Below are 288,358 nucleotides of genomic sequence, written 5' to 3' on the forward strand. Positions count from 1 at the left end.
GCAAAATCTGGAGATTCTGGAAGACTTTCTGTAGTGCATCTTTCCCAGACTCCTGATAAAGAAATTCTCTAAAAATACTCTCCCTACCAGACAATCTTCTCATTTCTAGTTCTTTATTTAAATTTGTTTCAGCTATAAACCAACTTAATTTTATCATCAACAGATTCTGACTCTAAATTAAATCAAGAAGGTAACCAAGAAGAGTGTGAACGGCAGTCATATATTATCTTTTTTTTTTTAATGTTTTATTTATTTCTAGGAGAGAGAGAGACAGCGTGAGCAGGGGAGGGTCAGAGAGAGAGGGAGTCACAGACTGAAACAGGCTCCAGGCTCTGAGCTGGCAGTCAGCACAGAGCCCGACGCGGGGCTCGAACCCATGAACGGTGAGATCATGACCTAAGCGAAAGTCGGACGCTTAACCGACTAAGCCACCCAGGCGCGTGTATTTTTTTTTTTTTAACCCATATTTGCATCCAACCCAGCAGGAGCTTAATATCCCGATGACTCTTATCCTTTGGACAGGAATGCACTGTATCACTGGTTCTCAGACTACAGCACTAGAGCCTGCTTCAGAATCCTCTGAAGGGCTTATTAAACACAGATTCCTGGGACCTGCTCCCAGAGTTTCTAATGCAGGAGGTCTGGGTGGGGACTGATTATTTCTAACAAGTTCCCAATGCTGCTGATCGTGCTGGTGCAGAGACCACACTCTGAGAACCCTTCCTTTATGTGTGCGGTGCCTACAGAGACACTGTCTAATGGTGTATCTCATTTTCAATTGTGAAATGCCATAGGTTGGTCAGAAATGTGATGTGTCCATGTTCTAGCACTCCATGATCTTACATGACATTGAAACAGAAAGACAAGCTGCATTTGTCTGTCACCCACTTAAAAGAAAATCACTGCATTGCTCTTTCATCTCCACCAAATGAAATAAGCACAACTTACGGGGATCCAAGGAACCAGCTTTAAATAGGGTGTAAAAAGAAGGGTAAGACAACTGTCATAAACCTCCAGGGCAAATACATTTGCAGTTGAAGCGAAGGCATCCCAGGAGAAACACCGCGTATGAATATATATGTTAGTCTCCTCATGTCACAGAGCCCTCACATAATTCCTTCACAGCCGAGGAAAGAGAAGGATGACATTGAATCTCTAGACCTGGTGGAAAGCTAAGAAATAAGCTGTGCCCTAATAATTTTGTATAAAGATTTCTCTTAAGATTAGCACACTACTAGCAGGTGTGCTTCGATCTGCAACATGAAGTCTTATGCAGATATCATCGAGATCAGCATTTGTTCTGAAGATCTGAATTACATGGAAATTCCAAGCTTTTTGTTGTCGTTGTTGTTTTTACACAGAATTCTCAACCTTATTCATATGGTTTTATTTCAAATACCTAAACTTGAGGGTTCCTCCTTGTATAGATATTCTGGACTGAAAGGTAACTGTGCTTCATTCTCTCCTCAGGTGGTAGAGGCTACCACTTTAAAAAAATTTTTTTTTAGGGGCGCCTGGGTGGCTTAGTCGGTTAAGCGTCCGACTTTCGCTTAGGTCATGATCTCGCGGTTTGTGGGTTCGAGCCCCGCGTCGGGCTCTGTGCTGACTGCCAGCTCAGAACCTGGAGCCTGTTTCAGTCTGTGACACCCTCTCTCTCTGACCCTCCCCTGCTCACGCTGTCTCTCTCTCTCTCTCTCTCCTAGAAATAAATAAAAATATTTAAAAAAAAAATTTTTTTTTTACTGTTTATTTATTCTTTGAGAGAGAAACAGAGCATGAGCACAGGAGAGGTAGAGAGAAGGAGACATAGAATCTGAAGCAGGCTCCAGGCTCTGAGCTGTCAGCACAGAACCCAACTCGGGGCTCACAGACTATGAGATCATGACCTGAGCCGAAGTCGGTCACTCAAGCAACTGAGTCACCCAGGGACCCCCAGGCTACCACTTAGGTGGAAACAAAGCAAACTCTAGTCAACCAATTATATACACCAGGCATCTTTTACAACTACTTTCAAGGCAGTTAATGGCTTGGAAAGCAGATAACAGATGCGTTTATTGTCTATATGTGAATCTATTAGTCATTAGTCTTATTGTTTGGAAGTTAGAACTAACCTATGGAAAATAAATCAAGAGGAATAGGTTTATCTTCTTTTTGAGTATCTATTGTCATAAGCACCTTTTGGTTTATAATTACCTATAAGACCTCTTTTCAAATAATTAAGCAACATAGAAAATTCAGTTCTCTGGCTATGAGTTCACATTCCGTTGAAAGAGTCTGATCAGATTACCATCTCTGTAGCTCTTTGGAAATACCACAGTTGTCTGGGAATGACACCATATGCCAACAATTGCTTTCAAAGCACTGTCTGGAGGAAAAAGATCAATTCTCTAGTTATATCATAACATTTAACATAAAATAATCATGAGACTAGTTGAAACCACAAAGCTATTACAATATAGGTAATAAGAGCATATTCAAGTTATAAACAACTTAATAGTCAGGGCACCTGGGTGGCTCAGTTGGTTAAACATAATAGTTATCTAATGTTGGATAACAAATGTCTTCAAGATTTAATGACTTTAAAAAACAATAATTATTTGTATCTTTCATGATTTGTGAGGATCAGGAATTTGGAAAACACTCTCATGAGGCTGTGGTCTTCTGTTAACTGGGAGTGCAGCCACTTTAAGGCATGACTGGTACACACTCTGGATTTAATTTCTGACATGTAATTGTTTACCATCTGTCTTACCCCCCTAAAATGTAGGCTTCATTTAGGATTTTTCTGAAGGGTTTTTGTTCTTTATTCCCAATATTTAGAATAGTATCTGGCAGATAGTCTTTAAAAAATATTTGTTCAATGAATGATGTTATGTTTGGAAATCCTCTCCTCCCCACACACACCGTTCAAAATCATTTTAGGAAAGGGATGCTTGGGTGGCTCAATTGGTTACACATCTGACTCTTGATTTCAGTTCATGTCATGATCTCGTCATTGGTGAGTATGAGCCCCACACAGGGCTCTGTGCTGATAGTGCAGAGCCTGCTTGGGATTCTCAATCTCTCTCTCTCTCTCTCTCTCACTCACTCACTTTCTCTCAAAATAAATAAACCTGAAAATAAAAATTTTAGGAGAGCTAGATGAATGATAGGTATTAAGGAGGGTACTTATTATGATGAGCACTGGGTGCTGTCTGTAAGTGATGAATCACTGAATTCTACTCCTGAAACCAATATTGCACTATATGTTAGCTAACTAGAATTTAAATAAAATTTTGAAAAGAAAAAGTTTTTAGAATTTGATCAAACTTTTTACTAAGAAGGACTCTGAAATATATATGAGAGGCATTATATTTAAAAATAATAAAAATAAACTCTTACCATGTAAGATTTCTAACTTCCTCCTAAAAATAAGTCTAGTTCATCATAGAGGTTTGTCCCAAAAATGATATTTCAAGAAATCAGCTAAGGAGCACGTGGATCCTCAGCTGGTTAAGCATCCGACTCGTGGTTTCTACTCAGGTCATGATTTTGATGCTTTGTGGGTTCGAGGCCTGCATCAGTCAACACTTCTATGGGGATTCTCTCTCTCATTCCCTCTCTCTTCCTGCCCCTCCCCCACTCATGTTGTCTCTGTCGCTCTCAAAATAAATAAATAAATTTAAAAATAAATCAGCTATAAGATTGTTTTATAGTAGACCTTTAAATTATTTTTTAAAGTTTATTTATTTATTTTTATTTTGAGAGAGACAGAGATGATATTGGAAAGGGAGAAGCAGAGAGAGGAGACAGAGAATCCCAAGCAGGCTCTGTGCTATCAGTGCAGAGCTCCACAAAACCATGAAATTATGACCTGAGCCAAAACCAAAAGTTGGGAGGTCAACCAACTGAGACACCCAGGTGCCCCTAGACTTTTTTTTTTGATATTGTAGTGATCCTGACCGCCCACACTGTACTTCTTTCTTCAGTTTCAGACTGAACTTATCGAACAAGAAACCAGAGAGCAGGGGATAAAAAACAAGACTCTTCTAAGACAACTACATTATCTCTCTTTGATTCTTTACTTTTCATTTGACTGTTTACATTCTGAAAGTACAAATACTAGAAGTTAATATATGTCATTCTGTTTTGATTTGATAATGTACGCTAGAGAGTTCTCTCATTTCCTCTGACTGTCTTCCTGTGTCCTAACTTAACTTTGATAACCTTATGTCTGCCTGCTGAAAACTGGTGACCTTATCAAAACTTTCTAATAAGAAATAATGTTTAACAAAAGTTAATTCTACTCCAAATAATTTATTATTGTTCTTTTTTTAAAAAATTATTTTTATTTATTCTGAGAGAGAGAGAGAGCAAGCAGAGGAGGGGCAGAGAGAGAGGAAGACAGAAAGAATCCCAAGCTGCTCTGTGCTGTCAGCACAGAGCCCAACATGGGGCTCAAATGCACAAACCATTAGATCATGACCTGAGCTGAAATCAAGAGTCAAATGCTTAACCAACTGAGCCCCCGGGCACCTCTCGTTCTTTTTTCTTTTTTTTTTTTTTTAAAGGAACTCAGTGATGGAGTCTGAGCACCTTCATGTCAAATCCAAGCTTTTGGATTTATCAGCTAAGTGATGTTAAGCAAAGTTTTGGACTCTAGTCTTTCCTCATGAGTAGAAATAGAGATAATGATATTACTTGGTGTTATGGACTGAATCACATCACCTTCAAAATTCATATGTTGAAATCCTAAGTCCCAGTACCTCGGAATGTCACTATATTTGGAGATAGGTTCTTTAAAGAGGTAATTAAGGTATGATGACATATGTTTGGGTCTAAATCCAATATGCTTGGTGTTCTTATAAGAAGGGGAGGAGCTTCTGGTTGGCTCAGTAAAGCATACGACTTTTGATGACTGGGCCGTGAGTTCGAGCCCCACACTGGGCATGGAGCCTACTTGGGGGGAAAAAAAAAAGAAGAGAGGAAATTAGGACATAGACGTAAGTACACACCGAAGGAAAGACATCTGAAGACACAGGAAGGAGACAGCCATCTCTGTGCTAAAGATTCTGCTCTCAGAAGAAATTCATCCAGCTGATACCTCGGTCTTGAGCTCCTTGCCTACAAAACTGTGAGAAAAATAAACGTGTGCTGTTTAGGTCACCCAGTCTGTGGTACTTTGTTATGGCAGCCTGAGCAAACAAATACACTTGGCAAAGTTTTCTTGCTTTTTTTTAGTTTAGTTTGTTTTTTAGATTCTGCAAGACAGTCTCTGTGCAAGGACAGTTTCCTAGGACTCCTGTAACCAATTACTACAAACTCAGTGGCTTACAACCATAGAAACTGGTTTTCTCCCAGTCTGTGGTAAAATCAAGATGGTAGTAGGGCTACATTCCCTTTGGAAGCTCTAGGGGAAATCCCTTCCTTGTCCCTTCATCTTTAGGGGCTGCAGGCATTCTTTGGTTAATGGCTGCATCACTCCAGTCTCTGCCTCCATGGTCATGGCACCTTTTCCTCTTCTGTCTGCACCAAATCTCCCTCTGCCTCTCTTTTGTAATGATGCTTGTGCCTGTATCCAGGGCTCACCAGGTTAATCCAGATAATCTCCCCTTCTCATGGTCTTACACTCAACCACTTTTATAAAAACCTATTTCTCTATAAGGTAACAGTTACAGATCCCAGGGTTAGGACTTGCCATCTTTAGGAGGCTTTGTGCAGCCTTGTCCTCTATGTGAAAGAGGGAAGCCTCCAGATTCTCCCTGAGTGAACCCAAGTTGCCTTCCTGCAACCCATCAAGTTAGTTTGTTTAATGAACAAGATGCTTAGTGTGCCTGTTCATTTTGAGATTGGGGATAAAGATTGGAACACCAAAGCTAAGAAGCTAAAAATGCTTAGACTGGGGGCACCTGGGTGGCTCAGTCGGTTAAGCATCTGACTTCAGCTCAGGTCATGATCTCACGGTTCATGGGTTCAAGCCCTGCGTCGGGCTCTGTGCTGACAGCTCAGAGCCTGGAGCCTGTTTCGGATTCTGTGTCTCCCTCTCTCTCTGGCCCTCCCCTGCTCTCTCTCTCTCTCTCTCAGAAATAAATAAAACATTAAAAAAAATTAAAAATAAAAAAAATAAAAATGCTTAGACTGTTGGGGGCCCTGGCAGGAGGGTTAGGGGTTCAGTTGGTTAAGCATCCAATTCTTTTTTTTTTTTTTTTTTTTTTTGAGACAGAGAGAAAGCATGAGCCAGGGAGGGGCAGAAAGAGAAGGAGACAGGATCTGAAGCAGGCTCCAAACTGACAGCAGAGAGCCCGATGTGGGGCTCGAACCCATGAACTGTGAGATCATTACCTGAGCCGAAGTCAGATGCTCAGCCAACTGAGCCACCCAGGCACCCAAGCATCCAATTCTTGATCTCAGCTTAGGTCATGATCTAACAGTTTGTGGATTCAAGTCCACCTCGGGCTCTGCGCCCACAGCACAGATTTTCTCTCTCTCCTTCTTTCTCGGCCCCTCCCCTTCTCGAGTGCTCTCTCTATCAAAAGTAAATAAGCATTAAAAAGAAAAAAAAAAGTTAAAATCCAGCACAGGCGCACCTGGGTGGCTCAGTTGGTTAAGTGTCAACTTTGGCCCAGGTTATGATCCCACGGTGAGTAGGTTCAAGCCCCGTGTCAGGTTCTGTGCTGACAGCTCAGAACCTGGACCCTGCTTCAGATTCTGTGCCTCTCTCTCTCTCTCTCTCTGCCCCTCCCCCCCTCTCTCTCTCTTTCCCTCTAGCTCTTTCTTTCTCTCAAAAAAAAAGCACAGAATATTTCTATACTGACCTCCATTTTGAGCTTTAGCTTCCTATTCTAAAGTTTTAGATTTTGTATTTTGGAACTGAAATAAGTAATGTGAATGTAAAAAGTAGGACACAGTGCTAGCCAATAAATGTTGCCAGTCTTGAAGCGTTTGGGCAAATCTTTACCCTCACCATGAGATTTTGTATTTGGGAAATCCTGCTCTCCATCTGCCTGTGTCTGTCCTCCCCGCTGAGCCAGCTCAGGCAAAGGCCAGGAGCAGTGGCAAGTAATTGTGTGTTAGATCAGCTGATGTTTCTCTGGAGAAAGCACTTTTGACCTCTGCACCCCTAGTGGCAAAGGGCCTAGAAAGGAAGAGAACTCCTAGAGTAGCCTTTAATGTCTCTTCCCTGGAATCGGAAACCACCATGTCCCCATTTGCCCAACACGTGAGCTCTGTGCCCTTGACTCTTTGAATGCTACCTAAGATGAACCCTCTAGCCACTTCCAAAATGAGGTCAGAGGTTGCTGGCTCCTTCACTGTCAATAATGATTAATAACAGCAGCGTTTCTGATTAGTCTAGTATTTTACAACAAAGCACTTTGGTACAGATTCTCTTTCCCAGATACTAGGAACACAAAAGGAGATAAGATACATTTTCAGCTCTTAGGTATCATTTCAACCCAGGTTATTACAATTCACTGAATCCCTAAAATTCAGGCAAGAAAGTAAAGGGAGTATTAGTGTGTTCATTCTCCACAGAAGGAACTTGAGTGTTAAACGTTAATTTAAAAAAAAATCCTGACCTTAATACAGATTTTAAAAACGGACATGTATGAAGGGTTTTGTTAAATTCATTTGATGAGAAAATCAGGCATATGTTATAGCTGGTTCAAAAACAGAGAAGTCAAGAAGCACATATTTGTATGGAATAAAGAGAGCTCGAAGTGAATTGTGGATGGAAGCAAAACTGTTGTCCACCCACTGGGGGCAGAGGGAGACAGAGGTCAATAAAACTCATATCAGACAGGATGTAATTTATATGCCTGTTACTTACCATATACAGAGTAACAAAATAATTCCCATAGAATCAAAATCGGGTGACATGAGGAAGGACGTAGAGACAATACATGAGTTTTCCCAATTAGGACATGGATGTGAATCTTAGACTCTCTAGAACCAAATGTAGAGTTTGCTCCACCCCACAGAATGGTCCCAGCTTCTGAGAAAGTTACTCCTTTGTCTCCTCCATTAGGTGAAAAAAAGATACCTCCAAAATTTGCAAATGAGAGTATCAAAGGTAAACTGGGTAAGAACTTCCTGTTGCCACAGTCAGCCCAGCTTTGTCTCGAGGTGCTCACTGAAAGCAGCCAACAAACCAAGATGCAGGTGAAACCAGCTTTGGAGGGGACCCCCCGGACATCTCCTCATTCTAGAGCACGATTCCTGAACCAGGGCCAGCGCTGGAATGTGCTCAAGTGTGTTCTACTTCTCAGTGCAGTTGAAGTAGCAGCTTGAATTGGAATGCAAAGTAACTGTCTGCTCCCTTCCAAATTCAGGTGGGAAATACCTAAGAGTGGCCCAAAGTGCCAATATGTGAACTGAAACAAGGGCTTAAGTCAGGGACCTGACTTGGTCATAACTATAGGGAAGAAAATCTTCTGACCAGAATATAAAACTATAGCAGGTTATGGAAATGTGACAGCTTATGCTTCTGAACGTTCCATACTAGAAATAAGTAGAAAAGTACCACAGTCTCAAGTTATTTGTATTTAAAATTTTATTTGATGCTTTAGACTTACTGAGCCAAAAAAAAAAAAAGTTAGTAGCATTAACAATTTACCTACCACCAATGACCTAAAAAATGTGGCAACGCAAAAAGAAACAAATAATCATTTCAGTGTAGACTGACCCAGAAATCTAGAACATTACCAAACCTTGTGGTCCCTTTGGGCTTTTCACTTGGAAAGAATGTTGTGCCTTTTTTTTTCTTGCTTTTATGCTTGAAACCTTTTAAAATCTTGTTCATAAGCTAAATGACTTAGGAACAAAAAACAAAAACAAAGATCTTAGCACTAGATAGCAAAACACTGCTGCTTTACAAGAGGCATTTTCATTTGTTCTGGGTTTTGGTTTTATTTTTCTGGTTAGTGTTGTGTTCACTTAAAAATTTCAATTCTTCTTGGGGCACCTGGGTGGCTCAGTCAGTTGAGCGTCCGACTTCTGCTCAGGTCTTGATCACACGGTTCGTGGGTTCAAGCCCCGCATCGGGCTCTGTGCTGACAGCTCAGAACCTGGAGCCTGTCTTCAGTTTCTGTGTCTCCCTCTCTCTCTGACCCTCCCCTGCTCATGCCGTCTCTCTCTCTCTCTCTCTCTCAAAAATAAATAAAAACAATAAAATTTTTTAAAATTTTTAATTCTTTTTATCAAGGATCTCTTTCAGTTTAAAGATGTTTGGCATGAGTAAAAATCACAGGGGTTATTCAGTAATAAATATCCTGAAGGAATAATGTAAAGACCCCTAAATTCAAGTCCAAAACAAGGAAAGGTGAAAAATGAAGAGAATAATAAAACAAGGAGATGAGACTATCATTAGTAGCCCTTGGGGATTTGTCTGAAATTATTGTCTCACACAAGAAGAGGTGATCTAATGTGTCAACAAGATGAGAAAATAAGCCACTTAATATGAAGAAATGCTTTGAAGGTTCCCGGAGTCACTGTCAGATATTCTTATGATTCAAATTACTCCCATAGATTAAAGAAAAAAAAGATAGGTGAAAAAAGATCACAAAAGATATTAGCACAACCTCTTTGACAATAATTTCCCCATGAAACATCATGAATAACTGTAATTCTTCAGTGCCTCGTAGCCTACTGATCATAGGTCCCGCTTCCTGACAACCAGCCATTTAAGGAGTCAGTGTGGGCAGCAAGATGCGGCAGTCAGAAGGTGCTTCCCTTTTGAAAAGTACTTAGATCATGTCACTTCCCTTCTTAAAAAACTTTTACTGGCTCCTTGCTGACACTGGAAATGTCCCAAACTCTGAAACAAGACACAGTTTGTACCCTATTAGCTAGTCCAGCTCTGCGTGTCCAGTCCCATCTCAGTCACTTCTATGAACTGAATTGTGCCCCCCAGAGTCATATGTTGGGCCGTATCCCCCAGAGTGATGCAGAGCTGGAGCCTGTGAGGTGTAATTAGAGTCACATGGGGTCATGAGGTTGGGCCCTCGTGGTAGGATTAATACCCTTATTTTTTTTTCATGCAGAATTTTATTTATATAGCCCAGTTAGTCAGCTATTACAGTTAATAAAGTTTTACCACTATATAAGTAGAATATGATTTTTCGAAGAATTCAAATATATTGAGACATAAGTTACTTATCCCATGCCCAAATGCACTGTTCTTATTTGAAGATTCTGAAGAAAATTTAGTATTTTGCAGAGCTATAATTATGAAAATCAGTTATCATTGTTCTTTATAGGATTAATACCCTTATAAGATGAGACACCATGGACCTTGCTCTCCCTACAGCCCTAAGCATGCACCTAGGAAAAGCCATGTAAGGACACGATGACAAGGCTGCTGTCTGCAGCTGAGAAACAGAGCCTTCCACCAGAAAATGAACCAGCTGGCATCTTGATCTTGGACTTCACAGCCTCCAGAACTGTGAGAAATAAGTTTTTGTTTTTTAAACCCCCAGTCTATGGTACTTCGTTAAGGTAGCCGGAGCTGACTAAAATAGCCACTTTTTCCAAACAAAACTCTAGTCACACTAAAGTCCCATCCCGTCAACATCTGAGTGCCTTTTCATATACTATTTCTTTACCCACAATGCTCTCCTTCCTCTTCCCTGTGTTTTTAACAACAGGGGCTGTTGCAAAACAACAACAGGCTTCATCAATTTAAGCTTCATCCTAAAACAATTTAAGCTTCATCCTTAAAATAATTTGTTTCTTAAAACATTTATTTATTATTGAAGGAGCTATATAACTCAAGCTGGGGGGATACATTGCAATATATTTGCATTTACTTACGCATTTCTTTGCGAGCTTGGTCTTACCTATGTCTACTTTTTATGGCAGTCTTGGTTATGTTAAACATATTCTGAAGATTTCTTGGTTAACTTTAATCAAAACTGCATTTTTTTTCTTTTTTTTTCAAGTCCCAACACAAACAGCACTTCATCTGAAAAAACCTCCCCCCTTTCCCTGGGCTTCCACAGATCTTCTTTCATACTCTAGTTACGGTGCTGTGACTGTGTTGGTACATCTGCCTCCTTCAGGCAGGGTGTGCTTGCTGTATGCACCTCTGGATCCTTGGCACTAACACAGAGTCAGACATATACTTGTCACTCAACAAAGGGCCAAAGGCCAGTTTAATCAGATTTAATACAACACAGAGCTAGGGCTTATTCATTTATTCATTCATCTAACCAAAATTAACTGAACACCTATTATGCACCAGGTACCTATTATGTGCCAGACACTGGGAAGGCAGAGATTAATAAAATATGATGTTTCTGCCTCCGGCTAGCCTCAAAAAAAAAAAAAAAAAAAAGAATGATCTCACACTTTGGTTGCATAGGAGAGGGTGTTTCCTAAAACATTCATGGAAATGGTTTGATGGAAAAAAAGGAAAATAAAAGCAAAATGTTCTTTACTTCTTCATTACTCTTATTCAGACATTAAAATGCTGTTTCAGAGAGAAATGCAGTGCCTCATACATTCCAAACAAATGGTTTGAGCCCTGAAACACAAAAGGAATTGTTCAACACTGGTAAACCCTGTGCTATGTGCTGGGAATACAGAATACCTGTCCTCAAGTGCACTTTTCACTCATCAATGACAAATACCTGTTCCAGAAATAATGTTAGTAGCATAGGGGGTTATGTTAATATACAGTATACATTTAGGTTATGAAAAGGCTAAATGTTAACGATTCACAATCGTTACACAAAAATCTACTTTTGACACCATTGACATGCCTGCAAAGTATACTCCCTTCTGCCCCTCGGAAAGAACAGAGAATTCAACTTAAGATTCAAAACCAGTTTCTCCCTCTCCAGCCATTCCAACACCTACCGCTGCTCTTTCCCAGCATGGTATTCACAGCCAGCAAAGCTGCCTGGCCCGTTGCCACCAAAACTTCCACATGTTGTACTGGTTTGGAATCATAAGCATCAGTTGGAAGCAAATTCTGTAAATGTACAATATCATATTCTCATTTTGACTAGAGTCCTGCTGCTTCCTAGTCTGTGACCTTTAACCATGGTTGAACTTTGGTTTCTTTGTTTCTTTTTTGTTTGTTTGTTTTGCAAATGACTTTCATTCTGTGAAACCAATGACACTCCAACATCGCTCTTTGGAACACAGACAATTTTGTTCCCCGATTGGTATTACTATTTCCAGTCACTGATTTGACTACGTGAATCAGTTATTCTGAACATAATAATGATGTGCACTGTAAAATATAAGTAGACCCTACATTCATAGCAATGAATATTCCAGAAAAATGCATATTATTTTAAAATGCTGAAAATTTATTCTCATGTTCCATAGACACAATTTTATCAGAGTCCTGAACCAAAGCCCCATGCCCCAAACTATAAATGATACCATGCTCCATAGTAAACAAAATGAGTTGTATATCTATCAGTTGAACAGTGTAATACTTTCTAAAGTATACATAGATTAATTAAGGAAATGCAATAACGAATCATCAAAAGAAAATTGTATTTAACATGACAGGCTAATTAGATGAGATCAGATTGTTAGTCTTTTGCTGAACTCGAAATTGGGATTCATTTCTTCAAAAATGGTTGGACCTGCACTTTGTTGATGTCTAATATTCTACAAGAACATATGCATACAAAATCCACCTAAGCAAAAGTTCTGTGTTGCTTTTCATGCTTCTGAAGATGCTCATATTATATTTCTTATACTGTCAAGAACACATGGTCCATGATAATCACATGCACATTGGTTAGTATCAGATTTGTTTATGTTATGCTATGAATTATACAGAAATACAGGCAAATGAGGAGAGCAAAGTCAGGGCCAACACAACAAAGAACCAGGAGATCCAAACCACCACAGTACGGCAAGTCTCTGTGATGGTCGGAGATAGGCCAGGTCACACACTGTCATCCAGCACTAGTATTTTGAATCTGTGGACTGTCTCTTAAAATATATGCTTTCCATTTACCCAAACAAAAATTTGGAGGAAAAAATGTATTCTGGAATTGGTCCTTTAGTGGAAGGATTTATTATCCTTAGTTTATGCTTAGACTGATCATTAGAATAGTCTTAAATTCATTTGTCAATGCAGAATGCTCTTAATTTCTTACTTATTGTAGACACAACAGGAACATGCCACTATTCAAAATGTGACTTTGTAGCATAACTAAACCTCAATTAAATCAGAACATCTTGTGAAAATTCATATTATATTTAGTGTTAAGCCATAATGCTTTGAACACTTTATAAAACTTATAAAGCTAAATTAGATCCTCTTTACTAACTAAAAAAATCAGATATTGCTTCACTTATTTTTAAAAAATCAGATATTGATCTAAACTTTTTGAACTTCTCTTTTGAAAATACCTTTAAAGCCTGTTTTTAAGTCACCACCAACACTGACTTCATTGCTTTTTAGCCATTTCTTAGCATTTTATGGGAAAAAAATGAAAACAAACTTACTCATATTGATCACATATTAATCCCAAATTGCTCTTGGTTTATTTTTTAAAGTAAAATCCTTTTTCAAAGAACAAATATAAATCATACTTATTCATATTGCCCCTAAGAAGCTGTAAATACTGTCAGGTCACATAGTTGTGGGATGATGAGCTAGACACAAATAACTCAAAGACAGACCTGGATGACATAATGTCCCATGATCAGATCAAAAGCCAAAGTGGGGGCGAGGGAAAGATCTCAGGACATCTGGTTGCTGAATAAACCCGCCTACTCCATCTTGGAGGAGGCCCTTAACCTCTCTGGGCCTCAATTTTTTTCACCTGTCTTGTGAGAAAGCAGGCTTCAAGGATGTTCAAGGTCTATTCTTGTATTAACAAAGCCACTTACTTTCCTCTCCCATTGTATGAGAAGAAATAAAAATGAATATTTCCCAGGTATAAAACTGGAACAAAAATGTGCTTAAGAGCTCAGGTATGGTTGGAATCCCTGGAGAAAGAGTACAAACAAACAAAAGAATATTCTTTGGACCCTTTTCAATCTTAGATGTGCCCTTTACACATCAAGTGCAAGGCTTCCCCCATAGGGGTCATTAAAATCTTCTGCATTACAATAGAAACCTTCTTCATTTCCCCATCCCTCCCCCAACACACTTTCATGCACATACTGACCAAATAAATTTAGTCCATTTGACTAAATATAATTATTATCTTCTGAGACATTGTTTTTAATAGATATGGTGGACATTTTCAGTTTTGCAGACCATATACACTAGTGTTCCCTTTCTAATCTAAAAAGACAGATTACTAACATAGTAGATAGGACATCTATTCAGTCACATTCCTTATTTTCAAGTTAAATTCTTCATCTGGGCTTAAATCATTACACAAAAAAGAGTTAAGGTTATGGAACTTCATTCATGAAAAATTTAACATGAAACTCTTCAGGCCACATTCATTCATTTCTTTTAGTCAAATTTTAGACTTGTAATTTTCAATCTGAAAATTGTTGAGGTATCCCTCACATAATACCAGGTTTGATATTTGCAAAACCCTGCTGGTAAAGGTGACAAACACAGAAACAGACAAGTCCCCCTATGATATATGAAGCTAAGAGAAGAAATCCCTAAATCCAGTTTGTGGACATTTAGAAAGTAGAGTATGAACTGGAATCTGAACAATGAATGCGGGCCAGTCAGATTTTGAGAGGGCTTGGGGGAAAGGGATAGAATTCCAGAGGCAAGAGAGATCAGACAGTATTTAGGTTTAAGTATAGGGTTTGGAGGGCTGAGGGCAGATGATAATGAAAGGTAAGACTAGACAGGCAAGTAGGACCAGATCATGAAAGGACACACTTGTTCAGCATTAACTTCAAAACACTCTTCACAAATACATTGAATCTTCATTTATTCTCCACAACAACCATGCTTAGAAAGTGAATCGTCATTTCTGGGGTATCTGGCTGGCTCAGTCAGTAAAGTGTGTGACTCTTGATTTCAGGTTGTGAGTTTGGGCTCCACATGGGTGTGATTACTTAAAAAAATATTGGGGGGGCACCTGGGTGGCTTAGTCGGTTAAGCGTCCGACTTTCGCTTGGGTCATGATCTCGCAGTTCGTGGGTTCGGGCCCCACGTCGGGCTCTGTGCTGACTGCCAGCTTAGAGCCTGGAGCCTGTTTCAGTCTGTGACTCCCTCTCTCTCTGACCCTCCCCTGCTCACGCTGTCTCTCTCTCTCTCTCTCTCTCTCTTCTAGAAATAAATAAAACATTTAAAAAATAAATAAATAAATAAAAATGATCAAGGCTATATTTAAAATATATATATATATATATATATATATATATATATATATATATATATATATATTGGGGCTCCTGAGTGGCTCAGTTCACTGAGCTTCCGACTCTTGATCTTGGCTCAGGTCATGGTCTTATGGTTGGGTTCTACACCGACGGTACATAGCCTGTTTGGGATTTTCTCTGTTTTCTTTCTGCTCCTCCCCAGCTAGTGCTGTCTCTCTGTCTCTGTCTCTCTCTGTCTCTCTCTCTCTCTCTCTCAAAAAATAAATACATAAACTTTTTTTAAAAAGAAAAGAAAATTGTTTTATAAAAAAAATGTGAATTGTCCTTTCTATAAAAGAGAAACTACAGGTCAGAGTAGAGTGATTTGCTGGCATTTATTTAATAAAATTCCTCTATATTCATTCACAAGACCGTTCCCTTGTTGCTAAAATGTTAGGTGGTTGGGGAGGAATGTTAATAGCAGGTCCTCTTTCGCCTTTCATTCCTAAACCACAGATTCCACACCCTTCTGCATAACCCATTAGGAAATCCATCCATGACTCTTACAGGACTTTTAAACCTTAGACTGATTCCCTAGGGGTCGTTGACAGAAATGAAAAGTGACTCATTGAACCCAAATAGGATCCTGGGATTCTTGTGTCTATTTTTAAAAGCTATTAGGTCTGGAAAATTCAAGTTGTAATGACAAAACTACATGGGTAAGTTCACTGAGAAAGAATGACAAACTTAATTTTGGGAAGGGTAAAGCACTATTGGAAGTAATGAATGAAAAAATCTAGAAATTAAATCCAGAAATCTAGATTCATTGAGATTTTTTTTAAATTTTTTTAATGTTTTATTTATTTCTAGGAGAGAGAGAGAGACAGCGTGAGCAGGGGAGGGTCAGAGAGAGAGGGAGTCACAGACTGAAACAGGCTCCAGGCTCTGAGCTGGCAGTCAGCACAGGGCCCGACGCGGGGCTCGAACCCACGAACCGCGAGATCATGACCTAAGCGAAAGTCGGACGCTTAACCGACTAAGCCGCCCAGGCGCCCCGATTCATTGAGATTTTTAAAAATATTTTATTTATTTTTGAGACAGCACAAGTCGGGGGCGGGGGGCAGACAATGAGAGGAGTACAGAGGATCTGAAATGGGTGGGCTCTTTGCTGATTGCACCAAGCCCAACGTGAGGCTTGAACTCATGAACCTCAAGATCGTGACCTGAGGCCAAGTCAGACACTCAACCGACTAAGCCACCCAGGTGCCCCTCAGGTTTTTTTTTTTTATAGTAATCTCTACTCCATATTATAGTCCAGGGATATATATATCACAGCTCTCCTAGGAGCAAACTGGTAAGCTTCCCATCTGGGAAAGGTTTGCAGTTGGAGATATAAAAATCAAGTTCTGTCTTAAAACAAATATGAGTGTGTGACACTGCATCTCAATTAAAAAGTAATGGGCATGTTGGAACTTTCTCAAAGTTAGGCTAGACCTCAATCAAAAACCAAAAAGAAAAGGGAAGGAATTGATTTATTGTCTTAAATAACTGTACAGTCCCATGCAGGGCAGCCATGAACAGCTTCTGGAGACCACAGCAGCAGGTGTCTCCATCTCTCGATGTTCCTTCCTTCGTTGTCCTTGTTCTTAGGTTCTTTCTAAGTTCTGGCAACAATGGCACCTGGCCACTCACGTCTCCATTATCCTTATGGCTACATAAGGGAGCATCTCTCTGCTTGACAATTAGAATTACCATCAATAACTTAGCTTGAAATACTGGTCATCCTGGCATTTGGGAACTGCTTAAATTAACAGGCTAGTGTCTGCTTCTGATGCTTCTACATTGTGCTGTATAACCAAACCCCACTAGCTTACTGCTGAAAATTCTTAGGATCATTCAAAACTTTTTTTACATAAGGTACTTTCAATAAAATATCGACCAACATATCCTGATGCATAATTTAAAAAGAAAACTCTATTTCATTACTGTTAAATAAATGTTTACCCAATCTATTCTCTTTCTTTAAATGCTTTCAATTTAAGTTTATTTATTTATTTTGAGAGAGGGAGAGTGTGCATGAGCAGAGGAGGAGCAGAGGGAGAGGGAGAGAGAGAATCCCAAGCGGGCACCGAGCCATCAGCACAGGGCCCAACATGGGGCTTGAACTTACGAACCATGACATCATGACCTGAGCTGAAATCACGAGTCGGATGCTTAACTGACTGAGTCACTGAGGTGTCCCTCCCCCACCCCCCACCACCAATTTACTCTTCTTATAGCCAACTTTGAGACACGGGGTAGTGGAAAGGTGGAGAAAGGCTGCAAAGACAGAACAGCCCGTATTTCATGTTAGATGTGAGACAGGGAGCAAAAAAGAAACAAAGAAAGAAACAAAGAAATGAAAAGAGAAAGAAGGGAATTTGTGAAAGCTGGCACAGCATCAGACCATAAACAAAATGCCTTCCAGAGCAGATTGTATAAAAGGCATTTCACAAGTTAAACAATCCCCTAACTGTCAAGGTTGTGAAAGAGGCCAGAGACTAAGAAAGGAAGCTGTCTCTCTTCTTTCTGTATTGGTTTAAGCAGAAACTCCCAGAATCTTTGTTCCAGTTTTCACTGCAAACAGTATGAAAATTGGCAGTCATTTAAATTTAAATTAAGTCCATGTTTAAATGTTTTTGTACTTACAATGGGCTGGGAGCAGGTTTTTTGGTCTGTAATTTAAAAAAATTTTTAATGTTTATTTATTTTTGAGAGAGAGACAGAGTGTGTTGGGGTGGGGGGGGGGAGTGGCAGGAAGAGAGGGAGACACAGAAACTGAGGCAGACTCCAAGCTCTGAGCTGTCAGCAGAGAGCCTGATGTGGAGCTCAAACTCATGAGCTGTGAGATCATGACCTGAGCCAAAGTCATACACGTAACTGACTGAGCCACCTAGGCACCCCTCCAGTTGAGGAAATATTGACCTCATGGTTCTTTTTCACAGATAACAGGCAATGGGCTGTGTGGAATATGGGGTCTGAAAGGCAGGGATGCCCCTCACAAAACCCTACCAGAAGTGAGAACAGAAAGTGCAGCATGGAGCTACTGCCTGAAGGCTCATCTTTAGGGAGGCTAGAGCACATTGTCCAACAACTGTCAAAAACAAGGCTACTACCCATATATGCCTGGCCCGGCCATTCTCCCTCTGAAGGGCTAAGCTACTGTGAGCCTTATTGCATTTATATATATATAAAACAATATATATATATAACAATGTATATATATAAACATATATATATAACAATGTATATACATAAACATATATATATAACAATGTATATATATAACAATGTGTATATATATATAGCAATGTATATATATAAACATATATATAACAATGTATACATATAAACATATATATAACAATGTATACATATAAACATATATATATAACAATGTATATATATATATAAACATATATATATATATTATATATAATATTGCTGCCTATTCCCAGGAAGAATTTGAGAATGCTTACTTATATAAAAGATAAAGATACAATATGATCACTGAAGGAATAAAATAATAAATATTAAGTAGTTAAGGAGATAATAAATAGATAGTTTAACCAGGTTTTATGCAATTGCGCATTCAGTTTAGCTCTATTCTCACTGATAGACAAGGAGGGGGAAAGGAAAGAAAAAGACGGGGTAAGATGAACAAAAAGAATCCACAGTTTCTATCACTAGATAAAAAAAAAGAAATCAGCAATTCAGAAATGACTTTATTTTTCCTGTAGGGCAAAATCCCAAGAGGGATATACTTTAAGGATATTTCCACAAAGGGAAGTAAGTAATAAGTATGCAAAGGGTGCAGATACATACATACACACAGGTTTTGTGTGTGTGTGTGTGTGTGTGTGTGTGTGTGTGTGTCTGATGAAAGCTGAAGATAAATTGTTAAAGCTCTCAAAAGGTCCTTCTATAGGCAGGCAACATAGAGATAATAGCTCCCACTTATTACATGTTGATGCTGATATAGGGCTTTGCATATGTTTTCTCCAACAGCATTATGGGGTAGATGCTATTGATCTTCCACAAGTTACCTGAGAGGGACCAGAGAAAGCCTGGGGAGCTTGGTCAGGTTGTAAAGCTAAAACATTGATCCAGATGTGCCTGATCTAAAGGCCATATTCTTTCCATTTTACCCATTCCAGCATGTACAGTTCTGTTGACTTGATATAGAGATAGAAGTAGGACAATCTGGAAAATACTAGTGATTGTGTCCCTACTGCTCTATTAACCAAAGTCTGAGTCCAAATTTTGACACAATCAGGAGAGCAAACAATTTGAGTTTGCTGACAAATATCTGTGATACTGGTGTCTTGCAGAAGAAAATTCAAATGTTTTCTACACCAGATCTGTAAGAGGCAGGTCTGTGGGGCTGACTAGGACTAGAGTCAAAGATTTTCTTCATAAGCAAGTTGATGCACAAAATTCCACACAACAAAGCTTGGGAGCAACATACATTAGCAAGGAACTCTTGCTTGTAACTGACAGAAACCCACTTTGAACTGATATAGGAAGAAAGAAAAAGAATTAGTTATCTTTCAAATGTAAAGAAAGTGTGAACATCCAAACCACATGAATAGCAAAGATTCTGTTGGGTCTCAGGAAAGGATAGAACCAGGAATTTCAGTGTTGCCAGATCTCTCCTCTGTCTTACTTATTCTCTCTCTCTCTTGCTTGCTACTTGCTCTGTGATGGTTTTTTCTCCCAAGGAGCTAGGCTTTCTCTGTGAGGCAGTCCCCAAGTTTGACATCTCAATTCCATCATACACTAAAACTGCCTCACCCGTATTACACACCTGGCCCCCAAAAACAACCCAGGAAAGGCCTGAGCAGGACAGTTTGGTTTAGTTGCCCATCTCTGGAGTACCCAACACTTTCTCAGAAGCAAGGTCGGTCAGACAACAGGATGAACGCGGTGGAAGGAAAAGCCATTTCCAGAAGATAGAGTTGCTTTTTCCAGAAGAAGGCAGTAGGTTGTTGGTAGAATAAACAGCAATATACTCCACAAGATTGTCTTGTCTCGGTGGCTTTTAAAACCAGAGATTATGAACTGTCAAATTCTTCTATATCGCAAATTTAATCTTTAATTTAATTGAATTAAATATTTCATTTGCTAATAACTTATTTTATTACAAGATAGTTTTGAAATCACTTGAAGGGATACATAAACTATATAATAAGCTAGCAGTCAAAGGCCGATAAATCATAAACTACAAATAATATGAGGGTAAGAAGGGTAAAACAAGCATGGAGGCAAAAAATAAAAGTAGAAATGAATTAATTAAAACATGCAATCATACTGTCATTTTGAGCTACAGATTTTTCTTTATGGCAGGGACTGGGAAAAGGGAAATCTGATTGGAAACATAATTCATGATATCGATAAAATAAAAACAAATCAATTTCTCAAGATGAGCAAGACTGTTATATGAAGATGAGAAAATAAATATTACTGAGATACTTCTTGAAACAAAGAGTGTGCATTAAAATAACATGAGTTCCATAGGAGGATTGAGAGAGAAATTCTCAGTACCATCCCAGGGCATCATACCAAATATAACCCAGGAACAATTTTGCAGGGGATAAAACAATATATTCTGGAAATATATCTCAGCTCTTTTTATTTTATTTTTTCATCTCTTATCTCTTAAGAGATTTAACCCAGTGATAGATCTCATACATTCATTCAATTAACAAATATTGTAAAGTACTTACTACTTGCCTGACATAGATGTTGGGATTACAGTGAGAACAAAATATAAAGGAATGAATGAAATGTGTATCTTTCCAAAATCACCCATGGACATTGTTTCTCTTAGTTGAGCTTTTAATAGATACTTGAGTAACAAAGAATTCAAGAATGTATCTCTGGCAAGTAGCTGGCAACTCTTCTATGTTGCCAATTAAGGACACACTCATATGGCTCTTTCAGGGAAGAGCTAGGGAAGCATGGATAACTTGTCAAAAATAAAGAACTTAGAGACATTTTCTTAAACCCATTCTACTTCCTGTTGGAGGTGAAAGAGGGTGTTTTCATAGGCCAAACCAAGATTATCCTTAGCAAGTAATAATAGCAATAATGAATTCAAAAGCCCCAAATTTCTCTTCCAGTTAACTTGACAATTATCTCAGCTGACAAAATTATAAATCAGCATACCTGAATGCCAGTCCCAACTCTCTAAGATTCTTATAATACACTAAATTCATATAATACACTCAAACCAAATTTTGAACTGCTCTTTGATCTGGCCCCCAAAACATACTGCTTGTCAAATGTACATCAAGGTCAGTGGACAAGATGTCATGCTATATTGATTCTTAATAATAGTTTAAAGACAGAGACAAAAAATGACGTTGAAGTAGTTATTCTTTGGGGGAAGAGGGAGAGGCAATAGTTAATTAAACAAATGGTCCATTAAGGATCCTACATTATGATTTACAAAGGTGTATCGTGCATATCTATCAAAGTACTTTCCAAAGACCCACATGCAGGCCTGTGGAGTAGCTCCTTTTTGGGCACACTGTATTCCGATGCACCTGCCTGGAATAAGCAGTCACAAAAGAAGTATCCCAGAGAACGCAGTGTGTTGCTAATGTTAAGTTCACTCACCAAATGAGGTTAGATAGCATTGACTGTACACCAAATGACAGTTTGGGTTTGGGTATCATTGAAATTGATCAGCAGATATTATTATTACTAGTAGTAGTAGTAGTAGTAGTAGTAGTAGTAGTAGTAATTTTACTGTCACTAGTCAATAAGTTAAGATGTTCTATGAAACCATTCCTATAATTTCTATAAAGATATATCCCTTATTTGCCTTGTCAAGAGAATGTGCATCTTTTTGATATACCAGTTTATTAACTGTGCCAAATTACTGATTCCATTTAGGAATGAAATTAACCTATCGGTTCCTATTCACTCTTATTTTTGCAGGTAGTTTTCTGATAAACCCTACATCCACATTAAAAATCTGTTATTTATATTAAAATGCCAAGCTAGCCTATAGCTCATCTATTAAATCAAAATAAATCAGAAATAATACAAAAATTCTGAACTTTTTTCTAACCTTTATTTTTCCTCTGGTATATGAAAAAGAACATAGGAATGATCCAACAGAAGATAAATTTTGCCTAATACTTGTCTACTCCTCGTAAAGGAGCAGTCATAGTCTGGGATTTTTGATGCACTCATAAATATGATGACCATTAAATGAATTCCAGTGAATAGATGACTCTATAATATAGGAAGACAGAGGGTTTCCTTATTATGAATAAGTAGACTACTTTTTAGCTCTTTGTATAGAAACTGAGGTGAATTTATCCAGGTGATTTTCACTTATTTTTTTTTTAATGTTTATTTATTCTGAGAGAGAGACAGAGTATACGGGGAGGGGCAGAGAGAGAGGGAGACATAGAACCTGAGGCAGGCTTCAGGCTCTCAACTGTCAGCAAAGAGCCCCATGCAAGGCTCAAACTCATGAACCTTGAGATCATGACCTGAGCCAAAGTTGGATGCTTAACTGACTGAGCCACCCAGGCACCCCCAGCTGATTTTGACTTTAAATTGAGAGTGTCCCCAAGAACCTGTGTCAACCTAAGTTGATGAACCAAATACTCTAAGCAGTATTATTAGTTCTGTTTAGAGAACATTCTATTATAAATTTCCACTGAAAACTTGACTATCTAGAAACCCCTGGGAATTAAATACTCTAAAAAGCCAAGTAATAAAAGTCACCAAGTGTTATCTTTCTCAGCTTGTAAATGATTTGGCTATACTTTTGCTTTGTTTTAACCATTTAAAATAAAAATGTTGATAAACACATGTACTTTTGTTTTCTTAAATAGAATCTCCTGAGCATGTCCACTTTTTCTTATAGGCTACAGAATGTTATTATAACTACCAGTGATAGCAGTGTCCTCAGGACTGAATGAAGTGTGCAGTTGCAAGATAGATTCTTTTGTTGTTGCTGTTTTTCTGTTTCAAAAGTGCTATCAACTGTAGGCACGGTGTTGCACAACAGATCTTTAGAATTTATTCATCTTGTATAACTATAACCATATACTAGTTACATAGCAGCTCTCTCTTTCCCCTCCCCCAGCCCCTGGCAACCACTTATGGGTATATATCCAAAAATCGAAATCAGGACCTTAAAGAGGTATCTGCCTTCTCATGTTCATTACAGCATTATTCGTAATAGCCAAGATATAGAAACAACCTAAGTTTCCAGTGATGGATGATGAATGGGTAACAAAAATGTGGTAGATAGATCCATTAGAATATCATTCAGCCTTGAAAAAGAAGGAAGTCCTGCCGTTTGCAATGACACAGATGAACCTGGAAGACATTGTGCTAAATGAAATAAATGAGATTTCACATCCTGAAACTTTAAAAAATGTACAGTAGTTTTTAATGGAACTTGCTCATTCTATGAAAAAAATGGGGGGGAAAGGCAGAAAATAAATCCTTGTCAGAGAAACTAGGGCATATATGGAAACTCGGCACGAGTTGCTTTTTAAACCCCCAGATGGTTTTGTGCACACCCGCTCACATCTTAATTGGAAATCCATCGTGTCTGGCATCAGTTCGTGCTTCCAGACGCTTGCTCTGCCACTAAGCTACTTCTAGCTTGATAGTAAGATATGAAGTCCTAAGCTTCTGAGCTATTATTAACACAGAATCACCACACAGTCTTACATTAACCTAAGAAAAATTAATGTTTGGCAGAAACTGTAGCCTTCCATAAGTTTCTGCCATTTGTTGTCTGTTACTAGAAATGTTCATTGCCTTGTGTGTTTAGATTTCTTTCTCTTCTTTTTAGTATGACTATACCTATTGGATACCTATACCTACCTATACCTATTTCATGTGATCTTGCTTCAAACTCTTGAAAATGCAAATGTACTTATAAAGGAAGATAGTAGACACACATATAGGATCTTATTACAGAGTGCTTAATAATTTTATGCTACAGGGTCCTTTGTGATGGAGGTATTTTTATTAATTAAAAAAAACCCTCCCAATGTACAAAGTCTTCAGGTGTTTAGTACGCCACTGTTCTTCATTCCCAAGAGAGTCAGGAAGAACAAGAGGCTGAGTGGGATGGCCAGGGCCACAGGCAGAGGGACACACCACACTAGTGGACCAGGACCAGCCTGGCTCAAGCCAGAGCAAGAAGCAGCCAGTGACAGCCACACCAGAAACAGAAAGCGCTGGCAAGGGAGCGAGGGTCACGAGCCAGAAGCTGCAGGTCAGGAGAGGTGAGAGCAGAGAGTAGCCTATCAGAGTTCTCAGGACTGAAGGCTCGGCCCTGGCCCTGCCTTTCTCTGGGACCAGGCCTTGAAGTGCTTGGTTTCTTTCAGATGCTGATTGCAACTGCTTTGCTTTTCCCTCCCCACCTCCAGTGCTTCTGAATGACAGTAAATTCCTTGGTGTTTGCTCCTTCAGCAGCTCATTCTGAGACTAAAGTTGTTACTATTCAAATAATTAACCAGTGTTAATCAGGGTGAATTGCAGAAACACTATCAATAAACAGTTTGGACTGACTGATTTCTATGAGGGCCATGGGATTTTCCTTTAATTAAGTGGCTTCTTTCCCAACATAATCTCAAAGACTTTTTCTTGTATGACTTATTTATTTTGAGTGAGGGAAAGAATAAGTGAGTGAAGGGGGTACAGAGAGAGAAGAAGAGAGAGAGAATCCCAGGCAGGGAGAGCCCGATGTGGGACTCAAACTCGCCAACCATGAGATCATGACCTGAGCCGACATCGAGTCAGATGGTTAACCAACTGAGCCACCCAGGCATCCCCAGTAAGTAATGTTTCCTTTGTGTGTAGTTGATAGCAGAACCCTTTTATGGCATGCTTTGTTAATCAAATTGATTTGCAAATGAAATGGGACACAAAACCATTATTTTCTAAGTCTCAAATAGAGCGAAATTTTAATACAATATAGATGAGTGTTTGAGGTGTCTTTCAATCTAGCCTTAAAAACAGAATGATCGGGGCGCCTGGGTGGCTTAGTCGGTTAAGCGTCCGACTTTCGCTTGGGTCATGATCTCGCGGTTCGTGGGTTCGAGCCCCGCGTCGGGCTCTGTGCTGACTGCCAGCTCAGAGCCTGGAGCCTGTTTCAGTCTGTGACTCCCTCTCTCTCTGACCCTCCCCTGCTCACGCTGTCTCTCTCTCTCTCTCTCTCCTAGAAATAAATAAAAAAAAAAAAGCATTAAAAAAAATCTTTAAAAAAAAAAAAAAGATTTAAAAAACAGAATGATCTTTTTAATCCACCTCAATCTGACCAGGTCTGTACAACCAGGATATACATGTTTTCTTTGTTTCCCTTTCTGGGATCTACTTACTCCCATAGGTCCCTCTCCTGTTCCACCACACACACTTGTCCATGACCCATGAATCCCCACTTCCTATAGGATGGGTTCAGGACCTCACTTTCAATCTTTTCATCCCCCAAAGCTTCCTTGATTATCTAACCCCCTTTCTTCTTCTCTCCATGTACACAGACACTAAGTTTTTTGTTTTTTGTTTTTTGTTTTTTATTTCTAGGAGAGAGAGAGAGAGAGAGAGACAGCGTGAGCAGGGGAGGGTCAGAGAGAGAGGGAGACACAGACTCTGAAACAGGCTCCAGGCTCTGAGCTGGCAGTCAGCACAGAGCCGACGCGGGGCTCGAACCCACGAACGGCGAGATCATGACCTAAGCGAAAGTCGGATGCTTAACCTACTAAGCCACCCAGGCGCCCCACAGACACTAAGTTTTAAACAATTTCCTTGTTACCCTGAGAAGTTACAATTTCATTTACAAACAAGGAAACTTGATCTTTTATTAGCCTGTATATATGTGTAGCAGCTAGGTGGAAATCGGGCATCCTGGGCCACTTCATTCAGAATTGGTGGCTGTGAGTAGCACAACTCCAGAAAGAAAGCACTGGAAGCACTCTGAAAAAAGAGGTTCTCATCTCCCACAGCATTGTCACTCTTTTTAACGCAAGGTGCTGTTCAAAGTGGCATGAGTGCCAGACGGGAGGCTTGCTAAGTCCCAGTTGTTCTTTTTTTAAAAAAAAATTTTTTTTAATGTCTTTATTTTATTTTGAGAGACAGAGAGCGAGCAGGGTAAGGGCAGAGAGAGAAGCAGGCTCCAGGCTCTGAGCTGTCAGCACAGAACCCAACGTGGGGCTTGAATCCACGGACTGTGAGATCATGACCTGAGCTGAAGTCGGACACTTAACCGACTGAGACACCCAGACGCCCCAGTCCCAGTTATTCTGACTGCAAGGAGTAACATCAGCCTTGGATAGCATTTAGCGTCTGCTTTTGGGGTCTTCTTTTATAAAATGATGGGTTAATCATCTCTAAGGTCCAACTTAGTTGCTCATCTTATTCCCACAAAAAGGCAAACACAGATTCAGGGTATCCCAGGTCTACTTCCAGTTCTGTGTGGCAAGACTTGGAGGTGGGGTTGCTTAAATGCCCTTTGTCCCTATTTCTCTAAATGCTAAGTAATAGCTTGAGTAAGTCATGAATGTGATAGTGGAGTTACAATAATTGGGTTATAATGTTTTAAAATATTTGTTTTTGGGGGCACCTGGGTGGCTCAGGTCATGATTTCGTGGTTCGTGGGTTCGGGCCCCGCAACGGGCTCTGTGCTGACTGCCAGCTCAGAGCCTGGAGCCTGTTTCAGATTCTGTGTCTCCCTCTCTCTCTGACCTTCCCCTGCTCACGCTGTCTCTATCTCTCTTTCTCAGAAATAATATTAAAATATTTTTTTAATATTTAGTTTTTAAAGTTTATTTATTTTTAGAGAGAGACAGAGAGCATGAGTGAGAGACTGTGGGAGGGGGAGACAGGCTATGTCAGCACAGAACCCACCGCAGGGTTTGATCTCACAAACTGTGAGATCATGACCTGAGCAAAAATCAAGAGTCAGATGCTTAACCACCTGAGCTGCCCAGGCATCCTTAAAGTAATTTAAAATATTTTTTACAGATGTAAAAGGGCTCCTTACCTAAAATTAGCTTAGCTAAATTGTACTTATCAGGAGGGATTCACCTGACTTTTGGGTTGAAGAACTTGACTTTGCTAGTGAAAGCAGGACAATGGTGTCCATGCCAGGGCTTCAAGGGCTGAGACAAGAGCAGGGGATCAAAAGGAAGAATAGTTTTCCTGGCTTGCTGTGAGGTCCAGTCTCCTCCCTTCTGGCCCATGGCACCTGCTTTTATAAAACCAAACTCTGGCTGAGGCTGGAAGCTGTTGTGGATAATCCTAGGTTCACATGTGCCTCAGAGGCTCTTAGACAATAAAGAGGACTTCTTGAGCAGTTCCTCATCTCAGTGAATTATTTTACCACCTACTTCTCATCCCTGATCCTGAGATCGGTATCTTCTCAGACATCTTAGGTCAAGTCAACTCAAGGATGCCTTTTTTTTTTTTTTTTAAAGGATGCTTTGATGTTGCTGTTCATGTTACGCCAAGTCAGCACACTCTTAGCCATGAGTTTCTACAACCATTAGATCAGGTGCACTTACTTTGATGTACTTTGCATTAAGGCCATCCCTGAATAGTACTTTTTGCCTTCTGTCTCTTTCTGAAGCCTGCTTTCTCAAATTTCACAAATGTTTATATTCTTTAATAAACATTAAAAGCTTTTAACCAAATGTGGGAAGCAGCTGAGAGTTATTCTAGTGCTGAGGCATCAGTCAGTTCTATTTTTCCAAAGAACATTGTTTTTGTTTTTGTTTTTTTACAAATAGTTTATTGTCAAATTAGTTTCCACATAACACCCAGTGCTCATCCCTGCAAGTGCCCTCCTCCATGCCTATCCCCCCTCCCCCCCACATCCATCAGTCCTCAGTTTTTGTCAGCATTCAAGAGTCTCTCATGGTTTGCCTCCAAAGAACATTGTTATGTGATTTTACTAAGGAAAGGAAGAAATAGAAGCACATGTTGTTTGTAATGTTTCTCTGCATATGATAAGCAGAGAGACTCTGGAGGGGCAGAATCAGGGTATGTCCAGCTCATTCAATTCTGGAATGTCTGAGAGAGACTTGGGTATAGATTAAATACCCTAAGAAGATGATGAGGCATTTACGTTGTAGTGACATAAGTTTTAATGAATGACCCACACAGGCTTGCATTCGATCTTTCCAGATCACATTGGAAATGAAATTAAACATCTGATAAGTGATCTGTAAGTCAATTTAGGGTTAATTTAGTTTTTGTGTGAGTGTATTTGTTTTCAATGTCTTGTTAATTAAATCACAGTGTGTGGGAGCCAGGTCCCAGACACAGGTCCTGGCTCAGAAATTGATTTTACTGTCCTTCCTACTTACAAAACATGGGTGATATGAACAGTCACAATGCCTTGGGGAACATAAAATGCCCATGAAGCTAGATCCAGGAATTCTGTGAGAAGGATATCAAGAGCAATTAACTTTGGTTCTTCCTTTGTGTCCAAGAAATTCAATAAAACATCTACATAGAATAAAATTTTCCCAGGAAACTCCAGGCGAATTGAGCATGGTGATGTCAGCATTGTATGCTATGCAGTCCTGATTATACCAGAATTAATGTGCAACTCACATTAAAAAAAAAAAAGCACATACAGTTAGACTTATGATGGTCGGGTGGAAGATTTAGCTTCTCACCCGAGACTATAGGTGGAACAAAGAGGAAGTGAACTTCCACAGCTACATTTGGAAGCTTCCACTTCCCCATCCATTCCTTTTCACCATCCTGAGGGAGCTGAGAATCTCCCATTCCCATATCTCAGATCTGCTGCTGCTGCCAAATGTCTATAATCCTTCATAAAGTACTGATTCCAGCGTTATCTGTCTTTTAACAAGTGATTCTAGAATATCTCATAATCTTCAATGGAATACATTGATAATTTTTTTAAATGTTTATTTATTTTTGAGAGAGAGAAAGAGAGCGAGCGAGCGACAGAGCATGAGTGGAGGAGGAGGAGAGAGAGACACCCACAAAAATCCGAAACAGCCTCCAGGCTCTGAGCTGTCAGCACAGAGCTTTATGTTGGGGCTCGAACTCATAAGCTGTGAGGTCATGACCTGAGCTGAAGTCAGACGCTTAACCGATTGAGCCACCCAGGTACCCCCACATTGATACTTTTGTGTCCTACTTGACTTTTGCACAGCTACATAGACCTCAGACTTTCCTCTCTTGTGGGAGAGGACAAGACACATCTTTCTCCTCAGTTTTCTTTTTTTTCTTTAATTTTTAATGTTTTATTTATTTTTGACATTGAGATAGAGACAGTGTGAGCAGGGGGAGTCAGAGAGAGAGGGAGACACAGAATCTGAAACAGGCTTCAGGCTCTGAGCTGTCAGCACAGAGCCCAACGTAGGGCTTGAACCCACAAACCGTGAGATCATGACCTGAGCCAAAGTCGGACGCTTAACCGATTGAGCCACCCAGGAGCCCTTCCTCAGTTTTCTTCAAGGGAAAGTCAGTCCCAAAAGGAACCAGCAGGCCATTTGCCAGATATAAGCTTCAGCTTTGTAAAATGATAGAAATGAAGAATACTCTTACCCTTTAATCCTTCGAATACTGGAAAGATGATTAGAAAGGCCCATTCCTTCACAGGTCTTTTGGTTCTCTCATCTATGCTCTAAAAGATGTGTAATTCTTCTTCTAATGAGAAAATTCCTCTAAGCTCACATTTTTACTTTCGAGCTTTATGTGATAGAGTTCTTCCTACTGCAATGACTTGACCTTCCTGGAGTGATCATTAGTATCAACTCGTAATTATTGGTTTGCTTACACATGCTTTTTTAATTTCAGTCCCAGCTTCCATGCTCTGAACACATCCTGAATTGTTTACATAGCTAAAGAGAAATGGAAGTAATGTTGGCTAATTTATTTATGTAGGATATTTTTTTGTCTTAGCGAGATAAATTCACTTAGCTTGACACTCAAATATTTATCTCCCTGGAAGTGGAAAATCACACACCCTGAGGACCAGCTTGCCTTTGCTCCCAGAACTGTGTCATAATAGCTGTGGGCAGGGAAGATTCTGGCCCAATATTGTTATGCATCCTCTTTCTGTCACTGTCAAGTACAAGGTCAGGCAAGAGAAAGGTCTGTAAAAACTGTACTGTTGTCAAATATTAGGGTAACACAAATGTCATTTAGCAAATGTTTATTTAACATCAACTATATCATCCCTCCCTGGATGCTGGGGTTAGAGGAATACACAAGATAGACAACAGACCCCACTGCAGTCACAAGACTGCAATCAAGGTGTTGGCTAGGGCTCGGGTCTCAGCTGAAGGGCTGACTGGAAAAGAATCTGTTTCCAATTTCATGTACATGGTTGTTGGCAAGATTCCTTTGGTGCTTTGAATCGAGGGCCTTGATTCGTAGCTGTCTGTTGTCCAGGGGACACCCTCGGTTTCATGTCACATGGGCCTCCCCAGCATCAAAGCCATCAAGGGGAGAGTCTGCCAGTGAGACAAAAGTCACAATCTTTTGTAACCTGATTATGGAAGTGATAGCCCAATGCCTTTGACAGAGTCTACTGCTTAGAAGCAAGTCACAGGTCCTGCCCCCACTCAAGGTGGAAATTATACAAAGCATACATACTAGGAGACATGAGTCATTTGGGGCCATCTCAGAGTCTGTGTGGCACATAAGGAGAAGTTAACTAACATACTTAGTCTTAACCCTTTCGGGTGAATGTAAAAAAGTACCATTGACTGAGTAGCATATAAACAACAGACGTTTCCCCCCCTCACAATTCTAGAAACTGGGAAGTGCAAGACTATGACACTGGCAGGGGGCGCCTGGGTGGCTTAGTCGGTTAAGGGTCCGACTTTCGCTTAGGTCATGATCTCGCGGTTCGTGGGTTTGAGCCCCGCGTCGGGCTCTGTGCTGACTGCCAGCTCAGAGCCTGGAGCCTGTTTCAGAGTCTGTGTCTCCCTCTCTCTCTGACCCTCCTCTGCTCATGCTGTCTCTCTCTCTCTCTCTCCTAGAAATTAAAAATAAAATAAAATAAAAACAAAAAGACTAGGACACTGGCAGATTTAGTGTCTGGTAAGAACCCACTTCACTGTAATCTCACATGGCAGAAGGGGCCAAGAAGCTCTGTGTGTCTCTTTATAAAAACACTAATCCCATTCATGAGGGCTCACCTGCCAAAGGTCATGTCTCCTAACACTATAACCACGGAGATTAGGTCGCAACCTATGACTTTTAGGGGGAACACAAACATTCAATTTATAGCACTTGACCACGTTAGAAACTAACAGACAAGCCAGCATTTGAGCACAGGAAATCTAGTTTCAGAGGAAGGTGAGACTCAAGTGGTTTGAGAATTGGCTACCCATAGGAATAAGTATGTACTTGTATTTTATCATCTTTTGGATGAGTCATTAAGACAAGGATTGTTGAAGATGTAGGCTTTTTTGTAGCTGATCTTTTACCCAACAGAGGGTTTCAAAAAATGTGGAAAAAACATGAGGCGGCTTTGACACAACTATTTAAATTTCCAGGAGCTTTTACAAAAATAATCAGAAGATATGGTAACCCTACTTCTTCCATTTTCAGGCAGCAACAGCGATGGGCTGTTTTTACTACGTAAAAATTTAGTAACACTGTGCTTCTCTGACTCTTAGAACTCCCTCTGAGCCCACTTCCTGTTACTAGCATGTCAGTTAGCTGTAGGCATTCAACTTTGCTGCTAGAGCAATTGAACAGGCTATACAGGATTAGGGGCGCCTGGGAGGCTTAGTTGGTTAAGCGTCCGACTTTCGCTTAGGTCATGATCTCGCGGTTCGTGGGTTTGAGCCCTGCGTCGGGCTCTGTGCTGACTGCCAGCTCAGAGCCTGGAGCCTGTTTCAGTCTGTGACTCCCTCTCTCTCTGACCCTCCCCTGCTCACGCAGTCTCTCTCTCTCTCTCTCCTAGAAATAAATAAAACATTTAAAATAAATAAATAAATAAAATTCAGAGTATACAGGATGAGCACTGAATTGTGGACTCATTTGTGGGTAAATTTAAAGTGGCTTCTCCCAGATATCTAATGCATGTGAAATTTCTTTGAATAATGTGAAATTTATACCTAGAAATTAAATATCACCTCCAAAAAGTGAGGTTTGCTGAACAAAATTGCATTTATATTTGTAGACAATTGATTAAGGCTACTTCATTACCTCCACTTGAGAGAAGACTACCTGTGTATCTGCTCATGTACAATCTAGTTCCATCTAGTGGTAGATGCCTGAAACATAAATACAACACCTTGGAGGCAATCAACAACCTTTCTGGGAATAGAATTACTTATGTGTTCCTTTATTTGGACAATGGGCATATATTCTGTATGCTAGGAATTATATTAATAAACCTAATTATAATAACTGAAATTATGTACCATTGAAATGCACATGATAAATTTCAACAGTGTCCTGGAGTGAGTCTGTGGTGTACAGAAACAGTACTTGAGTCTTCTACATTTTCCAACATTCCATGCTTCCTTGGTTCAAATTCCCTTGATTATTTACAGAAAACTGCAAGGTTGATTTGGGGTTATGAATATTATCCTTGGCAGGCTCTTTCTAAATTATCATATAATTGTATGTTAATTGTCATATTCTTTATACTTGAAAGAAACTTATATAGAAATTATAATTACAGATATTAGATTCTAATCTCTGGCAATTAGGTGATTCAAAGTGGCTCTTTCTCTCTTATAATTCTTTAGGAGCATATCACAAAAGAGGAACGGTATTTCCCACCGCAGTCCCAGCTGGGAATTCCGATTGTCCCATGATTTCACAGCTGCAAATCAGCCCCCACCTTCTTACACTTGTCTCTGGCCAATGATGCTTTCCTTAATTAGCACATGACTTAACTTCAGTCCTGACTTATCCGTTGCCTTGGTCCCTGGGCTACCTGAGTGTGGGCTGGTCTAACTGGGAAAGAAAACCTTCTTGTACATTGATGTCATTTGCTTGACACTGAACAAAGGGAAGAACGATTTGTCTGCTTGTTGAATTGGCTTTATCAACTGAATTTGCATTCTCTGGCAACTTCTCTCTCTTATCATCTAGTCTGGTGTCTAGGCCTTGTACTTCTATTTGTGGTGTTATTATATTCTTATGGTTCTTTTATCTCCCCCATCCTGAGAATGGGGGAAAAACACTAGGAAGAAACACTTGGAGCTATGATTCATCTAAGCCAGGGTGAGACAGTCTGCGGAATGTAGTTTAAGGAGCTGTAGGGGGCTTCCTTCTAAAAGAAGGCAGTAGGTAGGTGAAACCTACGCAATTGTGAAACATTAAAATGCACGTTACAGGGGGTGGGTGGTTCAGTCAGTTGAGCATCCAACTTCGGCTAAGGTCATGATCTCATGGTTTGTGAGTTGGAGCCACACACCAGGCTCGCTGCTGTCAGTGTAAAATCCAGTTTGGATCCTCTGTCCCTCTCTCTCTGCCCCTCTCACCCCCCAAATAAATAAACATTTAAAAATAGATAAACAGTAAAATACATGTGGTAGATAATTTCAACAATGTCCTATAGTAAGAGCTCTTTTTGTACTTAAATTTCCAGGGTCCCTTTCCCTCCCCTGGGTAATTAAGCCACACAGATAATAGCTTTGCTGTACAAGTCTATGTCAACCACATGTATACTAGATAGGAGAGCATATTTGGGGAAACCTGTGTTTCCTGACATTTCTTCCTGCTTGCCACTGAAGTTTCAGATAAATTTCCTTGAAAGAAAACTAAGAGAAATCTATCTGAGGGGTTAGAACATAGGACAGAAAATGAAAGTGGGGGTAGGATGAAATGGCAGAAGTACACACTTGGTTTTCAAAGTAGCAAATATTCATTAAGTATCTACAATGTGCATGGTAGGATATTAGACACTGAGGGGAGATATAAAAACAATGCAAAACATGTTTCCAGGGGTTTGAGATGATCTGTAAGCCGACATTTATTTGTGAAACAGGTAACAGTGGCATGAAGCATAAGTCAAAGTGCCGAAAATAAATAGTACGCTACAGAAGTCCCTCACTGAGGGCTAGAGCTTAAGAGAGAAGAAGTTCATGCATTATCCTTCCATGGGCAAAGGTGACTTAGAATTGGGCTACGTATGATATTTAGTGGAGAAAAAAAAGAAGCTAATCAGGGTAGAATGATTTTCTTTGAGCAACTGAAGGCAGGAGTTGAAGCTTTAGCCATGGGCACTAGTCACTACAGATATCTGAAGAGAGACATAACATAGAAACATTGGAGGAAGAAGGACTGGTTAGGGAACAGCAGAAAGCCAAATTTGCCTAGGATGGTAACTAGGAATGAATAGGAAATACAGGAAGAAAGGATTTTTTTTTTGGTTGCCTGGACATGGAAAATTACTGAGCTGGAAGGGGCAAAGAAGACTGAAGTTTACAGCCTGAATGACTCAGCTTGAGGGGGTGACTTAGTATCAGCTAGGTGATTTAGTAAATGGGGAAAGCTCCAGATTTTAATAAGTACAATTATGGAATCAGGAAGGTTTTTTGTCTTTTTTATGTTTTATTTATTTCTAGGAGAGAGAGAGACAGCGTGAGCAGGGGAGGGTCAGAGAGAGAGGGAGTCACAGACTGAAACAGGCTCCAGGCTCTGAGCTGGCAGTCAGCACAGAGCCCGACGCAGGGCTCGAACCCACGAACCGCGAGATCATGACCTAAGCGAAAGTCGGACGCTTAACCGACTAAGCCACCCAGGCACCCCAAGATTTATTTCATTTTTAGAGAGAGAGAATGTAAGCTGGGTAGGGGCAAAGGAGAGAGAGAGAGAGAGAGAGAGAGAGAGAGAATATTAAGCAGGCTCCATACTCAACATAGAGTCCAACACGGGGCTCGATTCCATAACTGTGGGATCATGGCCTCAGCTGAAATCAAGAGTCAGACACTCAACTGAATGAGCCACCTAGGTGCCACGGAACCATGAGGCTTTAAAGCTAGAAAGAGCATCTATTCGAGCCACTTCATTTTGAAAGAAAGCAACTGAGGCAAAGGGCAGATCCCGTGACTCAATCCAGGACAGCAAACAGGCATAAGACTGTAGCCACATCTGTGTCTTCTCCCATGAGGTCATCCTGTCTGTTCCGCTATCCTTTCTGCCTAGATCTTTGTCTCTTAAAGTATGGACTGAGGACCAGAGTCCATCTGCAGCCAAATACGACCAAATAAGAAAAAACAGACTGAAATTTTCAGAAAGCAAATTTTTTTCATTTAAAGAACTGACCTTTACTCTGTGATTATGTCCTTGCTAATAGTGTTAAAATCTCCTTTCTTTATGAAATGAGGAATTAATATGAGCAGTGCAATTTTTACTATCTTAACACAATAAAAAGCTACCAATCAGGGTGCCTAAGTGGCTCAATGGGTTAAGCATCTGACTCTTGGTTTCGCTCAGGTCATGATCTCACAGTTCTGGGTTCAGCCCCACTTTGGACTCTGTGCTGACAGTGCAGAGCCTGCTTGGGATTCTCTGTGTCTGTCTCTCTCACTCTCTCTCTGCCTGTCTCTGTTCTCTCTCCCTCTTTCAAAAATAAATTAATATTTTTTAAAAGCTAGTAATCTAAGTTCTTTCCTCATTTTAAAAATAGTGGTCTTTAAAATCTAAAAGTCTTAGTCACTTCTCCGCAGGAGAGCAAATTGCTAGTGATCTATCTTTTCCAAGACGGTCAAATGGTAGCCACGAAAAGGATTACAAAACAGTGTTTTCAGATCTCTGCCTCATCCGCAAGGCCAGGATTAGAGCCATTTTCTCTTTATCATAGTTCTCTTGCGCTGGGAGTAGGCAGGAGCCCATGGAATGGACACAAGAGTACGCGTGAGGGGTTGAGACATACCCCCCGCCCCCAAACCCAGGATTCTGAATCAGTTTCTTGGCCTTAGACCAAGGCTTGGTGGTAGTAGCAGGATAATGGACCCTAATTCTTTGATATGGCCATGTGATATTTTTTTAATCCTCAATCATTTGCAAAGTCTCCAGCGGAAGTGGCTTCAAGGCATCCTTCCAGCTCGATTGTGTCACTTTTCCAAGCAGACACCCTTGCTGCTGTGATCTGTGTGTGGAATGCCTCTGTCCCTTACAGAAACAGGTCGTGGTGGGCTATCTGCCTGGGCTCCAGTAAAGCTTCACAAAGCCTGAATCCTGGGCTGAGCTCAGTTCCGGGATAGGTAGAACCCTACAAGGGTCACTAAGCTACAGGACCCGGGTGCATGGAGTTCTCAGGCAGAAATGCGTGTGGCAGCGATCTTTACAGATTCAGCGAGGGCTGCTCGCTTCTTCCTAAATATGACGTAAAGGGGAAGAGCACCGCACCAAGAATTAAGGGATCTGCAGCCAATCCTACAATTTAGGGAGATAAACAAGACACCTTACTTGGGCCCGTTTCCTCAATTCCAAAAGTACGGGTCTAGGATTCCCTCCAGGAATACTAGAGTCTAAGGTCCTACAAGACTTGGACTAGCACTGTCAGGGAGGAGCCACGTGGGGCCCAGCGGGAATCCCCCGGCTGGACGCTCGAAGCCCAGGACTGCAGAGACCCCTCACTCCGCTCGCTTCCCTTGGAGCATCAGTGGGGGGGGTGCGCGTCCCCGCCGGGCTCAGCGTGCGCGTCCCCGCCGGGCTCAGCGTGCGCGTCCCCGCCGGGCTCAGCGTGCGCGTCCCCGCTGGGACTGCAGCGGGCCCGGAGGCCCGGCCCGGCCGGGTGGGCGGGGCCGAGCGGAGCGGGGCGGGGCGCGCGAGGAGGGCGGCCGTCAGGGGAGGAGGCGAGGAGCTGGAGCCGAGGAGAAAAGGCGGCGGCCCGGCGTGGCTCAGAGGCCCGGAGGAGGCGGACCGCACGGGGGTGTGGGGCGCGGAGCGGCCGGGATCGCGCGGAGCAGCCGGGCACGGCGGCCTCGGCAGCCAGGGCCTGGGCCGCGGTTCGGTCGCGCGGGGCGGTGAGTGTCGGGAGGCCGGCTGCGCCGAGGACTGAGGCGGCGGCCGGGCGGTGCGAGGCCCGCGGCGGCGGCGGCGGCGGCGGCGGCCTTGGGGTCGGCGGGCCGGGCCTGGGGCGGGGTAAGCACGGCTCGCGCCGGCCCCGCGGGTCCCGGGCCGGCCGGCCTGGCGCGCCCACAGGGCGTCCGCGGCGTGGGCGTCCGCGCAGGTCGTCCTGCCCGGGCCGCGGTGGAGGCAGGCGGTCAGCAATGGCGACCCACCGCCGACCCCCGTGTCACCTGGCTGGCGTGTCCGTGCCCTGGGGAGGGAGGGGTGACGCGGGAGGTAGACTTGGGAAACCCTCAGAACGTTAAAAAACCGGCCTCTTTCCTTTTGCCATTTGAAAACTTGGGTCGTTTGGGGACAGACGGGTTAAATTTAGGAAGATTGGGAGGCATTATTTACTGTCTTCACGGGATGAGTGAAGTTGGTAACTTTTCCATTCATGGTAGTGAGCGGATCTTAGTCTTAGCCGCTGAGAGCCCTTATTAAAGAGAAACTTCCTGATTGTCTGGATCTGAGGGGCATGGCCACTTCCAAGTTGTTTGTGTCCTGTCCGTGGAACCGTGCTTGGAAGGGGGCCATGGAGTGCGCGTTGAACGCAAAGTAGTCTCCTCTGAGTGTGTTTATAACGTGGGTATTTGGGAGAATAGAGGTAGACGGGCAGAGCAGTATGTTGTTTACCATGGACTTGTACTCCATTCCCTTGTTTTTCTTTCTCAGCCGTGTCGTAAGTCCCAGATAAAAGATGGTTGGGAAGGAATTGACCTTTTATTCCATAATTACTTGGTTGACTCTGATCCAGAAGGAAGCTATTTATGGGCATTTTGATATCCGTGTAGAGTAACTTAAAACTCTTTAAATACAAACCTCCCAAACTTTTTAAACTTTTTTTTTTTTTTTTTTGCCGCATTCCAATACCGTGTTGTATCCTTTAGAGATCTAAGAAGGTATATGAACAGATATTGCATTTGCTCGTATTTGTTAAGGTTTTACAAAGTAACACCCCAGTGATCGACGCAGCAAAGGGAAAAGAAGAGCATAAAATGTTTGCTTAGGAATTTTCAGGGTTTAATTTTTCGGTGTGCAGTTTTCGCTGAATCACTGTTCTTTATGCTTAGTCACTGTTTCTCACTTCAGAAGCTTAATTGAGGAAAACATGGTGTTTTGGCAACTTTTAAGTTGCCAGTTTGTTTGTACCTAGTACTTTAATGCAGTGACATAAGCTTTTTTGTGCGGTTCTGGAAATGTTAGTGGGTGAAGTTTTGTGAGTGTTACCAGAGAACTAAAGTTTCCGATATAGGCAAGCTGTTACGCATTACGAGTGGGCTAGGTATTTAATTTCAACCCAATATTTCTCCATCTTTACCATTGGAGACTTTTAAAAAATACAAAGTATCCTAATACAATACTTATTAAAGAGCAATAATACTTTGAGATAATGTATATAGTTAGAGGGGTACTTTAAGGTCACCACATACGCTTTGGTTAATGTGTTTGCTCTTTGATAATACTGTACTATATTACTGAAATGTGACTTTCAGTAGGATAGGCCCTGTGGTATTTTGTATGATTTTGGATATATCTTTTAACTGACTTCCTATGACAGTTTCATTAAAAGGACATTGTATCTGTAGAATTCTTTGACAAACTCTTCAATGAAAAAGCTTTATAAAATTCTTCGTTTCAAGTTCACTTTGATGAACTATGGGAGATTGGCGTTAGACTAATGGTTTCTGTGTTGTAGGCAGCTAGATAATTACAGGTAAGCATACCCCAGTTAAAGCCCAGTCTGGAAATCTTTTACAGAAAGGTTGTGTTGTGTGTGGATAATGTTGACATAGGTTATTTACTCATACTGTTGGTTTTTATAAGTTTTATAATTATAAATGACTTGATATAAAACACTATTTTACATTAAGCTTTGTGTATGTAAATATGGCTGTCGTGTAAAGTGAAGTACATCCTTTTCCGAGGAATGTATTGTATCTTGTTGGACACATTTAATTGTACCAACCTTTATAGAGTTCTAGGTGGTTTTCACAGTAGAGTAATAGCCTCAAGGTCACAAAGCTGAGATTTCCTTAGAAGCCCGTTCCCCTCTGCCATGATGCTCTTTTCAGTAAGCTGAGTACCACCATTTGGGTGGATTAGTTTTATCTGAGTATAAATTCAAATAGCTTCTGGCCTGTGTATTAGATATTTATTAATATTTTAATTTGATATAAGTCGGTAACAGCCTCATTTGCTTATTTAGTGGAGAGCATTGCAAGCAGTTAGAACTTTAACTTTGAAATAAGCTATTCATGATTATATTTAGACTAGAAGATAAATGTTTTGATTATATCAAAACTAGAATGGTTAAACATTTGAAAAAAATTCCATACAATTAGATTCATCATTCTATAAATAAAAAGTCAGAACCAAAATCTAATGCAAAGAGTGTGTACAGTGTAACCCCTTAGCCATTTTGGACTCATCAGGAAGGCATGTGCTTTGAGTTGGAAGTTAAATGATAGTGGATTTTCAATCTTGCCTAGTCACTGCCACTCTCCCTCCCACCCCTGTTTAAACCAGTGAAATAAGATGTCCAACTGAGGTTATAGATTTCTTATGGTTTTTAAAACTGATTGCACTTGATCCTCAAATCACCCAGCAGGTGTTTGTATTTAATATAACTTGTACAGTTAATTGTATTACTATGATTAGTGCCTCCGACTGTACAAGAAGATTGAAACTTGCTTGGAGCTGCTTAGAACTGATTGCTAAATGTCAGATTTCAGTTGTAGACTTGCTTGTGTTAACTAATAGTACATGTCTGTCTGTACTTCCATTTTAGCCTTACATTAAAACAACATTTTATTAAGTGGAATTATGTTTCACCTAGTACCATATTAGCTATAATATTAAGTAGTAGACTGATGCTGCTTCCATTTTTGAGCTTCTTTTCTTAACTGTATGCCTACTCAGGCACGTGCATGTGTGCACACACCTCTGCCCCTCTCTGCTTTTCTTTTTGAAACTGATGCTTCTATATTCAAGTAACCAGTAACCAGAACGCAAAGTCGATTAGGGAGTTAAAATAGTGGAACAATATACAAGTAAACATTGACTTCTGTGCCTTTTATGACACCACTTTTTAAAGTTTTTAAAATAATGGAAGGTTGAAATTAACTTTGACTTTCTTTTCCCTTTGATTTGCTTTTTTCGTAGACAATTTACTCTATATATAGTGCTTGGAACATATAACTTAGGTCCTCAGTAAGTGTTTGAGCACTATGGACTTTTTATAGCTGGTACAGTGAGGTAATTTGGGCACAATCTGATTGTCTAATACTAAGTCTGAAAGGTTGTATTTTTGTGTGAAGTCTGTGGATTCACATGAAATCAGGAATCTCGTTTTGTTTTGGAGTCCATGTGGCTATTTCTTGTAGTATAATTCTTTCATTTATTCATGTTTCTAAAATAAGTGAAGCTCCAATTAGGCACAGTCTAGAATACAGGGAACACAAGAATGGATGAGACAGAGATGGTTCTGTCTCCTTCATGGAGTGTAAAGTTTTCCTGGAGGGTAGTTACTAAAGTTATTAAAGGATAACGGTTTATTTAAAGAATTGTGACTGGTATTATCAGAGAAGAATGCAATATGTACTGAGCCCACCGCATAATATGGGATCCATACCTTGCTTTTGGTATGTGGAAAGTAACACTGAAGCTGAGACCTAAAGATTTGAGGCAGCAATTGGGGAGGGGGAGGCGGGGAGAGGTATGCATGTGTGTGCACAGGTCTTGCTCACAGAGGCATACATAGCCCAAAGCGTTAAGTGCTTTGGGCGACTTGACTTATAGTGATTTAACATCATGCTAACTTGTGATGTTTTGTTTATTTATCGCCTTACTTATTTTAATGAATTTGGAAAAATAAAGAAATGGGTTTTTGAGGACAATTATTTTTAGGTCTAGAAATAGCTTAAATGACAAGGCCTCATTTCACTGTACAGGAGAATGCCATGTCTTAGAACTATTTTTATGGATTGCTTGTCCGTCAGAGAGTATGAGTTGGCCAAGAATTTCTGTTGGAGAAAATTGAAACTATTGTAAAGCATTTAATCATTTACAGATATTTTCTAGTCCAATGAGACTTTTTCCAGTCATTTAACTTTAAGGGTAAATTAAAAGAGATGTTATTTGGAATGTTAAAATTCTTTTAAAGAGAGTTTAAGAAAACTTAATATTGAGTTTTCGGTTAAGCTTATCTTTAATTTGAAGCCTCAGTTTTAGCAGCGTGTTTTCTACTGGGTCTGCTGTGTCATTCAGCTGATCAGTGAGGGATGGATGCTTTAAACCCATTTCTCATGATTTAGGAGCAATTGCAGAATACTTCATGGAGGCATAGTTAATTTGGTGATGATCTTGATTAGAAAAAGAATGGGTCTGGAAGTTTAAAATTTTTAAGCTGAGGGTTCTATCCCCAGAGTACTCTTTGGGCATTATCTAGCACATTTTCTTAACTTATTTTTTTAATGTATTTACTTGTAAAATGGAATTAAACTTGATTCCTACTTTGTATAGCTGTTTTGGGAATTGTTAAATTGATATTCTTGTTCCATAAGTTTATACTGAGTATTACAAATGTAGGTTATTTTAATAGTAGTTTTAAACACTATGTTCAAAGTGAAGTTACATGCTATTGTAATTACAAAGGACCAAAAAGACTTTCTTGACCGCAGGGGTGACTAAGTGTTGGAATAAACTACACGCAAAGTTGTGTAATCTCCATTCCTCAAATAACATCTTAAAATTGGATCACCAGTTACTGAAGTGCTGCCTATTTTCTTAAGCTTTTATGAGTAAACATATCTGTTGTTGTCCATGTGCATTGATCAGGTATAGACTTAAATCCTAGCTCTACCACGTACTAGGTAGATGACCTTGGGCAAGTCACTTAAACCTTTCTGAACGTCCATTTTCTCTGGGTTGTTGTGAGGATTAAGGGACATTAAGTGAAATGATATATACATAAGGGGTAAAATTGGTACGTAGTCAGTGCTCTTTTTCCCTTCGAAGTCCACTTCAGTAAGTAAATATTGTAGACTCATTGCTGTGGATGCTTTTATTTTTGTTCTTTAAAAACATTTCTCTTATTCTGAGGGGAGTAGTGTGGAACAAGCTATTTATTTTTTGAACCTTGAGATCCCTTCTATGTCTTCCTTTCAAAGTGGTCTCTGTTTTGCATTTAACTTAGTTGTTTGTGGCAATTGCTATTTTAGAATTAAGTGATGTTTTTGAGATGTGTTCTGCCTGCTGTGGTCATGTGATGTGCACATAACATAAAGTGTTTCTACAAGTTACGAGAGCAGTGGCCACTTCTTTAGAACTGCTTGTATTTTTAGGTTCTCTCTTAGTAACAGTCCAGCTTATAACCCTCAGCATGTGAGATGAACTCAGTCTTGTTGCAAAATAAGAAAGATACAGCTGTTTTCACAATCTAATCACTCAATAAAATTTGTCTTAATTCTTACTAACGTTTCTCTTTGAACCGCTGCTTAATTTACAAATGTTTGTTGTAATTAGTCTGTCATTTCTTCTATTATGACTCTGTTAGCATGTGTGTGTTTACCATATAGGTTCTGTCTTAACCTGTACAATTTATGGGGATAAACGTTCAGAAATATTTAATTCATAATTGTTTTTTTAAATACAATTTAAAAATATAGTTTTCTTGTTAAATGTGTGCTTTGGTTTTTTTTCCCTCCAGACATCAGTAAGTGGCATAATAGCAACTCAGAATTTTCTCCTTAATCCACAAAAGCTCTATCAGTATTAGGTAGACTTTTGTTACTGTTTGACAAAAATCAACCCTGGACTGGAGAAAAACAGATAGCAAAGTTGGGAGTAATTAGTTTACATTAGCCACCTTGAACCCAGATAAAATTTATGGAAAAACATGTCAGAGAGCTAGTAATCTTTTATGCACTGAAGTGAAGAAAATAGGCTAAGAATCAACTTCTTACCTAGAAAATTATAACTATTACACTGCAATTTAATTTGGGTAATGTGATGAGTTGCCCATGCCATATAGAAGAGAAATGTAGAATAAGCGGTTGGGTGTAGAGTTTGGAAGAGGGATCTGGGCAAGCAGTATAGATTAGTTTTCAGCATATAGGTGGCAATTGAAGCTTTTGAGAAATTGAGAGCACCCAGGGGGAATGTATAGAATGAGCAAGAAATGATCCCTGAAGAAGAGAAATATTTTAGAAGAAAAGATTAAGGAGGGGCGCCTGGGTGGCTCAGTCGGTTGAGCGTCCGACTTTGGCTCAGGTCATGATCTCACGGTTCGTGGGTTCGAGCCCCACGTCGGGCTCTGTGCTGACAGCTCAGAGCCTGGAGCCTGCTTCAGATTCTGTATCTCCCTCTCTCTCTGACTCTCCCCTGCTCACGCAGTCTCCCTCTCTCTCTCAGAAATAAATAAAACATTAAAAAAAAAAAAAAGAAGAAAAGATTAAGGAATAACTGGAGATGGGGGTGGTGGTGGGGGGCGGAACCGGGGAAATGTGACATCTTGAAAACTAAAGGAAAGACGAATAGTTCAAAAATGGAGGGAGTAATCAGCATAATAAAGGAAATGGCCAAGGAAGAGGATGTCTGGAAAAAAATGCTCTTTGGATTTGGCATTGAGGATCTCAAAGCAGTTTTAATGACTGGTGGTAAAAATAAAGCCTGATTAGAGGGCTGAAGAGTACACGGGAGGTTTGAAGGTTTGGTTTTCTTTTTTTTCTCTTTTCTTTTTCCTTCTGAAGCTTGACTAGGAAAAAAGAAAGGTAGTAAAAGGGGGATAATGTTTTATTATTTAGATTTTTTAAAATGAAATCATTCTGCAAGTTTTTACTGCTCATAGGAACAAGCCAATAAAGACGTTGAAGATTACAGAAAAGAAATACAGGGAGTAGTGTCAGTAATTATAATTAAATCAGTATATTTTGCTGATGTTTTCTCTTATTTTTGTATAAATTTTTCTTGATAAAAGCAGGAAAGACCATTAGGTATCTGCAAACCCCTCCTAATATTTTATAGTTACTATTACTTTGCTCAGATCCTCAGTGACTTCCTATTACTCGAAGTCCAACCTCCTGAGAGTAGCATAAGCACAATCCTAATGATTTGCTTTATTTCTAGCATCCTGCTTCATCTCCCCCAGCTATGTAGCATTTCACCTTGTGACCCAGCAATACGAAGAAACTTGAGATTCCCTGAACATGTTTGCCAGTTCTTGCTTTTCTGCATTTACATATATTGTTACTTCAGTATTGAATACTTCCCTACCTTTCCAGCTCTCCCCTTCTATGCTTAAGATTTCCCATCATTCAAGACTACTGTGAATTCTTCTCTAGTCCCTACCATGCTGATAATTATCTTCTCTGTGTTAACCATTCTACTTCTGTCAAATTGATCACATAATAATTGATCACAAAATAATGATTTTTACTGTTGTGTCTCAGACCTGCTGTAAGTAGTTCCTTGGGAAGGGGGCACCATGTCTTACTAATAATCTTTATATTGCCACCCCAAACACAGTGCCTGGTACAGAGTAGTTAAACAGTAAACAGATGTTTAATAAATGAATGGAAACTGTGACCCTCAGAAGTAAGTGATTTGCCTATAACCACAAACTGGAAATGGAACTTACATTTTCTGGGTAAATTCCCTGTACGAAATAAGGCTCACTGTGGTGATATATAGAAGGAGTGATCAATGGATTAAATCCTAAATGAATTCATATATTTAGAGAGAATAAAAGGAAACCTTCTAATACTTTTAGATAAGTATATTCATGATATTCAGGTCATTCCCTTCTAGGAATATGATGAGGTTTCTGCAGTATGGGTGCTTCAGAATCAGTTTCAAAAAAATAAAAGCTAAAGCATTCTTGGAAATCTATGTTAGATATGCATTAATTTGTTTTTTGGCATCATTTTATGTACTACACAGTGTACTAGAATTCAAGTATTATATTTTGAAACATTTGGCCTTTTAGGCATATGATACATGAAAATGAACTGCATTTGTTATTTGAAGTGCTTAAATTGTTTCAAGATGGACTGATTATACGTAAAATAAACTTAAGTGTGTTTATATATTTCATCCTACAATAAGTCAGTACACCTTTATGATTTGATTTATGTTATTCAGCAGTTTTTAAAAATTGACCACATTTTGTCTAACTTCGTATCTTTTTTCCGTCTCAACAACTAGAGCTGGACTTGCCAGTATGGAGGAGGAGCTGCAGCATTCACACTGTGTGAATTGTGTCAGTAGACGGTGTATGACCAGACCAGAGCCCGGGATTTCCTGTGACCTAATTGGTTGTCCATTGGTTTGTGGAGCAGTTTTCCATTCTTGTAAAGCTGATGAGCATCGACTTTTATGTCCATTTGAACGAGTGCCTTGCTTAAATAGTGATTTCGGATGTCCGTTTACAATGGCTCGAAATAAAGTTGCTGAACATCTAGAAATGTGTCCTGCAAGTGTGGTGTGCTGTACTATGGAGTGGAACCGATGGCCAGTTAGTTATGCAGATCGGAAATCGTATGAAAATCTAAGCAGAGATGTCGATGAAGTGGCACAATTAGATATGGCCTTGGCCCTTCAAGACCAAAGGATGCTCTTAGAATCTCTCAAAGTAGCCACCATGATGTCAAAGGCAACTGATAAAGTGGCAGAACCTAGAGAACAAATCTCAGTTAAACCAAGTGTCCCAGAAGTACCACATACTAATGGTTTGGTACCTGTTGATGAAGAATCGTATGGTGCACTTTACCAAGCTACTGTAGAAACAACCAGAAGTTTGGCTGCTGCCTTAGATATCCTGAATACCGCCACCAGAGACATTGGCATGTTAAGTACAAGTCTTTGCGCTTCCCCAGATGAAATGAATGAAGAGCAAAATGCCAGAGCAAGCTTGCAGAATAGACACTTGAAAGACCAGGACCATCTTTTCGAGGATGAGATAGGAGCAGTGGGTGGAATTGACCACAGTGACACAGGTCTGAGTGTCCAGTCTGAACAAAATGGTTCAAGTGACTTACTGTGTGACTCCGATGCCAGTTCTTACGGCGCTTCTGCTCTTTGTAATGGCTTTTCTTTGGAAAATATATGTACGCAGGCCATAGACAGAAATCAGAAATTACATGGTGATTCAAAACAAAGTAACTTAACAAATGGAGAATGTATAGCGTCAGATGGCACTTCAGATCCTTCCAGTTCACTTTCAGTAGCAGCACAACTTAGGGAAGTCATACCATCCAGTGCTTTGCCTAATGGTACAGTTCAGCATATCCTCATGCCAGATGGTGAGGATGAAGAATTGTGTTGGAGAAAAGTAGACTTAGGGGACTTGAGCAGTGTGGATGTCTTATCTTTCAGTCATCCTCCTCCATTCAAATTTCTTTCTAATTCATATTGGTCTAAACCAAAAGAAGATAAAGCAGTAGATACATCAGATTTGGAAGTTGCAGAAGATCCAATGGGCCTCCAAGGAATAGACCTAATCACAGCAGCATTACTGTTTTGTCTGGGAGATTCTCCAGGTGGGAGGGGTATATCTGATAGTCGCATGGTTGATGTTTATCACGTGGATTTTGGGACTCAGACTTTTTCACTTCCATCTGCAATATTAGCTACAAATACAATGGTTGGGGAGATAGCTTCAGCTTCAGCTTGTGATCATGCCAATCCACAGCTTTCAAATCCAAGTCCTTTTCAGACACTTGGGCTGGATTTAGTATTGGAATGTGTCGCTAGGTACCAACCCAAGCAGCGTTCAATGTTTACATTTGTTTGTGGACAGTTATTTAGAAGAAAAGAATTTTCTTCACATTTTAAGAACGTGCATGGTGACATTCATGCTGGACTCAATGGCTGGATGGAACAGAGGTGTCCTTTAGCATATTATGGTTGTACCTACTCTCAGCGTAGATTTTGTCCGTCAACACAAGGAGCAAAGATTATACATGACCGCCATTTGAGGTCATTTGGAGTTCAGCCTTGTGTATCTACAGTATTAGTGGAGCCTGCTAGAAACTGTGTGTTGGGATTACATAGTGACCATCTAAGTAGTCTTCCTTTTGAGGTCCTACAACATATTGCAGGCTTTCTTGATGGCTTCAGTTTATGCCAGCTCTCATGTGTATCCAAGTTAATGAGGGATGTGTGTGGCAGCCTGCTTCAGTCTCGTGGAATGGTCATACTGCAATGGGGGAAAAAGAAGTATCCAGAAGGAAATTCATCATGGCAAATAAAAGAAAAGGTGAGTTTAATCTCCACTGTATCATTTCCTCAATTGACATATGGTAGACACTTAATGTTGCAGAATTAATAAATTTAAGATCTTGTTGAAAAATTGACCATCCTTATACTTCAATATGACAGACTTTTTAAAAATAATGATAGTTAGTGGAAGACTAGGTTAAAATTATTTGTTATAATCACATATTTACTGCAGACATCCTACTATTAGATTCTAATGTAGCAGAGGCCACTTCTGTTTTTTCATTTGAGCAGTTGTGTACTTAATTTTTCTGTAACAACTCCTTTTGAGTCCATGTTAACCACCTTCTGTGTTGAGTTCCGTCTGAAACATTTTCACCATAGGACAATGGAGGAAGCAGGACAAGGGTTTTCACTGCTTACACTTGGCAGTTTCTCTCCATTCCTAGCAAGTTCTTTCTTGGAATTTGGTTATTTCAGGTAGAAATTAAATGGAGATTAAAAAAAAAAAAGTTAAGTGCTACCATTAGTCAGTGACCGGTGGAGTATTTGGGGGGCTAGAGAGCATACATGGATACGTGTGGTAATGTGTTAGGTTGAAGTCAAGAGGTAAGAGTAGGGGGTCAGACTTGATCCTGGAGGTGGGGGCTCTGGGTGTAGGACTGACAAGAGAGGGTTGCATACAGGAGGCTTGTGCTGGGGATTGGGGCCGACCTGGGAACAAATCCTGGCTCTACCATTTCCTCTTGTGAAAAGTCTACTTTTGTCCACCTTCTTTTTTATCTTGAAAATTTTTTAATTTATTTTTTTTAAGAAATTTTTACACCCATCATGGGGCTCAAACTCCCAATGTTAATATCAAGAGTCACTCCACAGACTGAGCCAGCCAGGTGACCCTACTTTTGCCCACTTTCTGAGACATCATCTAAGAGAAACTAGAAGGCATTACAAGTATCTTTTATTGCAGATTTTCATTTTAGAACATTTATAATATGACATTTTGTATTTTATAAAATGGAAAAAATTTCACCTAGGTTGCACAGGTTTCAAATTTCTAGCTACTGTGTTCTTATCACCCTTAGGTTTTCTCTGACTTTTATTCATTCGCTCCCGTTTTTCAGAATTCTGCATCTTTTGTGTTCTCCTGAAGCTTTGACCAACAGATGAATACACTATTTTATCATTTTTTTCCCCAAATGGGAATTCTGGTGGCAGAAGGTTTTGTATTTATCGTGTACCTCATACTTGGTATCTTTCTTCCATTTAGGATGGGATACTCCGTGCGTGGTCTCTTTTTGTCCTTGCCCATTAGTATTGACCTATGAGGTGAAATATTTTCTGGGAATTCTATTCCTGCAGAAAATCTCATCTACTTTTGGAGTTTAAATTGCCATCACTTACACAGATTCCTTACACATCTGTATCCTGGCTACTTTCTTCTGAACTCCAGAGCATACATGCATCTCCTGGACATTTCCACTTGATTATCTCATAGATCCATCAAACTCAGCATGTCCAACCTACTCTCTGTCTTTATCCCTCTTAATCTCAGCAGGTGGCCTTATCATCTACCACATTGCCTAACCTAGGAATTTGGGAGGTAGGGTTGACTTGTTTTATTTCCATATCTAGGTAATGACAAAGTCCTGAGTCTCCCTTCTTCATACCTCTCAGATTTGTTTTACAGTTTCCACTGCCTTTTCCTTAGCTCTGTTCCCTTTAGCTCTCTCTTGCTTACCACAGTAGCCTAGGTGGGTTTCTGTTCCTAATTGGGTCCCTTTCCAGCATATTCTCTCCGTAAGGACTAGAGTGGGAAATATGTTTCTTGTTTTAAAGAATAGTTTTTAATGTTTCATCTTTTGAGAGAGAGCATGAGTGGCGGAAGGGCAGAGAGAGCGGGAGACAGAGGATCTGAATTGGGCTCTGCACTGACAGGGTGACAGCAGCAAGTCCAGTGTGGGGATTGAATGCAAAAATGTCAAGGTCATGACCTGAGCTGAAGTTGGATGCTCAATCACCTGAGCCACCCAGACGCCCCAGGAATATATATATTTTTCAAATGTTTATTAATTTTTGAGACAGAGACAGAGCATGAGCAGGATGTGGGGGGAGACAGATTGAGAGGGAGACACAGAACCCGAAGCAGGCTTCAGGCTCTGAGCTGTCAGCACAGAGCCCAGCATGGGGCTCAAACTCACGAACCATGAGATTATGACCTGAGCTGAACCTGGATGCTTAACCAGGTGCCCCTTAAAAACTTCAATGTTTGTTCATTGTTCCAAGATAGAGGAAGATTCCTTAATGAAACATTTAGGACTTTTTTACAGTCTTAAATTCTAAGATTTATATTATAAATCTTAACATCTTCAATACCTCTTGTTATTTTATATTCCAGCTATGTTGATTTACTTACAGTTTCCTGATGTTTTCTGTCTTGCCTTTTTGCCTTACGACCTTTGAATATGTTGTCCCTAACACAGTACTTACATTTGAACATTTGCAATATGCCTGACAATTTGCTAGTAAGCATTTTACTTCTGTTAACTTATTTAATCTACTGTCCTTATTTTATGGATGAAGAAACTGAAGTTTAGAGAAGTTAAGTAACTTGTCCAACTAATTGATGGATTCAGACCTAGGGAACCTTTCTCTGGAGTTTGCTTTCTTCATCCCACTGTATTTCCTGCTTACTGTACAGATCTTCCTCAAGAAAGCCTTCTGGAATCCCCAGCCCCCACCAAAGCCTTCAGGGAGGTGCACCGCTTTGTGTTCGTGTGGCACCCCACTATATTCCCCTAGTATGTTTGCCCTACTGGAGCATTCTCTGGTCTTCTGTAATTCATGAATGCATTGTCAGTTTCTTTCATAAGACTGTAAGTTCCTTGAGAAGTGAGACTCTCTGGGAACCAAAATATCTACCGCCTAACACAGCATTGCCATATAGCAGGCACTAACGTACTTAAGGAATACTTTTGAGAGAAAAATTGGCCCATGACTAAGAAACCTTGTCACCAGGAGGTGGGAATCATCCATTTTCTCCTGACTTTGTTTCACCAGACTTAATCGTGTGGAAGTAGGGAAGCCATCTGCCACCATTGAATCTTTCATGAATTTGTTCTGCTAAAGTTTAACCAAACTACTAATTCTTCCTGTAGTTTCATAGGTATAGGGGATTGTAAGGGATGCTAGTGACATCTGTAATGTCTGTTGTTAGCTACTCTCTAGGACTCGTAGGAAATAACTCCATGCAGGAGGCATAATTGGTATAACCCCAAGCAGTATAGGAAGTAAGTACCCTTTGTGCTGAACAGTGGTGGTTTCTATTCCAGCTGAAAAATGAAAGTGTTCCCATAGAATTTGAAGGCATCTGGCCACCCTGGAAGACATTGCCCTCCTTATCTGAGACGCTCTAATGAGTGCTGAGGGCTTTTCTGAAATCTGCTGCTTTCTAGAGTTGACGAGCTTAGCTAGAATGCCAGGGCCTGTGATCTGTGCCATTTATGCTTGTTACCTGAGTCTGTCCTCCATTCGTGCTTGCTACCTGTGTTCACATAGCTCTATATTTAAAACTGTAAAGATGAGAAGGAGTCACTACTGTCATTGCTGGACCAGTAAGGTAACATTGTTTCAGGGCTTGGAGCTGCTGAGAGAGCAAAACGGAAAGTAGCCCATATTTTTACCAACAGACACATGAATAGGGATAGCAAGTGAATATTTTGCCTAGAAATGCATTTTACAATGATCTGGAATAAAATGTGATTCATTTTACAAAAGCTTTTTAATGTACATTTTCAGAAACATTTTGAATAAATTGAAGTGCCTGTATTCATGAATATTATTAAGTACCTTTAGTACTTAGAAATAGTGTATTTTTTGGCATACTCCGTATAGTATAATAGGAATGGGAGAAAAACTTAGGGGGGAAAAAAAACACATGTGTTGTCAATATCTCCAGACTCTGAATAGTTCTGTATGGCCAGTTGGGCAGGATGAAAGAGTGTGCAATATATTATTTTAGGAAGTAGCTCTGAATTTACAAGATTATGATTTTTTAAAAATTGGCTTAATAAGTCAAGTTGGATGTAGTTTTCAATGTTGAGTTATTTATTTATTTATTTATTTATTTATTTTTGGTTACTGCATTTATTGAGATGATGGTGTCATAGAAGTGATTTATAGGTTTTGGTAAACAGATTTGCCTCCAAATGGATTTATTCATTTACAGTTTTATAGCTAATTGCTGGAAACATTGTATTGGCTATTTCTCTAACAGTACAAATGTCTGCAGTTGGAGCAAGAAGTGTGTTTTGATTCTTGTAAATTGACTTGTTTAAATCTGAAGTAGACTTTTCTTTTAGGTATGGCGATTCAGTACTGCATTTTGTTCTGTTAATGAATGGAAGTTTGCTGACATCCTAAGCATGGCTGACCACTTGAAGAAATGCACTTACAACGTTGTGGAGAAACGGGAGGAAGCCATCCCACTGCCGTGTATGTGTGTGACCCGAGAACTCACTAAAGAAGGACGCTCACTTCGCTCTGTTTTAAAACCTGTACTTTAGAAAGTGTAACTCCACTTGCACATACATGCAAGCACCTAGTAAAATTTGTCATATGTGACACTTTATCAATGTATTAAAGATTACAACTAGCTAAATTTATTGCCACTATGTATATAATGTTTTGAAGTGACATATATTTTTATAAAGTACTGTTTAGTTGGAAAAAAGTTGCCTTAATGTTTGAAATGTGTGAAATTTTTGGAACTTGCTGGACAGGGTGATTTAATTTTTAGCTACATAATTTTCAGAATTAGTATTTTTAATGGTGTGCATATCTTGGTTTTTAAATTTTTTGCTTCTTAAACTAACGAGATCCTGACCAAACAATTTATTCCTCATGTTTTTTGTGGGTTATAACCCATGCATTCAAAAAGCAAAACTTTGAATCAGATTTTTTTCAGCATACGTTTTTCAGATAAAAACATTCAGTTGCTTAAGGACTGCCATAAGATCATTATAAAATTTTTATTTTTTAGTGCTCCCCTTACACAATTGTTGATACATAGATGATCTTTAATATATATTTATGTAATATTTAAAATCATGACTGATGTTTGGTAATGCATTTATCATGTTTTAAAAAGACGCAAAAATATTTTCACCTTCTATATTTGCAACTCTCATAACAGAGAGTGACCATTTGCAACTTTTGTTTTTGTTGGACATCACATCCAAAGACTCATGGCAATGTGTTTTATGACAGGTTAAAGTGAAAACAAAAAGCCTCTGAACTTATTTTAATTGGAAACTGTTCATCATATTCTGTATTTGCTAGGTTTCTGATATTTGGAGAGAAGAAAATATACCTCATTTAAAGTTCGGATTGGGCACATTGTTTGAATAAATTTCAAATATTCAGAATGCAAAGGGCTTAACTTTCTTTCCTAAGCATATAAAATTTTGCCTTTTTATGTTTATAAAAATCACAACTGTTCCTTTAAGACGTTTAACAATGTGAAATTTGGTGTCTTTGTAAGATGACAATCTTGAAATAGAGAAACCTGTCTTGGTTGACAATCTCTTGAAAACATTTCCAAGTTTATTTCCCATAGACTTCTCTACCAAAATAGTAAGAATTGCATCTTTGTGTAAAGATCAGGGCATAACAGAAAAATACTCAAAGTCTTACTGGTGAGGTATTTTATTGTAGTTTTCAATTTGATATACACTATAATTAACCTGATGTTAATTAACCAGTTTTAAAAAATGAATATACGGTGTCCGTATTTAGAATTAAATTTCAGAGATGGGGACATACACTTAAGTAATTTGTTTTAAGTAACTTCTGGCATTTAGTAGCCTGAAGTGGTGACAAGTTATTTTGCTATAACATCAAACTTCTGTTGTGTCCTCTTTTCTTACATTTGTCCCTGAGAATGCTCTGTTGTGACCCAGGTCTTGATTACCATACATGGCAGCCAGGCTGGGCAGAGGTGTTCCTTGGGCATTAGAAAGGAACTCTGAACTACTAAAGACTTCTTCTGGATGGGTCACATCTTTATTACAGTTAAAAATATAGCATTAAAGACTAATCAGTTGTTTTGCCTCACCTGTCATTTTAATTAGTAGAATAACTATTTCTATGTGTTTAAACTTTCAACTATGAGATTGAATTCTACACTATTTCTGTGAAAAAGGTCAGAAATAAGATATCAAATACTGTAAAATATAACTCTGCCTTTTAAAGTTTTGCTGAAGAATGTGTCTGGTTAGGATAGCACAAACATTAACTTTCTGTTTTATGGTTGTGCTTGTTTGGTTTTTAAGTTCAGACTTTTTGTTTCCACACTGGATCGTGAGATGTTTAACAGTTTTCCACCTTATGTTTCTTTTACACATCTTTAGCTGTTTTCTTTTTTGTTTGTTATGCCACCATGTGATTTTGTTAAAATGTTTTCTTTGTGCAACATTTGTTCAAATTCTAATAAAATTAATATTTTCCCTTTATGTGGCTCAGTAACTTAAAAAGAAAAACTTTCTTTGAAATAAAATTTTAATACTTGTTTGAGAAATTCCAAACACAGTGTTTCTAATAAGTGTACATTTTCTGCATGTTGTAAAAGTTTGTTAATTATGATTGCTCACCAATGATTTACTGGTGATCATTGTTGTTTTTAATATGGAAAACTCAATTAATTGACTTTTGTGCCTTTTCAGTGTCTTCTTGAAAGTAGTCCCATCTAGGGGTATTGAAAGGCTGAAGAGTTTCTGGCAGTATTGTTTTTCTAAACTTTATAATGGGAACAATCTATCTAGGCTTTTAAGCATGAAAAGGTTTGTGTGTCAGTTAATTGTCATTTGAGAAGTCTTTGTTGATTTCTTAGTTTTTTTCTGACCAGCAAGATAAAGGGCAGGTGTCAGGATGGAAGGAAATAACTGTATTCCATTTTATCTGCTGCCTCCTTCCCCAGAACTGCATGTTTCTCTTTTTCTCATTCTCTCTCCGTTTCTCTGTCTTTGTAATTGCCTTTGGAGACTCACAGTAGGGGTTCCCAGAAGCACCTGGGCATTTGTTAGAAATGCAGATTCCTGGGTCTCTCTGTACACCTAACCAGAAACTCTAGGAAGGAAACAAGCAGTCAGCTTTAACGGAGGCCTTCGGGTGATTCTGATGCACCCTAAAGTATGAGAACTTAGGGAAGAGCCTGGGATATGCCAGCTATTCTCCTGAATGATGTGCTATTGGAGTGGGTATGTTTGAGTATATACACACACGTATAATCCAAACTTAAGAATAATGGTAATTTGTTATTAATTAATGGTTAAACTAAGTGATGTATGTTGTGGCAACCTTATAGCTGTATAACAAACTACATTGGGTACCATGGTGGTTGGACATTTTTTTAAAAACCTAGGATTTACTAGTGTTTAAGTTTTACTAGTGTTATTACTAGTATTTCACTTGTGTTTTTTCTGTTCAAAATAAATTGCAGTGCAACATATAGTTCATTAGCATTAACGTTTAGCCTAGTCATCATCCATTCTTGTTTAGTGTTTGCAGAGTCATGTGAACATATTAGATTTCTAGGATAAACAAAAAGAGTAGATGTAGACATACTGGATTAAACCCTACAAAAATATTTGTAGGAATCCTTTCAACCCCTATCATTAAGAGAGATTAAAGGTTGAGTTTCTGAGTTATTGGTAGTATAGAATCTTGTTTTGGTCTTTGACCTTGTGCTACATATCCCATCCATGTAGTTGCTATTATTGACAGTGGGTATTAGGATCTTAGTAATTTGGAAGATAAACAACAAAACTTCCATATCCCTTGAAGATAACAGCAGCTTATATTACTATATTGATAACGTATTGTTAACCTCTAGCAATTTGTAATTTTTGGCATTTAGAAGCAAAATAGATTTCTTCATATTTTGCATCCCAGCCTAAAAAGACATAGGATTTATTGATCTTAAAAATTTTCGAAGGATTAGTTATGCAAACATTTAAAAATGTGTTTCATGCCTGACACACCATATCAGAAGGTGATGTGATGGGGACCCCCAGAGGTGGATGGTGAGAATTGCAGTAGAAGAAAGCATCTGGCCCTCATTCAGTAGACTGGACAAAGGACAAAGTCTTTGATGGGAAGAATTTTCCTGATATGTGTTTGGTTATCTAAATGCTGCTCTAAATAGTCTTACTTAACAGGTTCTTGAGGCCTAGAAAGTAAGGGAGTATTAGTTATCACTTAAAAAAATATCAAGTCATGAGTGACTCATCCATTGCATTTAATGTAATTCAGTGATGCGTTTTGTTAGGATTTGATCTAAATCTGATTTCCAAACAAGTTTTGAGCTGTGTAAGTAAAGACCAATTCTAGTAAACTTCTTTCTAAATAAAATAAGGGAGAGGGAGGATGGTTTTGTTTTAATGTCACTTTTTATGTAATTATTTTCTTTGCTTTAAAAGATCAGAGTAAGTTCAAAAGACAAGTCCTTTCAGGTTTCTATTCTAATGATGAAAAAACAGATACTCAAAGTTCAGGTGCTGGCGATTGTATGGGGATATTTCACAGAAATGTGTCCTCACCAGGTTCATTTTTTTACTTTACTAATTCAGAAAGAAGAGACATTTCTACTTTATTCAGAAAGAAGGAACATTTGGAAAATATTGTTGCCTGGAATATTTGATTCCTAATAAGTGTTTTAGAAATACTGACAGTACCAGGAGGAAAACAAGTAGAAAGAAACGAAGTATGGGTGTTATTCTGAAAGTCCTTCGCAAAAACTAGGTTTTTTGCTGAGTTTTTGCAAGTATTTTTTGCATCTGTGATTGATAAAATTCTATAAACTTGTTTATATATGTATATTTATTTGCATGTATAATCTCCATGTAGATTTTAATACATCTTGACATATTAATGGTGATACACCTTGAGGTACGTTTTTATACCTTAGAACATTTCAAAACTGACATTTTGTATTCAGGATGTTTGACATTCAAATGTGTTATTTGGAGAGTGACTTTTTATCAGTTTAATAACTGCAAAGAAATGGGCTAGCAGGCTGTCTCATGAATGTACTCCATGGAAACACAGTAAAAAAGTCATTGATATGAATCTCTTATATAATTTTTTCTCTTTTTGACATATGCTGGTCTGAGTATTGTTTACTGTGAGGAAAAGTATTTTTGAAGCAAACTGACAACATAAATGTTTCTTTTCACTGATGAAATTTTAGGCACCCCCCCAAATCACTTTTAATAATCTGTTTGCATGCAAGTATTGTGATAGGAAATGGTTCTTCAATATGTAGCTAGTTCTAGTGGTGCTAATATTGCATGTATTTGAAAGTAATAAAACTGCATTTCTGTTGAACTCTTAAGACTGACCAACTTATGAAATTATCCTTTCCAGTAAAAGAAAATTCATTAGGTTTAATTTTTTACCATTTTCTATTATAAATTGCTAGAAGTATCTTTTTCTCAGAGAAGACCCTTAAAGAGGTACATAGGTTGGTGTATGTGTTGGTTCATTCTTTGGCAAAGGTTAGAGGTAGACAGCTTTCCATACCCCTTAAAGAGTAAAATTAATTGTTGCATTAATTTTCAGTGGTATGATGATATAAAAACAGCAATAAGGTGTTACTGCTCAAAAGATTGAAGTTGAAGATAGGCGATATTGCCCTTTGCTGCCCTGAAATTTTTTCGTTGAAATTCTCTTTTCCATGTTAATTGTCATTATTGCTTCAATTTTCTGACCAGGAGATCAAAATAACGTAGATTAAGTATAACGGGGTTTTTAAAAACTTGTTCCAATGAGCACATGTTTAGTAGTTGGGGTCAAGTAAGTTTAGATTTGATTAAGTAACATTTAGCTTCTTTTAAAGTCTCAGCTGACAAGTTTGTAGTATTGAAAAACAAGTATCAGCATTCAAGTTTGTCTACATTATATGACTAAAAGATATCAAACCATAGAAATAGAAGTATGACATCTGTTCAAGAATAGAATTACCCAGTGAATATTTAATTATGTCAAGTGAATGTCTTTTATATCAATTGATAACTTTAAAAAACTAGGTCTTATATTAGAAAGGGATTTGAATAGAGAATGGTATTAATTCCCTACAACATTCCAATACCCTTGTGAGGAAAACTGACATATGCAATAAATTGCTTTAAATGGTTAATAATTCAGTGGAAATGAATTCTTAAGATTTTAATGCTGCATATAAAATATTAAAGTTGTATTGTTCATTTGATGAGTGTTTAAGCACCAGTCATTCCTAGAAACTTGAATCATTCTGAAAGATAATTGCACTGACTCATTCACTTACCTCAGGTGTCATTTAGTTTCCAATGTATCTTTTTTCCCCATGATTTACATTAATGGTTGGTTTCTCCTTAATGCTAAAGGATATGGTATTTCTTGAAAAATATGCTAAGTAAAAGAAGCTAGATACAAAAGGCCACAAATTATGTGATTCCATTTACATGAAATATCCAGAATAGGTAAATCCATTGAGAGGAATCAGATTGTGAGGGGCTGGCAGGGAGGGGTCGGAGTGGTGGGAGGTGACTGCTTAATGGGTACTGGTTTTGTTTAGTGATGAAAATATTCTAGAACAAAATAGTGTTGATTGTACAACATTGTGAATGACACTGAAATGTACACTTTAACCACAATTACAAAGGGTGGGAGTAATTTGCAGTTATTACCAAAGCCAAAAAGTACCTTGTTCTCAAGGTTTGTAAAATGCTCAAGTTCTGGTTTAGAATTAATTTACAACATTAGTAATGTGACAGATTTATTCAGTTTAAAGTCCTAATGAAATTAATAAATCTCATCACAGAAGTACTGGTAACAGCGGCAGAAATGCAGTTGTAATTCATTACAATTTCATTATTTTCATACAGTTTGGACAGTGAAAAATTGGCTTCCAGGTCAATGTTCATCTTTCATCTTTTACCTTTTCTTATGATTCCTTGGGGGAACATCTCAATCACATTTTTTAAAGGTCTGTTTTTAAAATCATGCTTTGGAAACAATTTGTATAATTTTCAGGATCATTTTTTTATAGTTTTATACTTTGTGTTCCTTTTAAAGAGCAAATCCATTGATGTATTACATAAGACTAAATTAATAAATTGAACCCTTGTATACATTTTGTATTCTTTTGTATTATCTTGTGGGGAAAACATTTGAATCTTGGGATTGGTAGTGCCTCCTTTTCTATTTGGAGAAATCAAAGCCGAGATTGTCAGTGTGTTTGTTCATTCAACAAGCATTTATTGACCACTCATGCCATGCACAGTGGAGGCTAGATTTGGGAAGGTTGTGATGTGCCAAAGCTTACAAAGGAAATTGCTACTTCTTCCTCTTCATCTCCTCTTTCTCCTCCTCCCCTTCCTTCTCCTCCTAATATCTAGTAACGATGCCAGACACATGGACAAGTTCCAAAGAAGGAAAGGGTTTAGACAGAGAATTACTTTAGATGGTTCTTTACATAAATCTTCCCCCAAATAGATGTTCTTTAGTGTAGTAAAATACACATGATCATAATTCATTTATATATGTATATAGGAACACACTTATTAACAAATTTACTTTCATGACTTTGAGAAGTTGTTTCCATATTCCTTTAAATTATTCCAATTATTTTCCACTGTTTTTTAAGGAGTTGACTTTATAAAATTATTGATTATATTCTATGTTTGAAAAAGCTAAATTGCTTTGCAAATAACTGCCTCTGTTATAATTGGGGATACATATGCCACTTAAGGTTTGTATATGCTCCAAGCTGGACAACAAGTATAATTGAATTAACTGAATGAGGCTGGCAGTGTAAATTAAACTATCAGGATAAACAGTAGACACAGGGAGACTTGTGCTACCATAGCTTTCCTCACTGCAACAGAGTCTGAAGTCAAAGAGAATGGGGGGAAGGAAAATAATTGGGATAATTCATACTCTTTATAACTTTGTTGTGATTTTTCACTTAATGATTTCTTGTTTACTTAATTTGGTATTTCTATAATAGTTGGGGCTTATTTCCAAATACATTATTTGACCCATATTTCCTTAATCATCACTTCTTATTCCATCCCCTTGGAGGCTACATTTCTGTATTTCCCAAACACCTTATAGACTTTCATGCCTCTCAGTCTTATGCTTTTCCTTTATCTAGAATGCCCTCTCCCCAACTTCTTTGTCTGGTAAAACTTTGGTTCATTGGTGAGGATCCAATTCTGATGTCACCTGTTTATTCCTAGACTACCCCAGGCCATTGAGTCACTCTATGACCCCCTACCCCACTTATTTATTTATTTATTTATTTTGCTCATACCTCTTTTCAGTATTTATCACACTGCACTGCCATTATCTATTCGCTGGTATCTGTACAATTGGAGCTTATGGTTCCCTCTAGCTAGAAAACATGTCTTACTTGACTTTGGATCCCTGTGCTTAGCAGAGAGACTTACACACATGGATGCCTGTTGAACTCATCGTGAAAAATGATTGAATACTTAATGCTGCTTCAGTTAGCTTTTGCTGCATAACATGCCATCCCAAAAGCTTCATGACTTGAAACATGAATAATTAGCCCAGGATTAGTTGGCTGAGCTATTCTAGTCTGGCTTGACTTGGCTGATCTCCGTCTGGTTGGCTCACACATCTGTGGTCAGCTGATGGGTCAGCTGGAGGTTAGATGATCTAAGACAGCTTTACTGACATGTCTGGCAGTTGGTGGGCTGTTGGCTGGGGTCCTGGGGGTGATGAGGCCATATGTCTCTCATCATCCATCAGGCTAGCCCAGGCTTATTTCCATGGCAGTAGCAAAAACAGCAAGAGACTATGTCCCATTGTGCAAGCCCTTTCCAAGTCACTGCTTGCCATATTTGTTAAAGCCCCATTTTCCAAAGTAATTACAGGTCTAAGCTCACATTTAAGGGATGAAGAAATAGACTCTACCTCAATGGGAGGAGCAGCAAAGTCATGTTGCAAATGAGCATGTATATGGGAATAGGAAGAATCGTGCCCACTTAAACCTACCACAAATGCAAATTTCCAAACTGGTAGTCCCTTCTTCCCTCATTAAATTTTTCTTATAAAAACCCTTGAATATTTAAAACCAGGGAAAGTTTAAAACCAGAATTATCTTCTGCTTTTTTCTTTCTTGAAAACTGAAAAGAGAGTAAGAAAGTACTGAATTTTATTCTTAAGAAAAATTTCAGAAGACTTTCTCGAGAGAGATGGAGTCAGAATAAAAGAAACACATTTTTGAAGGGCCTCTGTGTTTCAGTCCTCTGGGCTCAAGAGAGGACCAGAAAGTTATCAAATCTTATAGTTTCCCCATACTGATCCAATCTGATGCAGAAACAGTGGAGGGATTTTCTATCAGGAATGCTGGAGTCATATGGGGTAAATGTGCAAGGCATGGAGAAAAGGTACCAGAGCTAAAGAGTGGAGACAAGTTTGGGAAAGTTTAAGGTCCAGGGTATTGGAATGATAGGAGAGCCCCAGGGAGGAGAGAAAAGGTAGTTTGGAGAAATGTTAATGTAGCTTATGATGTGGAGTGTTTTTATGTTCTTTGGCAGAGACAACGCATGGAATTCTTATTCTGAAACCACTTTGACTTATGAATCATGCTAACTTGAGTGTAACTTGGTGTAATGACTGAGCCACATAGAACACCGATTACTTTCAGTTCACAAAACTAGAATGATAGCCCTGAAGATATAATGTTGATAGATCAGTAGGCTTTAGACATATGTCATGAGTTGGCGAATTTTATAACCAAAATTTATGTGTGGGGCTAATTCTGAGTAGCAGTGTAGTCTGGGGCTGATGGGACTTCATTCCTGACAGCTCTTTAGCAGCTGCAAATGGTGGGAGAACATGTATTGTCGGAGCCCCTCCACGCTGCTCCGGAAGGAGGAGCAGCAGCAGCGGGAGCACCATGTGGGAAAGGGACTCCTTATACTTGAATTTACAGGATCTGCTGTCATGGCCCATCTTTCATGGCTGATGTTGGAAATTTGTGTATCCGCTTTTGGTTTTACTTTGCTGCTTTCGATAGAGGATTAAGCATTTCTTAATTTTTTCTAAGAACCAATTTTGCCTTTTTAAATTTTCTCCCTTGTTTGTCTGTTACATGCCACCAACGTTTGCCTCTTCTCTTTATTTCCTTTGTTTTTACCTGTGTTTAATTTGCTTTTTATTTACCAGCTTCTCATCACGGAAACTTAGATCGCTGATGTAAACCTTTTTCTTTTTTAATATAGGCATTGAAAGATGTCAAATTTCCTCTAATTACTCCTCCAGTTGCATCCCATAAATTTTAATGTCATTTCACGGTCATTTAGTTCAAAATGCTTTCTGGTTTCTCCTATGATTCCTTCTTTTATTTATTTAGAAGTATGTTATTACATTTCCAAGTTGGGGGGATTTTACTGATTTTTTTTTACTGATTTCTAATTCCATTGTGTTCAGACTTCAAACTTTTGAAATTTATTATGGCTTTTATTTGATGGCTTGGCATGTGGCCAGTGTTGATGAAAATCAATGTGCATTTGGACAGAATGTGAATTCTACAGTTTGGACTATAGCTTTGGGTAAATACCATGCAGATGTTATATTTTCTTAGTGATTTCTTTTGCACTTGCTCTCACAATGATTGGGAGGAGAGTGTTTAAATCTCCAACTGTGAGTGTGGATTTATTTCTGTTTTTTAGTTCTGTTTTTGTTTCAAGTATTTTGAAGCTTGTAAAGGTGTATCCTTTTTTATTATTATGTCTTCCTGATGAATTGACCCTTTTGTCTTTATGACATGTTATGCTTGATCTCTGATAAAAGATAGGCTATAGAGCGGTGCCTGGGTGGCTCAGTTGGTTGGGTGTCTGACTTTGGCTCAGGTTATGATCTCACAGTTTATGAGTTTGAGCCCTGCATTGGCTCATTCCAGCTCAGAGCTGGAAGCCTGCTTCGAATTCTGTGTCTCCCTCTTTCTCTCTGCCCCTCCCCTGCTCATGCTCCGTCTGTCTCTCTCTCAGAAGAGAAATAAGTATTAATTTTTTTGAAAAGATAGGCTATAGAAAGGAAATGTTATGAAAATAAATAAAAATAGGAGAAAAAGGAATCAGGAAGGAGGGGATGAGAGGCAGCCTGCAATTAAAAAAAAAAAAAAGATCATAGTAAGCTTCCTTAAGAAGACAACATTTGAGCAAAGACTTGAAGAAGTTAGTAGAGTGGTTATCCAGGCGAAGAATTTTCCAGGCAGGCGGTAGTGGCAAGTACAAATGTCCTGAGACAAATGTGCTGAGTATTTTCAAGGGAGAGCAGAAAGCCAGTGTGGCTTGGGAGGAATGAGCGGGGTGGGGTGGGGGTGGGGGAAGAGCAAAAGAGACAATGAGAGATGTTATGGGACACCAGATCAAGAGCCTTGAAGGTTTTGTGAGACTCTGGCTTTTTGTGAAATGGGGTGTCATTACATGGCTCCAAGTCTGACTTACTCCATGCTCTGACGTATTCTTACTGACATACAGATGTACAGATCATTTTGGCCACTGTGCTGGGTCTAAAGAAAAGAAGCAAGGTAACCTGTTTGCAGCCTATTGTAATGCCGGCGAAGGAAGGAGACGATGGGCCAGGATATCAGCATGGGGACAATGAAGTGTAAGACAAAAGAAGGGATCAAGGGTAACTTCGAGACTTTGGACTGAATAAATAACACTATCATCCCCATTGTACAAGTTGGAAACTAAGCCGTACCTCAATTCATTAGTAACTCTCCAGAAAATGGGTACTGGGACAGTTAACATTTAGCGAGGCTTCTGTTAAGAGTAGCTGTTGTGTGGATGGAGCTAGAGAGTATAATGCTAAGCAAAATAAGTCAGTCAGAGAAAGACAAATACCATATGATTCACTCATATGCGGAATTTAAGAAACAAAACAGATGAGCATGAGGTGGGGTGAGGAGAGAGAGAGGCAAACCAGAAAGCAGACTATTAACTGTTGTAGAGAATAAACTGAGGGTTGCTGGGTTGCTAGGCTAAATGGCTGATGGACCCTTGTTAGAATGAGCACTGGGTGTTGTATGTAAGTGATGAATTCTTAAATTTTACTTCTGAAACCCATATTACACTGTTGGCTAACTGGAATTTAAATAAAAACTTGAAGGAAAAAAATAGCTGTTGTGATGGCCGTGTCTGGGGCTCTCAGTCGGTAAAGGACACTGTGAGTCTTTGGTCAAACGTGACATAAGCACTGCGAGGTATGCTTAAAATGAAACATTTCATGATGTGAGCAAAGCAAATTCCTTAGAAATTAAGTGAATTCTTTAGTTAGTAACAAAGATGCATGCTATTATTTGTAATGTTGCCTTAAAATCCATACAGATTATACTACTAAAAGGATAATGGACTTCATAAAGAGTCGATCTCGCTAATGTGTTGCAGAGAAGATACATCATGCACGATCCAGGTATATTCGTGGGAAACTTCGTAAGTGAACATCATAAAATACATGTTGTTAATGTGAGAACATGAGATAAACATGCTATTCTAAGAAGGAGATGTTTTAAAATGTTAGAAAACAGTACATGTGAAATATAGGAAAATAGATAATACAGATAAACACGAGAAATATTATCATCAAATTTCTATCCCCCAACAATGATCACACTTAACATTTTAGGTTTTTTAAATTTTTTAAAATGTTTTTTATTTATTTCTGAGAGAGAGAGAGACAGCGTGAGCAGAGGAGGGTCAGAGAGAGAGGGAGACACAGAATCTGAAGCAGGCTCCAGGCTCCGAGCCAGCTGTCAGCACAGAGCCCAATGAGGGGCTTGAACCCGCAAACTGTGAGATCATGACCTAAGCCGAAGTCGGATGCTTGACGGACTGAGCCACTCAGGCGCCTCAACATTTTAGTTTTTATATTTCTAGATTTTCCTATGCATATTTTTTTACCCAAATGATACTACACTGTAAATATTATTTTGTGAGTTACTTTCTCCAATTAATGATTTCTATTTTCTATTTCAGTACATTTTTGCTCTGCCTACCACCCAAGCCATATTAAATTTTATCCAGCTCTCAAAATGTTCTTTATAGTTTGTCCAGTGCAGTATCTTTTCTAAGCCCACATATTACATCTGGTTGTTGTATGAGTGTCTTTTTAAACTAGTGATCCTTTTTTTGTGACACTGACTTACTGAAAAATCCAGACCAGATTTCTATAAGAGTCATCTCCTGCCTCTGTCTGATTACTTCCTCATTTAGTCTTTTCCTGTATCCCTTGTTTTACCTGGAAACTGAAAGTTGAATTGAGTTAACCATTTCTGACTAGACTACATCTTAGATACTTTACTTATGAAACCTCTAATCCCTTTTCAAAACATATGATGACAGAAGATACAATTGACCAAAAATTATACATCAAGATAATTCAAATCTCTCATTTAGTTATCATACTCAATTCCATCTTTAAGAAATTCTTTACCTCAGCAACCAAGGAAAAGTGAAAGGTCAAGTTAAGTTTTATATCCTTTGCTTTTCTTTTCTTTTTTTCTAGTGGAGGTGCACATGAGCACTGAAATGGTGAAACTGAAGAGCATCAGGAAAGAAAGAAGAAAAGTAAGAGACCTTGCCATTTATAAATTATATAATAGGTACCGTTAGAGTAATCACACACATGAATTTATTTCATTATTTAAGATTTCAAAATATGAGAGTGACATTATTAAGAATGCCAGAATAAGGACCTCAAATATCTTCTTTTCCATAAGAAAAATGAAAATACCGGCAAATATTGTCAAAATAAACTTTTTTCAGGATTCAGGAGATTAACCAAAGACTTGCAACACTCCGGGGAACATTTATTCAAGAAGAGTGGCTGAATCTCAGTCAGAATAGCAAGCTTTGTAGCATTTTGGCCTACGCTAATCCCATCTTCCTATCCCAAGCCCATGGAAACCTTGAAAACCAACAGTTTTAATCCTTGTGAAAAACTGACAGCCTAGCTGCAATGGGGGTGGGGGGTCAGAATTGGTTTGGAGGTACTTCAAAGTCCTATTTGCAGAGAAATGTAATTATTTAACCTATCTGGCTGTTCCCTGGAAAACTCCACTTGCAATGCATTATCTTTATTTGATCTGATTGAGAGATCACCCAGGTGAACAACCTTCATCCAGGGGCACCTTTTGGAAATAACCAGTGGTAGGCTTTGTTGCTATGTGAGGCAGTGACAATAGCTGGTGGAAACTGCAGTCTCATGAAAACATTTTAAAGGGAAGGCTATGGAATGCTACATTCATAAAAGGTTTTGCAGATATATTTTTGGGAATCTGTAAGTCTATGTGCACATGTAGGGCTGTATGCATGCTCCATAAAGACCTGAGGCTGCCATAACCCTTACCTTTGACTTTGAGGCTTTACATAGAAGGCCGAATATTGAACTCATGTCCCAACACCCATATAGGGACCTTTGGAAAAGAGTGGACTTCTGAGGAAGAACCTAGATAGTAAATCAAGTCCACATGAGGAAATAAAGAGCACTAGAAAAAGTAAATATAAAAGATAGTATAAATGCAATTCTTGTTTGTAACTTTTTTTCATCCTTAAAGGCAAACGTATATGGTAATAAGTAGAAATCTGCGTTCATGGGCATACAATGTTTAAAGATAGGATTTATATAAAATATCAGCACAATGGAAAGGAAAAGAAAGGAGTTATATGGGAAGACAGTTTTTTATACTCTTGATATTAAGTTGGTATTAATCTGAATTAGACTATTATAAGTTATAATGTTAGTATTAGTTTCCTAGGGCTTTCATATCAAATCACCATGAACTGTGTGGCTTAAGACAGTAGGAATTTATTCTCTAATAGTTCTTCAGTCTAGAAAGTGTCAGGAGGGCCATGATCCCTTGAAGTTTACAGAGAAGAATGCTTCCTTGCCTCATCATAGCTTCTGGTGATTTTTAACAATCCTTGGAATTTCTTGCTTTGTGGTTGCATCACTTTAAGACCAGCCTCTGTCATCGCATGGTCTTCTTCCCTGTGTCTATCTCTGTGAGTCTTCTCTTCTTACAAAGGCACCAGTCATTGAATTTAGGGCCCGTCCCAGTCTAGTCTGACTTCATCTTAATTAAACTAATTGCATCTGCAAAGATTCTATTTTCTGAGATTCTGCATAGACATGAATGTCTGGGTAGACATTCATCCTAATGTTAATTGTAATCCCCAGGGTAACCTTTTTAGTTAGAAAAAAACCCTAAAAAAATAATAAAAGAGACCAAATAGAATAGAAATGGTACACTAAAAATGTTCACTGTAAACCAAGGCAGTAACGGAGGAATAGAGGAACATAAAAGATGTAAGACATTTACAAAACATACGGCATAAGCCTGATGTGGGGCTCAAACTCACAAATAGTGAGATCATGACCTGAGCTCAACTGACTGAGCCACCCAGATATCCCAAGCATCACAGTTCTAAATAAACAATGGATGAAAGCAGTCACAAAGACATTAGAGAATACTTTAAGATGAATAAAAAATGAAAACACAAAATACCAAAACATATGGGATGTAGCTCAAGCAGTGCTACAAAGAAGTTAATAGCTCTAAATGTCTACATTAAAAAAGAAGAAAAATCTCAAATTCATAACCTAATCTACCTTAAGAACCTGAAAAAAAAAGAGCAAACTAAAAGCAAACAAAAGGGGAAAATAATAAAGACGAGAGGGGAAATAAATAAAATGCCAAATAGAAAAAATAGGAAATATCAACCAACCCAAAAGTTAGTTCTTTGAAAAGATCAAAAAAATTGACAAACCTTTAGTTAGACTGACCAAGTGAAAAAAAAGATGAGTCAAATTCCCAGGACAAGTAGAAAAATAACAACTGTTGACTGTAATTAAAAAATAGAGGGGGTGTCTGGGTGGCTCAGTTGGTTGAGCATCCAACCCTTGATTTCAGCTCAGGTCATGATCCCAGGGTCATGGGATCGAGTCCTACATTGGGCCTGGGCTGAGCATGGAGCCTGCTTAAGATTCTCTCTCTCTCTCTCTCTCTCTCTCTCTCTCTCTCTCTCTCTCTCTCTCTCTCCTTCTCTCTCTCTCTCTCTCCCTCTCTCCCTCTCCCTCTGCCCCTCTCCCCTGCTCATGCACTCTCTCTCCTTCTAAAATGAAAAAAAGTAGAAAAATAACAGGTGTTGGCAAGGATGTGAAGATTGGAATCCTCATATACTGCTGATGAGAATGGAAAATGCTGAAGCCACCTTGCAAATAGTAAAATCTGTTTCAATTTTAATTTTGTAAAGTTCTTGATTTTAAAAGGTTAAAAAATAGAACTACTCTATGGCCCAATAATTCCACTCCTAGTACACACCTGAGAGACTTACAAACACATGGTTACACAAAAACTTGTACACAAATGTTCATGGGAACTTTATTTATATTTGCCAAAAATGGGATGAACACAAATGTCTGTCAGTGATAGATGGATAGACAAAATATGGTATATCCATACAATGAAATGTTATTTGGCAATAAAAAGGAATGAATTACTAACACATTCTATGACTTGGCTAAACCTTGAAATATTGTGTTATGTGAAAGAAGCCACACAAAAGGCCACATACTGCATTATTACATTTAAAATTTTTTTTAATGTTTTATTTATTTCTGAGAGACATTGATAGCATGAGCAGGGGAGGGTCAGAGAGAGAGGGAGACACAGAAACTGAAACAGGCTCCAGACTCTGAGCTGGCTGTCAGCACAGAGCCCGATGCGGGACTCGAACCCACGAACCGTGAGATCATGACCTGAGCCAAAGTCGGATGCTCAACCGACTGAGACACCCAGGTGCCCCTGCATTATTCCATTTTTTAAAAATTATTTTTTAAAACAACATTTTGTTAAGAATTTTTAAAGCTATACAATGGTAGTAAGAACATTCATAAACCAAATGCTGGGCGCCTGGGTGGCTTAGTCGGTTAAGCGTCCGACTTTCGCTTAGGTCATGATCTAACGGTTCGTGGGTTCGAGCCCCGTGTCGGGCTCTGTGCTGACTGCCAGCTCAGAGCCTGGAGACTATTTCAGAGTCTGTATCTCCCTCTCTGACCGTCTCCTGCTCACGCTCTCTCTTTCTCTCTCTCTCTCCTAGAAATAAATAAAAATATTAAAAAAAAAAAAACCCAAATGTATCCATTACCCCTTTCAATAATTATCAACTCATGGCCAATTCTGTTTCACCTCTATCCCCAACTTCATTGCATATTACCTGGAAGCAAATCCCAGAGAGCAGACTTAAAAATATACATACAGTAAAACCTTGGTTTGCAAGCATAATTTATTCTGGAAACATGCTTGTAATCCAAAGCACTTCTGTATCAAAGCTAATTTCCTCGTAAGAAATAATGGAAACTCAGATGATATGTTCCACATCCCCAAAATATTCATATAAAAATTATTACAATACTGTAATACTGTAATATAACACAAAATAATAAAGAAAATATAAAATATAAAGAAAAAGAAACCAATTAACCTGTACTTACCTTTGAAAACCTTCATGGCTGGCGTGAGGGAGACAAGAGAGAGGAAGGTTATTGTATAGGACAACTTTCACTATCACTAACAAATGTTGACTACAGTACAGCATTAATAAACTCCTATCATATACTGTATTTAATGTAAGTGGCAATAAAGCAGCAGAGGAAAGGGTCTATATCTGCAGGCAGCCTGGCCTAGAATGAAGCAAAGCACTCCTAAGCTTACTCTTGTATAGAAAAGCAAAGGACTGTCCTTAGGTGCTTAGAAGACAAAAAATACACTAGTTCCGGTTGTGGGCACTTTCTAATGTTCTGAAAAATCACTGATTTCTGCGAAATACCAGGGCCTGAGATCAAGCATCTGAGCATGGGAGATGATCAGCCACAATCCCAGAGAGAGACAGAGAGAGAGAGAGAGAGGGAGGGAGAGAGAAGAACCATTGGCTCAGTTGTGCATGATCACATGACATTTGGTGACACATACTACTTGTATTGCAAGACATCGCTTGTTTATCAAGTTAAAATTTATTAGAAATGTTTGCTTGTCTTGTGGAACACTCAAAGAACAAGTTACCCATAATCCAAGGTTTTACTGAATTGCATTATTCCATCTATATGAAATATCCAGAATAGGCAAATCCAGAGAGAAGGAAAGTTTATTAGTGGTTTCTGAGGGCTGAAATAAAAATAGGTGTGGGAAATTACTATTTATGGGCATGGGGTTTTAGGGATGGTGAAAATATTTTGCCCAACTGAGCCTCCAGGCGCCCACTTTGTGAATGTACTATAAAGCAGTGAACTTTACATTTTAAAAGAATGAGTTCTGGGGCACCTGGGTGGCTCAGTCAGTTAAGCATCTGACTTCAGCCAGGTCATGATCTCATGGTTTATGGGTTCGAGCCCTGCATCGGGCTCTGTGCTGACAGTTGAGAGCCTGGAGTCTGCTTCAGATTCTGTGTCTCCCCCTTTCTCTCTGCCCCTCCCCCACTCACCTTCAGTCTGTCTCTCTCTCAAAAAATGAAAAAAACATTTAAAAAATTAAAAAAAAGAATGAGTTCTATGGCATACATTACATATACCTCTCAATTTAAAACAACCTTAAGAGAATTTTGAAAATTTTACCTGTGCCTTGTTTTGTCTGCTTTTAATTTGATTGTCAACATGGTGGTTACAAACAGAAATGTTGGGAGCATTAATCTAATTTGTGTGCTATAGGGTAGATCTACCACTTATAATTTCCTCATTTATCTTTGCTTTCATCTGCATTAAAAATTTATCCATGTGTAAAATTAAAAATAAAACAAAACTGATTACAACATCACAACTCATAAGCACTTTCAATAATTCATTAATCCTGTAAACGGCTCAGTAGCTGATAGCCACCCAGTAACGAGTGTGGCACAGACATAGACGTGGGTTACTTACCATTCTCTTCATGTAAACTCCAACATCCTCTCCTTTCTTGCTCACTCAAGCAAACATTTCTGGGAAGCCAGTGAGCAGAAATGATGTTTGTACAGGGATGAACTTTAAACAATGTGTTGCTGTCAAAATTTGAATCTTTGACGCTAATGGCAAATTAGTCATCAGAGATGCTGGAGCTGAGAACTTGAGAACAATGCAAGTCCTAGGTCAGTGAAATATATACCTCCTAAAATTACCTCCTAAAAGCAGTTTCGCTTTATTGGATTATTGTATTTGTATTGTCACTCTACCATTATTCATCTCTGCTTTACCTTTAATCAATGCTTTCTTGGAGTTGCAATCGCCACCTTGGGAAGGTAAAGGTAAGCTGTAGGAAGTCTTGAGCATGCAGCTCATTGTTCTCAGTGAATGCTGCCAGGGTACTGATAAGACTGAATGCTAAAAAAGTATTTTTCTAGACAAAACACAATAGGGAGCATGGAGCCACCCAGCCACTCTGCATTCCTGAACTGTCTGGAGCATCCCCATCTCTTCCTTCTCGGCAGGGAAACTTGCTTCTCATGTCACAGAAAACAGAAGACTCAATAAGACCACCCAGCATTTTCCTACCCACATTTATTCCAATTTTTTCTGCATATCTACTCATCTTTACTCCTCTTCCCTTTTTTTCTCCTTAAAATACTTCTTCCTACTTGATCACAGAGCTAATCCCCTGAAGCTTGTGACTGAGATTCTATCTTTCTCTCCTAACCCTCAGTGGAAGTGGACTCCATCAATCAGCATGTATTACCCTGTACATTCAAATTCTATCTCCATCCTAACTTCCCCTCAGCGTGTAAATATGATTATCTTCTCCATTTTATTTTAAGTAGGAAACTTCCACGTGTGCTTCACTGCCATCCTCACTTCCCTCCCTCCCATCCTATCTCAGCTCCTCATGTCAAGCCTCTTGAAAGAGCAGTTTGGTCTCACTCTGTATCAGCTCACATTTATTCATTAGCCACCTTGAGCAATTTGATTTCCCTTCAACAATGGCAATGAAATCATTCTCAGCAAAAACCTTTGAATTTCCAATTCCGTTAGGATATTTTTCTGTTCTTATCTTACTCAAACTCTCTGTGGCACTTGAAACTCTTGCTCCTATATCTTTCCTTAGACTATGTCCTCCTACTTTTCCTTGTATTGATTTTAGCTGCTCTTAGCTGGGCTTCTTAAGGGCATGGACCACATCTTAGTTGTTTTCCCATTACCAAACTCAGTGCATCAGACACAGCAGACACACAAATATTTGTCAACTGAATGAATAAATGCTCCTTCTGAGTCTCAAAGCTCTTCTCTTACTACCAGAGCACACCAGAGCTTCATCCTTGGTCCTCTTTTTCACTCATTCTGACCGTTTAACCGGATAAGCCCATTTACTTTTCACCTCAGGCACACCAGATTTGGTGACCTCCAAATCTAAACCTCTTCTACTAAAATCCATGGTGATTGACCCAATTGTCTTCCAGTTAACATCTCCTGGATGGCCTACAAGTACCACCATTCAATATGGACAAATCCTACTTCATCTCTTCTGCCAAAATCACTCCTTTATATCCATAAGTGTTTTGATTAGTTGTTAGCAACATAGATGCTCAGGTCAGACTACTTCTGTTTCATTTACTTGCTCCCTAGGTGGAGGTGCTTTAGTTACTTTAGTTCTCAAAGTAAAACATTCAGGAAACAGACAAAACTTTTTCTTACCAATAGACTGCCTTTTTATAGCATAACCTAGATGGGGTCTCTGAATCTTTTCTTTGCCAAAGCCTAAGATTCTCTCTTTGATTATTCTAGTTGGGATGAATTAGAGCCTGAAGGAATCAGTGGGAAAGTGGTGTGTGTGTGTGTGTGTGTGTGTGTGTGTGTGTATGTGTGTGCATGTGTGTGTATGAGCCCCATTACGTGAAAAAATTTGATAAGATAAAAGAGAAAACATTCCATTTTGAAACATATATAACAAATATTTTAAAAAATCTTTTTATTTATCTAGAGACACAGATAGATATTGAGCATCAGAAAATGTTTAAATTTATTAAGCACAAATGTAGTAAGTTTATGTTACAATCACATTGCTAGCTCCTGATAATTGACAGTTGCTAATAATTTCATTTTCTACAACATATTCAGCTTCATGTCATTAACCTATCTGCTTGTCTAAAATTGCCTTAGATATTGATTATAATTTTTTTTAATGTTTACCTATTTTTGAGAGAAAAAGAGACAGAGAGCAAGTGGGGGAGGGGCAGCGAGAGGGAGACACAGAATCTGAAGCAGGTTCCAGGTTACGAGCTGTCTGCACAGAGTCTGATGTGGAGCTCGAACTCATGAGCCATGAGATCATGACCTGAGCCTAAGTTAGACGCCTAACCCACTGAGCCACCCAGGCATCCCACCTTAGATATTGATTATAAATAATCACTGGTTTAATACTAATATATCCCAAGTTTTACCGTTTACTTCTTTAAGTAAAAAGTAAATTTGTTCACAGTTTATAGATTTGTACAAGGAACAGTTCAAATATATCATTGGTTTTAGAATATTTTACTAGTTACAACATTTTTATCGGTAGTTTTTTTGCTTTGATACTAAACTATCAAAGTGTTAAAAATGAAAAGATTTGTAATTATTTGAACACATTAATGTGAAATATATTTATAATAATGCAGAAAGTGGTTACGTAATTAGGAAGTCAAGATCAATGAAGATCAAAATTAGTCTTATGACATTAAGTGCTGGGAATCAGTATCTGTTCATTGTTCTGGGAGGTAGGCAGGGTAGGTACTGTGCTACTGTCATTGTCCTTATTTTAAAGATGATACAACTGAATCAACATGACAGAAGGTGAGAATTCTTTAGTAGGAACTCTCATGAGTAGGCAGTATCCCACAACGTACTTCAATATCTATTCAGCCATCTTCTGGCTTTCAATTTTGCTATGAGAAAGCAGCTGTCAGTCTAGTTATCTTTCCTCTGTACATTACCTTTTTTTCTCTGCCTGCTTTTAAGATACACTCTTTGTCCCTGGTATTCTTTGTTTTCATTATGATAGATATGGGTATAGATTATTTACTTATCCTATTTGGGATTCATCATAATTCTTGTTTCTGAAAATTTGTATCTCTCTGGAAGATGTACTGTAAATGGTATCAAAGACATGTGAACAGTAAACAGAAGGAGATGAGAGAAAGAGAGAGATTTAGCCGGTTTGTTTCAAGATGAGAGAAATAGTAACATAAATGTTACTGATGTATATGATCTAGTAAAGAAAGAAAAAATTGATGACACCATGGGAAGGGACTGTTGTTATGCCCTTGAGGAGATGAGAGGGGCTGAGATCATGCAGAGCTGGAGTTAGCCTTAGACAGGCTGACTGGCATGTACTCTGAGAAAGGGAGGGCAGAGTGTACGGGTCCACAGATGTTTTGTTGGGCAGAAGAGGGAAAGGCAAGAGCTTGTAGTTCTTTTTTGATTATTTCTATATTTTCAATTAAAATTTCTTCAAATTGGCTTTTCTTTTTTTATTATTTTAATTTTTTAATGTTTTATTTATTTCTGAGAGAGAGAGAGAGAGACAGCGTGAGTAGGGGAGGGTCAGAGAGAGAGGGAGACACAGAATCTGAAACAGGCTCCAGGCTCTGAGCTGGCTGTCAGCACAGAGCCCAATGCAGGGCTCGAACCCACGAACCGCAGAATCACCACCTGAGCTGAAGTTGGATGCTTAACCAACTGAGCCACCCAGGTGCCCCTCAAATTGGGTTTTCATGTGTTGCTATATAAATCAACATGAAAGAGCAATTTGTGTCAGAAGTCTGTAGGGAGTTTAGAAAAACAGTACTTGTCTAGAGCAGTGGTCCTCAATCAAGGGTGCGATTACACCCTAGGGACCATTTAGTAACATGGGGAGATGTTTTGGTCTGCGCTGCAGAGGTGCTACTGGCATCTAGTGGGCAGAGGCCACAGACGCTGTTATACATTCTACAATGCACGGAAAAGCCTCACAAAATAAAGAATTATGTGGCCCCAAATGTCAGTAGTGTCACGGCTGACCAGCCCTGATGGAGAGCTGTGGTGAGCAAGTTTGTTTGTTTGTTTGTTTGTTTGTTTTTGTCAAGGGGAAGATAGTAAGCATTTTAGGCTTGGAGGCACTTTATTTTCTGTTGCACCTTCAACTCTGCCATTGGAGTGTGAAAGTAGCCAAAGACAATACACAAATGAGTGAGCGTTTCTGCGTTCCAATAAACATCATTTACAAAAAACGAGTGGCCGATTGACTAGTTTCCTGACCCATGATCTAGCAGTATCCTTTACATTGTCTGCAAACACCTAAAAAATAGAAGCAGAGTTTGAACTAATCATAGGTGGCAATCGTGATTAAAGCCTCTGCATTCCTGATGAATACTGGTGCTTTGATATGTTGGCTATGTACTTGGTTGGTGCTGAGGGAATATTTTAAATCCAGACAAATAATTGTAAATAAGTCAGTGAGTCACCTGTTTTTTAATTTTAAACTTTAAATATCTTCCTATCATTATTTCCCCTGAGATGATCTAGTAGCCACTGCTCCTATCCACTCCTTGTGATCATGCAAGCACATGAGCACAAACACACACACACACACACACACACACACACTACATTGAAAGGTAATTATTACTGACCTCATTACTCATCTAACGGTTTATTTTTCTTCTAATATTATTAATCAGCACTCACACATACTAAATAGATACAGTTTTTCATTTTATTGAAAAAGACTCACTAATTCTCTTTAGGATTTGTCAATCCCAAACTTAATAATATTATAGTTTAACCAAATCTTTAAGTCATTCAAAATCAAACCTTCACTGATCAGACATTGAAATGATATTCCTTACAGAACTATACAATTAAATTTACTTTATTACTTTACGATTTTCAGAAATCAAGAAAAATGCTACCATTCATCTATTTTTAAAGTGGCTTAAGTTTCTTAGAAATCTATCTTTCTTGATTTTGAGACATTAAGTAATATTGTCCAGAGTTTTCTTCATATGCTATTTTTAGCCTTGCTAACAATAAGAGAATCATATCTAGACTGTGAGTAGAAAAGTTATCTTGGCATTTTTAATATTTTCCACTGAAGATGTGGCTCATATTATGTTTAGGAACTTGTATGTAATTTGATGATTGAAAACATTTTTCCTCATACCATACTAATTAATTTTATATTTATTCTCAGCAAGGCTGAAGTTCACAATACATATAGACCTTTAGAGTATGACTTTTTTTCTAATAAAGGATCACTTTTAATGTACTGTGAAGCCAGAAACATAGCTAACATGGCTCAGGCATTTCAAAAGAATTTACTAGAAGTTAAAAACTAAGATAAATAAAAGAGAGTAGGCCAGAGGGTAAGAGGATTAAGAGGAAAATAGTGATTCACTTATGAAATTAGGTGGAAGACTGAAATAGAAAACAAAAGAATTCCTATGCGTAATGGCCAATGAAAACAATGAGAAAGAATACTTAAAATTTTTTAAATTTTTTAATATAATTTATTGTCAAGTTGGCTTATATACAACACACAGTGCTCATCCCACCAAATGCCCTCCTCAATGCCCATTACCCACTTTTCTCCTCTCCTCCACACCGCCATCAACCCTCAGTTTGTTTTCTGTATTTAAGAGTCCCTTATGGTTTGTCTCCCTCCCCTTTCGATTCCCGCATGGTCTTCTGTTAAGTATCTCATGATCCATATATGAGTGAAAACATATGATGTCTGTCTTTCTCTGACTGACTTATTTCACTTCCAGTTTCATCCACATTGCTGCAAATGGCATGATTTTATTTGAGAAAGAATACTTTTAAAGCTTCTACTTTCAGTGCATCTTGAAAAGGTGAGGTTGCACAGGAACAAAGATTTCCAAGATTTCCAAAGATTTCAAGTTTTATGCTTCAGAATGATATCATACTCACACAAAATGGGTTAAAAACTTCTCCACTAAAGTGAGCTTTTATTATAGCAAATATTGGATAGATTTGAGAGGCAACCAGAAAATATCTTCCCTCTGTGAATTTGGGGGTTAAATTCCTCCTATTTGGTTACCTACACTGTCACACTAATTAATATATATTTTTCCCAAATTTACAATGTTTATATTGATTCTCCAAGGATGTGAACTTCAACATTTTGAAAAAATGGTATCTACTTTTTTCTATTTCTTCGATTAAGTCAACATCTTTAGTGTTAAAATATTAATAATTACTTTGCTTTCATTTAGAAATACATTTTTGGGGTGCCTGGGTGGCTCAGTTGGTTAAGTGTCTGACTTTGGCTCAGGTTAAGAGCTCGTGGTTCAGCAGCTCGAGCCCCACATTGGGCTCTGTGCTGACAACTCAGAGCCTAGAGCCTGCTTTGGATTCTGTGTCTTCTTCTCTCTCTGCCCTTTCCCCACTTGTACTCTGTTTCTCTCTTCAAAAATAGCTAAAACATTAAAAAATTTTTAAAAATACATTTTTAAGGAAGGTATAGCTTCTATTTTTTAAAGTGTGCCCCCAAATCTTTACTTATATCATTTTGAATTGTTTTGATAACCTAATATCTTCACATCTCAGTACTGTATTTGCTTTCTCAATTAATTTAATGTAATTTGAACTGTAACATTTTTTAATGAGTTTGCAATAAATTCAAAGCTTCTAAATATTTTATGAAAAGCATAAGGACTTTGGAGTCAAAAAGCTTTGGATTCAAAAGTCAACTCAGCCACTTGCTAACTTGTAACAGAGAAAACATTTAAGTAAAAAGTTAAGTTTCAGTATTTTAACCAGCAAAATAGAATAATTATTTTTAGTTCAGGGGATTTTATTAGATAATGTGACCAAAGCCTAAAGCTCAGTGCTGCCACAACATAGCTCCCATTAAACGGTCACTTCTATTATTATCACCAAACTATTGGAGAACATCTAAGTATTTTTGAGGCAATTAAACTTTTTCCTAAATATTTTGCATTTTTATTCAGATGTTTTGCTTATCTGAACAATGAGGTGCATTATAGACTGTTCTACATAAACAAATACTAACCCTGTGAGATTTCTTTATTTCTTTATTTTAGCTAAAGAATAGCTAAAATAGCTCTGTTTTGCTTGTTTCTGCTTGTAGAAAAATTAAAATTTTCCAAAGAAAATTGTCAAACAGGTCCTATCCAAAAGAGAGCTGATTTCTGAAGCCAGTAAATACAAGGGAAGTTAGTAAAAATTTTCTCAATTTTACCTTTTTTCCATTGCTGCTTAGTAAATAGTTAATACTTTTGAAAAATCTCCTTTTTGTACTAACTTGCCATTGAGATTTGTGTCTGTTGCCAGATTGAAGATCAAATATGCAATCACAATTTCCCTGAAGGACACGGTTGAAAACATAGCTAATATACCTCATTGCCACTAAGAGATCAATGTTTTACCCTTCCTGTTTAGAAATATCATTATGTGTTGTTATTTATGCATAATAAATTAATAATAAAGTCTCTGAGACAGGACTGTAAATGGGGATGTGTCATGTAGTCAACCACGCCTTTTTAATACTTACTGTGTGCCAATCCTCCAGAAATATTCCCTTATTTGCTTTGAGAACACATTAATAAAGTGTAATATGAGTAAGAACAGTACACTCTGGCTTGCTTGGGCTGAATCTAGTTTATATCTGTTGTAAATCAATTAACACTGTTAATTATTTTAACACCTCTTTTCATTCTTAAAATTGATCTGCTTTGGACAATAAATTACATGGTCACCTTGGATCTGAAATATTTGGAGGCTGTTCAAAAGAGGGTAATGGAAATAATTGAAAGCAGAGGAAAAGCTTCCATGAAGAAATGACTAAGAAGTTGGATCTATTTATCTGTTGAAGAAAAGGAAAAGGTTAGGGAGATTACACTCTTCAAGGAGAAAATGTAGAAGGAGTTACTTAAGGAGGAATCAAAAGCCTCTGTCTTCTTTCCAACTCAGGTCTGCATAGAATTAAAACTCTTACACTGAGGGTATTCTGTGTAGTAAGTAGAGCATGGGAAGATGTACATACTGGATTGTTTCCTATCTTGAATATTATTTTAAAAACAAATAGAATATGAACATACTCTATGGTTTAGCAATTCTGCTTTTAGTTACAGATTCTAGAGAAACTTGTGCAAATGTACATCAGGTTGTACAAACCAGGCTGTTAATAGCTTTATGTTTTAATAGGGCCATACTGAAAGTAATTCATCCAACTATTAACAGTAAGATTCATAAAGTATAGGATATTCAAACAATACAATATGCCGTACATCAACAAAATAACTGAGCTATACTTATATGTCACAATATGTATGTGTTTCAAAAGCATAGTCTTGAGTGAAAGACTTATGTTACCCAAGAAAACATGCATTGTGGTTTCATTTATACAAAATTCAAAAAATAGGTGAAACTTAGTTTCTTTGTATGAGTGTCCCAGAAGCAAACCCTAAATCAAAGATTCGAGTTCAAGTATTAAGTTGAAACATAGGAAACTACTGATCCTCAATAGTTTGTGACTTGTACAAATGGCAAATGTGGTTCAGTGGAATAGTTTATTTGAGAGGGAAAGAGAAATAGCAGCAGAGGTGGGGAAATAGACAAGAAACAGAAGCAGACAAAATAGGTATGTTTTCCAGCCAATAACCAGTGTGGATGACTAGAGCTTAATCCCATTAGAGAAACTCAAGGGAGTCAGAATCCTGGATTCACATAATAAGTTAATTCACACTAGAATTAACTCATTTTGGGGATAAAGAAGTAAAAATATTTATACATCATTTTCTGTTAATTTTTGTGGGAGATCTGCAGTGAACATGATGTAGGGCAGATACACAGCCAGCCCAAGAAGGACTCGTGATATGAGTGACGCATAAACTCCGGTCATGGGTATTTTGAGGACATTTGTTACCAAAGCATTACCTAATCCTGACTGAACACCTACTGTCTCAGCCTTTCCCAAAAGGCTGCTTGAAGGGAATGTAGACAAAGGGAAAACAATAGGTTGGAAGTTAGGAGGAGAGATTGCTCTCAAGTCAAGGGTGTGTGCCTGTTGTCTCCTGGCTGGGGAGATAAGGAACAACATCAAGATCAATCCCCATTTACTATGAGGTGCTTGGGGGTGAGGGTGTTGTTCACCTGGAAGGTAAAGTCACAGTTATTGAGAATGATACACCTTCAACTCCTGAGTATAGAGAACATTGTATTTTATTGCAAAGTGTCAAAGGTACTTTACTTTTTTTTTTTTTTTTGGATGTGTTAACTTGGAAAGACAGTAGTGTAATAAATTTCTCTACTCTGAAAAGTTTTAAGATGAGTCTTGAACATAACCTAGAACAGCACAACTTCTTGTAATATCTCAAGAGATGGAGTGGGTTTAAAATGCTGATGATATATGGAACTATTATCTTGAAAGAGTAGTAGAAGATTTTTCTAAAAAGCTCTATAATTCTATTGTTCATAAAACCAAAATATCACTAATATAGTTATTTTCTTAAAGAAAATTACTTTTACCAGTCCTGGATTGTGAATGTTCTGGTGGATGTATCATTGACACTTGAGGTTACCACATGGAGGGAAGAGGAAGAGCGTGGAAACAAGGGGAAGTGTGTCTCTCTGATAATCCTTTATGTTTTAGAAATTTAGATTTGTAGATAAAAGCAAATGAGAAACTTAAAAATGTTTTTGTAAGAGTCTCAGTTTCCTCATACATCAAACAAAGTGGCTGAAAGGGTTCCTTCTGGCGCTTAAAACCCTGCAGTTTCAAATACAATTGTTCTTTCTTTGAATTTTCTAACTCAGGGCAATATGGTAAACAGACTATATTAAACTGACTATTAAAAGCATTAATCTGGTGAAAAAACTTATGTTTTCATTTATTCTATGGATGAATTTCTAAATTGATCATAGAATCAATTGCTACCGTACCCTGGGACATACACACTTAATGAAACCACAGTATTTTTTTCCAGGTGAATTTACTGGCCCTGCAGTGACTATGTCAGAGCTGGACATTTATTAAAAATTAAAGACTCTGGAAAACCAATCCTTTCCTCAAAGTGATAGTAAATCACACTTTCTCAAAAGAATGTTACTGCATCCCAAAGAGATGTACTTAAAAAAAGCAATTTCATGTACCTAATTTAATACTTCAAAAGTTTGATAACTAAATGAGATGATTAAATATATATTAGCCTTGCCATGATTAATACTGTTTGCCTGTAAGCTGTGGGTGGTGCACTCACACACTCACTTGCCAAAGGTAATACAAATAGGTTGTAACAATGGACAATATACTAATTTTTGCTATTATGAAATAGCATGATTGAACTCATTCCTTCATATTGAACTAAAGTGTATGACATAGTTCATCTCTTGATTTTCAATAAGTTTGATATTCTCTTTGGATGGTAACTATTCAAAATATCTACTTTTCTCTATTTTCCATCTTTTTATTATAGGACTACCATAATATGCTTGTTTCTTTATTTATTGTTTTTATTAAAAATTGTGAAACATATATGTGAGAGCATATAACTAGTCTAACATGTAATTTATTAATACATAACATGTTTGTTGTATAGTTTTCTTAGAAAAACGATTGCTGGGGTTCTTATCCTCTGTAAACCTAAAAACTCAAATGACTAAAAAAGGCCCACAGCTGGTCTAATAGTTGACTTGCTGTGTTTGATAACGGTTTTATTGAGATATTATTCATAAAAATAATCTATTTAAAGTGTACAATTCAATTGTTTTTAGTATATTCACAGATTCAAGCAACAGTGACCACAATCACTTTTAGAATATTATAAGATTTATTTTTAAGCAATCTCTACAGTTAACATGGGGCTTGAACTCACACCCCAAAATGAAGAGTCACATGCGCCATGGACTGAGCCAGCCAGCCGCCCCAGTTTTAGAATATCCTGACACTCCCTCTCCCAAACTCCATACCTTTTACCATCACTCTTCATTTGTCCTTATTCCCCCTATTTCTTCCAATCTGAGAGAACCTCTAATCTCCCTTCAGTCTCTGTAGAACTTGCCTGTGTTATGGACATTACATATAAATGGAATCATACAATATATGGTCTTTTATGACCAGCCCTTTGACTTAGCATAATATTTTCAAAGTCAGGCCAAGTTATAACGTACATCAGTACTTCATTCCTTTTTATGACCAAATTATATTCCATTGCGTAGATATAGCACGTTTTGTTGATCTGGTCATCACTTAATAGACATTTGGGTTGTTTTCAATTTTTGGCTATTAGTAATAATTTTGCTATGCACATTCATTTACATGAATTCAGATTTTTGAATGAACGTATGTTTTCATATGTTTCAAGGAGTGGAATTGTTAGATCATATGGTAGCATGATGTTTAACCTTTGGAGGAGCTGTCAAATTGTTTTCCAAAGTAGCTGCACTATTTTACATTTGGGTCGACAATAAATGAAGTTTCCAGTATCTCCACATCCTTGCTACTTTGTTTTTAATGCTATCATAAGGACTAACAACCAAAAACTTTTGGAGTGCGTGGATAAACAGCAACTTGGCCCCACTTTCAGGGAGACTTTGTGGGTGTAGTGGAGACCCGGAGTGTCCGGAGTTTAAGCCCATCCAAGTGGGGTAGGCAGTCCTTATTCAGCCCCAGCCCATTGTGCCTTGGAAGCTGGGGCCCCTTCTTGCCAAATCTTTTTTTTCTTTCCAGAGAAGATAAAAATTTGGATATTCCTATGAAATTTTCCAATATTTATATTTTGGCAACAAACAACATAAAAGTTCATGTATGTCTGTCAGGTATGGTCTGCTGTTTTGCCTCTTCTGTTATAGAGGCTTCTAAGGTCACAGACCAATGACGTTGCAACAACCATGTTACTTCCCTCAGGGGGAACAACAGCTGCTGTTGTTATAATTTGTCCACCTGGAGGAGCTCTTTCCTGCCCTTATCTCTTTCTCTCCACCCCAGGGTGACTTTGGAAATTGTGCAAGTCCTTTTTCTGTGTAGAGGCATAGAGAACGCCACCTCACTCCATTTGGTCACATTTCTACCTGAAATTGAAAGGAAATGTGCCAAGTCAGGTTAAGAAAACTGTTTCATAGTAGCCGTCTCTGGCCTCTTAAGCAAGGAAGCATTAGAATTTTTGTTTCCTATTTCATTCATCTCTTGCAGTTCCCTGAGCTGCAGAAGGGCTGTGGAATTTGCGGTGAAGTTCCTGCAGAACTAAGTCTTGGCGGAGAGTGCAGAATCTCCCACATGGCAGACCCCAAAGACAGAAGATATCTGCATAGTGAATGTATATAACATCTTAAATGACTGTTTTAAATCTAGTTAGAAGCATCTGTATTTGTCCAAACTGATGCATGTAATCTGCTTACAGCTGTAATTTTACTAAGGATCTGTCCCAATGAGTAAAACTATTGAGTTTGCCAACTGTATCTCAACAGCTGTCAATTGTTTGTTTGTTTGTTTGTTTGTTTTTACACCATTGGAGTCAGGCTTTTAGCTTATATATGCCTTTATGAGAACTAGAAAAATTCACTGCCTGGAGAAGGAAATAGTGAAATGTGTTACCCCTGAGCAATCACAGCTTTCAAGGGTTTATACTTAGGTTTGACCTGCAGCACGAAGCTTACGTAGGAGCAGATATTTTATGGGAGGAAAAAGGCACCCAGAACAAAAGGCTTTGCAAGTGGAGCAGGAATGGCGTTTCAGCAGCCTCCTTGTTCATCCCTTCAGCCCCATGCTTCTGTGCAGTATACGAGCTGCACAACCAGGTGCTGAATTCAGGTGCTGAACTCCTGCCTGGAGAGGCTACTGGGTCTGGCATTTCTGCGTGCAGTTCTTGGGTCTGGCATTGAGGAGCTCTGTAAGGCCTTAGGCAAATCAGTTAACATTCTAACAGTTTGTGTTCTTCTTCTGGATAATGGAGATCCGGACCACATCATGGAAATGTGGACAGCATTAAATAAGGCATGTTTGGCCCTCAGCACAGTGCCTAGCTCCTGATAGACAGAGCTCAATAATCCGGATGTTATTGTTATTATTGTCATACATTGTTAAGAAAAAGTATCCAAAACCTAGAACTGAGGTGTAAGGGTGACTGCCTGTCCTGTAAGCTGGGGCAGTATGCTCCAGGTCCATTCTAGAGTTACTTCATTCTCTACAAGATTATTTGTGCCTGGTTTATGTTACTATTTACTATTGGTTAAGACCCTCCCCCTAAAATTATAAGTTCAATGTTGTAGATTTTTAAAAAATTTTTTCTTTATTTATTTCTGAGAGAGAGAGAGAGACAGACAGACAACATGAGCAGGGGAGGGTCAGAGAGAGAGGGAGACACAGAATTTGAGCTGGCTGTCAGCACAGAGCCCGACGCGGGGCTCGAACCCACGAACTGTGAGATCATGACCTGAGCCGAAGTCGGACACTTAACCGACTGAGCCACCCAGGCACCCCTCAATGTTGTAGATGTTTATCTGTTTGAGATGCAAGTGATTTCTGTGTGGTAGGACAGACAAACCCAAAGGTCACAGTTTTATTGCCGAGTAGTAAATTAATCCATTTTGTATCTAATCTAGTAATCTTCTGGGAGTCTTTCAGAGTCTGTATGCATTAGATCTTGAATTGTTTTTGAACCATCTTTACCATCCTGCTGGGTCCCTCATTAATTTATATGACAGTCATTTTGGAAAATTAGACTTCGACAATGTCCATAGTTCATGCTTGGACTATTTATATTTTTGGATAAGTGGCTAGTTCCACTGATGAAAGTATGATTGCACCACTTCCTCCTCAACTATTTCTGCATTTCTATGGAATCCCTGAGTTCCTAGAAGGACTAGAGATTTGGAGGGAAGCCCAAAGGGTCTTTACTCAGCTCCTGCTTTACCCTTCCTTTACTACTGAAGGTCAAGGGGGTTGCACTTCAGGCCACTCCTTTCCAGTAACCACCAACTCTTGACTTTCCTCTCGGGGATTCTCATCTTTGTCCAGTCGATGGTGAAGTAAAGTGATGTTTTCAAACCAATCTTCTGCTTGTCCTCCTCTTTCCCTATGTCAGAGATAAGCACTTTTATTTTTAAGATACCTTTACTTTTTTAAAAAATGTTTATTTCTTTTCTTAAAAATTTTTTAAACATTTTAATTTATTTTTGAGAGACAGAGAGAGACAGAACGTGAGCAGGGGAGGGGCAGAGAGAGGGAGAATCCCAAGCAGGATCCAGGCTTTGAGATGTCAACACAGAGGCAGACGTGGGGCTCAAACTCATGAACTCGTGAGATCATGACCTGAGACAAAGTTAGACGCTTAACTGAGTCACCTGGGGACCCCAAGACTGTTGAAATTCTTAAAAAGTACTTGTCACATTTGCCGGCTGCCCTTCCCATCCCCACCGTTCCTCTCCTCCCCCACCTCAGTCTCCATTTCCCATTTAAGTATAAACGAACGAGTTCTGCTTTCCGTTAACCTCTTTCCCTTTTCTCAAACTCTTTGAAAATTCCCTTGGGAGTTTCAAATCATCCCTTCCAGCCACCACTCTTTTATTCCTAGGGGTTGAGTTATCAAGCCCCCCCCCGACTCTTTTTGAGAAATGTGTTAACTGGGCTGCCATTCAAATTACCACAGACCTGAGAGGATCTTTTTACATCTGAAGGAAGCTCTAAGCTGATGTCTCTAACCTCAAGGTCCAGCCACCCGACGGGACTCTTTTCTTTCCCTAGGAAGAGTCAGCGGAGGTCATTACAGGACAGAACGCACGCTTGGCTGACCTGTTGAGAAGAGTTTCTCAGTTGAGAAGTCTGGAGATGGGTGTGGGTTTTATAATGCTGACAGCAGGTGGGAGTGGGCTATATCAGGGAAGGGGTAGGTCAATGTCTTTTGAAAAGGCATATGCTTCCTTGTAATTTTATACTTGGACCATTAAAAAAATTTTCTATAGCATAAATTACAGAGAAATGCATGACTAAACTGATGTTGGTAATACACTAAAAATGCAGTACTTGTCTGTGGTGGAATGGGTGGGAAGTGGAATTACTGGAATCTCCTGCAGATAGGAGATTTTTATATGTATCATCAAGGGACATGGATTTTTTAAATAGTTGAGAAATGTGGAATTTTGGGACAAAGCTCTGGGATGGATCAAATCTGTCTATTGCTCCAGATCCTTCAAGGGATTTCAAGGAGCTTAACCTACAATTTTCCAACCCAGAGAAAAGTAAACTGCAATATGCAAAATTTCTAAGTGATAATCAAATTCTCTCTGGAAGGTTGTGTCTGTTTTGTTTTTATTTTGTTTTTGAAGCCACAAAATTGGGGATGGTATATGTGGCATATGTAATTCTTAGTGTGTTCTGACAAGCAATAAACTAATGCTTATAATGGTCCCTGAACTATTTGGATGAAATACGATTTGCAGCAGTGAGTGTGTATATACATATACAATATTATAAGGGAAGATTTATAACTCACTGACTAGTGAAAGATTGCTTCAGCAAACATAAATTATCACAATTCCAAATAATAGCTTTCCCTGAGGGAGCTTTCAAAGAATTTACATTTGAATTGGATCCTGAAACTCTAAATGTGAATTTATCACCCATTCTTCAAGAAATATTGTGGTTATATATAAGATAGCACTATACAAATGAAATTCAGTGACAACAAATTAGTTACGTCTTTCAAAAATATTATCAGAATTATGTTACTTTACTGAGCTGATTCTTGCTCTAAATTCAGCTTGTCTTAATAGCATCAAGAATCTGACCTCAAATGGATTCCATAAATAATCCCTTCTAATAAATACCATGATTCTTTGAAATGTAAAAAGAAATCTCACATGGAGAACTCAACCAGGAAGAAAAAGCTGGAAATAACACAGCTTAATAACTGGTAAAATTCTTCACCTTGACTTTTCAAATCTGTATGTCACTGTCAATAAGATAAGTGTATAAAGGCATAATGGTCACCATATCCTGGGGCCTGAAGTCAAATCCACTCTACGTACCAAGATATTTATGCCTTTATAGAATCATTGATTAGTTTAGATTCATCTGTTTCATCATTCCTTAGGATGAAACTGGTTATAGGAAATAATTATAGGAAGTTTATTTTTTCATTCAGAGATAGTGGCAAATAAATCCTTTAAATATTCTGGGATTTAAAGGCATTCTGTTAATGATTCTCCTAGAAACCAAATTATATATATATGTTATATTATTTATATATTATATTACATATAATTTAATTTCTAGGATATATATAATGTATATTACATACACCTTTAACTGTAAGCTGAATGGATGATTTTTAGCACTGGCTCCGTCCCTTCCTTGCTGTGGGCTGCTTCCTGAAACTTTCTGCGCCTTTTCCTCACATATAAAAATGGAGAAAACAAGATTAATTACCTCATAGGATTGATGAGAGAATTAAATGAGGGAATATGAGTTTGAAAACCACGTGCTTGGTTCATAATAACGGTGTAATGGCTGTTATAATTTTCATGGTTAATAAATCCAAATGATTGATAAAGTACGATTGAGGCTTTGGTGTATGTCCTTTTTGGTCTTCTTCTTCTTTCCAATTGGACTTTACTTAGTGTACAATGTGGTCATCATATTTGTACTATATTTCAATCTATCCCATAAAATAAGCTATTACAGATTTTGTTTAGGGGATTAAAGGAGTACTTTCAACTGTTAAAATTACTCAACTTCTTTATGATAAAAGGAAATAACGCCTCTTAAACAAATGTTTTCTGTCTTCCTTCTTTTCTTCCCTCCCTCCCTTCGACTTTCTTCCTTTCTCCCTCCTCTCCTCGCTTCCTTTTCTTCCTCTCCTTGTTTCATCTACTGGAACGGGCAGTACTTACTTTGGAAGAGCTGGTGGGAATAATGCCATTTGGACAATACACAACACAAGTTGCCCAGGAGAACACAAGAAAGTCCTCAGCTGTCAGCTCCCAAGGTCCTTGCATGGCCAAAGGACTCTTAATTTCCTAAAATTAGTGTGAGAATATTTTGTAACAGCAGTTTGAATAAACTGACTCGCATGCCACTGTGATTTAATGTCTGCTTTGCTACCGGATCGGCCATGTTTGGCCAGCCTGGCTGTCTTCACATTTTTCTTTGTGTTTATCGTCACGCTTAGCAACCAAGCAAACACTGAGTGGAATATCAATATTTAAGAGTAAAGCATATCCGTTTACTAATTGTTCCACTAAGACACTGAGTTTGTATGATTTACATTTTTGTACTTCTTTTTGTTCTACTCAGGATATTATGAACACATGAAATTTTGCCCTCCCCCCCCACCCCCCTTATTTACAAGCTTTCAAATACTCGTAAAAATGTGAACTAGAGGATATTTTATGTGTCGAATGGCGCCTCTTCCAGCAATCAGATCAACTTTTAAGAGCTAGCAGGGTCTTTGAAGATCAGATATTTTATCCCTTCGATTTACAAATAACCAGAGGCAGAGGGCAAGGGGCAAGTTTAAGGCCGGAGCGCTCGATACCTGGTCCAGACTCTTCCCCTAACTTCACTACCTGCCACTCCTTTTTCTTTAGGACCCGCACAAAGGCGGTTTTGAGTTTCTGGGAAAGATGACTGGAAACTCGCGGGGCCTCTGACACGTTCCCTCCCTTTCCTGACCTCCGTCTCGCCTCCCCTCCTTCCCTCGGCCGCGGCCCCAGCCGCCCCGCCGAGTCGCGCTGCGGGACCAGGCGGCGGCCGGGACCGGTGTCCCGCTCCGGCCGAGGCCCCGGCTCCCGCCCACCACGCTCCCGCCGCCGCGGGCCGCGGCGGGCGCAGGCCCCGGCTCCCGGGCCGCGTGATGCAGCCCAAAAAAGGCGCAGCCTCGCACGTGTCCCCGCCGGCGCCCCGGCCTCCGGCGCCCGGGCCTCCCGCGCCGCCGCCCAATCGCCGCGGCCGCCTCGCGCTCGGGCCACGTCGGCCGGCCGCGGGGACACGGGGCCCGCCGCCGCGCCGCCCGCCGCCATGCGGTTCCGGTTCGGGGTGGTGGTGCCGCCCGCGGTGGCCGGGCCGGGCCCGGAGCTGCTGGTGGTGGGCTCGCGGCCCGAGCTGGGGGGCTGGGAGCCGAGCGGCGCCGTGCGCCTGAGGCCGGCGGGCACGGCGGCGGGCGCCGGGGCGCTGGCGCTGCAGGAGCCGGGCCTGTGGCTCGGGGAGGTGGAGCTGGCGCCCGAGGAGGCGGTGCTGGACGGGGTGGAGCCGGGCCGCGTGGACACGTTCTGGTACAAGTTCCTGAAGCGGGAGCCGGGAGGAGAGCTCTCCTGGGAAGGTACTGGAAGCCCGCGGCCGACCCCGAGCGCGGACCTGGGGCCTGGGGCTCCTCCTCGGCCTGGGGCGGCCGGCCGTGCCCGCCGCGCGCTCCCTTCCCGGCTCCGAAAGCCGCCCGAACACCCTGGGTGCCCCGGGCTGACCCTTCGAGGCCGGCCGGCCGGTCTTCGCCCTCCGGCCCGGAGCGGGTCGCTAGATTGGCGCGGAGTTCCGGCGCGCCCCTTCGCCTTTGCTGTCCCCCCCCCCCCGCCCTCATCCCCGCACCCCCGGCGCCCTGTGTGTGTGTGTGTGTGTGTGTGTCCCCGTCCCCGGTGTCCCTGCGCCCCGCCGCTCCCAGGTCACTTCTCAGCTCCGCCGTAGTGGTTTCTGTGCCCTCATTGCCCCTCGGTCACTGACAAATCACCCAGCCCGCGGAGCTGGCCTGCTGGCTCAGCCACAGGCTGCCCTTCCCTCTGAGGTCTGAGAGTGAGCTAATGCAGACACATTGTTTCTCGTTGTGGCTATACTCTGGTTTCTTAAGCTATAAAAACACTATACGCTAGTTGTAAACATCAATCAACTTTCAAGGTGAGAACTTCCTGTGTTTCCTCCACACACCTTAAGCCCACTGCCTACTGGCCAGTATATGTGTCTCCCTATCATGTATCTATCGCACGCACAGATCCTAGAATAGATTATTCTACATCTTGCCCTTTGTTGCTTAGCGATATGTTGCGAATACTGTCTAGGGTCACTCCATATAGATGCATTTCATTTTTTAAATGGCAGCAAGATATTCTGCATCTAACTAGAGTGCATTTATGTTGTTTCGTTCTTCTTTGTTATAAACAGTAATAGCTTAGTGTATAGAGCTTATCTTTGAGTATTTGGGAGTGTTGCTGTGGGGTGGATTCTGCGAAGTGAAATTGTTAGGTCAAAGTGTGGCCGTATTTTACTTTTCAAAAAGGACTGCCAAATTATACCCGGAAAAGGTTATACCAGTGTAGACTCCCGCCAGCGACGTGTGAGTTCAGACGGCATTTTCTTTCAGCGTGGTGTGCAAAGTAGAGGATTGGAGCATGTGTGATTCAGTAGTTGTCTAAAGAGGATGAAATGACTGTCTCTGTAGAAGTTTTTATGACAAAAATGGGCCATTTAGTCATAATGATATGGAAACAAAGAATCAGTAAAGAACATGAGTATTCTGTAATACGTTTGTATATTATCTTTGTCTTACTGGGTATTAGGCCCGGTGGCATTTATTGTTACTTTGTATTACCATGCCAGTATTGAGGTAGCCTCACCTCAATTGATATGCCCTTCTTTGTAATGATATTTTAGTAATGATATTATATATAATTTTTCACACTAAAATATCTGATTATTTTACTAGAAATTGAAGACTTACCCTTCTCTAGTCCCCCTTTTTCTATTTTTAGCTTTTCTGATATTCTTCGCAGAGTTTGAAATACTTTGCTTATTATTGCTATTTCACTAAGAAATATTTTAACTTTTCTGATCTTAGATTCTCTGACTTCTATGTAAATCATATATAACATTTTAAAATTAAAACCTGACAGTAGCTATTTCTACCCGTAAATTTAGCCATCATATCTACTGTGAAATATGAAGAATTCAAGTTCATTCTCTCTCTCCTCTCTGCTGATTGTTTTTTTATTTTATTCTTATATATAAAAATTATTTATGTATGTAATTGTTGACTTTCTTTTTTTTTTTTTTTTAAATGTTTTATTTATTTCTAGGAGAGAGAGAGAGAGAGAGACAGCTTGAGCAGGGGAGGGTCAGAGAGAGAGGGAGTCACAGACTGAAACAGGCTCCAGGCTCTGAGCTGGCAGTCAGCACAGAGCCCGACGCGGGGCTCGAACCCACGAACCGCGAGATCATGACCTAAGCGAAAGTCGGACGCTTAACCGACTAAGCCACCCAGGCGCCCCAATTGTTGACTTTCTACTATGTAGAAAGTTCTGTGTTATAATTCTATTATGTGGAAAGTTATTCCTGTGTAAGAGGATAAGAAAAATCACAGACAGATTCTTCTCCTTCTCCTTACTTTGGTTAATTATTTTCTCTACATTGGTAAGTCTTGTATAATTTATATCTTGTTTCATAATTGTTACTAGTCCTTCTTGTTTTAGATTGGTAAGTTGATTCTAAGAATGGTAAGTTAACAGAGAGCATTATGAGAAACATAGTGTTTAAGAGCAAAGGTTCTACAGCGCAGAATGCCTGGGTTCACCAGCCTGTGCGTGACCTTGGGCAACGTACTTAACCTTACTGTGCTGTTGTTGAAAGAACTGAGCTGACTAATCAATCTGAAGGAATTAGAACAAGACTTATATTAAATGTTAAATAACTGTTAGTGGCTATTATCTTTACTGTTATGATTAGGAAATAATTACTGCAGAACCAAGTAGTGTGGTAATCTCATTAACAAGGAAATACAGGGGTGCCTGGGTGGCCCAGTCAGTTAAGCGTCCGACTTTGGCTCAGGTCATGATCTCATGGTTTGTGGGTTCCAGCCCCGCATCGGGCTCTGTGCTGACAGTTAGCTCAGAGCCTGGAGCCTGCTTTGGATTCTGTGTCTCCCTCTCTTGTGTGTGTGTGTGTGTGTGTGTCTCCCTTTCTCTCTGACCCTCCCCTGCTCATGCTGTCTCTATCCCTCTCAAAAATAAATAAAATATTAAAAAAATTAAAAAGAAAAGGAAATACAATTCTGTGACATGAAGCCTGTGTCACCAGAAGGAAAAATTCTTTTCTCTTACACTATAAATTATGATCAGATTTTACTTAAACTTTGAATTTGGGTGGTAAAGTTCTTCTACAACTTTAAAAAAAATTTCTAGTTAACTTTTTTTTTAGCAGAAGACCCACATTGATCATCAGAATTTCCCAGCTTGATTACAGTATTTGATGAATACAAATTTCTCACTCTTTGAAAAATTTTTTTCCTTGAAAAATTGAGGTTATTGTTCTAATTTTCAATTATATATATAGCTTTCTGATCACAGCTATCTGGGACTTTTTTTTTTTTCTCCTAATTCACTCCTGTGTTAGTTACATTGTTTTGGATTCCATGTCTTCCTCTTTCTTAAATATCTTACTCATTTTGTTGGATTGTATCCTAAAATAATTTTGAAGAAACAATAAATGAGAGATAACCTATCTGAGAGGTAAAATATCTGAATTCTTAAATGCCTAAAAATGTCTTTATTTTGGCCTCACACTTGATCATCTGGTAGAATATTCTAGTCTCAAATTAATTTTCCCTTTGAAGCCTTTGCCTCAGTACCTTCTAGCACCCATTGTAATTGATAATTGTGATGCCAAACTAAGCCCATTCCTTTGTAGGCAATCTGTTTATTTTTTCCTCTTCTTTTGAAGCTTGATTGCAAGTAATAGAAAACTGAGTGTGAACGAGCCTAAAAAAATAAATTATTATTAACTCATATAACCAAACTAAAAGAAGTGTGGTGTTTAACTTCTGTCCCCTCGCTTGCTCTCCAGCTCTCTCTCTTCCCTTGGGGTTGCTATACTCTGGTATTGACTTCATTATCTCAAGCCAACTCTACCAAGCTAGGCTTCTGAACAGGGAGCTCCAGGCTTCCATACTCAAAGCCAGAGAAGAAAAAAATTATTCTTCCCTGACAGCTCTAGTTAGAAAAATGTGTGGGGAAAAAACTGGAACCTACCTTCCTTGAACCAGTCCTTCTTGCCAAGGAAGTGGGAGTACAATGAGCATTCCCAACAGCAAACACTCCTTGGAGTTGGGGAGGAACACATCCCCCAAAAAGTGTGTAGTGTTTCAGGGGCAGTTTAGAATACAGTGGAATGTAGGTTAACCGGAAAATACAACAGTTGCTTAAACAAAGAAAAGTTAAATTTTCTGCTATAAAAAGTCCATAGATAGGTGGAGATGGTAATGGTCACAGCTCATGGATGTCAGAAGAGGTGTCATTGTATTTCCTTGGCTTTTTCCTCAAAACAACAGCTGCCACCATGTCTGCGTTCAGTGGAATATGGGAGGAGAGAGAAGAGTGGAAGTGTCAGCCACAAGCATCCCTTTTATCCGGAAAGCTGTAACTTGAGCAGAGTCCTCTCCTGCCCAAAGCACACTTCCTTCTTTTCACTTGGTGATTATGAATAAAGCTGCTGTAAACAGTGATGTGCAAGTGTTTACATAAACATAAAGTTTTAAAAAATATTTAAGAATGGGTTGGCCAATCATGTAAAACTATATTGAGCTTAGTAAGAAACTGCCAAACCATCTTCCAGAGTGACCATAGCATTTTTCATTCCTTCCAGCAATGAATGAGAGTTCCTCTTGCTACACATTCTTATCAGCAATCGAATTGCTTTATTTTTTGGATTAAAACTATTCTTATAGCTGTGCAGTAGTACCTGATTTTTTAAATTGGTAATTTCCTAATAATAAATGATGTGAAGCATCTTTTTATATGCTTATTTGTCATCTGTAATATCTTCTTTAATTGGGTGTCTGCTCCGATCTTTTCTCCACTTTTTAGGTAGGTTGTTTTCTTATTGCTGACTTTTAAGAATTCTTTCAATATTTGGATACAATTCTTTTTAAAAAAAATGTTTAAAAATGTTTATTTATTTTGAGGGAGGGAGAGAGACAGAGCATGAGCAGGGAAGGGGCAGAGAGAGGGAGACAGAGAGAGAGAGAGAGAGAGGGAGGTATAGAATTTGAAGCAGATTCCAGGCTCTGAGCTGTCAGCCTGACAAAGGACTTGAACTCAGAGCCTTGAGATCGTGACCTGAGCCAAAGTGAGATGCTTAACTGACTGAGCCACCCAGGTGTCCCTATTTGGATACAATTCTAAGGTAATGTGTGGTTTACAGATTTCCTCCCTGTCTGTTACCTGTCTTTTCATTCTTTTGACCGTGTTATATACAATGTAGAGCTTTTAATTTTAATGCAGTTCAGCTTACTGTTTTTTTTTTTATGGATTGTGCTTTTGGTTTTGAATAAAAAACTCATTTCTAAATCCAAGGTTATCTATATTTCCTTCTGTGTTATCTCCTAGAAGCGTTTGATAATTTTGCATGTTACACATTAGTCTATAATTCATTTTATGTTAATTTTTATTTGTGATACAAAGCCTGGGTCTAGGTTCTTTTTTTGGTGTTCATGTGGGCATCCAATTGTTCTAGCCCCATTTGTTGAAAACTTTGCCCTCCCTTTTTTGATGTGCCTTTATTAAAACTCAGTTGACTGTATTTGCACTGATCTATCCATATGCCCATTCTTTCACCCACATCACACTTTGTTGATTACTGTAGCTTTAGGACAATCTTGAAATATTAATAGTGTGAGTCTTCCATCTTTGTTAGTATTGTGTTTAGTCTTTTTGGTGTTTTGCCTTTTCATTTACATTTTAGAATCAGTTTGTTCATATTACAAAATAGCTTGCTGTGATTTGATTGGGATTGCATTGAATCTGTATATCAAGTTGAGAAAAATTGACATCTTAACAATATTGAGTCTTTTAATCTATAAACCTGGAATATATCTCCATTTAACTAGGTCTTCTTTGGTTTCTTTCATTACTACTTTGTAGTTATCCACATGCAGATCCTGTACATGCTTTGTTAGATTTATACATTGTTTTTGGGAGGGCTGCTATTTTAAAAGGTGGATTTAAAAACTTTTCAATTTTAAATTTCAGTTGTTCCTTCCCAATGCGTAGAAGAAAACTGACCTTCATATCTATTGATTTTTGTTTGGATACTGGACATTGTGGTTTTATATTGTTTTAGAGTTTGGAATTCTTTTCTGGCAGTTAAGTTACTTGTGAATTCGTTTGTTATTTTTCAAGTTTTTCTTGAAGGTTTATTTTTTTTTTAAAAATTTTAATGTTTTATTTATCTCTGAGAGAGAGAGACAGTGTGAGCAGGGGAGGGTCAGACAGAGAGGGAGACACAGAATCTGAAGCAGTCTCCAGGCTCTGAGCTGTCAGCACAGAGCCTGATGCAGGGCTCAAACCCACGAACCATGAGATCATGACCTGAGCTGAAGTCTGACGCTTAACCGACTGAGCCACCCAGGCGCCCCTCTTGAAGGTTTATAAGGGCAGGTGTATAGAAGCTTTTAGTGTAGGGCTATTTTAGCCTCACTATTAAACAATGGCCCTTCTGTGTTCTCTTTTGGATGTCCCATGTATTAAATAAGATCTCCTCACCCTGATGGAAATGCAAATATTTCTCAATTCTGTGTTAGCTCTACCAAGTCTTTGGCATACAATATTCACTTATTTATTCTATTTGGTTTTTGTATGGCTTGCTGTTTGTCCTTTGTATAGCTCTGTCAGATTTCATCTTACATATCCACAGATTGGCATGAAGCCAAAGAATCTAAGACACCTTTGTGCAGATTTATTGAACTCTCTCTCTTCATTGCTTTCTCATTTTGGAATTTGGCCCAACAGATTCTACTCACCCTGTTCCCCCCAAATTTGTATTTCTGTTCCCTCAATTACAGAGACCCTTAAGTTCTATTTGGAATCCTATCCTTCTGTCATGGTTCAGAAATTGTCTACAAGCAGAAATCCATGGCATTCATATTGTTCACCTTGTTTCTTTCTCTTCTCTCAGAGATTATATTCCTGTGCTGCCTTTTGTTCAGCATTTGAAAGCAGTTGTTTCATATATTGTGCCACTGTTTTAGTTGTTACTTTTATAGTAAAGAGAAGAAGTCTTGGACTGATTTTTGAAAGTTTGCAGGTAGATATTTTTCTAGCCTATTTTTAAAAAATTTGCAAAATAATTCTTTTTAAAAAAACGTTTATTTATTTGTTTTTGAGAAAGGGAGAGAAAGAGCTAGTGCAGAGCCTGACTTGGGGCTCAAACTCCCAAACCATGAGATTATGATCTGGGTTAACATCAAGAGTCGGACGCTTAACCAGCTGAGCCACCCAAGTGCCCTGCAAAATAATTCTTGATTTTTTTTGTTTATTTCAAATATACTTATGTGTGTGTGTATTTATATGTACACTGATTCACACACACACACACACACACACACACACACACACGCATGCACAAAGAGTCTAGTCTATATCTTTCTTGTTAAAATTAGGTTGTTTCGGGGCACCTGGGTGGCTTAGTCGGTTAAGCGTCCGACTTTCACTTGGGTCATGATCTCGCGTTCATGGGTTCGAGCCCCGCGTCGGGCTCTGTGCTGACTGCCAGCTCAGAGCCTGGAGCCTGTTTCAGTCTGTGACTCCCTCTCTCTGACCCTCCCCTGTTCACGCTGTCTCTCTCTCTCTCTCCTAGAAATAAATAAAAACATTTAAAAAATAAAAATAAAAAAATAAAATTAAGTTGTTTTCCTTGGAAGTATCTTTAATTTTGAAGATCCTTAATTCTTTACTTAGAACCTGGCATTAAATTTTGTTCCCACTCAATAACACTCTGTCTGGGCTTATAGTTTTAGATGTTAATAGCCATAAATTCAACATTCATATTATCACTATTTTTACTCTTTTATTTTTTCAAAACTTAATTTATCTTTTTTTCATATTGCATTTTGTGCCACCACAATGATTATGTTAAAGTAGAATTGACATGAAAATTTCTAATTTTTAAATAATCTACTATAATTTAAGAAGATGAAGCAAATCAATATGCATAACTTTATCTTTTAAGATAATGTCTATGTTTTCTAGGGCCGCCATAACAAATTAACACAGACTGGATGGCTTATACAACAGATTTATTTTCTCATAGTTCTGGAGGCTAGAAGTCCCAAATCAGAGTTTCACCAGGATTGGTTTATTCTGAGTTCGCTGAGGGAAAGATCAGTTCTAGGCCTTTCTCCTTGGTTTGTAAATGGTCATCTTTTCCCTGTGTCCATACATGATCTCTCTATGTGTCTCTTGACCAATTTTTCTGTCTTTATGAGGACACCAGTTATATTGCATGAGTACCTACCCCAATGACTTCATTTTAAAGTTGACTACCACTGTAAAGATACTGTTTCCAAATTAGATAACATTCAGAAGAACTGAAGGGTAGGATCTCAACATATGAATTTTTGGGGACACAACTCAGCCCACAACATATAGTAAATTTTTTCTAATATTTAATTCATCAAATTATTCTTAACATTCTAAATTATTAAAGAAGATTATCAGTTGGCTCTAGATGGAAAAACTTGCGCTATGCCTACATCACTGTTTTCTATATTCTAGATAAAAGACATGTATTTAGAAGGTAATATGAAGGGGTACCATAGCACAGTGTGAATAACAAGTGTTTGGAATAAGATAACATCCTGTCAGACATCAGAATCTGCCACAAGATTCTGACTTCTATAATCTTATATAAATTACTTAATCCCATGAATTTTCCTTCCTTTCTAAAAAGGGATGATTAAAACTGTACAAGGATTGTTAATAAGGACTAGTTTATGAGGTGCCTAGAACGAAGTAGTAGCTATCACTTTACGATAGTGATTTACAGCAGCTGAATTACCCATCTTTCCATTTTCAATATAAAATTTATTGACCTTAAAGTTTATGTTCATAGAAGCAACAGTTTTGTGTAATATTGGGCTAATCCATACACTGGATTATATTCTAGACTGTGCTGCGTCCTCCCAGTAATTACTTGCCTTACCCGTTCATACTTCTGCTTCTACTCCAGCTATGCTGTACCTTGGTGAAGACTGGGTTTGGGTGGAGGATAAATGGACATGTACGGCATAAGGGATACTATCCACATTGCAGCTGAATTTTTGTGGATACAATGCACTCAATTTTAATTGGATAAACTTTGAGTAGAAGAATGGTCTCCTAAATATGACCTTGGTCCTTTGTTTCGTCCATTATGAGTTGAGAGCCTTTCAAGAACATAGCTTCTCTTACTACACTCAAAGAAACCATCCAAGCAATCATTAAAAAGGCAATACAAACAGAGGGGACTGGTAGAGCGCTACATGAGAATAGTGTAATGAGACATGATGAAAAGGATAAAGAAGAATTTGAAGAGTGACATATGACATGGTCAAGAAAGATTTATTTTGGTAATAGTTTATTACTGTTGAGAGGGAAATTCCATCTAAAAATTATGATGATGAAATTTTACTGTTTCTTGGTCACCTGAAATTATTGTATGATGATTTCATTTTATGATGGAGAAAGTGGGGCACAGAGAGGTTTAGTGGATAATCTAAGCTCACACAGTGCTAACTTGTGGGAAACACCTTCTTTAGGCAGGTGTCATGATTCAGCACTAGGCAGAGCATGGAAATGTGGTGAATGAATTTTAATATCCTACCCACAAACTCTTAACTCTGGGACTTCACAGATAAGAAAGAGTTCATGCTGGCTATGTGAGATCGGGGATATCTCTGTATTATAGGTGAAAAGGAAATTGACAGAGAATGAGAAAGAATGGGGAGGTGAACTGAGACTCTACTTCCTCCAGATGATCCTTCTCTTGACATTCTTTCGGTCCCTCCCCAACTCCTTTTTCTTCAGAGCATTCTTTCATGTGTATTAGCCTAAACGTCCCAAAATTTTAACACCATCAAGAAGGATCTTCACACCAAAATGAAAAGCATTTTCTTGCTTCTTGGATAAAAACCAGTTGTACCAGACAAGAGGAAAATAATTTAGGAGTAGATAATTTTGGCAGTTTCTTATTCCATCTCCCCCAGTACCTGATCCTCTATCATTTGTCAGAGAGTTAATGGGAGCTGAAATGAAAATGCTTGCTGCATTTGGATGATTTGTTCATGTCCCCTAGAAGCAGAATGAGGTTCTAATTTTAGGGAAACTTAAGTATTGTCACATACTCACACAGTACAGAGGGAGAAAAGTCATGAACTTTTTTTAAAAACGTGATATATCAACTACAATCTTAAAAATTTTCTTTGCTGCTCCTAAAGAAACAAAATAATCAGTTGGATAAAACATTAGTTTAAACAAGTGTAGGAGCACTTGGGTGGCTCAGTTGGTAAAGTGCCTCGATTTTGGCTTAGGTCATGATCTCATGGTTTGTAAGTTCGAGTCTTGTGTTGTGCTCTGCACTGGCATTCTTTCTCCCTCCCTCCCTCTGCTCTTTTCTAGCTTGTGCGCGCTCTCTCTCTCAAAATAAAAAATAATAAATAAGAAAATAATTTAAAGAATTTAAGCAAGCATAACACTTTGTTATTTAATTTGGGGAAATAAAATGCGTATAGTGGAGATTTTATATTTCACTGTGTTTCTTTATATAAAGATAATGCTCATGAGTCTTTGGGATGTGACAGTGAATGTGGAAAAGATTTTCATTTGTACTTAATGAGATGAGAAAAGTCTGAGGAGATTTCAACTTTCTGCGAAAGAGACGGGGTCCGCAGGCAGGTCAGGCATCCCTGGCTGGACTGCTCCTGGGTGTGTGGGATGGTCTGTGTTCTGCCTGTGGATTTGGTGCCAGGGCTTCTGTACAGGAAGGGTCCTTAAAGTGTCTTATTACTCCAAGATCATCCTCACCCTGAATACTGTTATCTGGACAGTTTTCGGTTTTCTGCCCTGATGGTGGGATCCTGGGCCGTGTCCAGCAAGCACAGGTACTCTTACAGCCAGTAGACACTGAGCGAGCAGCTTAACATTTCCAATCCTATGACCTTCATGTTATTAAATGTTAAATCATAATGTCACATTAAGATAGCTTTATGTTGAGCTTTATCCTGAATTTTAGCTAATTAAACCATAGAGAATTAGAGAAATGGTTACTATGAAATCATTTTCTTCTCAGTTTAGTTGTAAAAGGTTCTACATTATGTCCATGAGCAAAGAAAATTTTTATCAACATTTCACCTATGATTACCAAAATTTCTGGATGTTATATTGTAGATTTTAGGAACTGTTTGTGCCTTTAGGAAAACGTTTAGATTCATGTCTTTTGCTATAAAGTACCAATTTATTACCTTCATCTTTGATCGAAATCACTAAAGATCTATCTATTTGATGAGCATGATTGCAGTTACCCAGAACAATTCCAGAGCTGGAGGAATTTTGGACTCCCGTCCACAGAAGATTGCATTTGAGGTTGCATTGTTATTTCCATGATCTTAGATTCAGAACTAATCTCAATATCGTCTTTTAAATTCTGAGGATGTACAGATTCTGAATGTTGAATATGAAAACACATTGATTTAAAGTATTGCTTTAACACTTACTAGTTCAGAATAATTATGAGGAAGCATTGAGCTAATACATATGAACATTCTTTGTAAATGGAAGTAATAATTATTTTGTATTAAAAATATTGACAGGATTTTTTTTTTTACAAATAGTTTATTGTCAAATTAGTTTCTACATAACACTCAGTGCTCATCCCCAAAGTGCCCTCCTTCATGCCCATCCCCCCCTCCCCCCCCCATCCATCCGTCCTCAGTTTTTGTCAGCATTCAAGAGTCTCTCATGGTTTGCCTCTCTCCCTTTCCCCCACCATTTCCCCCCTTCTTCTCCCCCTTGGTCCTCCGTCAAGTTCCTCCTAATCCTCCTATACGTGCAAACATATGGTATTTGTCCTTCTCTGCCTGACTTATTTCGCTCAGCATAACACCCTCAAGGTCCATCCATGTTGCTACACATGGCCAGATTTCATTCTTTCTCATTGCCATGTAGTATTCCATGGTATAGATAAACCACATCTTCTTGATCCATTCATCTGTTGATGGACACTTAGGCTCTTTCCATGTTTTAGCTATTGTGGAGAGTGCTGCTATGAACATTGGGGTACATGTGCTCCTATGCCTCAGCATTTCTGTATCCCTTGGGTAAATTCCTAGCAGTGCTATTGCTGGGTCATAAGGGAGTTCTATTGTTAGTTTCCTGAGGAACCTCCACACTGTTTTCCAGAGGGGCTGTACCAGTTTACATTCCCACCAACAGTGTAGGAGGGTGCCCGTTTCTCCACATCCTCGCCAGCATCTAGAGTTCTCTGATTTGCTCATTTTAGCCACTCTGACTGGCGTGAGGTGGTATCTCAGTGTGGTTTTGATTTGTATTTCCCTGATGAGGAGGGATGCTGAGCATCGTTTCATGTGTCTGTTGGCCATCTGGATGTCCTCTTTGGAGAAGTGTCTGTTCATGTCTTCTGCCCATTTCTTCACTGGGTTGTTTGTTTTTCGGGCGTGTAGTTTGGTGAGTTCCTTATAGATTCTGGATATTAACCCTTTATCTGATATGTCATTTGCAACTATCTTTTCCCATTCCGTTGGTTGCCTATTAATTTTCTGGGTTGTTTCCTTGGCTGTGCAGAAGCTTTTAATCTTGATGAGGTCCCAACAGTTTATTTTTGCTCTTGATTCCCTTGCTTTTGGGGATGTGTCAAGTAAGAAGTTGCTGCGGTGGAGGTCAAGGAGGTTGTTTCCTGCTTTCTCCTCTAGGGTGTTGATAGTTTCCTGTCTCACGTTCAGGTCCTTTATCCATTTTGAGTTGATTTTTGTGCATGGTGTGAGAAAATGATCTAGTTTCATTCTTCTGCATGTTGCTGTCCAGTTCTCCCAACACCATCTGTTAAAAAGGCTGTCTTTTTTCCATTGGATATTCTTTCCTGCTTTGTCAAAGATCAGTTGGCTGTATACTTTTGGGTCCACTTCTGAGTTCTCAATTCTGTTCCATTGGTCTATGTGTCTGTTTTTGTGCCAATACCATACTGTCTTGAGGATGACAGCTTTGTAGTAGAGGCTGAAGTCTGGGATGGTGATACCTCCCGTTTTGGTTTTATTTTTCAGTATTACTTTGGCTATTCGGGGTCTTTTGTGGTTCCATACAAATTTTTGGATAGTTTGTTCTAGTTTTGAGAAGTATGCTGGTGCAATTTTGATTGGAATTGCATTGAATGTGTAGAGTGCTTTAGGTAGTAATGACATCTTAACTATATTTATTCTTCCTATCCATGAGCATGGAATGTTTTTCCATTTCTTTGTGTCTTCTTCAATTTCCTTCATAAGTTTTCTATAGTTTTCATCATACAGATCTCTTGTATCCTTGGTTAGGTTTATTCCGAGGTATTTTATGGTTTTTTGTGCAATTGTGAATGGGATCAGTTTCTTGATTTCTCTTTCTGTTGCTTCATTATTGGTGTATAAAAATGCAACCGATTTCTGTACGTTGATTTTGTACCCTGCAACTTGGCTGAATTCTTGGATCAGTTCTAGTAGGCTTCTGGTGGAGTCTGTCGGGTTTTCTATGTAGAGTATCATGTCATCTGCGAAGAGTGAAAGTTTGACTTCCTCTTTGCCAATTCTGATGCCTTTGATTTCCTTTTGTTGTCTGATGGCTGATGCTAGGACTTCCAGCACTATGTTAAACAACAGTGGTGAGAGTGGACATCCCTGTCGTGTTCCTGATCTCAGGGGGAAAGCTCTCAGTTTTTCCCCGTTGAGGATGATGTTAGCTGAAGGCTTCTCATAGATGGCTTTGATGATGTTTAAGTAGGTTCCTTCTATCCCAACTTTCTCGAGAGTCTTTATTAAGAAGGGATGCTGTATTTTGTCAAATGCTTTTTCTGCATCTATTGACAGGATCATATGGTTTTTATCTTTTCTTTTATTGATATGATGGATCACATTGATTGATTTGCGAATGTTGAACCAGCCCTGTAACCCAGGAATGAATCCCACTTGATCTTGGTGGATGATTCTTTTGATATGCTGCTGGATTCGATTTGCAAGGATCTTGTTGAGAATTTTTGCATCCGTATTCATCAAGGATATTGGCCTATAGTTCTCTTTTTTTGTTGGATCTCTGTCTGGCTTGGGAATCAGAGTGATGCTGGCTTCATAAAATGAGTCCGGGAGTTTTCCTTCGACTTCTATTTTTTGGAATAGCTTGAGAAGAATTGGGATTAATTCTGTTTTAAATGTCTGGTAGAATTCCCCAGGGAAACCATCAGGTCCAGGGCTCTTATTTGTTGGGAGATTTTTGATCACTGATTCGATTTCTTCACTCGTTATGGGTCTGTTCAGGTTTTCTATTTCTTCCCGTGTGAATTTTGGTAGTGAGTGTGTGTTTAGGAATTTGTCCATTTCTTCTAAGTTGTCCAATTTGTTGGCATATAATTTTTCATAGTATTCCCTGATAATTGCTTGTATTTCTGAGGGGTTGGTTGTAATAAGTCCATTTTCATTCATAATTTTGTCTATTTGGGTGCTCTCTCTTTTCTTTTTGATAAGCCTGGCTAGAGGTTTGTCAATTTTGTTTACTTTTTCAAAAAACCAACTCTTGGTTTCATTGATCTGTTCAATTGTTTCTTTGGTCTCTATGTTGTTTATTTCTGCTCTAATTTTTACTATTTCTCTTCTTCTACTGGGTTTAGGGCGTTCTTGTTGCTCTGCCTCTAGCTCCTTTAGGTGAGCTGTTAGATTTTGGACTTGTGCTTTTTCTAATCTCTTGAAATAGGCCTGGAGAGCAATGTACTTTCCTCTTAGGACTGCCTTGGCCGCATCCCATAGATTTTGAATTGTTGTGTTTTCATTTTCATTTGTTTCCATATATTTTTTAATTTCCTCTCTAATTGCCTGATTGGCCCATTCATTCTTTAGAAGGGTGTTCTTTAACCTCCATGTTTTTGGCGGTTTTCCAGACTTCTTCCTGTAATTGATTTCAAGTTTCAAAGCATTGTGATCTGACAGTGTGCATGGTATGACCTCTATTCTTTTATATTTATTGAGGGCTGCTTTATGTCCCAGTATGTGATCTATCTTGGAGAATGTGCCATGCGCACTTGAGAAGAAAGTAAATTCCCTGGCCTCAGGATGTAAAGTTCTAAATATATCCGTCAGATCCATCTGGTCCAATGTGTCTTTCAAGTCCATTATTTCTTTAGTGATTTTCTGTCTGGTTGACCTATCCATTGCTGTAAGCGGAGTATTAAAGTCCCCTGCTATTAGCACATTCTTATCTATAAGCTTGTTTCTGTTTGTGATTAATTGTTTTAGATATTTAGGTGCTCCCATATTCGGTGCGTAGACATTTATGATTGTTAGTTCTTCCTGATGGATGGACCCTGTAATTATTATGTAGTGCCCTTCTTCATCTCTTGTGATTGTCTTTAATTTAAAGTCCAGTTTGTCTGATATAAGTATCGCTACTCCGGCTTTCTTTTGATTTCCTGTAGCATGATATATATTTCTCCATCCCCTTACTTTTAATCTGAAGGTATCTTCCCGTCTAAAATGAGTTTCTTGTAGACAGCATATTGATGGATTTTGTTTTTTAATCCATTCTGCTACCCTATGTCTTTTGATTGGAGCATTCAGCCCATTTACATTCAGTGTTATTATTGAAATATGTGGGTTTAGAGTCTTTGTATCTTTTGTAGGGTTCATGTTTGTGGTGGTGTCTCTGGTATCTTTGTTCCTTGCAACCTTTCCTTCAGAGCATCCCCCTCAGGATTTCTTGTAGGGCTGGCTTCGTGGTGACAAATTCTTTCAATTTCTGTTTATTTGGAAAGGTTTTTATCTCTCCTTCTATTTTGAATGACAGGCTTGCTGGATAGAGGATTCTTGGCTGCATATTTTTACCGTTCATCACATTGAAGATTTCCTGCCATTCCTTTCTAGCCTGCCAAGTTTCAGTAGATAGGTCTGTCACCACTCTGATAGGTTTCCCTTTGTATGTTAGGGCCCCTTTCTCCCTAGCTGCTTTCAAAATTCTCTCTTTGAAATATTGACAGGATTTTATCATTGGCTTATTTATATTTATTGTTTCACATTTATTTGCAATGAGGGAGTATCCTTTAAAAATTTTATTAGAAAAGCACTTTATCCCCCGAGCTGTGTATACATTTTTGCCAAAGCTTCAGTCTTTACTTAATCTGTTTGGAAATTCGCATCTGCAGTTTCCACTTGATGATGTCTTTTGATTATAGTTGAAGAGGTTTTATTATTTTTCAGAGAGATGCACTTAGAATTCATTAGTGAATCAATCTAATTAGGTGTGAGGACTGTAGACAGACATAATCCAAATCAGACTTTAAAACAGGGAACTCTTTTAGGTAGTCTGCTATTACGAAGGTGAAAAAAATGCCATGAAAATAAAAATGTATTAATTTCACTAAACCTCACATTTTAGTATTGTTTAAAACCTTATTTTGGTATTAGCCATTGAGAAAGGATGTCTGTAACTCTCCCTTCCTCAATTAGAAAAAAATCCTAACAAACCGGAATAGGTGTTTGATTCACATATTCAACTGCACATAATTTTGAAGCTCAGTTATCTACCTGGAATTGTGATAGGTGCTGGGAAACAACAGTGAAAATTTCACAGCTCTTGAATTTAAGAGATTTATATTCTAGCCGAGAAGACAAAGGTTTATAATCAAGGAAGGACTGTGACAGAAATCTGAAAATCTATATGCAGTGAAGGTGGCAGAAGTTCATCCCAGTAAGAGCTCAGCAATGGGAGAGGGGTTAGGGAAGTCTTTATAGAGGGGATAGTATTTTAAACTTGGCACTTAAAGAAAGATAGGATCTTCCCTCACTTTTTTTCCCGTACTTGTGAAAACAAAAGCAACAAAATTATTTTTAGAAATCTGCCAGATGTGGGGCGCCTGGGTGGCTTAGTCAGTTAGGCGTCCGACTTTCGCTTAGGTCATGATCTCGCGGTTCGTGGGTTCGAGCCCCGCGTCGGGCTCTGTGCTGACTGCCAGCTCAGAGCCTGGAGCCTGTTTCAGTCTGTGATCCCTCTCTCTCTGACCCTCCCCTGCTCACGCTATCTCTCCTACAAAAAAAAAAAAAAACATTAAAAAAAAAAAAGAAATCTGCCAGATGTGAGAATCCTGGTTTTATCAGAGTGACAAGGGAAAAGCCAAAGTCTGGGGGTTCAAAGACACTCAAGTGTTCAGGCCGTTTGTGGTAGGACTCCCTGGGAGGCCTGTGATGGGTGGCTGGGCTGACAGGGGAGAGCTGTGGGGGCACAGCTGGTGAGGGAGGGGTGCATCCTCTGGGGGGTGGTGAGTAGGCCCTTCTTTCCCGAGGCCTGGAGGGCTGAGGCGGGGACAGCCTTTTTCTCTGCTTTGTTCATTTTGAGCCCCTGCTGTTGGCATCTTTTCTTTTTCTGCAAGTGTAACTCAGGGAACTCTGTAGTGAATTTTCCAGATGCATCAGCGATTCCCTACCCTGATGGAGCATTAGGAACACCTGTTGCATTAGTTAGTTCACGTACAGTGCAATATTGATTTCCGAAGTAGAATTCAGTGATTCCTCATTTATATGCAACAGCCAGTGCTCATCACAACAGGTGCCTTTTTTATACCTATCACCCATCTAGCCTATCCCTCACCCACTTCCCTCTATCAACCCTCAGTTTGTTTTCTATCATTGAGAGTCTCTTGTGGTTTGTTTCCCTCTCTTCTTCCCCCTCCTTCCCACATGTTCATCTGTTTTGTCTTTTAAATTCTACATATGAGGGGTACCTGGGTGGCTCAGTCAGTTAAGTGTCTGACTTCGACTCAGGTCATGATCTCATGGTTCCCGAGTTTGAGCCCTGCATTGGCCTCTCTGCTGTCAGCACAGAGTCCATTCAGATCCTCTATCCCCCTCTCTCTTTACCCCTTCCCTACTTGCATTCTCTCTCTCTCAAAAATAAATCTTAAAAAACAAATTCCACATATGAGAGAAATCATATGATATTTCTCTTTCTCTGACTGACTTATTTTGCTTAGCATAATACATTCTAGCTCCATCCATGTTAATGCAAATGGCAGGATTTCATTCCTTTTAATGGCTGAGTAATTTCCATTACACACACACACACACACACAACATCTTTATCCATTCATCAGTTGATGGACATCTGTACTCTCTTTATAGTATGGCTACTGTTGATAATGCTGCTATAAACATTGGGCTGCATGTACCCCTTCAAATCTGTATTTTTGTAACCTTTGGGTAAATACCTAATAGTGCAATTGCTGGATCATAGCATTGTTCTATATTTAGTTTTAGTTTTAGCTTTTTTTTTTTTTTAACATTTATTTCTTTTTGGGAGAAAGAGAGAGACAGAGCATGAGCAGGGGAGGACCAGAGAGTGAGAGACACACAGAACCTGAAGCAGGTTCCATGCTTTGAGCTGTCAGCATAGGGCCCGACACAGGGCTCGAACCATGAACCATAAGATCATGACCTGAGACGAAGTTAGATGCTTAACCAACTGAGCCACTCAAGCACTCCTATTTTTAGGATTTTTGAGGAACCTCCATACTGTTTTCCAGAGTGGCTGTACCAGTTTGCATTCCCACCAACAGTGCAAGAGGGTTCCCCTTTTTCTGCATCCTTGCCAACACCTATTGTTTTTTGTGTTGTTAATTTTAACCATTCTGACAAGTGTGAGGTGGTATCTCACTGTGGTTTTGATTTATATTTCCCTGATAATGAGTAATGTTGAGCATCTTTTCATGTGTCTGTTAGCTATCTGAATATCTTCTTTGGAAAAGTGTCTTTCATATCTTCTGTCCATTTCTTAACTGGGTTGTTCGTTTTTTGGGTGTTGAGTTTGATAAGTTCTTTATAGATTTTAGATGCTAAAATCAGATATTTGCAAATATCTTCTCCCATTCTGTCGGTTGTCTTTTAGTTTTGTTGATTGTTTCCATTGACCTAGTGAGCTTTTAAAAATGTTTTTATTTATTTATTATTTTTGAGAGAGCGTGAACAGGGTAGGACAGACAGGGGCACAGAGGATCTGAAGTAGGCTTTGTGCTGACAGCAGTGAGCCCAATGCAGGGCTCAAACCCACTAACCATAATCATGACCTGAGCCACCCAGGTGCCCCAACCTGGTGCACTTTTTAAACGTACAGATTCTTGGGTCAATTGCAGATTTATGGAATCTCCAAAGGTGGAATCTGGAAATTCATTTATTTCGAAAGAGTTTTATTGAGATCTAAGTCACATATCATACAATTCACTCCTTTAAAGCATAGAATTTAGTGGTTTTAGGTATATTCACAACATTGTGTAATCAGCATTAATTCTCCAACACTTTCACCACAAATTAGTCCCCATTTCTTCCTCCTCTGTCCTCTGGCAAATGTAGTAATGTGTTTCCTGTCTCTATTCACTTGCCTATTCTGAATATTTCATATGAACGGAACCATACAATATGTGGCTGTTTGTAACTGATTAGACATTCTTCATTCATATGTTCATTGATGAATAATACTTCATTGTATGGATATACCACATTCCATTTATTCATTCATCAGTTGATGAATATATGGGTTGTTTTCACTTTTTGAATAATACTGTTATGAACTTTTGTATAGACACATGTTTTCACTCCTTTTGAGTATTTATCCAGAAATGGACTTGCTGAGTCATATGGTGACTCCATAGCTTACCTTTTGAGGAGTTGCCAAACTGTTTTCCAGAGTGACTGTATCATTTTATATTCCCACCAACAATGTATAAGAGTTTCAATTTTCCACATCCTCCACATTTTTTATTTTAACCATCCTAGGGGGTGTGAAGTGGTATCTCATTGTGGTCTTGATTTGCATTTTTCTAATGACTGATAGATGTTGTTGAACATCTTTTCACATCCTCATTGGCCATATGGCAGTCAGAAGATACACATCTGTGTGTATCTTCTTGGAGGCCTATCTATTTACATCTCTGTCCATCTTTAATTGGGTTATTAAACTTAACCCTTTCAGTTGTTGAGTTGTAAGAGTCCATGTTTTTTAAAAATCCATCTCAGGTGACTATACAGATAATACTTGGATGGGCAGTAGGGCATGAGGATAGGCAGCTGATACACCTTACTTGGGCTGAGTGCTGAAGACTTTATTTTGAAAAGCATTAACTGATCTTGTATAGTACTTTGTTGTAAACAAGTAAAGCAATATGTTTTTATGGTGATTTAATGGAGTTATCTGTTAGGTACAGTTATCCTTCCTTGGCCAAACCTAACATTACTGAGTTCATCTTTCTGTGCATTACCATTAGGTACAAGTACTCTTTGACTCTTTGAGTTTCTTTCCTCAGAGCAATTCTTCTTCTTTTTTTTTTGTTAATAGTTTATTGTCAAGTTGGTTTCCATATAACATCCAGTGCTCATCCCCACAAGTGCCCTCCTCCATGTTCATCTCCCCACCCCCCACACCCATGAGTCCTCAGTTTGTTCTCAGCATTCAAGAGTCTCTCATGGTTTGTCTCTCTCCCTTTCCTCCATCATTTCTCCCCTTCTTCTCCCCTATGGTCCTCCGTTAAGTTCCTCCTAATCCTCCTATACGTGCAAACATATGATATTTGTCCTTCTCTGCCTGACTTATTTCGCTCAGCATCACACCCTCAAGGTCCATCCATGTTGCTACACATGGCCAGATTTCATTGTTTCTCATTGCCATGTAGTATTCCATGGTATAGATAAACCACATCTTCTTGATCCATTCGTCCGTTGATGGACACTTAGGCTCTTTCCATGTTTTAGCTATTGTGGAGAGTGCTGCTATGAACATTGGGGTACANCTTCCTCCAATATACAGACTTCATTTCTTAATAGCCCACACTTGTGGAATGAGTCCATTTCTGACAACAAAGCTAAAGAAGACATGCTGATAATACTAGAAATGGGAACATCACAGGGGTGCCAGAGAGGCTCAGTCCATTGAGTGTCCAACTCTTGATTTCAGCTGAGATTATGATCTCACAGGTGCATGAGATCAAGCCCCACGTTGGGTTCTGTGCTGACAGTGCGGAGCATGCCTGAGATTCTCTCTCTCTCTCTCTCTCTCTCTGTCTCTCTCTCTGCTCCTCCCACTGCTCGCACACTCTCACTTTCTCTCAAAATATAAACATTAAAAAAAATGGGTATATCACAGAGTTTTCAGATTGTCCCAGTGTTTTCTGTGGTAGTATAAACAAATACTCTAATTATTGCTATTTTATATTACTGTCGTTGCTATGAAATATAAATTTATCTAAATTTATATGTAGATGTATATAAATGTTCATATATAGATATCTATAAATGTTATATATATTTATATAGATATGTATACGAATGTTATAGTTTATAACATTTACCATAATAGGTATAACATTAGGTGGTACCTGTGGTCAATTTTACAAAGTCTTTTTTTTTTTTACGTTTATTTATTTATATTGAGAGAGGGAAAGAAAGGGCAAGCATGCGAGCTAGGGAAGGGCAAAGAGAAAGAGAGAATCCCATGCAGGCTCCTTACTGCCAGCACACTGCCCAAGACGAGGGGCTCAAACCCTCGAACCGTGAGATCATGACCTGAGCCGAAACCGGAGTTGGAGGCTCTACTGACTGAGCCACCATGTGCCCCAGTTTTACCAAGTCTTAGAGAGCTAGCATAGGAATGTCATTTCCTTGCTTAGAATGTCTGGTTTCACAGGAGTAATTTTATATGTAGCTGCCATAAAAATATGAATAAGACTTTTATAGCTCATTCATTGTCTTGATCCCCCTAAACTCTGGTTTCCTATATAGATTTTATGTACCTCAGTTGGGAATTCTCTTACCACAGAGTCTGGGAAGAGAAATTGTAATTTGAGTAGCAGATGACATCTAATCTGTTTTCTTTTTTTTCCCTATAATTCCAAGTTATCTGTTCCCTTGACCAAATGTATTTTGGTCTTCTTTTAGTATATGGATATCTTTGAATATTTAAAAATTTTATTTTATGTTAATGAAGTACCAAATCTCTTTTTAATCATAAATGTTATTGAAGCTTAGCATTCACAGACCTACACAAATCATAAATCTGTATCTTTTTTCTTTTTTTTTTTTTACAGATAGTTTGTTGTCTAGTCGGTTTCCATATAACACCTGGTGCTCATCCCCACAAGTGCCCTCCTCCATGCCTATCTCCCCGCCCCCCGTACCCATGAGTCCTCAGTTTGTTCTCAGCATTCAAGAGTCTCTCATGGTTTGCCTCTCTCCCTTTCCCCCACCATTTCTCCCCTTCTTCTCCCCCATGGTCTTCCGTTAAGTTCCTCCCAATCCTCCTATACGTGCAAACATATGATATTTGTCCTTCTCTGCCTGGCTTATTTCTCTAAGCATAACACCCTTAAGGTCCATCCATGTTGCTACACATGGCCAGATTTCATTGTTTCTCATTACCATGTAGTATTCCATGGTATACATAAACCACATCCTCAGATCACTTCTTATCTTCAGCTACATTCTTTGAAGGACTGTCTCCAGTCCTCTGATTATATAACCCTAGCTCTAATCTTTCTTCTGGACTGATATATTTTATTATTTAAAAGACTTTTTCATCTGGATGTCCTATAAGTACAGTAAACTCAGTATATCCAAACTTCAACTACTGAGAGAGCGTGAAGCCTTTTTTGTATGTGTTCCTGATTTAAAGACATTAGCTCAGTCACTTAAGTTTGTGCAAGCATAACTTCTTAGGCTGGGCTGATTGCATCAGGAACCCCTGGGGTATGACAGGCATTTCCTAGTCTACATTCTTAAGAGATTGTGATTTAATAGTTCTGAGATTGGCCAGAGAATAAGAATTTTACAATTTCCTAAGGTACTTTTGAAAGCCAGCTGGTTTGGGAGACCAGTGTAAGAGATTCTGCAAGTTGAAATATTTCAGTTCAACCCCCACCCTACCCATAGCCACCTCTTTATTTTCATCCTACTGCTTCTGTTATGATTTGGTGTCTTGGCATTTCAGTGGCCTTTTACATGATCTAATTCCTTTGTGTCCCTTCTCTATTCAATCCTTCCTCCACGCTGCTACCAAAATCATCTTCCTAAAATTACAAATTGGATAATGTCACATGTATGATTAAAAAATGCTTTGATGATTTCTTATTTCCTATAAAATGAATCCAAGCTTCTTACTCTGACCTTTGAGGCTCCTCCCAGTCTGTCAGTTATCTATTTTCGTCTGCATTTCTGCCACTTCCTGAAAACAATTGAAGTCCCAGCCCCCAACATTTCATGCAGCTCTTTGATAGTGCTCTCCCTCTTCTTGGATTTCTGTCACAGTTGTGGCAGTCTTAGATCTGCAATGAACCATGCTACATTATTCCATTGGCTTTGGTGGAATAATATGAAAGCCAATCAGAGGCAGCTTCCACAAATAATTTATATTTATTATACAGTTCTAAAATACAACATATGATTATATGATGTAAAATTATTGAATCTATCTCAACCAAACCTTCTGATTAATGTACAACATTCACACATGCATATGCTTATTTCCTTGGATTAGGGATACTGGGGATTAGCATTTTAATCTCCATAGGGTGTCTGCCATGGTCCATTGGTTGCATTGTAGGACAAGTTGCTTGCTTTTTCTCTGGCAGCTGCCGAGGCCATCCGTGTTGGTTGGATTCAGTATGAAGGCTTTCATTAGAGCTTCTGGTCAGAGGCTCAACCTTCCAGCATTAGCAGTGGGAAGGAATAATACGCACTCTTCCAGCTGGAGATCTCACTGAGCTATGAAAAGAGTAGCACACAGTTTAGTGAACTCATATAGTTTAGTCATATACAGTAAAACCATGGATTGCGAGTAATTTGTCGTGCGACTATTCCACAAGATGAGCAAACATTTCTAATAAATTTTAACTTGATAAATGAGCAATGTCTTACAATATGAGTAGTATGTGATGCTGAATGTCACACGATCACACCTGAGTCTCTCTCTCTGTCTCTGTGGGATTGTGGGTGATCATCTCCCAGCTCAGTCAGATGTTTGGTCTCAGGCTGCAGTGTTTGGCAGAAAGCAGTGATTTTTCAGAATGTTGGAAGTGCCCACAACCAGAACTAGTAAGTATTTTCTGTCACTTCAAAGCACCTATGGACAATCCTTTGCTTTTCTCTCCCAGTAAGCTTAAGAATGCTTTGCTTCCTTCTAGCTCAGGCTGCCTGCAGATATAGACTCTTTCCTCTGCTGCCTTATTGCCAGTTACATTAAATACAGTATATGACAGGGGCGCCTGGTGGCTTAGTTGGTTAAGTGTCCGACTTCCGCTTAGGTCATGATCTCGCGGCTCGTGGGTTCAGGCCCCGCGTTGGGCTCTGTGCTGACTGCCAGCTCAGAGCCTGGAGCCTGTTTCAGTCTGTGACTCCCTCTCTCTCTGACCCTCCCCTGTTCATGCTTCTCTCTCTCTCCTAGAAGTAAATAAAAAAATAAAAAAAAACAGTATATGACAAGAGTTTATTAATATTGTACTGTAGTCAACATCCATGAAAGTGTATACAATGGCCCTCATGCAGAAAAAGGTTGGAAAGAAAGGCAGTTAGAAGGAGATGATAACAGTGGAAGTTAAGGAAATCATTGAGAGATACTAATGAGGTATGTGAGTGGCTGAAATTGCAAGATTTTATAAAAAATCTACATCTCCATCTCGTCTGCAGAAGAGGAGGAGAAAAAGGCAGAGAAATCCCTAACTTCCACTGAAGTTAGGGAGATGTGTAAAATGTGGGAAATAGTGCAAAATTTTGTAGAAAAGCACCACCCGAACAAGGCTGTAGCAGTGCGAGCGATGTATCTGTTTAATGACAATGCAATGTCACATTTTCGCAAAATCCTCAAAAGGAGACGAAAGCAAGTGTCATTGGATAGGTTCCTTGTTAAAGTTGCACGAAAAGAAAAATATTCCATTGAGCCAATAGATAGCAGTGATTCTGTTAGTGATAGTGAAAGTGGTCCTACACAAGCACCCACCTCTCTCTTGTCCCCCTCACACCAGCCACGAAGGTTTTCAAAGTTAAGTGCAGGTTAATTTGTTTATTTTTCTTTATATTTTGTATTATATTACAGTATTGTCATTTTTAAGTGTTTTTCTTATTTTTTTGAGAAAGAGAGCATGAGTGGGGGAGGGGCATAGACAGAGTGGGACAGAAGACCCAAAGCAGACTTGGTGCTGACAGGCTGACAGCAGCAAGCCCACTGTGGGGCTTGAACTCACAAACTATGATATCATGACGGGAGCTGAAATTGGATGATCAGCCGACTGAGCCACCCTGGTACCCCTATTGTAATCATTTTTATATGAATATTTTGAATTGTGGAACTAATCATCTGAGTTTCCATCATTTCTTATGGAGAAATTTGCTTTGATATACAAGTGCTTTGGATTACAAACATGTTTCTGGAACAGAATTATGCTCACAAACCAAGGTTTTACTGTATATGATTAGTGTTTATGCTGGCTCTGCTGCCCCACTCAACTGGTTGTGGGTTTTACATATATTTAAGTTCTACAACCCTAACGTGTTGATCCTAGATCTAATTTGTGTTCATTTGGCTCTAACACCCCCACCTCCATGGCTATAGTTTTATTTATATGTACATTGAACAACTCTGCCATATTGCTTCTGATCAGGTGTGGTATCCTTCACTGGAAACAGGCAGATTTCCTGGCTTTGTACTGATAAAGTACTATGTCGGTACTGGGACTTGGAACCATAAATCAGAGTTATAAACATTCTAAATACTTTTGTACTTATTTAATACATACTCACGTAGTCTCATGTGTCTGACACGTACATATTCCAAGTCCTCTAGCTTTCTATGATAACCTTTTCTTTTAAGTAAAACTGCTTGAATTCCCATCTGGAATACTGAGAGATCTGACCTCTTTCCTCTGTGTTACCCAGAACCACCTTTCCTCAGTATATTTGGAAAAGGTAGGGTGAGGCATACTGTTAATTGTTTGCCAGTATTCACATCCTCTCCCTCTGGGTGAATTATTCTTCTTTGCCCTGTAAAGAAGAATATCTTTGTCATATGGCTTGCTTTGGTTAATGTAATTTAAGAGGAAATGATGTGTGTCACTTCCTATTGCTTTGCTGCACTTTTTTCTCTCTGCCAAGAGATTACTATTGATGTTCCAAATAGTGACTGCTCTTTCAGATGATCCCAGCATGGAGATGATGAAGATGTGAAGAATAGCCCTTACTTAGCCAATCCACAGTGAACTCTAGCATGGGCAAGAAGTAAACTTTTGCTCTTCTCTGTGACCTGATAACTTAGGTATTTGTTATCGTAGCATGCCCTATGATCTAAAATGAAGCCTATCATTTGGTGGGTGTTCATTAAATACTTGATGAATGAATGAATTTGAGCAAGGTACTTTCCAGGTAACTCAAACTGGTATACTAGTACTGTCTTCTCTTCTTCAGTGTGGTCCTGGACTAGTAAGCTTGTAGCACAGGACGGAAATACACCGTTGTCTTAAAGCAACACTTTTTCTACGGTTGAGGGGAAAAAACCCATTATTTCAAATCGAAGGAGACATGTATATGATATAGAATAGAACACAAATATCACAGGAATTTTTAAAGAAAAATACAAGTCTTCCAAGAATTTTCATGACAGTATAGGGTACTACTTCAAGCTATGTACCCAAGACCCCTTGGAGATGTTTGAGAAGCTTTGACAATCACCGGGTCTCAGTTTTCTTTTCTCTGAAATACTTTCTGGCCAGAGGCATTACTGCCACTATCTCCAAAACGACTGTGACCCTGATCAGCTGGTTTAGCTGCTGCTGCAAGTGCAAGCAGATTGCCGCTACCAGCTGTATAAGGGCATCGTGGACTACATCGTGCACATCCCCAAGCAGGGCATGCTGTCCTTCTGGAGGGGTCACGTGGCCAACGTCATCCGCTTCTTCCCCACGCAAGCCCTCAATCTGGCCTTCAGGGATAAGTACAAGCAGATCTTCCGGGGGCGAGGGGTGGGAGGGTGGAGCGTGGACAAGCACACGCAGTTCTGGAGTCATTTTGCCCGTGATCTGGCATCAGGTGGGGCACCCGGAGCCACCTTCTCCGCTTCGTCTCCCCCGCCCTGGATTTTGCCAGAACCCGAGTGGCATCCGATGTGGGGAAGTCTGGACTGAGCGGGAGTTCAAAGGCCTGGCGAGACTGTCTAGTAAAGATCACTGAGTCTGACGACATTCGGGGCCTTGACCGCGGCTTTGGTGTCTCGGTGCAGGGCACCACCATTGTCTACCCCGCGGCCTGCTTGGGCATGTACGTCACAGCCAAAGGCATGTTCCTGAGCCCCAGGAACACCCCCATCGTGGTGAGCTGGAAGAGCCCCCAGACCATAGCAGCCGCGGGGGGTGGGATCTCCTACTCCTTGGACACCGTGCAGCCGCAGATGATGATGCCGTCGGGGCACAAAGGAGCTGGCACCATGTACAGGGGGACCTTCGACTGCTGGCGGAAATCTTCAAAGACAAAGGGGGCAAAGCCTTCTTCAAGAACACATGGTCCAACGTCCTGAGGGACATGGGGGGCGGGCTTCGTGCTGTTCTGTACAACGAGCTGAAGAAAGTCATTGTGGTGTGCCTCCACCAGACACGGGGACCAAGGCCATCATGTAGAATACTTCTGTTCGGGACCACTGATGTTCAAGGAATTCCAGTGTCCTTGTCTTGGCCACATTGTGTGTAGAGGACTGGGGAAGGTTCTAAAAGGGCTTCATTGTGATCGGCCATTGGCACCAGGGTCCATGTATGACTGTTGGAAGTGGACGTGGGGAGGGGAATTAGAACATCCTCCTGAGTCCACAGGCAGGCAGCTCCGCCACACCGGCCTTAGAGTGCAGGTGCTTGCGGGGCCTTCGCTGTGTTTAAGTATTTATTTTAAGAAGAATCATGTCTCCATTTGTACTTAAGCACTATTCTCTTTTGCGCAGCTGAATATTTGCAATTATGTTTCATGGTTGCAAAACCATAAATAAATAGGACACAGAGGAAAACAAAACTCTTGTTTGGACAAGAGTAGTCAGAGGGTCTTTAGGGGGCCTACATGGTGTAAGCAGCTTTGAACTGGGAGCCACAGCCTTGGGCTCCAGTGAACATAGGGCGCTGTCAAGTCACTTAACCGACTGGAACCTCAGACTCAGGAAAAGATGTGCTAACACAATTGCTGTCCGTGTCACTGGATTTTTATTTTTGATAAATAGTATATTTTAAAGTACCTTGAAAATCATTAAGCTTTAGCATTCCAACTAAAATTGATGGGAAATTTTTGGAATCTTTTTCAAATTTGAAGATTTTATTTATGTTATAATTCCACTGGGTGGCAGTATTTCACTTGTACTCTGATTCTATAGTTTGTATATAATCTCAAAAAAAAATTTAATCACAATCTCATTCTTTCCCAATCTTATCTTTCCACTTTTTCATCCTGTGCATTCCCTGTCTCCAAAAAAATTCTGAGAAACAGTTACCATTTATTCAAAAGATTTAATGATGTAAATGTGAGGACAGTCACCCTAAGAGAGTAATTTGTCCAGAACTTCTGCTTCATTTGGGAAGAAGTGTTAGATAGCTTAATTTTGCTCATTTGTAAGCAAATTACTTTGATGTAGGTAATTAAAACCAGTTGAAAATCACCTGCAAAAATCTTGCCACTGGCTTTTTTGTGAATGCTTTAACAAGTAAAAAAAAAATCATGTGGACATTTTTGACTGATATTATCACGGATGCTTATTTTATCCTGTGTGTCATAAGATCATAAAGTTGTTGTGCTGATTCTTTTGATGTCTATGACGTGTTTGAGAAACACTTTGTCATGGTTCCATATCAGTTAACTTTGTGTCAGAATTAATTTTGCAAGATGAGTTAAATAAGACAAGTACCCTTATAAAGCTTGGTAAGTGATTCCTTGCTGACTCCTGTTAATATTGAGGCTTCAATGTAAGTGGCAGGCTAGGTCTGCTAGAGTAGTCTTGTTCTGTGGCATGGAAAAAATAAAAATTCTTTAGCAATATGGTAGAATACTAGCTTTCACTTGTAAGGACACCATCAAAGTGATTTTTAAATGGCTGCAAAGACTACATTCTGCACAAGAGGAAGCAGCTAGATGCTTTGGAAAAATCATGCTGTTGAAAAGCTGTTTATAAAACTTGATGTATATAGAGAAATCTTCAGTTTTAAATGGTGATACTTGATAGTTAATTGAAATTTTGTGCCAAATAGATCTTTGCTGTTTTCAGGGAGGAAAATAAGAATAAGTTAAAAAAATTTATGTCTAAAGTTGAATTGATATGTTAATGAAAATTTAATCTCTTTCTCTGGTAGTCATAATTATAAAGCACAATTCTTTTTTCCACTATACATAATGATAAGCTGTATGCGCTGTGTACATGAGCATTTAAAAACATTTTTTGAGGGGCACCTGTGTGGCTCAGTCAGTTAGGTATCTGACTTTGGCTCAGGTCAGATCTCACAGCTCATGAGTTTGAGCCCTGTGTCAGGATCTGTGCTGACAGCCCAGAGCTTGGAACCTGCTTCTGATTCTGTGCTTCTCTCTCTGCCTCTCCCCTGCTCATACTCTCTCTTTCTCTCTCTCTCAAAAATAAACATGAAAAAATTTTTAAAAAATTGAGGAAGATTATCCTTAGCTTTTTACTGATTCTCAAAAGGATTTATGATCCACAAAATGGAAAAAAAACTTGATATTTCACCATCATTACATATATTTGAGTAGTTTTGAAATTGCTTTAGAAGTCTTACCTCATCAAATAATAATCCTCATTTGTACAAGGGGAGAAATGGAGGAACGGTGCATCTTAGTTTCAGTAAAGAATTTTAGAAAAATTTCCCAGTTGTTTTGTCTGCAGATTGGAAAGTGACTGGCTGCCTAATAGATAAGTTAGGTGGATTCATGCTAGTTGAACAACTGACTGATGAACCAGTAGAACATGAGGGTGAGTGCAAGTGGCTTTTTTTTTTTTTTTATTTTTTATTTATTTCTAGGAGAGAGAGAGAGACAGCGTGAGCAGGGGAGGGTCAGAGAGAGAGGGAGTCACAGACCGAAACAGGCTCCAGGCTCCGAGCTGGCAGTCAGCACAGAGCCTGACGCGGGGCTCGAACCCACGAACCGCGAGATCATGACCTAAGCGAAAGTCGGACGCCCAACCGACTAAGCCACCCAGGCGCCCCACAAGTGGCTTTTTACAAGTCACTTTATTCTAGATCCTTTCCTGCTAAATCTTTTTGTCAGTAATTTAAGAAGTATGCTTATCAGATTTCCTGATAAGAGATAAACTGGCAGAGATTAGTAACTATTTTGTTTGAGAGAAGCAGTATTCAAAATATGAAGTTCCCATAGTAGGAATAAACCAACAGGAAGAAAATAAAAGTCAATTCTTATATTTGTGCTAATAAACTATTTTTAAAAATCGAGCACTAAGGGAAGTTTGCCTTGAGAACAATTCAAAGTGAAAAGATTTCGGTGTTTCAGTTAGTTTTGATTTTAGGAGAAACTGGCATGGTTTGGGCAGAAATTGGTCGGCATTTATAAACTAGGTGGATTCTTGGAAAAATCAATGGTCTTATCTTTGGAGCACATGGGCCCATGTGGAGTTACTGTTATTGTGGTTTTGTCGTGAGACATATAGGTCTGGACAAAGCTGTTGTTAAAACAACTTGAGCTCATTTTAGGGGTACATGTGTACATCAGTGTACAGTTTGCAAACTGACCAGAAGGACTGGAGGAGATATGAGAGGAATAGTAATTATGAATTCTTACTGAACACCAACTGTGGTAGGTCCTATGTTAAATCCTTTGAGTGGATTATCTAATGGAATGCTCTCACAACAGCCCTGTGAAGGAGACAGTACCAGGATTCCTTGTCCACAAATGAGACCGGGAAGGCATAGGTTGCTTAAATGAATTTCTCATCCCTGTTTACAGACAATAATTTCCTATAACTTGGAACGGAGTCCCAGTCTGGATCAGGAGCCCATGCATTTAACTGTTCTAATACACCGCCTCCCAGAAGAGGAGGATTACGGAGCCAACGGGGGAGACATTAAACAAAGAGTGGTCACTCTGTGAATGCTATAGGCAGGTAAAGAAAGATGAAAAATGAATCTGACAGGAGATGACTTCAAGTTTTTTTTAGTGGAGTGTTGAGGGCAGATGTCAAATTGTAGTGCCCTGGAGACTGAATATTGAAGAAGGGTATATTTGGTGAGGACAGGCCTTGTTAGGGGAAAGGGAAGCTTATAAGGGATGATGCCAGGGCAGCCCACAAGGAAATTGGAAGACGAGGGATGGGAAAGGCGTATGGATAGAAGCAGAGGAGGAGATTTTGTGTTACAGCAAAGAGGTTCTGCAAACCAGACATGTCAAGAACTGGACAAACAGCCGGCTCCCCACCCCCCCCCCCCCCCCCCGTCTTTTGGGCAGTTTTCAAGTTTGTAAAGTGCATTAAAATGCTTTCAGTTTTACTGATGATTTATTTGAAAATACTTTACCATTCAAATATAAGGCATTGGGTACCTTTGAATAAAATCAAGTAGAGACACGTGATACCTGAACGAATGTGGTTCCTCCTCCAAAATGGTTTGCTGGAAAAAGATGACATGCTCAAGCCCATCACATGCACTATCAGTGGTCTAATTAGTATTTGTCCCCCCACCCGCCTCCCCTCCCCCCTTTCCTTGTCTGATTTGTTTTGATAGCACTGGGATGAATCATTAGTGCTTTAATCCGAGTAGTATTCTTATTAGTATTCTTATCCCTTCGGGGCTAGCAATTGGTCTAAGGATGGCTGTGTCACCTTGTTCTGGCTAATGAGATGTAAGAAGTTTTTTAGGTGTGGCTCCCAAAAAAAGCTTTTACTTTTCCTGTGAAAAAGAACCTAGGCCCCACCCCCTTCTTATGGCTAGGAAGTGGAGTATCTATCCAGACATGATGCCTAGAGGTCACCCTTTGAAAATGAGGTGGCAGGTATGACCACAAGGTCAACGTGTGAAGGATTGCAAAGCAGACATTTAAAAAGCACTTGGTACTACATCAGTTCTGGGCTGCCTGGCTTTATACCTCTTATTATGAGAGAGATAGACCTGTAGTGTTGAAGTCGCTATTGGTCAGATTTTCTGTTGCTTGCAATCAGACAAAGTCCTGAGACAAGCAAAACGCTTTTTCAATGATTTCTTATACAGATATAGTCTACATTTATGGCTATGGTAACTTCTAAGATAATGCCTCTGATTGGCCCTCTTTTTTATTTTGTACAGCCTATAATATCTCATTAATATCACATTTAAAACAATGTGGCTTATCAATTTCAGAAACAATTTAGTCTTTAAAAATTATATTTGACCACTCTATTCTCTATTTCATTAAAAAAATTTTTTTAGGGGCGCCTGGGTGGCTTAGTCGGTTAAGCGTCCGACTTTCGCTTAGGTCATGATCTCGCGGTTCGTGGGTTTGGGCCCCGCGTCGGGCTCTGTGCTGACTGCCAGCTCAGAGCCTGGAGCCTGTTTCAGTCTGTGAGTCCCTCTCTCTCTGACCCTCCCCTGCTCACGCTGTCTCTCTCTCCTGGAAATAAAAAAAAAATTTTTTTTTAATGTTTTACTTATTTCTGAGAGAGAGAGAGACAGCGTGAGCAGGGGAAGGTCAGAGAGAGAGGGAAACACAGAATCTGAAGCAGACTCCAGGCTGAGCTGGCTGTCAGCACAGAGCCCGACGTGGGGCTCAAACCCCTGAACTGTGAGATCATGACCTGAGCCGAAGTCGGATGCTTAACCGACTGAGCCACCCAGGCACCCCTCTATTCTCTATTTCAATTAGCTGTACATTTCTAGTTTCTTTCCAGTAACTAGAGTAGTGCCTATATGGTGTTTGCATCAACTCGGTAATTCAAAAAATGCTTTTGCTGTGGAGGAAAGCAAAGCACAAGGCCACTAGAGATGGTTTTCACTTCAGAGCTAGATTAGGGAAGGTTTTATAAAACCACTTGCTTGACACTAGAAAATCTTAATTGAAGCGAGATTTTTATGCCAAAACATTTACTTACTACAGAACAGCTAAAATGTATGTCTGCTCGGTTAGGAGGAGGTTAAATGTAAAATAATCCTCAATGTTCTTCAGAGTTCCTGGGATGAATATGATTATTTTGTGTTCTGTGCATCTAAATGTTCACACTCTCGAGATAGGCCTTCTAGGGAAGGTTATCACCTTCTGCTTCAACATTATTTGTCCTAAAGTACACAAAGGTGACCTGGGAGCTTTTGTAGTGGGGGTGAAGGTATGAAAAACAAAGGGGCAAAATCTGGTTGGAAGCGTGTTCTTCTATATAGTGAGTATAATACTAATATAAATGCATTCTCTATTTTTAGAGTGTGATTTGGGTTTGTGTTCAGATGATGGAACACGATAAAATTTCTAGTCAATTCTGGGAGTGCTTTGGAGAGAAAAATTGACCTGCCAATTTACAAACAGCAAAAGTCTAGACACAGACTTTTAAAATTGTTTAAATGACAGTGAGAAAATCGACGTTAAAAATTATTAGAGCAATTAAGCAAAAATTTATTAAACACATGAATAAGCATCTGTGCATGTGACACAGAAAGTAAATGCAGTATCCGGCAAATATATCCAATTATGCAGAGATGGAGCATTTTAATATGCTGATCTGCTTGTTTAATCCCTTCAGTCATAGCATAATTAGCTACCAAAAGATTTGATCACTTCAAATCAGATGGTCAAATCTTTTGGCTTTGCTCTAGACTATCATCACATTGAATGAATTATTAATAATTCAGTCTTGCTACTTTGAGTCAAGCCTATTAATAACAATCTTAGTTTCAGATTTTCCCTAAAAATTTTATAAGAAGGAGAGCTCTGTTATTATATTTAAATTTAAATGGAAGTATAATTGCCTGGTTATGCCATTGTTTGGGATGCTTTTCAAGAGAAGCTTCAATCCTTGAGATGCTTTCCATTTGAGATGTGTGTGTCATCATGAATCCCTGATTAGTGTAAGTCTTCCACATTAAAAAAGAATCTGAGTTCTTAAATAATGGCTAGAGAAGTGGTAGTTCTGTTCTCTGCTTTTTCAAGTCAGTTGTTTTACCGTGCTTGCTTTAGAATTTGGTTAGTAGTATGAACCTCTATTAGTCAGTATTGTGTTGTCTCTCTACCCACTGGAATAAACAGATTTGTTTCTATTATCTATTTCCTGCTTTGAATCATACTCATTCCTACATTGCTCTCTGCTCTCTGTTATGCATCCAAAGCATAACCCGTGGTCAGTCACAACTTGAGAGCCATCCCTCCATTGCAAATCCTTTCTTGGTAATTCCGGCTCACACTGATACAGCCATCTCCACTTTACAGTTTTCCACATCCATGTACACATCATAAATCTATCACAGTTTTCTTTCCCAGTGGGCCAGTTGCTCCTTAAAATATATCTCAACATAACATTTCAGTCACCATACATTGAAAATGGCATTGGAAAGGAAGCCTATTTGCCATTCTTGAATATCCCGTTTATGTGTTAGTATTTTACCATATGGTTTTACAGTTATTTTCATAACTTAAGGTAGCTTTGTTTCATTCACTAATTGCTTTGTGTAACCTTCATATAATTAACAAGGGTCTGTTCATTGGGAATCATGTTTTAAATTGCATTTTTCAACCTCAGTTTACCACAGGGTTGGATACATAAGCTCTCAGACATACTTGAATATATATTAAACTCAAGGATATTTCTTGTGTATGAGTGCATTAGTCTGCTTGTGCTGCTAGTGCAAAATATTATTGATCGGTGGCTTAAATAACTGATTTATTTTCTCACAGTTCTGGAAGCTGAAATTCCCAGATCAGAGAGCCATCAAATTTGGTTTTTGGTGAGAGCTCCTTTTCTGGCTTCAGATGGCTGTCTTCTCACTGTATCCTCACACTGGCTTTCCTCTATGTGTGTATGGAGAGAGATCTCCCGTGTGTCTTCCCCTTTTTGTAAAGACACGAGTCCTGTTGGTTTAGGACCTCACTCTTATGATCTCATTTAATCTTAATTATCTCCTTAAAGGCCCTATGTCTAGATAAAGTCCACATTAGGATTTTAGAGCTTCAACATATAAATTTGGGTGGAACATAAATAACAATGAGCTATTAAGTTATTAGTAAATATTTTAAGAAAAGAACTATTGAATTTTTTTTCTGTAAGTTCTTTATTTTCTGTCATATTTTTTCAACCTAGATTGATGTAATCCTCAATTTCATCCATATTTTTCTGTAATCATGGAAGTTTTTCCTTCTAATGTTTTCTGCTTTGTATGGTTTGGCAGGTGTTAACTTTTTATTTTATTTTTTTTAATTCTTAGCTGGAACTGGTAAGACTTCTCTGGGAGTTTTCCCTAAAAGATCCTCTCTGGAGGCATGGCAGAGAGTGGACCCAAGGCTAAGCTTTATTAATCACTCCTGCTGCTCCCCTTTTCTGCACACTTCAAGCTCATCTTTGAAAGAATGAACACACAATGCCTGCCTACTAAACAACCATTGCAAGGGCTTTTGTTGATGATCTCATAAGATTTGAAGCATATTTGAATGGTTTTAAGTCTGGTCATTAGTGAGACCAGACCTATTGTGTACAAAGGTGGGGATGAGCCTGCTGACTCATAGTTCCATCAAGTAATTGTCTTAGGGTGAGTGGCTGATTTTTGACTAAAAGAATTAGACAGGTTTGTATGTCCAGATATACAGAAAGGATGATGTTAATGCATCCCACATTTCAGCTTACTATTTTCCATAAAAATAGCAATTGCCATTAATCATCAGTTTTCTACTTTGAAAGACAGTCACACATACACACAAGTGCACACTTGCACATGTGTGCACACACATACACACACACACATACATACATACATACATACCTGAGCCAGATGTTTGACTCATTACCATAATCATCCTGTCACATTTGATATTTTCTTTCTTGGTTCTCCACATTCAAGCCTCCTTAACCAATAACATTTTCATATCTCTCAGTCTAATTCCTGTTTTTTTATCATGGCTAAGTGGGCTACTTATTTGTGTTTGTAGCTATTATTATTTTTCATCAAAACTCTCAGAGCTCTTTCCTGAATTTGTTAGATGGCTTTTTACTGGATTTTTCTTAGAAGTGATTTCAGATTAAACTCTAGGTATGGCAATCTTAACTGTATAAGCCTCCTATTATTTTAATGCAATATTGTTCTACAGGAATGAGATTTTTTTCCATGTGCCTGAGTTAGTATAGAGTTTTCTTCATATCCCCTCAGGTAGTCATTGATTTCCTAGTTTTCATTAGCCAAATAATATTATTTTTTCCCATCAGTATAAAGTATTGTCTACTTATATTTTCACTTAAGATTTGTGCGCTTCTTTAAAGAACTAAGACAAGAATCTTGTAAATAAGAATGTTCTATGTAAGTATTGTATTATGTATCATTTTCTTATTAGATCTCATTGTTTTATCTCTTAATACTTTATTCTGATGTGTGTGTGGAGGTTCTGTTATGTATGTATGTATGTATGTATGTATGTATGTATGTATTTAATTTTTGGTGGAGGGAGAGAATCTTAAGTAGGCTCTATGCTCAGCATGGAGCCCAACATGGGGCTCTATCCCAGAACCCTGGGATCATGACCTGAGCTGAAATCAAGAGTTGGGCACTCAACTGACTGAGCTACCCAGCCACCCCCATATATAGATTCTATAGATTCTATTATATATATGTAATCAGTCCCTGTTCCTGTGAGTTTGGGAGGTTGGAACCTCTCTAAGATGCCTGTATACACAGTGAAGGTTTACATTCTCAAGATCATTCTTGAGTTTGCTTTGCTGCTTCTGCTCTCCTTAGCAGATGCACCTTCTTGTGGCCCTGCTCATGTTGCCCTGTTTTACATCCACTCAATGTAGACAAGGAATCCAGCTGTTAAATACATTTTATTAGTGGACTGTCTTCTTTCTGTCTACACAAGAAATGTGTTTGTGAATGTAGTAGGTAATTTTGAGGGTTGAGGAAGAGAAGAAGAGAGGAATATTACAGGAGGGCAGACAACTTCAAATTACATATTAAAATGCTTACCTTTAACTGCTCTTTGGTGTTCTCATGACCAGCTTGTTTTGATTATCCACTTTACCTTATGTAGCTTACCAGCTGAATTATCTCCTCTCTTTCCTTTTTCTCCATTTTACCTGTCCTTCTTAATCTTTACATTCTGCGCCCCCCCCAATTCTCTCCTTCCTTAATTGCATCTGAGTCCTCTAGTCTATGAGACAGTTCATCTGTTTCCCACCCCCAGCCCCAAACTCAACTATTTTCTACCATTGCATATTGCAATTTATCAAAGCACTCAACTGGAACAGGATCCACTCTTTTAAAGAGGCAATTCACTGAACAAAAAGATTCTTTTTGTGTGCTTTATTTTGTTTTGCTTTTGCGATTAGAACAGAATATCAAAATGCTGAAGACTTGGTAATGATTAGACCATGTTTGTACAACTTTATGCACCAATAGCTTCTGAGGTAGTAACAGATGGGGCATGAGAGAGGTTTGGTTTGAGTGAATTACTAGCTAAAATTAGAGATTGATGTCTTAAGTTCAGAATTTATATTCATGTGCTAGAAATGAAAATTTCAAAGTAGTCAAGTTCCAGAGAGTGTAGATTCAAATAAAATAACCTATGCATAATAATTAGAATTTTAATTTTAAGCACACTACACTATCCAATAGATTTTGCTAACTAATATAACTTCAAAACTTTTGACTTTGTAAAAAATAAACTAATTTTAACCTGAACTTTCAAACTGGGTGAACTACTTGAAGTAATGTGTTAGTTCTGTTTTTAAATTCTGAGGTTTCTTCTCTGTTTTTTACTCGAGTGTCAGGAAGCAGGCCTTTTACTCCTTCACATTTATTGACTTTATTTTGACTTACCAAATTTGCATTGATGAACAAATAACATGATGGCCAAATTTGCTCTAAGGAAATAGGTGTTTATTGTTAATTAAATTAATCCTTTCCCCCTTTTCTGCCAATACAGATTAGTTTATCCTACCTTAGTGAGCTTTTTGTATGTTTATTTATTTTAAATTAATGCTAATGAATAACTGGCAATGACCAGCTCCAATCTGAAAATATAATTCACTTTTATTTTGAGGTAATTGTATATTCACATGCGATGGTTAGAAATATTTTAATGTTTTTTTAAAATTTATTTCTGAGAGAGAGAGAGAGAGAAACAGCATGAGCAGGGGAGGGTCAAAGAGAGGGGGAGACATAGAATCTGAAACAGGCTCCAGGCTCTGAGTTGGCTGTCAGCACAGAGCCTGCCTGACACAGGGCTTGAACCCATGAACTGAGATTATGACCTGAGCCAAAGTCAGATGCTTAACTGACTGAGCCACCCAGGCACCCTGTGATCATTAGAAATAATAGAAAGGATCCCGTGTAAATTTTATTGTTTCCCTCAGTGGTAATATTTTCATTACCATAAGGATCTTCATGTTACTCTTTTATAGCCATGCCCACTCCCCTCCCCTAAACCAAGCTTTCAACCCTCCAACTCTTGGCAACCAGTGATCTGTTCTTTATCTCTATAAATGTTTTCATTTCAGGAATTTTAAATACATGGAATACTAGAGTATGTATAACTTTTTGAGGTTGACATTTTTTTCCCACTTAGGATAGTTCCTTGGAAATTCACCCAGGTTGTTGCACATATCAATAGATCATTCCTTTTTGTGGCTAAATCATGGTATAGATGTGTCAAAATTTGTTAAAACATTCACACACTAAAGGACATTTGGGTTGTTTCCCGCTTTTGACTATAATGAATAAAACTACTGTAAAAATTCTTCTACAGGTTTTTGTGTGAATAAAAGTTTAGTTTCTCTGAGATAAATGCCAGGGGTACAGGTGGGTAGTATAGTTCTTGCAAGCTTAGTTTTTAAAAGAAATTGCCAAACATTTTCCCAGAGTGATTGTACCATTTTATATTCCCATTAGCAGTGTATGAGTTACCCAGTTTCTCTCAGCTTTGTATACAGAAGGCATTGTCCTATTTTTCTTTTATAAAAATAAAAAAATTCTTAAGGTGTGTAGCGATATATCACTGTGTTTTTAATTTGCATTTTCCTTAAGGCTAGTGATGTTGGCATCTTTTCAAGTACTTTGCCATCTGTATATCTTCTTTGGTGAACTGCCACTTCTTGTCTTTTCCCCATATTCTAATTGGATTGTTGATTTACGTATTGTTGAGTTTTGGGAGTTCTTTAATATTCTGTATATGAGTCATTTGTTGGATATATGGTTTGCAAGTATTTTATTCTAATCTAAACTTGTCTTGTTTTTCTCTCAACAAGGTCTATTGCAGAACAAAAATTTAAAAGTTTGATGAAATCCAATTTATAAATTTTTCGTTTCTGGATTGTGTTTAGTGTGGAGTCTTAGAACTCTGTCCAGCCCTAAATACTGTATTTCCCCTCTAATTTTTTCTGAAAGTTTACATTTAAGTCCACTGATGCATTTTGAATTAATTTTAGTATAAGATATGGAAGTTGAGCCACCCTATCCATGAACATAGTATGCCTCTCCATTTATTAGATATGCTTTGATTTCTTTTCTAACATTTTGTGGTTTTAAGCATATAACTTGTGTACATGTTTTTCTTAGATTTATACCTAAGTGCATGGTATTGTATTCAGTTTTAATTGCCAAATGTTCATTGCTAGTATATAGGAATAAAATTTATTTTGCATAATTATCTTATATCTTGTGACCTTGGTAAACTCTCTTATTCTAGGAGTTTTTTTTTTTTTTTTTTTAATTAGTATGATTGTTTCCTTGGGATTTTCTTCTAGACAATTATGTCATCTGCAAATAAGGGCAACCTCCCTTCCTTCCTCCCTTCCTCCCTCCCTCCCTCCCTCTCTTTCTTTCTTTCTTTCTTTCTTTCTTTCTTTCTTTCTTTCTTTCTTTCTTTCTTTCTTCTCTCTCTCTCTCTCTCTCTTTCTTTCTTTCTTTCTTTTTTTCTTTTCATGCTTATGTTGAAGAGATTGCATAGAATCAGTATTGATTCTTCTTTAAACATTTGGTAGAGTTATCCATTGAAACCATTTGGGCTTTGAAACTTCTTTTTGGGAGGGTTTAAAATGATACATCCAATATCCTGAAGAGTTATAGGAATACAAATTATCTATTTCATATTCAGTGAGTTGTGGTAATTTATGTTTTGAGGATGGTCCAATTCATCTAAGTTGTCAAATTTATGTGTTTTATTTTTTATAGTATTTTCTTACACTTTTGATGCATGCAAAGTCTGTAGTGATATCTCTCCCTTTTCTCTTCCCTTCCCTTCCCTTCCCTTCCCTTCCCTTCCCTTCTTCCCTTCCCTTCTCTTCTTCCCTTCCCTTCCCTTCCTTCCTTCCTTTCTTTTCCCCTTTTCCTTCCTTTCTTTTTTTAAATAATTTGTGCCTTTTCTCACTTTTCTTTGCCAATGTTAATAGAAATTTGCCAGTCTTAATGATCTTTATCAACAAACCAGCTCTTCTTTTTACTGATTTTTCTCTAATGTTTTTCAGTTTTAATTTCATTAATTTCCATTCTTATCTTTATTATTTCATTCTTTCCATTTGCTTTGGATTTATTTTGCTCTTTTTTTCCTAATCTTTTGAAGTGGAGCTTAGATAATTGATTTGAAATGTTTTCTATTTTTACTGTATGCATTTTAGGATTTAAATTTCTCTCGCAGAACTTCTTTAGCTATATCACACATAGTATTTTGATATATATTATTTTAATCTTCATTCATTGCAATGTATTTTTAATTCATTTGAGACTTCCTTTTTTGACCCATAGATTATTTAGAAATATGTTGATCATTTTTCAAGTATTTGAATATTTTCCCATTATCTATTGATTTCCAGTTTGATTCTATTGAGGTCACAGTGTGATTTGTGTGATTTAATTCTAAAATTTTGAGATTGTCTTATGGTGCAGGATATGATTTAGCTTTGTATATGTTCTGTGCACACTTGAAAATGTGCATTCTGCTATTGTTGCATTCTGTGTTCTATAAATATCAATTAAATTCCATTAGTTGATGGTGTTGTTGAGTTATTTTATTAAAATTTTTTTTAATGTTTTATTTATTTCTGAGAGACAGAGAGAGAGAGAGAGACAGCATGAGCAGGGGAGAGTCAGAGAGAGAGGGAGACACAGAATCTGAAACAGGCTCCAGGCTCTGAGCTGTCAGCACAGAGCCCGACGCGGGGCTCGAACCCACGAACCGCGAGATCATGACCTGAGCCGAAGTCGGGCGCTCAACCGACTGAGCCACCCAGGCGCCCCTGTTGAGTTATTTTATTTTTCGCTGATTTTCTGGCTAGTTGTTCTATCAGTTGTTGAGAGAGTGTTGACATTTCCAATATAATCCCAGACTTGTCTATTCTCCATTCAGTGGTCCCCATTTTTGTTTCACATATTTTGCAACTCTATTTTTTGGTACACACACCAAATTATTTTGGTAAACACACCAAAGAATTTAGAATTCTTACAGCTTCTTGATAGGTTGATACTTAAAATTTTTTTATTTATTTAAATTCAAGTTAGTTGTTCATAGCAGCACTCTCCACAATAGCTAAAACATGGAAAGAGCCTAAGTGTCCATCAACGGACGAATGGATCAAGAAGATGTGGTTTATCTATACCATGGAATACTACATGGCAATGAGAAACAATGAAATCTGGCCATGTGTAGCAACATGGATGGACCTTGAGGGTGTTATGCTGAGCGAAATAAGTCAGGCAGAGAAGGACAAATATCATATGTTTGCACGTATAGGAGGATTAGGAGGAACTTGACGGAGGAACAAGGGGGAGAAGAAGGGGGGAAATGGTGGGGGAAAGGGAGAGAGGCAAACCATGAGAGACTCTTGAATGCTGACAAAAACTGAGGACTGATGGACGTGGGGGGGAGAGGGGGATGGGCATGGAGGAGGGCACTTATGGGGATGAGCACTGGGTGCTATGTGGAAACCAATTTGACAATAAACTATTTGTAAAAAATAAGTAAATAAATAAAGCAATATGCTGCCAAAAAAATACTCAAGACACATAAAAAATGTTCAAGTTAGTTAACATACAGTATAGTATTGTTTTTTTTTTTTACACATCATATAATTTCCATCTCTATCTCTAGTAATTTTCTTTGATCTGAAGGTTCTACTTCATATGATATTAACATAATCACTTCTGCTTTCTTTTGATTAATGTTTACATGGTATATCTTTTTCTACACTTGTACTTTCCATCTCATATATAATTTGAAGTGAATTTCTTCTAGATATTATGCAATTGGTTCATTTTTTAAAAGCCCATTCTGCCACTCTATTTTAATTGGTATATTTAGCCTATTTACCTTACTGTAATTATTGGCTATAGGACTTAAGTTTGTCCTTTTATTTTTATGGTTTTAGTTTTCTCTGTTTTTTCTTCCCCTGTGTCTTTCCTACCTTTATATGACATGTACAGTTCATATTTGAACATTTTTTAGAATTTTATTTTGATATACCTACATCATACATACATAACTTATCCTAGCTGACTGGTGTCATTATTTTGCCAGTTTGAATAAAGTGGAGAAATCTTACCTTCCTTTTTATCCTTTTGCTCTTCTCTATATAATTGTCTTAAATATTTCCTCTCTATACATGTAGAAACACAGCAAGTAGCATTATAATTTTTGTTAGTAACTCAAGAGGAGAAGGAAAGTCTGTTTTTTTACTCATGTATTTGTTTACTCTGTTCAGCCTCCCTTATGTTCAGTGATTTCTTTTCTGCTTTGAGATCTTCTATTAGCCATTCTTTTGAGAAGCCTACTGACATTACATTTGTTCTCCTAAATTGTTATTTTTTTCGGGCTACTTTCAAGATTTTTTCTTTGTTTTCAGTTTTCAGAAATTTAATTATATGTAGTGGCATGAATTTCCTTGTTTTTCCTGTTTGGAATCTGCTCAGCTTCTTGAATCTGTAGGTTTATGTTTATTTGCAAGTTTGGGAAGTTTTTAAGCATTATTTTCTCAAGTTTTTTTCATCCACACACTCTTCTCACTTTTCGGGATTTAATTACATGAAAGTTAGATATATACAGCCATTTTTAAAATTTTATTTTACAGTAGTTTCATTTACTATAGTCAAAACCTAGAAACAGCCCAGATGTCCCACCGGTCTTTAAATCTCTGTTCTTTTTTTTCAGTCTATTTTCTCACTGTTGCTTTGATTGATTAATTTCTATTGTTCTATTTTGCAGCTTGCTGATTCTTTCTTCTGTCTGCTTCATCGTGTTCTTGAGCCTATCCACTGAGGTTATTATTTCTATTGTTACATTTTTCAGTTCTTATATTTCCATTTGGTTCTTCTTTATGTCATCTATTTGTGCGTGTGTGTGTGTGCATGTGTGTGTGTGTGTAGACTTTCTAATATTTTCATTTGTTTCAACTGTGTTCTAATGGGTTGTTGAAGCTTAAGATCCTTTTTGGAGAATTCTAACATCTCTTGATGTTGGGCTCTTTCAAGCAATTAAATTTTTATTTAGGTTGAGATGTTTGTGATTTTTTTATATAAGGAATGACTTCCTGTTGAAACCTAGACATTTTGAGAATTATATAATGTGTGACTCTGAATCTTTTTCAAATCTTTGGGTTTAACTGGTTTCCTCTAACACTGCTCCAGCAGGGGGGTGGGAGTGCTACCTTGTTACCCAGATTCCCCATCTATTGACAACTGGATTGGGGATTGACCCAACTAAAGAGATAGACTTTATTATTACTGTGTGTGGTGGGAGTTCCAGCTCTCCATTAGGCCTCCACCGATACCTTCTTGGTGAAAGAAATAGAAATGTTTTGTTACTTCTCCTAAAACATGTATGTGTAAAAATGGGTAATTCCAAAAACTAAGGATGAGGAAGTTGATGTTATGATAGTAATTTTTCTTGAATATTTTAATTTATGTATATTTGAGCTCCTGAATATTTGTATGTATTTAATTTGTAATATTTCACTTGTTTCAAGTCTATTGTACTGAACAGTGGGAGCTGTAGATATTATTCCTTTGTTAAACCAAAAAGTAATACTTGTGCTCTGTGACAAATCCAGTGAATTCAGAGTAGTTTAGAGTAAAATGGTCCTCCCCATCCCAACTCCATTCTCCGTATGTAACTACCTTTAACAGTCAGACATGTATTCACACAGTTTTTAATCTCTATTGACACTTTAATCATGTTTTCCCACCTCATTTACCCACTCCTAGTCTTTCTCTCCTACTTCTCTTCCTTTGTAAGCTTATCCTTCTCTATCCAGCTGTTAAATGTTGGGATGCTTTCAGACTTGGTTCTAGAAACCTTTTTTTCTACATCAATATTGTTTTTCTTTGTGACTCATCCATACACTTGCATCAATTGCCATTTACACGTAGATGACTCATAAACTTATTTTTCTAGTTCAGATCTCTGGTCTGAGTGTCTAACTCATGCCAACTCTGCATGTGACATCTCCTTTTGTATCTAAGTGGCACTTCAAGCCCAACATGCAAAAACCAGACTAGTGATCTTCCCTTCCAACCTCTTACAGATCTCACATCTTAGTGAGTGGTACAACTGTATAATGAGTTATATTTGCCAGAAGCCTGGAGACATTGTTGCTTCCCTTTTTCCTTCACCTCCCATACCCAGCTTGTCACCATTCCTGTGGCTTTTCCTTCCTAATCTGCCTACTCCTTTCCTTCTTTACCTCCAGGCTTTCATGATCTCCTGCCTGGGCTAATGAAGTCGTTTCCTAAATGGACTTTTTTGCTTTAATCTCATTGAGTTTGAATTAATTTTTTACTCAGTAACAAGAGAGATATTTTCAAAATAAAAATTTGGTCATGTTAGCAGCCTACTTAAAATATTTCATTTTTTACTGCTCTTATGGTAAATACCTAATCATTAACATGACTTAGCCAGGTGTGGATCATGTCCTTGACAATCAATAAATATTTGTGGAAAAATGAATACATGAACTTACATAGTTTAGAGTGTTTGTTATTAAAATAGTATTATTAACACGTGTATCTCTATGTATCATTTTTTACTCTTGTTATATTTCTATTTTATATATTTCTAGAAATGGGGCTGCTAGTATGGTTTAGTCCTCATCTATTAAATATCAAGGGTAAAGGAGAAATCGGTGTAAAGCCTGTAGTAATCAAGAGAAAAAGAGAAGTCTGATATAGGAAGATCAGTGATGATTTATTAAGGGAGCAGTCTTGTACCTTCTATTGGATGGGAGGGAGTTATATCCTAAAGAATCATCCAATGACTTAAGGACTTTTTGTTTTTGAGATTTCATGCCAAATAACTTTAGGTAAAATATTTTGTAAGACAGAGCAAAGAACAAATGAGTCAGATTTTCATATTTGTAACAAATGTGACATTCCTATTTTTATTTTGCTTAACTGTTTTTCTTATTAAAGACAATCTATGTAAACTAGGTAGTTTAAGGAAAGGAATGATTTGAAATAGGGTGGTCACATAAGAAGGATGAATACAAATAATATATGAATTATAATTTTCATAGAAATAGAAGATCTGTTTACTAGTGTAGTAGATACTGGGCAGAATGTGATGTAGACAAATAGTATTTTCAGAGACATGTTCCTCCATCTCTGTCTCTTTTGGTTTACTCAATGGAAGAAATGTAGTTTGTGCTGGTGCTTGTGAAGTAGGTAGAAAACAGGATGAAGGTATCAGGTGCCTGAACGATGGAAGACTTGGAGTATCAGTGTGCTACTAGTGCTGTACTTACTAATTTTATGACCTTGGGCAAGGTAGCTAATCTCTATGATACTAATTGTCCCATCTGGAAATAGTACTAACCACTGATTTACATGCAAAGTAGGTTGGATATGATTATTTGTTTTATTAGTTATTAATGTATTTATTTAAAAATTCATTTGTTTGAGATGATACTAAAATACTTTATTACTGATTTTAGTTATGAATTTGCATACCAGAAAGATAAAAAGGTTGCAGGATGACTCACAACAGACAGTTAAGGCACTGAGAGGTAACCATAAAACTCTTAGAGTTAATATGCTTTTGTAAATATGCATTTGTTCAAAGGGAGCACACAACTCTATGAAATTCGTTTGTAACTCTACAAATTTTTTCTGTTTTTCCCCTCACTCTAGCCTATCTTTGTTCATAATGAAATGTGTAGATTAAGCAGCTTTATATTTATTTTCTTCTTCCTATTAATTTTGCATCAGCTACTTTGTGGCTGTTTAAGCAAAGCATTGATTTAATTGCTCTGTTTGTCATTCCTTCTTGTTCTAGGCAATGGACCTCACCACGACCGTTGCTGTACTTATAATGAAAACAACTTGGTGGATGGTGTTTATTGTCTCCCAATTGGACACTGGATTGAGGCCACTGGGCACACCAATGAGATGAAGCATACAACAGACTTCTATTTTAATATTGCAGGCCACCAAGCCATGCATTATTCAAGGTAAAAATAGTGCCATGTTTATAAGCATAAAAGTAGGACGAGAGGTAGTATTAGGACAATGGAAGTGTTTACTGTGTTCAAAGCAGCAGTGTCTCCCTTTGGAGAGGTATGTGGGCCTGCAGTATTTTAAGGAGATAAATTATAGTGAATCTCTGTGTGAGCTTTTTCTGATTCTAGACCTGAAGGATCCTTTTCATATAATCCTTTTATTAATTACCTAATCTGGTGTCAATGTATTTTGACCAGACTGTAGTTGGCCAATCTTTGTACTTACATAGTGGGTCCTAGACGAGCATTTATATTTTTTATGCTACTGAACAACAGTGAAAGAAAAACTGGTGTCTCTTTATAAACTTTATTAAGAAAAACATGTAAATATGGACATAAAACTAGATCAGATATGATCATTTGCTGTATTATTTAATAATATATTTATTTTTTTGTTTATGTAATTGTTAGGCCAGCAAGATGTGCCATAATAAAAATTAAAACACTAAAGAGGCTACTAACTGAAAAATAAAGTTCAATACACTTTCCTTATTTCCACTCATCAGAAGTAATTATTTCCAATGATTTTATGGTTAGTTTTTCTCGAGGTTAAATCCAAGTCTTAAATGATATTCATATAGTGTATCAGTTCATATAATATATAATTCATATAATGTATCAATTTATAAATAGCTATTATTTCCTATCTGTGGCATGAGAGATATTTAGCTCACTTATATTTGTTCTCTTTCCCCACTCCCAATGCCTACCAGCTCATTAAAAAAATTCCTTTGTTATTTGACTTCATGAAAACTCTTATTTCTTGACCCATACAATCTTGACAGTGCTTCTTGATTTCCTACTGGATAAGTCAGAGATTGATTGTCCCTGTGTTTTCCTCCACATCCACTTCCACCTGTTAACTCCTGCTTTGCATTACTTTCATTTTCTCAAGGTTTATAGAATTTATACTTAATTTTCTAAACATAAGTAAGTCTTTTATGATTTGAAGATTTAAAAAAAGAAACCAATATTCAACATTTAAAATATCATGTAAATATTATTTACTGTGGACCATGCAGTCTTTGTGCCATAGACCAAGAGAAGAATTCTCATCTTAAAAACTGTATTGCTTTGGGGCTCCTGGGTGGCTCAGCTGGGTAAGTGTTTTACCTTGGCTCAGGTCATGATCTCACAGTTCATGAGTTTGAGCCCAACGTCAGGCTCTATGCTGACAGCTCTGAGCCTGGACCCTGCTTCAGATTCTGTACCTCCCTCTCTCTCTTTGCCCCTCCCCTACTCACTCACACTCTCTCTCTTTTCTCTTTCTTTTTATCTCAAAAATAAATTTTAAAAAGCGTTTAAGAAAACTATATTGTTTTGAATGAGAGATATAATTAATACAAACAGGGTTGTGAGTGGTAATACGAGTATGATAATACTTCATCATAGGATTAGGGAATTCGTGTTCTTCTTGGACACACCATTCTTGTAAATTCATGCTAGACGTTGGCCTTGCTGATGGATTGGAGGCAGAACATGAGGAAGAGAGGAGCTAAACATGACTTATAGCTTTTGGCCTGAACAACTGGATTAATGGTACTGTTATTTATTGATATGGGGAAGACAAAGAGATGAGCAGAGTGGAGTATGGATTGAGATGACAATTCTCTTGTTGGCATATTACATTTGAAATGTAGGTTTGATTGCAGATATAGGAAATCAATTTGATATCTGGATGTTTGTGGAGAGGTTGGGAGTTGACAGATAAAATTGGGGTTATCAGTATATAGGTGACATCTAAATAGTGAGTTTAAATGGGATCATTTAATGAATGAGTGAAATATAGCAGCGGAAAAAAAGTAAGGGAATATAATAGGCCCGTGGACCCATACAATTTAGAGATCAAAGGTAAGAGGATCCAGAGAAAAGATCGAAAACAAGCATCTGTTGAGATGGTTTTTATGTGTATTTTCCTAATGATGAGTGATGTTGAGCATCTTATAATGTGTCTGTTGGCCATCTGGATGTCATCTGTGGAAAAGTGTCTATTCATGTCTTCTGCCCATTTCTTCACTGGATTATCTGGTTTTGGGTGTTGAGTTTGTAAGTTCTTTATAGATTTTGGATACTAACCCTTTATCCGATGTCATATGCAAATATCTTCTCCCATTCTGTTGGTTACCTTTCAGTTTTGTTAATTGTTTCCTTTGCAGTGCAGAAGCTTTTTATCTTGATGAGGTCCCAATAGTTCATTTTTGCTTTTATTTCCCTTGCCTTTGGTGACTTCTTGAGTAAGAGGTTGCTGCGGCTGAGGTCAGAGAGGTTGCTGCCTGTTTACTTCTCTAGGGTTTTGATGATTTCTTGTCTCATGTTTAGGTCTGTCGTGCATTTTGGATTTATATTTATGTATGGTGTAAGAAAGTGGTCCAGTTTCATTCTTCTGCATGTTGCTGTCCAGGTCTCCCCGGACATTTTGCTAAAGAGACTTTTTTCCCTTGGATGCTCTTTCCTGCGTTGTCAAAGAGTAGTTAGCCATGCAATTTGTGGGTCCAATTCTGGGTTCTCTATTCTACTCCATTGGTCTATGTGTCTGTTTTGGTGCCAGTGCCATACTGTCTTGATGATTACAGCTTTATAGTAGAGGCTAAAGTCTAGGACTATGAGGTCTCCTGCTTTGTTTTTCTTTTTCAACATTACTTTGGCTATTTGAAGTCTTTTGTAGTTCCATATAAATTTTAGGATTGTTTGCTCTAGCTTTGAGAAGAATGCTGGTGCAATTTTGATTGGAATTGGATTGAATGTGTAGATTGCTTTGGGTGGTATTGACATTTTAACAATATTTATTCTTCCAATTCATGCACATGAAATGTTTCTCCATTTCTTAGTGTCTTCTTCAGTTTCTTCATAAGTTTTCTATAGTTTTCAGCATATAGATCTTTTACATCTTTGGTTAGTTTTATTTCTAGGTATTTTATGGTTATCAGTGCAGTTGTAAATGGGATCCATTTATTGATTTCTCTTTCTGTTGCTTCATTATTGGTGTAAATAAAAACAACTGATTTCTTTACATTGATTTTATTTTATTTTATTTATTTATTAAAAAAATTTTTTAAGTTTTATTTATTTCTGAGGGAGAGAAAGAGACAGGCAGCGTGAGCAGGGGAGGGTCAGAGAGAGGGAGACACAGAATCTGAAGCAGACTCCAGGTTCCGAGCTGTCAGCACAGAGCCTAATGCGGGACTCGAACCCACAAACCATGAGATCATGACCTGAGCTGAAGTCAGACACTCAACCGACTGAGCCACCCAGGTGCCCCACTTTACATTGATTTTATATCCTGCAACTCTGCTGAATCCATGTATCAGTTCTAGAAGCTTTTTGGTGGAGTCTTTTGGGTTTTCCATGTAGAATATCATGTTATCTGCAAAAAATGAAAGTTTGGTTTCTTCTTTGCCAATTTGGATTTCTTTTATTTCATTTTGTTGTCTGATTGCTGAGGCTAGGACTTCCAACACTATGTTAAACAACAGTGGTGAGAGTGGACATCCCTGTCACGTTCTTGATTTCAGGGGGAAAGCTCTCAATTTTTCCTCATTGAGGATGATGTTAGCTGTGGGCTTTTCATCAATGGATTTTATGATGTTAAGGTATGTTCATTCTATCCTGACTTTCTTGAGGGTTTTTTTATTAAGAAAGGATGCTGTATTTTGTCAAATGCTTTTTCTGCATCTACTGAGAGGATCATATAGTTCTTATCCTTTCTTCTATTAATATGATGTATTACATTCCAAATCTTGAACCAGCCCTGCATCCCAGGAATGAATCCCATTTGATCATGGTGAGTAATTCTTTTTATATGCTGTTGAATTTGATTTTAGTATCTTGTTGGGAATTTGTGCATCCATGTTCATCAGGGATATTGGCCTGTAATTCTCCCTTTTTTGTGGGGGTCTTTGTCTGGTTTTTGAATCAAGGTAATGCTGGCTTCATATAATGAGTCTGGAAGCTTTCCTTCCATTTTTCTTTTTTGGAACAGCTTGAGAAGGATAGGTATTAACTCTGCTTTAAATGTCTGGTAGAATTCTCCTGGGAAACCATCTGGCCCAGGACTCTTATTTATTGGGAGAGATAACTGATTCAATTTCTTTGCTGGTTATGGATCTGTTCAAATTTTCTACTTCTTCCTGTTTGAGTTTTGGTTGTATGTTGGTATCTAGGAATTTGTTCATGTCTTCCAGATTGCCCAGTTTGTTGGCATAAACTTTTCATCATACTCTCTAATTATTGTTTGTGTATCTGTGGTTTTGGTTGTAATCTCTCCTCTTTCATTTGTGATTTTGTCTATTTGGGTTCTCTTTCTTTCGTTTTTTTAGAAGTCTGTTTAGGGGTTTATTTTTGTTTATTTTTTCAAAAAAACAGCACTTAGATTCATTGATCTGTTCTACTGTTTTATTGGATTCTATATTGATTATTCCTGCTCTAATCTTTATTATTTTTCTTCTTCTACTGGCTTTGGGGTTTCTTTGGTGTTCTGCTTCTAGGTCCTTTAGGTGTGTGGTTAGGTTTTGTATTTGGGATCTTTCTTGTTTCTTGAGATAGGCCTGAGTTGCAATGTATTTTCCCCTTAGGATTGCCTTTGTGTGTCTTGGATTTATATCTTATTCTGGATTTTTAAAAAATATTTTCACCTCTTAGTTTTACTGCTTTAAATTGTTAGAGACTTCATTTTATTTCTTTCAACTCAACTAACTTTTTTCCTTAATTTTGATAATTGTATTTTTAATTTTCATGAACTCTTATTTTGTTATTCCTTTGTAGCATATTAGTTTATTCTAGTTCATGAATGGATATCAAGTTTTTCTTATAATACTATTAAGAATGATTTGAAATTGTCTTATCTTACTAGAATTATCTTGTTTCCTTCAGAATCAGTTGTTTTGTCCTCATTTTGACCTTTTTCCTTTTTGTTATTAATTTTAAAGCATTGTTTTGTTTTGTTTTCTTGAGAGAGAGACAGAGCCCAAGCCAGGGAGGGGCAGAGAGAGAGGGAGACACAGAATTTGAAACAGGCTCCAGGCTCTGAGCTGTCACCACAGAGCCCAACGTGGGGCTGTAACTAATGAACCATAAGATCATAACCTGAGCTGATGTCAGACCCTTAACTGCCTAAGCTGCCCAAGCACCCCTTTTGTTGTTAGTTTTAAATATAACTGGAAATTCTTAGTTGTTCACATTTATTAATGGAAGGAGTAGGTTGATTATTAAATTTGATGCGTATGAGTTTGCTCTGCCATCACTATCTTCTGTACCTGTAACAGTGTTGGCACAAGCTGTGTGCGGTGGGCAGATCACATCTCCCTGAGTAGAACAGAAGCAGACAATCAGCCTGGGCACTATGGCTACCCCACTCTGAATGAAAAGATGAGGAGGACCCATGTGGGGCACACCTCTCACCCTGAGAGTCTTTGCTCCTCATGTAGATATTTCAAATATTTTTTTAGAGGAGGGGGGCAGAGGGAGAGTAGGGGAGAGGAAGAGAGAAAGGGAGAGAGAGAATCCCAAGGAGTCTCAATGCTGTCAGCACAGAGCCTGATGCAGGGGTAATCTCATGAATTGTGAGATCATGACCTGAGCAGAAATCATGAATCAGGTGCTTAATCAGCTGAGCTACCCTGTAGCCCCAGATGTTTCAACATTTAAAGAAGGTATTTCTTCACATATAGTATCATAGCTGTATGTGGGATGTATATGTATCATATTCTCGTAGCTCATTCACAGCTCATGCATGAAAAGTTAAATTTAAAGATTTTCTTTAGAGGCACCTGGGTGGCTCATTCGATTGTTTGATCAGGTCATGATCTTGTGGTTCGTGGGTCTGAGCTCTGCATTGGATTGTCACTGTCAGCACGATCCTGCTTCTCTCTCTCCCTGACCTGCTTTTGCTCTCTTTCTCAAAAATAAGTATACATTTAAAATTTTTTTCTTTATTTAAAGTTTTTTAAAAATGTTTATTTATTTTAGAGAGAGAGACAGAGAGACAGAGTGTGCATGGGTGAGGGGCAGAGAAAGAGGGAGACAAAGAATCTGAAGCAGGCTCCAGGCTCTGAGCTGTCAGCACAGAGCCCAATGTGAAGCTTGAACTCACTAATTGTGAGATCATGACCTGAGCTGAAGTTGGACACTTAACTGAATGAGCCACCCAGGTGATATTTCTTTAAAGCAGCTTAGTTTTACACCTAAGTCTAGTCCACTGAATTCTCAGAAATTCAACTTGTTATTATCCGTCTTACACACACACACACACACACACACACACACATATAATGTATGTATATAATATATAAATATATATACATGTGTGTGTATATGTCAGATATATACATGTATATTTGTCTATATATGTGTGTTCAAATAAATATGTATTATACCCATCTGTTGAGAGTTTTTTATGATAAATTGATGTTGAATTTAGTCATGCTTTTCCTGCATTTTTATGTATATATTTACACCTCAAAAGGATAATATTAGGTTGAAATAATATATAATATGTATATGAAAATATAAAATTTATAATACATAAGTAACACAATATAGAACAAACATATTTATACATGAGGTGTATATGTAATATATAATACACACAGAAATACATACCTATTTACATATATAAATGGGATAAAATTTCAGAATTATTATATTTTTGAACTAAATAATGATATTCTTTCTTCCTTTATTTTTTTATGTCTATGATCAGAGATAACTGGGAACTTGGGAATAAACAATTGTTTATAATGGACCTGGAGCCATGTCTTTACTTTTATTTTTATTTATTTATTTATTTATTTAAAAAATTTTTAAACATTTATTCATTTTTGAGAGAGAGATAGAGTGAGAGTGGGAGAGGGGCAGAGAGAGAGGGAGACAGAATCTGAAGCAGGCTGCAGACTCTGAGCTGTCAGCACAAAGCCCAATGAGGGGCTCAAACCTATGAGCAGTGAGATCATGACATGAGCTAATGTTGGACGCTGAACTGACGGAGCCACCCAGGTGCCCCTACTTTTAAAGGATCCTATTACTTCCAGGATTTCACACAGCTCAGTTCCAAAGTCATCTACTTGAAGATCAGTTGGGTGGTATGATTTAAAAGATGTTTAAATGGAGGCATATTTGATATATGATATATTACTTTCAGCTGTACAACATAATTTAATATTCATGTACACTGGGAAATGATCATCACAATAAATCTTGCTTCCCCTGTCACTATATAAAGTTACATAGCATACTTACAATTTTAATTGACTGTAGTCACCATGCTGTACATTACGTCCCTATGACTTATGTATTTTATGACTGTAAGTTTGCACTTTTAACACTTCTGTCCCATTTCATCCTACCTCCCAACCCTCTCCTATCTGGCAACTATCAATCTATTCTTTTCATCTATGAATTGTGTTATATTTTGTTTGTTTGTTTTGTTTTTTAGATTCCACATCTAAGCGAAATCATATGGTGTTTGTCTCTTCCTCTGTCTTCCTTATTTCACTCAGCATACTGTGACGTTCCATTCTTGTTTCAAATGAATATTTGATGACTTTTTATGGCTGAATACTGTTCCATTGTGTGTGTGTGTGTGTGTGTGAGAGAGAGAGAGAGAGAGAGAGAGAGAGAGAGAGAGAGAGATCACATGTTTATCCAATCATCCATCAACAAACACTGGTTGTTTCCATATCTTGACTGTTGTTAATAGTACTGCAATGAACATAGGGATGTATATATATTTTAGAATTTGTGTTTTCATTTTTCTTCAGATAACCAGAAGTGGAATTGCTAGATCATATGGTGATTCTGTTTTTAGGGTTTTTTTAAATTTTATATTAGAGAGAGAGAGCACACACGAGCAGGGGAGAGGGTCAGAGGGAGAGAGAGAATCACAAGCAGGCTCCACACTCAGTGTAGAACCTGACATGGGACTTGATCTTACCACCCTGGGATCATGGCCTGAGCTGAAATCGACAGATGCTCAACTGACTGAGACACCCAGGCACCCCTATTTTTAGTTTTCTGAGTAATTTCCATACTGTTCTCCACAGTGGTAACACAAATTTGGATGCCCACCAACAGTTACTGGGGGTTCCCTTTTCTCTACATTCTCACCGACACTTGTTATTTCTTGTCATTTTGATAGCAACCATTATGACAGATGTTAGCATGATATCTCATTGTGGTTTTGATTTGCATTTCCCCAATGATTAGTGATGTTAATCATCTTTTCATATACTTGTTGGTCATCTATTTGTCTTCTTTGGAAAAATATTCAGATCTTCTGCCCATTTTTAAATTGTATGAGTTCTTATACAATTTGGATATTAACTCCTTGTCAAATATATGATTTGCATACATCTCCCATTCAGTAAGTTGCCTTTTCTTTTTGTTGATAATTTCGTTTGTTGTGCAGAGGTTTTTGGTTTGATGTAATCAAATTTGTTCACTTTTGCTTTTGTTGACAGTATCTTTGGAGTCAGATCCAAAAACTATTGCCAAGAGCAGTGTCAGGGAGTTTTTGGCCTATATTTCCTTGTAGGAGTTTTATGGTGTCAGGTCTTACATTCAAGTCTTAAATCTATTTCGAGTTAATTTTGTATATGGTATAAGATAGTGGTCCAGTTTCATTATGTTGCACGAGGCTGTCCAGTTCTCCCAATATCATTTATTGAAATGATAATTTCCCGTATTGTGTATGCTTGACCCCTTTATCATAAATTAATTGGCTATATATGCAAAAGTTTATTTTCTATTGATCTCTGTATCTGTCTTTGTGTCAGTACCATACTGTTTTCATTACTAGAGCTTTGTAATGTAGTTTGAAAATCAAGGATTTTGCTTTGTTCTTCCTTCTCTAGATTGCTTTGGCTATTTGGGATATTTTGTGGTTCCATAAAAATTTTAGGATTGTTCTATTTCTGTGAAATTGCTATTGGGATTTTTAAGAGATCACGTTGAATCTATAGATTGCTTTGGATAATATGGACATTTTCATACTATTAAGTTTTCAATCTACAAGCACAGAATATTTTTCCATTTATTTGTGTTGTCTTCAATTTTTTTTTTTTATCAGTGTCGCGTAGTTTTTAGTGTTCAGGTCTTTCACCTTCTTGATTAAACTTATTCCTTGGTATTTTATTCTTTTTGACACAACTCTAAATGGGTTTGTGTTTTTGACACAACTGTAAGTGGGGTTGTTTTCTTAACTTCACTTTCTAATAGTTTGTTGTTAGTATATAAAAACAACAGGTATTTGTATGTTGATTTTACATCCTGCAGCTTTACTGAATTTGTTTCTAAGTTCTAACTTTTTTTTTTCTTAGTAGATTTCTTAGTAGAGTCTTTAGAGTTTTCTCCATATAAAATCATGTTGTTTGCCAATAGTGACAGTTTTACTACATCCTTCCTAATTTGGATACTTTTTATTTCTTTTTCTTGCCTAATTTCCCTAGTTAGGATTTTAAGTACCATGTTTAACAAAGGTGGCAAGAGTTAGAAACCCTTGTCTTGTTCTTGATCTTAGAGAAAAAGCTTTCAGGTTTTCACTGATGAGTATGATGTTAGCTGTAAGCTTATAATATATGACCTTTATTATGTTGAGGTACATCCCCTTTATATCTACTTGTTGAGAGTTTTTATCATAAGTGGATGTTGAAATTAGTTAAATTCTTTTCATATGTCTATTGAGATGACCATATGATATTTATTTTTGTTAATATCATGATTTTTGTTAATACCAGGTTGACTGATTTACAGATGTTGGACCATCCTATCATGCCTGGAACAAACCTCAGTTGATCATGGTGTATGACCTTTTTAATGTATTGTTAAATTTGGTCTGTAAATATTGTGTTGAGGTGGGACACCTGGGTGGCTCAGTTGGTTAAGCATCTTACTTCAGCTCAGGTCATGATCTCACGGTTAGTGAGTTTGAACTCAGAGCCTGGAGCCTGCTTCCAATCCTGTGTCTCTCTCTGTCTCTGCCCCTCCCCCACTCACACCCTGTCTCTCTCTCTCAAAAATAAACACTTAAAAAAATTTTGTTGATTTAAAAAAATGTGTTGAGGATTGTCGCATCTGTGTTCATCAGAGATATTGGCCTGTAATTCTCCTTTTGCATTGTTCTTTTCTGTTTTTGGTATTAGAATCATGCTGGCCTTGTAAATTGCTTTTGGTAGCATTCCTTAATATTCAATTTTTTAGAAGAGTTTGAAAATGGTAGATACTAAACTTTCTTTGAATGTTTGGTAGAATTAATCAGTGAAGCCTCTCATCCTGGGTTTTATTTGTTGCGAGGTTTTTGATTACTGATTCACTCTTCTTGTCAATAATCAGTCTATTCAGATTTTGTTTCTTCATGATTAAGTCTTAAAAGATTCCATGTTTCTAAGAACTTACCCAGGTTTTTCTAGGTTGTCCAATTTATTGGCATCTGATTTATCATAATAGTCTTTTATGATTTTTTTTGTATTTGGTATCAGTTGTAACTTTCCCTCTTTCATTTCTGATGTTATATATTTGGGCCTTCTCTCTTTTAAAGTGAATCTAACTAAAGGCTTATCAATTTTTTTATCTTTTCAAAGAATTGGCTCTTTCTTTATTTTTCCTATTGTTTTAGTCTTTATTTCATTTATCTTTGTTCTGAGCTTTATTATTTCCTTTCTTCTGTTAACTTGGGGCCTCATTTTTTCCTCTTTTTCTAGTTGTTTAGGTGTATTGTTTGTTTACTTGGGATTTTTCTTGTTTCTTTTTTAAATTTAATTAATTTATTTATTATGTACTCTCTTTACACCACATGTGGGGCTTGAACTCATGACCCTGAGATCAAGAGTCGTGTGCTCCTCCAACTCAGGCAGCCATTCACCCCTGGATTTTTCTTGTTCCTTGAGGTTGGCCTATATTGCTATGAATTTTCCTCTTAGTACTACTTTTGCTACATCTAATAGATTTTGGTATATTGTATTGTAATTTTCATTTGTTTCAAGGTATTCTTTTATTTCTCCTTTGATTTCTTTGTTGACTGATTTGTTCAGTAGCATGTTGGTTCTCCATACATTTGTGACTTTTTATAGTTTTCTTTTTATGGTTAATTTCTACTTTCATATCACTGTGGTATGAAAAAATGTTCTGTATGATTTCAATCTTCTTAAATTTATTGAGACTTGTGGCTGAATTATGATCTATCCTAGAAAATGTTCTATGTGCAACTGAGAAGAATGTATATTTTGTTGCTTTTGAATGGAATATTCTGTAGAAAGTGGGGTATGAAATGCCCGCATTACTAAGGTGCTTCTATGTTGAGTGCATACCTATTTATGAGTGTTAAATATTTTGCCAGATTTATTCCTTTATCATTATGTAATGCCCATTTTTGTCTTTTATTCAATTATTTGTTTTAAAGTTTATTTTATTTGCTATAAGTAGAGCTATCCCAGGTTTCATTTGGTTTCCATTTGCGTGAAGTATCTTTTTCTACCTTTCAGTTTCAGTGTGTGTGTATCCTTATATCTGAGGTGATTCACTTGTAGGCAGCAAATAGATGGGTCTTGTTTTTCTTCTGTCATGCAACCACTCTATATCTTTTTTCTTATTTATTTATTTATAAATAGAATTTGTTGTATTATATTTATATAATTTATATACATATATTTATATAATTTATATAAATTGGCTTCCATACAACAACCAGTGGTCATCCCAACAAGTGCCCTCCTCAATGCCCATCACCCACTTTCCCCTCTCCCCCACCACCCAACACTCTATATCTTTTGATTAGAGAATTTACTTTAAAGTAATTATAGATAGGTATGTATTTGTTGTCTTTTCTTAATTATTTTCTGGCTATTTTATAGGTTTTTTTTCTACCCCTTTCTTTTTCTTGCTCTCTTCTCTTGTGGTGTGATAACTTTCTGTAGTGTTATGTTTACATTCCTTTCTTATTATCTTTCTTGTATTTGCTGTTGGTTTCTGCTTTGTGGTTACCATAAGGCTTACATGTATCAATCAATCTATCTATATATGTATCTATATCTATATTTCTATATTTATATCTGTACAGCCTATTTTAAGTTGATAGCAAGTTAAGTTTGAATGCATTCTAAAACTCTACAGTTTTACTACCCCACCATGTTATGTTTTTGATGTCACATTTGACATCTTTTTATTTTGTGTATCCCTTAACTAATTTTTATTACTATTATTACCTTTGTCATTTTAACTTTATGCTATGATTTTAAGTGATTAGTATACCTCTTTTACTATATATTTATTTTTAACAGTGAAATTTTTACTTTTGGATGTTTTATTATTACTAATTAGTGCCTTTTATTTTTAGCTTAAAGGAAAAGTCCCTTTAACTTTTGCTGTAAGGCTGGTTTAGTTTTTGATTGTCTGAAAAACTTATCTTTCCTTTACTTCTGAATGATAATCTTGCCTATTCTGTTAGATGTGTTTTGCTTTTAGCATTTTAAATATGTCATTCCACTTTCTTCTGGCTTGCAAAGTTTCTGCTGAAAATCTGCTTATGGTATGTGTGTGTGTGTGTGTGTGTGTGTTGTCAGGTGGATTCCCTTGTATGAAACAAGTTATTTTTCTCTTGTTGGTTTTAAGATTGTATTTTTATCTTTAACTTTTGACATTATAATTATAATATGTCTTGGTATGGATATCTTTGGGTTCTTCTTACTAGGAAATTTCTAGACTTTCTGTATCTGGATGTGTGTTTCATTCCCCAGGTTAAGGAAGTTTTCAGCCACTATTTCTTCAAATAAGTTTTTGTCCCTTTCTCTCCTCTCCTTCTGGGAGCACTACAAGAAGAATGTTGTTCCTCTTGATGTTGTCCCATAGGTACCTTAAGCTGTCTTCAGTTTTTTAAAATTCTTTTTCTTTTTGCTGCTCTGTTTGGGTGAGTTCCACTGCCCTGTTTTCCATGTTGGCGATCCTTTCTTTTGCTTCATCGAGTTTGCTATTGAACCATGCTCATGTATTTTACACTTACTATATTCTGCAGCTCTGTGGCTTCCATTTGGTACTTCTTTATATTTTCTATCACTTAGTTGAAACTCTCTGTGTCTATCCATTCTTCTTCCAAGACTGATGAGCATTTTTATGACCTCTTTATCAGTTAGTTTAGTTATCTTTATTTCATTAAGTTTTTTTTTCCTTGGTTTTATCTTGTTCTTTTGTTTGGAACATATTCCTGTGTTTCCTCATTTTGCTTGACTGTTTCATTTTTATGTTGTAGGTAAGATGAGTATCTTTTTCAGTCTTGAAGGAATGGTCACAGGAAGACGTGGTGTGTTTCAGTCTGCTGTCTGTGCAGTGACCTGTGGGTGGTAACCTGCCAAGAATTATCTCTCTGCCATTTTAACTCTGTGGAGCCCAGAAACACAAGCTCTTCTTGTCACCAGTGTCAGACATTCAAGGGGAGGTCCTCTGTGTGGACTGCGTGCACCTGCCGGCTTTGGCAGGGCTATGGGAGAGCACTGGGTTGGGGTTGCCCACCTGCCAGGTTTAGCAGGGTGGAGTTGTAGGGGAGCCTTGGGCCAAGGCAAACCTACCAACTGGGTTTAGTGGGGCAGGGTCACAAGAGAGTGTAGGGGTCCACCAAGTGGTGCTAGTGAGGTAGAGAGAGAGCACAAAAATGGTGCCTTCAAGTACCAGCATTATCAAGGTTTAAGGAGAGTGCAAAAACGATGCCTGCTAGCACCTCTGTCCCCAGAAAGAGCTCTAATAGACCCTCACCCCTTTGGAAGATGCTTTTAAGATTAGCCAATGTCTCTTCTTCATGTATGTCTAGATGTATTTCAACCTGATGCTTTTGAAGTAGGGGCCCAGAGTGAGTGAGTCTGTTCATGACCCCTTTAAGAGTCTCTTTTTACAACAGCCCTTTGGGTCTCCTGGATGTAACCCTCAGTTTCAAAGCCAGATGTGTGGGGATACAGATGTTAGTGTAAATTCCAAGGGTTGGGATGCCTCAGTTGGGGCTTGAACCCCTCAGTTCATCAGGGATGTGCTTGGTATTTGTGAGATCCCATCTGCTTTTGGGTTGCTGTGTGGTTCCGTGAGACTATGTCTCTGCCCCTCCTTCCCATTTTAATTTGGCTTTTTTATCCTTTTCTGAAGAGCTGCTCAGCTAGTTTTCAGGTCCTTTTCAGAGAGGGTTGTGCGTGTAGCTGTAGATTTGATGTATGTGCAGGAAGAAGTGAGTTCAGTGTCTTCCTACACTGCTGTCCTGAAACAGCCTCATGATTTTTTTAAATATAGGTTCACGGGTCCCACCATGTCCTGGGGATCTTTTTTCCACCCTCTCCATATGATTCTTATGGGCATACAAGTTTGAGATTATGTGTGCTTACTCCAATAATGACAGTAACTTAGAATTTCGAAAAGGAAGGCTTTATGTGCTTTAAGCCATCTTAGTGCAACCTCCCCCCGTTATGAATTAATTCCAGCTACAATTCATCCTTATGTGAACTGGACAAGATAAAAATGTGAGTTAAGTTTCTAAGAAAAGAATTGTAAAGGCATTTATATATTTCATTATTACTTGAAGACGTCTAATTATCTGCTTGCTATATTCATCTGACTGTGTATAATGCTAAAATAAGTTGTGAATTTATCATAGCTGTTGAAATAGACACATACATGATATATGTTTGCACATATGTAGTAACAGAGATCTTTAAACTCACCCAATAATTGTAATCTCAAGCTATCATATTTTAGTTTGAATATGGGAGTTGAATTATGCCTGTACTTTTTTTATGGTTGGGATAAATCTTATCAGAATTGAGCTGTCAGTATCTTTCATAATGACGAGTCTTTCAAGACTACAAATATCTAACAATTACATTTTATATAATGTGGTAAATTCATTCACTCAGTGACAATTGTGTGGATTACTGTGTGTAGCCCCCATCTTCAGTGCTAGACAATTGAAGATGGAGAGCCAATGATCCCCTGCTGTCAGAAACTCATGTTCTTATGAAAAGATGAGCAGCTGCAATACACTGAGAAAATTGTTATGCTGAAGTTGTATATGCAGTGTAATGAGGGTTGGGAAGAGAAGTGTTTAGTTCAAGGAACTTTTTATGAATAAAACTTGAATGGAAACGTGAGGGAGAACATTTGGGAAAGGGAAGCCAAGTAAGGAAAATAGCAAGTGCAAATGTACAGAGGTATGAAAGTAATATTTAGATGAGCAAATAATTTTTTTCAATCAGGATAATTTTGAGAGTGAAAAGAGGTACTTTTAATAGTTAGCCTGCACAACACATTACAATAGCACACCAGAACAAAGGATAAACTGGAGACCATGTTATCCAGAAGAACCTTCTGGTACCCTCTTGTATTCAGATCCACAGAGATATGCTGATAAGCACTCTGGGCCTATGGATATTCTTTTAAAGGAATTCACCCCTGTAAGGTAATATAACTGTGTTTAGAGAGCTTATGTGGTATATTTTAGTTTTAAAATTTAGTCAAGTTATACACATATTTAACACATTTAGTTTATCTGCAAGGTTTATTATGAAAAGAAGGTTACCTCCATCCCTACATCTCCCCCAATTTGGTCTTTCTGCAGGCAACTATTTTCACATCTTTAAAAATTTTTTTAAATATTTATATATTTTTGAGAGAGAGACAGAGCATGAGCAGGGGAGGGCAGAGAGAGAGGGAGATACAGAATCCAAAGTAGGATCCAGGCTCTGAGCTGTCTGCACAGAGCCTGATGTGGAGCTCAAACTCACTGACTGCGAGATCATGACCTGAGCCTAGACGCTCAAATAACTGAGCCATCCAGGTGCCCCCATTTTCACGTCTTTAAGCTGATTATTTGCTAATTACCTTCAATGATAAACAGTGTGAATGTATTGCTACTTCTTTGTTTTAGTTTTGAGTATTACCTATTGATCTCACACTGAAGATTTAGCTCTTTTTTTCCCTCATTTTTAAAAAGGGATTTGGTGAAAGTCTCATATCAACTATGTGGAATCAATTTGTCTAACATAAAACTTGGTAGATAGTAGCTCAATAAATATTCAGTTAATTGATATCCTTTCAATTCAGTGATAACCTTTCTATTGTTCAGTCTTCCCGACACAGTTATATAGTAATTTTGAGGAGACCAGTATTTTACATGTTTATTTGTATGCCTATGTAAATGCTATTTAACATCCCTAACTCTTCACAAATGTCTTAAATCTCCTTTGAAGAATGTATAGCTTCCAGGGTTGCTATTGAGAAGTCAAAGTCATTATGGTTCTTTATCCTTTATGTTTGAATTGCTTTTTTTCCCTTCTAGAGAAGCCTGTAGAATCTTTTTATTTCTAATATTATGTCTTGATATGGGTGTATTTTTGTCCATTTTGCTGGGTTCTCAGTGAGTAGAACTTTTAATTCTGTAAACCCAGGTACTTCTTTGAAAGTAAATTTCATGAATTATTTCTTTGATGATTTTTTTCTCCTTTCTTTCTGGAACTCCTATCAGTCTTTTATGTTTTGGATATCTTTGTTTTTTTCCCTCTTCTTTCTAACATATTTTTTTTCAACCCATTTTATCATCTCTCACTGCTAATTCATTTAAAAATTTTTTAAAATATTTACTTATTTTTGAGAGAGAGAGTGAGAGAGTGTAAGTGGGGTATGGGCAGAGAAAGAGGGAGACACAGAATCCCAAGGCTTCAGGCTCTGAGCTGTCTGTCAGCACAAAGCCTGGCTCAGGGCTCAAACTCATGGACAGTGAGATCATGACCTGAGCCGAAGTCAGACACTTAACCTACTGAGGCACCCAGGTGCCCCGGTTGTTACTTAGTTTTATTTCTCTTGTCATCCTTTATTTTTTTTAGGAGCCCTTCATTTAATTATTAGAGTGTTCCCCAGTCCAGAGACTTGTTTAACTTTCTCCAGAGAATAAACTCCCAATCCTATTCAGGACTGGGGAGGGAAGGGTTTTCCAGCTGAGGAAAGTGGGAAAATGAATCTGAGGGTGTGGCTGCTTCTTAAACAACTTGCAAATTGTTCTTGTTCCTTTCACTTATGGCCTGGTGAAACCAATGTTGAGACTGGTGGGCATTCTGTAATGTAATTCCAGTCTGTTCGTAACGTTTTCCACTCCTGGCCTTAGGATTTAGTTTTCCAGTCTGCTAAATTGTCTAGGAATCAGTCATTTGCTTTGCAGCATCCAGAATGTTGAGCTTGTCATTTTTCCTCCCGTTCTCTCCTTTCTTGTGGCTTTATGTATTTAGTTTTCCACAAAATCTCTTTAGATTGTTTTTGTAAAAGGGATTTGATGAAGGTCTCACATTAAAAATGTGGAATCAATTTGTCAGACATAAAACTTGGTAAATAGTAGCTCCATAAATATTCAGTTCATTCTTTATTTCTCACATTTAGCGTGGATTCTATTCTTCTGACCCAGATAAGAGTCTACCATGCTAGAATAAGATTTTAAAAATCAGCCACATTCAGGCTATACTTGGTACCAAGCTACATCTCCCTCTTCAATAGTTTTTTTTGAACAGACTCTTTTCTCTCTCTCTCTGTTTTTAGAGAGAGAGTGAGTTTGTGTATGAGTACCAGTAGGCTAGAAGGCAGAGAGAGAGAGAAAGAAAGAGAAAGACTCTTAAGCAGGTTCCATACTCACCATGAAGCCTGACACAGGCCTCAATCCCATAACCCTAGGATCATGACCTGAGCCAGAATCAATAGACTGACGCTCAGCCAACTGAGCCACCCAGGTGTCCCAATAGATTGTTTTTTAATGCCAAAGAATAAATGTTTGTTAAAGACAGATAACTAATTTAATGAGGCTTTAGTGGAAAGGGATTGTAATTTCTGTATCTTGAAAAGGCTTATGGCTAAATAAAGACATTTCAAGAGACATAAATTAGACTTTATGAAAATCACACTTTATCTGCTTTAAAAAAAGTTCCAGTTCATAAAATGTATTATGAAAGCCTGCTTTTACTTTGGCTTATGAAGGAAAGATATACAATTATTTTCAAAACTGAAAATTGTTTTAAATACTATAGAACAATAATTTCGCACATTTACAAATCCTGCTGTATCTAACATATTTTCTAAAATGAATGAAATTAATTACTTTGGAGAGAGAGTAAGGAATATTTGTACCAGCCCAGCTCTTTCATTTATTGCTGGGTAACCTTAGGACAATCCTGTAACAATTCTGGATTTCAGTTTCCTGATTAGCAAAGTGAGCTGGTTGAACTTGATGACTATTAAAGTCAGTTCTGTAAATAATCAAGCATTAAAATTAATTAACAAAACTAAGGCTTATGCAGCATTCTGCCAGTATGTTACACTGGCTGAACAATGACTATATTCTATACGTGCTTCTTGGGTTTCAGATCCAGGGACCAAATGCCTGCAACATGGTGCTGCTTCTTGATGGTACTTTCTCTCATTTTTGTAGCCAAGGACGTACATTCAGTCCAATTCCAGAAGCTATATTTGGAAATACACATATTTTATAGCCAGTATACAAATAAGCCTTAGTAAGTATGTATATACTTCTATATAATATTTTTACATTGGTCATATTTATAATCAAATTTTAACAAGAAATCTCTTTTGGAGTAAAAAAGAATAGGTACAAAATTTCTTGTGCAGCAGGAATCAATCACACTGCCCACTTCTGTAGTTCACATTCAAGATATCATTGGTTAAAGGAAGAATCTAATTTCAGTTGGCAGCATTTATATCTTATTGAATGATTTGAGATTTTTGGAACATTGATGCCAAGATTATAATTGTTCATCCTAGGAGAATAAAACAGCATAATCCTTCTTCCTTTTAAATTCTTTTGATTAGGCAATGATCTTTATTGAGTATTAACTGAATGTGTGAGATTCCTCAAAGAATTCCTTTTTTTTCTATAAAAAAAGTTGCATATTTTATAAGGCAAATTGATTGATGGATATTCTATTTTGCATATGATTAAAATAAATTTTATATGAAACATTTAAATGTTAAATAAAGTAGATGATATATATATATATATATATATATATATACAGTTATATTGGGATGATTTATTTTCAACATCATATCCAAAAATATTAGTGATAGATAATAGCATTCTAATGGTAGTATGGACTAATGCAAACATACCCCTTAATTCTTGTTTCTTAAGAGTACTTTAAAATATCTGCTAACATTCATGGAGAAATAAGTTTTTGCTGGTGTGCTGTTTTTTATACAAGTTTTTTATACAAGTATAAAAAAGTAGCTAGTTTCTGTGCTACTTTGAATATCGACAGCATTGTTATTTAAATTATGATTGAAATGTCTTGGTCACTAGTGAATGAGAGAGAAGCTTGATTGAAAGTGGGAAAGCTGATTATCAGATCTCAGGCTGTGTCCAAATCTTAGTAAAGAAGAGGGAATATTCTCTCATACAAATTAAGCAGATTGGATCCTTAAGTCATTATATGCGTAAAATGTAAAAATTTTATTCTATAAATACAGATTTCTACTACCAAAGAGAACAGAGAATTAAGGATATATAGGGTGGAGGGTAGGTTAGAAGATGGATGCTACTACAGAAAATGTTTTGATGTTGAAGAACATCCTATAGAGTTGAATAAATTAATGATTAAGAAAAAGGAGAGTTGTAGGAGTAAAATCTTTGTGTAAGCAGGAGTGAATTGAATCCAGAACAAACAGTTCATCTAAGGTCACGGGGGGAAGGCAGAGGATTTGGGCCTGGGTACAGGTAGGTCAGTGTGATAGGGAGAATGGTGGAAGTTCAGTTTTTCATTGCTTCTATTTTATTAGAAAAATAGGAAGCAAGGTCATCAGATGACAGTAACAAAAGAGGAATTTTGGCTTTGAATGAGATATATAGACTGGGTAACTAATGGAATGTAAATGTACTGACTCATGAATTTTAATTTTTATAAGACTCTCCCAATTCTAATATGTAGTGGCCATGACAACCAAGGAAGAGTTATTCTTTCATAATAAATGAATACAGGAGACACACAGAATATTTTTGACAAGCTGAGATAGCCTTTTTTCTATGGTTTTCTGTGTGACTCTAGCCTGATCAGAAAGGACTTTACATAGCACGTTAAAATAGAGTCTTAGTAGGTTGGGGATTATATAACATGTTTTTCAGGGCTAGAATTAATTTTTTTATGCCAATTAGCCATTTAGAGGGTCAACTTCAGGAAGACCAGTGAATGTATTTATGTTCGAATCAGTGAATACGTCAGGGAATTCTGCCTTGTTTTCAGAGGGTTGGAATATTTAGATCATGTTGGCAATCGTTGATTATGACCAGAACTGAAGAGGTCACAGCCTCATCTTTGCTGAACAGAATCGAAGGACTATCAAACCCATGAGGAGGGATCAATTCAGAAATAATTGCTAAAATGCATATGTTACTGTATATGAGGATCAGTTTTGCTGTTGCCTATTTTTATATCATAACTCTATTATGACTCTTCTGTTCACAAACTTTTTTTTAAAAAATGAGATCTTCATTATCATGCTTTGATAAGTTATAAAATGCCTTCCTCATTCTTCTTTTCCCAAGTCCTTTGAAGTTTTTTCTTTGAATGTCATGTAGATTTATTCTTTTTTTTTTAAATTTTTTTTAAGGTTTTTATTTATTTCTAGGAGGGAGAGAGAGAGAGAGAGAGCGTGAGCAGGGGAGGGTCAGAGAGAGAGGGAGTCACAGACTCTGAAACAGGCTCCAGGCTCTGAGCTGGCAGTCAGCACAGAGCCCGACGCGGGGCTCGAATCCACGAACCGCGAGATCATGACCTAAGCGAAAGTCGGACGCTTAACCGACTAAGCCACCCAAGCGCCCCAGATTTATTGTTCTTGATAAGTGAATCAATAGCAACAAATATATTAGCTTAATTGATTAGCATATGTAAACATTACGCTGAAAAAATACAAAGTATGTCAACACACACAGACATACACACATACATACACATACGCACACAACCTGTACTTGTAAAGGCTCTCCACTTATAATAAAAAGGTTGTTTTCTACCCACAGGCCACTTGTGCTTGACAGAGTGTTGGGGCAGGACTACTCCCGGAACCAGGTTAATGAGAGCAAATTTTAGATGTTCCAAAGATTGTATTGGGCTAGTAAAACCACCATGATGCTCTATAACCTTCACTACTTCTGAATGTGAGAGAAAAACGAATCTTACAAAGCACCCTCTCCTGTTCTAGAGGCACAGTGAAAACCAGAGCTACATAACAGCTGACCTCATTGCCAGATTCTCCTTTACGTGCCTCTGTTTTCTCCTTGTAAGACAAGGAGAGCTGTTTCTTGTTCCAGAGTGTTTTACAGCCAACTCCTGATCAAAATACATTTCTGAATACAAACAAATGACTAAAAAGAGCCTACTTATTTTTTCTAATCAAATTTTAAAGTTTATGTGGTCTGCATAAATCTCGGGAAGTTCAATTAAATATGAGAACCTGAAACCTTTTCCTTTTTCCCCTCACCTTCATGCCATTTTTTTGAAAAACATTATTTATTCAGCTATTTGCCTTGTAGTTAACTCACTTGCTTATGCTTTCCCACCTTATAAACTTGAACTATTTGTTCCAGTTGCTTGCCTCATTCCCCATTTTCCTAGATTGCAGATCCTATCCCAACAATGCTTCCTTCCATAAGATCCCTTTGTTAGGCCTGTTTTGTTTTTCTTGAACAATTACTATTAATCTTCTTAAGTTAGTTACTGGCATTTCCATTGCTACACCCTTTCCTCAGAATGTTTATTGCACTTGCCATTATGAATAGGCGTACTGGTTTTAGAGGAAGGCATTTTATGAGAGGATCTCCCCAGTATAAACTATGTTACATTGTTTTTCTACCGCTACTCCAACTTAATTACTGAGGTCTGATTCCTCATGCCAGGTTGTATGGTTGCTGAGTATATAAAGTCCGAGAGGTCAAAGAGACATTTTTGTATTCAATAAGAAGTCACCAGAAAATTTGTTTAAATGGTGGCCTCTCCAAGGATTTAAGGGTTTATTTCCAGACATTTTTGGGGGTGTGTGTGTTTAGTTTTAGGAGGGAAGAGAAACCTAAAGCTAAAATTAATGATCAGTCAGGAGTGAAACTTAAGCATCTCAAAAATGACAAATGGATGGGAAGCATGGTTAATTTGTTATAAAGATAATAGGTTTACATACATTATGAGGAGCATTTTGTAGTGTAAAGTGAAGTTTATCTATATCTGTAAAGCTACTTGTCTGTTTAGTTATAGTCTAGAAAAATTAGAAAAGAAGAAAAAAGGACAGAGAAGATAGTGGGAAGGAAGAAGGAATATTGACTTTTTGGGGGGTGTGGATGACATGGCTACTTTTCATTCAGTTTTTCTGGGATAGCAGGTGGTAATGTGGATTATTTTTTCGATCCCATTTTTTTCTGAAGCATGCTCTCTCTCTTGAAAGTTCACTCTGAATAATCTATTGTTTCTGGTGTTACTAGGGGTTTGGGAGGGGACTTTGTGGGTCTCATTGCTTCCAGGCATGACTGTGAGTTTTTACTACTTCAGATCTTTTCAAAGAAAACAAAGCCTAGGGATGTGGTGAAAGAGAAAGAAGCATTCTCAATGCTTTAATCAATGGTCCTCAGCCAGAATGATCACTATTTTACAGCTGCTGGAGTTTTGAGAGGTGTTCTTTAATTGGGGATATTCAAAGCAGATACTGTTAAGTCAGGGCAGAATAAAAAGGGTGATAAAAATAGTATCACAGAAATTGGAAATTTATGTGGTTGATTATGGAAATAGATTTGAACATCAGAAAACCAAGTTTCAAAATACCTTTCTCTTGAGCTCAACATCATTCCCTACTTGAAAATAAACAAACCTGAAAAGCTGAATTTAGAAGTGTCATTTTGATTCTATACCATGTACCCTGTATTGTGTTATGTTCTGTTAAAAACTTTGTACTTAAAAAATAATGAAGTGATATGGCATTTATTTATATCACAAAAGCGTTCTTCACTTTGTGAAGAGAAGTCATTACATTTAGAGGAATAAACATTCTGAGGACAGAGCTGAGGGGCATAATCAGTCCCTGGCCTGAATTAATAATATCCCAAGGAATGTTTACGTCCTGGTCACTGTCACCCTCACTGGGACAAATTAAGAAAGAAAAAAAATTCTTAAAACTATAAACAGTAATTGACCGGCTATTTCACATTTCAAAGACAAGTAATGAGAAGTTTAAGCTGCAATTCATGCTTGGGTAAACTGCAGATTGTGGGATGGTATTTATAAAACTTTACATATGAATGCACCTTTGTTGATCAGATCTTAACTGGCCACACACAACATGGGATCGAAGTCCATATTTAATCACATATTTAAAACATTCTCTATATCTTGTTCTTCATATGGGCACTCAAGTGAATTTGGTCTGTTTTTGTTCCATTCATGCTTTCAACTATTTTTTAAGCACTTTTTTTTTTAAAGTCAGGAACTAGACACTAGGGAAACAGTGTTAAACATGATCTTGTGTCTCTCCATCAGAAGCTAATAGTTTCATAGTAGAGATGAATAAAATATGTAGTACTATGGAAATATTAATCCATGTAAGTTACGTTTTACTTCTCTGTGATTTTTCAACTTATTTTCTTTACATGGCCCTGAGTGAAGTAAGGTCTTGAATTCCTGTTAAAATCTCTCTACATTTGAAATGTGACTTGGGCACCTGGGTGGCTTGGTCAGTTAGTGTCCAACTCTCAGGTCATGATCTCATGGTTCTTGGTTTCAAGCCCACTTGGGATTTTCTCTCGACTTCTCGCTCTGCCCCTCCCCTACTCATGCCCTCTCTTTCTCTCTCTCTCTCTCAAATAAATAAATAAATAAACTTAAAAAAATAAAATATGACTTGGCTTACAAAAACTTAATTTTTTTAATAAAGGGAGAGTCCACGGTATTTAACATTTTATGAATTAAGGAAATTTGTACAAGTGTTATTTACCTTACGTTCTTATTTTCTTATCCTAATAAAATCTTTTCAATAATTACACTGTTGAGTTACAGAAAATGCCTTCTGGATAAAGCACAAAGCTGTCTTAAAATTGTGCTTTAGAGTCTTATCATTATTAAAAAATAACACTTCATAGAGGGTTGGGTAGAGGACCATAGCCTTGCACAACTCCAGAGCATATGATTCATATAGTATTTTATACAACATCCCTTTCCCACCCCCACTTGCTCTGTGCAGTGCAAAGGGTACTTTGATGTATGTAAAGGGCTTGGATATGTAATAATTTTGGACACCATATAGAAATCTAGTTGTTGGCACTCTAATTTTTTGGGTTGATATATACTTTAAAGTTTTATAGTAGACTTGTGGTCCAAGATGTTATGAGTTCTGAAAAATTACCTCTATTGATTGTTTTTTTTAGAGCGTAAGTCAAGTGGTTCATACTGCATCACATCTCTTTTGGGACTCTGATTGAGTTAGGCCTCTTCTGTCATTTAATCTTCAAGCATATCCAACTTCACATTGATGGAGTTTAGAATACACTATCCCAAAATATGGCACCTTGGAATATTGAATACTGTAGGCTAAAAGAATTTGAGAAATGGCATGTATATAAAGGACTTTCTGACCTCCCCGCTAAGCAGATATTGAGACCTTTGTGTGAGAGGTGCCTTCCTTACACTTGCATGAAAGGGGCATCCTTATCCCTATAGACTGAGAAGGCTCCAAATGCACAGGCCTTGTTAAGTTTCTTCCAGTTTACTACCCATAACTCATGTCCTTTTGCCCTGTGACATTTCCCACAACTTCCCACTCTTCATCAAACCTAGTATAAAAAATGATCAGGTTAAACTCTTCTTTAGGTCCTCATTTCCTTTTGAAGGCTTCTATGTTATGAAAAACATATTAAATGTTATATTAAATATATAAAGTTATATATTAATATAAATTTTTATGCTATTCTCTTGTGCATCTGTCTTTTGTCAGCCTCATTTACAGAGCCCCAGCCAGAGAACCTAGAAGGGTAATAGGAAAAATAAAGTTTTTCTTCCACTCCAGCAGTCTGAAAAATCTTCCTGGAGTTTGGATAGGGAAAAGTATCTAAACCTAGAAACATCTAGAAAATTTCTAGAAAATATTTCTAAATACAGTAGGACAATGGAGATTAAAAAATTAAGTGAAGGCCTCAATCTATTGGCAAGATTCACAGTTAACATTAATTTCATAAAAATATCAAAACCACTTCTGGATTTTGAATTTAGAAAGGTATTAGAGCTTTTCACTACTTTAACTTATAGAAGGCAAAATATATTTTTCTACATATTTATGTTTTTGAAATAGCCTTATAATGTGTGTGTCATCCCAGAGAAAATTTTTTGTTCTTAAATATGAATTGAATTTTAATGGGAACAACACAACTGTCATCTGGAATTCAGTGAACTTTGCCATTACAGAATAAGACTGAAATAAGATCTTTTAGTTGTATTTTAAATGAAAAGAATAGGAAAGGAATCTGCTGGGATTTCTTTTAGAAATAAAAGTAAGAAACAACTAAATCTGATTAAAACTCTCAGAGTTCTAGTAATTGTCATAAGGAGAAATAATGAGTTTAGGAGCAAAAGTCATCTATTGTGTTGTAAATAGTGACTCCAAACTACATATCTTCATGAAAAATAAGAAGTCTGTAAAATTTTAAAATGCTGTGGAGTGCAGAATAGGTCAGTCATTTAATGGAACATACCTATAAATAAAATGCAAAATAAAGAAGAGTAAAATATGACTGCATGCTTGGACAGATGCAGACAGTATTACTATCCAGCTTTGGCTTAAAGTATTTCATCTTGTTGACTTGACTAATTTCTTCAACTTATTTAAGGTTGTTTGTTTTGGGCTGCTTTCGTGTTAATGCAAGTAGGTTTTGTTTGTTTGTTTGGAAAATCAAAATGGTAAATACAGAGTGTACATAAAGGTAGCTATGGTACTGAGAAAAATAAAGGAAATGAAGCAGACAGTTGAGGAAACAAATACAGCTTTAGGATATACGAAGCAGGTGGGAATTTGGTATTATCAGTTTTGGAGAAGGTTAAAGGGCAGTCCAATGAGATGTGTCACCTATGTGCCTGTATGTCTGAATTCAGCAGACTCTGGGCACAGAGATTGTAAATCTTCAGATGTTTTAAGAGTGAAATGACATTCTTTTGATTAGAACATGAAAATAGTCCTTAAAATGAATTTGAAAATCTCAACAAAAGGCTACTTCATGTTGCTAAACTTCTAATAAAAACCTGCTCTGTAGCAGCCTCAGAACCCAGCTGACCAAACAAGTTCTTACAAAAATGCCACTTATGTTGAAACTCAGATCCTTGATTATGGATCAAGTGTTTAATAGAAGCTAGCATAGGGGGAGAAGGGGCAAACAGAAGAAAGGGAATAGAGAAGAATGTAAATGAGAAAAAGCAAAGGTCGAAAGAAAAACTAAATATATCCTAATGATGAGGATAAATCTTGTCAGATGGGAAGTATAGTTTCCATAAAAACAAACAAACAAACAAACAAAAAACAACAAAACAAAACCAAAAAACCTCAAAAACAAAACTACAATACATGTCTGGAAAAATAGAATCAGAGGATTCAATTTCTCAAGTAAAAAAATGGAACATATTCTTTTGTTTATTGTAATTTATCACTCTTTAATTTTATTCTTGATTCTAAACCTATTACAGACATTCTTTAAAATGAATCCTGCCTTATTTTACTAGTAGACATGGAAAAATTTCTAGCATTTCCTAATAAATAAGGTAATAAACATAAGACCCAAGAGAGTATTTTACCCCTATCAGTGCAATATTGAATTGTGTCCATTTTTATTTACAAAACTGGGAAAATTTTATGCTGCTGGACTATCAAAGGAATGATGAAGAACTTTGTAGAGCAGGAATTTTTTTTTGAGACATCAAGTACAGTGCATGGTGTTTTGTGAATAAGAAAATAGTACACTGGGTCAGGAAATTATCCCATCCAGCTTCCTGTGGCTCCTTTGATAACAGCACTGTAACCATGTCAACTGTTTTCCATCATATTGACATTATGTCATTGTACTGACATATCCTGGTATTGACCAGGTCTCTTCTCTGATACCATCTCCTATGAATTCTTCTCTGGTAATGAATGTAGTTTAGTGTGGTGTAATAGTGTGTCTCTTAATTCCACTGTTGTATTCCCAGCCTTCCTTATATTCCTTACCCTTTGCTTATGTATGCTTATTGATCACTTCTTATTTTATGGGAAAGTTACTTAATAGTGCATCCTAACAAGAAGACAACATACTCCTTCAGTTCAGGATATGTCTGAATTTAGCTTCCCATTTATAGGCTGCTCTTAACATAATTCCTTGCACATAACTGATGGTAATATATATGGATTGAATGGTGAACTTCATGAACTTTATTTGATCATTAGTATTTGCCATCTAGAACTTACCCACAACTTTGAGAACTCATAAGTAGGTTTTGTATGGTGCCCGAGGGTGGGGTGGAGGGGAGAACAGCTGAATCACTGCATAAGTCCTAGCTTGACCACCATCAGATACAATGCATTCTCCGCTCTATGATTCTCTACAGTGCCAGAGAGTCTGCTTGTGTGTTGTTGGCAATTCAGAGGAGCTTCTTCAGAAGTAACTAATTATGAGTACAAATTTCAGTGGATAACTGGGCAGGTGGGCATAGAGAAAGGTGAAGAAATCTAAATTATAAGAAAATTAAATAAAGAATTGTAGAATGTTACAGGGGCAGTGTTACAGGGTCATGGAGGGAAACTCAGATCAAGGTGGTTGGGTGTTGCTTGTTCACTGTGCAGAACAAAGTTGAAGCAGCCTAAGATTGCCTGTTCTTAGAAAAGCCTTCTTGCAAGATTGGCCCTTCTGGTGTTTTGTCTGGGAATTTGGCTAGTAAATGGCTCCCTGTACCAACTGAAAACCTTCCCTAACTAATAATGGTGGCTCACTGTGCCTAAAATATGCAAAGAATGTATTTATGGTTACTGCCTGTCTTCCTTCTGGGAGTCCAGAATTTTGGTACATACTACTTAGGTAGTGCCTACATAGCAGCCCCGAGTACAAAGCATTGGCAGTGTCTCTAATAAGCTACTCTGGCAGATAACACTTTTTATTTTAGTCACAACTTGCTGTTTGAAGAATTAAGCACATCCTTGGAAGGGACTCTTTGGATCTTGCAACTAGTTTAATCCAAGGTTCTCGAACAAACCTTTTCCCTTTTCTGATTTTGCTTGCTGTCCTTTCATTGCAAGAAATCTCAGCCATGAGTACCACTATATGCTGAGTCCTAAGAGATCTTCTAGCAAATCATAGAACCTGGATGGTCTTGTGTGACACATCCAATCTAGAGGACTCAGTCCAACTAATGTCTCGAGTCAATCCTAGCCTGAACTGCAGGCTCATCGTCAATAATCAGTAGGGGTCAAGGAAGCCTTTTTGTCTTGGACTGTTATCTGTTTAGCTGATATGAATCCAAGGTACATATGTGCCTGTAAGATGTGGGCAGATTTTTTCATTATATTGTAAAATTAATTTCTGCTTATGTAATGTGGTCATTAAAAGTATATGCTCTGAGGGGTGCCTGGCTGGCTCAGTTGGTAGAGCATGTGACTCCCGATCAGGGTCATCAGTTCAAGCCCCATGCTGGGTGTGGAGCCTACTTAAAATAAAATTTTTTCAAAATCAAAAAGCAAACAAACAAACAAACAAACAAAAAACATATGCTCCGAGTTGGACTGCCAACGTTTAAATTCCAGCTTTGCCACTCCTAGCAATAGGACTAAGGGTACATTACTTGACTGCTGTGCATGATCTTAAGATAATGATAGCAGTACAACTTACTTTAATGGACTGTTGCCAGGCTTCAATGAGATAAAGTAATATGCTGATTCTTTTGACTTGGTTCCCTGGCTTTACATTTTGACTGTTTCCTGAGGTTGGTAGTATAGGGTTGGTCTCTTCTATTTGTTGCAGTCCTGGTGGCATATTCTTCACTATGTTGACTTTGGGTTTATTGTGTTTTGGGAAGCAGATTTTGGAAGCCTGTGTCAATGCTACCTTTTGTCCTGGAAATGAATTTATTTTTAAGTGTTCAAAACTGATATCATAAATGGAACTTCAAGATGCTGAGATTTAATTAGTCTTCTATTACTTGTGTATTTTTTATAGCAGGAAAACACTTGAAAACGGTGGAAAAAACCAACATCGTAAGAAAGTAAATAAAATTTTACTGAGCATCTCCTACTTACTGAGTATTAGGTAACTACCTGGAGTAATTCATTTTATTCTTCCAACCCTTTATAATATGGGTGTTAATATCCACATTTTAATGATGAGGACCCTAAACCTTAGAGAAGTTAAATCTGTTAATCACATTAGGTAGCCTCTAAGTTGCAGCACTGAGATTCAAACACAGAACTCTTCGTTTTAAGGTTGACTGTCCAAGTGTTATGCTGTCCTGTAGTAAAAAAATGTAGTGAAAATGAATACTCATTATCAGAAATGAAAATTAGGAGATGAGGAAGAAGACTCCTATGTTTACTATATATATGCTGCCTTAAAAGTGTATTTGGCTACATGAACATGGTCAAATTAGTCATACTTTTTTAGATTTTTGTGATAGAATTTGTTGTGTCTTCTATGGCTTCATTTTTAAATGTTTAAAATTTTTTTTTCTTAAATGTTTATTTATTTTTTAGAGAGAAGGATAGAGTGTGAGCAGAGGAGGGGCAGAGAGAGAAATGGGGACACAGAATTCGAGGCAGGATCCAGGCTTTGATCTGTCAGCACAGAGCCCGATGCCGGGCTCAAACCCACAGACCATGAGATCGTGACCTGAGCTGAAGTTGGAAGCTTAACTGACTGAGTCACCTAGGTGCCTCTCTGTGGCTTCATTTTTATCATCATAGACTTTTAAAATCTAACACCTTGGCTAATGACTTCCCTACCTTTTTGCATATTAGTAGATTTGCTCTGTACTTTTCCTTTTCAATTATTGCAGGAAAAACAGGTCTTAGCTGTACCCTCAGACTGCATTTTTGGATACCTAAAGATATCCAGTAGTAGCAACTCTTAAAAACATCTTCCCAACACTAAGGACTAAACTTGTTTCCTGCTTTATGATATAGTAAATTTTAATGAGATATGTTTTTATATTTGCAACTTAAAAAACAATTTTTGAATTAGTCAATGTCAGTGTTCTTTTCCTTTTCTTTAAAAGCAGTTTTCTGTTTCATCAGAACCATTTACATAGACATACCAACCAAAAGATTTTTACGTATGCCAATCCCTGAAGAAATTATCTTTTAAAAAGATTCAGGAAGACTTAAAGCCTAATGAGCAACATCTTCATTGAGTATCATATTTCTTGCAAATTTGTGTTCTTCAGATTTTGTTATTATTATTTTTTTTAAAAAATTTTTTAATGCTTTATTTCTAGGAGAGAGAGAGAGAGAGAGACAGCATGAGCAGGGGAGGGTCAGAGAGAGAGGGAGTCATAGACTCTGAAACAGGCTCCAGGCTCTGAGCTGGCAGTCAGCACAGAGCCCGACACGGGGCCCGAACCCACGAACTGCGAGATCATGACCTAAGCAAAAGTTGAACGCTTAACTGACTAAGCCACCCAGGCGCCCCTTGTTATTATTATTTTTAAAGCAGTTTTGTTTATAAACTTGAAAGTAAATGATGACTTCTATCTCTTCAATATGATTTTAGAGGACTGGTAGCTCTGTTTTGGAAATTTTTTGATGTTAAGAACTATACCTTATTTATGTCTATGTTCTTATAACCTATTTCAATGACTGGGTGCTGACTAATAGTCCAAAGTCACTAAACAGTTCCTTAGTTTGTTATTTCCTTGATCATTGTGACTATACATGAGTAGCTTTTACTTAATAGCTATTTTGTACTTCTCTAGCTACTTTGGGTGGTTTCTAAAATGTATAATAATAGATGTTTAGGCTCTTACCTACATACCATATGATAGAATATAATGGTAATAAATCACTAGGATGACCAGGCCCATTTTCATTTCACAGTAAAATATTGCTGTTTGAAATACCAGGTTCTTGGAACTTCCAAAAGTCCAAATTTGCTTTAGTGTTAACATAACATGTATGTGTTTGCTTATGTGCATGCACACACACATACACACAGACACACACAACCAAACCAAACAAACCAGACAAGCCGTACAATCTTGGGCCGAGACAAAGCAACTCACAAAAGTAAGTAAAAATGTTACCCTCAAGGAACTGATAGTGTAGAGCAGGAAATAGACTTATAAACAAGATCCAATCACTGGTGGCAAGAGTCTAACATTATACAAGTAAAGTAAGGGATTCTGGAAACGGGACGATTTCCCAAAACTTCAGGAACTTTAGAAAATCATTCTATTGGCACAGGAGACTCAAACTAAGCAGAAATTGGTTTCAATATTAGCAACCCACTAGCTAGTTCTCAAACTGTGAGCTAAATCCTCTGCTTCACTTTAAACTTTGAGTAACCAGGAAATGATATCAGGGAGAACAGATTACTCATACCTTCCAATGGTAGGGAAATAAAGAAGCGAGTTGGAATCTAGGTCAGATGGTAATAAGCTTGATAGACTTTGTAAAGCTCTTAAGGCAACTGGGAATTTTTGTTGAACTCTGAGTATGGCAGATCAAAACCTTTTCTGTATTTCCCTCAATCAAAATTTTCAGTATATAGAAAGTTAATTATTTTTTGGTTTCTGCTTCCTGGTCCTGAAATAATTTCCCGCTTGTCTGTGCGTTTACGCAGTATTAGAATTGCACTTTAAAAACACATCATTTGATCAATAAATGTAATGAGTTCTGAGATTAGGACAGTGGAGGACCAAAGAAATACAGGAACAGCTTCCTGACTTTTTGGAACTTTTAAGAACATTTTAGAACTGTCTATTTGGAATGGTAAGGCATTAAGTGCCTGAGCATATTAGTAACAATGTATAATTTAAACAAGTTAGAAGAAGAGTAAACTTGCTTCTAGAGGCAGCATGTGATACATATCTGTGATTGTTAATGTTATGTGTCAGCTTGATTGGGACACAGTAGGCAGATATTGGGTCCAACATTATTGTAGATGTTTCTCTGAGGGTATTTCTTAGATGAGATTAACATTTAAATAGTAGACTTTGAGTAAAGTATATTACCCTCCATAATGTGGGTGGGCCTATTCCAATCAGTTGAAGGTCTTAATAGAAAAAAAACTGACCTTCCCAGAAGAGGGAATTCTGATAGCAGGTGACCTTTGGATTTTAACTGCAATATTGGTTGTTCTTTGGGTCTTCAGCCTGCTGGCCTACCCAGCAGATTTTGATCTTAGCAATCTCTAGTGGTTTGAGCCAATACCGTAGAATAAACTTGTTTCTCTGTCTGCACATATATAGTTAGTTCTGTTTGTTTGTCTGTAGACTGGAGACTAATACAGTACCCATGGAAGTTGAGCACTGGGACTTGAGCAGAAAGCCTGAGTGTCATATATATCTTACTTTCTTTTCCCATGTGTAATCTTTCTTCCTAGATGATGAGCGCCTAGAAATCAGTGCAAACAATATCAAAGGGCTAATTTGGATAAAGACATTGAGAAAGAATAACCTTTAATTCCTATATTTAAAGTAATCAGAAATTAATGTACAAAAAGGCTACACTTCTTATGTGGATTTCACTTTCCATTAGTTTTTAGGAGACTTTTAAAGATAACTGGCAGTCCTGTGGAAACCATTAGCTGAGAAGTCTCAGCTTCACTCTTCAAGAGCTGCATGGCATTATACAGATTACCCTATGTCTTTTTTTATGTGTTTCTGTTTGTAGATTAAAAAAGATAATAGAAGTTCATGAACCCACCAAAATAGGTAAAAGTAATCTATGTGTTAAAAGTCCAAATAGTGGTTACTCTTTAAAAAATTTTTTTAAAATATTTTATTTTTAAGTCTCTCCTCCCAACATGGGGCTTGAACATACAACCTAAGATCAAGAGTTGCACGCTTCACTGAGTTAGCCAGTCAGGCAGCCCTTTAAAAAAATTTTTTTTAAAGTTTGATTCTAGTGTAGTTAACATACAGTATTATATTAGTTGCTGATGTACAATGTAGTGATTCTACAACTCCTCCTCCCCTCTCCCCAACTTTCCCTCTGGTAACTATCTGTTCTCTATTTTTAAGAGTCTGATTTTTGGTTTGTGTCTCTTTCCCTTTGTTCATTGTTTTGTTTCTTAAATTCTACATATGAGTCAAATTGTGTGGTATTATTAGTCTTTCTCTGGCTTATTTTGCTCAGCATTATATTCTCTAGATCTATCTCTGTTGCAAATGGCAAAATTTCATTCTTTTTTTTGGCCGAATAATATTCCATTATACATATATGTGTGTGTCTCTGTGTGTGTATACACAACACATCTTCTTTATCCATTTATCTATTGATGGACACTTGGGCTGCTTCCGTAATTTGTCTGTAGTAAACATAGAGGTGCATGTGGCCTTTTGAATTAGTGATTTATTTTAAAGTTTATTTATTTTTGAGAGAGACAGAGACAGCATGAGTGGGGGAAGGACAGAGAGAGAGAGAGAAAGAGAGAATCCCAAGCAGGCTCCACCTTGAACTTAGGAAACCATGGGATCATGACCTGAGTCAAAACCAAGAGTTGGACGCTTAACTGACTGAGCTGCTCAGGCACCCCTTGAATTAGTGTTTTCACATTCTTAGCATAAATGCCCAATAGTGCAATCATAAGGTAGTTTTATTTTTAACTTTTTGAGGATAGTCCATACTGTCTTATACAGTGGCTACATTAGTCTCCATTTCTACCAACAGTTCATGAAGGTTCCTTTTTTTCCCAGATCCTCAACAACACTTCTTGTTTTTTGCATTTTTGATTTTATCTGTTCTAACAGTTGTGACGTAATATCTCATTGTTGTTTTGATTTGCATTTCCCTGATGATGAGTAATGTTGAGCCTCTTTTCATGTGTCTGTTGGCCATCTGTCTGTCTTCTTTGGAGAAATGTCTGTTCATGTCTTCTGCCCATTTTAAAATTGGATTATTTGGGATTGTTTGGTGTTGAGTGAGTTGTATAAGTTCTTTAAATATTTTGGATATTAATCCTTTGTTGGATATGTCATTTGCAAATTCTTCTCCCAGTCAGTAGGTTGTCTTTTAGTTTTGTTGATTGTTTCCTTTGCTGTGTAGAAACTTTTTTATTTTGATGTAGCCCCAATAGTTTATTTTAGCTTTCATTTCCTTTGCCTCAGGAAACATATCTAGAAAGATGTTATGGGTGATATCAGAGAAATTACTTCCTGTGCTCTCTGCTCGGATTTTTATGGCTTCAGGTCTTTTAGGTCCTTAGTTTATTTTGAGTTTATTTTTTGTGTGTGATATAAGAAAGTGGTCTAGTTTCATTCTTTTACATGGAACTGTCCACTTTTCCTAATGCTGTTTGTTGAAGAGACTGTTGTTTTCCCACTGTATGTTCTTGCCTCTTTTGTCAAAAGTTAATTGACCATATAATTATGAGTTTATTTCTGGGCTTTCTATTCTGTTCTATTGATCTATGTGTCTGTTTCTGTGACTGTATCATATTCTTTTGATTACTATAGCTTTGTCATATAATTTGAAGTCTGGGATTGTGGTATCTCCAGCTTTGTTTTTCTTTATCAAGATTACTTTGGCTATGCAGGGTTTTTTGTGGCTCCACACAAATTTTAGGGTTTGTTGTTCTCATTCTGTGAAAAATGCTGTTGATATTTTGGTAGGGATTGCATTAAATGTGTAGATTGCTTTGGGTAGCATAGACATTTTTAACAGTATTTGTACTTCCAGCCCTTAAGCAGGGAATTCCTTTTTGTTTCTTTGTATCATCTTCAATTTCTTTCATCAGTGTTTTATAGTTTCCAGAGTACAGGTCTTTCACCTCTTAGGTTAAGTTTGTTATTAGGAATTTTATTATTTTTAGTGCAATTGTAAATGGGATTGATTTCTTAATTCTCTTTCTGCTGCTTCATCATTGGTGTATAGAAATACAAATATATCAATTTTGTATCCTGTGACTTTATGGAATTTGTTTATCAGTTCTAGCAGTTTTGGGGTGCAATCATTAGTGTTTTCTATGTATAGTATCATGGCATCTATAATTAGTGAAAGTTTTACTTCTTTCTTCCTAATTTGGAAGACTTTTATTCTTTATCTTGCTTGATTGGCTAGACCGTGGCTAGGACTTCCAATACTATGTTGAATAAAAATAGTGAGGATAGATATCGTTGTTTTGTTCCTGACCTTTTTTTTTTTTTTTACCATTGAGTATGATGTTAGCTGTAGGTTTTTCATATATGTCCGTTACTGTGTTGAGATATGGTCCCTCTAAATCTACTTTGTTGAGGGTTTTTATCATGAATGGATGTTGTACTTTGTCAAATGCTTTCTCTGCATCAATAAAATGATCATATGGTTATTTTATCTTATTTATGTGGTATATCACTTTGATTGATTTGTGAATATTGAACTACCATTGCATCCCACAAATAAACACACTTGATCATTGGTGAATGATTTTTTGAATTCATTGTTGTATTTGGTTTCTAATGTTTTCTTGAGGATTTTTGCGTGTATGCTCACCAAAGATATTGGCTTATAATTCTCTCTTCTTGTTGTGTTTTTGTTTGACTTTGGAATCAGAGTAATGCTGGCCTCATAGAATGAATTTGGAAGTTTTCCTTCCTCTTCTACTTTTTGGAAGAGTTTGGTAGAATTTACCAGTGTAGCCATCTTGTCCTGGACTTTTGTTTGTTTGAAGTTTTTTGATTACTAATTCAATTTCATTGTTGGTAATTGATCTGTTCACATTTTCTATTTCTTTTTTTTTTTAATGTTTTTGTTTATTACTGAAAGCGAGCAAAAGAGAGAGCAGGGGAGGGTGAGAGAGAGGGAGACACAGAATGAGAAGCAGGCTCCAGGTTCTGAGCTGTCAGCACAGAGCCCGATGTGGGGCTCGAACCTACGAACCGTGAGATCATGACCTGAGCTGAAGTCGGATGCTCAACCGACTGAGCCACCCAGGTGCCCCCACATTTTCTATTTCTTACTGCTTCAGTTTTGATACGTTATATATTTATAGGAACTTATCCATTTCTTTTAGGTTGTCCAAACTGTTTTTCATAATATTTCACAATCATTTGTATATCCACGGTATTCGTTGTTATTTCTCCTCTTTCATGTGTGATTTTGTTTATTTGAGTCCTCTTTCTTTATATGTTTTTTTTTTTTGATGCATGTCTAGAAGTTTATTAATTTTATTGTTTTGTTTAAAGACCAGCTCCTGGTTTCATTGATCAGTTCTATTGTGAGGTGTTTTTTTTTTTTTGTTTTGTTTTGTTTTTCAGTTTCTATATCATTTATTTCTGCTCTAATTTTTATTATTTCCTTTCTTCTGCTGGTTTGGGTTTTTTTGTGTTTTCCCTTTTCTTGCTCCTTTAAGTTTAAGGTTAGATTGTTTGACATTTTTCTGGCTTCTTGAAGTAAGCCTGTGTTGCTATAAACTTCCCTCTTAGAACTGCATTGGCTGCCTGCCAAATGTTCTGGACCATTGTGTTTTCATTGTCATTTGTTTCCATATATTTTTGATTTCCTCTTTGATTTATTTGTTGACTTGTTTACTGTCTAGCAGGATGTCATTTCCCCTCCAAGTATTTGTGCTCTTTCTAGATTTTTTATTGTGGTTGATTTTGAGTTTCATAGCAGTGTGGTCAGAAAAGATGCATGGTATGACTTTGATAGATATTTACAATTGCTATATCTTCTTGTTGGATAGTCCTTTTTATTATTTTATGGTGTCCTTCTTTGTTGGTTATAGTCTTTGTTTTAAAGTCTGATTTGTCTGATAGAAGTATTATTACTCTGGCTTTGTTTTGACATACATTTGCATGATTAATGTTTCTTCATCCCCTCACTTTAAATCTGCATGATTTTAGTTCTGAAGTGAATCTCTTATAGGTAGGATATATATGAGTCTTTGTTTTTTTTTTTTTAATATTTCTTTATTTTGAGAGAGAGAGAGAGGGAGGAGGAAGAGGAGGAGAAGGAGGAGGAGACAACGCAGAGAGAGGGGGAAAGGGAATCCCAAGCAAGCTCTGACCCATCAGTGTGTAGCTGATCCAGGGCTTAAACTCACGAACCATGAGATTATGACCAGAGCCAAACTGACCAACTGAGCACCCAGGTTTCCCTAGATGAGTCTTTTTTTTTAATCCATTCCATCACCCTGTGTCTTTTGATTGGAGGATTTAGTTCTTTTATATTCAAAGTAATTATTAGTAGGTGTTTATTTATTGCTATTTTGTTACTTGTTTTGTGGTTATCTTTGTAGTTCTTTTCTGATCCTTTCTTCTCTTCATCTTTTCTTGCACCATTTGCTGGCTTTCTTTAGTGATATACTTGTATTCTTTTCTTTTTATTTTATGTGTGTCTCTTTTTGGTTTTTGATTTGTGGTTACCATTAGGTTTGTATATAGCATCTTCTGCATATAGCCATCCATATTAAATTGATGGTTGCTTAAGTTTGAACCTACTCTTTATTCATCCTACTCCACATTTTAGGTATATGTGATCATACCTTACAACCTTTTATTTTGTGAGTTCTTTGACTGGTGTTGACATATATACTTATTTTTACTGCTTTTGTGATTCCTACTCTTCTTACTCTTATTATAGTTTTTTCTTTCCACTCAAAGAGTTCCCCCTTAACATTTCTGATAGGGCTAGTTTAGTGGTTCTTAACCCCTTTAGCTTTTTTTGCCTGGGAAACTCTTTAATCTCTCCTATTCTGAATGAAAAGATAGTGACTATCCTTGTAACGATTAGACAGGAATAGGAGGACAGTCTTCTATGGTTTGTAGCAGTTTTCTGTATTTGAGTGTTGTCTGTATGGTTATATTCAGTTTGTAAAAAGATGTATTGAGCAGTATACCTATATGTATTTTTAATATATGTTATTTTCAATAGAAAGCTTTTAAAACTCATGTACCCAGTCTTGTAAATACTTAAAAACATTGACAGAGTGAAAAAATTCTAATGTGTTTTAAAGACAAACATTTCTCTTCAGTAATTTCCATTAGAAAATTAGGTTACCATTAAAAACAAACAAGTAAGGATGGCAAAAGAGAAGGTAGAAGAAAAATTGTTTTTTGAAGTCCATTAACTGATTTTCAATAGATCCACCCAAATTGTGTTTTATATCTTTGGTACTGTACTAATTTTACTTGTTGATATTTATTTATCTCAAGAATGTGATAGGCCAAATGGTTTTATTTGTGAAAGTGCTTTCTGATGTTTGCTAAAACACATTGGAAAAGCCAACGTAATAGCACTATAGCTTTTTATAGATCATAAAAGAAACAAAGCCTCATAAAAGTATATTTGAAGCTTCATGGATCCTAGTCAGAAAATGGAATTATTTAGTGTTTCAGTAAAGCCAGGGGATCATCCTCCCTTTATGCACCGTCAGTATCACACCAGCTGCCTACTTTGTATGTTAGTGAGAAGAGGATGGATAGAATTTTCACATCCATAATTTGTGTTGGAAACAATAAAACACTCACCAACATTTTCTGCAAATTCCCTTGACTTCTTTAATAAAATAACAGAATCCTAAATTATGAAAATTTTTTAAAAACAGCTCTGAGTATCTGGGGGGCATACAATGGCAGGTGTATTGGTCACTAGCATGGGCATCAGTATTACTCAGGCTTCTCAATCAGTGCCACACTCCCTCTTCTCTTTTTGTTATTTTATATTCATGACCATTCTTCTTCCTTTCCTTGTGTAAACATAAAAAATACACCACTTAATTCTTGATTCTGTTTGCTGGATAGAGAAGGCAATTCACTAATATATCACTCACTATTTCTCACTGCAGACATGCTGTGCATTGCTAGGCAGAGGTAAGGGCTCTCAGGAAAGCTTCCTTTACATTGATGGAAACAGGTGTTCTCTTTTAGTTGTCAACTCAGCTCCCTTCTGAGAATCTCAGATAAGTGGTCCAAATTACATCTAAGAGGAAAATTCGCCCAAGCATAATTACTTTTCATCAGGGTGCCACAAATAATGAAAAGAACAGAACACTGGAAGTATATTGTAGTCTACTTAATCACCATCATTTTAAAAAGCTGATGTTGAATTCCTTACTTCAAGACAAATTGTATAGCTTTGGTGGAAAATTAGGCATATTTTCTAAACACTAAATTATGTTTCTTCTAATTCACATTTGGCTAAGAAAAGCTGGCTAGTTTTTGTAGCAATGGAATATAAAAGATAAGGTTTGCAGCTGCCATTTCAAACAGTGCATTTTTTTTTGTCTGTTCTCTAATAGCTTCCTGTGTTTTTATTCGTATTGAATGAGTCCCCTTCTATATCTTTCTTGGTAAGATAAATTTCATCAGGGTTGCTATCTACGCAGGATGTAGGCAGATGACTTATATCACCTTGCCCATTCATCTCCCATTGTTCCCCACTCTCACCCAAGAGCCAAACTTGTGGAGAGCAACAGATTATTAGTATGGGTAGAAGTAGTAAAGCTTTGCCGAATGATATACAATTATCTAGCATCCTGCCTAAGAAATTCTGGTCATCAGAATTTTAGATAGCATTTCTCTGCACTTAAGAGAAGTTCTAGAATTGAAAATATTCAGTTGTGGCATGATGGAAAATCTGAGACCCAAAAAACCTGGTGTGACTACAGGCTTAACCATTGATTAGATATGTGGGAGTTGCTTAAACTTTGCGTGGCTTCATTTATTCATCTACTAAAGTAGGATAATAATACCTATTTATAAGAATCAAGGAGAATAACAAAAACATTTTTTAAGATTGTAATTGATTAATAGTAGTAATTATAAATTAAATCTAATATTTTGAGGAAGGTGTGTAGGCTTTGGGGGAGATGATGGGAGAAAGTGCCTGTCACACATTAGCACCTTCACCCAGGATCAAGGGCTTCAGGTCACCTTCTGTTTTTCTAATTGCCTTCTGTTTGTTCCCTACCAGCATCTCTTCCTCTGTGATCCTCACTGTTTATCCTTTCAGGCCAATTATTGAGAGCCTCCCATCATCTCTTCTCATCACACATTGATGAGTGTTTCTTTCACTCTATCAGCCAAGCATGTTGATGAACTAGAAATGCCCATTCATAAAATAAAATTTGTTTGATGATTAAATTGCCCTGGGTAGAGCTTTAGGCTTCCCCATATATTATATATGTAAGGCTGGGATCGGCAAACTTTTCTGCAAAGGGTTGGGCAGTATCTATTTTAGGCTTGCTAGGTTATATGGTTAATGTTGCAGGTATTTAGCTCTTTTGTTGTAATGTGAAAGTAGATATAGATAATATGTAATCAAACATGACAGTGTTCCATTAAAACTTTATTTATAAAAACAGATGGTGAGCTGGGTTTGGTCCATGGGCCATAGTTTTCTGGGTCTCCAAGACAAAGAGATGACTCACACCTTTAAAACAACACAACCATTACCACGTAGTACAGCTTTCCTGAAAAGGTGCTCCATGGAAAGCTGTACCTCTGCAATCAAAGGTTAAATGGTCAAATATATTTTTGAAATGCTATGATTTTTCCCCTTCTTAGAGGGCAATCCAATGCATTAGTATACTAAAAGCCCTGACTTTTTTCAGGAGTGTAACATTAGTAGTAAGAATGATAGCTAATGCTTTAATAATGCTTACTATGTGCTGAAACTGCTCTAAATGCCCTTACATATATTATTTCATTTAACCTCCCTATGAGATGTAGAGTATTGTTAATGCCATGTTATAGTCAATGAAACTAAGGCACCAGAAGGTTAATAATCTGCCAAAGGTACCATGATTAGTGGGGCTGGGATTCAAAGTTAGGCAGCCTGGCTCCAGGGTCTATGGCCCAGGCCACCCTTTACCTCCTTGTAACATGTGGACATCTGTGTGCAATTCTGTGTGAGCTGGGAAGGCGCTTCTTTAATCCAGTTTTCTCAGTGAGATCTAGAGAGATCCAGTGACTTTGTGAGGGTCACAGGCATAATTAATAACTGAGATAAGTCTACAGATCAATTAAATCACTGCCCTTCACTCGAAGAAGTCCTTAAATTAATCCTTTATAAAGACAAAAAAATCCTTTTAAAACTGAGTAATCATCTTTAATTTCCTTTTTCTAATTCAGCTTTTTGTAACTAGTTCCATTTCAGTGGGGTGAATGTACAGTTTGATTTTTTTAAAAGTAGAATTATTTTCACTTTAAAAAAATGAGATAGGCAATCCTCTGTCAAGGGGAAGATGACAGATTTTTATCTCCAACTCTTATTTCTCTCTCAGGCTCTAAATCAGTGTACCCAAGACTCAGTGCACATCAGAATCACTTGGGGGTGCTTGGAAAAATGGTGCTGAGCCCCACTCCACTGCTTTACAAATTTTGTTTTGATTGTGGATCTGGCTTAAGTGTTTCTGAAGATGTCTGTATCCAGGGCTGCGAATCACTGGTCTAGAGTCACATGTGTTATTGTCTGTTAAATTGTACACCTACATTAACAGCTAACATTTAAAATACTACATGGAATGAAACAAAACGTATGTGGGCCATGGGTTATAATTAATAAAAATGTGACCACATTCCAAGTATGAGTGGAACTTTATTACTGCAGATAGATTGTGCTGGCGGCTATAAGATTCAATCAGTTTTATGTGAGTGGGGCCTTTGTACTGACATGCATAGCTGCAGAACCAGACTGACTCTGGTTGCTGTAGGTCAGTATGGCTCAAATAGAGGCTGATCTCTACTTCTTATGTGTTTAGTTAATGACTGGGACATATGGTAAAAGTAACATGTATTTTGGACAGTGAGATTTTGCCACTGTTCTTCAGCAACTTAAAATTATTATAATCATTTATGAGAAGAAAAGAAAGCATGTATATTAGAGTAATTTAGCATATTAGTTGACCATCTGTGAGATCAAATGGGTTTGAAATTATCAGGACTTGAGATGGTCTAATTACTACTATCAAACATTAAATTTATCTTTAAGTTTTCTGGCAGTTAAGGCAAAAAAGTGAAACACGCTAAGGACATAGTTTTACATTCTGGCTAAAAACAGCTTCCACACTTGCAGAGAAGATTGGTATTTTTGGACTAATTTCAACCAATAATTTAATACATATGTCTTTGGGATAACAGAGTTGAAAATGTTTTTACCACAGTTTTGCAAGTCATAGAAAGGCTGTTCAGTTTATGATAGCTGAATGAATCCTCATATAGTTGAGTGAACCAAAGATAATGAATAAGTAGACATTTCTGTAGTTGTTCATTCACTTATTCACTTATTCGATCAGTCACCTATTTGCTTCAAGTGCTAACAATGTGCTGGATACACTGTTCAGTTATGGGAATATGGTATCATAAGATCATTCTTGTTCTCAAGGAGCTTGCAGTACACAGGAGAAATGCTCAGTAAAGCCAACAACACAGAGTGAGAGAGGACAGAGCACAACATAAAGGTGTGTGATTGTTTATATTATGGGGACACAAAGAAGGAGGACCTAAGTGAGACCATGGGAGATCCGAGAAGACTGAATGGGCTTAAGATGAGCAGTGAAAATGTATTTCCAGAGGAAGAACAGCAGGTTAAGCAGCAGAGAAGGGTACTGAGTGTTCAGGAAATTTACAAATGTCTCTCCTAAATTGGAGGGTGGGGTTCACATGGGGATGTGGGATCAGAGATTTGTGTGGGGATCAGATTCCAAAGATCAGGCCTGTATGAACGTGTATGGGTAGTCACCTCCCTATTTTAGGCAGGGAAGTCGTATGATCAGATTTGTGTTTTAGAAAGATTATTCTAGGGGTGCCTGGCTGGCTCAGTTGGTTAAGCATCTGACTTCGGCTCAGGTCATGATCTCATGGTTTGTGGGTTCAAGCATCTGGCTCTGAGCTGTCAGCACAGAGCCTGTTTCAAATTCTGGGTCTCCCTCTCTCTGACCGCACTCCCCCGCCCCCGTTCACACCCTGTCTCTCTCTCTCTCAGAAATAAATTTTTAAAAAACAGTAAAAAAAAAAAAAAAGATTACTCTAGCTACAGTGTGGAAGGAAACAGCCTGGGAGGTCACTTAGGAGGCTGTTTGTGTAATTCAATTCTTCAGTGTTGAAGATCTGAAGCAAAGCAATGATAATATAGCATAGGGGACAGATTCTGTTTAAGAGATTGACTTATATGGATTAATGACTATAAGAAGGGGACGAGAGAGGAATTAAGTTACCTAGCTTAGATGACTGGGCAGCTGTGGGATAATTTACAGAGATCAAGAACAATAGAGGAAAATTGGGTTTGTGGGTAGGGAGCAAAGAGTGAAAGATGGTGAAGACAAGTTCAGTTGACACTTATGAGACATTGACTGGAGAATTCCAGCAGAGCATTGAGATCTGAGCTGGAGGCGATGGTTTTGGAATTTACCAGCATGTAGATCACAGTTAGAGATGGCAGTGCATATTAGGGAGATGACTTACATTCTGGAACTCTGAGAAACATTTACACTTAAAAGGCTTGTAGAGAATACAGTTTGTGAAGGAGACAGAAGCCTAGTAAGAGTAAACTGAAAGTATGTGTGGTAATGGAAGTGATTAATAGAATACATGGGACCACCTAGGGATGTAATCTGTAACAGAGGTACAGCTGAGATAGAAATACACTAAGCTGTCTCTGTGAATATCAGTTGTGCTAGATGGGACTTGATAGGAATTGGCTCTCTGACACTAGGCTGAATATTCTTAATAGGAGCCTATGGGTGGTTCATATTTTGAAGCGCCATATGCTTTAGATATCAGATATATTTCAAAAGTTTGAGATCCAAACATTTCTCCACACACTTAAGTCCCGTTGTGAATCCAGACTAAATATCGTCAAAAGTCTTGAAAGAAATCTAAATGCTTGCATAGCACATGGTGGAGATGACAATGTCCTGGGCTATGAAATATGGAAAATTAAGGCCAGTTTCTACCAGGTAAGCACTTCAATGAAGAGAAGCTAAGTATGCTCAGTGTAATGGATGATCTTAAATAAAACTGTATTGTGAAGGTCTTGCCGGAACAAATTAGCTGCAAATAACAGCACCATGTAACTGAATGCACTCTCATGATGAGTAGGGTTATTTAAAATTATCAATTTAAATATGACAATTTTGGTTTGGGTATAATTGGTACTTTTCCTCCTTGAGATTTGTATTAGACTGCATTTCTGACTCTTTAAGACCTGTCTTAGTTAGGAATAACATAAGGAGATTAAGTATCATGTATTCCTGGCCTCTTTTCCCGTGTCTATGGAGCCTCAGGACCTGCGGGTAACTAAAAACAGGCCTTTTTGATCTGCACATCCTTAGGAAGGTTTATTGGATATCATGACTTCTCTCTACACACTGGGAAATATACCATGTGCTCTGACTCCAGGCTGAATGAAAGAAGCAAAGGTTCCTGGGGATTTTGTAGGTCTCAATATTAGAATACTAATAGTTTGACATCTCTCCTCTGTTCTTACCATCCTAAGAACTCACATCAAATAGGGAAGGTGAGGTGTTCATTGTTGTCTTTCTGGAACTTTATCTAGTTTCTAATACCATTGGCTGCAACACTGCTAATTGCATTAGAGTTTTCCACCATTTAAATGCGTTAATACCCCATAAGTTTCAAGTCTAATGTGAATTTTCCTCAGCTTTCAGCATCTATATGTAAAAAATCTTCAAGTGCATTTTTAAAAGATAACACAAAAGGGAAATTTAGGTCACTCTCAAGAAGCCAATGAGTGCTGTAAAAAGGGAGAAAGGAGGAATGTCTTAGAGCCAGGCGAGGTTGTTATTTTAAGAGTCATTTGGCTTCCTGCAGGTTCTTCACTGGAAAATCAAGAAAAAGGGCTAAAAAGATTTCAAAATGTTCTTTAATTAGAAGTATTTTTAAAAGTAGCAGCCTCCCTGTCTGGTTGATATTAGGCCTCTAATATTAACATCAGTAATAGAGATAAAATGCTTGTCTTTCTGTTTGTTCTAGCGGAAGGATCTTCTTTTACTTAACAGAGTGCCCAAGTACTGAAGCACTGAGTACTGAAATGTAGTGAACTGTTGTGATGTCTAATAAAATAATAATAGTTTTAGAGTCAACACCATTATTAGAGTACTCCTGGCTACTAAAAATGTGTACCAAGGGTCAGCAGCCTTAGTACTACAGGAGAGCCTGTGAAGATGCAGAGTATTAGGCTCTGACCTAGATGTTACCAAATCACTATCTGCATCTTAAGATGATCCCTATGAGATTTGTCTCCACATTAATATTTGAGAAGCACTGGTCTAGATGAATAATAATCACGCAACTATCCCACCTTTTTTTTCCTTTTATGGTCAAGAATATTATAATGAGAGGTGCCTGGCTGGCTCAGTCAGTAGAGCATGCAACTCTTGGTCTTGGGGTTGTAAGTTTGAGTCCCATATTGGGTGTAGAGATTACTTAAAAATAAAATCTTAAAGAAAAAAGAAATTTACAATGGAAACATCTATTGTGCTCAAGTACTGAACAGAATTGCTTTTCACACTACAAACTACTATTTTAATTACTCAAATGACTGGTTGGCAATGAAGAAGAATTACCATAAAAAAGAAGAAAAAATCTTGATCTTTTTTTAATTTTCTGATTGTCATGTTTCGTAAATTCATTTATTTGTTCTAGAGCTGAACTAAAGACCCATAGGTGTGAAAAATAAATTTTAAAAATGTCTCTTTAGTGAACTGATTCAATAAATACATCAGTTTCCTGTGTACTACTTTGTCTACATGAATATTTCCTTCATATTAGTTAAATCTAGTTGATAGTCAACTTATTCTATGCACAAAGTTCTTACATCAATAAAAACCCTATGTTATTAACATTTTTATAATGGAAATAAAGATTTGAGTGGAACACTGAAAGGAAGTTTGATTAATTTGATATCATCAAGCTTTTAGGCATGTGGATGCCATTAGCTTGATGCCTGGCATATAAAATGTTGGTTAAACTGAAACGTGTAAAAATACATAGTAAACCAACTGAGAGCTGTAGGCGTCAGTGAAGGCAGACGTGGTTAAGCAAGTGTAGATTATAATATCACATTAGTAAACTTGGAGTCATTTTTTAATTTTTCCTTGCCCTCAGCTCTTTCATCTAATTCATGTGCAAGTTCTGCTGGTTTCACTGCCAAAGTACATTGAGAGTTCATCCATTTATGTCTATCTGCACCACTAACTGTGTTCCAAGCCATCACTCTCCCAAAGGTCCTTCCTCTTCCTCTGTCGTTTCTGCTCTATATTCTGCCCAATCCATTTTTCACATAACAGTTAGAGTCACCTTTGTTAACATAAGTCTATGTAACTCTTCTACTTAAAAATCTGTCACTGCTTTTTCATTGCTTTTCTTTTGTTATACCAATTCCCCAGCACATCGGTGAGGCCTGGCACGGTCTTCTCAATGTATCTCATGCCATACTCCCTTCTTGTTCACCTCACTCCATGTCTCCAGATTTTTCTCACTTCCTAAAGAATACCTCCCTCTCACCATAAGACCATTGAATGTCTCACTCCTTTTCCTACATCAGGTCCCGGTTTTAATGTTACCTTTTCAGGGAGGAGTGTCTAGCTTTCCCATGATTCTCTATTTTAACTCCCTGTTTATGTCCTCAGTACCACATTACAAATTAATTGTATACATTTTCTGTATTTATTTGCTTATTGCCTGTCTTTCTCAAAGAATGTAGGCTCAAATGAGGGTGTACCTGGACTGTCTTGCTCACGATTGATTGTTAAGTTCCCAGCAAAAAGCAAGCATCATTACATATTTGTTAAATAGATAGAATGACTTTAAAACTAATACAAAAAACATCTTCTGTTTAATTTTTAATTACTTCTTTGATCTTCAGTGGTTCCTTGTTCATTATGCAAGTGATTAATTTTAAACAAATCCTTTCAAGCTCATTATGTGAAAAAGTATTAAATGTGACATTTTACTCTTTCAAGGAGTGCTCAGCATTGGAAACAAAATTAACATGCCAAGAGAATATTTTAATAGAACATTTTGTTGAGATTTGTATCACAGTAACCAACTGAGGCTGCTTAGCCTTGTTATTTGTCTCAGACTTTGTGTTACCTTGTGACTGACTTTAAGAAAGTGAAGTATGCCAGTTGCCTTATTTACCACTGTAATCAGTTGATATGGTGTATGAACCAAATTTCAGGGCAACAAATGCTCAAAGCTCAGAAAGCCAAACTCTCTTAGACTCAGTGTAAAGAATTTGTGAGCATGAAGACTGTGTTCTTAAACGTTCCAAGGAAGTCTCCACGGAGGTCTATTCTCTGAAAGCCAAGCAAAGGGGCCCAAGACTATCCTGTAGTTATCAAAGATGGATATCTCAGAACTTTTGAACTAAGTGATTAGATCAAGAAGGAAGCCCAAGGACACCTGGATAACTCAGTTGGTTAGGCAAAATCAAAAACTCTTGATTTTGGCTCAGGTCTCACGGTCATGAGATTGAGCCCCGCATTGGGCTCTCAAGGCCTGCTTAAGATTCTCTCCCTCTCTCTCCCTCAGCCCCTTCCCTGCTTGGATGTATATGTGTGTTCTTATTCTCTCTCTCTCTCTCTCAGAAAATAAAGACAAACAAACAAATGAATATATAAAAAAGGAAGCCCAAATAGCCCAAAAGCCTGATAATCTTGTCTGCCCATGTTGGAGGTTGCTCAAGTGATGGCCTGAAGGACATGAATCAAGGAATGAGGACAGGTAGTATTGTGTATAAGGGGACAATTGGAATGCCACAATCAAAAGTTAGTTGTAGATTTTCAGACATCAGAATGAAAGCTGAAAAATATCTGTTAAAATGTTTTACTTTGGGGCACCTGGGTGGCTTAGTCGGTTAAGCGTCCGACTTTCGCTTAGGTCATGATCTCGCGTTCGTGGGTTCGAGCCCCGCGTCGGGCTCTGTGCTGACTGCCAGCTCAGAGCCTGGAGCCAATTTCAGAGTCTATATCTCCCTCTCTCTCTGACCCTCCCCTGCTCACGCTGTCTCTCTCTCTCTCTCTCTCCCCCCTAGAAATAAATTAAAAAATATTTAAAAAAAAAATGTTTTACTTTAAGTATACTTGATATATGGATATTTGAAGAATCTGGATGATTGAATATATATATTTTAAGTCTGAATGTTCAGACTTTGTATTAGTTTCCTGGGGCTTCTCTGACAAAGTGCCACAAACTCGGTGGCTTTTAAACAACAGAAAATTACTATCTCTGTTCTGGAGCCTACAAGTTCAGGATCAATGTATTTACAGGGTTGACTCATTCTGAGGGCTGCAAGGGAAGGCTGTGCTCCAGGCCTGTCTCCTTCTCCTTGCCTTATAGATGACGGTCTTTCCTTCCCTCCCCTCCCCTCCCCTCCCCTCCCCTCCCCTCCCTTCCCTTCCCTTCCTTTCCCTTCCCTTCCCATCATCTTCTCTCTGTATGTGTCCAAATTTCCCCTTCTTATATGAACAACAGTCATGTTGGATTAGAGCCCATCCTAATGGCTTCATTTTAACTTGGTTACTGCTCTAGAGAATCTATCTCCAAGTAAGAAGAGGTGCTAGGGGTTAGCACTTCAGCATAGAAATTTTGGTGAAACACAATTCAACCCATAACAGACCTTCATAATTAATTATGTGGCATTTTTAACATAGGAAATAAAAAGAACTTATGTCAAAAATATTTGCCTCATGTGGCTATAAACTACATAGCACATCCTACCCCCCGCAAAATCTAAGAAACTAACTACCTGTAGAAATAGCATGTGCTCTCTGCATACTATAGTCTATAACCTATAAGCAAACTATAATAAAACTATTTTTAATAAAGAAATTAATTAGTATCACTCTCTAAATTGAAATTTGTCTTTGTGAGGTTATTCAGCCTTAAATGGGGTCTGTTAGAAGCACCCTTTTTGGGGGAGAAGTTTGGTATTAATAACATAACAGTTGGCACAGAGGACAGATTTTCAGCAGGAGTTACATGTGCTAATGAAGCTTGGGGCTAACTGGAGGTTGATTTTAACGTTTCTCTCGCTTTCCCACTAATGAGATTTAAATGATAGGACTGATAGACTTCCCCCCCCTCAACCATTATTTAAAAGCCAGATCACATTTTAATTTAACATTGAATTGCCCATAAAATATTAAATAAGGTAAATGCAGCAAAATTATCCAACTTAGGAAATGTGCTAATTTTTTTTGCTTCTAATTCCTTAGCTGGGTTTTATGAAGAACCTCAGCAAAATCCATTTTCTTCCTCTTTGAAATGGTATTATGTTTGTGTGGCTAGGAAGAGGCCACTGGCTTCAGCAGTGGTGGTCTCTTGGTGTGATAAGAAATAAACAAATCCTATGTTCATTCATTGATTCCATCATTTCTGTGTTTCCTAACTTTTTTTCTTTATGGACAAAATATAATGCTAATTTTCACCTTCAGGAAAAGGTTACTCTGTCATTTTTCAAGGCCATTAGTGATGGAACTTGTGATGTGGTGTCTATATGACTGGCTTTTTTGGGCTGATATCTTCTCTTTATCCCATGCCCCTGCCTTCTGTCAATACCGGTGGTATTTTTTTGCAAAGTGCTTGGATGCTCATTCTGTCTGATGCACTTGTTATTGCCAGTAAGGCCTCCTATGGCTGACAGCTGAGATGGAGCAAGTGGGCACTGATCCATTCGTACGCTTCAGTCGCTGTTATAACACAGGCCCCAGCCTGATAGGTGAAGCGAACGGGGTAGTTTTGTGATGTGATTACACAACCACAGATCCACATTCACCCAAGTGAATGAAACTGATTTTGATTTATAGTCCAACAAAGTAAGTTCCAGAATGTCAACCATCTATCCATCCCCCTGCTCCCCCACCTCTGGTCTTTAGTTAAGTTGTAATATTAATAGGATGGATTTTATTTAAATACAATTTTGTTGAATAATGATGGCAATAGTCAAGACTCAAATTAATAAAACTTTTTTTTGCAGAAGTTTATTCTTAGTGAATATAACCATATTAAATACTTGTCATGACTCAGAAGTAGATTTAGTTTTGACTTTTTAGAAGATACTATACACTAAACATATAGACACACTCCTTTCAGCTACCCTCTCCTAACAATGTCCCATTCTTCAATCTGTCTAGGAATCATTTTTAGTCTTGGAAGTGTTTTTTTAAAAATTTTTCAAGTTTTTATTTATATATTCTGAGAGAGACAGAGAGGGAGAGAATCCCAAGTAGGCTCTGCACTGTCAGGTCAAAGGCCAGTGCAGGGCTTGAACTCACGAAATGTGAGATCATGAGTTGAGCCGAAACCAACAGTCAGATGCTTAACCAACGCAGCCATCCAGGTGCCCCATAGTCTTGAAAGTATTTTTGGAGAAAGGCATGGACTCAATTTTCTTGTGTATATGTATGGCTGGGCAACTCATGCCTTCTTATTGCCATATTTTTTGCTGCTATTAAAAGGTATTGAGATCTCTGTACTGAACTTCTGCATGTTTATTGGGATCTGGCTGCATATTTAATACATATAACCTAGTCAATTTCTTGAAAAAAAAAAAAAAACTCCACAAGATTATAGGCCTCACTCCACAGCCACTTTATGACTATCTCTCAAATAGATCCTGGTAATACAAGTTTTTATAAAAACTCATGTGACTTGAATACAAAATCATGTTTGGGAACTTCTGGGTTGACTCAGTGTCAGTACCCAATTGGTACAGTGGTTTCCCCTGACCTTTCCAAATCTATAGTTGAGCTGCCAGAAATCTTACATAACTCATGATCGATAGTGAGCTCTTCATCAAGTAATTCTCTCATATATAGCTCATAAATTATAATTAAATTATAAATTATAACTTATAATTATGAGCTATATCTTACTTAATTACTGTATCTTTGAAATTTAGGATGTCTTGTATTGAATCAACAGAGGATTTTTATTCCCCAAATCCCGCATTTCAACAAGTTTCTTTTTACCTTAAAAAATTCTGATTTTTAAAGTTGTTTCAATTGTCACTGATGACAAAAGAAGATGAAAAGTAAAATGAGATGAGTAAAAATTGATTTTTAATGATATCACATCATTTTCTTTTGAATGGATAAGTAAAAGTCTAATTACAATTTAGAAAGTACATCATGCATCTTATTACCTCCAGTGTATCATGTAACTAGAAATATATCACCTATTATTAGAGACAACAAGCTACAATAGGGTGCATATAGAGGGCACTTTAGCTGTCTGAGGAAGCAGGATCCATTGATCTGTGTGCTTCCAACCAGCTCAATCCTTTGTCTCCACATCTCATATAATGACTCAGTACCATTCACTTTATAACCTTAATTCTCTATTCTTCAACACAATACTTGTTTTCAGAATTTATCTATTGTGATCTATCTCCTAAGTTCAGCACATCTTACTTTAAAAAAATCAGAACTACTTTATACTCATTTCTTAAATATGGACTCTGACTTCTGGAATTTTAGGGGAAGATTTAATTATGTTATCAAAAAGTTAGACATATCTGATTCAGAAAACGGTATTTGTATGTGTGTGAGAATGTGTGGGTGTGCATTTCAAGGGCTTATGTCCTTGCCCTTGAAACCTGATGTGGGAAATACTTATGTTAAGGTATCAACTTTGGGCCTGGTTACCTTTACTTGTTCAGAGTTTCCTGAGATCCTTGGTTAGTTGAAATTGATTCAGTCTGAGACAGTAGAGTAACATCTTTTTAAAAAGTAATAGAGTGTGATTCTGCATACTGACTCTAGTTTGGGATTCTGATTTCTTATTTTGTAAGATTTGCTGTTTGTATCTTTCTATAAACTATTCCTTTATCTTTATGCAAATCTTGCTTGCCAACCACCTATTTTGGTATTTATTCACTAGCTGTATACTAAGTGCTATCCATTCAAGGAGTTTAATATTCAGAAGAACACTGGATAACATTTGGCATTTAGCTTGCCTGTCATGAATATTCACTTTAAAATATTTTACTAGTCCACTTCAAAATTTTACCGCTAAAAATCCATTGTTCAAAATATTTCTTGGTTATATAACTGAAGTATCTGTTTTCCTCTTTTCTTTTTTTTTAAGTTTATTTATTTTGAGAGAGAGGGAGAGATAGTGAGTAAGCATGCACATGAGTGGGGTGGGGCAGAGAGAGGGAGAGAGAAAAATCCCAAGTGGGCTCTGCACGGACACTGCAGATGACAGCCCCAGTGCGGGGCTTGAACTCATGAACCCTGAGATCATGACCTGAGCCAAAATCAAGAGTCAAATACTTAACCAGCTGAGCCACCCAGGTGTCCCTACTTCCCTTTTTCCTAGCTTAGGACACTTTCGTATGTTCCATTTAACCCCACAGTACAGTATGACAGCCCCCCACTGCCACCCACTAGGTATCCAGCAGGGTGGGCTGGATTAAGGGATAATAGAGGGAGAGATGGAACATCTAGATAGAGGTGGCCCTTGGTCTCACTCAGTAGCCAAAGGGAAGAACCAAAGACCCATGTTGTCTGTCATTTCCATTCCTATGAAGACTGAATATTCAGCTAACAATGTCCTGGTCATTTACATCTCTTGAGCACTCTAAAAGTGTCCCTGCTAATGATATTTCTGTCAAGCCCTGGGCTTAATGGGATATTTGAGAATTCTTTAGGGTCTAGAATGAAGTGAAAGGCCTTTGGATCCTGTGCTCCTCCTCACAATACCATTAAGTGTTTTCTGTGTTTCTAAATTTTCTCTTTATTTTAAATTTTATTGTCTTTATTTTTTCCATACTAATCTTTAATAACCCATAAGAAATTCCTAATAACCTGTTAGAGCCCAAGAAGCGATAAAAATTTGGTTTATCTTCTGGAATGTAAGTAGGATTCAAGTTTTAGATGATGCTAGATATTGTGAGATATTTTCAGTGAGGATGGATAATACCCATATTTGAGGACTAGTCAATTGGCTTCTTACACAAACATTAACAATTACAACAACAACAGCCAAAAGGAAAAAAACCCACAAAACAAGCTGGATTTCATTTAAGAGAATAGAGTGAATATTCTAAACTCTGCAGCATTCAAATGAAGGATACACAGAACAATGGGAAATTATCTAAATAGTCATTACAATACAAAATAAATTACTAAAATAAGTAAATTATAACAACTAGACATTAATGCCACTTGCATTTATTGTACATACACTGGTATCAGTCCTGTTCAAATACCTTACTACATTGTATTTTCTTCCCGTGAATTAGTTATTTTTAGATCCATTTTAAAGATGAGCAGCCAAAGGCTTAGAGATGAGAAACAACTTTCCCTAATGTCAGATAGTTATTACCAAGTGCTTTTAAAATTCTCTTGCTGTGGGGGGCACCTGGGCGGCTCAGTTGGTTAGGTGTCTAACTTTGGTTTAGGTCATGATCTCACAGTTCATGAGTTCGAGCCCCACATTGAGCTCTCTGCTGCACAGAGCCTGCTTCAGATCTTCTGTCTCATCCTCTCTCTACCCTTTTCCCGCTTGCTGTCTCTCTCTCTCTCTCCCTCTCTCTCAAAAATAAACAAACGTTAAAAAAATATCATGCTATGATTGGCATCTTTTCTGGCTTATGTTTTGTGCCCTTTCCATTACGCCACACTGAAATTGTTTAGTGCTGTTCAGCTCTGCACTATCAGGCTTTTGCTCATTCTATAGCTCTCTCTATTTATGCACATACATACATATTTTAAAATCTGACATGGAATTTATCAGAGTGGTGTAACTGATGAGCCACAAACTCTGTGTCAGATATGTTCCCTGTCTTCCCTCCCATGGTAAGGAGCTCTGTTCCACTTTTATTCTCCTAAACCAAGGCTTCTTAATCACAGCATTACTGACATTTTGACTCGATAATTCTTTGTTGTGGGAACTGTCCTATGCATTATAGGATGCTTGGCTGCATCCCTGGTCTCAATCTAGGTGTCATTAGCACCACCCAGTGTCATAATCTAAAATGTCTCCACAGTTCCTTGGGAAACAAAATTGTCCCCAACAGACGAGGACTGGTTTAAATTCAGTCTGAAAGTAACTAAATAAAACTGTAGTCCCTCTGCTCAGTTTTTTCCTGCACATCAGGTCCTTCAAGGGATTAATTATTTAGGCATCGGGTTAGAACAAGTCAGGTTCTGCTGTGTTAGCAAACAATGGCAAAATTGGCTTATCTCAACAAGCCACTGGTTCTCCAGGGCGTCTGGCCTCCTGAGCTTACCATTCTAGACCACTTCAGTCTTCTTGCAGCTCACTATCCACACATGTTTTCATGACCATTGCAGCAGGGAAAGATAGAGCGTGGAGAACTGTGCATAAGGTCCTAAATATATCTTTCTGGAAGGTACACATGTTACTTCAGCTCACTTATTATTGACAAAAGCAAGCCAGATAGCTCTAACTTTCAGGCAGAGAAGAAACTTAGTCCTCCATGCTTGAAAGAGGGTAACTGGGAACACTGGTGAGCATCAAGTGATGTCTACCACATCATTTATAAACTGTTGTCTGAAGGCTTTATATTGAGCTTAGTAAAGTTCTAGGTGATGTGATTCAAATAAAGTTGAAATAGAGTATTTACCCATTATTTCAGGAGAGAGTGTTCGCATGTGAAATAATCAGTGTGCAAGACAATATATGCCACACACAATAAATTATAATAGTGCTCATTAAATTTATATATTGATTTGGAAAATATTTGCATTTTTATGATATTTGTGTGGCATGTCTTTTGGGTTCTGGGACCCAATTTCAGTGTGTGTGAGGTGAGGAGATTTCCACACACAGCCATCTAGCAGCATCAATATTGCCTGGGAACTTGTTAGAAGTCCAAATTCTTGGACTCTTGACCAAGATCTACTGATTCAGAAACTTTGAGGGTGGGATCTAGTCTTTGGGATATTTATATATAGAAATATACTTGAAAAATAATGACAACGTTTTCTTTTTCTCTGTTGATTTTTTACAGATAGTTATATTTCTTCTTAACTTGCAGCATTAGGTGAAACATCTAGGGCAATGATGGGTACTAATAGATATAATCTTGACTTTGATTTTGTTTAAAAGAAGATTGTTGTTTGTTCGTTTCTGGTGTTTACAAGTTCTCTTATTATTTGAAATTTTTATGCAGGGTTTTAAACAGGAATAATGACTGATTTTTGCAAATGTTTTCCAGAATTTACTCATATAATCATTGGAGTTTTGCCTTTAATTTGTTAGTGTTTGAAATACGTGGATGAGTTTCCTAATGTTGAACCACATATACATTCAAGGAATAAATACAACTTGGTGGACTTATTTTAATATATCACTAGATTTGGCTTGCCAATGCCTATTTCCTAGCATTTTAGTTAATAGAATTATTTGTTTCCTTAAAAACAACATTACAGTATTTTTTCCTTCAATAATAATATTATTATACCAATAATATCATTACAACATCTAATATTGTTAATGCAGCCTTTCCTGTGTCAGATTTAAAGGTTAATTGCATTTCATTACCACACATTTTCTGTAGCTCCTCAGACCTCAAGCCATAACAATAACAATAATAATAGTTGCCTCTATATATTCTCATTAGAATTCTACCAAATATCTGGCTGGGTAGCTGCCCTCGTCAAGTGGAGCATGTAACCATCAAACTGAAGCATGAATTGGGGATTACAGCTGTAATGAATTTCCAGACCGAATGGGATATTGTACAGAATTCCTCAGGCTGTAACCGCTACGCAGAGCCCATGACTCCAGATACCATGATTAAGCTGTATAAGGAAGAAGGCTTGGTCTACATCTGGATGCCGACCCCAGATATGAGCACTGAAGGTAAGCATCAGAAAAATCTTTCTGGCTTCTTGTTGAAGTGTTTCAGAGAATCCATTTCTGTCTGTCTGTCTATCTGTCTACCTACGTACCTACCTACCTACCTACCTTTCTCTCTATAATTGAGAAACTTAAATATGAATGATAGAAATGGAATAACTATAAGGTTTTAGGTTTAATATATTTGACATATTTTGATACTTTGGCTAAGATTCTGTTTAACATGTCTCCTTTGATTTGTTTATTTATTAAACACATGTCTATTATATATCTGATGTATGTGTGGCATTATGCCAGCAGCTGGGAATACAGTGGTGAGGAAAAGCAAGCATAGTTCCTGTCCCCATAGAGCTTAGAGTCCTAAAGGGAAGACACACATTAATCAACTAACTACAAATAGAAATTTACAGCTATGATGAAATTTTTGTTAGAAATATACCACCGTGAGAGCATATACACAGGCAAATCAGATGTAGAAAGAGGACAAGGTTCTTTTAGGTGTGTTTGAGCTAGATTGAAGAGTGGGGGATAGGGGTGAGATGGGAAAGAGGCTCCCAGGAAGAAGGGGCAGCTTAGGAAGTCTCTGCTGCAGGAAAACATAGAATATTCTAAAAGAATGCCAGTATGGCTGCAGGTCAGGGAATAAAGGAAGAGGGTCTTGCAGATTTGGGCCACAAGAAGGATTTTATTAGACTTTATCCTAAAAACAGCAAGAAGCAGTTGAAAAGGTGGGAAACTGGGAAATGCCAAGATAACCTTTTTTTTTTTTTTCCCTTCAGAAGTGCAGTTTGCACCATGGACAAAAGATGGAGGTGGGCCCCCAGTGGATCTGGGGACACCAGTTAAGAGGTTGCTGCGATAGTTGAAGTGAGAGATAATGAGGGGCCCAGCAGGGGGCAGGGTGGGAATGGTGAGGCTGTACTTGCACCACTACCAGCTGAGCATGTCCTTGTGAAGAGGGGTTAGGACATGCGTGTGCTGAGAGAATGAGACACAGAGAAGGCATAGTTTTTATCTAATGGTAAGAGGCGGTAGGACAAGTTCAAAACTAATTACAATGCAGAGAATGTGATGTGAGGAACGGGTCACATGCTCCCCCTGGGTTATGGGATGGGGAGAAGAGCACAGGGAGGCTATATCAATGTCATGGTATTTGAGGTGGGCATGACTTTGACAGGTCTATGCAGAGGGAGGAAGAGCATGCCAGGCGGATGAAACAGTGTAAGTCAAGGCCCAAGGCATGGGGTTTTACAGGAATGCTCTGTATTTCAGCTTTGTGGTAGAGTAGGGTTCTCTCTGGGAAAGGAATGAGGGGAAGTGAAGCTGAGAGAACCAAGTTATTCTACTAGTATCAACCAGCGGTCAGCAGGGGGCAGCAGAGGGCTGTGGGAATGGCATTGGCAAGGGAGTGTGGTGAGCTGTTATTCTAGGGGAAAGGAAGGCAGGGATGCCTAGCCAGCAAATGTCTCTACCTTCAGTCCTCTTCCCCCCAAAGTACGTAATGTATCAGACACTCTCCTAAGCAGTTTTATGCTCTAACTCATATAATTCTGATAAGACTCCAAGCAGATGTAGAACTCCATTTTGCAGAGGGAGAGACAGGTACAAAAATGTTAAGTAATGTGGCCAAGGTCATAGGGAAAGACAAATAGCCCAGATTTCAACAGAGGCAGTCAGACTCAGATCATTGCTGCAGACAGAGTGCTACGACGCTTCTCCCTGCGACCTCAGGTGGACACTTTGTGCACATTCTGTAGACCACCATACTCTCAGTCCCTTGTGCTCATGATCACCTGAGTTAGACAAAGTCCAGTTGCCAGGGAGGTAGCTTGTCCCCCCAGGTCAACAGTGCAAGGTGTAGGTGGGGACAGAAGACCTTGAGGATCATTGGGAACCTGGATGTTGCCTGCTTTGGCTCTTTATGAATCTCAGGTGGTTCTCATGACCTGGCTGGATGGAACCATCACTCGGGATGAGGTGTAAAACTTTTCTTCCTGAAGGAGGAGATAGATTGGTTATTCTTCTTGGTAATGCTGATCCAAAGAAACTTGATCGAGCCATTAGAGCTCTGCTGTTTTTCAAAGAAACAAAATAACTTTGCTTGCACATAAGATCATGGGTTGAATCTAGGCCCACTATAGCTGTGTTAAAATCTTTTGGGGCATCACACAGTCACCAGGCCCCCATCCCTGCCACAACAGTGAAGTACCTCCGCCCCCGGGTGATTGGACAGACACCAGTGATAGCAGAATGAAAGCCCCTGAGTAGCTGTGTGATACCGAGCAGGCTAGTTCCTACATTTGGAAAATGAGGTAATAATTTCTGCCTTATAAGATGATAAAATAGAATAAGATGATTGATATGAAAGTGCTTTCTGTCTCTGGTTTCAAAACAGAGAAGATTGCTAGGACCACGTGCCTGTAGCTTCCAGAGAGCGTTGTGATTCTTCTTTGATTCTAATTTCATAGCATTTTTACCCATAGGGAGTGTAATGTGAGACAAGCTTGGAGTAGCTGAACTGCTAACCATAGCCTGCAGCCCCTTCCATCCCAGGCACTGATTACCCGAAGCCCTGATGACTAACAGGTATTTGCTCAATAGTTCGGGGTGTGCAGAAGCCCTAGGGAAAACTCCATCCCCAAAGTCCCACTGTGGTTGTGTTAAAATCTTTTTGGAGGTCACAGGGTCACCACGTCCCTATCCCCACCGCAACAGGGGAATACCTTCTACACTGAGGCAGTTTGGCAACACCAAGGACAGCGAATGAAAGCTCCCACTGGGCAAAGGCCAAACTCTGAAGGCTAAATGAAGGCTTTCTTTGGCTCAGCATAACTGGGGGAGTCATCAAAGGGTTAATGACCATTCCTGAGTCACCGGGGAAGTTTGGACCAATAGATTAATCTGTGCGGCTCACAATATTAGCACAATGAACATATAGATTAATTTAGCTGAATATTTTTAGACCTCTAGAGAAAAATCCATCTGGATGTGTTTTGAGCTGTAGCATAATGCTGTCAGATAAAGTCTGAGAAAGAAGACAGTTTGTTAGGCCTGACTGTCACCACTGGTTGTCACAGACCTGTTACAATCAATTGTACTATCGATCCTTACTCTTGTACATTTTGTCATATGAAGAGGAGTTAGGATTTTTCTTTTCTTTTTCTTTTTTTTTTTTTTTAAATTTTGGTTTGTGTCTTTCACCTGAGATGTGAAAAGCTCCCAAATCTAGCAGTCACCTGAAAAAAAAACCACCCAAATTTGTTCATTAAAAGTCAGTTTTCTTTCACATAGGAAGTACCCCAGTTGTGTTTTGACCTCTGTCAGTGCGGTGTTGGTGATAATGAATGGCCTGCCCTCGCCTCCCAAACAAGTTAATGTGCTTCCCAGAGTCCCCAGGCACCCCTTTGTTGTGGCAGTCTGAGTACTGGCTAACTTCACCCAGTGTGCACAGCTCTGCCAGGAGGCAGGCACTGACCTTGGGGCCACAGTACCTTGGGCTCTGGCCTTGTTGCCACCATGTGACTCTGTGATATCAAGCAGGCTAGCTCCTGCATTTGGAAAATGGGGTAATTATTTCTGCCTTATAGGTTTATAACAATAGAATAAGGTGATTGATATGAAAGTGCTTTGAAAATTGCAAAGTTGGTACTATATTTTTAGTCCCAAGTTCTTAAGTTTCTACCAGAGGATGTACTAGATAGTATGGGCCTTATCTATATTACACTGCAAAGGTGAGAAAAGAGATATGCTCAAGTAAAATAATAATGTATTCTGCCATAAATTTGCCTGGGGTAAAAAAGGAAGGGTGTGTGTGTGTGTGTCTGTGTGTGTGTGTGTGTGTCTGTGTGTGTATGTTGGAAAGGCTGAAGTTTATTCCAGAAATAATTTCAAGGTCAACCTTAGGTAAAGGGCATCTTCAGGGCCTTTTCCATTCCTTTCCCTGGTTTCAGGCCTTTGTGTTCATTCTCCCAGCCTTTTTTTGCTTGATGGATGCTTTTAAGAAGCTTTTAATCATTCCAGGGTTGGATTAGCCTGGGGGAGGTGTGGACCACAAGTTAGATTAGAGGGGTCTGGTCGTCTCAGATCTAATCAGCATTGTTGGATTTTGTTTCATTTTATTTTTTATTCATGCACTTAATGAATGCTTCTTGAGCGTCTACTGAAAGCCAAGTCCTGTTTTAAATTCCACAGTAAGAATCACAGACAGTTAAATGTTTTGTTAGACCTGCACGGGGTTTAAAATTTTCAACTTAGTTGCCAACAGTTATAATTCGGAATACTTAATATAAAAAATCTGGATTTCTGTCTTGCCTTTAGGTATTATCACTTTTATGCATGGAAACTTTTTATCTAATTAACTTCTATATGGAGCCTAAATATATGAAACATGAAAAATTAGAGGCTCTTGTTGACACTGGTTTATTGTGCAAGCTCTGATTCTAGGCACACTCTTTATTCCTTGGCGAGTTATGCATTAGCTCAGGCTCCCTAGAATGGGTTTTGTAGCAGAGGCATATGGCCCACTGGGCCAGAGAGCTCCTGTAGGGCACAAGGCCTAACCCCCAGGGAGAATGTTGCTCTCACCTGGGTTAAGAGCAACAGTGTAACTGGGTAGGTGGCAGGAAGGGACTGAGAATTCAGACTGACAGCATGGGGGCCAGCAAGTACCACCGACCAGGCAGGTTAGGGAAGGGCAGTAAGATAGTGGTTAAGATCAGAGGCTCTGGAGTTGTGCTGCCTGGGTTTGAATGGCCACTGAGGAATAACCTTGGAGAAATCTCTTTGTCTCAGTTCCTTCAGGTATAAACTGAGGATAATAATAGTGCCAACCTCATAGTTGTTAAAAGGTGATTGTAAATGAACTGTTGCATGCACAGTGCTTAGAACAGCACTTGGCAGGGAGAAAGGGCTCAGTAGATGTTAGCTGTCATCAATCAAAGCAGAGTGATTTGTAGTCCCTAGAAATCAAAATAAGTGAGAGCTCCAGTGGAGGCCAGGCCTGGACAGGTGGACATCCTGGACCAGGTCCTTGTCTGGTGTCCTTTCTTCTTATTTAGTTCTTTGTTATGTTAATGAAACACTTGTTTGATAGTTCTTAAGTGAGGCAGCTAAGTGACTCTAGGAGAAGACCACTGCAGGGGGAAACCGGCAATTAAACTGGGGGCCTTCTGGGGCTTCCCAATGGCAACTGCCAATTACCATCCAGGACTACACATCTGAGGTCACAGGTCACAGAATTCCAAACTTACACATATCCCTTTTCAACTTCTAAGCTGTATGCTTGCCTCTTGGAGAATCCTTTACAGATAAAGAGGAAAGGGAGAGATATTGCATCATTTGGGCCATTTGATGCAGACCCTTCCTCAGGATATCTCTGGCCGAGAGCAGGTTGGAGGAAGGGATTCTGATGGGTCCATGTGAACCCCGGCTTGGGGAGATTGGTGACACCGATGCTGTGTAAGCTGAGCACAGGGACTGGGGCTCTGACTCCAGAGGCTCCCACAGCATGTGGCCACTGTGGTCTGTTTGGACACTGGACATTTAATAAAAACCCATGTTAGTAATATGTCTCAGGGATACTTTTTTTATTTAAAAATTTAAAAAATTTATTTATTTTTGAGAGAAAGAGAAAGAGAGAGAATGTGAGCAGGGGAGGGACAGAGAGAGAGGGATACACCAAATCCGAAGCAGGCTCCAGGTTCTGAGCTGTCAGCACAGAGCTGATGCGGGACTTGAACTCACAAACTGTGAGTTCATGACCTGAGCCAAAGTCAGAAGCATAACTGACTGAGCCATTCAGGTGCCTCTAGTCAGTAATCTTATAATAAGGTTGTGTGGTGAGCATAGCACGGAGTATAGAATTGCCCAATCTATACTGTGTTGTACACCTGAAACTAACATTGTATGTCAACTGTATTTCCAGAAAATAAATTTGGTTTCTTCTCATCTCCTGGCAAAGTACATGGTAGCTGGAGAGGCAGCTATAACAGGGAACTTGTCCCATGATGCCAGTGTAGCAGGAGCAGTAAGCCCAGCTCCCCAGTGTGATGTCTGGTCACTCCCTTCCCAGCCAGTATTGGGCTACACCTCTCACACCCTTCAGCAGAACAAAAGCCTTGCACATGGGTAGTCCTCACTCTTATTGGCAGGGCTGCTCAAACATGTTTTGGAATTTTGCCTCCTCTGATCTCCCAACTCACATGGTAAGTCAACTATACAGTACTCGCCCTGACACATGCAATGAGACAGCTCCCTGGTACCTATGACATTTTACATCTTTCCATCTCCAGTGATATTTTACTGCCTCTAGGGATGTGCCACGAGCAACTGCCCATATGAAATGCCCATCTAGCTCTAACCTCAGAGTACCCCACAACCTCGGGAGGAAGTGCAAATCAGTTACAGTTGATGGCTGAGTTCGGACTCTGAAAAATCAAGTGGCACAGAGGAGCGGGTGTGTCTCAACTTCAGATGCCCTCAGAGATCAGACAGGGAGCATGAACAAATGGCAACAGGTGGTAGGAAGAGATGGAGCCTGAGGAATTGGAAAGTATGCCCTGACCGAAGGCATTCCGGTCAAAAATGTCTCTAACCTGCTGTGTGAGACCCATAGCTTTAGATGCCTTAGTAAGAGAGTAATAGAGTACCAGAAGCAAAATTAGAATATTGTCTTCACTTCCATGTAGATGTTTCTGGTCCTGTCTCAGAGTAGAGTGAGCCTGAAGCTAAGGTAGACCCACCCCAGATGGAGGGGTAAGTGAGACGGCCTTCAAACCATGATGGGGTCTTGTAACATCTGTCTGTTCTTCTAAGGTGCTGACACCTGATTGCCCTATGTTGTGTTGACCTCTTAAGAGGTATTTGCATTTTAAAAGAGGGCATCTAAAGAGGGAAGTCTAAACTTACTTGAGCGCCTCTCATCGCCTCTCGGCTCTACCCCACCATGGAATTCTAGGCCTCCGTGAAGATCTACACTGAAATCATTTGAGGGGGGAGCTTTCCCCACCTCCCCAGTTATCCAGGGGTGTGGCAGCGTGAAGTGCCTTTGTGACCCTGTGGGGTTGAGAACACAGAGTAGCTAGAGTGTGAAAAGTCACGGGCACATAATCCAGGTTAGGTAATCTGTATAGTTTCCCTTTTTATTCCTTTTTGAAATAATTTATAGACTAATTTGTAGTGACCATTATCCACCCCCCTCCCTGGCAAATCCACTAACCATCTTTGTTCTGAGAACCTGTGTGCAAAAAAAACTCTAGGCATCGAGGAGTTTGATGATTTTAGGGGGATCTCTGCCTCATGAGATGAGAGAGTCCATCGTTTCTGAGCAGATCATTGCATATGCTCTCAGTGTGTAAAGGAGAAGACATCTGACCACCTGATAACCAAAATAATAGTCATGAGGTGACTGTGCAGCAAAGGAGAAATGGAATCATTTCAATACTCACTGGTTCATGAGGGAACAAATGAATGATCATTTATCGCATGTGTATCAATTAATGTCATCATCCCATTGGCCAGATGAAAATTAGCATGTGTTTAATGAATAAGATTGACTCCTTTGATCAATATGGATTAATTCTGTGCTTTGCATTTATCCTGAAGATCTGTTTGGATTAAAGAAAGTCCAGGTGAAATCCTCTAAATCTCTGCCCGATCCATACAAATCATTCTGATAGATGTAAAAATCCGTTCTTCTGACTATAGACAGTGGTTCACTGTTCTTTGAAAGGAAATTTGCACTGAGGCAGAAGTCACTCAAGGCCAAAGCAAGGGAAGGTTCAGAGCTGATCCACGGCCTCTGGAGGGCTCTTTCCGCCTTATTATTAGCAGGCTTTGATATTGTCTCACCTTCTCCATCAAAGCAAAGGAATGGAGCCAGCTCTAATGTCCCCACCCTTCTCTGTATGGCACTAATTTCACTAGGCGCTGCAGGAGTTATTATGAGTGGTGATATCGGGGTTCATTATTCATGTGTGTGTGCTGTGCTTTCTCAATCCCAGGCCGAGTACAGATGCTGCCACAGGCGGTGTGTCTCCTCCACGCACTGCTCGAGAATGGACACATCGTATACGTGCACTGCAACGCCGGGGTCGGCAGATCCACCGCGGCCGTGTGCGGCTGGCTCCAGTACGTGATGGGCTGGAATCTGAGGAAGGTGCAGTACTTCCTCATGGCCAAAAGGCCGGCTGTGTACATTGATGAAGAAGCATTGGTCCGGGCAGAAGATGATTTTTTTCAGAAATTTGGGAAGGTTCGTTCTTCCATATATAGTGTGTAGATGGCCCATCTGCCTCCCCACCCTCCCAATGTCCTTAGGAACCTGGTTTCCTAAAGTGACATTGCTGGAATGACCTAGAAACAACGATTCCACCAGAACTGAAAAGACTGGTCCCTTGGCTTTTCCCACAGCCCGCCTCCTTACATCTGGGGCTGCCCTTCTATTATGCTTTGGTTGGACTGTATTTTCTTAGAAATATTTTACAATGGAAGCTGTGACTGACACATGAGAAAAAGCCACAGGCAAATGGGCCGTGCAGTGTTCTAGCATCAGACAGAGAAGTAATGCGTGAAGTCCCTGCTGCCTGCCCCAGACCAGCCCTTTGCTTTACAGATGCTGGATTTGTTGTGTGAATTAACGACCACACCTTCTTGCTGCATTGTAATGTGACAGGCAGGGCTATAGATTTGATCACTTGTGTGTTGATACACACACACACACACACACACACACACGTGCATTGCTTTCCTGCTCAACTGAATTGAAATGATAAAATGAGAGCTGGTCAGTTGCCGGAGAAGGGAATAAGGGGAGAGGCCTGGACTATGACAGAGGAAGAGCTTACGTGACTGAAAAGTGATGGCTTTTTAGACTTCGTGTTGGCATCCTGCTTCACAGTTGTGCAAGTTGGTTCCACGGAATCACCTTTCTTCTCTACCCACAACCCTGTGTGACAACAGCAGTAGAGTTAGTGTCTCTCGGCCTATTGTAATTGAGGCTCGAGGAGCGCTGACAGCTTGGCCAAGGTCTCATGGCTAGTCAGGGGCCAGCTGGTGTTTAAAACCCATGTTTAGGTGACTCAGTGCTTACAACACAGCTTGTCACTTTGGCACAATGTAATGGATTCTGTTTCTCTCAGAATAAGGTCAGTTTTTCTGCAGCAGTTTCTACTGTGAGAAATGGAACATCATTCTGATTAGGTGCCAAAGAATTTGGGAAAGTGGTTATGTTTTGGGCAGCCTAATTTAAAACATGGTGGACTGTCTCCACACCCAAGTGGCCGAAGCCATAGCTTACTAGAGGAGCTGTCCTATTAAAAGAGCCCAGATCCACGAATAATTGAATAATTGTTGCACAGCTTAGGAGTGGTCCTGTTTCAGCCCTCAGTTTAAAACAATACATAGTTACTGTGCCACCAGGTAGTGTGGCTCTCTACCCTAGGTTCAAGAGGAAATACAAAGAATAACACGACTTTGCCTTCAAAAAGCTCACAGCACAGAAACAGCCCTGTGTTCAGTCAACCATACTGCAGGATTGAACCATGAATGATATGCCATAACAGGGGAAGGAGAAGTGACTTTGATTGGGTGTCTCGTATGTGCCAAGCGCTTTGCAGTTCTAATTTAAGCTTTGCAGTACCCTATGTGGGTGGGTACTTACCCCCCATACCTCCCATATACAGAAGTGGAAGCAAAGGCTCAGATAGTTAAATCAACTGCCCAGCAGCACACGGTGAATAAATGGATGAAATGAAATACAAAGCTCGGTTTGTCTGATTCAGAGCCTATTCTTTTTCTATTAAACTACAGTGCTTGCTTATCTTTCTGCTGCTTGTTTTCTTCCATAATTATTTCTTGATAGATATGGGAGACTGTGAATTAGAAGGTATGGGGGACACATGGAGAAGTTCCCCCTAGAGTTCAGAGGAGGGAGGATGTCCTCACTGTGGGACTCGCAGGATGACTTGTAATTTGTCAGAGAAGGCAGACAGCTCACATTTCTCCTGCAAGTGTACAAAGTTAAATTTATAAGCCAGGATTGAGTATGATGAAATCTAGCTCCCTTGCTAAAAATAACTAGAGATAGCCATTGTATCCAAGTGACCCATTTGTGGTAATAATGTGTTGTGTAAAACTTAATCTTAAAAATGGAGTATTTGTAACTAATTTTGTGTGTGTGTGTGTATGTGTGTATATGTGTGTGAGAATTTCTTTAATGCCTAAGAAGTTTGGCTATGTAACCCCTAGTATAGAAAGACTCCTATGGATGGATTTTCTCCTTTTTCTTCTGATAGGCAAAATCAGTTTAGGGCTATTCAAGAATGTTTTAGAATAACCTCCCTTGTCCTCAATAAATGGATGTTTGATGTATTTCAAAATCACCTGGAATTTTCTTAAATAAAAGTATTAAAAATGACCTCTGATGGGAGCACCTGGGTGGTTCAGTCGGTTAAGTGTCAGATTCTTGATTTCAGCTCAAGTCATGATGTCATGGTTCATGAGTTCAGCTCAGGTCATGATCTCATGGTTCGTGAGTTTGACCCTCACATCGGGCTCTGTGCTGAGAGTGCGGAGCCTGCTTGGGATTCTCTCTCTCCCTCTCTCTGTCTCTTTGCCTCTCTCTCTCAAAATAATAAGCTTTGACCTCTGATTATAGGATTAAAATTTTTATTAATTTAATCTGAAATCCAGGAGAACAAACTGTGCACCCTCATTTGTAGAAGAAACAGTCAGCTGAGCTAAATTGTTTTTTCCCTGTCACTCTTATTTTTTTGGTCACTGATGAAAATTAGCAGTTACAGGACCAAAGGAAGACAAAGAGGAGGGTACCACAAAGAAGTGAGGATGAAAACCTCAAAAGTGTGTCACAGAAAATCAAAGCAGAAATTGTGCCATTAGCTGCCTCTCCCTGGCATTAACCAAACTTTCCAGTCACAGATTTCTTAAAGAAAATCAAAACCTCACTCATGGTTAAGGAATGTCCAAATAAGTTTGTTTCTTTAAGCTTGAAACATTGTCCCACAAATACCTTGTGTGCAATATTCTAGGAAATACCTAGAAAAAAAATAAACATTTTTTGACCAAGTTAAGAAATGAGTGAAATAATGATAAAAAATGTGGTTAGGCCCTTGGAAACAGTAATGAAAGGCTGTGAAGATGAGTTAGAAAGGAGAACCTGCCACACAGGAAAAACACCAAGTCAGTGTGTTCAAAAGTTACAGCAGAGAGGATCTTTACAGATGACCTCGTTAATTCCTTTATTTTACAGAGGAGCAAGCTATCACTCAGACTCCAAGCAACAATTCCCGGAGCAAGAGCTTTAATTGAGGGCCAGAGGGAAGGGAAGAGCTGGGAAGACAAATCACAGAATTTATTCAGATTTACTGAGGAGTCACCGCAGAATTCATGGGCGAGAACAGCCAGGACTCTGAGTGGGGAAGAACTGGTGCAAGAATTAATGGAAATTGGAGTAAGCGGAAGAAGAATGGCTAAAATGAGAAAAAGCGAAGGGCAATGAAATTTCCAAAAGGCAAGGAAAAGTAGGGATTTCCGTTCACAAAGACAGTCTTGGGAGATTGAGAGGGAAGGTGTGATGGTAGGGACAGGGATTATGTTCTCAGAAGAGGGGGCACACTCTGTATCCACTGACTTCCTTTTGGGACCAGATTTCAGCAGGAAAAAGGAGCAGCTGGATGTGATATGCAGACCCCAAAGGAGCTTGTTAAGGTCCCATAGACGATGCCACTGAGAATAAACAGGACAGGGTGGATTAAGCTGCCTCTCACTTTAATAATAATAACCGCAGTAATAGTAAGGGGAAGAGGAAGGACAACAGTAACAACTTCATTCATTCTAACAATAAAAATGTCAGTAATAGTAACAGGAAGAGGAAAGACAATAGTAGCAACTACTTCAGTCGTTCTAACGATAATAATGGCCAAATTGCTAATGGTAAGAGGCAAGATGATGGTACTAACAACTTCACTCTCCTTTCCCAACCCATTGCTCCAAAGTCTTTCCTAATTTGGTTCATGGAAACATACTTCCTGTTGCTCAGGACTGAACCTCAGAGTCATTCTTAACTCCTTTCTTTCATTTAAATATCACACTCAATCCATTAGGAAAACCTGGCACTTGTCAAAGCACCTAGAGCCTAACTACGTTTTACCTCCTCCACTGACCAACTCTGGTCAGAGGCAGTGTGATCCCTAGACTGGACTCCAGAAACAGCTCCTTCACTAGTCTCTCTGTGCTCTTCTTTCTCAAATCTGCTCTCACCTAGTAGTCAGGATGATCCTATAAAAATGTATGTCAGATCATATCGTTCCTAAGCTCAAAACCTCTAATGACTTGCCGTGTCCTTCAGGGTGCAAGCAAAAGCCCTTTTAGGACATGTACACCTATCTTATGTTACATCTGTAACCTCCCTCCCATTGCCTCCCAGCTCACTCTGCTGTAGCACACAGGTCTCCTAGCTCTTTGAGTACTCCAGGCTGGCTCCTTCCACAGGGCACTTGCACTTGCTGTTCTGTCTGCCTGGTGTGCACTGATTCAGGCTCTTACCTCCTCCAGGGATGACTCTCTGGGCCAGCTTGTCAACAGCTGCCATGTCCAACACCAGCCCACCCTCTCCTCATTCTCTGCTTCATTTCTGCACGTGGAACTTAGTACTGGCCAATACATTACCTAATTTGCTTATTCATTTTATTGTCTGCATTCTTTCGTTACAGTGTCAACCGCAGAAGGGCCAAAGTTTAGATTCTGTTTTGTTTGGTGATGCACCTAGAGTGCCTCTATTGGAGCCCATATTACAGTCCAGTGAGTGCAGGCCAAGAATAGCTAGTAACTATTGAGAACATACGTGTTCCATTTACTGTTCTTTATGTTTTATGCATATCAGCTTATTTCATCATCCCAACAATGCTATGAGGTACATATCATTATAGCCCCTATTTTGCATAGAGAAAACATTAACTTATTCTCAGGAAAGTAAGACAGTTTCACCCCCCATTTGGGGGAGTAATCTCCCAATGGCCTCCCCGTGTAAACATTAGGCCTAGTGTGTGTGGCTTTGCTAGGGCAGCCTTAAAAAAGTACTACAAATTGGTTGTCTTAAACAGCAGATGTTTACTGTTTTACCATCTTGGAGGTTTCTTGTGTGAGACTGAGGTATCAGCAGGGCTGGTTCCTTCTGCGGGATATGAGGGAGGATCTGTTCTTGGCCTCTCCCCGAGTTCCCCCCCACTCCAGTATGCCTTCGTCTTAACTAGTTACAGCTAAATAAGGTCACATTTTGAGGTATTGGAGGTTAGGACTGCAGCATATGAATTTTGGGAGGTGGGGAACATAACTCAAACCATAAAACTACAGAAAACAGCTACCCAAAGTCTACAGAGAGTGAAAAACCCAAGTAGGTTGGAGGAGAGTGGTAATTTGGAAGGAGGGACCTGAATGGCCTGAGTTTTCCTTTTTACAGGTATTAGCCTGATGTCAGGCCACATTTGTAGTATTGTGAAGACAGCCAAACACTGACAGAAAACCTTCTCATTTTTGATTCAGGGACCCAGACATGAGCAAAATAAATAAGGCTTTCCCAAGTTACTGAGATTAATTTCAGAAAAAAATGTACTTTATCATGGGCCCCTGAGATACCAAAATAATTTCTCAGAGCTTCTGGGTAAAGTCCTTTCATTCTGAAGAAAGAAGAAATACAGGAAGAGATGTTCTTTCTTCCTTTGGTGTGTGGATATGTGATCCCAACTAGTGGAACCATGTTCCTACCAGCCCGGTAAAAAGCCAATGCGAAAGGACAGAGGAGACTGACGAAGCTGGAGCTAATCGCTAAGTTACCTTTGAAATCTACCCACCTCCTTGGCTTCCTGCTGTGTATGACAGTGCATTTCTTTATGTCTGAGTTAGTTAGAGATATGTTTTCTGTTGTTTATAGCAGAAGGCATTGTAATTGGTACATTACCAATACATGCATTCTAGTTATAAAAGTAGTACTTATTTTTGTCATAACTTGTGGCATGAAAACACATTTTGATCCTCATATCATTTGAACAGCTTATGTTTTATTTGCTTCTGCTGGGGGCAGTGCCCAAAAGTGAGTTTCAGAGGATAGTTCTTAAAGGGAAGATGGAAACTCTCGAATGATGATCCACAATTCAAATTTCTTGACAGAGAAAAGTAATTTGAGATGGATTTATTAGACTTCAGGACATGTATATATTTGTGATTTGTAGTTCTTATCCTTTAAACCATGGTTTTTATGTAGCTAGCTGAAAGCCAGCTCCAAATGGAAGATATTGAAAGCTCTCCATTTTTTTGAACAATAAACAAATATGCTCCACAGAATTACACCTTAAGATAGTCTCCAAGCCTTGTATAAGACAGGTAATCTTAATATCTAGCCAAGTAGCTAGCGAAAAAATGAAATGTATGGGGCTGGCTTGACGTTTATGACTTCTTTTTCCTATCTTAGACAGAAATACTGAGTATAAAGATTAAGAAAGAAGAAGAAAGGGAGGAGGAGGAAGCAAGCAGATGAAGAAGCAATTAAAACAAGAGACTTTTTACAAATGGAATCATTAGCCCCTGAACATATGAATTGGGTTTTCACATTTAAAAGTAGACCTCTCAAGTAGAAATGTAAATGAGAGAAACTTAAACAATTCATATGACAATGTTTAGTGTTTCCACTTGTACACATACATTATAAACTTAGAACAAGTTCTTATCTAATAAAGCATGTTCAAAAATCTAGTATAATTCACATTCGAAACATCCTTTGGTTGAAAAATTAGCTATTTTTTCTCATGTAAGATCATTCAGAGTTTGGTAAAAATGTATTTATATCTTTCATATCATTGGTCTTGTACCAAGAAGCTCTTTTATCACCTTTTAAAGATATTCTCTTAATCATTTTTATTTGTTTATCTTTGATTTCTTACCATTAATTTAGTGTGGACATAAAATATGTGGTTAGTATACAGTATAGTAGGAGTGGAATAGTTAAAAAGTTAAGCATTGGGCTCCTGTAACTCGAAGGTATGATAGGATTTCTAAGAATCTGTCCATGGGGAAAACCTTTGAGCTTAATGCAGTCTGGAAGTTATCATTAGACCAAAGGACAGAAACTCAAGAATAAATTCCAGACAGCCAAAAGAGTAGTCAGAAAATGTGGAGTCATTCAAATAAAAGGATGAATTCTTGTCCCATAATTGTATCAAGCATTATACCAATATTACTAAAGGAAATAATACTTAGCATTCAGTGAATAGGATGGCTGTCATTTAAAACCTGAACTGTAACCAATTAGTAGTAAATGATATGACAGCATCAGAATGATATAGATTATAATGGAGAAATTCAGAAGAAACTGGACAGTGATAGAATAGAGAGCTGGACCTAGAATAGAACAGAATAGATAATTGTCACTGTCACACCTGTCATGACTTCCATGAATTCTTAGTGAAAACTCAGAATTCACTGAATGCAATTTAGTTTGCTTTATATGGTTGTTTAGTAAAATGAAATATATTTTCATTCAGTAGAGATCCTCTTGTTCCCTTCTCAAAGTTAAATGACAAATCCCAAAGCGGATTTATGGTCTAGACAATTTCAGTGAAGATTTGTGGACAAACAAGGTAAGCATCCCCTGTTTCTTACAGAATGGTGTTCAGACAAACTTATATCTGCCCAGCACCTCACAAGTTCAGAGACTGAAGCCATTTCTTTATATTGTGATTACTGATGTGTTTGAGCTTATTTGTATTTGCTTAGCTCTTATTTAAAAATTGTTTTTAAGTAAGAAATTGTTGGAAAACAGTGTGGAGCTTTCTCAAAAAATTAACAACAGAACTCCCCGATGACCCAGCAATAGCACTGCTAGGAATTTACCCAAGGGATATAGGAATGCTGATGCATAGGAACACATGTACCCCAACGTTCATAGCAGCACTCTCAACAATAGCCAAATCATGGAAAGAGCCTCAGTGTCCATCAATGGACGAATGGATCAAGAAGATGTGGTTTATCTATACCATGGAATACTACATGGCAATGAGAAAGAATGAAATCTGGCCATGGGTAGCAACGTGGATGGAACTTGAGGGTGTTATGCTGAGCGAAATGTCAGGCAGAGAAGGACAGATACCATATGTTTTCACTTATTGGAGGATTAGGAGAAACTTAATGGAAGACCATGGGGGAGAAGAAGGGGAAAAATAGTGGGGGAGAGGGAGGGAGGCAAGCCATGAGAGACTCTTGAATACTGAGAACAAAGGGCTAATGGGGATGGGGTAGAGGGGAAGGGGTGTGATGGGCATGGAGGAGGGCACTTGTTGAGATGAGCACTGGGTGTTATATGGAAACCAACTTGACAATAAACTATTAAAAAATAAAAATGGAAAAACATTCCACGCTCATGGATTGGAAGAATAAATATTGTTAAAATGTCATTACTACCCAAAACAATCTACACATTCAATGAAATCCCAATCAAAATTGCATCAGCATTCTTCTCAAAGCTAGAACAAATTATCCTAAAGTTTGTATGGAACCACAAAAGACCTTGAATAGCCGAAGTAATATTGAAGAAGAAAACCAAAATGGGAGGCATCACCATCCAGGACTTTAGTCTCTACTACAAAGCTGTCATGATCAAGACAGTATGGTATTGGCACAAAAACAGACACATAGACCAATGGAATAGAATAGAGAACTCAAAATTGGAACCACGAATGTATGGCCAACTAATCTTTGACAAAGCAGGAAAGAGTATCCAATGGAAAAAAGACAGCCTCTTTAACAGATGGTGCTGGGAGAACTGGACAGCAACATACAGAAGAATGAAACTAGATCATTTTCTCACACCATACACAAAAATAAACTCAAAACTGATAAAAGATCTGAATGTGAGACAGGAAACCATCAAAACCCTAGAGAAGAGGGAGGGCTCCTGGCGGGCTCAGTCGGTAGAGCATGAAACTCTTAATCTCAGGGTCATGAGTTCAAGCCTCAGGTTGGGCATGGAGCCTAATTAGAAAAAAAAAAAAAAAAAACCCTAGAGAAGAGGGGCGCCTGGGTGGCTCAGTCTGTTAAGTGTCCGACTCTGGCTCAGGTCATGATCTCACAGTTCATGGGTTCGAGCCCCGTGTCAGGCTCTGTGCTGACAACTAGCTCAGAGCCTGGAGCCTGTTTCAGATTCTGTGTCTCCCTTTCTCTCTGACCCTCCCCTGCTCATGCTGTCTCTCTCTCTCTCTCAGAAATAAAACAAACCAAAACAAAACAAACAAACAAAAAAAAAAAAAACCCTACAGGAGAAAGCAGGAAACAACCTCCTTGACATTGACCACAGCAATTTCTTACTTGACACGTCCCCAAAGGCAAGGTTATCAAGAGCAAAAATGAACTATTGGGACCTCATCAAGATAAAATGCTTCTGCACGGCAAAGGACACAATCCATAAAACTAACAGGCAACCGACAGAATGGGAAAAGAATGTTGCAAATAACATAAGATAAAGGGCTAGTATCCAAAATCTATAAGGAACTCCCCAAACTCCACATCCGAAAAAGAAATAATCCAGTGAAGAAATGGGCAGAAGACATGAACAGACATTTCTCCAAAGAGGACATCCAGATGGTCAACAGACACATGAAACGATGCTCAGCGTCCCTCCTCATCAGGCAAATACAAATAAAAACCACACTGAGATACCACTTCATGCCGGTCAGAGTGGCTAAAATGAACAAATCAGGAGACTATAGATGCTGGCAAGGATGTGGAGCAATGGGCACCTTCCTACATTGTTGGTGGGACTGTAAACTGGTGCAGCCCCTCTGGAAAACAGTATGGAGGTTTATCAAAATAATTAACAATAGAACTCTCCTATGACCCAGCAATAGCACAGCTAGGAATTTACCCAAGGGACACAGGAGTGCTGATGCATAGGGACACATGTACCCCAATGTTCATAGCAGCACTCTTAACAATAGCCAATACATGGAAAGAGCCTCAGTGTCCATCAATGGATGAATGGATCAAGAAGATGTGGTTTATCTATACAATGGAATACTACATGGCAATGAGAAAGAACGAAATCTGGCCACGTGTAGCAACATGGATGGAACTTGAGGGTGTTATGCTGAGCGAGATAAGTCAGGCAGAGAAGGACAGATACCGTATGTTTGCACATATAGGTGGATTAGGAGGAATTTAAAGGAGGACCGTGGGGGAGGAGAAGGAGAAAAATAGTTGGGGAGAGGGAGGGAGGCAAGCCATGAGAGACTCTTGAATAGTGAGAACAAACAAAGTGCTGATGGGGGTGAGGAAGAGGGGAAGGGGTGTGATGGGCATGGAGGAGGGCACTTGTTGGGATAAGCACTGGGTATTATATGGAATCCAACCTGACAATAAAGTATGAGAGAGAAAAAAAGAAAAGCTGACAAAAAAAAATGAGAATTGTTTTTGCCTTTTTTGTTTTATTTTCTCCTGTCTTGTTTTTATTTTTGACTTTAATGATTTCTTCTCCTTTACAAGGAAATAACTTTGACATTGACTTATATCCACTGGTCTTTACCTTCCTTCATGTTGACATTATTATAATTATAATTATGACATGTTTTTGTTATACTTTATCTTTTCTGTTCTTAGCTTAAAAAAATCTGTTAGCTATGGCAAAGAAAATGTTTGTGAGGGCATACTCTTCATTGTCAGACTTCAAATTACCATACCATTCCAGTTTGGCCTTTTTATGTCTCCCAGTTTCCATTAGAATTGAGAACATTAAGTTCTCACAAGTCATTGGAAGATGAGCATATAACTTCCATTAAAATTGAAAACATTAAGCCCGGTGACTCTCAAGTCATTGGAAGATGGACATATTACTATCCATCTCCCCTCGGGTTCTCAATCTCCTCATTAGTGACAGCTTTGTTTCCTTTGGTTCACCCACCAGCACACTTCCAAAAAATCATTGTTTCATGCTGAAGTATCTTATCTGCTGGGTAATCCTCCCTACCTTTCTCTTCATTGTGGCGCATGGAATTTTGTCTTCAAATTTTACATTATAATTTCCATTCAGATGTCAGGAGGAAGAGTGTGTTTGCCATTTTAAATCAGAGATTTCTCAATCACCATCTGTACCAATGACACCCACATCTCAACCTCAGTTCTAGAGCTCTTTCTTGGGACCTAGGGTCACCTATCAAAATTTTTTCCTGAACATTTTTATTTGGACATCTCCCAGTAAATATGCCACAAAATGAAGTTTTCTTTCTTTTGCCAAATCTCCCATTTGTTGCTGTTGTTGTTGTTGATGTTGGGCAGATGGTGGCAACATCTTTTCTCCAGATGCTCAAGTCAGAAAACTGAATGTCATTTTTGCCGTCTCCTTTCCATTTACCCCTCTTCTAATCACTCAGCAACTTCTTTCAGTTATATCTTCTACATATCTCTTAAATATGTCCACTCCCAACTGTCAGCTCTTAATAATTTGTTAAAGGATCCTGACTTATCTTTCTACTGTTATTCTTACCCTGTTCTGGACCATTCTTTACACTGCTACCAGAGAACCCATTCTAAAACTCAGTTATAATAAATACTGTCTCTTCCTTGTTCAACATTCCCAATGGCTCCTCACTGTTCTTGGGAAAAGCAAAGAGTTCCTATTGTGATATATAAGGCACTTTATGATCTACACCATGCCTTTGCCTCTAGTTTCTCTTGTTATTCCTAAATCCTCCAAGAGTATTCTTCAGTGACACTGAGTTACTTAAATGCCCGAAGACCTTTGTACCATCTGGTTTTGCACATGCTCTTCCCTCAGCCTGGTGTCCTCTTTCCTCCCATCTACATGTGGCCAACATCAACCCATCCTTTGGGTCTCCAAGGTGATCATCTCTGAGATATCTTCAAGACTCTCATGAGTCTTCCAGGTTACTCCTCTTAGACATTCTCATAAGACCCCATGTTTGCTCTTGAAGCACTTAACACCCTTCACTATAACATCTTTAGGACTTCTAAATAGGGCTTAACAACATAGGCTTTTGCACACTTCCATGTTATTTAAGCCAAATACTTCTTTGGCGTCTGTGCCCAGATCTAACTTATATGTTATCTAAGAGAAATGTAAGGAATACATTTCATGAAAACTTTTTAAAGTATAAGTTAATGGTTATCCCATTTGCCTCATTTTCTTATTTAAAATTTTATTTTCATTTTGCTATATTGTTTTATCCATTATAAAATGTCATATTTAATTCCTTTTGGAGAATGAGAGATACAAATAAATACACACATAAAGTAGGTCTCCTGCAATCTATACATTCAATGTAATCTTTATCAAAATACCAATACTAGAACATCTGGGTGCCAGCTGGTTAAGTGTCTGACTCTTGATCTCAGCTTAGGTCTTGATTTCAGGGTTGTGAGTTAGAGCCCCACGATGCTCTAAATGGAGCATCTAAGTGGACTTAGAGCCCACTTAAAAAATACCAATAGTATTTTTCACAGAGCTAGAACAAATAATCCTAAAATTGTATGAAACCACACGAGACTCTAAATAGCCAAAGTAATCTTGAGGAGGAACAACAAAGCTGGAGGCATCACAATCCCAGATATATGCAAAGCTGTAGTAATCAAAACAGTATGGTACCAGCACAAAAATAGGCCTATAGATTTGAGAGATCCTGGAGATGAATCCATGTTTATATAGTCAACTAATCTATGATAAAAGTCAAGAATATACAAGCATGGAAAATAGTCTTTCCAAATAAATAGTGCTGGGAAAACTGGATAGCTATGTGAAAGAAAGAAATCAAGCCACTTTCTAACACTATATGTAATAATAAACTCAAAATGGTTTGAAAACCTAAATGTGAGACATGAACCATAAAACTCCTAAAAGAAAGCATAGGCAGTAATTGCTTTGACATTGGCTATGGCTACATTTTTCTAGATGTCTCCTCAGGCAAGAGAAACAAAAGCAACAGCAAATTGTTGGAACTACAACAAAATGAAAAGCTTTTGCACAGCAAAGGAAACCACCAACAAAATGAAAGGACAACCTATCGAATGGGAGAAGATATTTGCAATTGATATATCTGAAAAGGGGTTAATACCCCGAATACAACCTATACAATGTACACAACTCAACACCAAAACCCCAACCCAGATCATCCAATTTTAAAAATGGGCAGACGACCTGAAGAGACATTCTTCCAAAGAAGACATATAGATGGCCAACAGACACATGAAAAGATGCTCAAAATCACTGATCATCAGGGAAATGCAAATCAAAACCACAATGAGATATTACCTCACACCAACCAGAATGGCTAGAATCAAAACAACAAGAAATAACAAGCATTAGCAGGGATGTGGATGACAGGGAACACTTGTGCACTGTTGGTGGGAATGTAAATTTGTGCAGCCACTGTGGAAAACAGTATGGTGGTTCCTCAAATAAATAGAAATACCGTATAATCCAGTAATGCCACTACTGAGTTTTTACCCAAAGAAACTAAAAACACTAATTCAAAAACATTTATGCACCCCTGTGTTTATTGTAACATTATTTACAATTGCCAAGATACAAAAGTGACCTAAGTGTCTATTGATAGATGTATGGATAAAGAAGATGTTATATATATATATATATACATACAGAATGGAATATTACTGAACAACAAAAAAGAATGAGGTCTTGCTATTTATGACAACATGGATGGGCCTAGAGGGTATTATGTTAAGTGAAATAAGTCAGAGAAAGATAAATACCAAATGATTTCACTTATAAGTGGAATCTAAGAAACAAAACAAATGAACAAAGTAACAGAAACAGACTTGTAAATACAGAGAACAAACTAATGGCTGCCAGAAGGGAGGGGGAAATCTCTGAAACTGATATTACACTGTATGTAAATTAACTGTTTATTAAATAAAAACCATTAAAAAAGTAAGGGAGGTGGAGGTGGAATGAATAAAATGAGTAAAATATGTGAAGGAGATTAAGAGGTACAAACTTATAGTCATAAAATAAGTCATGAAAATGGAAAGTACAGCACAGTTAAGATAGTCAATAATGTTGGGGTAATGTATTGGTGACAGAAACTACACTTACGTGGTGAGTACTGCGTAATGTTTGGAATTGTCACATCACTAGGTTGTACACCTGAAACTAATATAACATTGTATGTCAACTACATTTCAATAATAAACAATCAAAGAAATAGAAAAGGAAATAACCAACACACAAACACAGTTAACATTTTGCCATATTCTGTCTAGCCCTTTGTTTCTATCAATAACATATAAAATCATATTTTATAGAAAAATAGTGCCTTGTTGAAACAATTGCACTACATAGAGTATGACATCACGAATTCTATTGATATGTATGTCAAAAAAAAGTGAAATGTCATGCATGTGTCTGGGTAAAATTCCAACTTTTGGAAATAAAGGTACTCCAAAAATAGTATAGTTCTTTATCCTTCACCTCATGGACACAAATATCAGAGGATTGTCTGAAACCTACAAAATGTCTCCATGTGTATGTGTTAATTTCATCGATAGATGCATTGTTCTGATTAAGCAAGAATGAACTAGAATTTAGGTCATTGTTATATGTTTCCATTTTCCTTTTCTTTTTCTAACCCAACAATTTGCCTAGCATCTATAATTACTCTTATAATCAGTGGGGTAAATCTGTTGTGACCACCTGTTCTTCCTCCATTATATTCTGTTGAGCATATAAACAGCTGCAGGCCTCAGAAAGTCATAAATAAAACTCATGAGTAAAAGATCCGGCAAACCTGGTGACCTGTTACATTTCAGATGTATGAATATTCTCTCTTCCAGGGAAAACTGCAGACTTTTTAGTCAGTGTTATTGCATTGTCAGTATTCACTTTTAAAGCCACACCAAGTTGTAATATTTTTCCTATTTATAGTATATTATTTGCCCCAAGAGTAATCAAAATGTTAACTCATTACTTAAAAAGATTTATGCACACAGAAAAGTTTTGTATGTATTTAATATATTAAGCTGATGATTAGAAAATGGAGGTGACATTCGTTAGATGATACTGAATCATTACATATATAAACCAGACTGATAAAGGGACCCTGTATAAAGTCACTGGCAAGCAAGGACTGGAGTTGTGTGCAAAGAAAATTTATTTTATTATTTAGAAAATTGTTCTGGGTATCCATAAGGAATAACAGATGATATGAAACATGTTTCTTTTGCAAGGTGATTTTAAAATGTCCTAAGTAAATGTCCTAGTTTAGTTTGAAGAATTTGCCAATTTTCTTCCTCCAAGCATTGCTTTGACAAAAATATTTGTAGTTAGTGCAGAATATATCTTACCTCTCAGTGGTCTCTTTTCTTTCAGATCAAAAAGAAGGACTTTGCCACCTATTTCATTTTTGATTGTCATTTTTAATGACAGAAATAAAGGATACATAAACAAAATCCACATTTTAGTCAGGAGTCAATCTTCCCACAGGTCATGGTAGAAATATTATCAATAAGATATTTTGCAAAGAGACAAAAGGGAGAAACTGGGTTAGTAGTAATTGAAGTAAAAACAATAGAAGGTACTTAAATGAGCCAGCCATTTGTTTTTTGCTGCTACAAAGGCTAACAAAATGATGGGTTGACTTATTATACACAAAAATGTACAATCAAGGTCCTGACCACACAAAACACAAAACTTTGTTCTGACCACTAATCAGTTAAAGGATTATATTCTGTACTGTCAACACGTTTGAAGTAGGATATTGACATTTACAGATTAGACAGCTTTCCAAAAGGGACTTCTGATGTCTTCAGAAGTACAGATGGAGAAAAGAAGCCCCTGAGATCTTTCTGTGTTAGTACTTTTACCTTTTCAACAATCATGCAAATGCTTCCTATCTTCTAAGTGTTGTGTGGAACAACTCACTTATTGATCACAGTGACTGTTTAGTGGATGTAATTATCAAAATAGATGGAAAGGAGTTTAGGAAGGCTCACTTGGAGAGAAGACTATCAGAAGAAATAACACTCTAAATGTTTGAAGGATTGGTGTACAAATAAGGCAATTACCTTGCACTTGCTGCTGCAGAAGGCAGAAGTGAGGTCCATGGTCAGGAGTTAGAGGGGATAGCTTCTCTCTTCCTTTATGAAGGGACTTTCTAAATAGAATTGGGAGATGATAAAAAGATTGCTTTGTGAGGTAAGGAGCTTCCCACCACTATATTAGTTTAAACCAGAAGTTGAAACATTTCCCTCCAAAAATATTTTACAGAGGATTGATTACAAAATGAAAGATCAGATCACATGACTTCTGAGATCCTTTTCATAGTTAACAATCAATGCTTCAAATAACTGATTTATGTCAACTTCCAATTTCCTCTTTTTCCTTGAACATTAAACAAATTAACATTTACCAAGCCAGCCAAAGGACATGGGGGCAAAGTACAAGTGTTCTATGATGCTCAAAGCGGAAACTGAATACTCATTGGCTCTTGCCACTTCAAAGTAATGTTGGAGTAAATGAGGTAATGAAAATGTACTGCCTAAATAAGCGAGAACATTCTGTCGTTTTGCAGAGGGTTTCACATTATGTGTGAAGGGAATACTGCAATACCTTGTCTGGGGCCATGTGGAGTGAGCTGAGGGTAGCTTCTCCAATCAGAAGAACTTTAAAGGACGAAGAGGGTCAGAGTCTGTAGGAGAGAACCTTTGCTACAGGAGTCGGCCCCTGAAATCATGTAGAGTTTGTGTAACTGGCCTAATTGGGTATAAGTCATCTTCTCCATGTCCTTCCGTGTTAGATTTTTATTCAGAATTCTTCATGAAGATTTCACTTGAAAACATGTCTGACAAAAATTTGATCAAGTGTCAGTAAAACAATTTTATATTTGATCGTTCTTGGACCCAGTTCTAGCTTGTAGACAGACAGTTCTTGGGCTGTGTTGGATTAGGTATATTGGCTGATCAAATCCTGCTTGCCTATCCATTTATTATTTTAATTTTGAGCCAAGTATGGAGTCAGATCAAATTAATTGACTCAGATCACTACTTGAGACAAGTATATTAGACACACCAGAATTTTACTGGTTACCTAGTCTTCTGGGTAAATACCACCGCTGCCCTCTCAGTGGAAGAACCTGATTGCTTTTACTATTTCATGAAACAAGAGCTGTTTGCTGTGATGATGTCTCAGCAAAGCACATTACCAAGAAGGATGCTTGTGAGTATGATCATATTCTCAAATAAATAATCTCCTGAGTTGTTTTCTCCCTATTTTCCCTGCTGTTTAATTCCTTCCCTTTGACATAATTTGCTGGCTGTTTGGTTAAGGCAATTAGACACTTGTGTTAATTAGATACTTGTTGTCTATCCTGAAGTGGAGGTACTTAGCTTATGAAGTGAGCTGGCTCTTAGATGCTCATTCTGAGAGGAACTCTTTGTTTTACTGTTTGGTCTGTGGCACACGCATATCTATTTCTTCAGCTGTGTGTGGCTCTCTGAAAACACATCAAGCCTTAAATGGGCTCTCAAAGAAGTACTTCTTTTGTATTGTCTGTTGTTTAAAAATGTGTTGATTATGCTCTTTTCTTGTTTTGTACCTCTGGAAAAAGATATGACCAGCTAAAAAGGTAAAATGAACATTTCCTCTCTAACTTAGCAAGATCTTGAACTGATTATGAGGTGATGTGCGTAAAACAAATGCAAGAGGGTAACACAGAGACTTTTCACATGAATAAGTGCAGAAAGTATAGTCACTTGACAAAAAAAAATTACATGAAGAGACATTAATGAAATACTTTAATTCTCATACTTTTTTCTAGCTTTGGAAGGTGTATGTGTGTGTGTATGCCCGCATGCCTCACTGTGTGTGTGCATAAAACTCTTTCAGAATCCTGGGTATGGTCTGCCAAGTGTCCAACAGGCCAAGTGTCTAGCCACTGGTAGTGACAGGTTAAGGATAGGAGAGAAACAACAAAGGGTTTTGATAGTAAGTGCTGACCTCACAAGAAAGTAAGAGCTTTGAAGTGCATATGTACTTTTCCTTTTACCTGCTCTTCCTCTTGATGTATATTACCCTGACCACTGGACAAGTTGGGATGGAGATCACATGTCAGTTGAAGATTGAAGGACAGTGCTGTGTCTCTCCCTCCTCTGTTCTGCCTCACTGTCAATGAGAGCGTCTGTGTCAGCCCTTTTCAAGCCACAAACTGGTGTCATGCTCACTTCCTCTGCCTTCCTCATTCTGTTTGCGCATGTTATTTCTAAATCAAATTTCATTTCATCTCATACTTCCCCCTTATACCTGTCTGACCTGTTTTTCACTCCTGATGGCTGACATCTGTCCCAAGTACCTTTTCTTTTTTTTATTGTTAATATATATATTTTTTACCTGTCCCAGGTATCTGTGAATTTTGTATCTTGATCAATTTCAATCTCTTCTGGACTCCTGACCTGCACTTGTTACACATGTATCATCATCTTCCTTGCAGTCAGCATTGTTTTCTTCTCCCATATCTTAGCCTCCTAACATTCTTCCTGAAACACCATTTCCTGTCTTCCTTCAAAGACTTGTAGTGTGTTGTCACTGATTATTTTGTCCAGAATTCTAAGATCTACAGACTGTACGTCACAGCGTATCAGGAACAAGCGTTGAACTTCATTTCCTTAATTTCTATTCTTTGGTTTGTGAGTCTTCACTCATGTTAGACAGACCTGTACCAAACTCCCATGGACAGCCATTCCAGTCCAAATGCCAAGCCTTGAAGAAAACAGCCTCATGAGCCTAGAGCAGTGGCTTCTTTTAAACCCACCCAGTTGTGTCTCTGCTGTCATTAAACTGTCATTATCATTTCTCTTCCATGAAACCTTTCTAGATGAACCAGAGAGGACCTGCACTTTGTCTTGTAGAATACAGAATCCCCAGCAACTTCAATGAATTTCTCAGCAATCACCTTTTTTTTCCTTTTTTTTTTTTTTCACTTTTGTCCTGTTTCTGATATCAGCACAGCACAATCATAGGTGATGTTCTTAATTGGATATCACGGAGTTATATGCAGGCCATTCTGGTGCAGGCTGTGTGTGCACATGTAAGTTCACAAATTTTAAGAGGGCTCAATCAATGGATTTATGTACATAAGTGTCTAGCAAAACATCATGTACTATATGTATATAATTGACTCTTTGTGATGATGATAAAAGCAATATCAAAATATCCCTTTGGTACTAGACACAATAGTAGTGGTAATGGCTTAAAACTGACAATTCTGTGTTGTAAGTACTATGATTATTCTCATTTACTGATGAGGAAGCTGAAGTACAGAGAGGTTACTACCTACCTTTTTTAAGGTCATACAGCTTATAAATGTTAGAGACAGATGAAATCAGACTGTCTGATACCATTAACCCTGCCCTTCACGACGATGCCATGTTGCCTTATAGCTGATTTATTTTTCAGTCTATATTGAAGGAAATCCAAACTTTATTCATGGTTTTTAATATAGAAAAATAATATTTAAAATATTTAGTAAAAAACTATGAAGCAAATATTTATGTCTTGGCAGAGCTCAAATAGATTCTGGTTGGTAATTTAGAAATGTTTTCCACATGAAATTTTAATGCAATATATACATATTTAAACATGAAATATTAATATAAAATGTAAATACATGTTTTTAAAAGCAAACATTTTTTATTTACACCAAAGTATTGAGATTATTTTGTCTATATGTACAAAATACAAGTGGGGAAAAAAGAATGATGATGTCTAAGAAATTAAATAAATTATGCAGTTAAGATAAATGATACATGTGTGCTGTGTACAGAGACATTCATGCAGGGCACTGAAATAGCTGGATGGGGATGTAAGAACCCTAAAATAAACAATTGGTTTCTTTTCAGGTGGAGTCAAAATTTTCTGGATTTATTTCTGGATTTGTTTTTCATTTTCTTCATTCTCTCTCTCTCTCTCTCTCTCTCTCTCTCTCTGTCTCTGTCTCTGTCTCTGTCTCTCTCTCTCTCTTTTGTTGGAAGGTAGATTAAGTAAGAATCTAGACTGTTGGTAAATGGATGGTCAGTTGGCAGAAATCAATGTCCACAGGTAGCCACGTGGTTCGAGAAGTATCCTGGAATAGGATAAAAAGCTGTAAGATGAACAGGGAGCTTCTTTACAGGGTTTCTTTATCAGTACATTCAAAGTGCGATGAGTTTCCTGCATTTTTGTTTTTTTCCCCCAAATTTCTCCCTAACCATGAGTGTTAAATGTGCCAGTCTTTGATGTTTAACTTTTTGAATTATTTCTTCTAACTTTGAAAGCAGATTTTTTTTGTTTCTTCTTTTTTTTTTTAATGAAGGATAATTGTTACATAATGTTACATTAGTTTCAGTTGTACAACTTATTGATTAGACCATGTTTTTCCTTGACCATGGAGTTTTTATTTTAATTGTTAATCTTTTCAATTTTAATGGACCTAAATGTTTAAAGATAAGATAAAAATTTGATGTCAAGACCCCTCCCCCCTTTTAGTCTCTGGAGAGCAGCATCATAAGCAATGTGTCTTTGCCTGCCTGAAACCATTCTGAGTGTAAGTCTTCTTGAATTACAGCAATGTTGGTCTTCCTCTGAGCCACATACATTCCTTTTTGGGGTTTGCAGTTAGCATAATCACACCCCTACCTTTCTCTGTGGTTGAACTTCAAAATGAAGAATTCCTGTATGCCATCCTGTTGCAGAGAAGAGAGAAAGGCTAATGAAACAGCCTGAGTTTATGAGGTACATAAACATACATACAATGTATGCAATCACATCATAGTATAGGGACTGGCACCAAGCATTAGTGATATCAAAGTTAAGGTAAGTGTTTGAAGTGTTCAGAGTATTTTTTTTTATGTTTCTGTAGATGATGAGGAACTGGAAAAAAATTCTTTAAATACCCAAATGCTAAACCAGGGGATATTTTACTTACCAAGTATAGCACGCAGTTTTAATTGTAATTGTTGAATACTTATTATTGCCATTGGGAATTCTGAGCAGTCTCTCTCTCTCTCAAAAAAGAATAAGGTACAGGTTGGCAATTAAAGCCACTTTTTGGTTCTCAGGACCAATTTTTCTGTGATAAATAAACCATAAAATATATAAACTGTCCCGGCAAAATTGTATATTTAAGTTTTACTGTCATCTTGGTGTCTCTTTTGGCATGTTACTCCTCTCCAATTCCTTCTCTCTCCCCATCCCCAGTGGTGTCAAGAAGCCACCAAGGAGTGCTAGGCGTGCCTCAGTCTGGTTCCCTGATCTGCGCTCCTCAGGCATGGGTCATGTCCCCTCTCTCCCCACATGATCTGATGTTCCTTCCTGCTTGTGACTTACTGTCAAGAGACCTGCTTATACTGCACAAGTCCCTGAAGGGATCCTAAGTAGTGAAAACTGACCCTGGGACAGACTGTGGTCTTTAGAAGCCAGTGGTCCTATCTGTGCTTTTCAAACGTAGACCTTTTAGCAAACCATCTACACACATATATTTAAAATTCTCATGATTATCCACAAAAGACCCCGAATAGCCAAAGTAATACTGAAAAATAAAACCAAAACGGGAGGTATCACCATCCCAGACTTTAGCCTCTACTACAAAGCTGTCATCATCAAGACAGTATGGTATTGGCACAAAATCAGACACATAGACCAATGGAACAGAATTGAGAACTCAGAAGTGGACCCAAAAGTATACAGCCAACTGATCTTTGACAAAGCAGGAAAGAATATCCAATGGAAAAAAGACAGCCTTTTTAACAGATGGTGTTGGGAGAATTGGACAGCAACATGCAGAAGAATGAAACGAGATCATTTTCTCACACCATGCACAAAAATAAACTCAAAATGGACAAAGGACCTGAACGTGAGACAGGAAACAATCAACACCCTAGAGGAGAAAGCAGGAAACAACCTCTTTGACCTCCACCGCAGCAACTTCTTACTTGACACATCCCCAAAAGCAAGGGAATCAAGAGCAAAAATAAATTGTTGGGACCTCATCAAGATCAAAAGCTTCTGCACAGCAAAGGAAACAACACACAAAACTAATAGGCAACCGACAGAATGGGAAAAGATAGTTGCAAATGACATATCAGATAAAGGGTTAATATCCAAAATCTATAAGGAACTCACCAAACTCCACACCCAAAAAACAAACAACCCAGTGAAGAAATGGGCAGAAGATATGAACAGACACTTCTCCAAAGAGGACATCCAGATGGCCAACAGACACATGAAACGATGCTCAGCATCCCTCCTCATCAGGGAAATACAAATCAAAACCATGCTGAGATACCACCTCACGCCAGTCAGAGTGGCTAAAATGAGCCAATCAGAGAATCTAGACACTGGCGAGGATGTGGAGACACGGGCACCCTCCCACACTGTTGGTGGGAATGTAAACTAGTGCAGCCCCTCTGGAAAACAGTGTGGAGGTTCCCCAGGAAACTAACAATAGAACTCCCCTATGACCCAGCAATAGTACTGCTAGGAATTTACCCAAGGAATACAGAAATGCTGATGCATAGGAGCACATGTATCCCAATGTTCATAGCAGCACTCTCCACAATAGCTAAAACATGGAAAGAGCCTAAGTGTCCATCAACGGACGAATGGATCAAGAAGATGTGGTTTATCTATACCATGGAATACTACATGGCAATGAGAAAGAATGAAATCTGGCCATGTGTAGTAACATGGATGGACTTTGAGGGTGTTATGCTGAGCGAAATAAGTCAGGCAGAGAAGGACAAATATCATATGTTTGCACGTATAGGAGGATTAGGAGGAACTTAACGGAGGAACAAGAGGGAGAAGAAGGGAGGAAATGGTGGGGGAAAGGGAGAGAGGCAAACCATGAGAGACTCTTGAGTGCTGACAAAAACTGAGGACTGATGGATGTGGGGGGGAGGAGGGTTAGGCATGGAGGAGGACACTTGTGGGGATGAGCACTGGGTGTTATGTGGAAACTAATTTGACAATAAACTATTTGTAAAAAAAATAATAAAAAAAGAAAATAAATGTTAAAAAAATAAAATAAAAAGCAAATAAAATAAAATAAAATAAAATTCTTATGATTGTCTGAAAGGAAAATTTGGAAGGAGTTGGAGGTAATATGCTTTATTCTATTTTTCCATAAGGAAGTAATAATATTATTGACTAAGGGATGTATTTTGCATGAGAATATGAGAAATAAAGTAGGTATTCTCATTTACCTCTTTTTCTCCAAATTGTCTTCCTTTGCTCTTCTGTTTCTTTGAAAGATCTTAATAAACGATTTGATTTATGAAAACCATTCTCAGGCTCTGGAGCAAATGACACTAAATATTGTGCATTTTTAAAAGTAAATTTTAGTGTTCTTTAAGAATATATTTTGAAGATTTTAACAAAGCTAAATGTGGAAAATTTTCTTCATGGGAAAACTTGATTTCATGTTGAATAGAGTATTTCCAGATAGTTCTGTGCCTGGGCTAGATTTTCTACGAGCAGCTTTTTTGTAGAGTCAATATAAAATTTACATTTGTAAGAGCAGGGTGAAGCTAAAACTGAATTCTTAAAATATCCATAGGTTTTATTCTTTACTAGAAATCAAATTTGTTGAAAGAGAGAATCATCCTAAATAGTCCAATGTCCCCAAACATCTAATGTATTTTTCTTGAGTATGATAGTAAATTCCTAAAGGAAACTTTCAAATCTTTGTATATGGTAATTTTATCCAGCAAGCATAATAACATTTCTCAAATTCCCAAGAAGTATAAACTACTGTTTTTTCTAAAATGATAAGTTTTTAAAAATATACACACATTTTAGAGATTTTTCTGCATGCCCCAAGGAACATAAGCTCTTTACAGTGATCCAATTTGGCTTTTGTGAATAAACATTTTATTGTTTATAATTCTGTGGGTAAAAATGAATCAACAAATTTCCATCTATATATTTTAATGAAAATTCTCCCCACATCTTTAAATATACCCTGAAGGCCTTTTCCCCCCTCATTTAAATTACTTAAGATCTTGTTAGTGGTTTGAGATATGAGAATGTTTGTTATTTATAATCACATAACTTTTAGCTTTTTTAACTGGAAGGGATCTTAGGAGATCATTTCTAGAACAACTTCTTCAGCTTACAGATGGAAATAAAATTGAATCTCAAACAAGCTACATAATCCATCTGAGATATATGGCAGATATACTGATTCCCAGTTCAGGCACAGATCAGTTCAATAAACATTCATTACTTACTGGGGACTTCTAAACAATTGAGAAGTAATGTCAAACTTCTAGGAACTTCTATCTCCTGTATCTCCTAGTTTGACATTATTTCTCAAACGTCTTGGAGCTTATAATCAAGTAGGGTGTGAAGACATGCTAATAGATAATATCAGTAGAATATGTTAAATATGGTAATAATGGCAAGTACAAGAGAAACATAAAAGAGGAAGAATTGACTCACTGGATAAGTGCTTTTATTTTTCTTCAACAAGCACATTTATTGGGCACTTACTCAATGTCAAGTGGTAAGTACTAGTGAACTAAAATAGACATAGTCCCTTATGTCAGTATTCTTAGTCGTTGGTGGGGGTTGAGTGGGTGGGGTGGGTAGAGAAGTCAGTGAATTAATCACATAAAATGTACAGTAAAAACTAAAATAGTGCCTTGACTGAAGTTCTAGGAGGGCGCGTAACAAAAGGACCTGACTGCACTAGGGATTCGCAAAAGGTTATCCTTCCATTCGGTCACTGGGACAACCCACAAGTTGAAGGGAGCAGGCTCACTGATTTTAGCAGTCAGGCTTTAAAGAAGAAAATTGTGATACTACATGGCAGTGAGAAAGAATGAAATCTGGCCATGTGTAACAACATGGATGGAACTTGAGGGTGTTATGCTGAGCGAAATAAGTCAGGCAGAGAAGGACAGATACCATATGTTTGCACGTATAGGAGGATTAGGAGGAACTTAACGGAGGACCGTGGGGGGAGAAGAAGGGGAAAAATAGTGGGGAAGAGGGAGGGAGGCAAACCATGAGAGACTCTTGAATGCATTTGCAGCTTCACGGGCTTGGGGGAATCACTGACAGAAATGAAGCCCCTGGTTGTACCACTAGGTGGCTTCAGTGGCTGTTTCCTCCATGGGCAAGTAGAGATGCCACAGAGAGTCTTGCCAACACAGGGCATGGATGGTAGCATGAAGATTTCTGTTGCTCTGTCTCTGGACCCAGGATATTTCATTCATTTGGTTAACAATATTTTTTTCTGTTAAAATTTGGAAAAGTAGGCAATTTCAGTCTCAACAACTTAAGATTGTATTCTTCTACCCTAGCTTTCCCTCCTCTTGAGTCAGATGGTTTTGAAGTGGTTCCAAGAATTTATGAAACTCATCTAAGAGAAAATGGAATTAGGGTATTTAACTTGCATTAAATGGCTTATATTTGTATAGTTTTCAGCCACTCCTGGGTAAAGTTAAACTATTGATAACCATCCTGATAGGAATGGCTTCCCAAAATACTCCTCTTGCTCACTGTGCTGATTCACCTGGTATTATAACATGAAGATACAAGGCCAGAGGTCATATCATAATATGAATGTGGCTTCTGGTGGCCAACACCACATATTTGTGGGAAATGGAGGAGAAACAAGATGTGAAAGGTACAGAGTCTTGAAGGTAGTCTATGGAAAATCCTTCCAATGATCAGATTTGTAATACTATAAACAGACAACAGGTTTATCATTGATGTCAAACCAAAGGGAAAGTCATCCCTTGTTGGGTGTAACTTGATAATGTTGCAAATATACTTACCAATGCACCAAATTAAATTAAACTAAATGAGGAAAACAGGTAAGGTGAATTCTAAGAGCTGTAGTCAGCATAGGTAAAATGATATCAAGAAGCCTTTATCACATCCTATGTTAGAGTTCAATCAGGAGATAGAAATGTCACACAGTAATAGAAACAAAGGAAGTTTAATATAAGGAAGTATTAATTATAACAGGGAATTACCTACTAAGGAGTAAAGAAAACATTAGGAAAGGAAGAGTGATAGCAGACATGGAGAGCAGCCCCTTGTCTAGGGCTGAGGTGGATGATCCAAGGAAGAAACACATTTGGAAGATCCTACCTTCTTCTCCCCTGCCACACCATGAGATTCAGACTTCAATGGGGACCCTGCAGCCATGCCCTACTGGATGGTGGAGACCTTGCAGTAGTGCTGTAAGGACTCTGTTCTTTGGTGAAGGGAAGCCATCCACGAGAAGGCGCCATGCTGAAGAGAGCATTGAGAAGCCATCTGCTGGGATATTGCCCTCTAGGGTGCCAGTGTAAGCTGCCCATAGGGTGTCCTGTGCTGCATATTACTGTAGAAGCCAAAAGAGAAGAGCATAACCAGGTACTAGAAGAAAAACTCTTTCCTCCTTCAGTGTCCTTCCAGCACCCTCCACTGACCAAGCCTAACATCAAGCCAACTGGCAAGGGAGAAAGAACTCTTCTAGTATCACAAACAGGCAATGAAGGGTGGATTTGGAACTGAGAAGCAATAAGCTGATGACCAGAACACACCCCTAACTAATTATCATTGCCAATAATCTACAAATCATGTAGATATTTCAAAACCAGGGGCGGGGGGGGGGGTAATGGAAAAATAAGGAAAATCCCTCCTCTTGTATGTCTCTCTTAACTCTCCATTCTCTGCTATAACATTGCATTGCTTCTCACACTTCCAGTCACCAAATGTATGCTTTTATCTCTCCACCCCACTCCACCAAGCAATTCTGTGACACCTGTTGGGCGTCCTACAATCTAAGTCAATTCTGACACAATTGACTTGGAGATACCACGACATCCCGCAGGTTAAGGGCTCAGTCCCACAAGACTGCCTCCCTCCAACTTCAAATGCCAGTCCCGTGTCCAGTCTGTCACCTTTGCTTCTGACCACCTGGCTATAAATTGGAAATTCCCACTTCTCCTTGGGTTTGATTAATTTGCTAGAGCAGCTAACAGAACTCAGAGTAACATATTACTTACTAGATTACTAGTTTGTTATAAAAAGATTTAACCAGGAACAGCTGGATGGAAGAGATGCATAGGGCAGTGGGAGAGGCACATGGCTTCTACATCCTCTGCAGGGGTGCCCCGCCCCCACACCTCCACACTTACACCAATCTGAAAGCTCTCTGAACTCTGTCCTTTGGGATTTTTATGGCGGCTTCATTACATAGACACATAGATTAAATTATTGGCCTTTGGTGACTGATTCAACCTCCAGTCCTTCTTCTCTCCCTGGAGCAGGGGGTGTGTGGAACGTTCCAACCTTCCAATCACAAGGTTGGTCCTCTTCACAACCGGTCTTTGTCCTGTGGGCTTTCCAAAAGTTGTTTCATTAACATAAACTCAGATGTGCTTGAAAGGGACTTGTTATGAATAACAAAAGAAATTCATTTCACCTTTATCACTCAGGAGCTATTTCAGAATTAGAGAAGAAATTAAATATAGCAATTGCAAGGGTTCTAGGAGCTATGAGACAGGAACCATGAACAATATATATTTCTAATATGTATTTCTTACTGTAAGTCACAATATAATACGTGTGTATTGAGAGGAAAGTGCCCTAAGGGTAAGGGTGGGATTGGGAGATTGGGGAATGGAGTAGCAGGTGGCCAGTGAAGAACCCTTTTATTGTTGTATGTAAGGAATACCAGCTTTCTGTTGTGAGAAATGACAAAATTAGGCAGAGATGATAGAAGAGTTTTGTTAGAAACTTCAGTGATTTGAGATCTGTCTACACAATCTACCTTCTTGCTATCAATCTGTTCATTGTAGGTATCAGTATACAGAGCACAGAGCTATTGACCTTAAGAGGAAAAGAGCCAATTATTTTGCCAGCAAAATAGCTTTATTTGGGAATAGAAGAGGAATTGCAATTTGTGACAAGTAAGCTATAGCAAAAGCCATAGGCAAATCCAGACAGACTACAAAGGAGAGGAATGCCCTTGTATAGAGGAAGGGGGGATTTGGGAAGGGGTGTTATAAACAGCAGTCCAGTGGAGTAAACTGGAAGTCTGAAGTATAGTGCTTTTCATTGTCTGAGTTCTGACAGTCTCTCATTGGCTGGGCTCGTTGGGACGCAAGGAGAAAATCTTCCTTCCTCCTGCTGGGGTAGTCAAGTAGGCTTCTTCCTGGTGGGAATGAAGGGTATGCCTTTTCCTATTGAGGCCTCAAAGGGCTGTGAGTGGTACCATGTGAGTGAGAGTTACCCCTTCTGGCTTCCTGCTGGGAGCCGCACCGGCCTCTCTGGATGGCAGTCACAGCAAGGAAATGGCAGTGTTTGCACAGCTCCTGCCATGAGAAACGAAAACTGGTATCTCTTTCTGCTACTACTGGCTCATGTTGGAAATGAGGCTGCTGGTATTGACCAGGCCTCACAATATTCCATATCAAACCAATATTCCAAACACAGGTACCTCATAAGGAAAAGCATATTCCTGCCTTTACAAAAGAGATTTTAGATGAAAGCTCTGTGGATGATTGTAAAAAGCCTCTTCCTATGGACCTTGCCGATCAAGACAATTGAATCTGGCCCTGAGACTAAGAGCCTAATTTAGAGTTAAGGGCAAATATTCACCCCCACACGTTTGTTTCTGCTTGGAGCATCTTTTGGCCTTGTATATGCTGATTGCTCCCTGTGAAAGAACCTATTGAGGAACTTCTTCTTTTGTGATTATGAGAGCAAAGGTGTTCCCTGAAAGACCTGTTTTTCTTGATACTTCCACCTTAAACAAACAAACTGTTGACCCCTGCCCACAGAGAAGTAACTTCACCCATTTTACACTGAAAACTTTGGTATGCTAAAGACGCCTTCCTTCCCCATAGGAGAGGCATCTAAATCCCTTACCTCAATCACTATTGTTAACGTTATGCATGAGTCTTCTACATATCTATGTTCTGGGAAATTCTTACATATCAAAGAAGTTTGTTATCAAAAGCCACTGTCTAAGGCAAATGCCACTTCTGTGCCATCCCCCAAACAGTTAATGATAAAATAAAGTTGAGCCCCAGTCATAGCAGAGATGCCTGCCTGGTGATCAGAAAGACTCTCAGGGGACTCTCTCTCTCTCTCTCTCTCTCTCTCTCTCGCTGACACCATCCATCCTTCAGGGACCCCTGGACCTTCCGGAGCCGGCCTCCAACAGCTTCCCAACTCCATTTTATTTTTATTTTTTATCTTTTAAATTTTTAAAAAATATTTATTTATTTTTGAGAGAGAAAGAGAGAGAGAGAGAACAAGGGAGAGACAGAAGGAGAACCAGAATCTGAAGTAGGCTCCAGGCTCTGAGCTGTTAGCACAGAGCCTGATATGGGGCTCGAACTCATGAGCTGTGAGATCATGACCTGAACTGAAGTCGGACGCTTGATTGCACCACCCTTCCTAACTCCATTTTAAATGAGATTTCCTTTATTTAGTTTCTCAGAACTGAGCTGAATTCATTCATTACTGTTAGGTGAAAAACTCCAAGTAGAACAGAGCTTGCCTTGTTCATAGATAAGTAAGGAGAGTAAAACAACATGTATTTTATAAAGTACTACAAAACAAGAGAAAATTATGTATAAAGGGATAAAAATCGAGGTGGCCTCCAATATGTTTCATGAAACAATAAATATGAGGAGATAATGATATTACAACCAGTATGATATGATAAAAATTGAAAAGGAAAAAGTATACCTTTTATAACATAAAGAAAAAGCTATTATTTACTTAGATAATCTACCAAAAGGATATATGTATAATTTCTGAAGAGAATTATAATACTGTATTTTTTGAAGAAAGTAAAAGGAAACTTGTACAAGTAGAGGGACATACCATGTTTACAGATGACAGAGTTTGCTGTAAGTACTTAAGTTACTCATTAAAAAGAAAGTTAGCCTAGAATGGCCTAGAATGGAGTTCAGACACAAAAGACTGTGATCATACATATAAGGCAGAGTCTAATGAGACTGTTAGTGTTTCGCTCTTTTTTTTTTTTTAATGTTTTATTTATTTCTAGGAGAGAGAGAGAGACAGCGTGAGCAGGGGAGCGTCAGAGAGAGAGGGAGTCACAGACTGAAACAGGCTCCAGGCTCCGAGCTGACAGTCAGCACAGAGCCTGACGCAGGGCTCGAACCCATGAACCGCGAGATCATGACCGAAGTGAAAGTTGGACGCTTAACCGACTAAGCCACCCAGGCGCCCCAGTGTTTCACTCTTAAATACGTAAGAAAAGCCAAGGATTACCATGTATACAGGAAAGTTTCCAATATATAAGAAAGATATCAAAACATACGGAAACAGCGGGAGAAGTCAGGAAGGCAGAGTAGTCAGTGAACCCTGGGCACGCCTGTCTCTCCAGCACAGCTGGCTCAACATCAAATCATCTAGAACACCTAGGAAATCAATTTGAGGATTAAGAGAACAATTTGCCTAATTAGAGGGAGAGAATGTGGCAGATAGGAGGGCTGGAGATGTGAATTGTGGGAGAGAAAAGCCATGGTGCCATGGAGGAGAGGGAGCCCTTTTTGTGGAGAGAAGACAGAAAGAGGAGAGAGGGGGGAGAGAGCAGCATGTGAGGTTCACACGAGAACACTCCCTCAAAACTGTTGGCTGGAGAACTGAGAGGAATGGATTATTGCAAGTTTTTGCATACAGTGGAGCTCAAGTTCCCAGGTTTTAACTGACAGTGTGGTGTGGGGAGAGAACGTTCCTCCTTCTGGAGCACGTTTGGAAGAGGGTATTCCAGGTTCAAGAACAAAGACCCTGCGGGAACCATTGATGGCCATTTAACAGCAGCACCCCTGTGGCCCTGCAGCTGCTTTTCTGGGACCACAGGGCACCAGGCAAAGTGCTGTGAGTCTGTCCTCCAGAGGAGGGGAGCAGGTCAGCGCCTTGCCTGGTTCTTGAAAGATTTGGAGTTTTGAAGCCTAGCTGCACAGCAGACATAAAACAGGGAACTGTGGCTCCGGGTGCGTTGACAGCCTGGGCACGGAAGCATTGAGGCAGGGCTGTCAGAAGAAACCTGGGACCCAGGAGGGGAGAGTGCTTGCTTTGCTGTAAAGACTTGCTGAACAGCTGTGGGTGCAAACTACCCTCCTTTGGGGAGGAGATGCCGTCTTCCCCCATCCCTGCCCCCCATTGCTGCCTACCAGCATGGTCTGTCTTCACAGAGCAACACAGTTCCCCCAGCTGGAGCCGCTTAGCAAACCCTGCACCCCTGCGCTCTGCAGGGGCACCTTTACTAGGGCAGGTCTGACTGTGAGCCAGCAGAGCAGGCCTCTCCCCCGGAGGACCAGCACAGGCCCCCCACTTGCACCCAACTCTACTGATCATAGAGTGCTTCAAAGAGTAAGCTTCAGTTCCAGTGGAAATAGGACCAGCCTTTCTTTTATTTCCCTTTGGAATCAGGCTTACAGTTCTTTTGTTTATGTGTTCCTCTTCTTGTTTTATTCGGATCAGGCTTCCTTTTTCCTTCTTTTTCTTTGGAATCAGGCTTATAGTTTTTTGTTTGTCCATTTTCTTTGTTCCTTTTTCTTTTTTTTGAATCAGCTCCCCTCCCCCCTTTTTTAAAAAATCAGGCTTATTTTAACAAACAAATCAAAACACACCTAGTTAAAGGTCTGAACACTACCCACTACAAGTAAGGAAGAGCTCTGCAGAGGACTGGCCAGTAGGGAAGAAAAGCCAAAACACAACAGCAGAGCGCACACAGCATACACCAGAAACACTCCTGAAGCACCAGGTCTCGGACAGTATATGACCCCTTCTAATATAGCATTACTTTCAGGAGCAGGGACATAACCAGCTTTCATAACATGCAAAAGACAATAAACCTAGACAAAATGACAAGATGGAGGAATTCTCTCCAAAAGGAAGATCAAGAGGAAGTCATACCAGGGATTTGCTCAAAACAAGTATAAGCAATATATCTGAACAAAAATTTATTTTTTATTTTATTATTTTTTAAATAAAATTTATTGTCAAGTTAGCTAACATACAGTGTATACAGTGTACTCTTGGTTTGGGGAGTAGATTCCCATGAATCATTGTTTACATACAGCCCCAGTGCTCATCTCTCATCCCAACAAGTGCCCTCCTCAATGCCCATCACCCATTTTCCCCTGTCCCTTGCCCCTCCATCAACCCTCAGTTTGTTCTCTGTATTTGAGTTTCTTCTTTTTTAAATTTTTTAACGTTTATTCATTTTTGAGAGACAGAGAGAGACATAACATGAGTGGGGTAGGAGGAAAGAGAGAGAGAGGGAGACAAAGAATCCCAAGCAGGCTCCAAGCTCTGAGCTGTCAGCACAGAACCTGACACAGGGCTCAAACTCACTGACTGCGAGATCATTACCTGAGCTGAAGTTGGATGCTTAACCTACTGAGCCACCCAGGCACCCCTGTATTTAAAAGTTTCTTATGTTTGCCTCCCTCTTTGTTTGAAAGTATTTTTCCCCTTTCCATCCCCCATGGTCTTCTGTTAAGTTTCTCAAGTTCCACATGTGAGTGAAAACATATGACATCATATGCTAAACATAATTTAGCATAATATCTTCCAGTTCCATCCACGTTTATCTGAACAAGAATTCATAACAACAGTCTTAAGAATACTAGCTGGGCTGGAAAATAGCATAGAAGACACTAGAGAAACCCTTGCTGCAGAGATAAAAGACTTAATTAAAAATGTTGTAACTGAGATGCAACAAAACCAAGTGGTTGTAATCACAGTGAAGAAAGAAGAAACAGAGGAATGAACAGGTGATATAGAATGTGAAATTATGGAAAACAATGAAACTGAAAAGAATAGGTAAAGAAAACCATTAGATCACAAATATAGACTTAGGGAATTCAGAGATTCCATAAAGCAGAATAATATCCGTATCATAGGAGTCCTGGAAGAAGAGAAGCAGGGAAAAGGGACAGGCTTATTTTTTACAGATTATAGCTGAGAATTTCCCTAATCTGGAGAAGGAAACAAGCATTCAAGTCCAAGGGTCACAGAGAACTTCCCTTATAATCAACAAGCAAGTCAACACCAAGACATATCATAGTGATACTTGCAAAATACAAAGATAAAGCAAGAATCCTGAAGGCAGCTATGTACAAAATGTCCTTAACCTACAAGGGTAGATGTATAGGGTTAGCAGTAGATCTGTCCACAGAAATTTGGCAGGCCAGAAGGGAGTGGCATGATATATTCAACATGCTAAGTGGAAAAAAAACGCAGCCAAGAATATTCTATCTAGCAAGGCTGTCATTTAGAATAGAAGGAAAGACAAAAGAGTTTCCAAGACAAGCAAAATATAAAGGAGTTTGTGAACACGAAATCAGCTCTACAAGAAATATTAAAGATGGGGTACTTTGAGCAGAAAGGAAAGACCAAAAGCAACAAAGACTAGAAAAGAACAGAGACAGTATATAGGAACAGTGAATTTACAGGTAATTCAATGGCACTAAACTTATATCAATAATTACACTGAATGTAAATGGATTATGCTTCAATCAAAAGCATAGGGTATCAGAATGGATTTAAAAAAACAGTTCCCATTTATGTACTGCTTACAAAAGGCTCATTTTAGTCCCAAAGACACCTCCAAATTGGAAGTGAAGGGGTGGAGAACCATTTATTATACTAATGGACAGCAAAAGAAAATAGCCATACTTATGTCAAACAAACTATAGTTTAAACCAAAGACTATAATAAGTCATGAAGAAGAGAACTCTTATCATAAAAAATGTGTCTATACAATAAGATTTAACAATTTTAAATATTTATGCCCCCAACTTGATAACGTCAAATATATAAATCAATTAATAAGAAACAATGAAATTCATTGATAATACAATAATAGTGGAGGACTTTAATGCCCCAGTTATAGCAACAGACAGATCATCAAAGCAGAAGATCAAAAAGGAAACAATGGCTTTGAATGACTCATTGGACTAGATGGACTTAACATACAATCAGAATATTCCATCCTACAGCAGTTGAATACAAATTCTTTTCAAGTGTATTGAAGCATGGAACATTCACCAGAAGAGATCACATGCTGGGTCACAAATCAGGCTTCAACCAGTACAAAAAGACTGAGGTCATATTATGCATATGTGTATTTTCAGACCACAACACTAACTTGAAGGCAACCGCAAGAAAAAATTTGGAAAGACCCCAAATACATGGAGGTTAAAGAACATCCTACTAAAGAATGAACGGGTTAATCAGGAAATTAAAGAAGAAGTAAAAAAAAAATACATGAATGCAAATGCAAATGAAAATATGACAATTCAAAACAATGGAATGCAGCAAAGGCAGTCCTGTGAGGCAAGTATACAGCAATACAGGCCTTACTCAAGAAAGAAGTAAAGGCTCAAATACACAACCTAACTTTACACCTAAGAGAGTTGGGGGAAAAAAACAACAAATAAGACCTAAAACCAACAGAATAAGGGAAATAATAAAGAATGGAGCAGCAATAAATGGTATAGGAAAAAAAATCATTAGAACAGATCAATGAAAGAAGGAGTTGGTTCTTTGAAAGAATTAATAAAATTGATAACCCCTCTAGCCAGACTTATCAAAGAGAAAAGAGAAAGGACCTACATAAATAAAATCACAAATGAAAGAGGAGAGATCACAACCAACATTGCAGAAATACAAACAATTGTAAGAGAATACTATGAAAAATTATATGCCAACAAATTAGGTAATCTGGAAGAAATGGAACAATTCCTAGAAACATATAAATTACCAAAACTGAAAGAGGAAGCAATAGAAAATTTGAATAGACTCATAACTAGCAAAGAAATTGAATCAGTGATCTCCTAACAAGCAAAGGTCCAGGGCTGGATAGCTTCCCAAATGGAATTCTACCAAACATTTGAAGAATTAATAACTATTCTTCTGAAACTGTTCCAAAAAAAAGAAATTGAAGGAAAACCTTCAAACTCATTCTATAAGGCCAGTATTACCTTGATTTAAAAACCAGACAAAGGCCCCACTAAAAAGGAAAATTAAATTACAGGCCAATACCCCTGAGGAGCATGGATGCAAAAATTCTCAACAAGATACTAGCAAATTGAATCTAACAGTACACTAAAAGAATTATTCACCATCATCAAATGGGATTTATTCCTGTGCTGCAGGGGTGGTTCAATATCTGCAAACCAACCAATGTGATACACCACATTAATAAAAGAAAGGATAAAAACCATATGATCTTCTCAACAGATGCAGAAAAAACATTTGACAAAATACAGTATCCTTTCTTGATAAAAACCCTCGGGAAAGTCGGGATAGAAGGAACATACCTCAACACCTTAAAGGTCATTTACAAAAGGCCCACAGCTAATATCCTCAATGGGGAAAAACTGAGAGCTTTTCCCCTATGGTTAAGAATAAGACAGGGATATCCATCCTCACCACTGTTGTTCAACATAATACTGGAAGTCCTAGCTTCAGCAATCAGACAACAAAAAGAAACAAAAGGCATCCAAATCAGCAAGGAAGAAGTAAAGCTTTACTCTTCACTGATGAAATAATACTCTATGTAGAAAATCCAAAAGATTTCACCAAAATATTGCTAGAACTGATACATCAATTATGCAAAGTTGCAGAATATAAAATCAACGTACAGAAATCTTTTGCATTTCTACACACCAATAATGAAGCAACAGAAAGAGAAATCAGGGAACCAATCCTATTTACAATTGTACCAAAAATCATAAGATACCAAGAAATAAGCCTAATTAGTGAGGTAAAAGATATGTACTCTTAACACTATAGAACACTTATGAAAGAAATTGAAGAAGACACACACAAAAAAATGGAAAAACATTCCATGCTCATGGATTGGAAGAACAAATATTGTTTAAATCTCAATACTACCCAAAGCAATCTACACATTCGATATAATCCCTATCAAAATAACAGCATCATTTTTTTTTTGCCTAGAGCAAACAATTCTAAAATTTGTATGGAAGCAGAAAAGACCCTGAATAGCCAAAGTAATGTTGAAAAATAAAAGGAAAGCTGGAGGTATCACAATTCTGGACTTCAAGCTGCATTATAAAACTGTAATCATGAAGAAAGTATGGTACAGGCACAAAAACAGACACATAGACCAATGGAACAGAATAGAGAATCCAGATATGGACCCACAAGTATATTGTCAATTAATCTTCGACAAAGTAGGAAAGAATATCCAATGGAAAAAAGACAATCTCTTCAACAAATGGTGTTGGGATAATTAAACACTGACACACAAAGGATTGAAACTGGACCACTTTTTTACACCATACACCAAAATAAGTTCAAATGGATGAAAGATCTAAATGTGAGACAGGAGGCCATCAGAATTCTAGAGAACACAGTCAGCAACCTTTTTAACCTTGGCTGTAGCAAGTTCTATGAGCCATGTCTCCAGAGGCAAGGAGACAAAAGCAAACATGAACTATTGGGAGTTCATCAAGACAAAAAGCTTCTTCACAGCTAAGGAAATAATAAACTAATTAAAAGGCAGCCTATGGAATGGGAGAAGATATTTGCAAATGACATTTTAGGTAAAGGGCTAGTGTCCAAAATCTATAAAGAACTTATCAAATTCAACATCCCCAAAATAAATAATCCAGTTAAGAAATGGGCAGAAGACGTGAACAGACATGTCTCCAAAGAAGACATACAAATAGTTAACAGATACATGAAAATCTGTTCCATATCACTCATCATCAAGGAAATACAAATCAAAACCACAGTGAGATACCACCTCACACCTGTCAGAATGGCTAAAATTATCAATACAGGAAACAACATGTTGGTGAGGATGTGGAGAAAGGAGAACTTCTGACACTCTTGTTGGGAATGCAAACTCATGCGGCCACTCTGGAAAAGAGTATGGAGGTTCCTCAAAAAATGAAAAACAGAACTACTTTATAACCCAGCAGTTGCACTCCTCGGTATTTATCCAAAGGGTACAGAAATACTGATTTGAAGGGGCACATTCATCCCAATATTTATAGCAGCACTATCAACAATGGCCAGGTTATAGAAAGAGCCCAAATGTGATTGAGTGATGAATGGATAAAGAAGATATGGTATACACCAATGGAATATTACCCAGACATAAAAAGAATGAAATCTTGCCATTTGCATCAATGTGGATGGAAGTAGAATGTATTATGCTAAGCAAAATAAGTCAGTCAGAGGAAGATAAATGTCATATGATTTCACTTACATGTGGAATTTAAGAAACAAACAGATGAACATTGGGGAAGGGAAGGAAAAACAAAATAAGATGAAAACAGGGAGGTAAGCCATAAGAGATTCTTAAATACAAAGAGCAAACTGAGGGTTGATGGAGTGGAGGTAGGTGGGGAGATGGGCTAAATGGGTGATGGGAATTAAGGAGGACACTTGTTATGATGAGTACTGGGTGCTTTATGTAAGGGAGGAATCACTAAATTCTAGTCCTGAAACCAATATTATATTATATGTTAGCTAACTTGAATATAAATAAAATCTTGGAGGAAAAAATGTTTTAAAAACATACAGAAAAAGATACAGATAATACAGAAAACAAATAAAAATTTCAAGGAAATTATAACTTGTATATTTTAAAAGATAAGAGAATTTATGGAGCCCATGAAAAAAATGAGGATGCTACAAAAAAAGAATTAATCAGAAATATAGAATTATTGAGAAATAAAGATATGATAAATGAAACTAAGAATTCAATAATGAGCTTGAAAGGAAAAGATATATTCCATTAAGTAGAAAATCATTAAAAATGACAATAAGACAGGAAAGATAAGAAAATTATAGAATTAACTCCAGATGTATAGCATCTAATAGTACAAATTTCATTGAAAGAGCATAGATAACACATTATGGAGGAAATTATCAAAGGCATAATAAAAGAAATTATCCAAAAGGGAGGGATGTAAAAAAGTTTGCTGAGTATTCAGCACATTCATGATTAGAAATATACAAGGCCTTTCATTGTGATATTTTAGAATACCAGAAGATCCCCAAAGTTACCAAAATTTGAAAATAAACAGGTTGGGTATAAAGGATCTGAGTGGCTCAAAATAAATATTCAACTCTATGGCTAGCCAAACAATCAGTATAAGTGCAGAATAAGATCTTATCAGACACGTTAAGTCTTTAAAAATTTATCTCCTGTGCAGCACTTTTTCAGAACCTAATGAAGAATGTTTCCTATCAAAGCAAGTGCATAAGCTAAAAATGAGGAAGACCTAAGATCCAACAAACAGGATACAGCATAGAGGAAAGTAAAGAGGAATCCCAGAATGACAACTCTGTTGAAGGCTTAGAATCCAGTCCAAATGACAACCAGAATGTAAGAGAGTTCCAAGGGGAATGGAGGTATTTCTGGTTCAAAAGTGGAACCAAAAACTCATCAGTATGCCAGTGTAGAAAATTATATTGAGCAGTGTTTTTATAAGCTTGTGGAGGATATAGAAGGCATCCATAGGTTTAAAAAAATCAAAGCAAATGAAATAAAAGAGCGATACTATGTAATTCCAGGAAGAACCAGAAGAAGTACTAGGAAAGGAATTGAGTCAAAATATACTCTAGAGTAAAAAATATCTGCATAGTTATAATAAAAATATTCAATATTTATACTATAAGACTTGTGATGTAACAGTTTCGGGAAAATGGGAAGAGAGGAAGAGGAAACTTAAGAGATTTTCATCTAACAGAATAATTAGTAGGAAGCCTAACATAGTTGATAATTTGCATTAGATGTCTATTACTTAGCGATGTGGAGAAAATCCTGAAATAATAGCCAAAGCAATAGAAAGGGATTATTTTAGGGTAGTGGGAGTAAGGATGGGGATGTAGGAGAATTTGTTGTCTATGCTGTATACTGCACATGTTGTAGTGTTTCTGAATAGGGTCATTATTAGCGTTTTGGGTGCCAGTGCTTTTTTCTGTAGGGCATCCTATGTATTGAAGGACATTTGGCAAACCTAATCTTTGAGTATATAATGCCAGGAGCCCCTCCTGTTATTTGTGACAGATCTAAATACTCCTACACTCTTCCTAAAGCTCTCTGAAGGATAATTGCACTTTGCAGCTGAGAGCTTTGATAAAGAGAAAAACTAATTATAGAAATAAATAGAACATGTGGGATGTGGAGAAAGGTATACTCAAGAAAATCCATAGTGCTAAAATAATTTCATTATAAAGAAATATGTAAGTGGAAACAAATTAAACATTCACTTCAAGAAACTTGAAGAAAAGAACAAAAAAACAACAAAGAAAATTAAGAAAAAATAGTTAAGACTTAAACAGAAATGAATGAATTAGAAGCAAAAGGTAGGCTTGATACATATAAGACCTGCCTCTGTGAAAAAATCAGAAGACTTAAGAAAACTGTCGAAGTTAATCAAGAAAAAAAGTCGGGACAATTATATGGGAAAAAAGTGGTATAACTATAGATTAAGATAATCATTTTTTAAAAAATGAGAACACGGGCACCTGGGTGGCTTAGTTGGTTAAACATCTGACTTTGGCTCACAGATCTCACAGTCTGTAAATTTGAGCCCCAGGTCTGGCTCTGTGGTGACAGCTCAGAGCCTGGAGCTTGCTTTGGATTCTCTATCTCCCTCACTCTCTCTGCTCTTCCCCCACCTGCGCGCTCCCTCTCACACAAAAATAAATAAATAAACACTTAAAAAATGGGAATACAATACCATATCATGTAAACATGTTTTAATGAAACATGATTTTTCTAGCACAATAACATAGAAATATGTTATTCAAAATGTCTTCAAAAAACCAAACACACACATTTATTTTTTTTTAATTTTTAAAATTTTTTTAAATGTTTTATTTATTTCTAGGAGAGAGAGAGAGAGAGAGAGAGAGAGCGTGAGCAGGGGAGGGTCAGAGAGAGAGGGAGATACAGACTCTGAAACAGGCTCCAGGCTCTGAGCTGGCAGTCAGCACAGAGCCCGACGCGGACCCTTGTGCACAGAACCCACAAACCGCAAGATCATGACCTAAGCGAAAGTCGGACGCTTAACCGACTAAGCCACCCAGGCGCCCCAAAACACACACATTTAGAAAAATACCCTCAAAGCTTATATTATATAGAAGTTCTAGAAATTCTGGGAACCTTCAAGGAATGAATATTTCTACATTACTGGAACTATTTGATAATAAGAATTGAAAAATTTCCATGTAATAATAATACGAAAATGGAAGGTGTGAGCATACACATGCAGACGCTGCAGGCCAATTTAATTTTATTTGCAAATACAAAGTCAAATTCTAAGTAAAATATTAGCAAACTTTATTGAGCAGTATAAAAAACCACAAATAAATTACACATTTTATAATGACCAATCATGTAGGAATGTTTTTTCAGAAAATCCAAAGGATAAAAATTATTTGTTAATCCCAATACATAGCAATAAATTCATTTGATGAATCACAATATACATTATTGATATGTTGTTTTAGAACAGTAGGAGCAGAAGAACACTTCCTTGACTTTTATTTTTTTTAAGTAGCTTCCATGCCCAACATGGAGCCCAATGTGGGGCTTCAACTCAAGGTCCTGAGACTAAGACCTTGAGCTGAGATCAAGACCTGAGCTGAGATCAAAGCCTGAGCTTAACTGACTGAGACACCCTGGCACCGCAAATGAATATTGATTAGTTATTTGGAACAGTTATGTTTCCAGTGTTGTTGTTTTGGGCTAAGAGTTTGTTATGAATGCCCAGTTTCACCGCGCTGTTCTGAGAGGCCAGATCCCACTAACCAGCATCATTATTTATCAGTGGGCTTTTCCGTTAAAATCGAGATGCAGGTAGAGATGCAGATGATTGTTATTATTGCACACTGTTTTGGACATGGTACTCAAGGAGCTAAAGATTACAAAAAAGAGGAAAAGGGAGGTATAAAAACTTTTGTCAGTGAATATAAAAATCATTGTTATTTGCAATAATATAACTGCCTATTTAAAAAAATTACCTGGAAGTGAATGAGTTGAATGTGGCTGGTTTCAAAATCCATATGCAAAAACACAATAGCTTGGCCCTCTACCTAGAATAATAAGTCACTAATAAAGAAAATTTAAATATTTTTGTATTTTAAAAAGCAACAAAAATGTGAAATAAAAAACCTGTCATGCACTCCTTACATCTCTATTTATTGGAACAGATGAGACAATCTGTGGAAACAGTGTGTATTTAAAGCTCTTGGTTCTCTTTAAATTGCAATTCAGTTTAAACCAAATCAATATATGGGCGTCTGGCTGGTCTGAAGAGCATGTGACTCTTGATCTTGGGGTTGTAAGTTTGAGCCCCACATTGGGGTAGGGAAACTAAAACAAATAAACTTGAAGAAAAAAAAAAAGAAAACCAGCATATTCCTAATGATATTTTATTTTTTAATTTTTTTAATGTTTATTTATTTTTGAGACTGAGAGAGACAGAACACGAGCTGGGGAGGGGCAGAGAGAGACACACACACAGAATCTGAAACAGGCTCCAGGCTCTGAGTTGTCAGCACAGAGCCCGACACAGGGCTCAGACCCATGAATCGTGAGATCATGACCTGAGCCGAAGCCGGACGCTTAACCAACTGAGCCACCCGGGCGCCCCTCTAATGATATTAAAAAAGAAAAGAAATCAATATGAAACTTTTTTTCTGAGAACTTATTAATTTTACATTTAATCTAAAAGAATAAATATTAAAAGGTAATACACAGTTTCCATAACTAAAGCCTGATGGTTCTGATATCAGAGAAGATACACATATCAAACGAATGTAACAAAATGCAAAAAAGACCCATAGGGGCATCTGGGAGACACAGTCAGTTAAGTGTATGGCTCTTGATTTTTGGCTCAGGTCACGATCTCATGGTTCCTGGAATCGAGCCTGCACTGGGTTCTGGGCTGACAGTGCAGAGCCCCCTTGGTATTCTCTCTCCTTTTCCCTCTGCTTCTCCCCTGATTGTGCACACACGTGCACTCTCTTTCTTGCTCAAAATAAATAGACATTAAAAGCACCCAAAGTTTATAATTGAGTAACAAATTTAAAAACTTATTATTCCACAGCATACCATGAATTATTTAAATAAATAGACATTAAAAGCACCCAAAGTTTATAATTGAGTAACAAATTTAAAAGCTTATTATTCCACAGCATACCATGAATTATTTAAATTTTAATTACATATGTATGTAAAAAAATAACTTCCTATGGCTAAAACACCAAAAATAGAGCTAAAAGGCATGTGACAAACCAGTAAAAATCAGTTGCAAAATGTGAAAGATTATTAAATCTTTAATATATAGATCACTACCAAAAAAGTCTGGGGGAAAATGAATGGAAATGAAACAAAATCACTACAGATTATATATAAGTGGCTTAAGTAGTTTAGATTCTTGTGGTGGAAATAAAAATTAAATTAGCTCTATTGGAGGTAATTTTAAACTACATATTAAAATCCTTCAGGTTGTACACACTCTCCAATCTAGCAATTCTATTTCTAGGAATATATCCTAAGGAAATAATAATTGAATAAGTACACAAAATGCATGTATGAAGATGTTGACCCAACTTGGTCATGTTGTATAATTCTTTTTATGTATTTTAGGATTCAGTTTGCTAATATTTTGTTAAGGATTTTTCACGTATGTTCATGAGCAGTGGTGGCCTGTAGTTTTCCTTTCTTGTGATGTCCATCTGGTTTTGGTATTGAAGTGAGGCTAGCATCATAGGTTGAGTTAGTGATTTCTCTGCTTGTATTTGTTGGAAGAAATTGTGGAGAATTGGTATCAGTTCTTACCTAAATATTCAGAATCCACCAGTGAAACTGTCTGGGTATGTGCTCTCCTTTTTTGAAGGTTATTAATTATTGACTTAATTCCTTTAACAGATATGTTAGTAGTTACATATTAATAAATATATTCAGAATATCTATTTTTCCTTTTGTGAACTTTGGTAGTTTATACCTTTTAAGATATTGGTCCCTGTCATCTAACTTATCAAATTTGTGGGTATGGAGTTATTTTTTAACATTTCTTTCTTAGCCTTTTAATATCCTTAAGATCAGCAACAAGAATCCATCTTTTCTTTTTTATATTGGTAATTTGTGTCCTCCCCCCCACTATTATTTTATTGATCTTTTCAAAGAAACAGTTTTTGGTTTTATTGATTATCTGTTTTGTTTTTCTGTTTTGATTTCATTGATTTCTGCTCCAATTTTTATTATTTTCTTCTGATTGCTTTAGGTTTAAGTTGTTCCTCTGTCTCTACTTTCCTAAGGAGGAAATTTAGATTATTGATTTTAGATATTTTTCCTTTCTAATGTATGCATTTATTTAATGATGCTAAAAATTTCCCTCTATCCACTGCTTGTGCTGCTTCCACATATTTTGATAAGTTTTAGATTAAAATAATTTTTTATTTATCTTGAGACTATCACTTTTGCCCATGTGTTACTTTGAAGTGAGTTTTTCAATCTGCAAATATTTGGAGATTTCCATGTTTCTTTATGTTGTCAATTTCTAGCTTACTTCCATTGTAGTCTGAGAACATACTTTATATAATTTCTTTCTTTCTTTTTGCTAAAAATTTGATAATATATGCTTTATGGCCCAGAATGTGGTTGATCTGGGTGAATGTTCCATGCAATCTTGAGTAGAATGTGTACTCAAGAATGTGTACATCCAGTGTTATTGAGTGGAGGATTTTACAAATATCAATTAGAACAAGTTGATTCACAGTGCTTTTCAGATCAACAAAATCCATACTTACTTTCTGCCTGCTTGATGTATCTATTACTGAAAAAAAGTATATTGAGTGAGTTTGTATATTCCGCCTTGCAGCTCCATCAGTTTTAGGCTTACATATGTTGATGCTCTGTTATTAGGTACACACAAATTAGTAATGGTTATGCCTTCTTGAAGAATTATACTCCTTTATCGCTATGTAATGTCCCTTTTTATTCCTGATAATTTTCCCTGTTCTGAAGTCCACCATGTCTTAAATTAATATAGCCACTTTAGGTTAGATTATTGTTCGCATGGCATATCTTTCTCTCTCCCCTTGCTTTAATCTGAGTTTTATATTTAAAGTGAGTTTCTTGTAGACAACATATAGGTCATTCGTTTTCATTCACTTTGACAATTCCTTTCTTTTAATTCATGTATTCAGACCAATCACATTTAAAGTGATTATTGATGTGGCTGGATTAATATCTGCTATGCTTGTTACTGTTTCCTATTTTGTTGTACTTGTTCTTTGTTGCTCCATTGACCAACTTTTTGTGCTTTCTCTGTTTCAATTGGACCTTTTTCATGGTCCAATTTATCTTCTCTTTAGCATTTCACTTAGGCTTCTTTAAAAAACCTTTTTGTGCTTGCCATAGAGCTCAAAATATACATTTTAATCTAATCTAAATCCATCTGCAAATCACACTCTACTACTTCAGTTGACATGCTCATACATTGTAACAATATTCCCAGTTTCTCCCTCCAATCTCAACGAAATTCATTTCACTTTTCTATATGTTATAATAATCTAGTACATTGTTACTATCCTTAAATGACAAATTATCTTTTAAATCAATTAAAAATACAAGTAAAATATTTTATCTTACCCTAATGTATTTCTAATAGATATGAATTTCTGACCTATGTTATTTTCCTTCTCCCTAAAGATCTTCTTTTAATATTTCTTGCAGGGCACATCTGATGAATTCTCTGTTCCTGTTTGTCTGAGAAATTGTTTCTCTCTCACTTTTCAGGGATAATTTTGCTGCATACAGAATTGTAGGATGGCACAGTTTTATTTTGGCACCTTAAATATTTCACAGCACTCTTTTTTTTTTTTTTTTACTTGCATGGTTTGTGATGAGAAGTCTGCTATAATTCTTCTTCTTCTACAGATAAGGTATTCCCATCCCATCCCCCCAGCTTCTTTTAGTAGTCTGTCTTTGATGTTCTGCAGTTTGAAAATGAAATGCCTCTGTATTTTGACATTTATTCTGCTAGGTGTTTCTGACTCTCTTTAATTTATGATTTGGTATCTGTCATTAATTTTGGAAAATTCTCAGACATTATTACCTTCAGTATTTTTTCCAGAATATTTCCATTCTATGTTTTTCTTACTGTTGTATTCCAAATATGCACATTTTATTATGCCTTTTGAGTTTACCATAGTTCTCGGATATCCTATTTTCCTTTTCATGTTTTTCTCCTTTGCATTTCAGTTTGGAAGTTTCTATCCATACATCTTCTGGCTCACTGATTCTTTCCTTAGCTGTGTCCAGTCTACTAATGAACCCATCAAAATCATTCTTTATTTCTTTTACAATATTTTTATTTTCCAGTATTTCTTTTTGATATGTAGAGTTTCAATCTCTGTGCTAAATTGCCTATTTATTTTTGCATGTTGTCTGTTTTCTATTAAATCCTTTAACATATTAATCATAGTTATTTTAAATATTCTGATATTCCAACACCTGCATCATATCTGAGTCTGCTTTTGATGCTTGTTTTGAATCTTTAGACTGTTTTCTTTATTGACTTTTAGTATGTCTTGTATTGTTATTTTTTATTATTTATTTTTATTTTATTTTATTAAAAATTTTTTTTGATGTTTATTTATTTTTGAGAGACAGAGAGCAACAGAGAATGAGCAGGGGAGGGCCAGAGAGAGAGGGACAGACAGAATCCAAAGTAGGCTCCAGGCTCTGAGCTGTCAGCACAGAGCCCAATGCGGGGCTCAAACCCATGAACTGTGAGATCATGACCTGAGCTGAAGTTGGACGCTTAGTTGACTGAGCCATCCAGGTGCCTATTTTTATTTTTTTAAAGCTGACATAATGCATTGGATAATATGAATTGTGGTAAATGGCCTCTGGTGTGAGTTTCTATGCTGTTATCTGTTATGTATTTAATGTTTGTAATAGGTGCCAGGGACTTACAGTCTCTTCAGTGACCTTCTTGTGGTCTTCCCTTTGTATTCAGAATTCTCTAAGAACTCTTTCTAAAGTAGAGTTTGTTCCTTGCAGCTCTTCAGTCTATCATCCACTGTTCTTATACTGGAGCCCTGTTTTGACATGGTGTGTTGGTGTGAGTGAGAGGAAGTGTTTTATGATATTAAAATTAAATCTCAGTCTTTTAGTGGGCCTGTGACATTGGACTGTGAATTTTACAGTTTCAGAGTTTTTTCCCTCCACTTAGATGAAAGAGGAGGGTGAGAAGGGACTGGAATAAGATAAGTGCCCTTCCCCCAAGGGAATAAGGCTCTGATAAAATCTTTTTCCTTTCGTATGGAGAACATTGTGGGCATATTTCAGTGTGACCACTCTCCCTTCCTTCCAGCCTGGACACGAGGGAATCTGTCTTGGTTTTTGGTTCCACATGCAAACCTTGTGAGATTCCTGGGAGTGAAACCCATAGAAATCATGCTTTCCCTGAGACTGTGGCCCCCAGGAGTTTCTCTTCCTCATTCTAATCCACGTGCAGACTTGAACAATTTGTCAGAATTGCCATTTTTGTGTACCTGTAGTTCATAGCTCCCATCACATCTGCTCTCGGTAAACAGATGTTGGCTGTGGTTTTTTGGTCTTTCCAGACTCAGCATTCTGGTCTGCTTTATGACCTCAGTTCTCTGATGGAGGTCACTGATCTTCGATCTGTTCAGTATTTTTTCTTATGTTAAGAATGGCAGGGACAATTTCCAAGCTCTTTACATGTCAGAACTGAAACTGTATATTGGGCTTATTTTTCTAAGTTTTATTTTGCTTCTGTCTCTTTTCTTTCTTTTCAAAATTTAGATTGTACACTGACCATGCATTGTACAGATCTCAGTGGTCTTCTCGTCCATTCCAACTGGTCCTCTTCTGGCCTGACATCAGTCAGTACCCGAAACTGAGACCCTTTGCTGGTCTTCACATGAAATCCAATTGCATGTACCATTTGTCATCATTCTTCTCTTTTTCTTAGTTTTATAGTCTCTACCTGAGATTTATGGAGGCAACTGGAAAGGATGATAGTCACACACTGCACATCATACCCCAGACAAAGCCCCATTTAACACATCTCTTACGAAGTGCCTCTGTTCTGTTGCTGCTTTAGATATTCTACTTCGCTGTCCTATGAAACCTGCATATCATCACCAGCAATGGTACTCAGCTTACGTTTCTCAAAAAAAAAAAAAAAAAAAAAAAAATGTTGGATTCCATAAACGAAGTACTTATTATTTTGTGGAGTTAAGCACATTTGTAAATGGGAAGTGAGATAATGAAATGCTCTCTCCAGTTGCACCTTAGATTATACTTTCCTCATCAACAGCCATTTCCAGGTAGCTCTCATTCGACCACACTCTCTTACAGTGGTAGACTGCTTTTGTAAACCCCCTCCAGACTTCCTCCATACTCTAGAAACTTGGGTTATTTCTACAGAACAGCATGGTATCCTGTATCCTGATGAAGCTGACCCATCCATTTGTCACATACATTGTTCCTGAGTCTTAATCTGTTTCCCTCTGATACTAAGTTTAAGTTTAAAGAGTACAAAACATAAATCATAGACTATATTTTAGTCATCTTTTAATCTTTAACATTTTGCAGTATTCCTGACATATGGGAAAGCTCAAAAAAGTTTGGTAAGTGAATGAATGACTTATTGGTGACTTTTTTTTTTATCAACAAAGTGGGACTCTTTGTATATATTTATGATACCAAAGGAAAAACAACTTAGAACAATGAATCCTAATTCATATGACTTTCACTAAACTTTCATACATTAAAATTTTCCTTAGTACTTTGCCCAAATTTGAATCACTTTTGAATTAACTTTGAGATTACTAATGAAACTGGAATAAAGTTTCCTGAAGGGCTTTTCTCAAAAATAACTCAATTATCCAAGTTAAGCATGTTCCACATGAAGAATTTTAATTCTTTTCTCTAAGGAATTAATTCATGAATTGCATGATTTATCCATTCTTATTACAAGAATAATCAATAGAGACCTCTAATGTAAAATTAATTTATTTCCCTACAGCACTCATAGTTTTTATTAGGTTCTTTCCAATATTAAAAAATGTTAAACTGATTATATATTTTTTTCCAGAAGATAAACATGTCAATATGTACACAATAAGGTCTACAAATCCTTTATTTAGCAATGAAAACACATTATTAGGCATTGCAGTCATCTATGTAATTCATTATGGTTCATCAGAGAAACTTATCCTGAGGTCTTTGGTGTTCATTGTCAGCAATTGACAAGCATGCTTTTAATACATTTTGCAGCTGAGTGAATGGCAGCTAAATATGTAAGTGGTTTTCCAGACAGACTACTCTCTGATTTGTGCATACATAACTTATATTTAATTCAGAGCTTTTATTTATGAGATTTTACCAACATAAAATTTTCATTTCCAAACTTCTTGATAAATTGAATTATAGAGAATAGGATGGATTTGTTTAACAAAATGGCATACTCTTCAAAGTTTTAGGTATTTTGTTATGTTTAACATAATAATTCCTTTTATTTATATTATATTTATTTATAACAGTTCTTTATTCCTTTAGCCCAAGTTCTTGTGTTCTTTTTTCTCCTCTTGGGAATGATATAAGACTTGGGTAAAGTGAGGATTATGCTCAGTAATGACAAGTAGAATATATGAATTAGGTACTCAATTTATGTGATACATTGCACAGAATTGCAAATAATTTTTTGTCCCAAGTTTCACCTGTTTGAAAAAAGTGAGTCCCTTCTTTCCCCAACTTGCTGTGCTGAGAGAATTCTTATCTACAGAAGTCAAGGAACAGCTGTTTACTAATGGATCACAGCAGGAGAATAAACACAGCAGTCTGGGCAGAGGATATTTTTCACTCTTGTGCAACTTGTTTCTCAATATTTTGTCCTGTGTTGTGGATTATAAAGTGTGTATGTGAGAGTAAACATCAGGCAATCACTCTTCTTCTCCCTGCATGAAGAATAACACTTTGAGGCATATTAGTAATTCATATATTCTGAACCATGTGCAATGCAGTTTTTTATTGAATAAAATGAGTACAGAATAGAAACATGGATCGGGTTTACTTTTCTCATTAATCATAACAGCATAGTAAGATGAGAATATTTCTTTCAAATGGGGCATCCCTTATTTGGCTGCTTTTATATTCTGTTATGTTATGTTATTACCAATTACTGTATGCTTTCCATAATTACATGGCTATCATGAGTCTAGGTGAGACGTTATGAGAGTGAACCAGAGAAATGATTGGAATAAGAACATTCCAAGAAGATAAGAGTTTTCAAAGGTTTCCAAATACTTGAAAGAGGTCATGTATAAAAGGAAATTAAAAAAGAATCCAACCCAATAGCATTCATTGATTTGCCAATTAGGAGGCTTTTGGTAATGTCGCAGTCTGCTTAACAGCCATACTACAATAGATAAAGGTTAATTACTGATTACTCTTTCAAAAAGATTGGCATTATGGACCATCAGGGTTTGTTTGGAGTTTTGTTTTATATATAGTGGGAAGTATGCATTTCTTTGGGTTGGGGATATATCTGGAATTATTTCTATTCTGTTAATTTCTAAATTTTTTTTTCTTTGAAGATTCGGTTTGGGTGTGGAAGATACTTGGAAATTACCATTAAATAAATGGGAATGGGGAGCTCCTTTCTACTTACTGGATGGGATGCTGCCCGATTCATGGATCTTTGAATAAAGCCAATCATGTCTTCAAATTTAAAATAAATAAATGAATAGGAAAGATCATTTTGGGAGCACATGATTGTCTCCACGCACAAAGATCTAAATAAAGGAATGCATCTTATGTGTAACTTACCGTATCTCTTTATTTTCAAATATAGTGATAATCACTGTTCTCTTCATCCATATTACATTCTACTAAAAAAATAGATGCCTGGTCTATAGACTCAATGACACAGGGCAGTGATAATTTCAAAGCATAAACAGTTCTGAAGGGATATATTGGTATTTGACAGCACCATGCCATTATACCGGTGTGCTGCTTGCTTCTTCCCTGAATGCCAAAGTTTAGCTCAGAAAAATAGTAGAAATAATAAGATCCTTATATTATTTTAAATGACATAATTTTTTTTAAAAGAAAGGACTAGGAAGATGAGGTAACAGGAAAGCAGATTTAGTATTCCACATTAAGCCAGCAAAACACTAGACAAAATACATAAAACAGTGATTTTTAAGACACTGCATCAAGCAATAAAAGACGCTGAGGAATGAGAGACAAGTGACTTGAGCCCAGTGACTGCCCCAGCTTACTGCCTGGCAAGAATTTCCAGGCTGTGCTCAGGGAGGGGGAATCTAGCTGATTCCCAGAGCAGACTCCCTGAGTTGAGGAGAAGGAACTGAAGGTATGAGTTGACCAGAGTAGTTAGAGTTTGCAGGACAGAGTCCTGGAGAGGTGAACTCTAGACAGAGAAAAAAAGAAGAGATTTGAAAGTTCCCAGCATTCACGCAGGCCTGGGAATTGTGCCTGTTCCTACCAACTAGTCTGGAAAACCTAATTAATCAAAAATTTTGTAAGGACATAGAAGGATTTTGCATCAGTAGTGAGTCAAATTTAGCCTTAGATTAAAGTATACTCTGGTCCTACTTAATATATTTTATTTTACTATTATTTTTAAAATATTTTATTTCTGAGAGAGAGACAGCGTGAGCAGGGGAGTGTCAGAGAGAGAGGGAGACACAGAATTTGAAACAGGCTCCAGGCTCTGAGCTGTCAGCACAGAGGTCAACGCAGGGCTCAAACCCACAAACTGCGAGATCATGACCTGAGCCTGTCGGAGGCTTAACCAACTGAGCCACCCAGGTGCCCCCCATGGAACTTAAATGTATGTCAAAACAAAACTAAAAAATGATCATATAGGGGCATGTGGGTGGCTCAGTCAGTTAAGCATTCAACTCTTGACTTTGGCTCAGGTCATGATCTTCTGGTTCATGGGATCAAGCCCCATGTCGGGCTCTGTTCTAACAGATTGAAGTCTATGTGGGATCCTCTCTCTCTCTCTCTCTCCCCTTCTGCTGTGAACATTCTCTCTCTCTTTCAAAATAAATATACAAACATTAAAAATGACTATATTTTTATAGTCATATAGCAGACTTACACTATGTGAAATATTGAAGAAGTCCTTTAGACAGTGATACCAAATGAAAATGTGGATCTAACAAGGAACAAAGACAGAAAATAGTAACTACATGGGAAAATTCAGAAGACTTTTTTTTTCTTTTCATTTAAAACATTTTTGAAAAAATGACTCTTGAAACAAAAATAATAACAATGTAGTCTAGAGTTTATAATCTAAATCAAAGTAGAAATTTCAAAGACCAAGATAAGAAAAATAGAAGTATGCTATAGTTTTAAGGTTATTATATGTAAAGTGGTATAATATCACTTAAATATAGGGTGTTAGAAGTTAGAGATTTCTACTATAAACCTAAAGCAACCACTAAAATAACAATACATAAAATTACAGCTAAAAAGCCAACAAGATGAAATAAATTGAAAATAAAATTCAGTTGATTCAAAAGATAGAAGAAAAAGATAGACAAGGGAAACAAATGTGGCAAATAAAGAAACAAATAGCAATAGTAAACTTAGCCATATCACTAAGCACAATAAATGTAAAGAGTCTAAATATCCCATTAAAAGGCAAACTTTGTGAGACCCAATTATAAGCTGCCTACAAGAAAAGCACTTTAAGGGGAAAGACACTACTTGATAAAAACCTAAAAGATAAATACATACCATGCTAACACTATCACAGAAAGCTGGGAGAAAGCTGTAGTGGTTGTATCTTATTAAAATAGATATCAGAGCCAGGAATATTATAAGAGATAAACAATGTCATTATATATTTATAAAAGAGTAAATTGGTCAGGAAGACATTACAATCCTTAATGTTTATGGATCTAAAAAAATAGAGGTTCGAAATACATTAGAAGAAAGCTGATAGGACTGCAAGAAGAAGCAGACAAATCCATAATTATAGTTGGAAATTTAATCTTCTCTTGATAATTGATACAAGTAGTCAAAAAATCAACAAGGATGTAGAAAACACACTACCAACTTGAGCTAATTAACATTTATAGATTATTCCACCCAACAATAGAATTCACATTCTTTTCAAGTACACATAAATCATTTGCCAAGGCAGACCACATTCTGGGCCATTAAAAGAGTCTCAATCTGCTTTAAAAGATTTAGGTCATGCTCCACCGCAGCAACTTCTTACTTGACACATCCCCAAAAGCAAGGGAATCAAGAGCAAAAATAAACTGTTGGGACCTCATAAAGATTAAAAGCTTCTGCACAGCCAAGGAAACAACCCAGAAAATTAATAGGCAACCAACGGAATGGGAAAAGATAGTTGCAAATGACATATCAGATAAAGGGTTAATATCCAGAATCTATAAGGAACTCACCAAACTACACGCCCGAAAAACAAACAACCCAGTGAAGAAATGGGCAGAAGACATGAACAGACACTTCTCCAAAGAGGACATCCAGATGGCCAACAGACACATGAAACGATGCTCAGCATCCCTCCTCATCAGGGAAATACAAATCAAAACCACACTGAGATACCACCTCACGCCAGTCAGAGTGGCTAAAATGAGCAAATCAGAGAACTCTAGATGCTGGCGAGGATGTGGAGAAACGGGCACCCTCCTACACTGTTGGTGGGAATGTAAACTGGTACAGCCCCTCTGGAAAACAGTGTGGAGGTTCCTCAGGAAACTAACAATAGAACTCCCCTATGACCCAGCAATAGCACTGCTAGGAATTTACCCAAGGGATACAGAAATGCTGAGGCATAGGAGCACATGTACCCCAATGTTCATAGCAGCACTCTCCACAATAGCTAAAACATGGAAAGAGCCTAAGTGTCCATCAACAGATGAATGGATCAAGAAGATGTGGTTTATCTATACCATGGAATACTACATGGCAATGAGAAACAATGAAATCTGGCCATGTGTAGCAACATGGATGGACCTTGAGGGTGTTATGCTGAGCGAAATAAGTCAGGCAGAGAAGGACAAATATCATATGTTTGCACGTATAGGAGGATTAGGAGGAACTTGACGGAGGACCAAGGGGGAGAAGAAGGGCGGAAATGGTGGGGGAAAGGGAGAGAGGCAAACCATGAGAGACTCTTGAATGCTGACAAAAACTGAGGACTGATGGATGTGGGGGGGAGGGGGGGATGGGCATGGAGGAGGGCACTTTGGGGATGAGCACTGAGTGTTATGTAGAAACTAATTTGACAATAAACTATTTGTAAAATAAAAAAAATAAAAAAAAAATAAATTACAGCTTTTCTACCAAAAAAAAAAAAAAAAAAAGATTTAGGTCATGCAAAGTATGCTTTCTGATCAAAATGGAATTAAATTAGAAATCAGTAAGTAGGTTTTGAGAATTTCCCAAATATTTACAAAGTAACACTAACATCTACTAACTTGTGAGTCAAAGAAGAAATTAAAAGAGAAATTTGAAAGCAACTTGAACTCAGTGAAAATCAAATTCAGCATACCAGAATTTGTGGAATGCCTCTAAAGTCATAGTTAATGGGGGAAAAAAGCAGTAAAAAAAGTCATAGTTAATAGGAAGTGACTAGCAGTAAATGCCAGTATTAGAAAAGAGGATCTCAAATCAATGACATCAGCTTCCACTCTAAGAAACAAAAAAAAAAAAAAGAGAAAATTAAACTTGAAGTACACAGAAGAAAGAAAATAATAGAATTATAGTGGAAATCAAGGAAACAGAAAGTAGAAATACACAGAAAACCAATTAAGCCAAAAATTGTTTCTTGAGAAGATCAATGAAATTGATGCATCTGTAGCCAGAGTGATCAGGGAAAAAAAAGAAGGAACAAATGAGTCAGATCAGGAATGAGGGTGGTGACATAATTATAAATTCTACAGATATTAAAAGGATAATAAGAAAATAGTATGAACAACTTAAATTGACAAATAAAAAGGACGGGTTTCTTAAAAGACACAGACAACCAAAGTTCATGTAAGAAATAGAGAATCTGAATAGCCCATTATCCATTAACAAAATTTTGTAGTTAGAAATTTTCCCACAAAGAGATACATTCCAGGGCTAGATGGCTTCACAACTGTTTTCTACAAAAAATGCTTACTATAAAGCTACAGTTATCAAGACTGTATCATTGGCATAGAGAAGGACAGATAAATCAAGGGACCAGAATAGTAGTCCAGAAATAGACTAACATATCTATGACCACTGATCTTCAACAACATACATGGGTGATTCAGGAGAGAAAGTATGGTTTTGGCCACAAATGGTGCTGGAACAGTTGAATGTCTAGGGGAAAAAAGCCCCAAAATTACAATTAATAATCATTGATTTATATCTCACACCATATAAGAAATTAACCCCAAAATAGATAATATGCCAAAGAAATCCTAAACATGTAAAACTCACTAGAAGAAAATATTGGGAAACAATTATTGTGATGTTTGACTAAACAAAGATTCCTTAGACATGACATGAAATGCGTGATCCATAAGAAAAAGAAAAGAGAATTTAGACTTTATCAAGACTTAAAACTTTTGCTTTTGAAAGACACTTTTAAGAGGATGAAGACACAAGTCATAGAAAGGAAGAAAATATTTTCAAATGATACATATAGTAAAGGATTTCTACCTTGAATATTTAAAGAACTCAACACATAATAAGCAATTCAGTAAAAAAAAGTGCAAGTTTTGAACAGTCATTTCACCAAAGAAGATCTTCTAAAGAGGAAGGCAAATCAACACATGAAAAGATGCTCAACATAATTTACCATGAAGGAAATGCAAATTAAAACTATGATAAAATACTGCTATACACCTATTACAATGACTAAAATTAAAAAGATTGACCATACCAAATACTGGGAAGTATGTGGAAGAACTAGAACTTTCATACACTGCTGCTGGGAATGTAAATGGTACACACACTTTAGGAAACAATATGGTGCTACTTTAAAATTTGAAACCTAACACCCACCATATGATCCAGTCATTCTGCTACTACATGTTTACCCAAAAGAAATGAAAGCATGTAGGGGCACCTGGGTGGCTCTGTCGGTTAAGCATCCGACTTCGGCTCAGGTCATGATCTCGTGGTTCGTGGGTTTGAGCCCCATGTCAGGCTCTGTGCTGACAGCCAGCTCAGGGCCTGGAGCCCGCTTCAGATTCTGTGTCTCCCTCTCTCTCTGACCCTCCCCTGCTCACGCTGTCTCTCTCCCTCCCTCTCTCTCTCTCTCTCTCAGAAATAAATAAAATCATTAAAAAAGAAAAATAAAAAAGAAATGAAAGCATGTAGCCATACAAAGACTTCTACATGAACATTCATGGCAGTTTTATTTGTAAAAGCTCTAAACTGGAAATAACCCAAATGCCCGTTAACAGGTAAATGAAAGAATGAAATTTTGATATAGACAGTGACTCAAAATAATTATTATGCTCAGCAAATGAAACCAGACAAAAAAGTACATAATATGTGTTTGAGTCCATTTATATAAAACTCTAGGATGCAAATAAAAAATAAACGAGTGATAGCCTGAGGATGGGAATCAAAGTAGGAGAGATTATGAGGGAGAATGAGGAAATTTGGGGGGGTTATGTATACGTTCACTATCTTCATTGTGGTGATATTTCATGGAGTTTACATGTATCAAGACTTAGCAAATTGTACACTTTAAATATGTGTAGTTTATGGCAATTATACCTCAATAAAATTGTTTTTTAAGAAAGAGTTGCTTTTAAACTACTAAATTTATACGTTTGGGTATTATATAAATTAGGGTAAACTGATGCTGTGTTGCCTTTTGACAAAATTATTGCCCCAGAAATCTGACCCATAAACTCTTTCCTACAAATATCTCATTAATTGGACTAAAAAAGGTGAAGGAAGTATAGAACAGAAGAGGGCAGCCTTCCCCAGAAATCCATAGCACCAGGGACTAATTCCTTCCATTCTCCCTGTGGAGTTGGTTCTAATGTCTGGAACAGTATTTTTAAAAATTAATTAATCAATTTTTTTTTTTATTTTTAGAGAAGCCATGAGCAGGGGAGAGGGGCAAAGAGAGGGAGAAAGAGAGAGAGAGAGAGAGAGAGAGAGAGAAACCCAGGCAAGCATGGAGTCTTACATAGAAGTTGATGCAGGGTTTGATTCCACAACCCTGGAACCATCACCAGGGCTGAAATCAAGAGTCGCTTGCTCAACTGACTGAGCCACCCACATGCTCCTGAAACAGTATTTTTTTTTCTTTTTTTCTCCCTTAAATAGTTTCTTGTCAAGTTGGTTTCCATACAACACCCAATGCTCATCCCAACAAGTGCCCTCCTCCATGCCCATCACCCCCATTTCCCTCTCCCCGACTCCTCCACCCCCATCAGCTCTCAGTTTGTTTTCAGTATTCAAGAGTTTCTCATGGTTTGACTCCCTCCCTCTCCCCCACTATTTTTCTCCTTCTCCCCCACGGTCCTCCTTTAAATTCCTCCTAATCCACCTATATGTGCAAACATATGGTATCTGTCCTTCTCTGCCTGACTTATCTCGCTCAGCATAACACCCTCGAGTTCCATCCATGTTGCTACACATGGCCAGATTTCATTCTTTCTCATTGCCATGTAGTATTCCATGGTATAAATAAACCACATCTTCTTGATCCATTCGTCCATTGATGGACACTGAGGCTCTTTCCATGTTTTGGCTATTGTTGAGAGTGCTGCTATGAACGTTGGGGTACATGTGCTCCTATGCATCAGCATTTCTGTATTCCTTGGGTAAATTCCTAGCAGTGCTATTGCTGGGTCATAGGGGAATTTTATTGTTAATTATTTTGATAAACCTCCATACTGTTTTCCAGAGAGGCTGCACCAGTTTACAGTTCCACCAACAATGTAGGAGGGTGCCTGTTTCTCCACATCCTCGTCAGCATCTATAGTCTCCTGATTTGTTCATTTTAGCCACTCTGACCGGCATGAGGTGGTATCTCAGTGTGGTTTTGATTTGTATTTCCCCGATGAGGAGGGATACTGAGCATCATTTCATGCATCTGTTGGCCATCTGGATGTCCTCTTTGGAGAAGTGTCTGTTCATGTCTTCCACTCATTTCTTCACTGGATTATTTGTTCTTTGGGTGTGGAGTTTGGTGAGTTCCTTATAGATTTTGGATACTAGCCCTTGATATGATATGTCATTTGCAACTATCTTTTCCCATTCCGTCAGTTGCCTATTAGTTTTATGGATTGTTTCCTTTGCTGTGCAGAAGCTTTTTATCATGATGAGGTCCCAGTAGTTCATTTTTGCTCTTGATTCCCTTGCCTTTGGGGATGTGTCAAGTAAGAAGTTGCTGCAGTTGAGGTCATAGAGATTGTTTCCTGCTTTCTCCTCTAGATGGTTTCCTGTCTTACATTCAGGTCCTTTATCCATTTTGAGTTTATTTTTGTGCATGGTGTGAAAAAATGATCTAGTTTCATTCTTCTGCATGTTGCTGTCCAGTTCTCCCAGCATCATCTGTTAAAGAGGCTGTCTTTTTTCCATTAGATACTCTTTCCTGCTTTGTCAAAGATTAGTTGGCCATACATTTGTGGATCCAATTTTGAGTTCTCTATTCTATTCCATTGGTCTATGTGTCTGTTTTTGTGCCAATACCATACTGTCTTGATGATTACAGCTTTGTAGTAGATGCTAAAGTCCGGGATGGTGATGCCTCCCGTTTTGGTTTTCTTCTTCAAGATTACTTTGGTTATTCAGGGTCTTTTGTGGTTCCATACAAATTTTAGAATAGTTTGTTCTAGTTTTGAGAAGAATGCTGGTGCAATTTTGATTGGGATTTCATTGAATGTGTAGATTGTTTTGGGTAGTAATGACATTTTAATAATATTTATTCTTCAGATCCATGAGCATGGAATGTTTTTCCATTTCTTTGTGTCTTCTTCGGTTTCCTTTGTAAGTTTTCTATAATTTTCATCATACAGATCTCTTATATCTTTGGTTAGGTTTATTCCTAGGTATTTTATGTTGTTGTGGGTTTTTTTTGTGCAATTGTGAATGGGATTAGTTTCTTGATTTCTCTTTCTGTTGCTTCATTATTTGTGTATAGAAATGCAACCGATTTCTGTGCATTGATTTTGTTCCCTGCAACTTTTCTGAATTCATGGATCAGTTCTAGTAGGCTTCTGGTGGAGTCTGTCAGATTTTCTATGTAGAGTATCATGTTGTCTGGAACAGTGTTTTTAATCAGCCTGGAGAGACAATCTTCCAGGGCAGGAACTGTGGGGTGGGAAGGAACGGAAAGCTGAAGTATATTAAAAATATTTGGAGGATGGAATCATGTATTAGTTTAAAAATAAATCAAATCTATGTCTTATTTATGGTTTCTTTTTTGGGGGTGATTTTTAATTTATTTTGATTTTTAAATAAGTTTAAAGAAGGGCATTGGATTTTATATTCATGAAAGTGAGGAAGGCTTATAAAGATTGAGAAACACTATTTTAAGATATTTCTATTACTTTTTTATTTGGTGGCTTTTAACTTTTTTTGAGTTTTGAGAGCTGTAGACCCTTTCCCCAGGAAAATGGGTCCACACATGTTTTGTAGAAGTGCAAGGGGACCTACTGAAGTAGACCCCCAAATGCACATGGATTTCTGGCTCAAAGGCCGTATCTTCAATCATCCTGTTTTCAGATAGCCTCAGGGATGTATCAGGAACTGTAGATACAACGTGTACTTCTGGAAGTATTTTTAAAAATGAGTCTGATGTAAACATTGAGATGATGAGTTTATACTCTCCATGTAGTCTTCGGAGTAGAAGCAGGAGGTAAGCCTTGGCTAAGAATATTAGTTTTATTTCATCTAGCTGTGTGATTTAGGGCAAAGCACCTAACTTCTCAGAACCTCAAATTTACTCATATATAATATGGAGATAATGATATCTGTCTTGTCTACTCTACAAGCACTATAGGAGGCTCCAATAAGACATGATTAAAATCTGGCTGTGTAAGTGTAAACAAATGTATACTTACTTACCAAATGTAAGTAATTATTACTCTGCATAAAGACAGGAGCTACCTAAGTCAAAGAAAGGTTTTGAATATATGCTTTGAGTTGGGACAAATGAGACTACTTTGCCTTCAAAAATGATCAAGAAGCTATGTGAGATTCTAAGAGTACTATACACATACCACAGATGACAATTAATCCATTTGTTTCCCATGAATTTGCCATCGACACTAAGGTTGCATGAGTTTTCTGGTTTCATCAGGAGCTTTCCATAAGCTGATGCTTGATTCTGCCATAGGGTAGTATGTGGTGGGCAGGGATGGGGGTGGGGTGGGGTTATGAGGTCCCTTAAATGTTCTATCATGAACATTCTGTCTCTTCATCTCATCATAGATGGCCCAGATAGTATAATGGAATGATTCTAGTACCACTAAAGAGTAAAATATATTTGTAAAACTCATGCTGATTAACCAGTTTTTAAAAAAATATCTGTCAAGGGGCGCCTGGGTGGCTTAGTCGGTTAAGCGTCTGACTTTCGCTTAGGTCATGATCTCGCGGTTCGTGGGTTCGAGCCCCGCGTCGGGCTCTGTGCTGACTGCCAGCTCAGAGCCTGGAGCCTATTTCAGAGTCTGTGTCTCCCTCTCTCTCTGACCCTCCCCTGCTCACACTGTCTCTCTCTCTCCTAGAAATAAATAAAAAAAAATATTAAAAAAAAATCTGTCAAGGGTATTATTACAAAAGTGAATGTTGACTATACCAACTTTGCAGGAGTCAGAACAGAGTCAATGCTAATGTGCCACTTTGCCTTTTCTTTTTCAAAGTGTAAAGCATTTAAAGAGGTGTAAAATTTCCCCGAACAGCATTTCAGCAACTCATGTATCACTTGGTTTTGAAAACTCCATGCCTATGGCTGCCTCCTCTCCCTTTACCCCCATTGTATTGGCTGCATTGATACCCCAGTGCAAACTCATTTATAGTCTGGGCACCAGCACACTGGAGCTGCTAGAACACCCCTGGGGGAAGTAATTATTCCATCAGAGGATGCTTATTGTCCTCCTCATGCCACTAACTTCTGCATGATTTAAATGTGCGTTTGCCACTGCCAATTATCTACCTGGTGCTGACACCACAGGTGCTATTATCAGCCAGGGTCTGGCTGTCTATCTTCTTCCCTGCAGTGTCAGGTTGGTATTCTGACATTTGGAAAGAGAAAGAAGGCATGGAGGAGATTGGAATTTAGTTCTTGGCATGCCTTTAGCAAAGCTCTTTGCACTGGATTAGAAGTCGCGGATCTGGGCTCCTATTCTGGCTTTGCATTTATGGGTCATGTAAACACAGGTAAGGAACTCAGTCTCTCTGAGTCTTCGTTTCCTATTTGCAAGTAAGATGACAAACTGGAGTTTTCAGCCTGTTGGAGAAGTCTTGTGTCCCTTTACTGGGTATTATCTCATCCTTAACCCCCTGGGATAGTCTGAAATGTGAAACAGGTTTATTTATTATAGAGATATAACAAGTGTAATTGACATCATCTTAATGAACATAAAATGACATTAGATATGTGGCAGCCCTCATTCATGCTGTCAAATTCTTGATCTCTAAGTCTGGAGATACAAATACAAAACACTTCTGGTCAATAAGGGTGAATGGCTGCACAGTTTACCACTAGGCTTTCTAACTACCCTGCTTATTCTGCGGGGAATGTCACATATTCTGGGCACTGCATAGAGAAAGGGGAAGCAGATGTCAGACTCTGGGGGAGTGACCATTGGTCTCTCTCTGCATGATCATAAAAGTACCAGCTGTTCCTTAGTATAATCTAGCTTCAGGATTCAATATCATTGTGATGGATCAAATCATGGTACCTGCCTCATCTTCCAGTCACTGTGCTTGGTTGGGGAAGCAGGGTGTGGAACATACAGCACCCACTAAATCTCATGTGCTTTCTTACATTTCTCAGGCTCCTCTGCAGTTAGGTTGGGGCCTTGTGGCTAGTTCTGACCAATAAGCTAGGAGCAGATGTTTTGGTGCCTCTTACAGATACAGGCAATAAGAACCAGTCTACTTCCAACAAATTGCTTTTATCCTGCCTTGCCAACATGTTGCAGATGATATGGCTCCAAGATGGAGCTGGGTGGCCACTTTGGATTGGACTTTACCTGAACAAGACATAAACCTTAGTTGTTTTAAAGTCCTCCAAATTAGAGGGTTGTCTGTTGCAGTAGTTAGTGTTAATTTTCCCATTTAAGACAGGGTGAAAAGATGAGAGAGTGAGGACAAGTACATGAAAGTTATTTAAAAACAATTTCAGTTCTTAAGGAAGAGTATTCTAAGAAAACTTTTCACAAATAAATTGATTAAAGGGGGGCCTGGATGGCTCAGTCAGTCGGTTGAGCATTTGACTCTTGATTTTGGCTCTGGTCATGACCTCATGATTTGTGAAATGGAGCCCCATTTCAAACACAGAGCTTGCTTAGGATTCTCTCTCTACCTTTCTCTCTGCCCATCCCCTGTCCTTGCCCTCTCTCTTTCTCAAAAATAAATAAATAAACATAAAAAAAGATGCTGTAAAAAATAGATTGGTCAAGAAAAAATATTGACCTATCCAATGAGATAATTAGCTCTATCCACTGTGTATAAGAAGTGTTTGCGCACAAAGGATGCTGTTAAATGGCTCCCAACATCCTCCTGCTGCATCTGTTCCCCCTGCTGACAGTCTGTAGACTCACTAAGATGACGCCTGTGAAGGGCTGCATGAATGTAAGACGGTGTTAACTGACAAATGATGGGCTTCTGGAATGTGTACTGAGCATGCTTTCCCCTTTGCCAAAGTCAACTTACTCTTTTGTGATTTCTACGGAAGACTCCAGACTCTGTTTTTTGGATTTTCACTGTCCTTTTATAGTAGTACTAAGCCAGAATGACTTTGACATGGGCACAGGCACTTTTCTTTCCTAATTTACAAGATTTCTTCAGGCCGTAGGCTTCTTTTGCCTTTGGGATTGTTGCCAGGCAACAGCTGAGAGTCATTGGTCTAAAACACCTTACAGAAACTCTTCTTTTAAGAAACTTTAATAGTTTCTTTTGACCCCAGTGAAAAACAAAAGACTGACTAGCATTTTGAAAGGTGGCCTGCAATACCTTCTGAATGTTCTTTGCTGGTTCAGGTGTGGGTAATGGAGTTTTGCTCTCTTACTCTCAGACCATGGAAAAGAACCTCTGCTTCGGTAACCTGCAGTTGCTAAGGCTTGAGAAAGTAGTGAACATAGGGGTCAAGGTGATCACCATTCAGTGGATAGTTAAGACTACTGTTCTCACCTTGAACAAGGCATTAGGGGCTTTATGTAGGCAAGAGATCAGGCTGGGGAGCTGCACAGTGAGGCAGGGGAAATTCAGGATGACAAATCATGTGCAAACATAAGAGATAAACATGTGACTAAGAGAGCCAGCCACCAACAAACCAGGAACTGTCCAGAAAGATGGTTGGCATTTCTATTTTATACCAAATCAATTCTTCAGAAATATTAGTAATAGAAGTAATATTAATAATGTTAGTTGGTAATATTAGTGACAGAAGAAACTTTGAACTCTTCTAGACCAAATTCTCAAAATTTTAGGAGTTTGAAATCCAACAGCAAAGATATGGTTTGCTTAGTGTCACCAGGTTAATGACAGATCCACGACTAGCATTCACGTCTTCCAATTTCCAATCACAGCCTTTTGTATTATATCAGCAATATTATTATGCAAATAATTTTTGGTAAGACTCATCTACCTAAAGAAAAATAGCCTCGGGGCGCCTGGGTGGCTTAGTCGGTTAAGCGTCCGACTTTCGCTTGGGTTATGATCTCGCGGTTCGTGGGTTCGAGCCCCGTGTTGGGCTGTGTGCTGACTGCCGGCTCAGAGCCTGGAGCCTGTTTCAGTCTGTGACTCCCTCTCTGTCTGACCCTCCCCTGCTCATGCTCTCTCTCTCTATCTCTCTCTCTCTCTTAGAAATAAATAAAAAACATTTAAAAAAATTAAAAAAAAATAGCCTCAAGATGTGAACTTGCTATGGCTTTTATTCATTTATTCATTCATTTATTGTTTCTGACCTCAAGGATCTTCTAGTCTTACTTGAAAATAATATTCACTGACCCAGACACTAGCTTATAGGAGAGATTTGCATATTCCTTTCCTTACTAAGCACAGCAGTGTTTCATGGGGCTCATAAAACACATAAGAAAGCAGCAGTCATGCACAGTGTGCCCCATTACTGGTTTCGGTGTCCTGAGTTATAATGGTTAATGCTTCTCTGCTTCATGAATAGAGAGAATTCAGCTCACCTGTTCTACTCTTCCAGATCTCCTTACGGGGAAAGAAGATGGGAAGACCTCCCATGACCATTCAGCCAGGTTGACACCCACCTTTTCTCAGGACTGTGTATTTCAGAGGGCCACCCTCCTTCTATGAAAAGCAGTACTTTCACCCCATGGCTTTCCTTCCTGGGGCATCTGTCAGGCTCCGAGAGCAAATACAATCTTGTGCACAGTCTCTTGACCTGGACCCTGGCAGCCACCCTGCATGGGAAGGGGGTTGGAGCTGTGAGGGGAGGAGCGCGTAGTAAAATGACAGTTTTCCAGGCACCCTAATTTTATTTCTTTTTAATAAATTTTTTAAATGTTTGTTTATTTTTGGGAGAGAGAGAGAGAGAGAGAGAAAGAGAGAGAGCGAGTGGGGGAGGAGCAGAGAGAGAAAGGGAGACAGAATCTGAAGCAGGCTCCAGATGTTGTCAGCACAGAGTCCGATGCAGGGCTTGAACTTACAGACTGTGAGATCATGACCTGAGCTGAAGTAGGACGCTTAACCAACTGAGCTACCCAAACACCCCTTCCAGGCACCTCAATTTGAAGCTAAAGTTGAGTTCATGTATCTTTCTTATCTATGCATTTCCTCCCCACTGATTAATAACTAACCACCTGATCTGAGCTTTCAGAAGAGATGGCAACTGCTTGGGGCTCTGCTGTGATCTTTCATTTGCATCTGGTGCACCAACAAAATCATATTGCCATGAGCACGAGTTGTTAGTGCTATGTGTTAGGAATGTGACATTTCAGGGGCAGAGTCAAAAGCAGGTACGTTCAAAAAGCATGGGATCATAGATGGGCATTCCACTACGGTGCCCAGTCTGAGGATGCCAAGATGAGAGAGAGAGGAGACAATCCAAGTCAGGGGTGCTGGAGGGCCAGCACCGGAAGGTGTCACCGGAAGGTGACACCTCTGAGGCAGATGGGAAGCTTGAGGACAACCAGAGAAATCAAAGTTTAGACTAGCCAGAGCATGAAGAAGAGCACAGGCCTCCTGTAAGCCACCCAGGTACGGGGTTCCAAAGCTGCCCCCATCAGGAAACCTTCTGTTAAGAGATGGTCACTGACAGGGTAAGGCTGAAAGCTGCCTGGTGCTTATATTACAGGAGCACAAACACAGAAATAAGCTCCAAATAGATTTAAAGGGCCTCAGGTTAGCTGGGCCACCTTCCATGTGAATGTGACACTGGCTTTGATGTTGGTTGGTTATGTCAGGGTTCATTATAAGACTTCCCATCAACACCTCCAAACACACACACGCGCGCACACACACACACAGGGTGTGTGTGCATGTATACACACACATATATGTATGTGTATATATATGCCTATGTATGTGTATGTATGTATATTATACACTTTATATATACTACATGAGTATTCCATATATAAGGCATTATAGTTATTTTATGTATTATATATGATTTGAAATATATATGTATATAATATGAATTACAACATAGTGATATACATACACACACACACACACACACACACACACACACATAAATTTTGCATGACACTGTGTCCTTTTCAGAGGTTGGATGATTTTTTTCCTTCCTTGTGCTACCCCTGCCTCTCCCCACCACACCCTCCTGCCCCCTACCTCCCTGTTCATCTGTCACATGCTGTGCCTTAGGCAGTACCTAAAACTCAAATGTCCTCTATTTCTCAAAATATACATGTTCAGTGTCCCATTTGCTAAGAATCTTTTTGGTGACATTGGTTCTAATCTAATAAACTAGTTCTCTGTGGTGGTTGCTAATGACTTGCTGTGTCATACTATTCAGATACTATAATTGTATGTTACCTGAGTCCTTCTGAGATTTATCCCAAATGTTCTTCTCTCTGGGCCTAGAACAGGGCACCTGTCAAGTGCCTAAGATGCAAAATTTAAGGAGGTGATAGCACTACTTGGAGAGTGAGTGCCCCCTTAGATTTTGTGCCTTTGAGCTTGTGTTGCCACATCCTCTTCAGGCCCTGACTGCTAGGTGGAAATGTAAAGCACTGTGACCAGCAAGAAGAGAGATGCTTCTTGTCACCTCCCAAATCACATTCCATAGGTATCTGCTTGCTCTAAGCATTAAGCCTGGAACAACTTGGGTCATAAATTCAGAAGTCAATGCATAAAATACCATGTAAGACATGCCAATTTGTCAGGATGTTCCTTGATGATTGACAATTGTGAAACAAGGCTAAAAAATTTTGGGGTTATATCAACAGAGTAAGTTGAGCATAAAATGATACTAATTTGGCACTGACCTAGTTTTAATTTAGTAGAATAGAAATTCTGAAACAGTATGGTATTAAGGATGAATTTAAGAGGACGAATAAAATGAGACACAGGAAAAAATGAAGTTTGCAAGGTCAAAGACACAGCTATATTTCTTAAATAGATTAAGTACCTTCAAAGGCAAAATTATTGGGATTCCCAGAGGACACACATTGGCATGGGCACGTTCCATCAATGAGGCTTCTGTCCATTTCCAGGGACAAATGGAAGAATGTAATGCTGATGTTCAGTGACTTCCTATCCCTCTGCCTAAGTCACAAGTGCAAAGGTAATGTGATAATAAGGAATATGTCGTGCAATCATTTTGAAGTTTCTAGAAATCATTCTAGTCATAAATGCTTTTTTCCAAATGGGAAATTAAATGAAGAGGAAAATATTACATTATATTCTTATTAAAGGAATAGTGCTTTTGAACAATTGCTTTTGAAAACAAATGGACGATTATTTCAAATCTATCACCAATGGCTAACTATATTAGCTAAAATAAGTGATATGAGTTTTGTTGTAAGCATTCCTATTAAAGAAGCAATGGTACATGATTTTCTCTAGCAGGTGCATGCTAATGATCTTGAGCTTCAGAAACTTCCTTTTAACTTCCAGTCATTCTTCTCCAAGGGATACCTGATAGACTGGAGCTAAGGCATGTAACCATGGAGGGGGAAATAAACAGTAATGGAGCTGTACTGAAACTTGCTGCACATGTTTTCAATAGCATTAAAGAAGGGGTGGTTATGTGTTTATTACTTTTCTATATCACCTATTTTATTTTATTTTTTTACACTCACATTTAATTATTTATTCAGCACCATGGGGAGAGGAAGGGTGGGTGGAGAGAGATTTGCAGGGATTCGAAGCCTGTCCTAAACCTCAGGCTAAACTTTTTATTCAAGAGGGTTAGTTTTATTTGGGTACACAATATCTAAATGAAAAAAAAAGTTAGAGATGTTTTATTGGTTTTTCTGTTTTTCCTCTTTCTCCATATCCAGCTCTCAGGTTTTATCGGGCTTTCAATAAAATTATGACTTCACTTCACCAAGCTATCATCTTTTAATGACTTCCCATTGCTCTTGCTATCAACTCCAGACTCATAGTTAGTAGTAAGCCCTGTATGACATGGCCTCTTTTGGCCTCTTTACCCTCATCTTCATCTACTCATTGTGTTCCAAGCACACTGGCTTCTTTCTGTTCATTTACAGTTTTGGGTTTTTGCATACATTCCCTCTCTCTTGGATGCTCTTCCTCCAGCCCTTCCCATGGCTCTTCCATCCTTAGGTCACAACCAAAATATTGATTTGTAATAGAGTCTATCTCTCCATTTTTGATGCTTAACTATAGATAGCTTCAAGCCCTGATCTCTGGGAAAGCCAGTGAGAAAATCTATTTTCTTACCCCCTTGGCACTGGTACAGGTGGAAATTTAAACTAGGCAAGCCCCAACACATTCATGGGAACCCTCACCCTAGCTCTAGACCCCTAACCACCACCACAACAAAAAAACCCACATGCCCCTTTCTTTGTTCAAATCATTTGAACTGGCTTGAGCATCAGTATGTAAGTAATAAACTTTTTCATACACTCTTAGTGCCTGAACAGCTACATCCATCTCCAGCTTGAAACCAATTTTCAGTGGAGGGTTTGACTCATCTTTTATGGTGTACCCCCAAGACACAGTTCCTCAAAGAGGCCTTCTGTAACAATTATCCCAGGATGGCTTTGCCCATAATTCTCTATCTCATCATGTTTTCCATGTCCTAGTCCTCAAAAAAGTTTTTAATGCTTTCTGTTGTTTCCAAACCAAGTAAAATAGCAGTAATCTGACTTTCAGTGCCTTCCACAAAGTTACCACTGCATCTCCAAACATGTCTCTCCCTGCTCTGTGAACTCCCAACTAACTAGTTTTGCAGTTCCTGACTAGGTATGAACATTCCCTCTCTACTTCCTTACTCCTTGCAATCCCACCTTAGGAATCCCTGGCTCTTCCCTACTTGTTCAAGACCAATCCATTCTTCATGTCTCAGAATTGGGACTATTGCTTCCATGATCCCTGCTACTTAACTTCAAAGCTCAGTGATTACAACCACTTCAAGACTCTTCCAGAAATATTTGCTGTCATGATTTCTACCTATATTTTTCTCTTTCCCTGTTTCAAGCAGATAGCCAGACCTTTTGAAATTTTGCCAAGGGAGAAAGTGGGAGAAGCCTGAAGTCAACAGCTTTCGTGTGTGTTGTAAAACCTTTATCCAGTGAATTGATTATATTAGTATTCTGGAATCACAGGAGAGAAAAGGGAAGGTCTTTGAGAGGAAGCCAGATAGGGTGAAGAGTGTCCTCTGTAATGGGACATGGGAAAGAGAGCTCTAAACCTCACAAGGGACTGGGGACTGGGTAGTAGTTCCCAGGCAACATCCCAAAGTCAGGGGCAAACAGACGAGTGGCTGTGGGGTATACCAAAGAAGGCAGAACCCAAGGTGCCAGAACTCAACCTCCCCCAAAACTATTAAGCCCTAAGTGGACCATCAAAGAGACAGACTCCTTGTTCCTGAAGGAATCATGCAGACTGGACAATGGTGTCTCAAAAAAGCTCAGTGGACAGGTGACTGGTGGCCTCCCCAGACGTGGACGTTCTATCAACTCAGGGAGATAGGACCTTGGCATTGACTCAATTTGAATTTCCTTTCAATCTGGGCCCAAAATCAGTTGACCTGGAAAAGAAAGATATGTGCTGTTTCTTGCACACCTGAATTTGTGGACTTATTATTTTATACTTGCTACTCTAGTGATTTATTTAACTCATTAAATTAGCATGATATTCATCCTTCTTTTGTATTTGTATTATATCTCTTCAGCTATATTAAAAAACTCCTAGATAACTGTGTAATTTCAGACTCTAGTAGAATTTTCTGTGTATAAATAACAATCAGTTTTTCATGTACAGAAAAACTGAGGACACTATCTGGCATTGAGACTTTAATTAGTCTCCTGGTAATCATTATCCTCATAAATGTTCCAAGTGTTGGTAAGTAGTTCACATGCATTCAGTAACCCAACAGATATTATAGAAATAAGAGAAGATATGTGAGTCAGGGAGTGAGAGAAAAAACAGATAGGTCAGTTGTTAGGGGTTGCCTGACTCAGGGCTATCATTTATAATAATAACCACCATTTGTGTGTCCTCACTAGGACAGGGCTGGACTGCAGTCTCTACTTGCTTTGTTCTAGTGCTTATGTTAGTAAAATGAAAACTGCCATTTCAAAATCAAAACTAAAAAGGTGCTCATTAATAAAACAAGGCAGGGCAAAATTGTATATAGCATGTTACTCTAATTTTGTTTACATATCTGTATATATATGTATTTGGAGAATACACACCCACAAATATTTTTATGGATATGCATGCAAATATGCCTCTCTCTACTTGTATCTACATCCATAAACTCTAATCCTGGTTATCTCTACATTGTGAGACTCCTGATGACTTTGGCTTACTGTTTATAATTTTCTAAAATTTCCATAATTTTATAATGTTTATAATTTTCTCAAATTTCCATTTTATTTAGAACATATTTTTTATACTCAGAAAAAAGTAAATGGTTCAATTTCTTAAAAAGGCAAGTGGATAGAGAGACAAGATGTATTATTTTTGATCAATACTTTATTTATATCAGAGTTAACACACTATTTATTCACTTGACATGTATCTGGGAAAAGAACCACGATTCTACATGTTCAGTTGTTGTCATCCTATGACCCATGTTCTCCAGAATAATTTTAGTGGAACATTTTCTGAATTGTGTTACTAAAATCAATTTTAGAAATCAATAACCTTAATGTCCAGAATACATAGCAATTTGCTTATAACTCTGTAACTAATATATGAAGACAAGATTCAAAGTGATTATTTCAAAATGAAACCTATGATCAATTAAAAATTTTTGACAAAGGTGACTGTTTATTAAATATATGGTTTTAGAACAGAGCAAGCATTAATAGTAGAGTCAATGGTAGAGCTATGCCATGCTTTTTGTCCTCCAAATCTGGATAACACTTCCATCTGTCCATGCCCTTGAAGGAAAAGGAGCTACCTTTAAGTCAACACCTCTCAAGGGCAGGCAGTAGCCTTATGTATACCTGGAGTCCACATAAGTACATGAGTGTCAGGTGGACAGGAACCAGCACATGTATCTGATTTAATTTGCCAACTGTTTTTGTTTTTGTTTTTAACATTGTTTAAAAAGGAAATGCAATGAGGAAATTTTACATAAAAGAACTAGATTTCCAGTTTCTCCTGAATTCCAAAGTTTTGGTAAAACCAAGCTCACTTGCCTGCATCGCATGACCTTGTCCAGATATCACGGTCCCCACTTGCCTTGTTGCACATAATTTATTTATCTGCCTGGACCCTGAAAGCATTTAACTTTACAACCAATGAAAGCCCTCTAAACCCAAGACACCAAGATTTGGAACTTTGCTTTAGAATAAACATCAGGCAATTTCCTAACCTCAAGTCACTTAACTAGCACACAGTAGGTTAAATGGCTGAGTTTTGATTTCAGTTCAGGTCCTGATAGCATGGTTCTTGGATTCAGGCCCTGTGTTGGGCTCTGGGCTGACAGTGTGGAACTTGCCTGGGATTCTCTCTCTCCCTCTCTCTCTGACCTTCCCCTGCTCAGGTGCATGCTCCCTCTCTCTCTCTCTCTTTCAAAATAAATAAATATACTTAAAAAATAAAAATTTGCAGCATATGGAGATATAGCATGATTGAACTACTATATTCCTATATTTTGATACATCCTTTTATTCATTCAACAAATAGGGTTTTTTTTTTGTTTATTTATTTATTTTGAGGGAAACAGAGAGAGAGTGCAAGCTGGGGAAGGACAGAGAGAGAGAGAGAGGAACAGAGGATCTGAAGTAGGTTCTGTGCTGACAGCAGAGATCTTGATGTGGGGCTTAAACTGATGAACTGTGAGATCATGATCTGAGCCAAAGTCAGATGCTTAACTGACTGAGCCACCCAGGCTCCCTCAACACATAGTTTTTGATTATCTACTATGAATACCCATGATAGCCTTAGCTCTAAATTACTGAAGTTACTTGAAGCTGCTGAAAAATCACAGGGTTCTTTGATAAAGTTTCCAACTAGAGAGAATGAAAAATGGGTATTTAATTTTATGGCATGATTTAGATGTTGATACGGAGTTTACAAGGGTTGGCTGTTTTTGTAAGCACACAGCCAGGTCCTTTCATTTACATACTGGCCATGGCCATTTTGGTGAGGGTTGAATCTGTATGGCTCACAAGCCTGAAATATTTGCTATATGGCTTTTTCATAAAAAGTTTGTCCACCCCAATTTATTTTTTATTTATTTATTTATTTATTTATTTATTTTTATTTATTTCTAGGAGAGAGAGAGAGAGAGAGACACAGTGTGAGCAGGGGAGGGTCAGAGAGAGAGGGAGTCACAGACTCTGAAACAGGCTCCAGGCTCTGAGCTGGCAGTCAGCACAGAGCCCGACGCGGGGCTCGAACCCACGAACCGCGAGATCATGACCTAAGTGAAAGTCGGACGCTTAACCGACTAAGCCACCCAGGCGCCCCTGTCCACCCCAATTTAGGACATTGATTTGAATATCCCCTGAACAACTTGAAAATTGAGATCCAGGTTATTATATGATGAGTGCTCTATAACTTTTATGTTGTAAGACATCTCTGATGATTTCAATTCCTAGAAAAGTATGGATTGCATCAGGAGATTCTAAGTTGGTGGAATACATATTGAACAGAAATGATTTACTGAGAGGAGAGTCACAATTGAGGCAAATTGATCTTTCTAGATGAATTTCACTGCTGACCTCACTGCTGCCTCCTGGGCTGATTTCCAACACGAAGGTCTATCCACAACACCTTGCACCTCTTTGTCCAAGTACTTGATGTGGATAAAAACCTGCCAGATGGACACTGGTGTCCCAGGTCCTATTGCTTTTTTTGTGTGGAGCTTGTGTTGCTCAGGGATGGGGCCTCACTGTTGCTCAGTGAGGCAGTTGGATCAAACTACTTCTTGTTCTTCTGCAAAACTAATCCTGGCTTTGTGAACTGTACATCTGAATGGTTTGAATTATGATCACAGAGAGTAGAGTGGATAATGTCATCTTAATGTAAGTATTGTGTCAATCAGTCTCAGATTAACTGTGGTGAAGAGATTTGCTTCTTATGGAGTCAGGATCAATTAATTTACTGTATTGATTTGTTGTTTACTTGTTAAAAGGACATCTTTTTAAGGGACAAAGTGTATTTGGAAAGGCTGCCATCCACAGACAAAGTATGGAGGAGTAAATTTCTCTGTCTCCCTTCTACCATCTGTTTTAAAAAAACTTCCTCTTTCCTGGAGATGATTATTTTTTTAATTGACACTAATGGTATTGGATAACTGTAGGAATTATTATAATTTAGAGCTCTTACAAGTTACTCCATATCTATTATTTATTACCCATATATAAGATTATGCTATATTTGTCATAACTCTATTACTTTGATCTTAGAAACTGAGACAGAGAAAGCAAAGGGACTTGGCCCAAATCACATAGTCAAGAAGTGGAAAATTGAGATGAACCCTAGCTTTAATTACTTTTCCAAATTATTTGCCTCTATTGTCTATAGGCTTCCCAGGACCATCCACTCAATTCTGGTCATTTTGAATAATTCTCTCAGGACTGGGCTTTTGCCTCTTCAAATCCCCTTCTTATTTCCCTTCACAACCAGCTCCCAGAGAGATTGCTGCTTGTCCAAAATGCAATAAATTAATTCACACTAGGATCAATTGGGATTGATTTATTTATACATTCTATAACGAATTGTTGAGGACCTCTTTTTACCACATATTTTGCCTGCGTCTTGATTCAGTAAATCATGCCTAACCTCAGGGAGCTCCTGGCTTACAGACATATATATCGGGCAAATAAGGACCATATATCCCCTTTCCACCATGGTGTGTATATATATATGTATATATATGTGTATATATATATATATGTATATATGTATATATATATACACACCATGAGGGCTCCAGGGAGCCCTAAGACCTTGAGTAGTAGGACTTTGCTTCTGCATATAGTTGATCCTGTTAGAGAATAGTCTGTTTTAGACTGTTACTATGCCTATAATATTTGTAATTGGAAACTTTTTAAAAATTTTTTAAAAAATTTATTTCTAGGAGAGAGAGAGACAGCGTGAGCAGGGGAGGGTCAGAGAGAGAGGGAGACACAGACTCTGAAACAGGCTCTAAGAACCGCGAGATCATGACCTAAGCGAAAGTCGGACGCTTAACTGACTAAGCCACCCAGGCGCCCCTGTAATTGGAAACTTTATCAAGCTTTATCTCTTATTTAAATCTAAATTCTAAAATATAGCCTAGTAAGTTATTTTTCTTCAATGACATTTAGAATCACAATTTTGGCAAAGTGGAATGTAAGGTAACCCTTTAATCTTGAGATTTTATATTTCTTGTTATCTTCTCTATTTTTTGCAGCCAGTCATAGACCTGGTTCTGAGACCTTGGTATATTGAATATCTTAAGCTGATGAAGATGAAATTTGGGAAAATAGTAGAAGCAGAGAGGTCACACTTTCCCACCACCTCACCTTTCCTGAATGCAGGAGATAAATTGCCCATGTGACCAGTGTCCTTGCTGTAACAGGAGGAAGATATTCTTTCCACCATAAACTAACCTCATTAAACTAACCCTTATCACCCTTGTTACTTCCTCACTACTTATTACCCTACGTCCAAACCCTTTTGTCCTAATTCTTCACCAATTTGTTGTCTCTTTGTCTAAAGAGTATTTATGCTCCCTGTTCTGAGCCCATGGAGAAACCATTGCCCAAGATGTCTTCTCTAAGGTCTCATTCTCTTGTGAAGACTCCCATGTATATGTAAAAATCCAGTACAATTTGTATGCTTTTCTTCTGTTAACTTGTCTTGGTCATTTTAATTTTCAGGCCCAGTTAGGGACCCTAAGAGAGTCAAGACAAACTTTTTCCTCCCCTTCAGCTCTATGAACTCCTGCCAGAAAATGGACTTAGCGATTACTCTCAAAATACAGCATTTCTAAATGTAAAGATGTAATGAAACACTGTTGTAATGATACCATGCTTGCACATTTAGAAACATCTTTTTTATGTGTGTGCTGTGAAGTACACACAGATAATCTGTTAAAATTGCTATACTTTTATTTTCTATTTTTATATGAATGTATCATAACACTGGAGATAGACTAGAACTCAGGCATACCATGATTTGCTATGAGCTAAAGGTCTCTCTTGCTTTTTCACATGACTATGTTACATGACATGACTATGACTATATATTTGCATATATACCACTGAGTGTCTTAGATGCTATGAACAAATGTAACTACAAACACAAAATGCCTCTATAAAAATCATTACAAATACTTCAGATATGTTCAAAGAAAGAATGGAAATCAGAGACATAAGCAGTTATATGATACACTTGCATCTATTTCTTCTTTAACGTTTATTTATATTGGAGAGAGAGAGAGAGAGCGAGTGAGAGAGAGAGAGAGAGAGCGCAAGCAGGGGAGGGGCAGAGAGGGGGAGACACAGAATCTGAACCAGGATTCAGGCTCTGAGCTGTCAGCAGAGAGCCCAACACAGGTCTCGAGCCCATAAGCCACAAGATCATGACCTGAGCCAAAGTCAGATGCTTAGCTGACTGAGCCACCTAGTCACCCCATGCCTGCATCTGTTTTTAAGGAAAGGAGTCAGCTTTCTTTAGCAAACAGGTGACAGTCACTCCAAGGAGAATACTGCTTGAGGATAAGCTGAGAACTTCAAGTTATGCTGCTTCTCAGGGTTTTTCAGAGCCTTCAGAGAGCCTGATGCCAAAAGCTGCTCTCGAAAATGGGTTGACTCTTACTTCCTGTATTAACCATATAACCTTATAATTGTAAGCACCTCTCTTCCCCACTTGTTACCTCATTTTCCCAGAGCTCTAAATACTTTCTGCCTTCTAAATACTCCCTTATTAACCCTAACACTGTGGCGAGACCAGCAGGGGAATTTGGAAGGACTATTCATCTACTGAGCTCAGAAAATTCTATCACATCAGGGTCAAGTAACTTGCAAGATCTCTGCTCATCAGAAACAGATTTGAACCTTCTGGCTTTGCACGAAGAAATGAGGAGAAAAAAATACATCGGTGGTAGTCAGTCACCCAGAGGAATGGAAGAGCGTGTTCACCAAGTCGTCACTTAAAGGCGTCTCCACAAGTGAGCAGGCTTCCCTTCCCTGGGCATGCTTTTATATGCTCTATGCACAGTAGATATTGTTTGTTAAAAAATATAGTATTGGGACTAAATACTTAATCTGTAAAAATCTAAGTTTTTCTTTTCATTTAATTGAGTGGCTTTAGCTGTATAACAGAGTTCAGTATGAACACAAACTTTGTATGAAGCAGATACAAAAGTAATGGAATCTGGGAATAGATTATGTATGCACAAAATGTTATGACTGCAAAAAAAGGTTAATGCGTAATTTAATTAATGTTCTCCATAACAGTCTTGTCTTTGCTAGACTGCACTTCGTTAGGAAGCACAAGCTTGAGTTGTTTACATCAGAAGGTCAGTGAACTACTTATAGGAACTGAGAAGAATAAATCTAGAAGGCGAGAGGAGGAGAAAAAGGAAGATAAGATTGCTAAGTAAGACTAGGTTAGAGGAACATTTGGGCTATTGGCCTAGAGTTCCAAGCAGTGTAGAAGTACAGATACATATATATATTCTCTTTACAGAAATACACATGTACACACAACTCTGTGTGGGTGTTTGAGATTGAGAGAAAGAACAGGAATTTTAGAAATTTCATTTGTGGATTAAAAATTTAATGCCTTCTTTTCTTTTCTTTTTTTAATGTTTATTCATTTTTTGAGAAAGAGAGCGCTAGTGGGGGAGGGGCAGAGAGAGAGAGAGGGAGACACAGAATCTGAAGCAGGCTCCAGATTTAATTTTAGATTTAATTTAAGACGTGGGGCTTATATTCACCAACTGTGAGATCATGACCTGAGCTGAAGTCGGAAGCTTAACTGACTGAGCCACCCAAGCGCCCCTGCCCTCATTTATTTTCAGTTCTTTTTGGATGTTGTTCTGGGGTCTTTTTAAACTACACCGATATTACTACAAAGTACCTTAGTTTTAATAAGCAAAATCTGTGAAATTGCTGATTTTTGTACGTAAAAGATGGTCGAATATTGCAGAGTTTTCCTGGGCTACCCTTATATTTGGAGTAGGCTAGTGCATACAAGAAGACTCGTTTAAGTGACCCAGGCAGAGGAGGTCACATGCACAAAGGCAGGGAGGGGAGGTAAGACAGGGCACCACTGGGACTCTGCCTTGCAGCTGGGACGCCATTGCCTGGAGAGGGGCCGCTGATGAGCTAACACTGACACCAACCTGGTGTTCCCTAGCATGTGCTGTTTTCCAGACACCGTGCCAAGCACTGATAGATTCCAGCACAACCTCAGAGAGATCCTATGAAGCAGGTTTTATTAATTGTTATTAATTTCTGTCCTTCTCATACTATTTTTTAGTGTTTACTTATTTTGAGATAGTATGTGTACATGCACACACACACATGAGTAGGGGAGGGGCAGAGAGAGAATCCCAAGCAGGCTCCATACCCAGTACAGAGCCTCACATAAGGCTAGATCTCACAACTGTGAGATCATGACCTGAGCCGAAATCCAGAGTTGGATGCTTAACCAGTGCAGTGCTTGATCCCACAACTGTGAGATCAGGACCTGAACTGGTATCAAGAGTCAGATGCCCAACTGACTAAGCCACCCAGGTGCCTCCCAAAGTTCATACTTTTAATAACTCCATTATGCTACCCCCCTTATTTTCATTATGAAAGTATCCTGTGTTCCCATCATTTGTTTATGTGTTTGTGTCCTCTGCTAAGCTATAAACTCAAGACAGCAAGAACTTTTATATCCCAACATCTAGCATAGTACCTGACATATGGCATTGCTCAATACATATTTAATTTTAGAATTTGAGACAAAAGATTTATGGCAATGTGCTTTGATAGCTATAAAGCACTATCAAAATACGGGACTTTACTTTATGTAACAAACACATCATTCTTGTAGTTATTTATAAGCAAATATAGAATATGTGTACCTAAAAGTCAGACTGTGTATGCCTAAGCCAGTGTGAATGTCTAATGTCACTTGATATAGTATTTACCCTTTACCAGCAACCACGGGTGAAGGAATATTTCCAGGATGGAAAATAAAATTGTATTTCTGTTCGTGACAACTAAAAAAAGAAATAGCAATCACATACTGCTTTCCATATAGAATAAAACCAGGAGCCTTTAAGCTGTAAAAGGCAAGTAGGTTCAATGTCAAATGCTAGCTTTGATTGATCGGAGGGGGCTCTGCAGCACTTGACAAGACTGTGACAGCAGTTGGCCCCTCGACAAAGAGAGCCATGATTAACTAGCAAGGTCCACCCTGGGCAGCACACGTGCCATTTTGTCTCCTGCCCTGAATTAAGGAACACAATAGTCCCATTCGTGTTTCTGTGAATTAGCGAGTCTCACTTTTGGGAAGGAGGAGAGGAATAAAGTTCAATTTAAAAGGAAGTCAGAATGAATTTGTTGAAGCAGGTAAAGCATGCTGAATTCCTAGGTGAAGATTAATCTCCTTGGTGCTGTCTTTCACATAGAGCATATTCCAGTCATTTTTTTTTTTTCCTGTAACCACCCAAATCAGATAAAATCAAATTAACCAATATTTTGGGGGACATGTTTGCTGGAATAGAAGAATAAGTTGTCAGGGCCCTGTCCAAAGGGTAGAAATATGTATGCTATTGTTAGGGGCTATTTTAGTTTTCACCTACATTTCACCATAAACTAGCCATTAATTTCATAGTTTTATACAGTCACTGGTTGGTCACTGTTACTAACATATTAATGTCTTTGCACACGATTCTTTTTGCAAGTCAACTCTTCCACCTGGAATCACTTTATTACTGTTTGAAATTTATGCATTGTTTAGAATCCATGGTAATAGGGATATTTTGGTGGTAAACTCAACTTTTTATTTTGTCTAAAAATGTCTTTATTTCCTCTTTGTTCTTGAAAGACACGTTTGTTTGGTATGGAAATTTAGATTGGCAGTGATTTTCTGTCAGTCTATTTTTCTGCACTCTTCTGGCTTACATTCTTTGATGTGAAGTCAGCAATCACTCCAGTTATCTTTCTTTTGCTTTTATGCCTTAGAATGTTTTAAATATATTTTACTTTTGTCATTTTGCAGTGTCATCATTATATGTCTAAAATTGAATTTGTTTTTACTTAGCCTATTTGAGATGTACTGGGGCCCTCGATCTGAAGATCTTTCATATGTCTGAAAAGTTCTAATCCCTTTTGGGGTGCCTGGATGGCTCAGTTGGTCGGGCATCAGACTCTTGATTTTGGCTCAGATCATTATCTGTGGGTTGTGGGATCGAGCCCTGTATTGGTGTCTGTGCTAAGCATGGAGCCTGCTTGAAATTCTCTCTCTCTCTCTCTCTCTCTCTCTCTCTCAAATAAATCTTTATCTTTTCTAAATTTCCAATCAGGCATTATTTTAGCCCTTATCACTCTGTCCTCTATCTATATAATTCAATCTGTTTTTCATATTCTGCATCTAATTTGTTCATAGCTATGTTTCGGTTCTCTGAGTCTCAGTGAACATGCATCTCATCTGCTGTTTAATCTCTCTTAAGTTTCTAATTTAATTATTAAATTTTTATTTGGTTTTTATATAAATATAATTTTGGGGGTTTATTCTAGATATATTATCTTAATATATTTAAATATATTATCTTCATCAAATCTGGTCATTCTGTATCATGTCTTGTTCTTTGCTTTCAAGTTTAGTTAATTTTTAATAATAATTTAAATATATTAAACATAGTGGTTTTGCATTCTTTGATAATTCTAATGTTTGCCATTATTTTTAGTCTGTTCTATGGTTGGTCCCTTATGGTACCCTGTTCTTGTGAATCCTTGGATTTGTACTGTGAACTATTTATTGTCTTGGCCTATATCTGTGTCACATCTTTGGTCAGGGTTGAAATTGATATCATAAAAGATGACCTACATGTATTTATGACATTCTCTTTTGTGTGACACATTCAGCTCAAATTCACTTTAAATTTAATTCTTAACCTAAGAGTTGTGGCCTACAAAGCATGGATTTGGGCCAAAACCCATTTGAAGGCTGGGTTGGGCTTTCAGGTTCTCAGGGTAGGTTTTTCCTCTTCATCCAGGGTCATTACCAAGACAGGAAAATATTCTTACCTTCTCCTCTAGTGTAATTAGGGTCCCCTGCTTTCTACATGGTCTCCTAATGGGTTCCCCATATTCAGTGGGCACTAGACTTTTACTACTTCCCTCATGTACCAAGAAGCTAACAAATCAGAAGCTTAGCTTTTCATCGTTTAGCAGAAATTCTTGGGGCAAAAGCCAGTCTCGGTATTTATTTGTCGCCCACAGTTACTATTACACCTAATTTTGGGGATCTTTGGATTCCTTATCTTTTGTGTGCGCTAGTTCAGCAGTGCATTTAAAATGTTTGCTGAGAAAATAGTTTATCTGTCTTATTCAGAAAAATCATTCAAGTTGTATAACCTATTATGTGGTTGAAAAAGTCAAAACCCAGTTTTTACTCAGCCTTCTGCTAGGGACATTGGACTTGAAGACATGAAACCTCTTCACTCCCACAAAATCACATAGGAGAGCTGATTGAAAGTATTGAGAGGGTTCTCTGATTTGGGGGTTGAAAGTTGTAACTGCATTTACCAATTTATGTACTTTTTGTTGTACCGGACTCTGCAATGTATGAATAAAGGGTAATTCACATTAGCTCTGGTTAGAAGGCTCCTGGAGTCATTTCAACTCCCATCAGCTTTTACCTGTATATTATAGATCATGTCAGGGCAGGTGATTTAGAGTATTGAAGTGTATAGTACATGAGGTAGCTGCAGAGAAACAGGGCCATATGGCTTTGCAAAATTTCCTAACACTGTTATGCCACGCATACTCTCACCCTGGGATGGGGGACTTGTGACCATAAGTTTGTGCTAGGAAGGGCAGGCCGCTCATCATAAGGCACCATCTGGGACAGCTTATCCAGATGCAATTTCCCTTAGCAATTTTCCTATGCTCAGCTCCATTACCATAATGGATAGATTTCTATCATCTGTTCCTTGGGACTATTTTGTAATATCAGTGTTTACAGTGTTAGGATTTTTTTTTTTTTTTAGCAATGAACTAAGGAGTGTGACAACTCACTGTCAATGAATTTGAAGAGTAAAATATTCCCTTGCTCTGAGCTCAACGTAAGGCCACAAGTCTAAACGTCTAAACCAAACTGACTCCATGACAGGCTTTAAGTCTTCCCTCTGAACTGGAAGGCCTGAGTTTCAGCTTTCCCGAAACTATCAGGCAGTTACACATTGCCCAAGGCAGGAGAAACCACCCTTGCAACACCCAATCAGGAAAGTCCAGCGACCACCCTCCACATTACTAAGGGAGAGGCCTGGAGATAGAAACTATAGATAGGACCCTGTTACCTAATGTTAAAGTTAACCTGTTAGTCACCGAACAAGACACTAGGCTAGCTCTGTGATTGGTTGAATTTAAAATAGCCTAAATGTTGTAATTGGATCCCGCCAAAGGTAACGAATACTCTAGACAATGTGTACGGTCAAACCTGCTGTCAGTGATGTTGAATAATTATGATTGGATCACTGTTTCCATGTCACAACTTCTGTAACTTCCCCATCTCAGATCCCATAAAAACCCTACTCTGCCCTTGTTCGAGGCTCTCAGCACAGATCCATACGCTGGTGAAGTCTGGGAGTCAGAGCTTATGCCCGTAATAAAGCCCTTTGCTTTTGCATACGTGACTCGGACTCCTTGGTGGTCTTGGGATTTTGGGGAGATCGCGATCTGGGCATAACACTGCTCAGTTTTGCCTCATGAATACCTTGTTCCAATTACTTGAGTCTGGAGCCAACTGTATAGAGATAAAATTCTGACATGGAATTACATCACTGCAGATGAAATACCTTGTTTAAATCATAAAAACAATTTTAGGATTCTAATTCCTCAAAACAGTGTCATATTGCTTTATACTGTTTTGCAATGACAAGCGGGCTTGTAAATTTTAAACCAAAAATAAGCATGGCATTTGATATAAAATTGCCTTTTGTCTTCTTAAATGTAACAGATAATAACATCTAAAGAACTGGGAAGGGTGGGGAAGAATCTTAGTGTCTATGAGTCATAATGCCAATGTGTTTTCATCATTTGTTAGGGCCATGACTTCGTGCTGTGTAATTTTGCCCATATATTTGATATTTCAAGAGAGAACTAAGAATAATATTTGGGAGTTGCCTGTCAAGTAGAGTTTCTCTAGTACTCAACGTAGTTGACACAGTAAAAAGTTCTTAATATGTTTTCAGGGTGTATTATTCAACTCATTGCATAGGGGCTTGGATATGAGAGAGTCTACACATTTAGTTGACTTAGAGGAGGTTTCTGAAAGTTATGGCCTTCAAATTGATCTTCAAAGGGTGCATACTAGTGTGGAGAAACCATATATTCTTAGTGGTAGAATTTTCCTCTAGGAAGAGTTTTGTTTTATTTGATGAATATTCTGGCAATTCTATTTTGGGTGGGGTTTTGAGGCCACTGAAGTGGCAGGCTATGTACCAGGCTTTTGGTTTACGGAGTAGAGCAAGCAAAGTAAGCGTGAGCTGGATTTAACTCTTCGAAAAATAAACAGGATTTTTGAAGGCAGCAGAATGAGGTGTCTTCAGGGCAGAGGTTTTCAGGGGAAAAAAGAAGAGAGATCGATTGGAAATCACGTTGGGTTTTAGGTAGGTGTTGCTACGATGTGAATCTTCTTTCCTGTATTACTGTGACATATTTGGTAAAATATCCACTTATTTTAATGTAGTTTGGAATTAGACCTACCAATTTCCTGCTTAAAGGCTATTACCAGGGACCTAGTCACACCCTGATTCCTAAGGGATGGGATTGTGATGGCAATGAATGTTAACTTTTTTCTTATCTGGGTTCTTAATCAAAGTTACAGAGCAGACAGTGAGGCTATATTTTCTCACAAGTGCTTGAAGTCCAAATGAACTTAATTCTTGGGAGCTTATTAAAATATTATAGAGGGCACAAAACAGACAGAATTTGGTGTGTCTTTGTGGAAATTGAGGGCTGTTGGCAAAGAGTCAGGGATGGGTGACGAAAGAAATGAAGAGCACTATTTGATTATAATGTGGGGGAGTATGAAGAAAAGTGGTAGGAGACAAGGCTGAAAAAATAATCGAGAGCCAAAGTAATAAATAGATATCCTGGTAACCACACCACCCATGTTTTGTTATATTCATTCTAGAATTTGTTGACACTGGCTTTAAATAGTAAAAATGTCATTATGATGCTTTGTCATGTCATACTGCCTTGTCAGCTGCTGCACTTTATTTATTGAAGACTTGTGATCTGAGATCTACTCTAAGTGAATGACTGTGGTTGCAGTGAGGTTGTGGACTGTAGTGACCAGAGACCAGGAGAGGTCTCAGGAGGGGGAGAGTCAGGATCAGTAAGTAGTGTTATACCCAGATTGCAGTATCCTCAACGACCAGAGACCACCGGGGAGACCGAGTCACACATGCAAAGGCAAAGGGCTTTATTATGGGCTCGAGCTTGGGCTCACAGACTTTACCAGTACAGTGGATCCGTGCTGTGAGCCCCGAACAAAGGCAGAGTAGGGTTTTTATGGGGTTTGTGATGGGGGAGTTACAGAAGTTGTGGCATGGAAACAGTGATCCAATCATAATTATACAATATCATTGACAGCGGGTTTAACCATACACATTGTCTAGAGTATTTGTTACTTTTGGCGAGACCCAATTACAACATTTAGACTATTTTTAAATTTAACCAATTACAGAGCGAGCCTAGTGCCTTGTTCGGCGCCTAATGGGTTAACTTTAACATTAGGTAACTGAGTTTTACCTATAGTTGCTGGCCTTTCTTGATTGGGTGTTGCCAAGGTAGTGTGGTGGAGTGATGTAGTGGGCAGTTTCTTCTGCCTTGGGCAATGTGTAGCTGTCTGATAGTTCCAGGGAAACTGAAACTTAGGCCTTCTAGTTTAGAGGGGAAACTTAAGGCTTGTCATGGAGTTTGTATGGTTTAGACTTGTGTCCTTACAGTAGAAGCTGAAAAAGCCCAAGGAGAGCTAGTGGGGTGCCTTTTGGGAGAGATAAGAGGCACAGGAAGGCTCAGTGGATAATGAGTTCCAGATTTTGAACCTGAAATTGTTGAAAAGTTAAGCAAAACAGGGAGTCAGAATGGAACAGTTTGTCTGTTTTGATAGGAAGTTGTTAGGTTTGACTTGAGAGGTGTGTGTAGCTGTTAGCGAATCTGGATGGAAATGTCTGGTATGCACTGGAATATTCAGGCATGATAACTAGGCTAGAGGACAGGAAGAGAGAAAGGAATAGTGGTTGAGTGTTTGCTCATGCACATCTCATTTAAATCCCTCACTCTTGCAATGGAATTATCATCTCCATTTTATAGATAAGAAAATGCTCTGCAAGATTAAATCATTAACACATTCAGCTACTAAATGGCTGAGCAGAGATTTCAACACATGGTTCCAAATGCTAAGCTCTTCTGGTTTGCTATGCAAAGAAGCGTTGAAGGGGTAGAATTGAGTGGGGGAGATCATTAAAGAAAAAAGTATATAACTTTTCAGGGCACTTGGGTATCTCAGTTGGTTAAGTGTCCAACTTTGGCTCAGGTGGTGATCTCATGGTTCATGGGTTTGAGCCTTGCGTCAGGCTCTGTGCTGACAGCCAGCTCAGAGCTTGGAGCCTGTTTCAGATTCTGTATCTCCCTCTCTCTCTCTGACCTTCCCCTCCTCATGCTGTCTCTCTCTCTCTCTCAGAAATTAAAAAAAAAATTGTATGCAACTTTTCATATGGAAATTGTGTGTGTGTGTGTGTGTATGCATGTGTGTGTCTATGTGTTTTGAGTGTTCAGTGTGACAGAACCCTGAAGCTAGGAAAATAACACCCCCCCACATACACTAAAAAATATTTGTGCAATCATGGAGCTTACATTTTAGCAAGGGAGACAATCATTAGACTACAAAATATCCATTAATTTCAATTGGGATAAGTGTGGGGAAGGAGTGTTAAAAGGAATTAGTGTTTAGGGGCGCCTGGGTGGCTTAGTCGGTTAAGTGTCCGGCTTTCGCTTGGGTCATGATCTCGCGGTTCGAGCCCCACGTTGGGCTCTGTGCTGACTGCCAGCTCGGAGCCTGGAGCCTGTTTCAGAGTCTGTGACTCCCTCTCTCTCTGACCCTCCCCTGCTCACTCTCTCTCTCTCTCTCCTAGAAATAAATAAAACATTAAAAAAAAATTAAAAAAAAAAGAATTAGTGTTTAATAAGGGGACCTGACCCCGTCTCGCTGGTTAGGGAAAATTTCTCAGAAGAATTGACATCCTTCAGATATAAGTTTCAGTGGAGAGAAAGGGCAGAAAGGTATTCCAGGCAGGCAGAGGGAATATCTTGAGCAAATTCTGAGGTGGGAGAGAGGTGCCCTCCAGGCAGGGCAGAGGTTGAGAATGGTCAGAGCATAGAAAATGGCAGGAGACTGGGGAGAGGGCAGTAATCAGGGTGCTTTCCTGCAGGGTCCTGAAGGTCACTGTTTTGCAATGGTAATTCAGCCATTAAAGAGTAAAGGAAGGGAAGTGACATGTTTATTTAAATCTGTTTACTTAAAAGAGCTCTCCGGCTTGATGTGGAGACTCGATAATAGATGGTGGGGTATACCACATTATCCTTCCTACTTCTGCATTCCGTCCACAGTTAGAAGATCAGATCTTCACATTTTACCCTGTGACTTGTACCCCTTCCCTCTGGATTGGGGAGTAATTGTACCCACCTGCTAGAGGTTAGTCTTGGCAATGTGACATGCGTTGATTGGTCAGTGAAATATCAGTGGATGTGGTGTGAGCCGAGGCTCTGAATGCCCATGGTTTGTCTTGGCCTCTTCCCTCCGTATCAGTCAGGGGACAGCACGCCCATGTGCCACTGATCTCAGGATGAGACACAGGCAGAGCTAAGCCAAGCCAGCCCCCCAGACGCGAATGAGAAATACAAATGACTTGTTCTGTTAGCCCCCGAGATGTCATGGCAGGTTTTGCTAACACATACAGGACGGAATCAGAATGAAAGCAGGGGGACAAAGTAATGGTCTAGGTAAGAGTTAATGGCAGGTTGGACTAGGACAATGGCCGTGCAGAGGTGATAGAAAGAGCTGAATAGATTCCCGAGATATTTAGGCTTTCAAGCTGGTCATAGGATGACCAATTGGATGCAGAGGTAATGGGAAAGAAAATGCCAAAGATGATATTTCAACCAAAGATCGTGCGGTATTGTCTAAACTTTTGATCCTAAACATATTCGAATATGCCCAGAGCTTTCAAATGCTTTATGTTTTTTTATTTTTTTTATTTTTTTATTTCTAGGAGAGAGAGAGAGAGAGAGAGAGAGAGCGTGAGCAGGGGAGGGTCAGAGAGAGAGAGGGAGATACAGACTCTGAAATAGGCTCCAGGTTCTGGGCTGGCAGTCAGCACAGAGCCCGACGCGGGGCTCGAACCCACGAACCGCGAGATCATGACCGAAGCGAAAGTCGGACGCTTAACCGACTCAGCCACCCAGGCGCCCCTGTGTTGTTTTATTTGTGAGTATAAAGATCATTATTTTGGTGAAGAGGTTTGATAGTCAACACTCCTCCCAGGAGCCCACGGGGGTGAGGGGTGGGGAGGGAGGACAGGCCACTGGGCATTTACTATTCCTCTCAAGGAAGGAGGTAATCCCAGCCCAGGTTCTCAGGACCTGTGGCCAGGGGCTAGTCAGAACACAAGCCCTGATTTTTGATATGATTGATCATCTAATGTCCTGTTAAAGCTTTGCGGCTGTCACGGGCATGCCAACTTTTGGTCTTAAGAACCCCTAAACCTATCACTTTTACAAGGCAGCAAAAAAATCCCCCAATTTATTACACTGTAGTGCAGGATGCCTCTCAGGCTTTCTGCCTAAGGCACACTTTACGTCTGAACTTGGGTCCACAGCTTTATATAGCCTGCCCTTTCCCCACACAATTTCCCGATTAGTTCCGAGTAATTCTAATGGCTGGTTATTTTGTTTTGTGTTGTGTTGTTTTTTTCCAGAGAAGCAATAAGCTATTTTCTGTCTGTTAGTGAGCACGAAGCAGCATGGTTTTCATTAACATAGTGAGAAAATAAATGTTGGCAGTTCAGTTGTTGGGAAAATAAGTTTGCAAACCCCACAAAGTCAAGAATCCAGGCAGAACGTGATTCATTCTGTCACTGAGCAGGCAGGGCTTGCAGTCTGCAAGGGTCTGCCAGCAGCAAGCTTGCTGTGGCCTTTCTGATGGAGGTTAGGGAATCAAAACCATTTGTGAGTCATTCATCAGGCAATTTAGCCTGTTCAGTCTGATTTTCTTGGTTGTGCCTGCTGCATTTGCCTCTATTATATTGAACTTTAGCTTAGTTCGTCTATCTTCTTTCCATGGGGCGCAGCCATGATGAAAATTACTAAAACAAACAAACAAAAAACCCCATACATTTTGTTGCCAGAATTAGGAAGATGAATGACAGTTAATTCTTAAATAAATGTTTTAATAAGTGAGTAAATTTAGGATATACAATATCTCATTTTGCCTCCCCAGATTCAACATTCCTTTGACATTTTTATCAAAGCAGTTAATAAGGACTAAAATATACCGATACGTATTTCTATCCTTTTCATTTCATAGTTCTTGAAGTTTAGGAGAAATATGGCCCAATAAAGGGGAAGAACATAATAAATATCAATGTAGGAAGTGTTCTAAAAATTCTATAAGCCATATCTGGAAAAGCTTCTTCTTTTAGGCAAAACCAAATACAAAGCAAACACTTCTTTTCCTCTTTCAGTTATCAAAGATACAGGAGATTTTGAACCAGCCAACTTTGTTTTTCTAGTTCTGGCTCTGCCAATATTTATTATATGGCCTTGGGCTAGTCATGTAATACTTCTGAGCTGCAGAATTCTCCTGTGGAAACTGAGAAGATTTTCTTGGTTGACCTCCATGAAGACCTTGTTAGACAAAAGTTTATGTTCTTCATTCTATGGGTTGGGAATTGACACTAGTCTGGATCTGTTATTTTATAATGATATTTTTGCTGGTGTAGACACCTTTCAGAATTCACTCATTATTCTTTAACCTGATAATGATTTATTTTGACTGTACTGATTACCCTAGGCATCATTCATTTTTCATGATTAAGAAAAAAGAGCATCCTTTGTCTCCAATCTATTTAGTATTTTTTCAAGGTATTCCTCATCTTTTTGATCTCATGAATCTAAACCTAGTAATGGTAAGTGCTAAGTACAAACACAACAAATAAAATGATATACAAAGACAAAGTCAAGCACACAAACCAATAAAAAATAAAACAAAATATTAGAGGCCAAAAAACTCCAAAGCAAGATTTAAACTATCCAGAGGGATCTAGCAAGGAACTCTGGCTTAAATTACCTACAAAATGATATCAGATGAATATGATCTAACTGGCTTTGTAAAAAGCACTTTATTTCCATTTTATTTATATAAAATTTCCATTTTATTTTGGCGTTTCAGTAAGATTTCTTTGCTTTAGCAGTTGACTTCCATTACTTCAGCATCTTCTCCACATACTGCTTCCACTTTCATTTGTTTCAGAAGATGCCCTGTAATGGGTGCCTCAAAGGACATTTCATTTTTATTTACTTATTTATTTATTTTTATTATTTTTTAAAAAATACTTTATTGTCAAGTTAGTTTCCATATAACACCCAGTGCTCATCTCCACAAGTACCCTCCTCCATTCCCATCAACCCCCTTTCCCTCCTCCCCCATACCCATCAGTCCTCAGTTTGTTCTCAGCATTCAAGAGTCTCTCATGGTTTGCCTCCCTCCCTCTCCCCAACTATTCCCCCCCTTCTTCTCCTCCACGGTCCTCCGTTAAGTTCCTCCTAATCCTCCTATACATGCAAACATATGGTATATGTCATTCTCTGCCTGACTTATTTCGCTCAGCATAACACCCTCAAGATCCATCCATGTTGCTACACATGGCCAGATTTCATTATTTCTCATTGACATGTAGTATTCCATTGTATAGATAAACCACATCTTCTTGATCCATTCGTCAGTTGATGGACACTTACTTAGGCTCTTTCCATGTTTTAGCTATTGTGGAGAGTGCTGCTATGAACATTGGGGTGCATGTGCCCGTCTGCATCAGCACTCCTGGATCCCTTGGGTCAATTCCTAGCGGTTTTATCGCTGGCTCATAGGGGAGTCCTAGTGTTAATTTGTTGAGGAACCTCCACACTGTTTTCCAGAGGGGCTGCAACAGTTTATATTCCCACCAACAGTGTAGGAGGGTGCCCATTTCTCTACATCCTTGCCAGCATCTATAGTTTCCTGATTTGTTCATTTTAGCCACTCTGACTGGCGTCTAGTTGTATCTCAGTGTGGTTGTGCTTTGTATTTGCCTGATGATGAGGGACGCTGAGCATCGTTTCATGTGTCTGTTGGCCATCTGGATGTCCTCTTTGGAGAAGTGTCTGTTCATATCTTCTGCTCATTTCTTCACTGGATTGTTTGTTTTTTGGGTGTGGAGTTTGGTGAATTCCTTATAGAGTTTGCATTACTAGCCTCAAAGGACATTTCAGACAGAACTGAAGATGACTTTTGAGCAGCCCCCACCAGGAATGTGTTATTATTCACCCATTCCTGGGAAGGTTTCCAGAATATACCATCCCAAATTATGTTACTTTGGTGGATTTGATTATCTTGAGCTAAAGGCAACTGTGAACTGGCAAACACAGAAAGAGCTTTCTGTCCTCTCCCCATCTGTCTAAAAGGACGGCTTAAATCCTCACCCTCCTCACAGGAGGACCTCTGGAAAGGAGCCTATCACTGGAGATGAAGAGCTGGCATCGAGAGCTCTTCTTATCTTCTGGGATTAGGCCTCCTATAGATTTTCTAGTCACTTCCCACAGCTTATCAGCCTTGGCAGCTCCAACCTCTTTCTTTTCTAGTCATGTCCCCAGTGTTCGTTGCTCTTTGTTAAAATGGTTTATAAGCCCATGAGTCTAACTGCTCCTTTGGATTTTCACTTCTTTTCTGTGATGTCCCCATGCATACAAAATTTTAAATATTGATAAAATT

The 288,358-nt window shown here is 38.2% G+C and overlaps 2 protein-coding genes and 1 pseudogene across 3 annotated transcripts; all 3 read left to right on the forward strand.

Annotated features, from left to right (window-relative positions):
- Window positions 1–37,085: 37,085 nt before the first annotated feature.
- FBXO30 (F-box protein 30) lies at window positions 37,086–53,975 on the forward strand. The gene is made up of 3 exons (XM_039230914.1): window positions 37,086–37,229; window positions 45,520–47,572; window positions 51,891–53,975. Exons 2-3 carry the CDS (start codon window positions 45,536–45,538, stop codon window positions 52,092–52,094), a joined length of 2,241 nt encoding a protein of 746 aa, XP_039086845.1. The 5' UTR covers window positions 37,086–37,229; window positions 45,520–45,535; the 3' UTR covers window positions 52,095–53,975.
- A 34,589-nt stretch (window positions 53,976–88,564) lies between these two features.
- EPM2A (EPM2A glucan phosphatase, laforin) lies at window positions 88,565–201,627 on the forward strand. Of its 2 annotated transcripts, XM_039230919.1 has the most exons (4): window positions 88,565–88,880; window positions 135,012–135,186; window positions 190,975–191,216; window positions 199,214–201,627. In XM_039230919.1, the coding sequence occupies exons 1-4, from the start codon at window positions 88,580–88,582 to the stop codon at window positions 199,489–199,491; spliced, it is 996 nt and encodes a 331-aa protein (XP_039086850.1). In that variant the 5' UTR covers window positions 88,565–88,579; the 3' UTR covers window positions 199,492–201,627. The 2 variants fall into 2 exon arrangements, with proteins under 2 accessions (XP_039086850.1, XP_039086851.1); XM_039230920.1 differs by lacking the exon at window positions 190,975–191,216 and having other exon boundaries at window positions 199,214–199,412.
- LOC120231018 lies at window positions 113,186–116,297 on the forward strand (annotated as a pseudogene).
- Window positions 201,628–288,358: the final 86,731 nt, after the last annotated feature.

This window comes from Hyaena hyaena, unplaced genomic scaffold (assembly GCF_003009895.1).
Source record: "Hyaena hyaena isolate Hyena2069 unplaced genomic scaffold, ASM300989v1 scaffold_52, whole genome shotgun sequence".
Taxonomy (NCBI): domain Eukaryota; kingdom Metazoa; phylum Chordata; class Mammalia; order Carnivora; family Hyaenidae; genus Hyaena; species Hyaena hyaena.

Bases quoted from the DNA above. Each gene is read 5' to 3' on its own strand.
- EPM2A (XM_039230919.1), top strand. From the start codon at position 88,580: ATGCGGTTCCGGTTCGGGGTGGTGGTGCCGCCCGCGGTGGCCGGGCCG. The intron at 135,187-190,974 runs GTAAAAATAGTG...TATTCTCATTAG, and splicing joins CAAGCCATGCATTATTCAAG to AATTCTACCAAATATCTGGC. The intron at 191,217-199,213 runs GTAAGCATCAGA...TCTCAATCCCAG, and splicing joins CCCAGATATGAGCACTGAAG to GCCGAGTACAGATGCTGCCA.
- FBXO30 (XM_039230914.1), top strand. From the start codon at position 45,536: ATGGAGGAGGAGCTGCAGCATTCACACTGTGTGAATTGTGTCAGTAGA. The intron at 47,573-51,890 runs GTGAGTTTAATC...CTTTTCTTTTAG, and splicing joins CATGGCAAATAAAAGAAAAG to GTATGGCGATTCAGTACTGC.